The 288,358-nt window shown below is 38.0% G+C and overlaps 7 protein-coding genes and 2 long non-coding RNA genes across 13 annotated transcripts in view; 3 read left to right on the top strand and 6 right to left on the bottom strand.

Moving 5' to 3' along the window:
• The window catches only part of snRNP-U1-70K (small ribonucleoprotein particle U1 subunit 70K), a 2,187-nt gene extending 49 nt beyond the window's left edge, over nucleotides 1-2,138 (bottom strand). Inside the window, exons 1-2 of the mRNA XM_067765373.1 lie at nucleotides 1,984-2,138; nucleotides 1-1,920 (exon numbers count right to left, since the gene is read on the bottom strand). The exon at nucleotides 1-1,920 is cut by the window's left edge and continues 49 nt beyond it. Coding sequence (XP_067621474.1) covers nucleotides 584-1,876 — 1,293 coding nt within the window. The 5' untranslated portion in view covers nucleotides 1,877-1,920; nucleotides 1,984-2,138 and the 3' untranslated portion in view covers nucleotides 1-583. The remainder of the gene's footprint in view (nucleotides 1,921-1,983) is intronic.
• Nucleotides 2,139-8,110: 5,972 nt separating this feature from the next.
• cup lies at nucleotides 8,111-211,137 on the top strand. Its single transcript, XM_067765374.1, has 7 exons — nucleotides 8,111-8,363; nucleotides 8,443-8,934; nucleotides 56,718-57,848; nucleotides 68,792-69,355; nucleotides 94,108-94,987; nucleotides 125,469-126,518; nucleotides 210,207-211,137. The coding sequence occupies exons 2-7, from the start codon at nucleotides 8,452-8,454 to the stop codon at nucleotides 210,218-210,220; spliced, it is 4,122 nt and encodes a 1,373-aa protein (XP_067621475.1). The 5' UTR covers nucleotides 8,111-8,363; nucleotides 8,443-8,451; the 3' UTR covers nucleotides 210,221-211,137.
• LOC137242136 (uncharacterized) lies at nucleotides 34,682-41,470 on the bottom strand. The gene is made up of 3 exons (XR_010950087.1): nucleotides 41,149-41,470; nucleotides 40,110-41,083; nucleotides 34,682-36,457 (listed from the first exon to the last, which is right to left on the bottom strand). It is a non-coding gene; the product is annotated as an uncharacterized lncRNA (long non-coding RNA).
• Spn27A (Serpin 27A) lies at nucleotides 148,092-151,055 on the bottom strand. Its single transcript, XM_067769505.1, has one exon. The coding sequence runs from the start codon at nucleotides 150,712-150,714 to the stop codon at nucleotides 149,635-149,637; it is 1,080 nt and encodes a 359-aa protein (XP_067625606.1). The 5' UTR covers nucleotides 150,715-151,055; the 3' UTR covers nucleotides 148,092-149,634.
• On the bottom strand, nucleotides 210,909-217,851 carry Coprox (oxygen-dependent coproporphyrinogen-III oxidase). 3 transcript variants are annotated; one of them, XM_067765375.1, is made up of 3 exons: nucleotides 217,650-217,851; nucleotides 217,409-217,591; nucleotides 210,909-217,360 (listed from the first exon to the last, which is right to left on the bottom strand). In XM_067765375.1, the coding sequence occupies exon 3, from the start codon at nucleotides 217,346-217,348 to the stop codon at nucleotides 216,188-216,190; it is 1,161 nt and encodes a 386-aa protein (XP_067621476.1). In that variant the 5' UTR covers nucleotides 217,349-217,360; nucleotides 217,409-217,591; nucleotides 217,650-217,851; the 3' UTR covers nucleotides 210,909-216,187. The 3 variants fall into 3 exon arrangements, with proteins under 3 accessions (XP_067621476.1, XP_067621477.1, XP_067621478.1); XM_067765376.1 differs by having other exon boundaries at nucleotides 217,418-217,851; XM_067765377.1 differs by having other exon boundaries at nucleotides 210,909-217,331; nucleotides 217,409-217,851.
• Nucleotides 217,852-236,307: 18,456 nt separating this feature from the next.
• Nucleotides 236,308-241,246, top strand: sip2 (septin interacting protein 2). Of its 2 annotated transcripts, none has more exons than XM_067765378.1 (5): nucleotides 236,308-236,691; nucleotides 236,979-237,433; nucleotides 237,503-238,585; nucleotides 239,465-239,859; nucleotides 240,754-241,246. In XM_067765378.1, exons 1-5 carry the CDS (start codon nucleotides 236,618-236,620, stop codon nucleotides 241,012-241,014), a joined length of 2,268 nt encoding a protein of 755 aa, XP_067621479.1. In that variant the 5' UTR covers nucleotides 236,308-236,617; the 3' UTR covers nucleotides 241,015-241,246. The 2 variants fall into 2 exon arrangements, with proteins under 2 accessions (XP_067621479.1, XP_067621480.1); XM_067765379.1 differs by having other exon boundaries at nucleotides 236,309-236,583; nucleotides 240,754-241,245.
• Nucleotides 241,155-242,656, bottom strand: Hmgcl (hydroxymethylglutaryl-CoA lyase). Its single transcript, XM_067765381.1, has 3 exons — nucleotides 242,334-242,656; nucleotides 241,597-242,275; nucleotides 241,155-241,524 (listed from the first exon to the last, which is right to left on the bottom strand). The coding sequence occupies exons 1-3, from the start codon at nucleotides 242,394-242,396 to the stop codon at nucleotides 241,286-241,288; spliced, it is 981 nt and encodes a 326-aa protein (XP_067621482.1). The 5' UTR covers nucleotides 242,397-242,656; the 3' UTR covers nucleotides 241,155-241,285.
• Nucleotides 242,657-246,914: 4,258 nt separating this feature from the next.
• Nucleotides 246,915-249,234, bottom strand: LOC137242138 (uncharacterized). Its single transcript, XR_010950088.1, has 4 exons — nucleotides 249,083-249,234; nucleotides 248,832-249,018; nucleotides 248,334-248,513; nucleotides 246,915-248,068 (listed from the first exon to the last, which is right to left on the bottom strand). It is a non-coding gene; the product is annotated as an uncharacterized lncRNA (long non-coding RNA).
• Nucleotides 249,235-255,137: 5,903 nt separating this feature from the next.
• On the top strand, nucleotides 255,138-259,942 carry vls (valois). Of its 2 annotated transcripts, none has more exons than XM_067765389.1 (5): nucleotides 255,138-255,575; nucleotides 255,635-255,823; nucleotides 259,039-259,339; nucleotides 259,393-259,585; nucleotides 259,647-259,942. In XM_067765389.1, the coding sequence occupies exons 1-5, from the start codon at nucleotides 255,225-255,227 to the stop codon at nucleotides 259,825-259,827; spliced, it is 1,215 nt and encodes a 404-aa protein (XP_067621490.1). In that variant the 5' UTR covers nucleotides 255,138-255,224; the 3' UTR covers nucleotides 259,828-259,942. The 2 variants fall into 2 exon arrangements, with proteins under 2 accessions (XP_067621490.1, XP_067621491.1); XM_067765390.1 differs by having other exon boundaries at nucleotides 259,168-259,339.
• Nucleotides 259,943-288,358: the final 28,416 nt, after the last annotated feature.

Below are 288,358 nucleotides of genomic sequence, written 5' to 3' on the forward strand. Positions count from 1 at the left end.
ATTACGCTTGCGAATATGTTTTTTGTTTTGATTAAATTACAGTGATATACTAAATTAATTACAATTAATTAAGCAAACAAAATTTCAAATTCATAATACCATATACGACAACATTTACATAAAATAATTAAATGTTGATTTCACTTCAATTTTCTACCCAATCATGACTATTTTGCGGGTAAATTCTTTAAATTATCTAATTAAAAATCTGAAATGTTACAAATTAAAATCTTAACATTTTGATCAAGCAAACAAACAACTTAAATATTTACTAAGCTTACATAATTGTCATAGTATGTCATAGTATTATGATCATGCTATGAATAATTATATGGCGTATGCATTGGAATTTCAAAAATTGTTTGCCATAATGAACTATTATACTTGGCGTTTGGAATACATACATATATTCAGATTTAAATGTTCTAAATTTAATTGGTTTAGGATAATTATTTATACTTTTTTGGAGCACTCAAACTATTTTTTTACATACATGTGTATGTTTAAACGCCAAATATAAAATAGTTACTGTCAAATATGAAAATTAGAACAGAAATGATGTGCATACTATCCAAATTGTAACTCAACGCCACCATGACTGCTGTCCATCATTTTGATTCTGACCATTCTCACTACGTGCAGGTATGGGAGGTGGTGGTACGTTGAACATGTCGTTTGGTGGTCGGAATTTTATTTCATCGTCGTCATTTTCTTGTTTAATTCCGGATGATTGATAGGAATTCATAGGATATGAAGGATAACCGTCGTCAATTGGTTCTTCTTTGATCTTTATTTCAATATCTCTGAAGTCAGGTTTACGTTCCTTAACATCACGATCGCCACGATCACGTTCCTTGTCACGACGATCACGATCGCGTTTCTTATCCCGCCTCTCTCTTGATGACTCTCGTTCTCTAGACTTAGAACGCCTCTTTTTCTTGTCCCTGTCACGTTCGCGTTCTCGTTCCCTTTCACGATCTTTATCACGTCTATCACGTTTTTCGACATCGTTATAGTCACGTTCCCGACTATCACCTCGTCTCCTTCTACGCTCGCGGGATTTGCTACGTGAACGCCTTGTACGTTCCCTTTCGCGATCACGCATACGATCGCGTGAACGCGATCTTCTACGTATAGCATCACCAGTTGAGAAACGATTGCGTTCACCAAGGCGGGACCCTTCGCGATCCTCACGCTCCCGTTCCAGCCGATAGCGTTCACGTTCCCTTTCATTGTCTTCTCTACCGGAGTGTTTAATATTGACATCATTACCACCTCTGCGTGTTCCACCCAAACCGCCACCTAAACGTCGTGGCAGCCATCCTTTGACTGTTCGTGCACGTTCAACATCAACCAACACACGTTTACCATCGATTTTCTTACCATCTGCATGTTTATACGCAGCATGCATATCCCTTTCGTGTTCGTATTCAATGAATGCATAACCTTTTGGCTTACCCGTTTCCTGATCTGTTATTATGACTATTTTCTTTATAGGTCCATAAATCTCAAATTCACGCCTTAACTTCGATTCTGATGTATCATAGTTGACACGTGCGACGAACAAGGTGCGAAAAGGATCCTCTGTGGCATTTTTTATTTCTTGCGGATCCCATAAAGCAATTTCACGCTCCAGTTTGTAAGCAACTTGTTCAGCTTTTTCACGACGCCGGCGTTCTAAACGTTCTTGACGTGTTTCTACACGTTTTGCAGGCGGGGTGTCTTTTGGATCTTCAAACTCACCAATGAATGCACCAATACCAAGATAACCACGAGATTTCTTTTCATGTGGCAATTTATCCGGTGGCGGCATAAAAGGTATTGGATCGCGTGCGGCAAAAAGTGCCAACAAGTTTGGCGGTAGATATTGTGTCATTATGTATTTTACCTTTTTTTCCTAGTCCAATGTGCAATACAAACCTAGAGGGGTTGAGGTAAAATTTTTGCAAATTTTTTTTTCACGTCTTAAATCATAATGCTTACCTTAAATGTCCATCAAGAGTGATACCTGTATCAATTTTTGTCCTCTAGCTACAGCTAATCTATATATTTTGTCGATTTAATTATGCAAATCTGCTAAATCGACCAGTTTTTCGCTGGTGTAGAAATTTTTTTACAAATGGCGTACAAATCATGGCTTGACAGTACACAAAACAGGGTTGCAAAAGTTCAATCATTCGGAGTATTCGAGTTTTAAGACCCCGTCACATAAGAGGCGTTTAACATTTTATGAATTAACAGTAAATTTTCGTATTTTAAAGGTTCATGCACATTATACAACGCGACATGTAGCCACGGTGATGTACAATTTTTTTGGTGGGTACTCACACAACAACAACCACATGAAAATCGCCAACTTCAACTGCAAATATCTCCTGATCAGATAAAATTTCTCCCTTCGGATTATTGTTGTCGAGGCCAATACGCGTCTTTTGACAACTCTCCCGATATTTTTGGACACGTATTATCATGTCATGCTTTCGTAGAGGATTACCTATATTGAAAAGAACTTACCCAAATTAAGGGTGGGGATAGCACCAAGCTTCAAACGCTTTTCCGTTCTTGCACCTTCCTGAAATGACGGCTGCACACAAATTAATTTTTAGGAGGAAGGTCTTCACAAGTGGGGATTTGGAGGTTATCCCTCCACCTTTGCTACTCTCCTTCCTCCGCGGAAACGAAAAAAATGTTACGTTTTTTTTGTACTATCCGAAGTACAAGCGAGAACGCGACACTTCCGAATTTTCGGCATTTTTTTTTAAGCTATTGCATAGATTTTATCGCGGGCTTGGCGACTAAATCAAAAAAACCGTAACGGATATTTGTCAAAAAAGGTTCGAAAAGGTTCGTAAAGGTTCGGTGTTAGCAACAGACCAAATACATAAAATTGGATCTCTATCATAAACAGCGGTGGGCACCACTACATTTACACGGTTGAGAATGTGTTAGTAAACACGAACGCGTAGCGAGCACGAAAGCAAAATCAATTATTTATTTAGTTTGATTTCAATGATTGAACGGTGAACATGTGTCACACGCACTCTTTGGTACTCTGTTTTAAGCGCGCGTGTGACACTTCCTCACCATACGACCATCGAAATCAAACTAAAAGCGCTGTCGTTGATTTTCACGAAGTAGCCATTGTGCTATCGCTTATCGTATACATATATGGTGGCTTACAAGCCAACCTAATCTCACGCCCACCCCGGATCATAAAGTTAAAGTTAAAGTGAATGTTAAAGTTAAAGCGAAAGTTAAAGTTAAAAATAAAGTTAAAGTGAAAGTTAAAGTTAAGGTTAAAAATAAAGTTAAAGTGAAAGTTAAAGTTAAACTTAAAGTTAAAGTTAAAGTGAATGTTAAAGTTAAAGTGAAAGTTAAAGTTAACGTTAAAAATAAAGTTAAAGTGAAAGTTAAAGTTAAAGTTAATGTTAAAGTTAAAGTTAAAGTTATAGTTAAAGTTAAAGTCAAAGTTAAAGTTAAAATTAAAGTAAAGGTTAAAGTTAAAGTTAAAGTTAAATTTAAAGTTACAGTTAAAGTTAAAGTGAAAGTGAAAGTTAAAGTTAAGGTTAAAGTTAAAGTTGAAATTGAATTTAAAGTTAAAGTTAAAGTTAACGTTAAAGTTAAAGTTAAAGTTAAACTTAAAGTTAAAGTTAAAGTGAATGTTAAAGTTAAAGTGAAAGTTAAAGTTAAACTTAAAGTTAAAGTTAAAGTCAAAGTCAAATTTAAAATTAAAGTTAAGGTTAAGGTTAAAGTTAAAGTTAAAAATAAAGTTAAAGTTAAAGTGAAAGTTAAAGTTAAGGTTAAAGTTAAAGTTGAAGTTGAAGTTGAATTTAAAGTTAAAGTTAAAGTTAACGTTAAAGTTAAAGTTAAAGTTAAACTTTTTTTTTTTTTTTTTTTTTTTTTTTTTTTTTTTTGTGTTTCGTGGAAGGAGGAAATGCTTTATGCACTGACCGGGATATTTAAGCCTCACTGCGAAACTCTCCGAGTGTAGGACTCCCTTCTGCCATGAAGGCCTACCCACTAAAACCTAACCTCCCACGGCCCGCGCAAATCCCCGTACCTGGGACCGCGTTTAGCATTACTTCGGGTACGGGTGCGCGCTACGTGAGCTCTATGGCTACTCTCACGCTAATGGGCAAGGCATCCGTCTTCTCGTTTACTGGTAAGTATATGCCTCACATATGTGCTGACCGTATCCCATCTGTCTCTTCGACAGGTCATGTTATTAATGACACTGCCCGGGGATAGGTCGCCAAGTACCTCTTCTACCCTCCTTCGCTGATGGGAGAAGTGCCTGCATTCGAAGAAGGTGTGGCGTACATCGTCTATTTCCCCACAGTACAGACAGCTCGGGCTATCAACCTTACCCATTCTGTGTAGGCATTTGCGGAAGTAACCATGTCCCGTTAGAAACTGGGTCAGGTAAAAGTCTACCTCTCCGTGCGGTCGCTTCAACCATGGATCAAGTTCAGGGATTAGTTCCCTAGTCCACTTTCCTACGATGCTGTTGCTCCACTGATCTTGCCAACGTCGGATCGATTCTTCTCGCGCCTGCATGGCAACAGCAGCTCTACTTGCTTGCGATCCGTTGTCATATATTGTTTTTCTTTCCTCAACGAGAAGATATATCGGTATGGTTCCCGCAACGACCAGGACATCTTCAGCTGATACCGTGCGGTAAGCCGAAGATATTCGCAGCGCCCCTCTGCGTTGGACCGAGGTGAGGGCGACTCGGTTCTTCCGGTATTTCATTGCGTCCGCCCAGATTTCTGCACCATATAAGAGTATAGAATCCGAGGCTGATGCAAGCAACTTCCTTGTGCATGGCTTTGGGCCACCTGTGTTTGCCATTAATCTACTCAACTGCGCTATTATGCGCGCAGCTCTTTCGCAGGTCCCTCGTATGTGATCCGAGAAGTTGAGTTTGCTGTCTAACCTCACTCCCAGATATTTCGCTGAAGCGAGTGTTTCTAAAGTTAAACTTAAAGTTAAAGTTAAAGTTAAAGTGAATGTTAAAGTTAAAGTGAAAGTTAAAGTTAAAAATAAAGTTAAAGTGAAAGTGAAAGTTAAAGTTATAGTTAAAGTTAAAGTTAAAGTCAAAGTTAAAGTTAAAATTAAAGTTAAAGTTAATGTTAAAGTTAAAGCGAAATTTAAAGTTAAAGTTAAAAATAAAGTTAAAGTTAAAGTTAAAATGAAAGTTAAAGTTAAAGGTAATGTTAAAGTTAAAGTTATAGTTAAAGTTAAAGTTAAAGTCAAAGTTAAAGGTAAAATTGAAGTTAAGGTTAAAGTTAAAGTTAAATTTAAAGTTACAGTTAAAGTTAAAGTCAAAGTGAATGTTAAAGTTAAAGTTAAAGTTAAAAATAAAGTTAAAGTTAAATTTAAAGTTAAAGTTAAAGTGAATGTTAAAGTTAAAGTGAAAGTTAAAGTTAAAAATAAAGTTAAAGTTAAAGTGGAAGTTAAATATTAACTTCTCATTTATTCAATAAAAGTAAAAAATTTGTTTTCTTATCGATCACCACGCTTTAAAAGGTTAACTTGAATTAATATCAAAGAAAACAAAATATTGCATAAATATTATAATTGCATAAGTTGATAATATGTAATAGCTTTACCGCGACAGTCCCCGAGTGCCACACGTCCTTTTTTTAACTAAACTTTTAACTAACTAAATCTCAAACACGACCGACCGAATTGAAATCAATTAATCGAATAATGAGACGGCCGTTGAAATTTCTTTGAAATTTGAAAGCAACTATGGGGATTCACAGGTATTTTCTCTAATATTTCTCTCATTTCTCACTGGCCGAGTCCGCTCATGGCGAAACTAGGGTGAGGTGGAAGCCAGCCTTCTGTACAAACATAATAATTTGTTTTTGTAAATTCGATGACAAATTTCAAAATGCTTTCTGCAACCGCAAACTTGCACCTGTTCCTTTTAGCCGAAAAATTGCAATAGGCGATTTTGCAAATACTTCACCTGAAATGTAGCTGACCATTTAAGCTTATTTTGTGTTTTGTGTGTTAAATTTATTAATTTAATTTAAGAACGTTTTCTGCAAATTCTTAAATACACTTTGCTTTTCAGGCGATGCTGCTCAATGTACACAGCAACAACTGCATTCTATGAATTGGATCTTGGTCTCAATGATGTGGTACGCAAATACTCTGAACCTCTGGAAGAGCATGCAAGGTTTTCAATGTCTGTACCCGGTGAAAATCACGGTCCATCTGGTGTATTGATTCGTTCAGAAAATTATTTGTCGGCGTAATGATTTAGATGGTCCCGATTGTGGCATGATCTTTATGCAACACATCCCAAGAGGCATGTATTTCTTTTTGGTACAAACTGAGCAGGTATATTTAGGCACAAGGCACACTTGAAACTGATCTGATGAGTAGTGTCTTGAGCTAAAATATTTTGCCATAGCAATGTGGCATGCTTGATCACTTCAGCAATGATATGATAATGCATTTAATAAAAAATAAAAAATAAGAATTTAAACATGCAAATATTGTGATTGTGGGTATGTGGTAGTAGTGTATCTATTATAGCTCCGACACATAAACAGTTTTTCATATAGATGAGTGTAACACGCCCTTATGCATTATGAGTATATTGCACGTATTTTTATGGAGAATGGTAGAATGAGCGGCACTGGCGCCATTTGATAATGAAAAGTAGCCAACTCCCCAATTTTGTTCCAAGCAAATCATAAGAAGAATTTGACATTTGCTTTGGCTAAGGATGTTCCTACAGGTTGGTACATTTTCTAATATTTTTCGCAATTAAAAACTGCAATATAACAATCAATTACGACACAAAATATGCTGCCAAGTATTTTTGTTGTATAGGGAGAATGTTTATAACTGTGCTTCGCGAAATTTTGTGTGTGAATGGGCAAGGCAGCGGCACAATGACATTTTTCATATAGATGCGTTTAACACAAGCTTATGCATTCCAATAACATCGCCACAATCAACCAAGATGTTGCGTTTGTAAATATAAGGAACTTCAGACTTGGCAATTGAAGTTTATTACGCCTTGCCCATTCACATACAAAATTTCGCGAATCACTGTTGTAAACATTCTCCCTGTACAACAAAAATGCTTGCTAACATATTTTGTGTCGTATTCGATTGTTATATTGCAGATTTTAATTGTGAAAAATGTTAGAAAATTTACCAACCAGTGGGAGATGGCTACTTTTCAATATAAGTTGGCGCCAGTGTCGCTCATTCTACTGTTCTCCATAAAAATACGTGCAATGTACTCATAATGCATAAGCTTGTGTTAAACTCATCTATATGAAAAACTGCTTATCTGTCGGAGCTATTATGAAGCAATTCACATCTAGCGGCAGCAGCACTGCGCGGCGGCGTCATGTTGATTAAATAGGCAAAAAAGTTAAGCGCAGTGTTTTTGTTATAGTTGTAGCAGTGCTTCGCTCCATGGAATAGGTGCGACCGATCACTAATTGTCATCAATATCCTCTAGTGGTAGTCCAAGCAAACTTGCTGTGGCAACAGGAGGACCATAATGAAGCGTTATGTAGTGCGGCCCAACGTTGCTTCAGCTTTAAGGGCCAATTAATGGTGACTTATAACAATAAAACCATAACCAGATAAAACAATTAATCGAACCTACCTTATGGAAATTTTGTTGTTGTAGCAGTGACACTGCTACCTTATGGAAATCAATGTAATCGAATAATAGTGCCATACCATAACGCTAACGCCATAACCATACTTTGAGTTGGAGAATTTAATAATTTTTGTGGATTTTATTCATTGTTTTGGACACGTTATGACTAAGAGACTTTTTTTTGTGGAACATGTTTGTAAGTTTTTGCTTTTTCTTAATTTTTATGAAATATTCGATCACACCGAATAATAGATCACATCGGAGATGGCTATGGATATGGGTATGGTTACGACTATGGCGTTAGGGTTAAGGCAGCTTAATTGGCCCTTTAAGGCTTTTTCGATAGTATTGATAGTTTTGTTCGAAACATGGGAAATGTAATCGACAGTTTTCCAGCCCTATGGAATTCCATTCAAATTTGCAACAAAAACAAAACGAAAGAAAACGGTAATCAAATTTGCTTTGACGTTTTCGTTTAAATGACGAGCGGATTTTTTTCTGGAAATAGAAAAGTTCATTGGATTTTATGATCTCTGGTGTAATTTGTTGCCAAAAAAATTTTCAATACTATTATTATCAAGCTTTTACCAACCATTTCTTGATACTTTAAAGTGGTTTTTATGCATTTATTTGTTTTGAATATTCAGTGGCCAGTTTAAATTAATTTTTTGAATTTACCTCATACTTATATTGTTCAACGTTTATTTTAATTTTGGCTAAGGTAAGCAAACGAAATATAACGTTAAATCTTAATCAGATCTGTGCAACTGTATTTAATGGCTCTCCATATAATCGTTTAGTAAATCATCATGTCGCAGTCACCACCCATTTATACCAATTCTAAAACCCATCTACAACAAAACACCTCGGAAGTCAAAGGTATTCGCCGCGTTCCAAGTATTCACGTAGAAAGTTTAGAGGATATTGAATTAGCAAAGGATGTGAAGTTAGAAAATATGGACGGTGGGGAAAATGTTGTACATACACCCGTAAAACAGGAATTTAAGATACCTCCACCACTGCCACCAACTCCTGTACATGGAGGACTATCTGTTACGACTGTTGAAGATATGCAAACTGATTATTCTGTGGTTATTTTGCCCGAAGTTAATGAGGAATTAAAGATGTGGAATGAAGATTGTGCGAAAGTGCCATTAGAATCTGAATTTGAGCATGCGGTAATAGATATGGGCATTGACACTGATTTGAATAATTTACAAATTTCTACAACGAAAAATTACATACTCGAAGAGAACGAAGAATCTGAAAATGATCTGGACAGTTTGTTAAAGGTAAGAAGAAAAAAATCATTGGTAGAGTTTTCATACTCTTTGGCAATTCTTTAACTTAGCTCAAAACTGTGAATACACCTCCAAAATCGGGAGGGATGTCAAGAAAATGGTTTAAGAGCCATACTTACGTTTATTGAAAGATATTCCTTAAAAAAACCGATAATGTTATCAGGCGGCCAAAGACCGGTGGTAGGATCTGCGGCCGCGTACAAAAAAGTAATCCCTGGTGGGTTCAACACCGGTCTTGGGACCAAATTTATTTCCATACAGAGCCGTTCCAAAATCTTGTTTTTTTTTTTAGCCTCCCCATGTTTTGAACGCGAGTTAGCAGTTCCGAGCAAAAGTAAGGAACTACCTCTTATTTATTCGCATCGGGAAATTCGGTATTTGGAAACAGATAGTATTTCCTCAAAAAAATTACCCTGAATACAAACCCTGAAAACAAAAATACAAATACATGGTTACCGTATATCTAACCACCTCTATCATAAAAACCACAATGGGAGAGGTGGATTCAGTAGTACAACAAAAAAAGAAATTTGATGCCTTTCAAAATCGGGGATGAATTCTAAGGTAATGGGGAGGAACAATTTTTGGTAATATTTTTATTACTTTAATAAAGAAATGGAAGAAAGAGCTAGATTCGATATATCTACACATTGGAAGAGTCAAAACAAAGTAGGAAAAGTAGGGAAGTCGGAAAAGTAATGCGAAAAGGGAACAAGAAGAAGAGGGATGGTGAGAGTAAAAGTAAGAACAGTAGTTTGAGAAAAAATAAGAGGATAACAAGAAGAGTGTGACAGAGAAGATTTCAAAGTATATGTTTGATTGGAATTCAATGGGTTAATACGGGCTTTACAAATCTTGACTCGGTTAGTTGTTGTTGTTGTAGCGATAAGGACACTCTCCGAAGGCCTTGGGGAGTGTTATCGGGTTGATGATCCTTTGCCGGATGCAGATCCGGTACGTTCGGGTACCAAGCCCGACCATCTCGGGAATTATTTGTTATGACCACATGCGACTTTCTAGGTCATTCCGCCATCGCACCCCTAGATCCATGAGGAGTTCGGTGTCGCTAGAGTCTCGGTTGTTAATGAAACAGGATTCACCACGGATAGGTGAGGTTGACAATTGGGTTTGGAGAAGCTTTGTATTCGCTGGCAACCTGAAAGGGCTGCGCTACACAAACATCTTGAATCCGGTATTTTAGTCGCCTCTTGCGACAGGCGTACCTACCGCGGGTATATTCTAACCCCCTAACCCGCTGGGCTGATGCGGCTCTATGATGAATTTCAGTTTGTATCGGGAGAGATGTCAAGAAAATCGTTTTAGAACCATACTTACGTTTACTGAAAGATATTCGTTAAAAAAAAACCGCTAAAGTTATTGGGCGGGCAAAGACCGGTGGTAGGATCTGCGGCGACGTACAAAAAAGTAACGCCTGGTGGGTTCAACACCGGTTTTGGGACCAAATTTATTTCCGTACAGAGCCGTTCCAAACCCTTGATTTTTTTTAGGCCTCCCCATGTTTTGAACGAGAGTTAGCAGTTCCGTGCAAAAGTAAGGAACTACCTCTTATATATTCGGATCGGGAAATTCGCTATTTGGAAACAAATAGTATTTCCTCAAAAAAATTACCCTGAATACATGGTTACCGTATATCTAACCCCCTCTATCATAAAAACCACGATGGGAGAGGCAGATTTAGTAGTACAACAAAAAAAAAATATTGATGGCTTCCGAAATCGGTGTATGAATTCTAAGGTAGTGGGGAGGGAACAATTTCGGTAATATTTTGCCACTTTATTATTACTTTAATAAAGAAATGGACGAAAAAAGAACGGCAAGTTAAATTTTAAACTCAGGACATGTAGGGTTAACTTCATATTTTTTTTACAACTTTCTTAAACTAACTGAGCAAAAAAAAATAACGTGCCGTTTTGCAAAAGTAAAAACTGCTAACAAAAGCCTCATATTTTCCTCTACGATACAAAATATTAGGGGCATAATACAGTATAATCGCGAAAAAGTTTGCCAAAGTGTCCCAAGGGCAGTTTACTTTTCCTAAACACCCAGCCAGCATTTTTGAAAATTTTGATCAAAAAACATTTAAATATCATATGATAAAATATGATTAAAACGTTCAAATTTGAAAGCATTTTCCGTTCGAAAATTAATGTATATTCGGGAGAAAAATGTACCTTAAATGTGATTATTCTTGAATAATCATTTATGATTCCTATTTCGAAACGCTTTTTATTCATATTTGATATCATTCTAAAATTGAGCTTTAATTGTTTTAGAGTAATATTTGACTGCTTTCCACAGTTATTTCCTGATCATATTCGTGAACATATTTCAATTGTTTTGATTGAGATTTTTGAATCATTTTTGAATGTGGTTATCATGAATTTATTCTTCATATCTCATACTACATAATAATCTTATTTGATCAGGGGAAGAAAGCATGCGAAATTGAACTATTTGAACCACAGGTAACTATTGTGAATATTTGCACTGCATTACTGGCAGTTGCTCTCATACGCCAGATGGCAGCGCAAGCTGTAAGTTTTAATTGATTGATAGAACAGCTGATTTCTGTTGATATTTGATAAGATACTTTTAGATTGGTTGCGCAAGATGCCCACGGTTACGGCTCGTATTTGATTACATCTTTTGTTCAATTATAACGAATTTACTGAAACTCCGCTTATTTCACACCTTCTACTAACGTTCGTATCGCTTAATAACTCCAGTATTAAATGATGCAAAATGGTCTTTATTCAAGTACTTCACAATAACACTTATACTTCGCAACTGATAGCGTGCTTAAATCAAACTGATATTGCAAACGTATATGCGCAGGAAGAAAAAACTAGGATTTTATAAAAGACTTCATTGTAACAAAACTTCTTACAGAATGAAAAAATATTTTATGTGGATGACAGAAATAACTCGATTAGATTGATTGCTATTATAAATTGTTACAGTGAAAATATCGCTTCCCAAGGCAGTCGGTTCTATGTACCGGAGCGACTCGGGATTTTTTCCGACCAAGGACTGTCATTTCAGTGTAACCCCATTTAATTTGTTTTGTCCCTCCCACAAATTGTCATCCTCCCAGCAGCTCCTTGCAGCAGGACTGCTCCATATTCTCTTGCTCCGGGAAGGTATCGAATCCAATCCGGGTCCGTCTCCTGACCCCGGTCCTGAGAAATGGTTTTGCTGCATCTGCCGGAAAAGAATCTTTTTAGGACGGTCATACTCTGTTCAGTGTGTCTCGTGTAAGGGATGGTTGCATCGGACAGGCTGTTCTGGGCTTGATCCCAAAACCCGACGTCCACGTAACTTTTATAAATCTTTTGTGGCTCCTTGCTGTTCACGCCCAAGGGCGCCCCGTAGTCTACGTCTAAGCGCCCCCCATTACCTTCCAGCAGCCCCGCTGCTCAGCAAGCCACAACAAGTACCCGCTGCTGCTCGCGCCTTACGGCGCCAACAACTCAAACAGCTGCTACCACTCATAACTACAATCTTCGTAGTAGAGTCGGAAGCAATGCTGAGCAACAGCCACTGCCCCCGTCTTCTCCCCCCCTCTTTTCCGGCAGCAATCGTGTAGGTCAGGGAAACAGACTCTTAGTCCCTACCTCCGTTTGCACCGTTTGCCAGCACAGAATATATATGTTTGCGACATCCGCCCAATGCAGCTCCTGTCTTGGGTGGTGCCACTTTCCTAGATGTTCTGGTCTCCGCGACGGCAACCCCTCGAAGGGTTTCATCGCGCCATGTTGCCAGGTCGCAAACCCAAATCATCCGGGTACCCCAATGCTTGCCCAAGGACGCCCAGTCCCAGGGCCACAACAGCAATTGCGTCCTGGCCTTCCTCAACCCAGGCGTAGTCACCCGTCACTTACCCCCAGAGTGGCGACGTCTCCCCTCATGCACTTCAGAATTCTGCAGTTAAACTGTAATGGACTAACTGGGAAGATTACGGAGATAGTCAATTTCATGAAGCGGCACAACATCCGCATTGCTGCGATTCAAGAGACTAAACTCACAGCACGATCTGCATTGCAGACCTGCTCTGGGTATAATGTCCACAGAAAAGATCGCGAGAGCGGAAATGGAGGCGGCCTCGCGTTTATAATACACCACTCTGTACAATATCACATATTTGATCCTGGCATCGACCGCAGGGACAACGTCTTAGAACGTCAAGGCCTATCTGTCCGGTCAGGCGATGCAAACCTAGAAATCATCAACATCTACATCCCCCCTGCCACCTGTTGCCCCGATGGATACCGCCCTAGTATCAGAGCCTTACTCACTGGAAACAATCGCATTAATTTAGGCGACTTCAATGCCCATCATGATCTATGGCATTCAAATTTGCGGGCGGACAGTAGGGGCGAGATGTTGGCGGATCAAATAGAAGAAACGACGTTCTGCACAATAAACGGAGACGCCCCCACACGTATGATAGGAAGCTGTCACAGTTCGCCAGATATCTCAATCGTGAGCGCAGAACTCGTAAACTGCGTCAACTGGCAGCCGATGGTATCATTGGCATCCGACCACCTGCCTATACTTGTTTCGCTCGAGCGTACCCGCCGACTTCATCGTCACCGAAAAACGCACTTTCATAAACTTTAAAAAAGGAAAGTGGGAAGAATATAAATCCTTTACAGACAACCTCTTTGCTGCCCTCCCTATCCCGACTGATGCCCGCCAAGGGGAGCGTGCCTTCCGCAAGGTCATTGAATCCGCCTCCGCACGTTTCATTCCCGCCGGGAGAATTCCCGAAATCCGGCCCCACTTCCCGGCGGAGGCCGCACACTTAGCGAGAGAACGTGACCTTATAAGGCAGCTTGATCCAGGCGACCCCCAAATAAGGGATATAAACCAACGCATCAGATTGCTTGTGGATGAACACAAGCGGGCGAAATGGGAGGAGCACCTAAGAGGTTGTAACCTCTCTACCGGTGTGGGTAAACTTTGGTCCACCGTAAAGTCCCTATCGAATCCGACTAAGCACAAAGACAAAGTTTCCATACATGGACGCCCCAAATGTCGACCATATTGAACATCCACGTCGATGGCACTACGCTACCGACTGTCCTACACCCCAAAATCTTGGGTGTGACGTTTGATCAGGATCTACATTTTGGTGCGCACGCAACCGCAATTGTTCCAATAATTCAGAGCCGTAAGAAAATCCTCAAGTCCCTTGCTGGCAGTACCTGGGGAAAAGATAAAGAAACGCTCTTGACCACATGCAAAGCAATTAGCCAGCCGATTACGTGCTACGCGTCACCCATATGGTCGCCAAGCCTAAAAACCACCCACTGGAAGAAACTACAGGCCTGCCAAAATACTGCTCTCAGAATCGCCACGGGCTGTCTTCTTATGTCCCCAGAACACCATCTGCATAATGAGGCGAGAATACTCCCCATCAGGGAGAGAAATGAGATGCTGACCAAACAGTTTCTGTTGAATACCCAGAAACCTGGGCATCCCAACAGACATCTGATTGACGAACCAGCACCGCCTAGGGGCCTAAGGAGTCATCTCCGTAAGCATTTTGAGGAAATACGGCACCTGAGAACCCAGCCGTATGAAGCGGAAAAACACAAGCAGGTCCTTGGTGAACTCCATAGACAGGCGTCGGACCTTTATGTCGGGAATTGCCCGGTGAATCCAGTACTTGAAGAAAAATATCCAGAACTCGCAGAAGAGGAACGCATACTCCCCAGGGAAACGCGTGTCACTCTTGCTCAACTTCGTTCTGGATACTGTAACAGGTTAAACTCTTACCTATCCAGAATCAACCCCGACATACAAAATGTATGCCCTGCTTGCAATGTGTCCCCACATGACACCAACCATCTCTTTAATTGTAATGTGGAACCAACGCCTCTAACACCCCTTTCCTTATGGTCCACCCCTGTTGAAACGGCAAGTTTCTTTGGACTCCCGTTAGAGGATATTGATGACAATTTGTGATCGGTCGCGGCTATTTAGGTGGGGCGAGCATTGCTAAAACAACAACAACAACAAAGTTTCCATCGCCTTTGGCGATAAGGTGCTGTCGGATGCGAAAAAATGCGCGAGCGCTTTCTGCCGACAATATATAATGCATCCTACGGTTGACAAGATAGACGGAGAGCCAATAGACACGCACATAAACACAAATTCAGCGCGTCACCAATCACCATCACCGCTAAAGAGGTTGAGGACGCCATTGGTCGCGCTAAACCATCCAAAGCAGTGGGCCCAGACGGCATAGCCATGCCGATGCTTAAAAGCCTAGGGAAAGAGGGTTTCAAATATTTAGCGCAGGTCTTCAACCTGTCTCTTTCCACCTTTGTCATACCCGAGAAATGGAAAATGGCCAAGGTGGTCCCGCTACTAAAGCCTGGTAAACCAGCTAACATAGGAGAGTCGTATCGTCCGATATCTCCTATCGCCAGTAGCAAAGACGCTCGAAGCCATTTTGCTCCCTTATTTCCAAGCAAATTTGCAATTAGCCTCCCATCAGCAGGGCTTCAGAAAACTCCATAGCACTACCTCCGCGCTAAATGCCATTGGCACCCAGATAAATTGCGGTTTAAATCAAAACCCCCACCATAGAACAGTACTCGTAGCGCTAGACCTATCAAAAGCTTTTGATACGGTCAACCATGGCTCGTTACTGCAAGACCTGGAAGGGTCTTCCCTTCCCCCCTGTCTTAAAAGGTGGACCGCAAATTATCTGGGTGGTCGGCAGGCATCGGTGCTATTTAGAAACGAAACATCAAAGCCAAGGAGAATTAAACAAGGGGTGCCACAGGGTGTGGTGTCCTATCCCCGCTTTTGTTTAATTTCTACATATCTAAGCTACCTTCACCACCGGAAGGAGTCACAATCGTTTCCTACGCCGATGACTGCACAGTAATGGCCACAGGTCCAGGCCCACAGGTCGATGAGCTATGCAATAAAATAAACGGCTACCTCCCTGATCTCTCCAGTTTTTTCGCCTCGCGAAACCTGGCATTATCACCGACTAAATCTTCCGCGACCTTATTTACAACATGGACGTCCCAAATGTCGACCATCTTGAACATCCACGTCGATGGCTCTACGCTACCGACTGTCCTACACCCCAAAATCTTGGGTGTGACGTTTGATCAGGATCTACATTTTGGTGAGCACGCAGCCGCAATTGTTCCGAGAATTCAGAGCCGTAACAAAATCCTCAAATCCCTTGCTGGCAGTACCTGGGGAAAAGATAAAGAAACGCTCATGACTACATACAAAGCAATTAGCCAGCCGATTACGTGCTACGCGTCACCCATATGGTAGCCAAGCCTAAAAATTACCCACTGGAAGAAGCTACAGGCCTGCCAAAATACTGCTCTCAGAATTGCCACGGGCTGTCTTCTTATGTCCCCAGAACACCATCTACATAATGAGGCGAGAATACTCCCCATCAGGGAAAGAAACGAGATGCTGACCAAACAGTTCCTGTTGAATACCCAGAAACCTGGGCATCCCAACAGACATCTGATTGACGAGCCAGCACCGCCTAGGGGCTTAAGGAGTCATCTCCGTAAGCATTTTGAGGAAATACGGCATCTGAGAACACAGCCGTATGAAGCGAAAAAACACAAGCAGGTCCTTGGTGAACTCCACAAACAGGCGTCGGACCTTTATGCCGGGAATTGCCCGGTGAACCCAGTACTCAAAGTAAAGTATCCAAAACTTGCGGAAGAGGAACGCATACTCCCCAGGGAAACGCGTGTCACTCTGGCTCAACTTCGTTCTGGATACTGTAACAGGTTAAACTCTTACCTATCCAGAATCAACCCCGACATACAAAATGTATGCCCCGCTTGCAATGTGTCCCCACATGACACCAACCATCTCTTTAATTGTAATGTGGAACCAACGCCTCTAACACCCCTTTCCCTATGGTCCACCCCTGTTGAAACAGCAAGTTTTCTTGGACTCCGCGTGGACGGTCGCGTCTGTTAGGTGGGGCGAAGCACTGCTACAACAACAACAACAACAGTGAAAATATAACAAAGTATTTTACAGTATTAAATTGATATCTCTAACACCCTTCCTCAATTAAATACTATTCCTGCAGCTGAGCGAAGAGTGCTTAATTTCGCTGCTGGCAATGGTTTTGTCAGCATATCAGCTACCATTTCATCAGTTGGACAATATATACATTTTATGTTATTTTTATTAACATGACCCTTTACGAAATGAATTTTGGTATCAATATGTTTGGAACGATTGCTAAGCTTCTCTTCTTTGATTATATTCAGGCAACTTTGATTATCTTCAAAAATAACGGTAGGTGAACTTTGTTCTATATTAAAATCTGCGAGCAGCTTCCGAATCCACACAGCTTCTTTACATGCTTCGGACAAAGCAACGAACTCGGCTTCGGTAGATGACAGAGAAACGCATGTTTGCTTCTTACAAGACCAACTTATAGCGCCACCATTTAATTTAAAAATATATCCTGAATTCGACTTGCGATCCTTTCTGTCCTCAGCCCAGTTTGCATCGGCGTAGCCAATAAGAGTATCACGTTTATCAGTCGTACAACTCAATCGCAAATAAAAATTCATTGTACCCTTTAAATACTTCAGCACTCGTTTTGCTTCGTTCCAGTCTTCTTTAGTAGGATTGCTTACTTTCCTTGCCAATATATATACACTTGCTGCAATATCAAGTCTTGTGTTTACACTTATATATAATAAGGAACCAATTAAACGCTGATATTCAGTATTAGATAATAAGGGTTCAGATGTCGTTTTCCCATACCCAGGATCTAAAGGATAATTAGAACTTTTAGCAACTTTAAGGCCAAATTTATTTAACATCTCTTCTATATATTTCCTTTGGCTAATGCAAAAGTTACCATTTTCATCCTTGAACACCTCCATGCCTAGATAATGTCTAACTTCTCCAAGACTGTTAATTTCAAAATGTTTCCTTAGTCATTTTTCAACATTTTCAATACTATTTTTATCAAAACTTGCAATTAAAATGTCATCAACGTATATTAGACATATATTAATTCTCCCTCGTTGGTGCATTTTGTATACAAGCATACGTCTGCTTTATTCTGAATAAATCGTCCTGGTATAAGTACTTCATTCAAAGTATTATTCCAAACATTTGCAGCTTGTTTAAGACCATAAAAACTTTTATTTAATTTACATACAAAATTACCATTCTTTTTCTCAAATCCCTGTGGTTGCTGCATAAAAATTGTCTCTTCCAAAGCACTATTTAAAAATGCTGACTTCACATCAATATGAACCACATGCATTCGTTTTATACCAGCAACGCTCAACAAGATCCTCAATGTTGCCTGCCATACAACTGGCGCAAAAACTTCATCGTAATCATAGCCGTATTTTTGGTTAAACCCCTTGCTACAAGACGTGCTTTATATCGGCTAATTTTGCCGTTTTCATCTCGTTTAATTTTGTACGTCCATTTGCAGCTAACTATATTTGCCTTTGGGGTGGTACTACTAATTCCCATGTATTTGATGATGTGAGGGATAAATATTCTTCTTTCATTGCTCTAACCCACTCTTCTCGCTGCGAGGAGTCTATTGCATCTTTATATGTTTTAGGTTCTGCAATAAAATCACTAACATTGTAAGTGAAACGGGCTGGAATTTTTCCTTTTGTTGATCGTGTCGACCTGCGTACTGAATTTTCTTCCGCACTAGGTAAATTGTCTAATTGACTTAACGGGTTATCCCCTATATTGTCTTTCTCTATACTAACATCTTTCGAATTCACTATATCATCTGCATCTTCCACATCACTTTCAAAATCGGTTCATTCATCTAAACTTCGAAATGAATTTTCATCTTCAGAATGACTACTTGGTGCTTGATTATCTTGATGTTTACCTTTTCTGCATTCTTCAATATTACGATTTGGAGGACTTAAAATATCAACAGCTTCTTCTTCTTCAAAATCTTTCAAAGTGGGCTCAACTTTTTCGAATTCGCTAAAAATTTAACATCCCTGCTCAATGTTATTCTCTTTGTATTTATATACACGAACCTGTAGCCCTTAGCATGGTCATCATATCCTACGAAAGTAAGTAAATCTGACTTACTATCCCATTTCTTACGTGTTTCTTTCGGGATTAAAACATATGCCTGCGTACCAAAAACTTTCAAATGCTTTATACTAGGGACTCTACCTTCACATATTTCATAAAGCGTGCATTTCGTAGCTCTTGTTACCAAGAGATTTTGCAAATAGTTCGCTGTGTTAATGGCTTCACTTCGCATACATTTCGCCATTTCCACCAGTGTCCTGTTTTTCCTCTCAGCAACACCATTATGTTGTGGAGAGTAAGGCACCGTGTACTCACGCTGATTACTTTTTAAATCTAAAAAAAATCTCCACAACTTTTGCGCGAAACCCCTCCATTATCAGATCTGACAATCTTAGGATATTTTGAAATTTTTTTCATTACTAGTTCCAAGTATAATTTTAATTTGTCAAAAACCTCTGCTTTATTTTAGAGCAAATAAACGACAGTATAACGACTGTAATCGTCAATGAATGTAAGGAAATACCTACTCTCCGGTTTCCTCGTTGGCATATTTCTAGGCGTTTCTATTTCTAGAATTTACTACTTGTTTACCAGCTATAAACTACAGATGCACGTTTATAGCTTCTTATATGCGCGTGTATATGTGAGTGATACTTGCACAAATTATTGCCGACTTTTGTGAGCATCTCAGATATATGCATGTGTATGTGTGAGAAATACTTTGCTGATGATTGCATACTTTTGTGAGCTTCTCTCCGCTGCTGGCATGTACATATGTGTAGACATGATGATTGATTTGTTTATGTACATACAGTCACTGATTAGTATCGGTTTAGAGATGATAGTATCCCTTAGTGTTGCTAATATTCGTCACACTGCCCTCCACCTAGGTCTGATCGTCCCGACCAGACAAATTTCTTGATCTTAACCCCGCCAGCCTTTCCATATGAACCACTTTCATTTTGGTTCGTGGTTTACCAATGGTTTGTATGCGGTAAACTACATCGTTGATCCGTTTTACAACTTGGTATTGGCCTTCCCAGTTACACTGCAGTTTCGGGGACAAACCTTTTTTCCGTTGTGAGTTGTATAAAACCACCCAATCTCCTTCCTGAAAACCTTCCGAATTAATTGCTTTATCGTATCTGGCTTTCAACTTGTCACTCATAATCTTTGTTCGTTGCCTTTGTTGATGCTTTAAAAAATATTAATAGTATTGGTTTCGCGCCAAAAGATACAATACTTACCTCCAGCCAATAACAATAACAGCGCGAAAGTGAAAAAGAATGGCAAAAACAAAAGCAACGCTAATAGTGATAATTCAAGTGTCTTGGCCGCGGAAATCGGTGCACTCAAGACTGCGGTTGTTAATTCGTGTGTTATTAACGCGAACAGTAACAACAACGTTAATTGTCGTTCTTCTGGCGATTTATTTACATTTTCGCCTGTGCCAAGTACTTCACATTACGCCCATTGTTTACTATATAGTTTGGCAGCTTAAATTGTGGTTATGTTGCGAATAGAGTGGAAGGCACTCGAATGCAATTACAACATTTTGTCTGTTTAAAAATTTAACTTGAATTTCCCTAAAGATTTCCGTAATATGGCCATTAGTGATGTTTGTGTGCTAATTTTGAGCGATCATCTGTTAGTTGCGCTACTTGGTAAAATTTACAATGATTACGCCTTTAACCTCCCTAGCGTTGCTATTAACGAAGCATATCAACAATTAAATGCTGGTTGTGTTTCGACCGCTGCAATAACAACTACAATCACTAACCCTATAGCATCTTGGCTTTCGTCATTTGATTTCTCTGCTGCTAACAGTTCTGCTGCTACTGGCAGTGCTTGCCTGAAGCAAACTGAAATTCCTACCAATGCTGTTGGTGTGAGTGAAATAAATACTGCGCTTCACAAAATAGTAGCACTCAACATACAAATAACTTGAATGTGGGTACCATCGTAAATACCGATTTCAATAACGAATGCGCTCATGCCGCTGCTTATCCCGAAGCTTCTACTGCTCTGAATTGTGTTACCTCTGAAACGGCATCTCCAAAACCTGGTGCTCTTAGGGAGGTGACTGCCGTTCCACCTCGTAGAAGCATTTTTGTATCAAGGCTGCATGCATCGCTGACTGATGCTGATATTGCTAATTACACCTGCTCCAAGCTTGGTGTTACACTTAGTAAAATTTTTTATTTTATTATTTTTATTTATTTATTTATTATTACGGTCTTTAAGACCTAGTTTAGGTTAAAATAAGAGATTAACATAACTCATGTCACATTTAGTGACGTACAATATAAAAACAGTTTTTCTTTGAACTTACTAATATTTACACAGTCTTTCAAATCAGAAGGTAACTCATTGTACATTTTATACCCTAAATATTCAAGAGACCTTTTGGCGAACTCAGTTCTTATTCTAGGCAGTCTTATATTATTGTAATTTCTAGTTCCATAATTGTGGATTTCATGATTATAATGTATTTTACTACTCAGGTAATTCGGTAACATTCCTAACTTAAGTTGGTGTATAAATTTCAATGCGAAATAACTAACTGACTGTTTAATACTAAGCCAGTTTAATCTATTGAGCATTACAATTTTTAGCGTTCTTGGAGGACATTTTAAAATAAATCGCATTGCCTTGTTTTGCTGTAGTTGAAGTTTCTTAATATATATATCATTACTTAATAGCAGAATAGTAGGACAATAAATAAAGTGTGGTTCAATAATTGAACGATATACCAATATTTTATGACTTTGACTGATATGTTTACATGTTCTATACATGAAGCCTATTTTCTGTGCAATTTTCCTTTCCAGATAAGTTACATGCTCTCCAAAATTTAGATTATCATCAATAAAAACTCCTAAATACTTAATTTTGTCTACTCTTTGGATTTCCATGTTTTTTACCTTCAGCGTAATATTATTTCAACTATTGTTACCTATGATATTACTGTTTTTACAAAATATCATGAACTTAGTTTTTTCGACATTTAATTTCAGTTTTCTAAGGCATAACCATTTGTATAGCGATTCCAGGTCTTCTTGTACTTTCAGCATGGCACATTCTGCATATTTTTCACTTATGATAAGCAATGCATCATCCGCAAATAGACGTATTCTACAATATTTTAAGCATCTTTTGATATCATTGATATACAATGTAAACAATATTGGCGCCAAGACCGAGCCTTGTGGTAAACCAATGTTAACATCCACCACTGATGAAACCTCCTTTTCAATTATCGTTCTCTGTTTTCAGTCACCCAAATAACTCCGGAAACATTCCAACGCCTTTCCTCTTAAACCAATTTTAAACATAACGTCCAATAGCTCAGATCTATCGACAGTTTCAAAAGCCCGTTTTAAATCCAAGAAGACAGACACCGTAAATTTTTTGTCCGCCATGTCTTCTTTCCAATCTGCAATTACCATATTCAACGCTGTTTCACAAGAATGGCTCTTCCTGAATCCCGATTGTTCTGGGATAATCACATTGTGCTTCTCTAAGTATGCCACAAGTTGATCCTTCACCACTGTCTCCATAATTTTTTCATCTGTAGGTAACGTGTTAATTGGACGTAGTTCTTCAGGTGTCATTGTTTTTTTTAATAAGTAAATTTAAATGTTTCAAATGGATTACTATGATTTGCGCTTATTTCATCCCCATTTACAATTTCTTCGATGCTATCATTAATTTCAACAATATTTTGTATAAACAAGTTATTTAGGGCATTAGCTATATCATATTCATTTTCCAGGCATTCACCGTTAATTACAATTTTAGTGATATGTTTTTTATCATCATTAAGCTCGACGAGGTCTTTTAGACACTTCCACATACGTTTCATATGGCCATTGTTATTATTTACTCTATCTTCCATGTATTTCTTTTTTTTTATAAATTATGGTTCTTTTATATATTTTCTTAAGGACGTTATATTCGTCCCAAAATCCAGTATTTCGAGCAGTTTTATAAGATTCTATTTTTCTTTTATGCAGGTTTGTTAATTCTCAGTCGTACCACTTATTTCTTATCTGTATTTGGGTCCTCTTTATATAAGTCAGAGCTTGCATAGCCTCAGTTAAAACTTCGTTCAGGGCTTTAGTTTTAGTTTCTACTCCGGAAATTGACATAAAGCTGAAATCGCATGTTCGTAGCAAAGTTAAAAGATTTTCAGCACTATAGTATTTAGTATTCCCAACATGTAACAGTAGCATACCTTCTCATTTTACAAAGCTTTGTTGTTGGCACTTCGAGGTGTATTGTCTCATGGTCAGAAATGCGATGTTCACCTATATTCACTGCTTTAAAATACTCATTAACACCTTTCATTTGATACCCATATCGTACAAACAAATTCTAGAATCACCCCTGGTCCACCTTTATGGCGATATCTCGAAAAGGCGTCCACCTATAGAACTAAGGCACACTCCCTTTTAAAATACTCTTTAATGCCATTCATTTGATACCCATGTCATACAAACACATTCCAGGGTTACACTAGGTTCATTTTCCTATATGGTGATTTTCCCTTATTTGACAAAGGATGAAGGAAAATCGTTCCAAAAAACGTCACCCTTGGTCTACAATTTTGTCGATATTTCCCAAACGTATGTGATATGGAATTAAAAACCACTTATAAACCATCTACGAAACCCTACGAAACCAATGCAGCTAAGCTCTCAGCTGAGTATGTAATGTTCGGTTACACCTTACTTGTTATACTCAGTTGAGCAGAGCTCACAGAGTATATTAACTTTGATTGGATAACGGTTGGTTGTACAGGTATAAAGGAATTGAGATAGATATAGACTTCCATTGTCAAAATCATCAGTATCGAAAAAAATTTGATTAAGCCATGTCCGTCCGTCCGTCCGTCCGTCTGTCCGTTAACACGATAACTTGAGTAAATTTTGAGATATCTTGACGAAATTTGGTATGTAGATTCCTGGGCGCTCATCTCAGATCGCTATTTAAAATGAACGATATCGGAATATAACCACGCCCACTTTTTCGATATCGAAAATTTCGAAAAATCGAAAAATTGCGATAATTCATTACCAAAGAGGGATAAAGCGATGAAACTTGGTAGGTGCGTTGAACTTATGACGCAGAATAGAAAATAAGTAAAATTTTGGAAAATGGGCGTGGCACCGCCCACTTTTAAAAGAAGGTAATTTGGCAGTCGTTGAAGATATCATGATGAAATTTGGCAGGAACGTTACTCCTATTACTATATGTATGCCTAAAAAAATTAGAAAAATCGGAGAACGACCACGCCCACTTTTAAAAAAAAATTTTTTTTAAAGTGAAATTTTTACAAAAAATTTAATATCTTTACAGTATATAAGTAAATTATGTCAACATTCAACTCCACTAATGATATGGTGCAACAAAATACAAAAATAAAAGAAAATTTCAAAATGGGCATGGCTCCGCCCTTTTTCATTTGATTTGTCTAGGATACATTTAATGCCATAAGTCGAACAAAAATTTACCAATCCTTGTGAAATTTGGTAGCGGCTTAGATTCTAGGACAATAACTGTTTTCTGTGAAAAAGGGCGAAATCGGTTGAAGCCACGCCCAGTTTTAATACACAGTCGACCGTCTGTCCTTCCGCTCGGCCATTAACACGATAACTTGAGCAAAAATCGATATATCTTTACTAAACTCAGTTCACATAATTATCTGAACTCACTTTCTATTGGTATAAAAAATGGCCGAAATCTGACTATGACCACGCCCACTTTTTCGATATCGAAAATTACGAAAAATGAAAAAAGTGCCATAACTCTATACCAAATACGAAAAAAGGGTTGAAACATGGTAACTGGATTGGTTTATTGACGCAAAATATAACTTTAGATAAAAACTTTGTAAAATAGGTGTGACACCTACCATATTAAGTAAAAGAAAATAAAAAAGTTGTGCAGGGCGAAATCAAAAGCCCTTGGAATCATGGCAGGAATACTGTTCGTGGTATTACATATATAAATAAATTAGCGGTACCCGACAGATGATGTTCTGGGTCACCCTGGTCCACATTTTGGTCGATATCTCGAAAACGCCTTCACATATACAACTACCACCACTCCTTTTTAAAATTCTTATTAATACCTTTAATTTGACACCCATATTGTACAAACACATAATAGAGTCACCCCTGGTCCACTTTTATGGCAATATCTCGAAAAGGCGTCCACCCATAGAACTAAGGCCCACTCCCTTTTAAAATACTCATTAACTCCTTTCATTTGATACCCATATCGTACAAACAAATTCTAGAGTCACCCCTGGTCCACCTTTATGGCAATATCTCGAAAAGGCGTCAACCCATAGAACTAAAGCCCACTCCCTTTTAAAACACTCATTAACACCTTTCGTTTGATACCCTTATTGTACAAACGCATTCTAGAGTCACCCCTGGTCTGACTTTATAACGATATCCCGAAAAGGCGTCCACCTATAGAACTAAGGCCCACTCCCTTTTAAAATACTCATTAACACCTTTCATTTGATACCCATATCGTACAAACAAATTCTAGAGTCACCCCTGGTCCACCTTTATGGCAATATCTCGAAAAGGCGTCAACCCATAGAACTAAAGCCCACTCCCTTTTAAAACACTCATTAACACCTTTCGTTTGATACCCTTATTGTACCATCGCATTCTAGAGTCACCCCTGGTCCACCTTTATAACGATATCCCGAAAAGGCGTCCACCTATAGAACTAAGGCCCACTCCCTTTTAAAATACTCATTAACACCTTTCATTTGATACCCATATCGTACAAACAAATTCTAGAGCCACCCCTGGTCCACCTTTATGGCAATATCTCGAAAAGGTGTCAACCCATAGAACTAAAGCCCACTTCCTTTTAAAACACTCATTAACACCTTTCGTTTGATACCCTTATTGTACAAACGCTTTCTAGAGTCACCCCTGGTCCACCTTTATAACGATATCCCGAAAAGGCGTCCACCTATAGAACTAAGGCCCACTCCCTTTTAAAATACTCCTTAACACCTTTCATTTGATACCCATATCGTACAAATAAATTCCAGAGTCACCCCTGGTCCACCTTTATGGCGATATCTCGGAAAGGTGCCCACCTGTAGAACTAAGCCCCACTCCCTTTTAAAATACTCATTAACACCTTTCATTTGATACCCATATCGTACAAACAAATTCTAGAGTCACCCATGGTCCACCTTTATGACGATATCTCGAAAAGCCGTCCACCTATAGAACTATGGCCCACTCCCTCTTAAAATACTCTTTAATACCTGCCATTTGATACGCATGCCATACAAATACATTCCAGGGTTACCCGAGGTTAATTTTCCTACATGGTGATTTTCCCTTATTTTGTCTCCATAGCTCTCAACTGAGTATGTAATGTTCGGTTACACCCGAACTTAGCCTTCCTTACTTGTTTTAGAAATAGTTTGCTTGAGGCTGATAATGCACACTAGGTCCCCATTTTTCTACCGTATTACGGAAATTTCGAGTATTTAGGAGGGCATAAGGGCATTTATGCGCAGAAAACCTTTCGGCATTGGCAGCCTTGGATCGCCCTTATAAAAATGTACACTGGGTGGGTCCAAAACCAGTGTGGAGATCATTACTATATCCGCACAAAACACAATTTGTTTGTGGGTGCAACAAAATCATCGAAGCGTTGTTTGACACCAGGGATGCACCTTAACGTTAAGCTAATCGTTTATCAAAAAATTTCCACCGTTTCCGTTGAAACACTTCGAAATATTATCGATAAAGAAATTATCAAGATAAATTGTATCTCGTTTTTAACCGAAACGAAAAGCTTTCGTTAACATTAAAAACGTTAACAAAAACGTGATACTTTATGTTTGAATTGTGCTGGCAATGCTATAGCCATGGTGAAGCCGTAAGGTGTCAACAACGAGCGCACATACACACACAAACTCTATGTAATTTGTTTGTGTAATTCGTTGGTGGTAATGTCAAAAATACTCTGAGAAATGTTTGTACTGTCAAAATTCATGAGAAAAGTTGCAATCAGCTTGGCTAATGCTTTCACCTTTAATGACTCCGCCATCAATCAGCTTTGCCAGCATAGTTTGAAATTAATAATTAACATAAACGAATTGAGTTCGTTTTGATATGGCAGAAAACGAAACGAAATCATTTCGTTAATTTGACGATCTTAACGTTAATAAACGAAACGAAATGACTTCGTTTCGTTTATTAACGTTGATTATCGTAACGAAATGATATCGTTTCGTTGGTTAAGCATGCCTGTTTGACACCTTTCCCGATATTTTTAAACTAGTTTTAGCAGTTGTGAGCTAAAGTAAAGGATAACAATTTACAACAGGGACCGACTGCTAATGCCCGTCCAAAAATATCGGGAGAGGTGTCAAACAACGTGTCTTGACCTCAGTATTAATCAGTTGATTTTGAGTTGTTCAAAATATGTTAACAAAAAACCAAAAAATGACACCGAGTTTCCCCGAAACCGGGGGTGGGATCCATAGTATTTTTGCCTAAAACACCTTTCTTCATTGGCGATCATTATTCAACCACAAGAAGTTTGCTCGGCTGCCCAAATTTTGAGAGTTGCAACCATTTTGCTCCCAAGTCGAATTGACATCCGTTAACTGTGTTGTTTCTTTACAATTTATCGGAAATTATTAGTAGTAAAAATAGGAGTTTACAAATATCCGATAAATACTGAACTGCACAATTTCTTAGAACAATTTTTTTAATATTATGATGAATTTGGGAACTATGCCATGATCTATTAGTGTGGCTGAACATATGTAATTTTAAATCTAAATCAATTTAAAAATCATCGTTCAACGTCAAAACTCGACTAAGTAGTAAATCGATTCACGTAAAAATGTAATTAGTAAAAAATGGAGATGCGATGCCATAACGAAATGTACTAAACAATTGTGTATTCATAACAGATGAATTTCATATCAAAGGCTGAAAAAAACGTACATTTTGAACCCCAACCCCTCAGAATTTGATGAAATTTTGCATGGGGTTACATCTTACCCACCCAAACACAACCTCATTTTTAGAAATTGCATTTTCGAAAAATTGTGGGCGTGGCAAGGTATCGAAATATCCGAAAATATTAGAAAAATCACGATAATAGGTACTTTTAAAGTGTGATTACTACGGAATGGCTTTACCGATTTCAACGATCTTCATACCATTAGAAAGGTATTGAAATAAGCTTTCAAAAAAATACACTGTAAAAATTTTTAGTACACTGAAAAAAATTTTTTTTTAAATAAAATTTAAAACTGAAAAAACACTTCAAAGATCAAGCGATTTTGAAAAATAAAATTTTATTTTAGAAAGGTCTATTTAATATATATAACATATCTGAAAACTAAAATGGGGTTTTTTTTTAATTTTTTGAAGTAAATGCATCTCTTGGTTACTTTCTCATATTTGGATATCACGCGTAAATTAATCAACCAATTTGAAAAATGTTTATACCGTTAGAAAGGTATTAAAATCACCTTTGAAAACATATACTGTAAAGATTCTATATTACACTGAAAGAAAAACAATTTTTTAATTTTTTTCTAAATTTTTTTTTTCAAACTGGGAAAACACTTCAAAGACCAAGCGATTAAAAAAAAATTTTTTTTAGAAAGGTAGATTTAATATATATAACATATCTGAAAACTAGAAGGGTGTTTTTTTCTTTTTTTTATTTATTTAAGTAATGCATCTCTTGGTTACTTTCTGATATTTTGATATCACGCGTAAACTAATCAACCGATTTCAAAAATTTTTATACCGTTAGAAAGGTATTAAAATCACCTTTGAAAAAATACGCTGTAAAAAATTTTTATTCCAATGGGGTGCACCCCAGCTAACATCAAAACAACGGCTCGAATACTTCACGTAAAAGGAAAAGGTCGGCGGCTCAATGTACTTGAGAACATGGAGATATACAAGTTAAAAACATTTGACGGCAGGATAATAAACGAACAAACCAACACTATCTCTGACGAAATATTTGAACCCTTAAAACTAGATTACAAAAAACAGCACAAACGGCAAAAACCACTGATTTCTACCTACCTCAACCTACCGCTTAGCTAACATGCGGTATGTCTAGATACCTACAAAAACAACCCTTGGAAAAGTAACAATTCGGACATATCAATACCGCGCACACACACACGCATATTAACGTTACCTACCACGGACACATAGATTGACATTAACTGCCACAGCACCCATGGACTATAAAAAACAACTCAACGGATAGACACAGACCAGAACGAAACTAGGCATTGATATGGAATCAACTAATAAATACAGATGTGTGCAGCTATCAAGAAAATATTCCTCTCAACTTCGAAACATTAGCTTAAACGAAGCAGCGTTGATATCTGAGCATTTTCCAGCAGTCTCCGACATTCATCGTTGCCGTATTTGCGAAAGTTGTCGCTTTAAACTTAAGGATGCTATCAAGATTGCTGATAATCAGCGTTCTACTTAAAAGGAAAGTGAAGAGGCACAAGAAATCTTGACTAGCGGTGAATTGTATCAAGAATATAAGGAAGTTCCAACATGCAGCAGCTATACTAAATCACTCGAACGCAACGAACTCGTCGACAATATAAATAAGCATGTTATTCCTCATCTTGAAAGCCATCCATCGCCAATGAAGCGAAAATATTTAGAAAGGGATTCATACTGAAAAAAAAACACAGCAAATTGCGCAAAGTATTTCGGATTCACTTGGAGGTGGTTCACTGTCAACTTTATCAGAAGACCTAAAGAAGATCAAAGTTTACTACGAACAAATTTTGGAGAACATGAAATATCAAATCGAAAACTGCTCAAATAATTTGGATAAGCAAAAAATATTATCTCTATTACCAAACACCATGACATCTAAGGAAATTAAAGACATTTTTGAGCATTATTTATCTTACGAATTGATAAAAATTAGCAAATATATACAAAAAAATAAAACAAAGTTTTCGGACGTCAAACGCTCTAGCATGGACAGGCGTAGTTTACCTGAACAAACTAGTAAGTAAGCAAATATTCCGAAAGTCAGCAGTATGAGCTGCGCAAAGTTGTATATTAAATCTAAATAAATAAAAATAAAAAATTAACTTTATCAAGTGTATGTCTATTTATTGTGCGTGTCTGAAAAATTTGATAATACGATTCTTGTTCGAATCTATTAGAATACTTAGTCATAGTATCTGTATCTGTATAACTTCCAAAGTATAGCTAGGTACCACTTTTGTCACACAATAATAGCAAAATAAAAAAAAAGTTAACAAGAGATGTTTTTACTTATAAATTTTTTTAAAAGAAAAAAAAAACATTCTAGTTTTTATATTAAATCGACCTTTCTAAAATTTTTTTTTTTTTTAAATCGCTTGGTCTTTGAAGTGTTTTCCCAGTTTGAAAAAAAAATTAAAAAGAATTTTTTTTTAGTGTAATATAGATTCTTTACAGTATATGTTTTCAAAGGTGATTTTAATACCTTTCTAACGGTATAAAAATTTTTGAAATCGGTTGATTAGTTTGCGCGTGATATCAAAATATCAGAAAGTAACCAAGAGATGCATTTACTTAAATAAATTTAAAAAAAAAAGAAAAAAAAACACCCTTCTAGTTTTCAGATATGTTAAATCTACCTTTCTAAAAAATCTACCTTTCTAAAAAAAATTTTTTTTTTAATCGCTTGGTCTTTGAAGTGTTTTCCCAGTTTGAAAAAAAAAAAAATTTAGAAAAAAATTAAAAAATTTTTTTTCTTTCAGTGTAATATAGAATCTTTACAGTATATGTTTTCAAAGGTGATTTTAATACCTTTCTAACGATATAGAAATTTTTCAAATTGGTTGATTAATTTACGCGTGATATCCAAATATGAGAAAGTAACCAAGAGATGCATTTACTTCAAAAAATTAAAAAAAAACCACATTTTAGTTTTCAGATATGTTATATATATTAAATAGACCTTTCTAAAATAAAATTTTATTTTTCAAAATCGCTTGATCTTTGAAGTGTTTTTTCAGTTTTAAATTTTTTGAAAGTGTATTTTTTTGAAAGCTTATTTCAATACCTTTCTAATGGTATGAAGATCTTTGAAATCGGTAAAGCCATTCCGTAGTAATCACACTTTAAAAGTACCTATTATCGTCATTTTTCTAATATTTTCGGATATTTCGATACCTTGCCACGCCCACAATTTTTCGAAAATGCAATTTCTAAAAAAATGAGGTTGTGTTTGGGTGGGTAAGATGTAACCCCATGCAAAATTTCATCAAATTCTGAGGGGGTCGGGTTCAACGCATATTGGATTTGATATGAAATTCTTCATAAGTGAAACATCTTTCTATTCCTCCATTGCCATACCTACCTGTCAAATAATAGCTGACAGGGAGAACGGCTGTCGCGAATGGCCAGAGAATAGAAGAAAGGTTTGTTTTTTGCTCGCGGTTATTAAATTGAAGTACCATGAATTCCTCATTTGTGTTTCAAATCAGCTATTCTTTTAAATGTTTAATATTAATTTCTCAAATCTAGTTAATAGATTAAATGTGAGCAGCCAGCTAAGCAAACATTTTAAAATATGTAAATAATGCAATATAACACTCGTCTACAAAAAGCTTTCAAAAACACTATTGAACAAATGATTTGACTAATCGAACAGCGATTGAACAGCTGATCGAGGCTGTTTACTATTGTGAACGTTTTTGTCAAACATTCGCCACTTGTATGCATTCACAATGGATAAAACTATATATTTAAAAGAAAAACAGTAGTTCCGTGTTTAAAAGAATTTTTAATAATAATAATTTTTCTTTGAGAAGACAAAATTTAAAAAGATAGAAGTGTAAAAAAAGAATTTTCAAAACAAAGTAAAAATGGGTAAGAGTGTTTCCCACATTACACCCTTCCTAGTTTAACATAAACTAAACGAAACAGATTTAACCAGTGCATTTACAAAACTGATAATGAACTTAAAAAACTAGTATTGTTTACCGACAAAGACTCTAAAAAAACTGGTTTTAATCTGTTGATAGAAATTGTATCTTCCTTTTGACCAACTTGAATTTTAAAATATTTGGAATTCCGCTCAACAGCTTTGAAAGGTCCATTATATCGAAAATCTAACCCCTTTTGATGTTCTGATCTCACCCACACATATGTGCAATCTTGTAAATCTTTATAAACAAAAGGCTTGAGACTTGAATGGTTACTAGCTGGAATAGGTTTCATTTCTGCCAAGAAACGTCGTAAATTGCTGAGAACTTCACCTTGCATATCTAATCGTTCAGATATTAGCCGCGTTCTATTCTAAGCGAGTGCGAAAAGAACGCCAAACTCGGTTAAAATTTCCCTGCATGTATTTAACAACACTGGTAACATTTTAGCTGTCAAAATCATCTGTTGTTTATTATTGACGTTTTCTTTGTTATTTATATTACTGTAATGCCCGATAATGAGGATGATTTTATATGCGAAGACGACGAATTTTAGTAAGTAATGAGTGATTCTCAACGTTTGGTAATAGCAGAATGTGAAAGCACATCACAGGGGCCACCCATAGTGGCAATGGACATAGATGAGGTAGAGGTTTTTTGTGAAGATGCCAAGGAATTCGGAATGCTGCTGTGGTCTATTGACGATGATACATTATTCCAGCCGCTTGGCTTAACCAATCATGGTACATATGCTGGAAAGACGGTTTTTGTAACATGGAATGATGAATATTTGCTTAAATTTGTATTCAAAGAGCGTGACGTACAAAGAAAAACAATTTGACCAAATTGCGAACGATATATTCATACTAGAAATGAATGCTTTGTTACTTATGCGAAGCGGTCAGGTTTATTATTTTAGTTCGGTAAAATCAATACATGCAGTTGACTGGCTAAATGATGCTGGAGGTGGCGTACGTTGTATGGCTCCTGCACCCAATGTAGGATTTAGCTGTATACGTTACGTAGCAAGTGAAAAGGCACGGTAATAGTGCAGTTTACGGTACCCACCGAAATTTGGGCCAACATTTTCGAGTAAGGTATCAAAAGACGCGTATTCGCGTCCAGATTAATAATCCGAAAGCGGAAGTTAACTTTTTTTTACCCGTTCAAAAGATATTAACGAAAAACCGAAAAAATACCCACGGGTCCCTCCGAAACCAGGGGTGAAATCCATAGTATTTTTGCGCAGAACACCTTTCTGCATTGGCGGCCTTCGGCCGCGCTTATAAAAAATAACCCTGGGCTACGCCATGCCAAGTCCGGGTGTGTGGTATAACCGTGGCTACCGCCATACAGGAGCACAGTATAGTCATTACGTATATGCACCACGTAGTCGTTGCTTGTATTTTACAGATGAAGAGCAGGTGGCGCAATTGCATTTCAGCTACGATAACCAAATGGATACTTGTTTAGTTCAAGAAACGTACAAAGCCATACCTGGGATTGTGGCATGTACTTGGGTTGAAACACAGCAACATTTAATATGTATGAGTTGCAACAATATATTTTATAAAATTAAATTTGAAAATCCTCCCAGTTTTCACCAGCCCTTAAACGCATTCGTCAAGTGTATTTTAAAGTTATCTTGCTGTTAAACTAATGGGTTATGATCAAAAATTATAAGCAGAAAATAAAACTAAATAACATTATATAAACTGTAATAAATGCAGTTCCATATAATTATTTAAATAAGAGATTAAAATTAGTTAGCAACTACGTAAGTATATGTGGATTAGAGGTTTACGGAGTAGCTCCTTGCGGAGGGATTGTCCCTCATTCACTTACTCCAGAGAGGCTTCGAACATAACCCCGGTCTTTGGAAGTGCAGCGTCTGCTGAAAAGAAATAGATACATAAAATGGTCACACTTTTGTCTGTATATTTCGGCGCAGTTTGTGGCTCCTTGGCGGTCACGCACAAAGGCGACTTACCGTTGCTATAATGGTTCTTTTAATACTCATGCCTCTAGTTGCACAGATAGCCTCCAGTTTTTTCGGCTGTTTTTAGGAGCTACAATTCCCGATGTGCGAACAGTAGCAATCCCGATCACCAGTCGCTAACCCCAGCGGGTTAGGGGGTCAGAATATTCCCGCGGTAGGTATGCCTGTCGTAAGAGGCGACTAAAATATCAGATTCAAGGGGATGTGTAGCGCAACCCTTCAGGTTGCCAGCGCAATATATAGCTTCTCCAAACCCAATTGTCAACCTCACCTTTCCGCGGCGAATCCTGTTTCACTAACAGACGAGGCTCTGGCGACCCCAAGCTCCTCATGGAATTTGAGGGTGGGAACGGAGGGGATGGCCTGAAGGTTTAATGTGGCCACATAAATCGTTCCCGAGATGGTCGGGCTAGCACCTTAATGGTGCTGTGGTACCGGAGCGTACCGGATCTGTATCCGGCAAAGGACCATTACATCGATAACACTCCCCAAAGCCTTCGGGGAGCAACCTTATCGCTACAACAACAACCACACCTCCTGACCCTCACACCATATGACAGCACGGAAGCTATAGGACTGCGACTTCGAACTCATAATTAAGATTAATAAACATCATTTTAATAATGAACTTACACCTGCGAACAGAAAAATAGCAGTCTCAATTTTTAATAAATTTCGTCAATTAAATACTTTTTTTATTTCCGATATTACACGAAAAAACTTCCCTGATTTTTTTTAACTAAAGCTATGAAAAACAATATCGAAAGCGTTTTCGAAAAACGCAAAAATTTACCGAAATTTTGAACTTCTTATTTATGGTTCTGTGCATTTTTGGAGTATACAATTTTGTAGCAAAATCAATTTTAGTATAACAAAGCACATGCATGCTATAGGTCTCTAAAAATTCTCGTTGATTTTTGAGGTTTTCTGAAGGGTGTTTGAGATTTTCTTCTATACAAATTGTGGAACAGTTTTTTTATGAAAGAAAATCTGAAAGACTTTGGTAAAAAAAATACTCAAAAATCAATACAAAATAAAAATAAAACGTGTACTTTGTTATACTAAAATTGACAAAACTGTATACTCAAAAAAGTTCTAAGAACCCCAAATAAAAAGTTCAAATTTAGGTAACATTTTCTCAAATTTTTGAAAACGTTTTTGAGATGGGTTTGCAAAGTTCATAGAAGCTTTTCTTCAAATATCGGAAATAAAAAAAGAAGTATTTAATTGACGAAATTTGTTGAAAATTGACGCTGCTATTTTTCTCTTCACAGGTTTATGTTTATCGCAAGTATTAAAAATTTGATTCAACTTTTTTGAAAGTAAAACTAAGCTTAAGAAAAAGGTATTCAGTCCAACAAATTTATTTAAAACATATCATAAGATTTAGTAATTTTTTTCCAAATAATGAATATTATATATGAGGCGCCTAGATGCAAAACCAGATTTTTTAAAATAATATTTAAATTGCGACAATATTGCATCGCCTAGCAACATTCTAAAAACCCGTATTGAAAATTCATAACAATTTTCATTCATAACAAATTAAAATTTTTTTTGTGCTTTTCTAAGTTTTACATATCATGAATTCATCTGGTTTTGCATCTTGGAGCCTCATATATACATGAAATTGCAACTTAAATTAATACATTTAATATAAAAAAGAAGTAAATACTTTAATAATAACATAAAAATATATTAATTGCTTTGAGCTATATTGCTGCAGCAGCTAACTTTATATTTGGACAATTCAGAAGTGTGTTATATTCATGTAAAATTTGAGTTGTTTCCATGGTTTCGAATAAAAAATTTGATTATTTGAATCAATTTAAGCCTACAACTTAAAGCTAAGTAGAAATTTTTATTAGATCTACTCTTTTTTCAGATCAAGAATATTAAAAGGTGTCGTGGAATCCGATTGCTGTCGTAATTGAATTTAAAATTAATAAGTAAAGTAAAATATGAACTAATCATTCAAGCAATAATTCTGCAACCCTTAGCAGGAGTATTGATTCGTTTCAAATTCCGACAGCAATCGTATCACGACATCCCTTATTATATATGCACATAAAATTGCAACTTAAATTAATACAGTTGATATAAAGAAAAGTAAGTACTTTAATAATAAATAAACTATCTTATTTGGTTTTTGTTTTCCAATTGAAATATTTTCCTGTGCAAGCCCATTTTCGATTTGATTATATATACTATCCGTTAGGCAGACAATTAGGTGCGTTCAGTTCATTCATATACTGTGAGTATTTGAGCCGTAGACGCAATGGCAGATATTTTGATTCTTTTTGAAGTGTAACATTTGTAAACAGTTGGGTTTTTCTGCTGTCACCATCACCACTAGAGAGCTATTGAAGAGACGCTCCGAGTCACGCTGTGGCCACCTTGTCACAGTTACTGACGGAGAGGCGAAACCATCTTTACCATCTAATAAGTAAATTGCACTGTAGAGGAAGAAACATTTTATAAAATTTAATAAAATCAAAAAATGATAGTTGTGTTAAAATGGGGTAAATTATTGCATTTAAAAGTATAGCGAAGTTTGAATAGGTCCCATTCTTCATTCTTAGAAACATGTACGAAGGTACCTCGAAAGATATTAAAAATCCTCAACGCTTTTTTTGCAATAACTTAAAAAAAAAAACTCATATTCAAATTTCTGTTTAACTTCTACATATCAATAGCTACCTTTACCACCAGAAGGAGTCACTATTGTTTCTACGCCTATGCTATTGTTTCCTACATCGATGAGCTTTGTAATAAAATAAACAGCTATCTCTCCAATCTCTCCCTCACTAGGGTAGGCACCTTGTCGTTGGTGTGAGGACTTAGCCGATGTCCATAGCGCCCGACTATGTGGCGGAGCTATTTAGGACTGGCATCTACGCCGTTTCGCCTCATAGGAGGGCGGCGGGATGTCGGTGACCAAAAACTGCCAACCCCCTAATCCAGGGTGTTATGCGGACCGTGCCTTTTGGACGATTTGCAGCCAGGGGATAAATTCGGCTGTATTCGAACGGATCCTTCCCGAAACCGGACCACCTCGGGAAGTATTAATGGCCTTACCACCGTAAGGGGCGCTGCTGTGGCTGACGGTTCTTTCCCCGTATATAATACTGGACCGCTGAGCCCGCCTTGTCGGGATGGTGGTCGTACGACCAAGATGAACCACTCATTACCAAATTGTTATAAGGAGGATGATAAGAGGACTGAGTTGCAAGCCAAGGACGACGAATACGCATTAAGCGATGCGTCGGACTCGGCGAGCGAGAGTAGTGCTGATTCAAAGAATTCCGGAAAAGCACACAAATGAGTAGAAGAGTGAAGAAGAGTACGGAGCAGGGGAAGTAAAAGAGCTCTCTCGCAGTACCGTGCATCACTAAGAATTGTCCAACGCTTGTGGGCAGTGGTCGCCCCAGCAGAAGGGGAGATCGAGCGCTTGGAATGGGCCCATGAGGCGGTAGAAGTAGGTCGAAAGCAGTTCAAAAGGTTTGCTGCTAGAAACCCTCGGTTCTGCAACCGGTACGAGGAAGAATCGTCGAATGGCAGAATGAAGAGGCAACATTCGGCGGAAGGCGACAAGCCTGCTTTAAGAGGCAGAAAGGACCCAGTCCCAGAGGCGAGAGGCAGGGCAGTCGCATAGACATGACAAGTAGGCCCAAAGCTGTAAGACAGATGGGCCCCAATAGCCTCGAAGGCTGCGAGTCAGAGGGAAGTTCCAACTACGGAAGTAGGAGATAAGCCAAAGGGAGATAACGCTAAGACTCCGACTTTCTCGGAGGTGCTAAAGGGAGTTAAAGCTAAGACTCCGGCTTTCTCGGAGGTGCCAAAGGGAATTAACACTAAGACGCCGGCTTTTCCCGAGAAGATGAGTGATGTGGGAAAGCAGTCACTGACTGTGGCGCTGGTTGATCGTAGCAGTCCTTTCGAACAGATGACTAGTGAAAGGTGGAGATCTGTAGAAAGAGAGCTTATTAGCTTAATGCTTAAGATGATACAGGAATAACCAAGTAAGCGCCTTCCAACCTTTGATTGGGGGGATGGTATAATGGTGTGAAGATGATAGCGTGCTGTGAGTCGCACATAGGAACACCCGGCACAACAGTTACAAGAGGCTGAAGGGGGCTTCGAACACTCTAAACCAAAAGGGCACGACGACGTCACGATGAAGGTGCTGGAGGGGGACAAGCAGCCATTGGTGCTGCGAGTCCTACAGATAAAGCTCCAACACAGTAAAGTGGCGTCGAGCGAACTCCTAACCCTTGAGGAGGGTTCGTTTGACGTGGCGCTGATCCAGGAGCCGTGGCACTCATCGGGAGGAAAGGTTTCTGGACTTAGCGCGCGCGGATTTGGCGTTTACTATGCGCAAACGGAAAGACGGGTGCGAGCTGTAGTAATGGTAAGGAAACAGCCGCATTCATATATGCTGCCTAATTACACTACTGAGGACCTCGTAGTGGTGGTGAAATCGCCGGCCTCAGATGGTATATGTCCGGCCATGCTACAAGTTTCACGTAGGGAGGTCGTGGGATGGCTCAAAATAATATTCGATGGGTGCATAAACTGAATCATGTACCGCACTCTTGGAGAACTGCTCGTGTAGCTTTCCTACCAAAGGCGGGGAAGATCGGTCACGTGTGGGATACATTATAGACCCAATAGCTTAACATCATTTCTGCTCAAAACCTTTGAGAGACTGATAGATGTGTACATAAAGTCCAACGTGGATGAAAAGCTGCTCTCCACAACACAACAGGCGTACACTAAAGGCAAGTCAGTAGACACCACATTGCATAGGGTGGTAATAAGCATAAAAAAAGGCCTGGAATATAAGGAATATGCTCTAGAAGTCTTCTTAAGCATTGCCGGGGCTTTCAAAAGTGTTTCTAAATGGGCGATTATAGCTGGTCTTAATTACGTGGAAGTACATCCAGCCTTACCCAGATGGATCGACTGCATGTTAAACTGCAGTAAGATTACATCGCAATGGGGATTGTACGCGGCCACGAAATTAGAGGCCAGGGGCACTCCGCAGGGAGGGGTGCTATCACCTCTGCTGTGGACGTTGGTCATTAACCAACTGCTCAGGGGATTCTACGAGGGACCAGCAAAACTTACGGTTTACGCAGATGACGTTGCATATGGTCTTGTTTACAAAGAGGTACAAAGTCCCTAAGTTAGGAGGGGCGACCCTACAGGAGAAACCGTGCACAAAATATCTAGTAATCATCCTAGACAGTAAGCTATCATGGAAGCTCAACGTGGAGGAGAGGGTGAGGAAGGTTTCAACGGCACTTTATGCATGTAAAAGAATGCAAAAGAACCGGCATATACGATCAGAAGGCACTCGAAGACGATGCCTCAAAACTAACAACCAAGACCAATAATTATCATTTCACTGACACAAATTTTATAGTTTTCTTCTTCGGGAGTTGGACACAATCTTTTCATTATATTACTTAACAATTTAAAGGCTTCATTCTGTATTGCGAACGATAGCTCAGACGAACGATTCGCCTCCAAACGATTTCGTCTAGCAATGGTATTCTCTATTCTCTGGTATTCTAACAGGAAGGCAAAAGTAATTGTCAAGTGATAAGTTGCCATTGTTTAGCATAGTACAAATACACTAGCGATTCGTCTCTGATCCGCAACGAAAGTTCGTTTCGTAATAGAGAATGAGGCCCTAACATTAGACATTTTTTCAATTTTTGCCACGTAAAATCAATGTACATGTTCTAGCATTAACGCAACCTTTAACTAATTATAAACTATGAAAATAAAACCAATGTCAAACCCACAATCAAAGCTTGGAAAATGTTGAAACGTTCATCACCAACTTGACGTTCTTCAAAGTAATCACAGTGACCCAAAACACTTGAAGTAATATCATTAGCTGTAGTCATATCAGCACCACCACAAGCTTTCATTGTACGTTCCAAATCTTTTTCTGGTACACGAACAGCACAGAACATATCTCAACCTGAAAAATACTGTGTACCAACATCACAAATTGGTAGTTGAACGGCGCCTTACTTAGCTAGTTTATTGTACAGAATACGCTATTCAGCATTCTTGAACATTATCAATACGTACTTCAGATTTATCACGCTCAGCCTTGAATTCCTATTCTATATTTAATAATGCGATTTAAATTTTTTTATGACGTTGGATCCATCTAAGAAAAGTACAGCGTCCACAACCATTTTAGAAAAGAAATCTTTTTGTTGATGAATAAGTTTGGAGGACATTGCTGTGGCAGCGCATTTTTCCAATGAAGCACATTGTTGTTGTTCCTTCGATTGGCGCTTCGACATGTACAGCCATGTCATATTTTGGTCATGCATAATTGTAATGCTTTACGTATAGCTTTAATGATGATACGTGCATGCACGCCTTCCTCAACATATGGCTTAACTTGTTTTAAGATTTCACCTGCTTCAAGTACTACTGAAGTGGTGCCATCGCCGACCTGATAAGAGAAACATTTTTATTCCACACATTCTAATATAACAAAAAACTTAACTCAGCATCTTGAGATATGGCGATGTCGACTAGAGTTTTACGGCTGGATATCCAATAGTTTCATAATGTTTGCACCATCATTTGAAATTGTGGCCTTACCACTGCAATCAACAATATGCTTGTCCATACTGCGTGGACCCAATGTAGTGCGTACAGCGTTGATGTTGGACATGAGTGGCTCATATTCACCCTCAACCGTGCGTGCCATTGGTGAGATGGTAAGTGTAAAGGACAAAGCTGTTGTTTTTAATAAATCAGCTGTTGCAAGTATGCAATACAAATAATTGCCAAACAAAACATTAATTTCGAATATCAATACCTAACGTAACGTGGCGAGGAGTTACCCTGATCTTCTACCACATATTTTGTGGTCACCAGTGGTGGTAATAAACCCTGTTGATTAGTAATAAAAGCATAACCAGCGCTATTTTGATTTTCAAAGATTTCGCTTATCGGATTTGGCATCTGATCGGGATCGAAATGGCGTTGGGCTTCATCATACTGTTGCGGCTGTTGATATATACCAGACCAGGTGCAGGTGGTTGCTAAAGAAAATAATAGAAAAATAATCATCAGCAATATTTGAAATATATTAGTTGTATGAGCATACCTTATAACCAGGACTTCTGGGTATTGGGGTTGACCCGGCATGGGTGGCTGTCTGGGCCTTGGCGCCTGTCCAGGTTGTGTTGGTGGCATGATTTGACCCATGTAACCACCTGGTTGTTGTAGAGGATAACCTGGCAGCTGAGGTTGTGGAGGATAACCAGGTGGACCAGGTTGTGGAGGATAGACCGGCTGTTGTGGCATTATGCAGCATAAAATATATATGCAATTAACTAAAGATTTATTTTCTTTTGTTTTGTTTTGCGCTTTTTGAGTGAAGTTGGGTGCGATAGTTCTATATGTCAAAAAAATTTCCTTGGTGTATTTTAGACTTCATTCACAATAGAGCAATTTTTTCTATTTTCAACACTACCTCTCAACTCGGTTATTGATTAGCCGACTTCGCGAGGACTGGATAAAATAACCGAGTTAGTGTTGTTGCTTTGAATGTAATTCGATGAATAAGCGAGTGTTCTTTTCGTGCTCGCTTAGAATAGAAGGCGCCTATTGTATCAGTAAAAAATTCACCAGGCAAATGAATCGTCTGGCCATAGACCAGACTGCTGCTGATGCTTGAATGTCCTCTTTAAAAGAAATGCGTGATCCCAACAACACTGTTGATAATGCCTTCGTCCATTGTACATTTTCATGTGAAATAAGAGCTGCTTTTAACGTTCGATGTAGACGTTCTGCCATTCCATTTGATTGCGGATGAAAAGACGTAGTATGGTAAAGCTTACATCCTATTATTTTAGCAAAATTGGAGAAAAAAATTATCATAAAATGCGCGACAAATTTCCTCTGCAGTAATTGTACTAAGTAGGATTACTTCCATGCAACGGCTGAAACGATCTACCATAGTAAGCAAATATCTTTTACCTTCGGAAGGAGGTAAAGGACCAACTAAATCCAAATGTATACTAGAAAATCGATTTGTTGGCACTGGAAAAATGCCAGGAGGTGACTTAGTATGTCGGTAAACTTTTGTTGCTTGACATTTTAAACAAAATTTAACCCATTGATTGCAGTCCTTATTTATAGAAGACCATACGAATCTTTGAGTCAAAAAACGTTGTGTTGCTTTTAGTCCAGGGTGTTATAAACTATGTAAGTTTTCGAAAATGACTTTTCTAAATTCCATTGGGATATAAGGTCTTAAGTGTTGAGTTGACACGTCACAAAATATTTCCACTTCCGATTCGGGAATTCTCAGAAGTTTAAGTTAAAGTTCTCTTGGATTTTGTAATAACAACTGTAATTCCTTGTCATTATTCTGAGCTTGTGCAATATGTTGATAATTAATTACAGTTATTTCACCAATTCTGGACAACGCATCCGCCACAACATTATCTTTTCCTGATATATGACGCACATCCGTTGTGAATTGTGCAATGAAATCCAAATGTCGAAACTGACGTGGAGTTGCATTTTCAGACTTCTTTTGCTTAAACGCAAAAGTTAGTGGCTTGTGATCCTATATAAAACAAAATTTCTTGCTTCCAACATATGACGAAAATATTTTATTCCACAATATGCTGACAAAAGCTCTCTGTCATAAGCGCTGTAGTTACATTCAGCATGCGACAACTTTCGAGAGAAAAAACCTAACGGCCTCCAGTCCTTACCTTCTTTTTCTTCAAGGACTGCCCCTATGGCGATATTTGAGGCGTCAACTTTAAGACATATTTCTAGTTCTGGATTAGGATGCACTGCATTTGCAGTACTTTGCTTACAATAGTCATAAGCATCATTTAACTCTTCAGTCCAATAAATTTTCGTCTTATCATTTTTAATTGCACCTTTCGTTAAATTATTAAGCTTTGCTTCAACTTCTGCCCCAGCAGTTTAGAATTTTCAATAAAAATTTATCATTGACAAAAAAGGCCTAAGTTCAGTTATATCCTCAGGCCTCTTATACGAGAGTATTGCATCAATTTTTGATTTCATTGGGGAAATTCCTTCGCTGCTTATTTGAAAATCTAAAAACTCTATTTTGAACACTCCAAATACGCATTTATCAGGATTGATAATAATTCCGAATTCCTTGAAACGATTAAGTAAAATCTGCAAATGTTGAAGGTGCTCGTTAATATTCGTTGAAGCTATGAGTGCATGATCAATGTACACAAAAACGAAATCTAAATTACGATAAACTTCATCCATGTAACGTTGAAAAGTTTGGGCCGCATTTCGAAGACCAAACGGCATTTTGAGAAATTCGAAAAGTCCGAATAGTGTTATAATGGCCGTTTTCTGTACATCATCTTTATGCATGCGAATTTGATGATATACTCGTACCAAACCCAGCTTGGAAAAAATATGTTTTCCATGGAGATTATGATTGAAATCAGTTATAAACGGAATAGAGTATTGTCACGGATATTAGCATCACTAAGCTATACCATCACTAAGGCGATGCTAAGGCCATGCTAAGCGATATTTACGTCAATAATCAAATCATGTATACACATATATAAGGCAGCCGAGAGATGTCACACACAGATGCATTTACTTATACGCCTATGTGTGCGCGAGAGACTGTAAACTACAAACATTCACATCAATAATTCAATCATTATGTATCTACATAAACGAATAAATAATTGCGTCTGCACATATGTACCATGTACGTATACGAGCAGCGGAGAGTCAATGCGCAAACACATGCATATATCTGAGATACTCCTATAAGTATGCAATGAGAAAAACTATAAAATTGTGCAATTGTAGTTACAGCTGAGATGTTTGAGAGCTAATGGACTAGTAGATTCTGGGAGCGCCTAGAAGATGCGAATGTTAAAATCAAAGAGTATAAAAGGCGACAGATGTAGAGGCGCTGGAATTCAGTTTGATTTGAGTTGTCAAGCAGTTTCGACTAAGACGATATCTAGCGAGCAATAGCAGTATTATTTTGAAAGTCAGTTTCATTTAAGCTATCAGTTTGGTTATTAAACTATTCGTTGCACAGTTTGAGTGTTATTGTGAAGTATTTTAATAAAGGCCATTTTTCCATTATTCAATATTGGAGTTATTTATTCAACAGTTTAGCGATACGAACCTAGCAAAAGGGCAAATAAGAGGTTTTGCAGCAAATTCGTTACAATTGGTGTCAGAAGAGGAATTGTTGAATAAATTCCGAAGATTGGGAATACAACTTGGACATGGCAAAGTTCAGTGAATTGAAGATCCAGCAACTGAAAAAGGAGTTGGAGAACCGTGGATTAAATACAACCGGCAATAAGATCGAACTTCAAGCACGGCTACGAGAGGTAATGGAGTCGCAAGGAATTGATGTGGACGAGTTTGTCTTTTATCCTGATGGGGACGAAACAACAACAAAAATTGAAGAGAAAACCGAAACATCGCAGACAGTTACGAGCACAGACTTGAACATGATATTGGCTGCAATAACTGCTCAAACATCGACAGTGGCATCTCAGCTGGAATCGCAGGAGACACCTTTAACATCCAAGATGGAAGAACAGAAAACGTATATGTCATCACAATTGGAATCGCAGGAGACACGCATAACATCGAAGATTGAAGCACAAGACACGCGTATGTCAGAAATGTCAACACATATTACATCCAAGATGGGAACTCAGCTGGAATCGCAGGAGAACCGTATAACAGCGAAGATTGAAGCACAAGAGGCACGTATAACAGAAATGTCATCACACATATCCACAAATATGTCATCACAGATGGAAGAACAAAAGACATATATGGCAACCCAGCTGAAAGAACAAGAGACACGCATAACAGTACAACTAGAAGCACAAGAGGCGCGTATATCATCAAAACTCGAAGCGCGCATGGACGAAAAAATAATGCAGTTTGAAGAAAAATTCGAGGCAGAGGTGGATGCGTTGAGAGGTCGTATAAAGGAATTGCAACTTAATCGGCCGGCTGCTTCAGCGAGTAATACGAAGGTAAAAACTCCATCTTTTGACGGTTCTGTTCCTTTCCAGGTCTTCAAGCTACAGTTTGAGAAGACCGCAGCAGTGAACAACTGGAATGCGGAAGATAAAGTTGCTGCACTGTTCGTGGCATTGAAGGGGCCAGCAGCGGAAATCCTACAGACGATTCCCGAAGGAGAGCGGAACAATTATGAAGCATTGATGGCTGCTGTAGAACGACGTTATGGAAGCGAGCATAGAAACAGATATTCCAAATTGAGTTGCAAAACCGCCACCAAAGAGCGAATGAGACTTTGCAGGAGTTTGCGTCGGGTATTGAAAGGCTAGCACATTTAGCGAATGCGGACGCACCCGTGGAATACACTGAAAGGGTAAAAATTCAGAGCTTCATAAATGGCATACGAGATGTGGAAACGAAGCGGGCTACATACGCAAACCCAAAGCCAACATTCGCAGAAACGGTGTCACAAGCTCTGGTTCAGCAAACAGCGTCGCTTCTGTGTAAGCCAGTTTTCAAAGCACGCCGTGTGGAAGTAGAAAGGCCAGAGTGGGTAGACGCAATATTGGAGGCGCTGAAAGGATCGCAAAAGCGGAGTGAAAAAGTTATCAAATGCTTCAAATGCGGGAAGTCCGGTCATATTGCACGTCATTGCGATCTTGGTCCAAATAGTTCCAATAATGTGGGTGACCGTAAACACAAAGCTGGAGGAGATGAGCAAGAGCGAGTAAGAGGTAGAGATCGAGAGCTAGATCCAGCTATTGAATGCCCTGTGATATCTGTGTTGCAAATTGGTAGAAAATCGAGCAGTCTTACCGTCAGAGGGAATGTGGATGGTAAAGAACGTGTACTGACTGTAGATACGGGCGCATCTCATTCCTTGATCCGATCTGACTTGGTCAACAGGAGAATAAAACCGTTACCTGGAGCAAAGTTGCGTACGGTCACTGGCGAGTATAACCAAGTTCAGGGAGAATTGATATGTGAAGTCTTGATTGGAAAGGTCACGTTTCTACACAAATTCGTTGTGGCGGAGATCGTTGATGAAGTCATATTGGGAGTGGACTTCTTGGTTGACCATGACATCAAGATCGATATGCAGAAAAGGGTGATGCGTTACAAGAACCAGGATATACCACTTAACTTCAAGTTGGAGAAAGGGTTCAGTAGTAATCGAGTACTGGTGGAGAAGACTCGACAAAAACCACGGAAGTCAAAGGCAAAGGTTAATAGGTCGAATGGGCCAAATAAAGCAAAATCAAAAGTACCTGTGAGAGAAACACTGGCATTGACAAACCCTAAAAGACGCAGGAAAACGAAGCAACGAATTTCCGATAAAGAATGCGAGGGTAGTTTCAAGCCTGAGCGCACTACTGTTGGAAACGTGGGAATGATACTGATTATGCGAAGCCAATCCGTCAAGCGCAAGCTCTACGAAGTAGTGCATTGGCCAACCAACAGAGTGCGAGGGAACGATCCAGGATAATGAGTAGTAAGATGAAACACAGGTACGACAAGGAAAATAATTTGGAAGGTTTCCGGGAGGGAGATTTGGTACTGCCATACAACCCTCGCCGGCGGAAAGGTGTTCCATCCAAATATCGGTGCAGTTGGGAAGGCCCGTACAGAGTTGTGAAGACGATCGGTGATGTCATCTATCGCATAAAAGCAATTGGGAAATCACGAAATAGAAGAGTGGGACATTTGGCGATGCTAGCAGTGTTTAGATCGAGAGGTGGAGGGCAGTGTTACGAATATTAGCAAAAACTAAGGGGTGCTGCTATCTCTAAGCCGATGCTAAGCAGTAACGTGAATTCACATCCATAGATCAATCATTATGTATCTACATAAACGAAACAATAATTGCGTTTACACATATGTACCATGTACGTATACGAGCAGCGGAGAGTCAATGCACAAACACATGCATATATCTGAGATACTCCTATAAGTATGCAATGAGAAACACTATAAAATTGTGCAATTGTAGTTACAGCTGAGAAGTTTGAGAGCTGCTGGACTAGTAGATTCTGGAAGCGCCTAGAAGATGCGAAGGTTGAAATCAAAGATTATAAAAGGCGGCAATTGCAGAGGCGCTGGAATTCAGTTTGATTTGAGTTGTCAAGCAGTTTCGACTAAGACGTTATCTAGCGAGCAAGAGCAGTATTATTTTGAATAGTAGAGTTTCATTTGAGCTATCAATCAGTTTGGTTATTAAGCAAGCTATTCGTTGCACAGTTTGAGTGTTATTGTGAAGTACTTTAATAAAGGCCATTTTGCATTATTACAAATTGGAGTTATTTATTCAACAGTTTAGTGATTCGAACTTACCAGAAGATTGCAAATAAAAGGATTTGCAAGTAAATTCGTTACAATATATTAGAATAAACATCACCAAGTTTAACGTTTTTATATTGGAAATTAAGGGAGAAATTGCCAAAAATCTTTCTATCTGAACGATCGGTTGTATGGGATATAACTATATATAGCTCCGATCAAAGTGATTTTTCAGGATATCTTCTATGATATATTAGAATATATATCACCGAGTTTCACGTTTATACTTTCTAAATTGCGGCAGGAATGACCAAAATCGTCTTATCTGAACGATCGGATGTATGGGAGATATGTATATGTTATAGTGGTCCGATCCTACCGGATCCGACAAATGTCTAATATAATACCAAAATACACCCTTGTGCCAAATTTCATTGAGATATCTCAAAATTTGAGGGACTAGTTTGCGTTCAAACAGACAGACGGACGGACAGACGGACATGGCTATATCAATTCAGTTCGTCGCCCTGATCAATTCGGTATACTTAATGGTGAGTCTATCTTCTATATTTCTCAACGTTACAAACATCGGACCAAAATGAATATACCATTTCATGTTCATGAAAGGTATAAAAAAAAATTAATAAAATTTCGCAGGCTCGAAAATTATTTTTTTGGGTATGCGTAGTGGAACTTTTTTCCTGATCCTATCGAAAAATCGATGGCGCGATATCTCTTAACTTTCGTCCATACAAATCGGCCGAGGTTATTAAACATGCAAAAACTCATACATACACACATATTGCATGCATGTTGTATGTTTGCATGCAGCTTAAGCACGAATTATTACGAATTATTCATTTCAAACATAAATATTTGCAAAGAGGACAAAGTAATTCTATAACGTGAGCCCTGATACCTAGTTAAAGTTTTCCGTTTGGTCATGAAACGAATTCTGGTAACGCTATGAACACATTCAGCCTATTTTAGGTATTTGTTGGCTGGCCAGTCCAACTTAACCTTATTTGGATGGTCATACCTGTTTAAACAGCTAAACGCCTGTTAGGTAAGTAAGTGAATTTCGTAAAAGCCTTCGTGTTACAAAAATGCTATAAATAGATGACAAACAAATTTTAAGGAATATCTTTATATAAATGGACGAAAAAATAGAGCGCAATTTTTCCTTTAATACAGACATTGTCTTGTTGAATTTTGACTAAAAAACTTTAACAAAAGCTCTTGTAAAAGAATTTAGGGATTTAAAGTTATAGAGGTAGAGCGCGAGTTTAAATTTAAAATAATCAATTAGTTAATCCCAAGTACATGGATTGCCTTAAATTGAAAGACTGCGCTCCACCTTTATAGTTTTAAATCCCAAAATTCTTTTACAAGAGCTATTGTTAAAGTTTTTTAGTCAAAATTCAACAAGACTATGTCTGAACTTAAGGAAAAATTTCCTTCTATTTTTTGGTAAATTTATATAAAGGTAGTCCTTAAAATTTTTTTATCATCTTTTTATTTTCAATTATTTAGTACTGCCTACAAAAAGGCAATTACTACTTTGATTAGTAATTTAAGTAATTACTAAGTGAAAATCCTTATCTTTATTAATTTGTTCAAAATAGCTACCCGTTCTTTGGCGTTGCTCGGACGTACTACGTCTATATCTATATTCGGCTTAGGTGACTGTAGAAAGATGTATGTGTGCTACATATAAATCGGCGAATTATTATAGCTGTTCGGTGTTCCTGATATTGGTGGAGCGGGTGAGATGGACAAAGAGGATGAATGTGGTGAATGATTCTTTTTGGCGATTATTCTCATAATTGGCGAAGCTGGATAGTGCAACGCAATCGTTGTTGGTGAATATGATCACAATTGTTGAGGAAGTAAGTTCAACACAATTGATGATATGGTGAATTTTCATTGCTGGTAAATGTGTATCAAAACAAGAGAATTCCACCTCGTTTATCAGCTAATTAATTTGCACAGCTGATCGTGGTGAAATTCGCATACGCCTGGAGGGTCTAAAAGAGTCGTGGTGAAAGTCGCGTACGACTAAAAGTATGCAAAGACGAGCATTGACTTGGGCCTTAAACGAGGTGGAATTCTACAACGCCTGCAACATTCAGGAGGCTAGCCATGAAGGTATGGCCAAAGCTTCTAAATAGTGCGACTTGTGCGTTACGTAGCTCACATCTTTTGATCAAACATTGCACTGTCACAGAGTTTGGAACTATTTTTCAGGTTTCAAGTCTCTAGATATCCAGGAAGTTAGTTAAAAATCGTTTGCAAGATTCCCAATTTAAAATTAGTTTTCTCAATATCTTGATCCATGCGCCACATAGCGGAATTTTTTGATATAGTATTGCACTGTCATCGGGTTCTGACTTACGGCCCAAGTTTCATGTCTCTAGCTCATCGGGAAGTTAATCGAAAATCGTTCGCAAGATTCCCTCCGTTTTTAAAGGATTTGCAGTTATCTTTACTTTTAACTTTGTTTTCTATAAATTGTACTAGCTATACCCGGCGTACGCTGTAACGCCCGTGATCGAATAAATGTTGCGTTATTTTTTCTGTTTTGATTGTTGATAATTTAGGTTAATGTTCTGTAAATTGAATTGAATTATGTACGCATATTTGGTAAAATTTTCGTTTAAAATATTTTATTTTGTATCTTATTGTAATGCATGTGGGTACACAATATTTTTGGTTTTTTCGTTCGGTGCAAAGACAAACAAATTTTTCCAACTCTAGATCAAGCGAAATATAGCTGGTCTTGGGAAAAGCACGGACCCTCTAAATTTAATCCTGCAACAGTAAGCGATTGTCCTTGTGCTTTATTGATTATAATTGCAAAAGCAAGGCGTACAGGAAATTGTAAGAGCTTAAAATTTAATGGAAAATCTTTAGGAATCATTGGGATCCGTGGTATGAGCACATCTTCAATTTCGCTTTTACCACTGGTGATTGTTGTTTCGATTACATACAGCATTAATTTCTTAACGCAAAGGCCGTTTCCATTGCACAATTTTGGTGGGTCTAAATTCCAAAGAAGCATGATTGGTGAGCCAATTTTCAAAGTTAGTATATGCGCAGACATTCCAGGTGGTTCTAACTAGTTTAGAAATTCAATTGGATAATTCGCAATTTGATCTTCATCTGTAACTATGTCGATCGATTTATATTTCGTCATTTCACCATTAACGTGGTTCTATATGCGATCATTGATTTTGTTTAAACTTAGAATTCGTAATTCTGAAATATGAAAAACTTTCGTCTTGATCGAAGGAACCTACAGCCAAAATTGGTGACGACTGAAGTATGGGAAACACGTTTTCATAGGGAACACACACACAGAATTTGATTTTATAAAAGATATAGATAGACTGAAGCTAACAAATTTTTTTAACGGCGGCAGATATATAGTATGATATATGATATACAGTATGTTATATACCATTTGTATGGGAGGTGCCTTGCCCACTTTTTCCTAATTCCACATTTTCTTATTGGTGTTAGTGATTGACCTCATATAACTCCTTACTGAATTTGTTCCGGCATGTATACCTTCAAAGTTATGCTGTACCAAAGATTCCATTTGTATGGGAGGTGCCACGCCCCTTTTATATATCAAAATTATTTTCAGCCCAAAACCTTCCCGTTGATCGAAGGAACCTATAACCAAAATTTGGTGATGATTGAAGTGTGGGAAATACGTTTCCATAGCGAACATACACACAATATTTAAAATTACTATGATAGTAATTTAGTCGTATCGGTTAATATGAAATCCATCAAAATTAGAAAAATTCGAAACATTTTTTAATTTGGTAGCTTTGTTTTTGGTGAAATTGTCATTGTCCCCGCAAAAGTCAAGTGGCTAACGTCACACTAAATGGAACTACCTCCACTTTTTGTATCATGGTCTCTGCACCATGATGTAATAATAAAGGTGATGTCAACAACATAACCTCACTTTTCGGAAGCTCTAAATGCCAGTATTTACGTTTATATCAAAAGTAATAAATTTGGAGTGCTTAATTTTTCGTACAAATTCTTCAAATAAATTATTTTTCTGCAAAATTTTTTTCTATATTCTGGTAGGGAATACAAAGTTTACGTCAATCTTTATGGCTAAACAATTCTAGTAACGGCTTATATAGTTATAATATTTCTAAACGTATAGTAAAATCTACTACGATCGTAGTAGAACTCAAAGGCAGTTCTGTATGATAGACAACCCTCTAAATTATGCATGCCGAACTTGTCAGAAGAAGGGAAAACGTCAACGGGATGAGAACACCTGAATATTTATTTCATTATAGTCTTCACCTTGATACAAAAAAGAAGGTAGTTCCACTAAAATTTTTTTGACGTATTTGGGCATTTTTGAAGTTTCATAATGTTTGTTGTTTTGCCAGAAGCGTTTCCATACCGTTACTGTTCGGGATGGAAATTTCGTTTAGGATGAAAACGCAATGGCCTTCTGAGACAATAATAATATGCTTTAGCACGATTTATGTGCATACATATCGATTGAGAATACAGTAAAACATGCAATTTTATTGAAAAATAGTGGATAATGACTCATGCATTGGTTAATGACTCATATCTTTATGCCAGCTTGATCCCTAGACAGAAAAAAATACACGAAAATTCCTGTTGTTCTAGCATGTCCTTATTATCATGCCCCTACAGTGAATATTTCTCATTGCATGTTGAGAAAAAGTGTACCTCCAAAGTCTGCACATCTATGTCAATGCTAAAAGGGCACAGAATGTGTATAGGCGGGGCTGCCCCAAGGTGACCCCTGGTACAACGGGCAAAAACACTCTCACAACTAGTGGCTAACCTGCAGAGCAGGGTAATATTCTCCATAAAAAATGGTTTAAAAATTCCCTCCTAGAGCGCAACGCTTGAATTATACAATATATAAAAAAACAAAAAAATGTGGACCTGTAGCCAATTTATCAAGAAATTGCGGTGTCGGTTTATAAGGACCTGCTATGAGCAAAATTGACAAACGTGTATGTTTTGTCAAAATGTTCTGAGCAAACGTACGGGCTATATTCCCTTGCTTTGCATACTTCGATCCATGTTTCTTCCACCAAAACAATTTTCGGGAGCTCGAAAAACTTATTCTTTTCTAGGCTGATATTTCGTATTAAAATATGTCCAAGGCATGGGGCTCGTTGTTTTTTGTTTTTTATTTAAAATAACTACGAAAGTAATTTAGTCGTATTCGTTAATATGAGATCCATCAAAATTAGAAAAATTCGTAACATTTTTCAATCTGGTAGCTTGTTTTTGGTGATATTGTCATTGTCCCCGCAAAAGTCAAGTGGCTAACGTCACACTAAATGGAACCATGGTATAAATATTACCAGGTAAAACCATTTACTCTTCTTGGCGGCCATATTGGTTTTTTGATTTTTAAAAAAATTTTAAAATCACTCTCTTAAACTTTGTGGAAATGCCAAACCCATATATGTAATGCTCCTATATTGCTACAAAAGGCTGGGTACATTCCCAAACATCAGTGGCGATATATTGCTGTTTAAACGTTTTTATACTCAGTTGAGCAGAGCTCACAGAGTATATTAACTTTGATTGGATAACGGTTGGTTGTACAGGTATAAAGGAATCGAGATAGATATAGACTTCCATATATCAAAATCATCAGGATCGAAAAAAAAATTTGATTGAGCCATGTCCGTCCGTCCGTCTATCCGTTAACACGATAACTTGAGTAAATTTTGAGGTATCTTGATGAAATTTGGTATGTACGTTTCTGAGCACTCATCTCAGATCGCTATTTAAAATGAACGATATCGGACTATAGCCACGCCCACTTTTTCGATATCGAAAATTTCGAAAAACAGAAAAGGTGCGATAATTCATTACCACAGACGGATAAAGCGATGAAACTGGGTAGGTGAGTTGAACTTATGACGCAGAATATAAAATTAGTAAAATTTTGGACAATGGGCGTGGGACCGCCAACTTTTAAAAGAAGGTAATTTAGAAGTTTTGCAAGCTGTAATTTGGCAGTCGTTGAAAATATCATGATGAAATTTGGCAGGAACGTTACTCCTATTACTATATGTATGCTTAATAGAAATTAGCAAAATCGGAGAACCACCCCGCCCACTTTTCAAAAAAATTTTTTTTTAAAGTCAAATTAAAAAAAAAAAGTTTATATCTTTACAGTATATAAGTAAATTATGTCAACATTCAACTCCAGTAATGATATGGTGCAACAAAATACAAAAATAAAAGAAAATTTCAAAATGGGCGTGTCTCCGCCCTTTTTCATTTAATTTGTCTAGGATACTTTTAATGCCATAAGTCGAACAAAAATTTACCAATCCTTGTGAAATTTGGTAGGGGCTTAGATTCTAGGACGATAACTTATTTCTGCGAAAAAGGGCGAAATCGGTTGTTTTTATACACAGTCTACCGTCTGTCCTTCCTCTCAGCCGTTAACACGATAACTTGAGCAAAAATCGATATATCTTTACTAAACTCAGTTCACGTACTTATCTGAACTCACTTTGTATTGGTATAAAAATTGGCCGAAATCCGACTATGACCACGCCCACTTTTTCGATATCGAAAATTACGAAAAATGAAAAAAAATGCCATAATTCTATACCAAATACGAAAAAGGGATGAAACATGGTAATTGGATTGGTTTGTGACGCAAAATATAACTTTAGAAAAAACTTTGTAAAATGGGTGCGACACCTACCATATTAAGTTGAAGAAAATGAAAAAGCTCTGCAGGGCGAAATCAAAAGCCTTTGGAATCATCGCAGAAATACTGTTCGTGTTATAAAATATATAAATAAATTAACGAAAGTAGACAGGTGATGTTCTGGGTCACCCTGGTCCACATTTTGTTCGATATCTCGAAAACGCCTTCACATATACAACTAAGGGCTACTCCCTTTTAAAACCTTCATTAATACCTTTAATTTGCTACCCATATCATACAAACACATTATAGAGTCACCCCTAGTCCACCTTTATAGCGATATCTCGAAAAGGCATCCACCTATAGAACTAAGAATGTTCTCAATCCACAGGCAATGCAAAGTAACGCAAGACGAATTCAAAAACCTTAAATTTGCTGTGGTTGTCAGTTCCATTCTCTGTAGCTTTTAAAGTTTTCTCAAATTGCTTAAATTATCAATTAATTTTCTTCAGTCTCAAAAAATATTTTCCTTTTTGAATGAAACAATGTTTGTTATTTACATGTTTTGTATGACAAAAAATATGAATTTGTGTTCTCCTTTTGCGTTCATTGTGGCAGGAATTTCAACGTATGTTCTTTCAAAGACACAAAAGTCGAATGCTCTTGGGCCTTTGTAGATCTAACGAGTGCTATTTGTCGCTAGTTCACATATGTCAATAATCATATCCACTTAGATGAAAAAAGTACTAAAACTACCATATTTTACTCCTGAAAAATGCAAAAAAACGCACTTTTATGGGGACAACATTGGTGAAAAATTTTCAGATAGCCGAATGACAGAACAAAGAAGAATTTAGAGCGAGACTATTGACGGCTTACTTCACCTGGTTATTCCACCATGGGCCAAACCAAAGTAAACACAAAAAAATTGTTGGTTTGACATTTTCATTTTTTTAATACCAAAAAAATAAACAGCTTATGAAATAAGTGAAAAAATATTTCGAAAAGTTTTGAAATCAGTTTTTATGTATATGGCAAAAAAAATAAGTTACCAATATAATGGATGCCTCAACACGTGCTATTTTTGCAAAGAGAAAGTAGAACGAATGTTGGAGACCACCCCTATTGATTTTCATTCATCCTTCTTCACTTGGATGATACGTCTTTAACCCTTAAATATTCTGAAACTTCACTTTATAAGAGATCATCATTCTCAAGTGTCCTCGCTACTGCGGAAAAGATGATCTTGGAGATATTCTTTGGTTTGTTTTGGTCCTTTTCCTCACGGTTGGAAGATACATTTTTAATTGGCGCTTAACCGTTTAGAAGATGCTGGTCGTTGCGTAACAAGTCACTACAGCTAACCCTGTTTCGCGATAACTGAGGGGGCACCGAGAGAGATCAAAGTCTTCCCCCACCTGCTTTTCCTAACTTTCCCACGTCAGCAACGCTGTAGCTCTTCGCAGCTTAGCTAAACATCATCGTCCAGTTGGAGTATGATAGTTCGTGGAGGCTGCATTTACCGGCTGAACGGTCAAAGTCTGCCGCCGTGGTGTAGAGCTAGTGTGTTGGCCTATCCAAAAAAAAATATACACGATAAGTAGCCTTCGAATTGGATGGAAAGCTAGACCTTAATATCCTCAAATATATGCACCAGATTGTTATTATTAGTATATATGTATAGCTTCCGTACACTTTGGCGGTAAGTCGGGTTTTTCTTCTCGTCGCGCAGACGCTGATACATTTCTAAACAATTTGTTGAAGAAAATTCCTCAGAAGAGGATCGTGGCCTGATTCTTCCTTTTGCGGGAAACCACAATGCAATTCTTGAATTGAAAATTCTGGAATGCGGTTGACCGTTGAGATTTCTTATTTTCTGGTTATTTCCACCAATAAAAAATTCGGTTTTGGATAAAATATCATAATATAATTGTTAGAACGCAAAAATATATGGTAGTTCTATACGACAGCGTGACACCAGTATTTTTGCGCAGAAAAAATTACATTGGGTGAGTTCAACACCGGTTTGGATACCAAAACTATATCCGCGGAAAACACTTATGTACACAATTTTTTTTGTGGGCACCACAAAATCATCAAAATTACAACAACCACATGAAAATTTTCAAAATTTCTTTTGCAAATATCTCTTGACATACCCAAAATTTTTTACCTCCGCTTTCGGATTAGCGATCATGGATCCAAATCGCGTATTTTGATACCCCTCTTGATATTTTTGGACGTGTATTAAGGGTGTCATGCTGTCATAGAACTACCAAATATATTACAGTTTGTTATATTTTTGTTATGAAAACAACACCAAAATAAAAAAATAAAAATGTGGGAGCAGTGAAAATTTTAAAATTTTTTTAAACGTCATTTCGGCTCTCACCGGTTTTACCTTGTAATATTTATACCATGAATGGAACTACCTCCATTTTTTGTATCATGGTCTTCACTATAAAATTTGAATAGTTCTGCTGCCATACGACTTTTCTGTTGGCAGTGTCACCAATTTTTTTTTAGAATAAACTTTTTTTTTGGCAACAGAAATTAAAATTCTTAATATACATAAAATAAATTTAAAATATTGTTTTTAAGTGTAATTTCATACAGTGTAGCAAAGAAAGATAAATTCACGTAATATGTATTTGTATAAATCATTTTTTCGTCATCAGATGCAGTCTCTAGTGAAAGCCAATGAGGCAGTATCTCCAACAAGCATATTGAAAGTATTAACCGAATCAGCACCTCTAGAAAATAGCGACGATACATTGAAAGCCTCAAATGCACAATCAGATGCACTTCTTTCATCAGACTCACCACCTCCGCCGCCACCAACACTTGCTATTGTTGAATATAGATCAGCATTACAAATGCGTTGCAATAAATCCATAACCGCTTTAGATACACGCGCTGCAAGAGTCCAACGTTTAATAGAGATGTGTAATAAAACGAGTTCAACTGTATATACAACTGCAATACCGCTACCACCACCACAACCCATAGCGCAAACGCTACCACCACAGATGAATTTGCAACTGAATTCAAATTCGACTACTTTGAATGATACTTGCGCCGTTGGTGATAAATCAAAGAAATTTTTAAAAGTTGACGCACCAACTTTTCATCCACAAAACCAAGAGGAAGAAGAAGTATCATATCAGTTATTGTCAGCACGTTCTTCCACACCATCGACCCAGCAGACACTATCTTGTTCTGTAGCCAGTTGTGATTTGGAGCTTATTAGCGAGCAAGACAGTTCTTTAAATGCGTCACCAACACAAACTGTTGCTGCTGCGGATGTTGATGATGATGAAAAGGTATGCGCAACAATGGAAGTGCGCCAAGTGTATATACCACCTAAAATTGAATGTAATTCGACAAATAGGGTATCAATTTCAAAATCAGCACCGCTTATTAGTCAATTTAGTAGTTTTAATGGCGGTGTGGAACTTAATAAATCAAAATCAATGGGAACTTCAAATTGCATTTTACATTATAGTCGGGCACAATTACTACATATACGTAATAATTTGATGAATGTTCTACATGAACAACAAACACATTTTTCAATACTACATAATATACCAAATATTGTGGATTGCGACGTAATCGAAATAGAGGTGCGTTTACGCCGTTTAAATATTTGGAAGTCAGAAAATAGGCAAGAAGATAAAAACGGCGGAGGCATTCGTAGATATCAATGGACACGAACGAATGATATGATGCCAGCTTTTTCAAAAAATAAAACGATTCCATTGGATGATTCTATCATACAAAGTCAACCGCCACAGCCTGAACTAACGGTAAGATATTGCTTATATTTTATTCTAATACGTTCAAAAGTAAGTAAGATTTTTAATTGATTGATGATTAACTTGGATAATCTGAAAGGTATCATGATTGTGTAAGTAAGTTATATAATGTAGATGCAATGCAAATGAGTGAAGTCAAACACAAACCACACTTTAAATTATTTTCAAGATACTATCTAGTAAATAAAATAAGACCTGCAATAATTTATAGTGGGGCAAATAATAACGATAATAAAAATAAATAATAAATGTACCATGCCAACTCATATTCCCATGGATTTTGCAGCAGAGATTTCGCACAGGGATTGCAAATAATTTTCAAGGCCCAATTAATGGTGACTTATAACCATATAACCATAACCAGATGAAACAGCTGATCGAACCTACCTTATGGAAATCAATGTAAACGATTAATAATGTCATACCATAACGCTAACGCCATAACCATATCATAGCCAACCAATTGGTTTTTGGTTTCACGCCATATCCATAACATAAAAATATTTGAGTTGGTGAATTTAATAACTTTTTGTAGATTTTATTCATTGTTTTGGATACGTTATGACTAAGAGACTTATTTTTTATGGAATATCTTTTTTTGCGTTTTCTTCATTGTTTTGGATACGTTATGACTAAGAGACTTATTTTTTGTGGAATATCTTTGTAATTTTTTGCGTTTTCTTCATTTTTATGAAATTTTCACGATTTTTAAATTAAGGCACCATTAATCGATCACATTGGAGATGGTTATGGATATGGGTATGGTTACGACAATGGCGTTAGGGTTAAGGAAGTTTAATTAGCCATTTATTGTCCAACTGCAATGATTCAAAGATATGTTTGGCTCATCTCTACAACAACAACATACATGTGTTCAGATTGTCAAAAACTGCGTTGTGATAAAAATCAAACCCTCATGTAGTTTTTTCGACATATAACTTGTGCCGCATTGCAAGTCTGACAACGAGTTTGTGAACAACGTGTGAAAATTTAGTTCGCGACTTTATATAAATTACTGAGGAAACATTTAAGCAAACACAAATTAACAATTATAAAATTGTTAACCATTACGAAGCAGCAGCGCAGATGAACGATATTTATTGAAATTCACTAAAGCTGAAGTGCCTGACCATTTCGACAAACCGAGGGTGGAGGCTGCTCCTAAAAGTTAAAGTAAACTAAGTACAATAAATTCATTTTAAGTGGGTATAACAAAATTAAAAATTCCATATAAATATAAGTGTACGTAAAAAGAAAACTTTTATGTGAGGTGCGCAGTCCAGCGTGAAGGGAAAATTACATATTAACTGGTAAGTTCTCAATTCATGACATACGTAAGTGCAAATTTTACACATTAGACGGTTCACAAACATAATGGCCGACGCCACGGCGTCGAAACGTCGAACGCTGATGGAAAGCCTGACGCAAATTGGTTTGAAGAAGGCCGAAGTCAGAAAAAGTTGGAAAACCAGAGGAAAAGACAACTAAAAACCAAAAACGAGAGCAATGAAGATTACAGACGTACCAAAGTAGGTACAGTTGACGACCTGAAAAGAACAAAAACGGACGACACTAAGAATATACAAATACCACTACAAGGCATGCTAGTGCCAAAAGCAGGCATGCTTAACGAACGAAACGATATCATTTCGTTACGATAATCAACGCTAATAAACGAAACGAAGTGACTTCGGTTCGTTTATTAGCGTTGATTATCGTAACGAAATGATATCGTTTCGTTCGTTAAGCATGCCTGGCCAAAAGGTACTTTTGCCAAATTGGCGGCAAACACTCAAGTTTTGGCGGCAAATGCCAAGACATTGGAAAAGTCAAACACAGACACAAACAAAAAAAGCGCGGAAAATGAAAACAACATGGAAGTAGAAGCAAACGGCAATGTAATGACTAGAAATACTAAGACGGCTAACAACACAGAAAACGGTAATCCAACTTCCAGTCAAAAAATAGAAGAATATAATGCGAAGTATACAGAACGTCACAGAGGTGACTTCTGTGTCCTAATAGACACATCAAAAAGTTCGCTGTGTAACAATGAACGAATGAAAAATGGCCTATTTTTATGGCATAAAATCCAAAACTTTGAAATAAACGGCATTAAAAAAATAAATGCAATAGGAAGATTCCTTTACAAAATATACTTTCACACCTTCGAACAAGCAAACCAATGTCTAGAAAATTCCAACTTAGACAAAAATAACATGAAAGCCTTTATACCACGGAACTTAGTGGAAACAATGGGGGTTATTAGACAAGTTCCTCTTGAGTTCTCAGAGGACGAAATTTTAAAGAATATTATTTCTAGCATTCCGGTTAAATCAGTGTGTGGGCTAATGAGGAGGGACCCCGACGACAGGACAAAGTTTTTACCAACCTTTACTGTGAAACTAGGATTAGAAGGTAGCGATCTACCAGAATCTATTGAGCTGTTTTATGTGAACCTGAAAATAACTCACTTTATACCCAAAGTGCGGCAATGCTTTAACTGCGGGAGACTAGGGCATACCAGGGCAGGATGCAAGGGGAAGAACAGATGCATAATGTGCGGGAAGGAGGAAGGATGCAGCAGCCAATGCAACAAGACAAACAACTGCATTCTATGTGGAGGAGAAGGGCACAACTCATTGAACAAAAAAAATGCAACGTATGGCAAAAGGAGGAAGAGATCATCGAAATAATGACAATTAAAAAAATTTCAAAAAAAGAAGCGTATGACATTTATAATCTATCGAACGACAGCAACAACCGGTTTGCGATCTTAGATAATTATGAAGAAAGTTTTCCGCCGATAAGCCGAAAAACAACACCGACAATCAACAACGATAATATTGTCAACAGGAAAATGACAACAATCAAATATAGTCGGGTGGCACAACAACCCACACAAACCACCACAAATGAACCGAAACCAAAAACTCCGCGCGCTAAGCCACAACCGGTCTTCCTCAACCCCAACTTGGACAAGGTCTCAGAAATAGAAAAACTAGTCACGCTACTAGTTAAAAAATTCGAAATAGACACTGATGAACCCCTAGTCAGGCTAATAGGGAACATGTGTAAAAAAAATCTAAAGGACAGAATCGATAACAATCTCCACAATCATGATGATGCAAATACTACAATATAATATACAAAGTCTTAAAGCTAACAAATCATATATTGATCAATTTAACAATTTAAACAACATCGATATTGTTTGCTTGCAGGAAATTTTTTCCCACGACGAGCAAACAAATAACCAAAAACTGATTAATTTTAATCTTTTAAAAAAAACCAGAAACGACGGCTACGGAGGCGTAGCCATTGGCTTCAGGAAAGGCATAAAATTTACCAAAATTAAATATACTACAAATCAAGATATCATTATAGCAAAAACCACCAACCTTAGCAACAATACAATAATTTGCAATGCGTATTTTCCACCAAGCATGAACAACAGAACATTTTGAAACTGAAATCAATAAAGTTTTGAATTTTCTAAGCAATCACAACAATGTAATCCTATTAGGCAACTTCAATGCACGCAACTGCAATTGGGGCGACAGTATCAACACACCCAAAGGAAACACACTGGAGAAGGAAATCGAACACACAAACTTAAAATGTCTAAACGACGGGACAAAAACGCACAGTATCGGAAGCAACAATGGTTCAGTACTGGATCTAACGTTTAATAGTCTACCACAGGATAACATTAAATGGGAATGCATTCAAGTAGGCACAGGAGGCAGCAAACACTATCCGATCAAAATCAGCATAAGCAATATCCAGAAAAATCCAAATATCTTCATACCAAACAGCATGTTACTAAGTAAAATAAATTCGATTACCTTCAGTGACTTCAACAACCTACAAAGAGACATACAAGCAATCAAAAATACAATCAGCATTGATCTCAACAAAACTAAACGAGAACCCAAAGCATGGTGGAATGAATCACACAACAAACTATACAGACTACATATTGCCAAAAGGAAAAAAGCAAACAAGACAAACTTAATTGTTGACATGAACGAAGCTATAGAAGCCAAAAAAGAATGGGTCAAGGCTGTGAAAGAGGCGAAAAAGGAAAGCTACACCAACAAAATAGAGGAAATAAACAAATGTTCCAACACCAGAGAAGCCTGGAACTTCATTAACAATGTAAAAGGCAAACAAAAGAGCACCAATGACTGGGCAGAAGAAGATAATCAAACATATTTAGAAACACTCAAAAATCAAATAAGCACAACAACTGCTCCCATAAGGGTGAATTACACCTACAATAACAACGACAACTGCGAGTTTCAAATAGACCAATTCATCAAAATTCTGAACAACAAAAAATCTACAGCTGGTGGATGTGAAAAAATAACCTTCAACATGATCAAACACCTGTCGTCCGAATCAAAAGAGGCCCTTTCGAAAGCCCTCAGTACACAGTTCAACAACAACAAAGTTCCTGACTCGTGGAGGAACATACAAATAGTTCCCATACCGAAGGCAAACAAGGATCTCAACGATATTAAAAACTTTCGCCCAATCTCCCTAATTTCAGTTCTCGCCAAAAGTTTAAATATGATGGTTAAAGACGCGTTAAATAAAGTCACTGAAGAAACCAACATAATCCCTCCAAAAAGTTTTGCATATAGGAAACACAGATCGGCCACAATGTGCTTGAATGAAATGCTACACCTAATAGCCACCAAAAAGAAAAACAAATACAAAGTCTTTCTCTGCGCACTCGACATAACTGATGCATATAATTGCGTAAATATCGACATCCTACACAATATACTAATCGAGTTTAACATCAACACAAAAATAGCAAATTGGATACACAATTTTTTCTTCAAACGAAGACTAACTAAACAGGTCGTCGAAGTAAATAACGGACTCCCTCAAGGAAGTTGCTTATCGCCCACACTCTTTAACATTTATACGTCCAAGCTACACAGCATCAACGACCAAAGCACACACGTTTTCCAATTCGCAGACGACATTGCCATAGTAGTTTACGACAACGACCTTAACACGGCGAAACTTAAGCTTGAAACAAAAGTCAACGAAATTCAAGCAATATGGAACTCACTCAACCTAAAATTTAACTTCAGCAAAACGCAATTCATGTACATGACCACAGGGAACAACAGAAATCACAACGTCCAAATCAACGGAGAAAACATTCAACAGACGCAAAAAATTAAATAGCTCGGACGAACTATTAATGCAAGCTTATCAATCAAAGATCACGTAAAATACATAAAAAACAACACCAAATCCGCAAAGAATTTACTCAATAGACTCACAACAATAAAAGCCGGTCTAGCACCTGCTGTTGGACTAAAGATCTACAAAACCTTTATCAGATCCAAAATGGAATACGCCAGTACCAGCTATGCGAACGCACCAAAAAGCTTCGACAAACAACTGCAAACAATTGCAAATGAATCCCTAAGACGATGTCTAGGGGTCCCTCCCAACACACCCACACTAGCTAGATATGCCTTAGCATGCGAATTACCCCCCATCTACAGGGCCACGTGGCTAACTTCAAAAGAATTAATAAAACAATGGTTCATCAACTCGGAACTCAAAAATGATCTGGAAAATGGAACCCCCATCAACTCCAGTTACAGTCATACATACAACCAATTTAAACACATAATCAACAGAATCAACACCAATGTGTCATTTACCATACACAACAAATTAACGCTTACGGAATCGGAACTTGGAGGATCCAAAAACAACATAACAAATGAACAACTCAAAGGTATATACTATGAAAAATTAACAAAACTACACAGCGAGGATTACATAACTATTTCAACGGACGCTTCAGTCAGTGATACCAATACAGGCTGCGCCGTATATGATATAGCCAGAAATGTCTCTTTTCTATTCAACATCAACGACAAACTTTCATCAACTACAGGCGAACTAATAGCAATACTACAAGCAGTCGAATTAGCCCATAAGAACAACTGGACAAAAACAGCAATCTTCACGGACAGCCTCGCTGCCATCAAATTACTCAAAACAGCCACAACACAAAATTACATTATCGCCAATATTCACAATCTGGTAGCACACTCTAACATTCAAAAGCTTACAATTACCTGGGTTCCAAGTCATGTTGGAATCAAATTTAATGAAAAAGCAGATATAGCAGCAAAAACTGCAACAACTATAGGCAAAAACTTAACAATCGCACTCACGCCTGATGAAGCTCTTATGAAGATTGAGAAGGAGCTTTGGACGGCAACCAAACAGGAAATAAAAACAAAATGCACTAATTGGGATGACAGTACCACTGATTGCATAGCCACCAAGATAAAGAAACCCTGGTTCAAAAGCAAAAAAATAAACATGGAACCGTACGACATTAAACTACTGAACAGAATCATCATCGGACGAACATACAACAAAACCTACTTTGGACGTTTTCACAATAATGTCACTGATATATGCAATACCTGCAATGTCACAGAAACACCGAAACATCTCATCTTTGATTGCACAAAACATAGGTCATTGAGAAACTACTATAGCATTTTTTTTCCAAATTTAAAGACATTAAAGAACTCATAAACTCAAAAGACATAAAATCTTACAATGAACTAATTCAATTCCTTCCTGCACAAAGCTAAACTGGACTGCGCGCTATGAAATTACCAAATTGTCATATACATATATAAGCATTATACATCGAAAAAAAAAAAAAAAAAAAAAAAAAACCCTAAATATGCAAGGGTTTCGGAAAAAAAAAATTTATACAAGTACCTTATATACTAAAGTACAAATAATGTGATCTAACATATCATTGTCAAAACAAAAAATCCATAAAAATCTCATTTAATTGTAACTATCAAGTTGTAAAATACAATATCGTTTTGTAATTATCTGTAAATATATTACTTTTTGCACCTCCACCCTAATATGGCAGAAACATCACAATAAAGCAATCAACATACAACCAAGGAAATACATCACTACCCAAGTACAACCTGGCGCTATAGCGGACACATAAATATCCGTGCCATCATCAATACTCACAAAACGAGTATTCAAAGCCCCAAAAAAAAAATATATAACTTGTGTTTGAGATGTACAGCGGGCATTTTTGCAAAACCGTCCATGACTTCGGGTCAAAAGTACTGGCAAATTATTGATGCCGCCGTAGCGGGTACCAGAAGGAAGAAATGTTTTGGCACCTATTTGTGTTTGGGTCATTTGGTATACGAAAGTCTATATTTAGATCGATTAGTTTATGCCGTGACAATCTACCGTTATGTCAACAAAGTTAATGAACTCTGTGAGCTTTTCTTAGCTAAGTATAATAAGTAAATATATAGAACATGAAACAGAAGAAGAGGAGGAAGAAAGCGAGCAGTATAATAACAATACGGATGATAATAATGATGCTGGTTATGGGTGTGCTATTTATTTCCTATTGATACACCGGTTTGCTATGGCTGTTAACGACGAGTTATCTATTTGTTATCGAAGAGTTAAAAATTTGCCACAGATAACGAAGGTTTGTTTTCGAGAATTTATCGAAAAATTACCGGTTTGATATCAGAAAGTTGTCGATATTTTTCAAAACAAGTTTGTTATCGTCGCGTTGTCGAAGACTTCTGTTTATTGTGCAGCAGATACCAATATCACTTCAATTTAAAATCGATGACATATTTGTAACCCGAAACTATAACATAACTCGGAGATGACATGCCGATAAAAACCGATAACTCGGCAATAATTTTGTTTTCATAATAAGTCGACAACAATAACAATAATTTGTCGGTATCGGGCTTACAGAATTTTTATACTCAGTTGAGCAGAGCTCACAGAGTATATTAAGTTTGATTGGATAACGGTTGGTTGTACATATATAAAGGAATCGAGATAGATATAGACTTCCATATATCAAAATAATCAGGATCGAAAAAAATTTGATTGAGCCATGTCCGTCCGTCCGTCCGTTAACACGATAACTTGAGTAAATTTTGAGGTATCTTGATGAAATTTGGTATGTAGGTTCCTGAGCACTCATCTCAGATCGCTATTTAAAATGAAAGATATCGGACTATAACCACGCCCACTTTTTCGATATCGAAAATTTCGAAAAACCGAAAAAGTGCGATAATTCATTACAAAAGACCGATAAAGCGACGAAACTTGGTAGATGAGTTGAACTTATGACGCAAAATAGAAAATTAGTAAAATTTTGGACAATGGGCGTGGCACCGCCCACTTAAAAGAAGGTAATTTAAAATTTTGCAAGCTGTAATTTGGCAGTCGTTGAAGATATCATGATGAAATTTGGCAGGAACGTTACTCTTATTACTATATGTACGCTTAATAAAAATTAGCAAAATCGGAGAAGGACCACGCCCACTTTTAAAAAAAAATTTTTTTAAAAGTAAAATTTTAACAAAAAATTTAATATCTACAGTATATAAGTAAATTATGTCAAGATTCAACTCCAGTAATGATATGGTGCAACAAAATACAAAAATAAAAGAAAATTTAAAAATGGGCGTGGCTCCGCCCTTTTTCATTTAATTTGTCTAGGGTACTTTTAACGCCATAAGTCGAACAAAAATTAACCAATCCTTTTGAAATTTGGTAGGGGCATAGATTTTATGGCGTTAACTGTTTTCTGTGAAAATGGGCGAAATCGGTTGATGCCACGCCCAGCTTTTATACACAGTCGTCCGTCTGTCCTTCCGCATGGCCGTTAACACGATAACTTGAGCAAAAATCGATATATCTTTACTAAACTCAGTTCACGTACTTATCTGAACTCACTTTATCTTGGTATGAAAAATGAACGAAATCCGACTATGACCACGCCCACTTTTTCCATATCGAAAATTACGAAAAATGAAAAAAATGCCATAATTCTATACCAAATACGAAAAAGGGATGAAATATGGTAAGGTAATTGGATTGTTTTATTGACGCGAAATATAACTTTAGAAAAAACTTTATAAAATGATTGTGACACCTACCATATTAAGTAGAAGAAAATGAAAAAGTTCTGCAGGGCGAAATAAAAAACCCTTAAAATCTTGGCAGGTATTACATATATAAATAAATTAGCGGTATCCAACAGATGATGTTCTGGGTCACCCTGGTCCACATTTTGGTCGATATCTGGAAAACGCCTTCACATATACAACTACCACCACTCCCTTTTAAAACTCCCATTAATACCTTTAATTTGATACCCATATCGTACAAACTCATTCTAGAGTCAACCCTAGTCCACCTTTATGGCGATATTTCGAAAAGGCGAACACCTATAGAACGAAGGCCCACTCCCTTTTAAAAATACTCATTAACACCTTTCATTTGATACCCATATCGTACAAACAAAGTCTAGAGTCACCCCTGGTCCAGAAAGGCCCACTTCCTCTTAAAATACTCATTAACTCCTTTCGTTTGATACCCATATTGCACAAACGAATTCTAGGGTCACCCCTGGTCCACCTTTATGGCGATATCTCGAAACGGCGTCCACCTATGGAACTAAGGATTACTCCCTTTTAAAATACTCATTAACACCTTTCATTTGATACCCATATCGTACAAACGCATTCTAGAGTCACACCTGGTCCATCTTTATGGCGATATCTCGAAAAGGCGTTCACCTATAGAACTAAGGCCCACTCCCTCTTAAAATACTCATTAACTCCTTTCGTTTGATACCCATATTGCACAAACGAATTCTAGAGTCACCCCTGGTCCACCTTTATGGCGATATCTCGAAAAGGGGTCCACCTATAGAACTAAGCCCCACGCCCTTTTAAAATAATCATTAACACCTTTCATTTGATACCCATATCATACAAACAAATTCTAAAGTCACCCCTGGTCCACCTTTATGGCGATATCTCGAAAAGGCGAACACCTATAAAACGAAGACCCACTCCCTTTTAAAAATACTCATTAACACCTTTCATTTGATACCCATATCGTACAAAGTCTAGAGTCACCCCTGGTCCACCTTTATTGCGATACCTCGAAAATGCGTCCACCTATAGAACTAAGGCCCACTCCCTCTTAAAATACTCATTAACTCCTTTCGTTTGATACCCATATTGCACAAACGAATTCTAGAGTCACCCCTGGCCCCACCTTTATGGCGATATCTCGAAACGGCGTCCACCTATAGAACTAAGGCCCACTCCCTTTTAAAATACTCATTAACACCTTTCGTTTGATGCCCATATTGTGCAAACAAATTCTAGGGTCACCCCTGGTCCACCTTTATGGCGATATCTCGAAACGGCGTCCACCTATGGAACTAAGGATTACTCCCTTTTAAAATGCTCATTAACACCTTTCATTTGATACCCATATCGTACAAACGCATTCTAGAGTTACCCCTGGTCCATCTTTACGGCGATATCTCGAAAAGGCGTCCATCTATAGTACTTAGGTCCACGCCCTTTTAAAATACTCATTAATACCTTTCATTTGATACCCATATCGTACAAACGCATTCTAGAGTCAACCCTGATCCACCTTTATAGCTATATCCCTAAATGGCGTCCACCTATAGAACTATGGCCCGCTCCCTCATAAAATACTCTTTAATACCTTTCATTTGATACACATGTCATACAAACACATTCCAGGGTTTCCCTCGGTTCATTTTCCTACATGGTTATTTTCCCTTATGTTGTCACCATAGCTCTCAACTGAGTATGTAATGTTCGGTTACACCCGAACTTAACCTTCCTTACTTGTTATTAATATTCAACCCCTGTGCGAGCTAAAATTAATTTAATACATTAGTTATTTATACATACACATGTATGATTACTCGTCAAACTTAACCAGTACTTCGTACTCACGCCCTTTTTATTTTGATATAGATGTTAGTTACATTTTGTCTATAATGTTACTCCTTTATACATTTTTAGGACTCTGCTATCATAACAAATCAACGTCGTATTGGCAGCGGTCGAATACCTAAGGTAAAATTTGCAAATACCGTAGCAACGGAAAGCTCTCAATCTTCTTATGATATGCCAGAGAACTCAAACAAACGAAATCAAAATGATATATCTAGTAAACTTAGACTTCTAAAACTTTTTGAGGCTAGCAAAGTTGATAATATAAGACATGAGAAAACGTCAATTAGACCAAGTTTAACTGCGCTAGCAGCTGTTGCGAAAAATCCTGGACGTGCGCTAAGTAGCGATGGTAATGCAAATTATGTAAAACGGGTAACATCGGGATTTTTAGTTGTTTCGAATCCAAGGGATCGTCTTAAAGAAGATCATCATCATCATCGTTATAGTAATCAAAATGAGGAACCAGAGTGGTTCAGTTGTGGACCCACATCACGTTTAGATACAATTGAACTGTGTGGTTTTGATGATGAGAATGTTGACCAACGCGAAGATAAAGAGGATAATACCAGCGTTGAAATATCAAATGAAAACGACGATTCTAAGGAGAATCGCGACGAGAATTCAAATGTGGTAAGTTTAAACCAAAACATAAATACATAATTAATTGTTGACGATTTAGCGACGATTTTCGTTTTATGCTAGCTCAAGGTCCAAAATAGAACGCAGGATAGGATTTTCCTTACGGTACATTTAAGAACAAAGCAATATAAAAAAGTTTAGCAAAGTTTTACATCATCCGCATACATTATAGTATGGGAATGTAATATTATCTGGCAAGTCATTTATGAATGGGGAAAAGAGCAAAGGGCCTGAGTACATTTCGTTATGGCATCTCCATTATTTACTTATGACATTTTTACGTGAATCGATTTACTAATCGAGTATTTGACGTTGACCTATGAATTTTGAATTGGTTTAGGTTTCGTATGTGCATAGGTTTACGAAAGTGCACGATTTCTTGGTGTACTTTTCATAAAATTACCTATCTTCAGCCACACTAATAGATCATGGCATCTATATATGTGACCCGGTATATGAAAAGGTGGCTTATGACTCAAAAAGGAAATTGCGAGAAACAGCTGTTAACAGCTGTTTTATTTTTGAGTCATAAGCCACCTCTTCATAGACCGGGTCAAATATATAAAAATCAAATTCTGTGTGTGTTTGTGTATGTTCGCTATGGAAACGTATTCTCCACACTTCAATCATCGCAAAATTTTTGCTATAGGTTCCTTCGATCAACACAAAGGTTTTAGGCTAAAAATAATTTCGATATATAAAAGGGGCGTGGCACCTCGCATACAAATGGAATCTTTGGTACTGCATAACTCTGAAGATATACATGCCAGAAGATTGAAATTCAGGAAGGAGTTATATGAAATCAATCCCTAACACCACCAAGAAAATGTGGAATTAGGAAAAAAGGGGGCGTGGCTTCTCCCATACAAATGGAATATATCATACTGCATATATCTGGATGTAGTAATGGTAGGATAATGAAAATTGGTAAGGAGCTATATGACGTTAAGTCCTAACTCCTCCAGTAAAATGTGGAATTGGGAATAAAGGGGCGTGGCACCTTCCTTACAAATGGGATTTTTCAGAGCTATGGCTGCCGTACAAACTTAGGTTATTTTAACACCTAAAGTTTGACTGCATTGGTGAGTTTGGCTGTTATGCCTTTTGGACGTTTAGTAATCTGCCGCCGTTAAAAACATTTGTTAGCTTCAGTCTATCTACATCTATATATATTGTAACGAATTTATGGTATTTCTGCTTATTTGCAACCTTCTGCTAACGTTCGAATCACTAAACTGTTGAATAAATAACTCCAATATTCAATAATGCAAAATGGTCTTTATTAGACTACTTTCACAATAACACTTATACTTCGCAACTGATAGCTTGCTTAAATCAAATTTATTGCTCATGCCTTAGCTTATGCTGCTTTTATACTCTTCGGTTTCCTCGTTCGCATACTTCTAGGCGTTTCTTCTTCTAGAATTTACTACTTAGTTACCAGCTATAAATTACAGATGCACGTTGATAGCTTCTCGCATAGCATATACGCGTGTATATGTGAGTGATACTTCCACCGATGATTGCCTACTTTTGTGAGTATCTCAGATTTATGCATGTGAATGTGTGAGAACTACTTTGCTGATGATTGCATACTTTTGTAAGTATCTCTCCGCTGCTGTATGTACATATGTGTATACATAATGATTGATTTGTTTATGTAATTATAAGTGACTGCTTAGTATCGGCTTAGAGATGATAGTATCCCTTAGTGTTGCTAATATTCTTCACACTGCCATCCACCTAAGTCTGATCGTCCGGATCGAGAGCTGCCAGCCTTTCCAAATGAACCACTTTCATTTTGGTTCGTGGTTTGCCAATGGTTTTTATGCGGTACACTACATCGTTGATCCGTTTTACAACTTTGTATGGGCCTTCCCAATTACACTGCAATTTCGGGGACAAACCTTTTTTTCGTAGTGGGTTGTATAACAGCACCAAATCTCCTTCCTGAAAACCTTCCGAATTAATTGCTTTATCGTATCTGGCTTTCATCTTGTCACTCATAATTTTTGTTCGTTGCCTTATCAGATCGTGTATTTCTCTCAGTTCTTCTTCCAAAACACCAGTGGATTTCTTGACATTCTCTCCGCATCGGCATCTATCCCAAACTTCAAAGCAGCTGGCAGTCGAAGGTCATTGCCGAAAATTTCTTTTGCAGGGGTTTGACCCGTTGTCTCATGCACTGTTAATTGGTAAGCCATCAAGAATAATGGTATGCGGGTATCCCACTCTTTATGGAACTTGTCCACTACTTTCCGTAAGTGCTCCTCCAATGTTCTATTGAATCGTTCCACCATACCATCGGACTGAGGATGCAATGCAGTTGTCCGTGTTTTTCGAATGCCCAATGTTTTACACATTTCTTGGAACTCAGCTGATTCAAAATTTCTCCCTTGGTCAGAATGTAACACCATACCGTTGGTACAGCATACCTTGCAACCCAATTGTTTATGAACACTTCTGCTACTGTTTCCGCTTCTTGATTTGGGATTGGGTATACCTCTGGCCATTTGCTGAAATAATCCATAACCACCAGTACATATTTGTTTCCGCTGTTCCTAGTAGGAAATGGACCTGCGACATCCATAGCGATCCTTTCAAATGGCTCACCTGAGTTATATTGCTTCATCTGGCCATGACTTCGGGGTTTGGCCCCTTTCGCTCTGCTGCAAACCTCGCAGTTCGCAATCCACTCAGTGACCGACTGACGGCAACCAACCCAATAGAACCTCTGTTTAATCTTCTCGAGCGCCTTCGTGATTCGCAGATGACCTCCGCTTGGATCATTATGCAGCTCGTTGAGCACGTCAGGAATCATTTTCCTGGGAACGGTTATCAGTTTCTTCTTGCAATGACCATCCTCACCCTCCCATACTCGATGCAAGCAACCGGATATCAATTCTAAACTGTTCCACTGTTTCTTCTTGCATTGGCCGTCCTCACTCTCCCATACTCGATGCAAGCAACCGGATATCTATTCTAAACTGTTGCACTGTGCCCAATATGACTTCGCAATGCGACTCTCTGCTGACATCTCTCTTTGGTCTTTAGTTTCGTTCGAGCCCTTGCATAACATGTGACAGATCTGTATCTTATAGCTGACACTTCCTTAGTTGTTCCTTGTCCCATTCATCCGTGCACGTTATAGTCATTATCCGGACATCTATAATGTCTTATTTAGCCTCTGCCTTTGAATAGTGCTTGCATTCCAAACTACATGGTCTTCGTAACATTGCATCGGCATTCCAATGGGTACTACCTTTCCGATGCTCAATGGAAAAGTCATAGCTTTGTATCCGTCCGATCCACCGTGCCAACAGCTCTCTCCGTGTAACGCAGTAGTTCCTCTCTGGTTTTCCAATTGAACGGCTGTAATATGCAACTACCTTCTCCTCTCCATCAACCAGTTGTGACAAAACGCCTCCTATAGCATATCCGCTCTCATCTGTATCTAGAATAAACGTTGTTCCTGGAATCGGATATGCCAACATTGGGGCAGTGCACAAACGCCCTTTCAATGTCTGGAAAGCTACTTCTTGCTCCTTCTTCCATTCAAAAGCTTTATTTTTATACTCAGCTGAGCAGAGCCCACAGAGTATGTTAATTTTTTTCGCATAACGGTACCCCGTGACGGTATAAACTAATCGAGATATATCAATATATCTGCGCGAAAAAAGAAATTCATTTAGCCATGTCCGTCCGTCCGTCCGTCCGTAAACACAATAACTTGAGTAAATTTTGAAGTATCTTAATGAAATTTGGTATGTAAGTTGTTGGGCACTCATCTCAAATCTATTTAAAATGAACGAAATCGGACTATAACCACGCCCCATTTTTTGATATCGAAAATTTCGAAAAACCGAAAAAGTGCGATTCATTACCAAGGACGGATAAAGCGATGAAAGTTGGTAGGTGCGTTGACCTTATGACGCAAAATATAAAATTAGAAAAATTTTGGACAATGGGCGTGGCACCGCCTACTTTTAAAAGAAGGTAATTTAAAAGTTTTGTAAGCTGTAATTTGGCAGCCGTTGAAGATATCATGATGAAATTTGGTAGGCACGTTACTCCTATTACTATATGTGTGCTAAATAAAAATTAGCGAAATCGGATGACGAACACGCCCACTTTAAAAAAAAAATTGTTTAAAGTCAAATTTTAAGAAAAAATTTAATATCTTTACAGTATGTATGCTTAATAAAAATTAGAAAAATCGGAGAACGACCCTGCCCACTTTTCAAAAAAATTTTTTTTTTAAGTCAAATTAAAAAAAAAAAGTTTATATCTTTACAGTATATAAGTAAATTATGTCAACATTCGACTCCAGTAATGATATGGTGCAACAAAATACAAAGATAAAAGAAAATTTCAAAATGGGCGTAACTCCGCCCTTTTTCATTTAATTCGTCTAGAATACTTTTAATGCCATAAGTCGAACAAAAATTTACCGGTCCTTGTGAAATTTGGTAGGGCCATAGATTCTATGACCATAACTGTTTTCTGTGAAAATGGGCGAAATCGGTTGAAGCCACGCCCAGTTTTTATACACAGTCGACCGTCTGTCCTTCCGCTCGGACTTTAACACGATAACTTGCGTAAAAAATGATATATATTAACTAAACTTAGTTCTCGTACTTATCTGAAGTCACTTTATCTTGGTATCTGGCCGAAATCCAACTATAACCACGCCCACTTTTCCGATATCGAAAATTACGAAAAATGAAAAAAATGCCAAATTCTGTACCAAATATGAAAAAAGAGATGAAACATGGTAATTGGATTGGTTTATTGACGCAAAATATAACTTTAGAAAAAACTTTGTAAAATGGGTGTGACACCTACCACATTAAGAAGAAGAAAATGAAAAAGTTCTGCAGGGCGAAATCAAAAGCCCTTGGAATCTTGGCAGGAATACTGTTCGTGGTATGTCATATATAAATAAATTAGCGGTACCCGACAGAAGATGTTCTGGGTCACCCTGGTCCACATTTTGGTCGATATCTCGAAAACGCCTTCACATATACAACTAAGGGCTACTCCCTTTTAAAACCCTCATTAATACTTTTAATTTGATACCCATATCGTACAAACACATTCTAGAGTCCCCCCTGGTCCACCCTTATTACGATATCTCGAAAAGGCGTCCACCTATAGAACTAAGGCCCACTACGTTTTAAATAATCATTAACACCTTTCATTTGATACACATGTCATACAAACACATTCCAGGGTTACCCTAGGTTCATTTTGCTAAATGGTGATTTTCCCTTATTTTATCTCCAAAGCTCTCAGCTGAGTATGTAGTGTTCGGTTACACCCGAACTTAGCCTTCCTTACTTGTTTCTTGTTAGCTCTTGGAGGCTATGGGCTACGCTTGTACAAATCGCCGGTATTATGTGCATGAAACTTCTCAATTCATGCAGATTCTGTGGTCTTGGCCATTCCTTCACTACTACTATCTTTGCATTCGCGGTGCAGATGCCCTCCGTCGTTACTTTACGACCCAAGTAACTAACTTGCTTCTTGAACAGAGGACACTTTTTGCAACTAAGTTTCAGACCAGTACCAGCTATTCTTTGGAAAACCTCCTCCAAGTTCTTCAGATGTTCTTCGAAGTTCTTTCCCAATACGATGATGTCGTCTAGGTACACTAAGCATGTTTTCCAATGTAGTCCTTTCAGTACCTGATCCATGAGTCTTTCAATAGTAGCTGGTGCATTACATAGTCCAAAAGGTATCACTGTAAATTGCCAAAGACCATCACTGACACTGAAGGCTGTTTTCTCTTTGTCTTCCTCCTTCACCTCAACTTGCCAGTAGCCGCTTTTCAAGTCCAGTATGGAAAACCATTTCGTACCAGAGAGCGAGTCCAGAGTGTCGTCAATTCTTGGCAATGGGTAGCTATCCTTTTTCGTAATGTCATTCAACTTTCGGTAGTCCACGCAAAACCTCATTTTCCATCCTTCTTTACAAGTACTACCGGTGAGTTCCATGGACTAGCTGATGGTTCGATGACGCCACGGGATACGTCCATCTTGTTTTGTTATAGCCAGGGTTTTTCCTACAAGTACGTTCAGTGTTGATTTGTTTTCTGCTTCGACAACCCACAATTTGTTTGTCCCACAATCTCCATCAACCTTTGCCCAGATGACCGTCTGATTTTGGTGGTATTTGCTGACACCAGCACTCGCTTACTGCTGTAATCTTGCACCGTTTCCATATGTATTGAAATTAAACACTTAGGTTGAGCGTCAGAATATGATTATCTTTATTACTGAAATACTTTCTCTTTTATAGTAAACGGTCTTACAATACTATTACAAATATTATATACATACTTACATACTAGAAATAACTACATTCTATTTCATATGTGCCAGGTAGGTAGGTTGAACTGGCCGGTCCATCAGGACCTCACATAGACTGATTGAGTCCGTAGTATTACCAGAAGCTTGTTTTAACGACCAAACTGAAAAACCCTATCAAAAACCAGGACCTATGTTATAAAATAACTCCGTCCTCTTGGCAAATACTAGAAGCTTCCTAGGACTTAAGCCACTTGCTGCTTTTAGATCTGACAGCTTTATCACTCCTAATAGCTGGAGTCTTAGCCTGGCAAGTGCAGGGCACGAACACAGAACGTGCTCGATCGTTTCCTCCTCCAACCCGCACTTCCTACATCTGCTATCACTGACCAAGCCAAATTTAAAGCCATGTGACGCCAGAAGGCAGTGTCCAGTCAGAATAACCGTCATGGATCTATAGTCCTCCCTTTTTAATGATAGAAGCAACTTTGTTAGTCTTAAGGTTGTAAGACCTGCACATAATCTTCGACACTTTACAGCCCCGCGCTTGAACCCACGCCTTTCCCCCTTGGTCGATCATGTGCACCTCTCGCTTTCGCTTAATCTCGCCCAATCTAATTGGGACATCTACGGAGCAAGCTTCAAGGGATGCGCCCTTTTTAGCTAGTTCGTCCGCTTTTTCATTCCCATCTATTCGCATATGCCCTGGGACCCAATATAGATGTATGCTTCTCCCTGTCCCGATTCTCTCCAGAGACTGCCTACACTCTAACACGCATTTAGATGATGTGCTATGCGATATTATTGCCTTAATTGCTGCTTGACCGTCAATATAAAAGTTAACACGGTTGCAGCTTAAGCTATTCTCTTCCACGGTTTCTACTGCTTTGGTTACGGCTAATATTTCCGCTTGGAAAACGCTACAGTAATCCGGCAGCCTGTAGGATCTGCTTATTTCCGGATCAGGGCAGTATACCGCAGACCCTACTCCTTCCACTACTTTGGAACCATCGGTGTACACATGTATCGCCTCGTCCGCCATTTGCGCACCCTTGCGCCAACCGTCCACCTCTATTGTGGCCTTAAGATCTCCCTCGAAGCGCAGATAGGGAATCATGTAGTCTGTTCGTCTTGTGATTGATGACGCTATACTACTATGGCCATATGGTCGGCGCTCAAGCTGCCCCGAAGCACCGAGCCTGGTTGCGGTCGTTAACGCTTTGTTCTTTGCTACTAGGTCTACAGGTGGGATGTGCAAAATGGCATACAGTGCAGCCGTCGGGGTTGTTTTCAGGGCTCCCGTAATGATAAGCATCGATAGTCTGCATACCGCCTCTAATTTTTTGAGGTATGTTGTTTTTTGTGTGGCTTTCCACCAAACAAGAACCCCATAGTATAGAACAGGGCTTACAATCGCTGCAAAAACCCAATGACAAAGAGAGGGCGATAGGCCCCTCGTACACCCCAGCATTCTTTTACATGCATAGAGTGCCGTTGAGGCCTTCTTGACCCTCTCCTCCACGTTGAGCTTCCATGACAGCTTACTGTCTAGGATGATTCCTAAATATTTTGTGCAAGGTTTTTCCTGTAAGGTCACCCCTCCTAACTTAGGCCTGGTCCAATTTGGGACCTTGTACCTCTTTGTAAACAAGACCATATCCGTCTTCTCCGCATTGACTTTCAACCCGACATTAGATGCCCATATGTGCCAAGTCAGCAAATATTTCTTAGGACGTCACATTGACAAACAGACACTGGCGATCGGGCATTCTGACCGGCAGTGTGCTGGTCAGTGTGACTCATTGAGCATGGGTTTACAAAAAAATGCAAACGAATATGCTTGTTGTTGTCGGCATTCATATGACGTTGAACTCTCGCTGTGTTGGGGTGAACATAATTTATGTGGGTCAACATTGTAATATGAGTGCAATATGACTGTGTGTGGTCGGTATTTAAATATGCATAAGAATGCATTCGCAAAGGAGGTCATGATGCTCATGCTGAAATGTATTGGCATAAAAAGGGGTAATGCATAATGCTACAGTCTCTCTCGTAGCCGAAATTAAGCGGCACATCCATGTTCTTATATCGCATCGTCTTGCTTTGCATGTCGATCTTGATGCCTTGGTCGATTAAGAAGTCCACTCCAATTATGAATTCATCAACAATCTCTGCAACTATAAAATTGTGTACTACCGTGACGTTCCTAAGTGCGACTTCACATGATACTTCTCCTAGAACCGTGGTGTCTTCTCCAGTGGCTGTACGCAATCTTGCTCCATGCAATGGTCTTATTTTCTTGTTGACTTAATCTGCTCGAATAATAGAATGAGATGCACCCGTATCTACAGTCAGTAAACGTTCCTTTCCATCCACATGTCCTCCGATAGTAAGATTGTTTGACCTTCTTCCAATTTGTGAGATAGAGATTATGGGGCATTCAATTGAGGGAGCCAGCTGTCGCCCCTTGCGGCTGACTGGCTTCAGTTTAACGATTGATTGGTCTTGGAGATTTGCTCATCTCCTTCAGCTCTGCGTTTACGACCACCCACTTTGTTGGAAGTGTTAGGTTGGTGTTGCAATAACGTGCAATGTGCCCTGACTTTCCACACTTAAAACATTTGAATGCATCATTATTCTTCTGCTGCGTACCCTTCAATGCTTCCAAAATTGTGTCTACCCACTCTAGGTTTTCTACTTCCACACGATGAGCCTTATATGTTGGTTTACTCAATAGGGAGGCAGTTTTCTGAGTCAATGCATGTGATACCGTTTCTGCGAATGTGGGTTTTGGCTTTGCATATGTCGCTCGCTTTGTTTCCACCTCCCGTATGCCATTTATAAAACTCTGGATTTTTACCCTTTCAGTGTATTCCACGGGTGCGTCCGCATTTGCTAGTTGAGCCAATCTTTCAACATCCGAGGCAAACTCCTGCAAAGTCTCATTAGCTTTTTGGTAGCGGTTTTGCAACTCTATTTGTTATATCTGTTTCCTGTGTTCGCTTCCGTATCGCCTCTCTAGAGCGCTCATTAACGTTTCATAGTTCTTCCGTTCGTACTGGAATTGTCTGCAAGATTTCAGCTGCAGGCCCTTTCAATGCCAGGAACATTGCAGTAACTTTATCTTCAGCATTCCAGTTGTTCACTGCTGCGGTGTTCTCGAACTGTAGCTTAAAGACCTGGAAAGGAACAGAACCGTCAAAAGATGGAGTTTTTACCTTCGTATTACGCGCTGAAGCAGCCGGGCGATTAACTTGCAATTCCTGTATACGACCTCTCAAAACATCCTCCTCTGCCTCGAATTTTTCTTCAAACTGCATTATTTTTTCGTTCATGCGCGTTTCGAGTTTTGATGATATACGCGCCTCTTGTGCTTCTAGTTGTACTGTTATGCGTGTCTCTTGTTCTTTCAGTTGAGTTGCCATATATGTGTTTTGTTCTTCCAGCTGTGATGAAATTTGTGTTTCCTGTGCTTCAATCTTGGCTGTTATACGGTTCTCCTGCGATTCCAGTTGAAATGACATTTGCGACGACATTTCTGAAATGTGTGCCTCCTGTGCTTACAGTTGCGATGCTATACTTGTCTTCTGTTCTGCCAGTTGAGATGTTATATTTATCTTTTGTTCTTCCAGTTGATATTTGTTTCAAAACTGCTAGTATCGCGTTAGTGTCAACACTTGCCAATGGATTCGGAGCCTCTACCTTCTCCTCCATTTTAGTCGCTGGGTCTTCCACATCAGGATAAAAGACATACTCGTCCACATTAATTCCTTCCAACTCCATTACCTCTCGTAGCCGTGCTTAAAGTTCGATCTTATTGCCGGTTGTATTCAATCCACGGTTCTCCAACTCATTTTTCAGTTGCTGGATCCTTAATTCACTTAACTTTGCCATGTCCTTGTTGTCCTCTGGAATTTATTCAACAATTCCTCTTCTGACACCAATTGTAACGAATTTAGGGATATTCCGCTTATTCCAAATCTTCTGCTAACATTCGAATCGCTAAACTGTTGAATAAATAACTCCAATATGCAATAATGCACAAATGGTCTTTATTAGACGGTGCAGTGAAATAACTCGCAAATGCAATAACTCCCAACAAAAAAATTAAATAACTCCCAAATATTTTCCATACAAATTGGCACTTATTTCATTATGAAATAGCTCCCAATTCATTGGGACTTATTTCATAATTTTTGCTTTCATAATGAAACAACTCCCAAATGAAATAATCCCCAATAAAATTTCTTTGGGAGTTATTTCATAATTTTTTGAGATTGGGAGTTATTTCAGTTTTGTTGGGAGTTATATCATTTTCTTAAAAATACAATTTTATCAAACTTTGACGTTCTTCTAGCAGTTTCTATGGGTCGACTATATACATTAAGGGACCAATTGGTTTTATTCGTAAACCAAAGGGGTTTGAACTTTGAAATTTTGCACATAGGTTCTCAGGGAGTTCCCCAACGAGAATCAGTAAGTAATTTTTAATTGTTATTAACAATTTACTAGTAATTAGTAGTTAAAGTTACCATGGTATAACTATCACTTTTTATCTACATACGAACACTTTCACAAGAATTTTATACATAAGTACACTTTATTATGTTTATAAAACCACAATAAACTATTTTCATTTGTTTAAATTTGCGTATTATTGTAAAATTTAATGATTTATTTGTTTACTTTCCGCAAACACAAGCATACAGCCATTTTATCTAATTCACTGCTTGCTTGGTGGACCAGATGCTTTAAATTGTTCCAACGAAAAATTTTTAAATAGTACCAACGAGGAAAATGGACCTTTTTCATTCAACTCTATTTATTTATTTTACAAAAAATAGAAAATTTGGAATAAAAAATCGCGCGATGCACAGTAATTCTGCGTAGAACACCTTTCTGCATAAGCGGCCTTCGTCGCGCTTATAAAAAATAACCGGTAGTAGCCACGGTTATACCACACACCCGGACTTGGCATGGCGTAGCCCAGGGTTATTTTTTATAAGCGCGGCCAAAGGCCGCTTATGCAGAAAGGTGTTCTACGCAGACTTGTTCCTTTTATTTTTTACTTTTAATAAATTATGTTAATTTCATAAAAAAATGCGATTTTTTTAAATAAATTACGTTTACTTCGACGACACTATTCATGTTTTCTTGTAATTGTAACTTACATATGTACATAATAGTTTGCTGTATTTTTCAAATCTCATTGTAACTGATTATATAGTATAAAGATACCATTTCAAATCTTGATTTGGGATTTATTTCATTTCTTGGGACTTCTTTCATTTGGGAGTTATTTCATTTTTTTGGGACTTGTTGTTTCATTATAAAATAACTGGCAAATATTGGGAGTTATTTCATTTCCTTCATTTATTAAAGTTGGGAGTTATTTCATTTTTATTGGGACTTATTTCATTTCCTTCTTTGGGAGTTATTTCATTTATTAAAGTTTGGAGTTATTTAATTTTTATTGGGACTTATTTCATTAGGAGTTATTTCATGGGAGTTATTTCATTTGGGAGTTATTTCACTGCACCTTTATTAGACTACTTGAAAGTACTTCACAATAACACTTAACTTCACAACCAATAGCGTGAAATCAAACTGATTGCTTATGCCTCAGCTTGTGCTGCTTTTATACTCTTCGGTTTCCTCGTTCGCATAATTCTAGGCGTTTCTCCTTCTAGAATTTACTAGTTCGCTGAAGATTGCATACTTTTGTGAGTATCTCAGGAATATGCATGTGTATGTGTGAGAATTACTTTGCTGATGATTGCATAGTTTTGTGAGTATCTCTCCGCTTCTGTATGTACATATGTGTAGACATAATGATTGATTTGTTTATGTAGATACAAGTGACTGCTTAGTATTGGCTTAAAAATGATAGTATCCCTTAGTGTTGCTAATATTCGTCACAGTATGATAACTTGCAGAGTTGTATTTGTATCCAACACTTATTATTAATAATATTACATTACGAAATTGCCTGATGATGAATTCGTGGCAGTTTTCTTTTTATACCTTTCATGAACATGAAATGGTATATTAACCTTGGTCCGATGTTTGTAACGTTGAGAAATATAGAAGATAGACTCACCATTAAGTATACCGAATTGATCAGGGCGACGAACTGAGTTGATATAGTCATGTCCGTCTGTCCGTCCGTCCGTCTGTCTGTTTTAACGCAAACTAGTCCCTCAAATTTTGAGATATTAATGAAATTTGGCACAAGAATGTACTTTTGTATTATATTAGACATTTGTCGGATCCGGTAGGATCGGACCACTATAACATATACATATCTCCCATACATCCGATCGTTCAGATAGGACGATTTTGGTCATTCCTGCCGCAATTTAGAAAGTATAAACGTGAAACTCGGTGATATATATTCTAATATATCATAGAAGATATCCTGAAAAAATCACTTTGATCGGAGGTATATATAGTAATATCCCATACAACCGATCGTTCAGATAGAAAGATTTTTGGCAATTTCTCCCTTAATTTCCAATATAAAAACGTTAAACTTTGTGATATTTATTCTAATATATTGTAACGAATTTACTTGCAAATCCTCTTATTTGCAATCCTCTGCTAAGTTCGAATCACTAAACTGTTGAATAAATAACTCCAATTTGTAATAATGCAAAATGACCTTTATTAAAGTACTTCACAATAACACTCAAACTGTGCAACGACTATCTTGCTTAATAACCAAACTGATTGATAGCTCAAATGAAACTCTACTATTCAAAATAATACTGCTCTCGCTCGCTAGATAGCGTCTTAGTCGAAACTGTTTGACAACTCAAATCAAACTGAATTCCAGCGCCTCTACAATTGCCGCCTTTTATACTCTTTGATTTCAACCTTCGCATCTTCTAGGCGCTTCCAGAATCTACTAGTCCAGCAGCTCTCAAACTTCTCAGCTGTAACTACAATTGCAGAATTTTATAGTTATTCTCATTGCATACTTATAGGAGTATCTCAGATATATGCATGTGTTTGTGCATTGACTCTCCGCTGCTCGTATACGTACATGGTACATATGTGTAGACGCAGTTATTGTTTCGTTTATACTGTTTTCACACAGAAACTTAATGATCTCATTTCACCTGCTAATGAAATCGTAAATTTTTTGCTTTCACACAGAAGTAACTGCTCGATTAGTATGAAGGTTGAGACAGACAATCATGGCGGAACGATACAAGGTGGGAGCATGGTGACATACCTACAAACAAAAAAAATTCCATGTACTTGTAAATTCGATGGACAAATGTCAAAATCGTACTGCGCCGGTAGTTGATGTATCAAATCAAATAGAAAAGGTTATCATCAGCTGTTCGATGCGGCCACCTTGTATCGTTCCGCCATGCAGACAATGACATTTGCTTTGACAAATGACATTTTTAAGCACTGAACACACCTAAAACTACGAAACGGAAACGGAAGCGAACGCTGCCAACAGAGTTGCATTGTGCTTTTGACTTCATTAGGCATTCGATTAGCTACTAATGAAATAATTATAGATTCGAATTTTGTAGGGAAGATTGAGCTCAATAAGCGTCTTAATGTAGAAAACTGCCTTTATTATTCAATAAGCCGTCTGTGTGAAAAAATTATTATGTAGATACATAATGATTGATCTATGGATGTGAATTCACGTCACTGCTTAGCATCGGCTTAGAGATAGCAGCACCCCTTAGTTTTTGCTAATATTCGTAACACTGCCCTCCACCTAAGTCTGATCGTCCCGATCAGACAAATCTCTCGATCTAAACACTGCTAGCATCGCCAAATGTACCACTCTTCTATTTCGTGATTTCCCAATTGCTCGTATGCGGTAGATGACATCACCGATCGTCTTCACAACTCTGTACGGGCCTTCCCAACTGCACCGATATTTGGATGGAACACCTTTCCGCCGGCGAGGGTTGTATAGAAGTACCAAATCTCCCTCCCGGAAACCTTCCAAATTATTTTCCTTGTCGTACCTGTGTTTCATCTTACTACTCATTATCCTGGATCGTTCCCTCGCACTCTGTTGCTTGGCCAATGCACTACTTCGTAGAGCTTGCGCTTGACGGATTGGCTTCGCATAATCAGTATCGTTCCCACGTTTCCAACAGTAGTGCGCTCCGGCTTTAAACTACCCTCGCATTCTTTCTCGGAAATTCGTTGCTTCGTTTTCCTGCGTCTTTTAGGGTTTGTCAATGCCAGTGTTTCTCTCACAGGTACTTTTGATTTTGCTTTATTTGGCCCATTCGACCTATTAATCTTTGTCTTTGACTTCCGTGGTTTTTGTCGAGTCTTCTCCACCAGTACTCGATTACTACTGAACCCTTTCTCCAACTTGAAGTTAAGTGGTATATCCTGGTTCTTGTAACGCATCACCCTTTTCTGCATATCGATCTTGATGTCATGGTCAACCAAGAAGTCCACGCCCAATATGACTTCATCAAAGATCTCCGCCACAACGAATTTGTGTAAAACCATGACCTTCCTAATTAAGACTTCACAGATCACTTCTCCCTGGACTTGGTTATACTCGCCTGTGACCGTACGCAACCTTGCTCCAGGTAACGGTTTTACTCTCCTGTTGACTAAATCAGTTCGAATCAAGGAAAGAGATGCGCCCGTATCTACAGTCAGTACACGCTTCTTGCCATCCACATTCCCTCTGACGGTAAGACTGCTTGATTTCCTTCCAATTTGCGACACAGATATCACAGGGTATTCAATAGCTGGATCTAGCTCTCGATCTCTACCTCTTACTCGCTCTTGCTCATCTCCTCCAGCTTTGCGTTTACGGCCACCCACATTGTTGGAACTGTTAGCGTTGGTGTTGCAATAACGCACAATGTGCCCCTGCTTTCCACACTTAAAGCATTTGACTGCATCATTATTTTTCTGCTGCGTACCCTTCAATGCTTCCAAAATTGCGTCTACCCAGTCTGGCCTTTCCACTTCCACGCGATGAGCTTTGTACTCTGGCTTACTCAAAAGTGAGGCTGTTTCCTGAGTCAGTGCATGCGATACCGTTTCAGCAAATGTTAGTTTTGGATTCGCATATGTAGCCCGCTTCGTTTCCACATCTCGTATGCCATTTATGAAACTCTGGATTTTTACCCTTTCAGTGTATTCCACGGGTGCGTCCGCATTTGCGAGATGAGCCAATCTTTCAATATCAGAAGGAAACTCCTGCAATGTCTCATTTGCTTTCTGGTAGCGGTTTTGCAACTCTATTTGGTGTATCTGCTTCCTGTGTTCGCTTCCGTATCGCCTCTCTAGAGCGCTCATCAATTTTTCGTAGTTGTTCCGCTCTCCCTCAGGAATAGTCTGTAAGATTTCAGCAGCAGATCCTTTCAATGCCACGAATAGTGCAGCAACTTTATCTTCAGCACTCCATTTGTTCACTGCTACGATCTTCTCAAACTGAATCTTAAACACCTGGAAAGGAACAGAATCGTCAAAGGATGGTGTTTTTACCTTTGGATTGCTTGCTGAAACAGCTGGGCGATTTAGTTGTAACTGTTGCATAAGACCTTTCAACGCTTCTATCTCGGCATCAGTTTTGTCCTCGAGTTGTAAAATTGTTTGCATCCTGCTCTTCCAGTTTCGCAAAGAGCTGCGATGACACCTGTTCCGAAATTTTTTTCGACATTCCAGATATACGTGCCTCTTGCGCTTCCAGTGAGATGGCATATATGTCTTCTGTTCTTCCAATTGAGATGACATTTGCGACGCCATTTCTTAAATGCGTGCCTCCTGTGACTCCAGCTGAGATGCCATTGTCGATGTTTGTACAGATATTGTGCGGGTCACTGTCTGCGGTGTTTCGTTTTTTTTCTTCCATTTTTGTTGTTGTTCTGTCGCTATCATAATGAAAGACATACTCCTCAGCATTGTAGATTCCTTCAAATGCCATAGCTACACTTAGTCCTTTTTGTAGCTGGGATTTATCGCCAGAAGTAGCCAATCCACGGACTTCCAACTCCTCCTTCAGTTGCTGGATCGTTAATTCACTCAACTTTGCCATGTCCAAGTTGTATTCCCAATCTTCGGAATTTATTCAACAATTCCTCTTCTGACACCAATTGTAACGAATTTACTTGCAAATCCTCTTATTTGCAATCCTCTGCTAAGTTCGAATCACTAAACTGTTGAATAAATAACTCCAATTTGTAATAATGCAAAATGGCCTCTATTAAAGTACTTCACAATAACACTCAAACTGTGCAACGAATAGCTTGCTTAATAACCAAACTGATTGATAGCTCAAATGAAACTCTACTATTCAAAATAATACTGCTCTTGCTCGCTAGATAGCGTCTTAGTCGAAACTGCTTGACAACTCAAATCAAACTGAATTCCAGCGCATCTACAATTGCCGCCTTTTATACTCTTCGATTTCAACCTTCGCATCTTCTAGGCGCTTCCAGAATCTACTAGTCCAGCAGCTCTCAAACTTCTCAGCTGTAACTACAATTGCACAATTTTATAGTTTTTCTCATTGCATACTTATAGGAGTATCTCAGATATATGCAAATTATCGCCCTCCTACTTTAGGAGGGGTTTTTAAAAAATAAGAAGAATTTTGTATGGATAGTTACAGAATGTAACATTGACACCAAACTCAGAATCCAAACTGCCTTTATTTTCCACAATTGTTCTTATTTATAACTTAATTCAATATTTACAATATAAGCGTTGCATCGGATTTGCCCTTGAAAACCGATGCGTGAGAAATGGAATGTTTATTCAATGAAATGCCAGTGGCTTGAGAAATATAATATTTGTTTAGTCTGCTTACTGAAATGCCAGTGGCTTGAGAAATATAATCTTTGTTTAGTCTGTTTACTGAAATGCCAGTGGCTTGAGAAATGGAATATTTGTTTATGATTGCCATAAGGGCACTGTGGGAAGTGTACTGTTAACTCCCCCCTTTCTTTAAAAGAATCGCCCCGATTCTGTAATTTTGTTTGTAAGTTGATTAATTTTAACGGTTAATTCATTAAAAATGTCCTCTTGTTTTATTGACTGTCTATTTGTTTTCCATCTCTCAACCACTTTGTTGATCTTAAAAAATATATATATTATAATTATAATACATGTTTTTGTTTTTATCGGCCTATTGATAAATCATTCAAGGTTCGAATCGAGCTCAAGGCCAGAACAATAATTTTTTTCTAATGATAATTATTGTTATTTTTTATTTTTCTAAATTTGAAAAATTGTATTTTGTTTTTGGAATAGTAAGTAGAAAATTTTTCAGACAACCTGCCATAGCTGCGCAGATAGATCCATTTCGAAGGGTGCTAAGCCTTCATCATCAGTACGCTTTAGGCATGCTGCGCTAACCATTTAGCTATGCAGCGGTGGTTTGTTTGACTGGCAAATTTGCTACTTCTATTCCTTTTTTTTGGCCTATTCCAAAAACAAAATACAATTTTTCAAATTTAGAAAAATTAAAAAATAACAATAATTATCATTAGAAAAAAATTATTGTTCTGGCCTTGAGCTCGATTCGAACGTTGAATGATTTATCAATAGGCCGATAAAAACAAAAACAATTCTTAATAAACCATGAGAACTTGGGAATGTCAAACAACAATAAACAAAAATCCAGCATTATCAGTGATTTGCACCAGATGGCGCAACACTGAATAAATATAGTTGGTAAAAAGGAATAGAAGTAGCAAATTTGCCAGTCAAACAAACCACCGCTGCATAGCTAAATGGTTAGCGCAGCATGCCTAAATCGTACTGATGATGAAGGCTTAGCACCCTTCGAAATGGATCTATCTGCGCAGCTATGGCAGGTTGTCTGAAAAATTTTCTACTTATTATTCCAAAAACAAAATAAAATTTTTCAAATTTAGAAAAATTAAAAAATAACAATAATTATCATTAGAAAAAAAAATTATTGTTCTGGCCTTGAGCTCGATTCGAACCTTGAATGATTATAATACATGTTAATACAATGACAATCCAATATACAGGATGTGATTGTATTTCATTTCTTACATAGTTGATCAAATTAATGTTTTCAAATTTCAAATTATAGTCTTTTGACTCAATGTAATCTACAATTTCAAAAATTACTTACTTTACTATTCCTGACATACTGCCATATTTTTGAATCTATATTTTCATATGTAACATTATCAATATTTGTTTGATTTTCAAATGTAACTAAATAAATTCCATCTAATTCCTGATTATTGATAATATGCTTCCCTGAAACTAATATAGCACCCTGTTTTATTTCATCTATTTGTTTATTGCCTTCTTTAATTTTTTTACATTTAGCTTTATCTCCAGTTAAAATATCTGACAAGCAACTATTTGTATTATTAATTTTACAATAGGTATTTATCAATTCTTTTTTACAATTTTCAACATTAACATATTTGTCGTTACATTTTGCAATTTCTTTTGCAATTAATAGCTTACCATCTATTTGGGCAATTGGCCTTACTTCAAACAATTTACAGTCAAATATAATTTTTGGATATTTTATGTAAATAACTATTACATCTTCATTTTGCAATATTTTAAAAGTAGATACGTCTATTATATCTGATATAGACAGTCGTCCCTGCTCATTTTCGGTTATCTTCTCTATTTTTTCAATTACTGGATTGAAAATTCCTACTTTTGCCATTACTATAGTATTAACGAGATTTTGTAATTCCGACATTAAAAATTCATTTCTTCGTTTTACAAGTAATTTAACATATTCGTCTCCATTTAAGCTTCTTATTGTTTCAGTTAATCTATAAATTTCTTTAAAATTGTTATCAAATTTTCCACCGTATCGTATTCAATAAGATGTCTTGTCCTACCAAAGTTTATCACTGACTCATGTATGGTAAAACGTCCTTTACTCAGCAATATCTGCTGTTTAAACTGATTCAAAGGTTTTTTTGTCTCCGGAATTTCCACATTATCTGAGCTTTCCGCAGAATGCTGCGTAGCACGATCCGATGAGTCATCAGATACCTGATTTAAATATTGCCCAGATAACGCATCCGCTACTATATTAACTTTACCTGGCTTATAAATTATTTTTGGAGCATATTCCTCGTTTATAGTGTGCCATCTTTTCATTTTAACATTAGGGTTTCTTGGAGAAACCGAAAAAGATAATGGCTGATGATCTGTGTGAATCTCCAGATCTGATACCCCGTAAAGGTAATTTCTTAAAGTTTTTAATGCCCAACCTATGGCATTAAGCTCCTTTTCGTTTGTCGCATAATTTCTTTCTGTGGAATTCAATGTTTTCGATATAAAAGTAATGGGCTTTCCTTCCTGACTTAATACTCCTCCCAATGCGTCATTTGAGGCATCTGTTGCCAATATAAATTTTTTTGTAAAATCCGGCTGAGTTAGTTCGACTTGGTTTGCAAGTAATTTCTTTAACTTTTCAAAAGCCATAATTGCGTCTTGTTCTAATCTAACATCAATTTTTTTAGACATGTGCTGTGACACATTGCCATTTTTCCCTGATAAATGCTTCGTCAATGGTTTCGCTATCGCTGCATAATCTTTAATAAATTTTCTATAATAACCTGTCATCCCCAGAAAACTACGAAGTTGTCTCACTGTTTTAGGTAATGGATACCTCGAAATCGTTTCAATCTTTTCCGGATCGGTTTTAATAATATTGTTAGCTACAATATACCCTAAAAATTCTACTTCCTTTCTGTAAAATTTCGATTTTTCCAATGAAATTTTCATATTTGCTTTCTTCAACGTATCAACAACCGTCTTTAAATGCTCCGTGTGCTCCGTAAATGTTTTGAAAAACACAATGATATCATCTAAGAACGTTATCCATAGCTCTTTGAAAAATACCAGGTGCGTTTTTCGGTCCAAAAGGCATTCTTAGAAACTCATACTTGCCGTTATTAACTGAAAATGCTGTCTTTTCCACATCACTATCCTTCATCAAAATTTGATGAAATCCCGACTCAAGGTCAATTGTAGAAAAGTATTTAAAACCCCCCAAATTAGACAGTATGACATTGCTGTCTGGAATTGGATATTTATCCGAAACTGTTACTTCATTTAATTTTTTGAAGTCCACAACCATCCTCAACTTTTGTGTACCATCTTCATTTATGCCTTTTTTTGGTACACCCCAGATGGGTGAATTGTATGGGCTTTTACTTGGACGAACCACACCATCTTGTAACAAAACCCTGATCTCCTCATTAACAAAGCTATTTGCACCTAGCGGATATTGATACTGCTTACTCCAAACCGGAGTATTAGTCGTAGTACGAATCTCTGCTCTAACATCTGTCCTAAATGGTAAATTCATATCTATTTCAGAATGAATTTTCTTAATTTCCGCTATTATTTCCTTTTCCATAACAATAAATTTATTTGACCCTTTTCTACTACAGGGTTTGTAATTATCTTCTGCATTGCTGGAACATACATCGGCTGGTGCTTCAAAGGATTCTTCCTCCAAAGTAATTGTATTCACCGCTCCCTTTTCACTATTTATCTTGTCGGATAATTCAACGACTGGCTTTTCAGGATCTTCTCCCGAATTTTTTATATTCAAATTATTTTTATTAACGTGTTTTATTTTAAAACTTGCCGGAATTCTCTTCGGCTGGCGTCTCAGGATTTCTTTGTCCCGAGTGTTTTCCTCTTTATCTTCCTTTCTTTTGCCGGTATTACCATCGGCTGGCACTTTAGAAGTCCTTGCTCCCAAAGTATTTTCATTTTCTAAATTTTCCTGTCGCTCGGATTCACTTCCCAAGCTAAATATTTCTGCTTCTTTATCGTTATTTATTATCAACCTCCTCTTTTCAAGATTAATTACCGCGTTTTTATCTCTCAAGAACTTATATCCGATCAGCAAATCTGCTTCTAAATTTTCAATTTCATAAAAAATTTGCTATTTACCGAAAAAGTTATAAAATGATAGTAACGTATTATTGAATAGCGGTTAATTGTTTTAACTCTTTTTTGATCTAAAAAATGATCCTCATTTATATTATTAACACGCAATGCCTTATTGGGTGGTTGCACGGTCTGCTGCGTGCTTCCATTTGCTATTTACCGAAAAAGTTATAAAATGATAGTAACGTATTATTGAATAGCGGTTAATTGTTTTAACTCTTTTTTGATCTAAAAAATGATCCTCATTTATATTATTAACACGCAATGCCTTATTGGGTGGTTGCACGGTCTGCTGCGTGCTTCCATGTGGTATTTTTTCTATATTACCACTTTGATTGTTATTACTTTGGTAATTATAAGCAGGTTTTAGCTGCGGCCGATTTTGTACCCTGATGCTGGAATCAACATCCATTGGGATCGGTCGTGGTTGCACCCTTTCAATTCTTTGGTCGAAATTTCTTTGAGGCTGTTCTTGTGCAAACCTCAGATTATTATTGAAGTTTCTTCTATGGTTATAATTATTTTGCCCATTATTTGCCGAAGGCGAAAAATGGGTCGGCCTACCGAACTGTAAAGCAAAATTTGCTCGCATATTGTTAGACTCCAATTCTTGGGCCTTTGCCAAAGCGTTCGGCAGATCACTTGGTGACAATGAAAACAGGATATTTGATAAATTCCCATTCAATCCGGTTATAAATATGCGTAAAGCATCTCGCCTATTCTTGGCATTAAGTTCCCTAGTTACTGAACTGTCAGTACCGTAGGTCATGATCGTTTTATTTATCAACAACGTTAATTTCTCGTTAACCTTATTATAATAATCAATTATTGAATTATAGCCTTGTCTCAAAATGCTCATCTCTTGTTCAATAATGTGGGCTGGCCTCTTGTCGGCGTATGCGAAATCTAATCGTGCCAAAATGGCATCAAAATTTAGCACTGTCCCCATGATTTGATAGCAAATCATTGGCTTCCTAGGTAATCTTATTTCTTAATATAGTTAGTGCAGCGAAATACCTACGGCTGCCTCTAACGTATAAACTCATTGTGTTATTAGCGGATTCCCTCCAACTAACATATTTATTTTGCATTCCCGTGAATTCGGGCAAAGACTTTATTATCTCTAAAGACTCCTCGCACTTTATTTGCTGGTTGATGATCTCAGGCTTGTACTCCGCAATAGTAGCTGCCTGAGTCATCCCCTCGATTTGCCTGCGCAATTCCGCTACCTCTAATTTTAATGAAGCGTTAGTCTCGGCTATTAACCTAACCACTAGGGCTTCATTTTCACTTTCTAACGACATACTTCTAAATACTTGTATCAACAAATCCACACTTAAATATTTTTAGTAATTGTTTTTTTTTTTTTTTAAATAGCGTAAGTACAAGAATGAATCTTTAGTCACTAAATAGCATAAAAATTAATCTTACTTTACTGGCGTACTGCTGCTCTCACTGGTCCTGTAACATCAAATTTATATACAGCTTCTTTTTTTTCCTCTGCTCCTTTTTGAACTGCTCTTCTCCTCTCATTTACTTCTTCCTCTTATTTAACGTTATGGTTGTATGTTTGTTTTGTTGTTGTTGTTGTGATACGAGCAATTCAAGAATTAGATTTTTAAATTTGTTTTTCTTTTTGCACACTTTATTAAATTTATTTCTCCATGGACTTATTTTGCTGTTAGCTGCTCACTTGTATTTTTCTTGTCAATTTTCAAATTTCAACCCACGAACTTCACATTAAATGATTTAAGTATTCGAACAGCGATTCAACAGATGATTGAAGCTGTTTACTATTGTTAATGTTTTTTCTTCAAACCATTTGTATAAGTTCACAATGGTAGTTAGTTAAAGTTTTGAAAACAATTTTTTGTTGTTTTACTTTTGTGTTTTTGGTTCTTTCTCGTCCAGTGACGATACTTATGTAAAAATTTTGTTGTTTAACTTTTGTATTTTTTTTGTTCTTTCTCGTCCTTTGACGATACTTATTTAAAAAATTTTGTTGTTTAACTTTTGGGTTTTTTTTTTTTGTTCTTTCTCGTCCTTTGACGATACTTATTTAAACAAACTTTGTTGTTTAACTTTTGTGTTTTTTTGTTTTTTCTCTTCCTTTGACGATACTTATTTTTTAAAACGCGTGCCCCACACGCCGGGCGCCAATTATCGTCCTCCTACTTTAGGAGGTGTTTTTAAAAAATAATAAGAATTTTGTATGGTTAGTTACAGAATGTAACATTGACACCAAACTCATAATCCAAACTGCCTTTATTTTCCACAATTGCTCTTATTTATAACTTAATTCAATATTTACAATATACGCGTTGCATCGGATTTTCCCTTGAAAACCGATGCGTGAGAAATGGAATGTTTATTCAATGAAATGCCAGTGGCTTGAGAAATATAATATGTGTTTAGTCTGCTTACTGAAATGCCAGTGGCTTGAGAAATATAATCTTTGTTTAGTCTGCTTACTGAAATGCCAGTGGCTTGAGAAATACAATATTTGTTTAGTCTGCTTACTGAAATGCCAGTGGCTTGAGAAATGGAATATTTGTTTATGATTACCATAAGGGCACTGTGGGAAGTATACTGTTAACTTGCATGTGTTTGTTCATTGACTCTCCGCTGCTCGTATACGTACATGGTACATATGTGTAGACGCAATTATTGTTTCGTTTATGTAGATCCATAATGATTGATCTATGGATGTGAATTCACGTCACTGCTTAGCATCGGCTTAGAGATAGCAGCACCCCTTAGTTTTTGCTAATATTCGTAACAATATCATAGAAGATTTCATGAAAAAATCATTTCGATCGGAGCTATATATAATATATATCCCATACAACCGCTCGTTCAGATAGAAAGATTTTTAGCCATTTCTCCCTTAATTTTCAATATAAAAACGTTAAACTTGGTGATATTTGTTCTAATATATCATAGATTTCCTGAAAAAATCACTTTGATCGGAGCTATATGTATATAGTATATACCTATCCCATACAACCGATCGTTCAGATAGAAAGATTTTTGGCCATTACTCCCCGAGTTTCCAATATAAAAACGTGAAACTTGGTGATATATATTCTAATATATCATAGAAGATTTCCTGTAAAAATCATTTCGATCGGAGCTATATATAATATATATCCCATACAACGATCGTTCAGATAAGGGGGTTTTTTGCCACTTTTTTATTTTATATTTATCTTAAAAATCGTTTAGGTATGTACATCTGTTCACTATATATTTCTTATCTTATACATCCGATTATTTGGAGATTGCGAACGGGATAAGATTATTGTTCAGCCCCATTCATGAAAGGTATGAAGTCTTCAGCACAGCCGAAGACAGTCCCGCCCTTACTTGTGTTTTTTTGCATTTTTTCTACGGGATATGTACATATATAGTGTGTTTGCATTTTTTTTTAAGGAAATTTCATTAACGTTACTAAAAAATGCAACTTTAATTGTAATGTTATTGCATTCATCCACTTCTGCATTTCAGGTTGCCTCGAAAAGTACTACTTTAAGTAAAACCATATCCGATAGAGTAAACCAGAGATGCCTCCAAGAACGTGTAACCACGCAGGTTGAGCGCAAATCTATTTACGATCAATTTTTAGGCAGCTCAACAAAGCACCATCATCAACAACAACAACGCCAGTATGGTGGTGGCATTGGCAGCACAGAAAGTAATGAACATCATAATCCCAATAGTAGTTCTAGATTCATACCATTCTTTGCGGCAGGCGGCAAAAAATCATATGAAAAAAATTCTTCATCATCTTTAAATGAGTTTTTCAAGCAGGCCTTGAATACTCAAAAACAGCAGTCCATTGAACATCAACATCAATATAACAAAGTTAATTCAAATGATAATTCAAACTTTAACGAAATGCCCAAGGTGGACGAGTTGGAAGCTAAATGGCGTCGTAATTCTTTAACTTCTGAATGCACTCTAACACACCACAAAAATAATACTAATAATATGATGAATATGGATAATAAATATAATAGCAAATATAAATACTCCAGTTATAAAAATAATCAGGATAATAATATACCTGAAACAAATATGAAGAGTAATTTGGTACAACATTCCAACAATTTCACACAGCTGCTGGGACAAATGCAAAACAACAACATGAAACTTTTACAAAATAAACAGTCAATCACACAAACACCAAAAGTTAGTGGAAAAGGCGATGAACAAAGTTCAGCAATAAATAAGCAGCAAACACAAACTCAATATTGCAATGAAAATATTGCGAATTTTATCAAACAGCAACAATATCAGCAGCAACAACTTTTGTTAGCAAACTTGCAGATGAAAGCAATTCTAGCTAGACCTGAAGCGCAATATCTGTTATTGGGATTAGCAAAGGGTGAGTCTTGTTAAAGAATTACATAATAAATTTTTAGTTAGGAGAAAGTTTAGAACTGAAAAATAACCTTACTATATATAGTAAATACATTAGACTGGGTCGAAAAAAAGTTGCTAATTTCCGCCCCTAAATTTAAACATTATGTTGAGAGGGTTTCGGAAAACTTCTTTTAAATTTTTTTTTTGATCCTTCGAAATACAGCCGAAAAGGTTTTTTCGTTGTAACTTGGTTATTTTACGTCCGATTTTTAAAATTGATATGTCATTATTTTGGCCTTGAGAAGCTTCACATTTCCGTTTTATGTCCTTTTAAGCTATAAAGTTTTCACATAATTAGGTCAGCTAACAAAATTGTCAGTGCACTTTAAGACATTCCAAAACGGGTTGAAATATATGTTTGTACAAATGAGTGAATAACTTAATGGTGAATGCTACACCGTATGCCTTTGAAAGAGTAAACATATATAATTTTGTACACGAATTATTTATGGCTACTCAAGTTAGGCTATTGATTTTGAATCGGTTTGTGCTTACTTTGCTTGTTGGGTTTTTTTTTGTGTCAGTATTTTATTTAGCTTGATTTCCAAAGAATAGTTTACATTTGTTTTTCTCTTTTGTTTTGTTTTATTATTGTATTTTTCTTTTGCATACAATAAACATTTTCTTTGTGTTTATAAAATTAAAGTGCTCTTATTCTATGAGTTTAAGTCTATTTTTATGTATTACAATTTTCTTATTTTTATTATTTTGATTTATGTTTTCTATGTTTCTAGTTTCTACATTGTTTTTATCGATCTTTTCTTCTCTATATGGAATTATAGTAACATAATTATATTTATCGATATTTTCTACCTTATAGGGAATTAATGTAAAATTATTGTTTTCATCGATATTTACTACTCTAAAGGGTCCTTTATACCTACTACTAGTAACACTAAATCTCCTAAATTTATTTCTTTATATTGCGTTTTCCTATCATAACTAATTCTTTGTTTTTCCTTAGCCTGTTTTACTAATTTATATGCTCTATCTTGCGCTATTTGTAACCTATACTTAATTTCTTTGTCGTAATTGTATAATGGGCTTACTGTATTTTCTCTTAAAAATTCGTAAGTCTGGGGTTTTTTGGCAAATACTAAATCGTATGGACAATAATTATGAACTGTAGATGTATTGTAACAATTCGCAAAATATTTAAGATATTCATCCCAATCATTTTTTTCAATGTATATGTAGGAACGTACATATTCATTGAATGTTCTATGACTACGTTCAACTGTGCCTAAAGTTTGATGGTGGTAAGGTGTTGACGTTTTATGGTTTATTTTTAGAAGCTTGCATAATTCTTCAAATAAGCAATTTTTATATTCGCTTCCCATATCTGTTATAATTGTCTTCATGCAATTCGCTTTGGCTATTGTTTTTGCGTGGTTGCTGGGCATTGGTATTGCAACCAAATACGTAGTCAAGTCACATACTATAGTAACTGCATATTCATTTCCATTTTCCGATCTGAAAGGAGGGCCTATCATATCTATTTGTATTGTTTCGAACGCTTTTGTGGGCGTTTCGGGTTTAATCATAGGCTCTTTCAAATTTTTAATTATTTTATTTTTATTACAATGAGCGCATTTTTTGATGTGTTTTCTGATATCATTTTTCATTCCTTTCCAATAGTATTTTTGTTTTATTTTATTTGTCATGCGATTTATTCCTGGGTGGCCACCAAAAACAGGATCGTTATGAAATTTGTGAAGAATTTCTTAAATTTTTTCATTATTTGTGACATGCATAACTTCTGGGGTTAATGCTATAATTAGATTTTTGAGAACTTTGGTACCAATTTCTTTAAATGTGTCTACCCGGGTATAATTATCTTTAAACAATTTGTCTCCTAAGGACAACTGTATTTTTCTAATTCCTAAATTGTCGGCATCTTTCATAAGCCTGGCAAAGAATTGACCTAAGTCAATCTTCGCCTCAACAATTAGATTTTTTATATTAATTTCGCTACAAATTTTCTTTCCTTTTCTGAAACGTAATTTCGGAGGATCGAAAACGAGCTGGACTAGTCTCTTTACTTCACATTTATTTGGCACTTCAAATATTATTGGGTTCTCTTTGTGACTTTTTATTTCTTCATTTTTACTATTGGAATGTTTATTGTTATGATTTTTGTTAGTTTCCGATCTAGTCGTAATTTTTAATATTTTACTCGCTTCTACCGATATTTGTTTAAGGTCTTTAATATCTATACGTGATAATGCGTCGGCTACATAGTTTTCTTAACCTGCGATATACACCTCGAAATATTCTTCCAGATCTATTCTGATTCGAGTTAACTTCGATGACGGATTTTTCATCGAAAATAAAAATGTTAAGGGTTTGTGGTCTGTTTTTACCAAAAATTTTCTAACGTAAATGTATGGTCTAATGAATGGCCGCTAATTCTTTCTCAATTGTTGCTTTATTAATTTCTCCTTTAGTAAATGATTTTGATGCATAGGCAATTGTTTTCCTTCATACTCTTGGCTTAGCACTGCTCCGCGAACATATCCATTTGCGTCAGTTATTATACAAAATTGTTTATTGAAGCCGGGATATTGTAGGATATTAGGGCTTATTAACGCAGCTTTCAAATAGTCAAAGGATTTTTTACAATCCTCTGTCCAGTCGAAAACTACATTTTTCTTGCAAAGTCTTGTTACTATTCTAGAATATTCTGCAAAATTTGGAATAAATGTTCTGTAATAATTACAAAATGCGACGAATCTTTTCGCCTCATCCGCGTTTTTAGGTGTTGGGTAATTTTTACAATTTCGAATTTATTGGGATCTGGCAAAACTCCTTTGCTTGTGCATTTATGACCAGGTAAGTTACTTCTTGGTTGAAAAATAAACATTTATCAGGATGTAATTTTAAATTATATTTTCTACAAGTTGCGAAAACATCTCGTAAATTTTTAATCATATGATTTTCGGAGCATCCTAATACGACTAAATCGTCCATGTATAGGAATGTTTGTGAAGGTTTTAAGCCTGCAAATGCTAATGTCATCATTCTTAGGAATGAGTTCGGTGCTACTTTAAGGCCATACGGTAATCTTTTAAAACGATAAGTACCATTATCTGCTCTAAAGGATGTGATATCTCTTCACTCTTCGCTGAGTTCAATCAATCTGGTGAAATCCAGACATTAAATCTAAGCATGAAAAATATTTAGCTCTTCCTAATTGATCTAGTATGTCATCAATTCTTGGTAAAGGGAATTTATATGCGGTTAATTTTTTATTTACCTGTCTGTAATCTAAAACCATTCTCAATATTTTTTCTTGGTTATTCGGGAGTGATTTTTTTGGTACTAATAAAATTGGACTATTGAATTCTGAAATTGAAGGTTCTATTATGTCATCTTTAATTAGATTGTTGGTTTGTTAGTCATCTGAATTATTATGTTTTCTGGGTAGTCATATGGTCTCAATATTAGAGTGTCACCTTCTGTTTGATAATCTAAAATGTAATTATATTTTTTAATGAAATCTAATCCTAATATTCCACCGCTTGGGATTGGGAAATTGTCTTCTACTGCGTGAAATTTGTGTCTAATTAATAGATAATCATCTTTTAAGTCCGCTTTAACCGTGCCAATAGTGATTGTTATCCCTTGACCAATTCCTCTTACAATGTTTTTTGAGAATTATTTATCGTGACATTACTGTCAATTTAACCCTTTTTTATTATGGTATCGATTAGGAGGGTTGATATGGAATCATTCAGAGTTGTTCTGGAAGATATGCAGCTATTAAGGTGTAAATTGAAAATATATATTTTTTTATTTATTGAGGTGGAGTTTGTTGCCTTTCCTGTTGTTGCGGTTATTTCCTCGCGATCCGAAATTTCGACCAGATCTTTGGTTATTTTGTCTGTTATTATTATTATTGTTATAGGTATTGAAAGAACGTCTATAATTTCCTCTATAATTATTGTTTTGGTAACTCCTGCGAAAGTTACCTCGGAACTGATTTTGTTGGCGAATATGTAATATTGAATTTGTATTTCCAGTTACTTCTGTGCAACTGTTAGTAAATTTTGATATGGCATCGTTCATTGTTGTGAACGTTCCAGCTTGAATCATTGTTTTTACTTTATCGTTGGAGCAGTTTTTACACATAGCTTTCACAGCTGATTGTGTAGCATACTTGGTTGCTAACTCTGGTGTTTGTCCGTCAGATATGTATGCTCCTTCCAATGATTTTGTGAGCTTTTCAATTTCAGCAGTGTATTGATTTGCAGTTTTACTGCGCTGTTGGATATTCAGGAGTTTTGCTGCCAAACCTTCAACTGATTCACCTTTAATTGCTGTTTTTAATTTTTGTTTTATTGCCTCAATTGAGCTTTCAGTGCTTATTAGGTTTCTGGCTGTTCCTTTCAGCTTGGTTTTTATCATCGAAACCGCTACAGCTTCACGGGTATCCTTAATTTGTTCTAAGATATCCAAAGCATTAAAAAAGCTATTCAAGTTTTCAGCCTTACCATCAATTCTGGCAAAACTGATGAAGCAGTCTATAAAAATTGGACTATTGTTTGTGACATTTTGTTGCTTTCACTTTGTGAGGTTTTATTAAAAATTTCAATTTTTGGGGTTTCCCCTAATGTTGGTTGAGTTTCAGGTAATAATCTAGCAAAATCAATTTCTAGCTCCCCTTCAAATGTCGGTGGGACTAATGCCTCAATGTTATATCTACCTAATGAGGATACTAATTTATCTCTAACACCGGAAAAAATTTGTTGTTTTGATGGCTGGCAGTTAATTTGCTATGTACTTCTTGTATAGCTTTGCCTATATTATTCAATGACTGTAATATTATCGTGAGGTGTTTTAAAATGGTTAAAATGGTATGCTTATATTTTGTTTAATACATTTATAAGCTTTTTCTGCTAGAATTTTTTCTTCCACTAGTGTGTTGAGAATAGTTTCCCATTTGCCCATCGAGGTAAAAAAATATTTTTTTTTTTTTTTGGTTTAGACGTTGTCTAGACCATCTGCTCGGCTCATGTATTTTTTCTTTAAAAATTTATTATGAGTTGAGTATAATTTTAGAAATTAGTTGACGCAAGTGCAGACCGTCAAAATTATCAACAAGATTTTGATAAAGTCTAATGCCTCACTATGGTCAATTACTTGAATGGAATTAATTACGTTTGCATTGGATTCTTCTACTTTGGATTCTTTGCCTCCCATTTTGAAATAATAATTGCCAAAAAAAAAATGTTTTTTTTGTTTATTTATTTGTGATCTGTAAGGTTATACATTATCATCATGCGTCTGGTTTCCTCGGTTCTAGTAGTAGGATTAATGACATCCTCCAAAAGCTTTTCAACCATTGTAACTTCTTTTCTAAACCTTTTTTTTCTATTTTATTCTCAAGCGTAGTGATTGGGTTTTTGATCGGCATTATAATTAAAAAAAAATTTTTCTTTAAAAAAATTATTTTATACTTCTTTTAATTCCCTAATTTTATTTTTTTAGACGAATCCTTTCCTCTGTGTTTGTTGTTAAATTATTAATATGGCTACAACCTTTTTTATGTTAAATCTTTTTCCTCCTCTTTTTCTTTTATTTTCAGTGGGTTTTGAAATCTTTGGTTCCTCAATTTTTTGTTGTTTTATTCTACTCCTATATTCTTCTATGCTAATTGCCTTAGGGCCTTGTTTAATTATTTCTACTGCTTTTGCTTTTTCTAATTTATTTACTTCTTCCTCAATTGATTTACGACAATGCAAGAATACTGCGTCAAATTTATTTATGCATATTTCAGTAGCCTTACTCCAGGAACATAGAAGAATGGCCAGCTATCTCTTTATGTTGAAACCGTCAGTTGTAGTTTAAAATTTTATTTTATTACTATTCATTTTTTTTTTTTAACTCTAACTTTTACTTTTTAATTTTTATAAATCGCAAGCTTTATTTTAATGTGAATTTGTTTATGAATGCTGTTGTGCTATAAAAGATTTAAGAATCTTATTGTACTGACATATATTGAAATAAATGCAATACAATGCAATACAATGCAATTCTTTTTGATTATTGATTTCGTTCATTGAAAAATTTAGAGCGAGAAGAAAAAAAAAATCTTAATTTTATTAGCAAAAATCTACTTTTTGCCCGTAAACTGGCAGCCGTTAGGTTGCCAAATGCTTTTAAAATAAACTACTTAAATAATTAGATACATAATCTGCTATCTCCTCTTGTCTTCTTGATGTGTGTCTACAGCCCAAGGTCTATTCAACTTCTCTATGCCTTACGCTTATCACGAATAATACTCTGTTGAAAATTTATTTTGAATTATGTTCGTTGGGATTATCACTTCGCATCTTAACATGCGTCCAATACACGAATAATAGTCTGCTGAAAATTTGTTTTGAATTATGTTGTAATATTTGGGACGTCCTGCTAAAGATGTTTAGCAGACTGCCTTGTAAACAGCAGTTTCCTAAGCAGGACTGGCAGGATCGCCATGTAATATTTGGGGATAATGAGGATAACGTAATTTAGGTTGCAGTGCCCATTTAGCGGCACCAGATAGAATTTACTGCCATTGAAGCGGCAGCAGATTGAATTTATCTCTTTATTCAAAAGTTGTTTTCTTTTATACAAAATTTCTATGAGCTAAAATGCTTACTTACACTAATACTTACAAACTAAGTATAACACACATATACATTCAATTCAGTTCCCTGGGAACTGCATTCTAAGCATAAATAAAATTAGCTGTGGAATTTGCAACGCAAGCACAAATGAATCATGTTAATCAGGTAAAGGCTTGTCGCGAGCAAGCTCCAAACAGTGGCATACCAAGGTTCAGGTTACCACGGTGCACGGTGTACAAAATATATGTTTGTACAAATGAATGAATGTGTCAATTGAATCTCAGGCCGTACCAAAGCGAGCCAAAATATATGTATGTGCAAAAGTATTAATATGTATGTAAGAGTCAGTGCATTTTAAGACATACCAAAACGGGTTGAAATATATGTTTGTACAAATGAGTGAATGCTACACTTTCAATATTTATTGCAACTGTTATTTTACCTGATTCTTATTATACTTATACCTGAAACTCATGATATTTTTGGAGAGAAAATTGCAGGGTTTGCATTGAAAAGTTAATAAACATATTCCAAATATCATGAGTAGGGGAAGTCAAAGTAAATAAGTGAGTCAAACCTGTTGTTTCGTATTTATAATAATAACACTATGCGGCAAAATCAACTTTTTTTCTGGGTATTGGACAAAACCCCCCCTTTTTCGTAGAGATAATAATAATAATAATAAACCCAACGGATAAATACCCTCCAAAGCCCGCCCAACCGACACGAGGGGCGCATCCGCATGACGCACGGATTTTCTTTTTGCCGAGTTGTCGATAGGCGGAGGTTTGTTAAGCGTTGAGATCTAAAACTGCTCAGCTACAGAATAAATATCATCAGCTGAGTATTATACATAACATTTGGAAATAATACATATACTACATAGTTAAATAAGTGAACATTTTATATAAAGATTTATTTTTATTTTTTTTTTATTATTTTGTTACGAGTTAAGACAGGATAGGACAGTTTTCTTTATAGTAAAAAGTGAATCTGTTATATCAAACGAATTCGAATGAGAGTTATAATCATGACACAAACACCGAAAAGGTTCATTTAATTCGAAATCAGTTCTGCACTGCCTCAAAAGAAGAGGTTTGTAATGTCTTGACGCTCGTGATGGCACATTGAAGTTTACTTCGTTCAAAAGAAAGGGGCTAGAAATCAGTCCATTCAGTAGTTTAGCCATGAATAATACGGCTCGCATTTCTCTACGACTTGCGAGAGTTGGAATATTGATAAACTTTAACCGACTAGTATAAGGTGGAAGATTATACCCAGAGTCCCAATGAAAATTCTCTAAAGAAAAAAGTAAAAATTGCTTCTGTATTGACTCTAGTCTATCTGCATGAACTTGATATCGCGGATTCCAGACTATTGATCCGTATTCTAATATCGGTCTAACTAATGTGGTAAAAAGGGCTTTAGTTACATAAGGGTCACTAAATTCTTTATACCATCGTTTCACGAATGATAGAACACCTCTAGCCTTATTGACAGTAGTCATAATATGAAGGTTGAAACTAAGTTTAGCATCCATGGTGACTCCTAAGTCAACAAACTAATTTACTGATGCAAGACAAAAATTACTAATTACGTAAGAAGCCTCTGGCAAAGATCTTCGAGAGAGGCACATGAATTTACATTTATTGAGGTTCAGCGGCATTGAGTTTGCGTTGCACCAAGCAACTAAGCAGTTTAAATCCGCTTGGAGCAAGGGACGTTCATCAATAGACGCATAGGACCTAAAAAGTTTTACATCATCAGCATACATTAAAATTTTGGAATATTTTATTGTGGTACAGATATCGTTAATAAATAGCAAGAAAAGAATTGGACCGAGATGACTACCCTGTGCGACGCCAGAGGGAACATTAATAACATTTGAAAGAGTATTTTTAAAAATTGCTTTTTGCGTTCTACCGCAGAGATACGAAGAGGTCCACTGGGTTAAACCAGGATGGAAGCCAAGTCGATCAAGCTTGTGGATAAGCAATGAGTGGGAAACTTTATCAAATGCTTTACTGAAGTCAGTGTATATAACATCGGTGTGAAGATTTTCTCTAAATCGATTAGAAACACGAGTTGTGAATTCAAGTAGATTAGTAATGGTAGATTTGCCTTTACAGAACTCGTGTTGTGAATCTGTAATCAACGTAGAAATGGAAAATGTTAGCTGATTAGTAACAATGGCTTCAAATACCTTAGGGATAGCAGACAATTTTGCAATTCATCGATAATTTTCTACACACGATCTACTGCCGTTTTTATGAAGGGGTATAAGAAAAGATTCCTTCCAAGCAGCAGGAAAAACACCATGTTTTAGGGACATATTGAATAAGTCAGTTAGGGGCTGATAAATATGTTCAGCGCATTTTTTAAGGAAACAAGTGGGAATAAGGTCAGGACCATATTTGTAAGATTCCTTCAAAGACGTTAAATGTGAAAAAATCTCCTCAGGAGATATTGCTGAAATATTAATTGCGTTAACTGATTTAAGTTGATAGGGGTATTCATTAGACAACGAAATTGATTCAGCGGAATAGTTGGAACTTGTGCAAAGAAGTTGGCAATATCTTGATCGTCGCTAGAGAAATCCTCACGGTATTTCATAGCAGAAGGAAACCCTTTAACCCTACGTTTAGAGTTTACGAAACCATAGAAAGCTTTCGGATTGCAAGTTATTTTCTTTTTCATCGTACAAAGATAGGTATTGTAACACTTTTTGTTTAATTCAAAATAGTTATGACGCAAGATAGAGTACTTCAAGTAGTCAGAGTGTGAACCCGTCTTCTTGTACAGCTTGAAGGAACGCGATTTTTTATTTTCTAAAGATTTCAGCTCTTTGGTGAACCATATTTGGGCTAGTTCAGTGGAAACACGTTTACGCTTAGGTACGTGTCTGTTTTTGTCAATATCTGCACCGTATTTGGGCCAAACTACTGTAGATAAAATTTGGTTAAGTTTATTAAAATTAGCCTTCGCGAATTCAAATCTAAAACTAGAGTCGTATACAGTGGTAATGCAACTCCGAGAACTTTTTTTCAATTCGTAAACTATCTCCAGGGAAGGATGGTAAGGGTCTTCAGGTACAGCAAGAGGTTCACCCATCCTAAGAGTGAACTTTGACGCATCATCAACAAATACCAAGTCAAGGACCCTCCCGGACATGTTTGGAACTAGGTTTATCTGTCTAAAGCAAAGTTCAGTTATTTCAGCTAAAAAGTCGTCGCTGGACAATTTGGAGGAAACGGGTACAATATCATGCTCAGATGTGGTCCATGAAACATGAGGAAGATTAAAGTCACCCAAGACAAATATAGAATCAATGGGCTTCAACATTGAATTGATAGCTTTCACCAACGAAATATGATTCATGTACACCGAGGGGTCAGAAGATGGTGGGATATAGCAGATGGGACTTAAGTAAACAAAGTACTATCTCCGTTTTTCGAACTTAGCCTCCAAAAAATAGATATCGGCTTACGAAGTTCGAAGTTCGAAATTCTACATTTCGAAATTTTATTTTATTTTTTTGTTAACGCGTTCAGCAAATTGAAAAAGTAAAAATATGGGCGTGGTCCGCTCTTTTCCCTTATTTGAAGGGCTGAATTCTTTTTTTGAGAAATTTAGTATAACAGCTGTTATACGAGGTGAGAAGTCAGAAGTCAGAGTCTGACTGTATTCAGAAGTCTGTATATGTGAAAGCGTTTTCGAGATATCGACCAAAATGAGGACTAGGGTGACCAAGAACACCATCTGTAGGGTACCGCTAATTTATTTATATATGTAATACCACGAACAGTATTCCTGCCATGATTCCAAGGGCTTTTGATTTCGCCCGCAGTACTTTTTCATTTTCTTCTTAATATGGTATGGTGTCACACCCATTTTACAAAGTTTTTCTAAAGTTATACTTTGCGCCAAAAAACCAATCCAATCACCATGTTTCATCCCCTTTTAACACGCTTTTATTAACTTGGCCTGTATGTAACGGAATCTTTGAGCTTAATTTTCACCGGTTTCTAGAAGTCTGATTAATTTGAAACTTTGCATACGTATCAAGGACCGATGACAATGCATTAATGTGGTGGTGTGGTGACATAAGGTCAACGTCCATAAGGTCAATTGGCCTTATTATCACTTTGAATGGCCATAAGTTTGATTGCAACTTTGCACACGTATCAAGGCTCGATGACAACGCATTAATGTGATGGTGCGGTGACATAAGGTCAATTGGCCTTATTACCACTTTGAATGGCCATAAGTTTGATTGAAACTTTGCACACGTATCAAGGCTCGATGACAATGCATTAATGTGATGGTGTGGTGACATAAGGTCAACGGCCATATGGTCAATTGGCCTTTTACCACTTTGAATGGCCATAAGTTTGATTGAAACTTTGCAAACGTATCAAGGCGTGATTACAATTCATTAATGTGATGGTGCGGTGACATAAGGTAAATTTGCCTTATTACCACTTTGAATGGCCATAAGTTTGATTGAAACTTTGCACACGTATCAAGGCTCGACGACAATGCATTAATGTGATGGTGTGGTGACATAAGGCCAACGGCCATAAGGTCAATTGACGTTATTACCACTTTTAATGGCCATAAGTTTGACTGAAACTTTGCACACGTATCAAGGTTCAATGAAAATGCATTAATGTGATGTGACATAAGGTCAACGGCCATAAGGTCAATTGGCCTTATTACCACTTTGAATGACTATAAGTTTGATTGAAACTTTGCACACGTATCGAGGCTCAATGACAATGCAATAATGTGATGGTGTGGTGACATAAGGTTAACGGACATAAGGTCAATTGAACTTATGACCACCCCAAATGGCCATAGATTTGAAACCTTGCACATAATGCGAAGAACGCATTTCTTTATTTATGATAGAAGGGGATGCATGGCACATCTACGAAAGAGCATACTGGAGCCCTTTTTAACACGCTTTTATTAGCTTGGCCTGTATCTATCTATGTATCTATGTATCCATGTATGTATCTATGTCTCCATGTATGTATGTAACGGAATCTGGAGTGGAGCCGAAAGGCCCGGTAATGCAGAGCTCCGAACTCCGTTGCACCTTTTGAAGGATTCTAAGATGGTACTTTTAGCTGGTGCAGGCCACCAGACCAAGGCACCATAAAGAAGAATCGGGCGCACAATGGCTGTGTAAATCCAGTAGGTCACCTTAGGGGAGAATCCCCAGGAGGTGCCAATTGCCCTCTTTCAGGTGAACAGCTCTGCTGCTGCCTTCTTGGATCGCTCCACTATATGGTCACTCCATAATAGCTTTCTATCCAGAATGACTCCCAAATACTTGACTTGATCGCTAAACGCTAAGAACGTACCCCCAATTCTTGGCGGTGTAAGATTTGGTCCTTTTTACCTCCTCGTGAAGAGGACAAGCTCGGTTTTATCCGGGTTGACTTCCAAACCTGTGGCGGGTTGTACTCCTGGAGCAGCTCCAGGATCTCAGCTGGGTCCGTTGGCGTCACTGGAACCCAGGCTCTAGCCCTTGGTCGTGAGGAGATATCACACGCCTCCACTACCTTGAGGCGCGAGCCCGGATATACCACCCCTATCAGCGTGACGGTGGCCCTATAGAGGTTTACCGACCTGGCGTCGTCACAGGCAATTAGCTTGACATTGCCCTGGAACCACCCTGCATCGGTGTAAGATGGCGGTGGACCGCCACTTTTTAATTGAAAATTATTTTCTATTTTTTAGTTCGGTTAGCTATAAAAGCGTGGTTTGTTAGTTTTTTTAAACTATTATTTATTCATATTTGGTATAGAATTATGGCATGTTTTTCATTTTTCGAAATTTTCGATATCGAAAAAGTGGGCGTGGTCATAGTCGGATTTCGCCCATTTTTAATACCAAGATAAAGTAAGTTCAGATAAGTACGTGAACTACGTTTAGTAAAGATATATCGAGTTTTGCTCAAGTTATCGTGTTAACGGCCGAGCGGAAGAACAGACGGTCGACTGTGTATAAAAACTGGGCGGAGCTTCAACCGATTTCGCCCATTTTCACAGAAAACAGTTATCGTCATAGAATCTATGCCCCTACCTTCACAAGGATTGCTAAATTGTTGTTCGACTTACGGCATTATTCTAGACCAATTAAATGAAAAAGGGCGGAGCCACGCCCATTTTGAAATTTTCTTTTATTTTTGTATTTTGTTGCACCACATCATTACTGGAGTTGAATGTTGCCATAATTTACTTACATACTGTAAAGATATTCAATTTTTTGTTAAAATTTGACTTAAAAAAAATTCGTCATCGTATCTTGCTAACTTTTATTTAGCACACATATAGTAATAGCAGTAACGTTTCTGCCAAATTTCATCATGATATCTTCAACGACTGCCAAATTACGGCTTCCAAACTTTTAAATTACCTTCTAAAAACTCAAGCGATGCGTCGGCTTTTCTTTGCCATTTCATCTAAAACTACATCAACGGTAACAATTTGATCACGGTGGATGCTTGGTGATGCACAGCTATTCAATCGATTTACACTCAAATAGTTTTTAATCAGCCTAAGAGTTGAAAAAGATCTCTCGTTCATTGCCGTTGTTACTGGAAGCGTACACAAGATTTTCAACAACATGTGAACATTAGGAAAAGCCACAGAATCTCATTCCTGTAATATTAATCATAGATAAATTGATAAAAAAAAACAGAAGTACCTCCTTCAGGAATAAGTAGAATTCATGCTTTTTGAGCCTATATAAAATTCAGAAGAAAGAAACTGATCGAATAGAAAAAAATTTTATTTAAAAAAATCATATCTACACGGAAAAAACACTAATGTGTTTTTTACATTTTAAAATGTGAAAAACACATTATTTTTTCATTTATCAAATTGAATTTTACATTTTTGAAATGTGTTTTTGACATGAAATGTAGATATTACATTATAATAATGTGTTTTCCACATGGAAAATAATGTCAAATTTGCATTATATTTCAAAATAGGAAATGTGTACTTCGAAAAAAGTCTGTAAATTTAGTATTATTTAAATGTGGAGAACAAAATCAAAGCACGAGAATTAGTATCGTTTAGTTCGGCAAACAAACAACCGTAAGCAATGTTTATATGTAGCTTGTCGCTTGACGTAAGGGCAGAAGAATCATGCATTCAGACGCATGGAGTTTTCATATTTGCCTTTTCATTCCGAAGAATGTAATCGCATTTGAGGCAAACGAGCAAACGCCTGAATTGATTATATTCACGCATGCAATAAGTTGGTTGATTTTAAATCAATGTCGATTATGTTCGTTTAAGCAAGTTGGATCATTAAACACGATCATGTTGCCGAATGTAATCGAACGTTGTTGTGTTCGATTTTTGCTGTTCTCTGATATGTATGTGGATGGTCGTTAGGCAAATTTACGAGGAAACTTCTTTATGAAATTATAGTAAAAGTTAACATGTACATTTGTATATTTAATAAAATGCAGAATTATTATGAAACAGAATATGATTAAAATATAAGTGTTCACGTTGTTGTTGTTGTTGTAGCAATGCTCGCCCCACCTAATAGCCGCGACCGATCACAAATTGTCATCAATATCCTCTAACGGGAGTCCAAGGAAACTTGCCGTTTCAACAGGGGTGGACCATAAGGAAAGGGGTGTTAGAGGCGTTGGTTCCACATTACAATTAAAGAGATGGTTGGTGTCATGTGGGGACACATTGCAAGCGGGGCATACATTTTGTATGTCGGGGTTGATTCTGGATAGGTAAGAGTTTAACCTGTTACAGTATCCAGAACGAAGTTGAGCAAGAGTGACACGCGTTTCCCTGGGGAGTATGCGTTCCTCTTCCGCGAGTTCTGGATATTTTTCTTCAAGTACTGGATTCACCGGGCAATTCCCGACATAAAGGTCCGACGCCTGTCTATGGAGTTCACCAAGGACCTGCTTGTGTTTTTTCGCTTCATACGGCTGGGTTCTCAGGTGCCGTATTTCCTCAAAATGCTTACGGAGATGACTCCTTAGGCCCCTAGGCGGTGCTGGTTCGTCAATCAGATGTCTGTTGGGATGCCCAGGTTTCTGGGTATTCAACAGAAACTGTTTGGTCAGCATCTCATTTCTCTCCCTGATGGGGACTATTCTCGCCTCATTATGCAGATGGTGTTCTGGGGACATAAGAAGACAGCCCGTGGCGATTCTGAGAGCAGTATTTTGGCAGGCCTGTAGTTTCTTCCAGTGGGTAGTTTTTAGGCTTGGCGACCATATGGGTGACGCGTAGCACGTAATCGGCTGGCTAATTGCTTTGTATGTGGTCATGAGCGTTTCTTTATCTTTTCCCCAGGTACTGCCAGCAAGGGATTTGAGGATTTTATTACGGCTCTGAATTCTCGGAACAATTGCGGTTGCGTACGCACCAAAATGTAGATCCTGATCAAACGTCACACCCAAGATTTTGGGGTGTAGGACAGTCGGTAGCGTAGTGCCATCGACGTGGATGTTCAATATGGTCGACATTTGGGGCGTCCATGTTGTAAATAAGGTCGCGGAAGATTTAGTCGGTGACAATGCCAGGTTTCGCGAGGCGAAAAAACTGGAGAGATCAGGGAGATAGCCGTTTATTTTATTGCATAGCTCATCGATCTCTGGGCCTGGGCCTGTTGCCATTATTGTGCAGTCATCGGCGTAGGAAACGATTGTGACTCCTTCCGGTGGTGAAGGTAGCTTGGATATGTAGAAATTAAACAAAAGTGGGGATAGGACACCACCCTGTGGCACCCCTTGTTTAATTCTCCTTGGTTTTGATGTTTCGTTTCTGAATTGCACCAATGCCTGCCGACCACCCAGATAATTTGCGGTCCACATTTGAAGACATGGGGGAAGGGTAGACCCTTCCAGGTCTTGCAGTAACGAGCCATGGTTGACCGTATCAAAGGCTTTTGATAGGTCTAGCGCTACGAGTACTGTTCTATGGTGGGGGTATTGATTCAAACCGCAATTTATCTGGGTGCCAATGACATTTAGCGCGGAGGTAGTGCTATGGAGTTTTCTGAAGCCATGCTGATGAGGGGCTAGCTGCAAATGTGCTTGGAAATAAGGGAGAAAAATGGCTTCAAGCGTCTTTGCCACTGGCGACAGGAGAGATATCGGACGATATGACTCACCTATGTTAGCTGGTTTCCCAGGCTTTAGTAGCGGGACCACCTTGGCCATTTTCCATTTCTCGGGTATGACAAACGTGGAAAGAGACAGGTTGAAGACATGCGCTAAATATTTGAAACCCTCTTTCCCTAGGTTTTTAAGCATCGGCATGGCTATGCCGTCTGGGCCCACTGCTTTGGATGGTTTAGCGCGACCAATGGCGTCCTCAACCTCTCTAGCGGTGATGGTGATTGGTGACGCGCTGAATTTGTGTTTATGTGCGTGTCTATTGGCTCTCCGTCTATCTTTGTCAACCGTAGGATGCATTATATATTGTCGGCAGAAAGCGCTCGCGCATTTTTTCGCATCCGACAGCACCTTATCGCCAAAGGCGATGGAAACTTTGTCTTTGTACTTAGTCGGATTCGATAGGGACTTTACGGTGGACCAAAGTTTACCTACACCGGTAGAGGGGTTCCAACCTCTTAGGTGCTCTTCCCATTTCACCCGCTTGTGTTCGTCCACAAGCAATCTGATGCGTTGGTTTATATCCCTTATTTGGGGGTCGCCTGGATCAAGCTGTCTTATAAGGTCGCGTTCCCTCGCTAAGCTCGCGGCCTCCGCCGGGAAGTGGGGCCGGATTTCGGGAATTCTCCCGGCGGGAATGAAATGTGCCGAGGCGGATTCAATGACCTTACGGAAGGCACGCTCCCCTTGGCGGGCATCAGTCGGGATAGGGAGGGCAGCAAAGCTGCTGTCTGTTGTAGATTTATATTCTTCCCACTTTCCTTTTTTGAAGTTTATGAAAGTGCGTTTTTCGGTGACGATGAAGTCGGCGGTACGCTCGAACGAAATAAGTATGGGCAGGTGGTCGGATGCCAATGTTACCATCGGCTGCCAGTTGACGCAGTTTACGAGTTCTGCGCTCACGATTGAGATATCTGGCGAGATATGACAACTTCCTACCATACGTCTGGGGGCGTCTCCGTTTATTGTGCAGAACGTCGTTTCTTCTATTTGATCCGCCAACGTCTCACCCCTACTGTCCGCCCGCAAGTTTGAATGCCATAAGTCGTGATGGGCATTGAAATCGCCTAAGATAATGCGATTGTTGCCAGTGAGTAAGGCCTCGATATTAGGGCGGTATCCACTGGGGCAACAGGTGACAGGAGGGATGTAGATGTTGATGATTTCTAGATTTGCATCGCCTGACCGAACAGATAGGCCTTGACGTTCTAAGACATTGTCCCTGCTGTCGATGCCAGGATCAAATATATAATATTGCACAGAGTGGTGTATAATAAACGCGAGACCGCCTCCATTTCCGCTCTCGCGGTCTTTCCTGTGGACATTATACCCAGAGCAGGTCTGCAATGCAGATCTTGCTGTGAGTTTAGTCTCTTGAATCGCAGCAATGCGGATGTTGTGCCGCTTCATGAAATCGACTATCTCCGCAATCTTCCCAGTTAGTCCATTACAGTTTAACTGCAGAATTTTGAAGTGCATGAGGGGTGACGCCGCCACTCTAGGGGTAAGTGACGGGTGCCTACGCCTAGGTTGTGGAAGGCCAGGACGCAATTGCTGTTGTGGCCTTGGGACTGGGCGCCCTTGGGCAAGCATTGGGGTACCCGGATGATTTGGGTTTGCGACCTGGCAACATGGCGCGATGAAACCCGTCGAGGGGTTGCCGTCGCGGAGACCAGAACATCTAGGAAAGTGGCACCACCCAAGGCAGGAGCTGCATTGAGCGGATGTCGCAAACCTATATATTCTGTGCTGGCAGACGGTGCAAACGGAGGTAGGGACTAAGAGTCTGTTTCCCTGACCTGCACGATTGCTGCCAGAAAAGAGGGGTGGAGAAGAAGACGGGGGCAGGGGCTGATGCTCAGCATTGCTACCAGCTCTACTACGAAGGTAGTAGTTATGAGTGGTATCAGCTGTTTGAGTTGTTGGCGCCGTGGGGCGCGAGCAGCAGCGGGTACTTGTTGTGGCTTGCTGAGCAGCGAGGCTGCTGGAAGGTAGTGGGGGCGCTTAGGCGTAGACTACGGGACGCCCTTGGGCGTGAGCAGCAAGGAGCCACAAAAGATTTATAAAAGTTACGTGAACGTCGGGTTTTGGGATCAAGCCCAGAACAACCTGTCCGATGCAACCATCCCTTGCACGAGACACACTGAACAGAGTATGACCGTCCTAAAACGATTCTTTTCCGGCAGATGCAGCAAAACCATTTCTCATGACCGGGGTCAGGAGACGGACCCGGATTGGGTTCGATACCTTCCCGGAGTAAGAGAATATGTAGCAGTCCTGCTGCAAGGAGCTGCTGGGAGGATGACAATTTGTGGGAGGGACGAAACAAATTAAATGGGGTCACACTGAGATGACAGTCCTTGGTCGGGAAAAATCCCGAGTCGCTCCGGTACATAGAACCGACTGCCTTGGGAAGCGCAGGCTACATATGCTTGCATATTATAAATATAATATCACCAACAAAGTAAATACGTAGCAGAATTATAAAGAAATTTATTAACATATACACAAAAAATCATCAAATATTTGAATCGTAACGACCTAAAAAATCAAATGATCCTGGGGCAAGGGTGGGGGGAGGGGGGGGGGGGGTTGTTTATTGGTTTATACATGGTTCTAAATTAAATATCATTTTAAGTCTGTTAAACTTAAACACTATTTTAACTCTAAAAAAGTAAGTAAATTTAAAATTACATGGGCGTGATTTTAATTTTTTAAAATAGGTTTTAAGTTGGTGGTCTGCTGTCAAAAGTTGCGAGAAATTAAACAATTTGCTATTCTATTTAAACGGGATAACTTAAATGGAAGTGAAAAAATTCTTCCCGATAAGCAAATATACGTCAGGAGCTAATTTATTATACCTAGAATGCGTAGTAATGTATGTTTGTGACGAAAATTACACAATATTGAAATGTGCGATGGTTACTTGGCTCCACATATGCGAAGTCTTTAATTAAGACTATTCCGCATTCAAAGATATTTGTGAGTTTTGATATTTTAGTATATTTTGAGGAAAAAGTAGCATCCTGTACTGATTTTGGCATTAAATTTAGAAATAAAATTCAATGGAAGAAAGTATTTACCACAGACGTCGATTTTTAATACATGTCTAAAAATTTTGGGAGAGGTGTCAAATGACGGGTATTTATTCGATTTTTTGTGAATATCTATAAATAAAAGAACAATTTCTTTTTTCCGACTTCTAATTATTCAATTACATTACAGAATTCTTCAATTCAATTCTGCTGGCATTTCCTATTGAGTCTTCTATTCCCCTTTACATTTGCCAATTCCTCTTAAAAGAAAGCATGAAATAAAACACGGAAAACAACAAGAATTAGCAACAAAAATTTTAAGAACTGCTTGGTACGGGCGCTGCTGAACTTCCCCCCCTTATCAACCTCTTAGTCTATGTTATGATCGAATTGAGTTCAATGATTTTCTAATGTAAAAGGGACTTACACTTTGCAGGTCCATGTACAATGGCTCAACATTCTAGGTCACTTCTTTCCTATGGAAAACTATACTAAAATACCTTTATTTATGCTGAATTTGCGAAGACAAACCTAAATTTGATTTAACCTGATTATCATTGAATGTCCTGCATACTTATTAGTATCGAGGTTAGAGATATCCCTATTCGGTTTCGGGTCTATTAAATTAAACGGCTTTAACGGTTAGGGCCACCTAACATTTAAGGTTTGCATCATTTTGGCCGTCACATCTGTCTTTATGCAAACAACTTTTCTTTACAACATTCTTACAAACTATATAAACTATTCAACATGAATACGAGGGTATGAGTGGATAGCCTTGTTGCTTCCTTTGCTTTAAGGAGCCCAAATCCGCTTTAACTACTTATTCGTTTATGTTGCGAGATTTAAATAATTTTTAAGTAAATTTTCCTTAAATAAGTATGTTCAAGTATGTGGCGGCCACCGTGGTGTGATGGTAGCGTGCTCCGCCTACCACACCGGATGCCCTGGGTTCAAACCCCGGGCAAAGCAACATCAAAAATTTTAGAAATAAGGTTTTTCAATTAGAAGAAAATTTTTCTAAGCGGGGTCCCCGGGTGTATTTCTGCCATGAAAAGCTCTCAGTGAAAACTCATCTGTCTTGCAGATGCCGTTCGGAGTCGGCATAAAATCATGTAGGTCCCGTCCGGCCAATTTGTAGGGAAAATCAAGAGGAGCAAGACGCAAATTCGAAGAGAAGCTCGGCCTTAGATCTCTTCGGAGGTTATCGCGCCTTACATTTATTTATTTTTTTATAAGTATGTTCATATTCGATTAAAAGATTGTGCACTCAATTTTAAATTGACGGCTGATAAAAAACAGCGAATTTTTATAAAACGTTTGCTAATAACTTTTAAATAGAATTGAATGATAATTATCCGCCACCCGATTATGATCAAAACGCGTTTTCAGGTACTCCTTTGACAATTTTTGTGCTATTGTAAGAGTTTTTGTCAAGTAAAAAATTACAATTTTTTATACGTGGAGTCAAGTAACCACGGTTGTAAGGAACAGGGTGAACTTCTAAAATGTCTAAAAAATGTCTTCATAGAGCCAATCAATACCATTTTTTCATGCGGATACCCTGTCCATGCTTATTTTAGCTGAAAACTGTGTTTAATTTGTCTATGACAGACCAAAATTTTAAATCCCAATTTTAATTTAGGCAAGATTTTAACTAAAGAGTATTTTAGTCAGCTACTATGATTACGGGCCAGTGTCATCATTCGCTGAGTATATTTCAATTAATAATAATAATAAGGCCCGGTTTTTCAGTAGTTGGTTAAGCTAAGCTTAAACTAAGTTTGCTTAAACTCTAGTCAAATTTAAACTCCGGTTAAACTACTGAGCAGTTTTTCAGTCACAGTTTAGGGCCGCTTTTGGGGTAGGCTTTTTTGTGTGGCAACATTGGTTTTTTATTATCTAGATAATTTGTAGATACAACAACAGCTGGATTTTGTTTACCCAACAAACATCGAAAAAAATTTCTCCAGCGAAATATGTCTAGTTCCGGAGGTCATATCCAACATGATTATTTAATTATTCTTAAATCAGATAGTTTTCTAGTTGGTATCCAACTTCATTCTCCAATCACTATCCAACCGTTGCGAAATTTTGTAAAATGTATAGTTCTCGAATCTCCATCGTGAAAACTTCACGTCATTCTTAAATTATTTTCCGACCTTTGAGAGATTTTGAGAAATATAGAGTTCTCAAATGAATATTCAACACATTTCTTCAATTGATATCCTACATTGGTTATCGAGTTGTGGTGGAGTTAAAAACAAAATCTCCAATCAGGTAACCCCAAAACCAACAGCTGTTTATTGTGAGAAACAAACACCTGGTTGGTAGCAGTAATGAAGCGTATTTAATCAAAAATAAATTATATATAATTGATATTAGAGAAAAATTTTAAGTTTACAAACGGCGATGGTTACTAGGACATGTTTCTGAATTTCTCTTCTTCATCAGCTAGCTTTTCGGGAGCTGAGCGTTGAACTCGAATCTCCAACATTCATATCAGTGCAAGCCTTTAGCTGCTAAGCCATATGAATGTCCCGTTGTTTCACTGTACAATTGGTCTCCAAGAGTTGCCTTTTTGTTTATATTCCTTTTGATCAATATGGCTTAGCAGCTAAAGGCTTGCACTGATATGAATGTTGGAGATTCGAGTTCAACGCTCAGCTCCCGAAAAGCTAGCTGATGAAGAAGTGAAATTCAGAAACATGTCCTAGTAACCATCGCCGTTTGTAAACTTACAATTTTTCTCTAATATCAATTACAAAAACCATTGTATAAAGCAATATGAGCAAAGCTCGCTAATTAAATACATATGATCATATTGATATAATAGTAACAGCGGAAGTATTAAAAACAAATACTGTAAAAATCCGAACAAATGTTACTAAGCTTTCAAAAGCGCGCCTAAAAATCATATCCACACCATTAGGAATAAACTACATACAGAGTGTATGTGCCTACATGGTGATCAAAAGGAATATAAACAAAAAGGCAGTTCTTAGAGACCAACTGTACAGTGAAACAACGGGACATTCATATGGCTTAGCAGCTAAAGGCTTGCACTGATATGAATGTTGGAGATTCGAGTTCAACGCTCAGCTCCCGAAAAGCTAGCTGATGAAGAAGTGAAATTCAGAAACATGTCCTAGTAACCATCGCCGTTTGAAAACTTACAATTTTTCTCTAATATCAATTACAAAAACCATTGTATAAAGCAATATGAGCAAAGCTCGCTAATTGAATACATAGGATTAAATTATATATATTTTATTTTAGTATGTATTTAATTAGCGAGCTTTGCTCATATTGCTTTATACAATGGTTTTTGTAATTGATATTAGAGAAAAATTGTAAGTTTACAAACGGCGATGGTTACTAGGACATGTTTCTGAATTTCACTTCTTCATCAGCTAGCTTTTCGGGAGCTGAGGGTTGAACTCGAGTCTCCAACATTCATATCAGTGCAAGCCTTTTTAGCTGCTACGCCATATGAATGTTCCGTTGTTCGCTGTACAATTGGTCTCTAAGAGTTGCCTTTTTTGTTTATATTCCTTTTGATCACCATGTAGGCACATACACTCTATATGTAGTTTATTCCTAATGGTGTGGATATGATTTTTAGGCGTGCTTTTGAAAGCTTAGTAGCATTTGTTCGGATATTTACAGTATTTGTTTTTAATACTTCCGCTGTTACTATTATATCAATATGATCATATGTATTTAATTAGCGAGCTTTGCTCATATTGCTGTATACAATGGTTTTTGTAATTGATATTAGAGAAAAATTGTAAGTTTACAAACGGCGATGGTTACTAGGACATGTTTCTGAATTTCACTTCTTCATCAGCTAGCTTTTCGGGAGCTGAGGGTTGAACTCGAGTCTCCAACATTCATATCAGTGCAAGCCTTTTTAGCTGCTACGCCATATGAATGTTCCGTTGTTCGCTGTACAATTGGTCTCTAAGAGTTGCCTTTTTTGTTTATATTCCTTTTGATCACCATGTAGGCACATACACTCTATATGTAGTTTATTCCTAATGGTGTGGATATGATTTTTAGGCGTGCTTTTGAAAGCTTAGTAGCATTTGTTCGGATATTTACAGTATTTGTTTTTAATACTTCCGCTGTTACTTTATATCAATATGATCATATGTATTTAATTAGCGAGCTTTGCTCATATTGCTTTATACAATGGTTTTTGTAATTGATATTAGAGAAAAATTGTAAGTTTACAAACGGCGATGGTTACTAGGACATGTTTCTGAATTTCACTTCTTCATCAGCTAGCTTTTCGGGAGCTGAGGGTTGAACTCGAGTCTCCAACATTCATATCAGTGCAAGCCTTTTTAGCTGCTACGCCATATGAATGTTCCGTTGTTCGCTGTACAATTGGTCTCTAAGAGTTGCCTTTTTTGTTTATATTCCTTTTGATCACCATGTAGGCACATACACTCTATATGTAGTTTATTCCTAATGGTGTGGATATGATTTTTAGGCGTGTTTTTGAAAGCTTAGTAGCATTTGTTCGGATATTTACAGTATTTGTTTTTAATACTTCCGCTGTTACTATTATATCAATATGATCATATGTATTTAATTAGCGAGCTTTGCTCATATTGCTTTATACAATGGTTTTTGTAATTGATATTAGAGAAAAATTGTAAGTTTACAAACGGCGATGGTTACTAGGACATGTTTCTGAATTTCACTTCTTCATCAGCTAGCTTTTCGGGAGCTGAGGGTTGAACTCGAGTCTCCAACATTCATATCAGTGCAAGCCTTTTTAGCTGCTACGCCATATGAATGCACCATTAGGAATAAACTACATATAGAGTGCATGTGCCTACATGGTGATCAAAAGGAATATAAACAAAAAAGGCAACTCTTAGAGACCAATTGTACAGCGAACAACGGAACATTCATATGGCGTAGCAGCTAAAAAGGCTTGCACTGATATGAATGTTGGAGACTCGAGTTCAACCCTCAGCTCCCGAAAAGCTAGCTGATGAAGAAGTGAAATTCAGAAACATGTCCTAGTAACCATCGCCGTTTGTAAACTTACAATTTTTCTCTAATATCAATTACAAAATCGCGGGGTAATTTTTGGAAACTAAACAAGGGAATCTTACCGTTAAGTTTTAAAAAACTTCCTACTGAACTACAAACTTGCAGACTCACACATAGTTCAGAGGACGGAGATAACGCGACAGACGATTTTTTTGAAACTTCCTGGAAAGGTAGATTTGAAAATTTAAACGTATTTGAAATATTAAAGGGATTCCAATACCCATCAGAAAAAGTTCCGCTAAGAAGGAATTTTGTGATCAATTTTTTAAGAAACTTGCAATTGAGCTACAAACTTGAACTTCATACATAGTTAAAGTAAGGAGACAATGAAACAAACAAATATTTCCCTTAGATGGCGCATAAGTCGAAATAGGAAATTACAACGAGGCTTGGAATCTTGGAATAAATTTAAAACTGACAACTTACCGGGTCCTAGGCCTGGTTTTTCAGTACAAGTTCAACTCTGTTTGTCGGTTAAACTACGCCTAATTTATTCTGCAGTTTTTCAGTCTCCTTTAACTGGAGTTTAAGCTGAGCTTAAGCGGCCGATCTGGCTGGGTTAACCTATCAGTTATTTGCGTTCATTCGAAGTGGCGTCGGATATACCCAACAAGCATTTGGGCTTGAATACCATTACATCTCATGTTGATAACTAGACATACTTCTAAAATATCAAGAGTTGTTTCGAAACAGTGGCTCAACTCGAGAACCATAGCGTACTCAGCAAAAGAGGGAATTTTTTTATAAAACAAAAAATGCTAACATTTAAGTTGAAAGAATTTAATTCCCAACTTGTGGTTCTCTAACTGGACTCGAATGTAAGATTCCATACCACAGTATTTTCATGAAACTAAAATAAAATAATTGATATTAGAGAAAAATTGTAAGTTTACAAACGGCGATGGTTACTAGGACATGTTTCTGAATTTCACTTCTTCATCAGCTAGCTTTTCGGGAGCTGAGGGTTGAACTCGAGTCTCCAACATTCATATCAGTGCAAGCCTTTTTAGCTGCTACGCCATATGAATGTTCCGTTGTTCGCTGTACAATTGGTCTCTAAGAGTTGCCTTTTTTGTTTATATTCCTTTTGATCACCATGTAGGCACATACACTCTATATGTAGTTTATTCCTAATGGTGTGGATATGATTTTTAGGCGTGCTTTTGAAAGCTTAGTAGCATTTGTTCGGATATTTACAGTATTTGTTTTTAATACTTCCGCTGTTACTATTATATCAATATGATCATATGTATTTCATTAGCGAGCTTTGCTCATATTGCTTTATACAATGGTTTTTGTAATTGATATTAGAGAAAAATTGTAAGTTTACAAACGGCGATGGTTACTAGGACATGTTTCTGAATTTCACTTCTTCATCAGCTAGCTTTTCGGGAGCTGAGGGTTGAACTCGAGTCTCCAACATTCATATCAGTGCAAGCCTTTTTAGCTGCTACGCCATATGAATGTTCCGTTGTTCGCTGTACAATTGGTCTCTAAGAGTTGCCTTTTTTGTTTATATTCCTTTTGATCACCATGTAGGCACATACACTATATGTAGTTTATTCCTAATGGTGTGGATATGATTTTTAGGCGTGCTTTTGAAAGCTTAGTAGCATTTGTTCGGATATTTACAGTATTTGTTTTTAATACTTCCGCTGTTACTATAATATCAATATGATCATATGTATTTAATTAGCGAGCTTTGCTCATATTGCTTTATACAATGGTTTTTGTAATTGATATTAGAGAAAAATTGTAAGTTTACAAACGGCGATGGTTACTAGGACATGTTTCTGAATTTCACTTCTTCATCAGCTAGATTTTCGGGAGCTGAGGGTTGAACTCGAGTCTCCAACATTCATATCAGTGCAAGCCTTTTTAGCTGCTACGCCATATGAATGTTCCGTTGTTCGCTGTACAATTGGTCTCTAAGAGTTGCCTTTTTTGTTTATATTCCTTTTGATCACCATGTAGGCACATACACTCTATATGTAGTTTATTCCTAATGGTGTGGATATGATTTTTAGGCGTGCTTTTGAAAGCTTAGTAGCATTTGTTCGGATATTTACAGTATTTGTTTTTAATACTTCCGCTGTTACTATTATATCAATATGATCATATGTATTTAATTAGCGAGCTTTGCTCATATTGCTTTATACAATGGTTTTTGTAATTGATATTAGAGAAAAATTGTAAGTTTACAAACGGCGATGGTTACTAGGACATGTTTCTGAATTTCACTTCTTCATCAGCTAGCTTTTCGGGAGCTGAGGGTTGAACTCGAGTCTCCAACATTCATATCAGTGCAAGCCTTTTTAGCTGCTACGCCATATGAATGCACCATTAGGAATAAACTACATATAGAGTGTATGTGCCTACATGGTGATCAAAAGGAATATAAACAAAAAAGGCAACTCTTAGAGACCAATTGTACAGCGAACAACGGAACATTCATATGGCGTAGCAGCTAAAAAGGCTTGCACTGATATGAATGTTGGAGACTCGAGTTCAACCCTCAGCTCCCGAAAAGCTAGCTGATGAAGAAGTGAAATTCAGAAACATGTCCTAGTAACCATCGTCGTTTGTAAACTTACAATTTTTCTCTAATATCAATTACAAAAACCATTGTATAAAGCAATATGAGCAAAGCTCGCTAATTAAATACATATGATCATATTGATATAATAGTAACAGCGGAAGTATTAAAAACAAATACTGTAAATATCCGAACAAATGCTACTAAGCTTTCAAAAGCACGCCTAAAAATCATATCCACACCATTAGGAATAAACTACATATAGAGTGTATGTGCCTACATAGTGATCAAAAGGAATATAAACAAAAAAGGCAACTCTTAGAGACCAATTGTACAGCGAACAACGGAACATTCATATGGCGTAGCAGCTAAAAAGGCTTGCACTGATATGAATGTTGGAGACTCGAGTTCAACCCTCAGCTCCCGAAAAGCTAGCTGATGAAGAAGTGAAATTCAGAAACATGTCCTAGCAACCATCGCCGTTTGTAAACTTACAATTTTTCTCTAATATCAATTATTTTATTTTAGTTTCATGAAAATACTGTGGTATGGAATCTTACATTCGAGTCCAGTTAGAGAACCACAAGTTGGGAATTAAATTCTTTCAACTTAAATGTTAGCATTTTTTGTTTTATAAAAAATTCCCTCTTTTGCTGAGTACGCTATGGTTCTCGAGTTGAGCCACTGTTTCGAAACAACTCTTGATATTTTAGAAGTATGTCTAGTTATCAACATGAGATGTAATGGTATTCAAGCCCAAATGCTTGTTGGGTATATCCGACGCCACTTCGAATGAACGCAAATAACTGATAGGTTAACCCAGCCAGATCGGCCGCTTAAGCTCAGCTTAAACTCCAGTTAAAGGAGACTGAAAAACTGCAGAATAAATTAGGCGTAGTTTAACCGACAAACAGAGTTGAACTTGTACTGAAAAACCAGGCCTAGGACCCGGTAAGTTGTCAGTTTTAAATTTATTCCAAGATTCCAAGCCTCGTTGTAATTTCCTATTTCGACTTATGCGCCATCTAAGGGAAATATTTGTTTGTTTCATTGTCTCCTTACTTTAACTATGTATGAAGTTCAAGTTTGTAGCTCAATTGCAAGTTTCTTAAAAAATTGATCACAAAATTCCTTCTTAGCGGAACTTTTTCTGATGGGTATTGAAATCCCTTTAATATTTCAAATACGTTTAAATTTTCAAATCTACCTTTCCAGGAAGTTTCAAAAAAATCGTCTGTCGCGTTATCTCCGTTCTCTGAACTATGTGTGGGTCTGCAAGTTTGTAGTTCAGTAGGAAGTTTTTTAAAACTTAACGGTAAGATTCCCTTGTTTAGTTTCCAAAAATTACCCCGCGATACCGCCTAGAAAAAAACTTTTTGTCATATCTGCTTAACTTTCATAGACATCTGAAACAACTTTTAAATTTAAAGCCTCATGTTCAGCGGGAAGTTACTTAAAAACCGTTGCCAATATTTCGAATCCCGCATGAATTTTCTAGATATCTCTACCTAGTTGTTGTTGTTGTTGTTGTATTAATAGTGTTTCGCCACATTCAATGGGCACGACCACTCACTCATCAAAGTCCTCTAACGGGAGTCCAAGGATACTGGCTGTTTCAAACAGGGACGGAAACTGTTATTCTTTTTATAATATAATTCTTTGCAAAGCTGTTAATTTTGGACTTTTAATATATTTGGACAAAGATAAAAACAATTTTTTCGGATTTTTATTACCTGAGTCCGATAGAAATACTTAAACTCGGACTTTTAAAAATAAAAGTCCGGAAATAAAAGTTAAATCCGGACTTTTATTTTTTAAGGACAAAATTTAATTCGGATCAGCCGTTTCTTTGTTATCAAGCCGGACTTTTATTTTGGTCTTAAAAAATAAAAGTCCGGATTTAACTTTTATTTCCGGACTTTTATTTATAAAGGCCCGAGTTTAACTAGTTCTATCGGACTCAAAAAATAAATATACAGATTTTACTTTTATATGTGGACTTTTATGGAAAAAGTTCGAAAAATAAAAAGGATGCATGATTCGACATGATATTGCTATAGAGATACCTGGCAACTTAAAAATTTTCACCTTGGACAATTTTTTGACCAGGACTTTTTCGACTCCGAAAAAAAAAATAATTAATTTCCGTCCCTGTTTTCAACAGTGGCCAGAATTAGGTGTTAGAGGCGTAGGTCCCACATTACAATTTAACATTATGCGCTTCCGTGCCCAAAATCGAACGATCTTTCATCCACTTTTATGGTGTATATGCATTTACTATAGCGAGTCTTATCAACTAGTAGACTTGAGTCCGCTTTTTCAGTGCGAGTTTAAACGCTAATTAAAGTTGACTAGAGTTTAACACTGCCACTTCCACCCTTTAAGCTGAGATGAGCAGCAACATTTTATGTTACCGAACCAAGTGGCAATGTTAAACTCTAGTCAACTTTAACTGGAGTTTAAAAACCCGGCCTTAAAAACGAGTTATATGATTGACTAATTACCTTTAATTGAGAGCTTAAAGCGGATACACATTAAATCTAACCCAACTAAGGGTGCGAACAGAGTGAGCGCTGAAAGCCGAGCCGAGATTGTCAGTGCGATAAAACTGATTGCATACAAGTCAATACAAATAAGCTTGTATATAACACAGTGAACGCCGACAAGAGCAGAGGGCAAAGCCGATGAGTGCGACAAAAAAGTTCAAAGCGTTTTGCGCGCTTTTTTGCATTGTTGATGTTTGCTTTTTAGCGTGCAGTCGTTTTTTTAATGGTTTAAAAATAAAAAATAAAATTGATATCGATCAAATAATAAGCGAAATCGATTAAATAGTAAGTGAAATTTTTTTTTCATAAATGACATAAAAGCAAAACACATGGAATAAACATAATTTCAGCGTTGATTCTCGCATTCACTGTGTTATATACAAACTTTCTTCTCGCATGAAAATAAACTCGACTCGGCTCTGCTCGGCATCAGCGCTCAATCTGTTCGTACCCTTAGGGATGACGAGCGGAGCCGAGCTGAGCGACAATCAAAACGCTTTGAAACTCAAAGCACCACATCAAACGATGTCACCTGCCTCTCACAGCTTAGGGGAGGTCTGCCCTACCTCTGCTTCCAAGGTGCGGTGTCGACTGAACTACTTTCTTCGCTGGACCATCTTCGTTCATTCGCCTGATCTATCAAGCGAATCCTTTGGTTTTTTATTCGCTGCACATACATCCTAGAGTCATCTCATCTTCTCCGTTTGATTTCTAACCTGATTATTTGTATTGACTTGTGTGTAATCAGTTTTATCGCACTGAAAATCTCGGCTCGACTTTCAGCGCCCACTCTGTTCGCCCACTCTGTTCGTACCCTAAATGTTATCAGCAACTTAGGTTAAGCATGTATGCCTACAATATTGTAATGAATATTGAAAAATTTCGCTTATTTGAAACCTTCTGCTGACTGTTGAAATAAATCACTCCAATATGCTGTATTGCAAAATCGTCTTTATTAGTCTACTTTGGGAGTAGTACAATTATACTTCACTTCGCAACTGATAGCGTGTTTAAATCAAACTGATTACTAATTCCTCAGCTTGCGCTGCTTTTATGCTCTCGGGTTTCTCGGTCACCCATTTCTCCCAAGGTCTAGTCATTTCGCGAACAGTTCGAGAACAATTGTACCTCATGCTAGGTTAACAGCTATATACATGTATATTTGTAGTTTATGCAAATGCTGTTGACCACATGTGTGTGTGTGAGATATCTCTTCGTTGCCTTGTATGTATGTGTATAAATGATGATTGATGTGTTCATGTATACAAGTGTAGCTTGCTTTTATATTTTTGTTGTTGTGCCTTTATTTACTAACAGCTTAGTGATGCTAAAATTCGCCACAATATGTACATTGGCGCATGTATTTTGGGGTGAGAAAACTTTTTATAGTAATATGAAAAACTTTACAGGTGTTCTATGCTTTTTGGAGACAAAAGCAAAATACATATGTTTAAACAAAATTTTAAATTTCAGGTGAAATCTCCAAACATGGTTTATTAGTACAACTCTCTAATCCACGTTTGCCTCAGCATGATCGTGAGGCAATAACAGCTGTTCTGACATTCACTTCGACACAACAGGCGCACATGTTGCATATGTCTCAAACTCCACAGCATCAGATGCAACAGCCAAATCCCTTTGAGTTATTCTCTAATAATTTGGTTATAAATCAGTTGCAAAATTTACATAATTTGGCTTTAGTACAACAAACATTGACGGCACAGCATCAACAAGCACAACAACATAACCAACGAAATCCATTTTCAATACAACCAACCACTGAAGAATTACAAAATCACACAAAAATAATAATGCAAAATGCATTGGCAAAGCGAAAATTTGAAGAACAACAACAATCGAATTTATTAGGTATGCAAAAAATATTACAACTAAATGCAGCGGCTACGGCTGCTGCTGCTGCAGCTGCAGTAACAGTAAATAAGCAGCAGCAACAGCAGCAGCCACAAATGGCAATTCAAAGTCGCTTGAACGCCAATGCTATGAACGGCAATCAAAGTAATAATCGCACAACAATTGTTGGTAATGTTAATAATGGTGGTAGTGGTAGCAACAATCGAAGACTACAAGCTATGCAAAATCTTTTCAATGATTCACATGGTGGTGTTATGGACTCCGTGGATGTGGTGCCAGCCACTAAAGCTGGCTACACCAATTGTTATAATCCTTCAAAAATACAGTCTAATCACAGTGGCGTGTATCGAAATATGAATTATGGTAATGTTAATAATATGCAATGTTCGCCTCGACGTCGGCCGTTTTCGAGTAGGTTTCCGAATGGCATTCAAATGAAATGTAATAATACCGCAGATAATGATTTGGAGCAGCAACACTCATCGGGGTCATCAATTGAGTCATCGACAAATAATAATCACATAGCATTTCATAAACGCTGTCAACATTACAATAACAAAGATAGTTTGAACAACAATAACGTTGGAATGGCAAATGGTTTTGGCGCCCATACCGTTCAGCAGCAACCTGTTGTGCTAACAGCTGTTGGGGGTGAGTCTTCTATTAATATGTCTACATATATTTTTATTTAACATATATTTATTTATGCCACATGGACTTTTTGAAATATCTGATCATATTCGAGTCTTCTGAGAGATTAAAATAATAAATACTCCAATTTCCGATCATAGGAGACTTTCGTATGTATGTAGGAGGGGACATTTAGTTTACAATTATAGGAGACTTTCGTAGGTAGGAGGGGACATTTAGATGAATTTTTGGAGAAACAAACTGGTTATTTATCTAAGTTTTGCGTACGATAAAATTCTTGCACGAACAATTTAAAAAAACTCGTGATTAAGTGATGTATTAAAAACAAATTAATAGCGTATTCACGCATTAAAAATTATTTACAGTGCCACCGTGGCACTGAATGCACGTAGGGCCTATCGCTCAAACTCGCACATGATGAACTTCATATCAAAACCGATATGCATTGAATCCGACCCCCTCAGATTTTGATGAAATTTTGCATACAGGTACACTTACAAACACAACCACATTTTTAGAAATTGCATTTTTGAAAAATTATGTGCGTGGCAAGGTGTCAAAATTGGGAAAAATGCTTGAAAAATGACCGTAATATGTACTTTTGAGCTGTGATAACCACGGAATGGCTCAACCGATTTCAAAGATCTGGGTACCAATGTATTCAGATCGGCTTTCGAAAACATACACTGTAAAATTTTTTTAATATACTGAAATAATTTTTTTTTTTAAATAAAATTTTAAATTTGAAAAAAACTTCAAAGGCCAAGCGTTTTAAAATAAAATAAATTTTTTTCAGAAAGGTCTATTTAATATAACTTAAAGTATCTGTGATCCTTGCACTAAAAAAAATTAAAGGGCCAACTTGCCCTGGATACTAAATAAGAAAAGAAGCTTTTTTAGATTTAAGATTTAACACTTTATTCAGTATTCTATAATTAAGTATGATAGCGGTTAGTATGAAAGCCCCGACGCAACTACCCTCTGCGTGGACTGCTGCTTCCTTTTGTAACATTTCGTGGAGCTACATTCTGTAGCTAGACATATGCGACGTCTGGGTGTGAGTGTGGCCTTGACTTCCCGCAGGTGTCTTCTTGGCTGGCATGTGCAATGCAAAAGTCTCACAACATTGTGAAATAGAAATATGCTGACTCCACTGTAATGTGCATAGGTACTGACTTGGTTCCCATAGGTTTGATAACGTTGTGCAATATTGTCATTGCGCGATATGATGAAATGCACTTGGCCTTGAAGCGGGTGTTGGGTTGCAATTATGCTGCTTACAATAGTTATGCTAGCGCAGCTGCAGGTGGCCCATCAAACGTGGGAAGAATAATTATGCTGACACAGCTGCAGGTGGCCCATGGGACTGTGGGAAGAATGATTATGCTGACACAGCGGCAGGTGGCTATGGGATTATGGGAAGCATGATTATGCTGACACAGCTGCACGTGTAAACTTCAGCTTGTGGGAATCCAACATGTTGGGGGCCGCCAGCGTGTTAACTTATATACATATAACAAATCCAAAAACTAAAATGGCGTATTTTTTCTTTTTTTTTAATTTTAGGTAAATGCATCTCTTTATTTTTGATATTATGGTACTTTTGAGCTGTGATAACTACGGAATAGCTCAACCGATTTCCGGAAAGGTATTTGAAAATATACACTGTAAAAAAATTTATTACACTGAAAAATTTTTTGTTTCAAAAATAAAATTTTAAACTTGGAAAAAAATTCAAAGGACAAGTGTTTTAAAATAAAATATATTTTTATTAGAAAGGTTTATTTAATATATATAACATATCCAAATTACACAGTGTAATAAAAATTCTTGCAGTATACATTTTCGAAAACCTATTTGAATACCTTTCTAGTACCAAGATCTTTAAAATCGGTTCAGCCATTCTGTAGTTATCACAGCTGAAAAGTACTATTATATCAAAATATAGAGAGATGAATTTACTTAAAATATTTTATAAAAAAAAAGAAATAATACGCCATTTTAGTTTTTGGATATGTTATATATCTTAAATAGACCTTTCTAAAAAAAAAATATATTTTATTTTAAAATGCTTGGACTTTAAAGTTTTTTCAAGTTTATAATTTTATTTTAGAAAAGAAATTTTTTCAGTATATTAAAAAATTTTTACAGTGTATGTTTTCGAAAGCCGATCTGAGTACCGTTCCAATGGTACCAAGATCTTTGAAATCAGTTGAGCCATTTCGTAGTTATCACAGCTCAAAAGTACCTATTACCGTCATTTTTCATAGCCACAGCAGTATACCGCCATTAAATATAGGGACTGAGCTTCGAAAGAGATCTTGGCTTTACAGTAGAGCTATACACGTGTGTACCGATGGTTCCATATTGACAAAATTAGTCGGGTCTGCTGTTTACAGTGTCGATCTAGAAGTAAGTAAATCCTACAGGCTGCCAGAATACTGCAGTTTATTTCAGAGGAAAATTGTACTCGTGAAGAAATTCTGGAAGAAGCTTGCTTAAGCTGCAGTCGCTTCAATATCCCGCCTTATAACAAGACCAATTGTGAAGGTCGAAATGAAGCATTTACGTAATAAGCAATTTCGAGAAAATTGCTGAAGCTCAATTTTCCATTAATACCTAATATTTAGTAAGCATAAAACGAACGTTTTGCTTTTATTTAAAACTAGCTTATGCCCGTGGGTTTTACCCCACGTTTCTATAAAAATATGCAAGCTACGCGTAACTGGCCATGGGTAAAACATGAGTTGGTAGGATTGACTTCTGCTGCGGCTAATGACTGTTGTTGTATGATATAATCATATTTGTAACAGGATTCCCCTCTCGTAGGTGAGGTTGGCAATTGAGTTGCAGAATCTCTGAAGCTATAAAGGTTTGTATTGCACTCATTAATCCCTTGATTCGCACCTAATGATCGTCCTTGAGCTTCATTGATAGGGATAGGAAATTTGAGGTGAGGTTGACAATTGAGTTGCAGAATCTCTGAAGCTATAAAGGTTTGTATTGCACTCATTAATCCCTTGATTCGCACCTAATGATCGTCCTTGAGCTTCATTGATAGGGATAGGAAATTTGAGGCATTTAGAATTGAAAAGACAAATCTATCGGTATCAATGGAATTCTTGGTTTTAAACTTTTTTGTTTTCGAAATTTTCCTATAAAATTAATTGCTTCAATGACATCCGTAAAAGTTTTGTAAGGAAAAGCATTGTCTCACTACATAAACGTGGAGAATCGAAATAACGAAGCATAAATATTATGATATTATGGGCCCTTTTTTAAGGATCAAACGATAAGGAGAAATTTCTGATGGCTCAAAAGCGCTAATAAACTCAATCGGATATGCACAGCTTGGGACTCTTCCACGACTGTGTTAATAGAGTAATAAGTTGTCTTGGTTCTAGTGATATTAACATCCTCATTTTAAGGTGCCTAAAATGCCTTTTCTCAAAGAAATTTATAGTTTGTAAAGATATATTCAATATTTGGAAGAAACATTAGATATTAAAGCTTCAGGTGATGTCATAATTTCTCAAAAACTTGCAGAAAAAGAAATCAAATCTGTTCGTAAAGAAATAGGAATTTTGCCATAATTAATTTCAAGAAGTTGTTTAGCAAAACTGCTGCTGAAGCGCTTCCGCCAAAATGCCCCCTCATATTTCTAAAGAGTGTAAATTTTTGTACGTAAAGCCGTCTATAGACGAGAAAGCACGCATTTACTTCAACTGCGGCTGTTCCAGCAAGTAACAGGAAAGCACCACCTTTGGGATGATCATTACACCTTCAAATTACATCAATTAATATCAAATTAAACAGAAATGTTTTTTTTCCGGTTCCTCCATGCGTAACCAAAAATATCAACCCTAAAGATAACATAAAAGAATACTAAACCTTATTTTGTTAGTGGTGTTAGGGATTGATCCAATTTAACTCTTTACTGGATTTCAATGTTCTTGCATGAATACTTCCAGAGTTATGCTGTATCAAACATTCCGTTTGTATGGTAGGTGCCACCCTCTTTTTTATACTCAGTTGAGCAGAGCTCACAGATTATATTAAGTTTGACTGGATAACGGTTGGTTGTACATATATAAAGGACTCGAGATAGATACAGACTTCCATATATCAAAATAATCAGGATCGAAAAAAAATTTGATTGAGCCATGTCCGTCCGTTAACACGATAACTTGAGTAAATTTTGAGGTATCTTGATGAAATTTGGTATGTAGGTTCCTGAGCACTCATCTCAGATCGCTATTTAAAATGAACGATATCGGACTATAACCACGCCCACTTTTTCGATATCGAAAATTTCGAAAAACCGAAAAAGTGCGATAATTCATTACAAAAGACAGATAAAGCGACGAAACTTGGTAGATGAGTTGAAATTATCACGCAGAATAGAAAATAAGTAAAATTTTGGACCATGGGCGTGGCACCGCCCACTTTTAAAAGAAGGTAATTTAAAACTTTTGCAAGCTGTAATTTGGCAGTCGTTGAAGATATCATGATGAAATTTGGCAGGAACGTTACTCCTATTACTATATGTACGCTTAATAAAAATTAGCAAAATCGGAGAAGGACCACGCCCACTTTTAAAAAAAAAAATTTTTTAAGTAAAATTTTAACAAAAAATTTAATATCTTTACAGTATATAAGTAAATTATGCCAACATTCAACTCCAGTAATGATATGGTGCAACAAAATACAAAAATAAAAGAAAATTTCAAAATGGGCGTGGCTCCGCCCTTTTTCATTTAATTTGTCTAGGATACTTTTAACGCCATAAGTCGAACAAAAATTAACCAATCCTTTTGAAATTTGGTAGGGGCATAGATTTTATGACGTTAACGGTTGATGTCACGCCCAGTTTTTATACACAGTCGTCCGTCTGTCCTTCCGCATGGCCGTTAACACGATAACTTGACCAAAAATCGACATATCTTTAATGAACTTAGTTCACGTGCTTACTTGAACTCACTTTATCTTGGTATGAAAAATGAAAGAAATCCGGCTATGACCACGCCCACTTTTTCGATATCGAAAATTACGAAAAATGAAAAAAATGCCATAATTCTATACCAAATACGAAAAAAGAGATGAAACATGGCAAGGTAATTGGATTGTTTTATTGACGCGAAATATAACTTTAGAAAAAACTTTATAAAATGGTTGTGACACCTACCATATTAAGTAGAAGAAAATGAAAAAGTTCTGCAGGGCGAAATAAAAACCCCTTAAAATCTTGGCAGGTATTACATATATAAATAAATTAGCGGTATCCAACAGATGATGTTCTGGGTCACCCTGGTCCACATTTTGGTCGATATCTGGAAAACGCCTTCACATATACAACTACCACCACTCCCTTTTAAAACTCTCATTAACACCTCTAATTTGATACCCATATCTTACAAACTCATTCTAGAGTTACCCCTGGTCCACCTTTATGGCGATATCTCGAAAAGGCGTCCACCTATAGAACTAAGCCCCACGCCCTTTTAAAATACTCATTAACACCTTTCATTTGATACCCATATCGTACAAACATATTCTAAAGTCACCCCTGGTCCACCTTTATGGCGATATCTCGAAATGGCGAACAGCTATAGAACGAAGGCCCACTCCCTTTTAAAAATACTCATTAACACCTTTCATTTGATACCCATATCGTACAAACAAAGTCTAGAGTCACCCCTGGTCCACCTTTATTGCGATACCTCGAAAAGGCGTCCACCTATAGAACTAAGGCCCACTCTCTTTTAAAACACTCATTAACTCCTTTCGTTTGATACCCATATTGCACAAACGAATTCTAGAGTCACCCCTGGCCCACCTTTGTGGCGATATCTCGAAACGGCGTCCACCTACGGAACTAAGGATTACTCCCTTTCAAAATACTCATTAACACCTTTCTTTTGATACCCATATTGTACAAACAAATTCTAGGGTCATCCCTGCTCCACCTTTATGGCGATATCTCGAAACGGCGTCCACCTATGGAACTAAGGATTACTCCATTTTAAAATACTCATTAACATCTTTCTTTTGATACCCATATTGTACAAACAAATTTTAGGGTCACCCCTGGTCCACCTTTGTGGCGATATCTCGAAAATGCGACCACCTATACAACAACCACCACTCCCTTTTAAAACCCGCATTAATACCTTTGATTTGATACCCATATCGTACAAAGACATTCTAGAGTCACCCCTGGTCCACCTTTATGGCGATATTTCGAAACGGCGGCCACCTATAGAACTAAGGCCCACTCCCTTTTAAAATACTCATTAACACCTTTCGTTTGATGCCCATATTGTACAAACAAATTCTAGAGTCACCACTGGTCCACATTTATGGCGATATCTCGAAACGGCGTCCACCTATGGAACTAAGGATTACTCCCTTTTAAAATACTTATTAACACCTTTCTTTTGATACCCATATTTCACAAACGAATTCTAGAGTCACCCCTGGCCCACCTTTGTGGCGATATCTCGAAACGGCGTCCACCTACGGAACTAAGGATTACTCCCTTTTAAAATACTCATTAACACCTTTCATTTGATACCCATATCGTACAAACGCATTCTAGAGTCACCCCTGGTCCACCTTTATGGCGATATTTCGAAACGGCGGCCACCTATAGAACTAAGGCCCACTCCCTTTTAAAATACTCATTAACACCTTTCGTTTGATGCCCATATTGTACAAACAAATTCTAGAGTCACCACTGGTCCACATTTATGGCGATATCTCGAAACGGCGTCCACCTATGGAACTAAGGATTACTCCCTTTTAAAATACTTATTAACACCTTTCTTTTGATACCCATATTTCACAAACGAATTCTAGAGTCACCCCTGGCCCACCTTTGTGGCGATATCTCGAAACGGCGTCCACCTATGGAACTAAGGATTACTCCCTTTTAAAATACTCATTAACACCTTTCATTTGATACCCATATCGTACAAACGCATTCTAGAGTCACCCCTGGTCCACCTTTGTGGCGATATCTCGAAAATGCGACCACCTATACAACAACCACCACTCCCTTTTAAAACCCGCATTAATACCTTTAATTTGATACCCATATCGTACAAACACATTCTAGAGTCACCCCTGGTCCACCTTTATGGCGATATTTCGAAACGGCGGCCACCTATAGAACTAAGGCCCACTCCCTTTTAAAATACTCATTAACACCTTTCGTTTGATGCCCATATTGTACAAACAAATTCTAGAGTCACCACTGGTCCACATTTATGGCGATATCTCGAAACGGCGTCCACCTATGGAACTAAGGATTACTCCCTTTTAAAATACTTATTAACACCTTTCTTTTGATACCCATATTGCACAAACGAATTCTAGAGTCACCCCTGGCCCACCTTTGTGGCGATATCTCGAAACGGCGTCCACCTATGGAACTAAGGATTACTCCCTTTTAAAATACTCATTAACACCTTTCATTTGATACCCATATCGTACAAACGCATTCTAGAGTCACCCCTGGTCCACCTTTATGGCGATATTTCGAAACGGCGGCCACCTATAGAACTAAGGCCCACTCCCTTTTAAAATACTCATTAACACCTTTCGTTTGATGCCCATATCGTACAAACACATTCTAGAGTCACCCCTGGTCCACCTTTATGGCGATATTTCGAAACGGCATCCACCTATAGAACTAAGGCCCACTCCCTTTTAAAATACTCATTAACACCATTCGTTTGATGCCCATATTGTACAATCAAATTCTAGGGTCACCCCTGGTCCACCTTTGTGGCGATATCTCGAAACGGAGTCCACCTATGGAACTAAGGATTACTCCCTTTTAAAATACTCATTAACACCTTTCATTTGATACCCATATCGTACAAACGCATTCTAGAGTCAACCCTGATCCACCTTTATGGCTATATCCCTAAATGGCGTCCACCTATAGAAATATGGCCCACTCCCTCATAAAATACTCTTTAATGCCTTTCATTTGATACACATGTCATACAAACACATTCCAGGGTTTCCCTCGGTTCATTTTCCTACATGGTTATTTTCCCTTATGTTGTCACCATAGCTCTCAACTGAGTATGTAATATTCGGTTACACCCGAACTTAACCTTCCTTACTTGTTATATTAAAGTTATGTTTAACCTATGACCATCTTTGGAAGGTGGGTGATTCAAATTTAGTTGTGATCGGCTGATCCGTTTAGGACGCAACCCGATTTATACCTACATACAAACATTCATAATTTTAACTTTATATATGGGGTATTCCACCCCATTTCGACCAATTTTGAACCCGACCCCTTTAGAATTGGCTGAAAGTTTTTCTTCTTTTTCTAGCTTACGAAAGACGTTTTTCAGAAGTTTTTCAAATGTTTTCATCCAACTCAAAAAAGTTATGAATTTAAAAAAAAACACCGTTTTTGTTTTCAAAATGCTATAACTTTTTCAAAAATTGACCGTTTGGGATCTTTTTTTTTTTTAAATTTTTTTTTAAATGTACTTTTCGGAAAAAATTCAAAAAAAATTGTAAAGTTTTTTTTTGTAATTTTTCAGTTTTTCCAAATTTTTCGAATTTCGCCCTTTTTTTACTCATAAAAAACTTTAATCAATTCTGCAATCATCCCACTAATCCCGGAGTGGGCCGAGAATTTTTTTTTTTTTTTATTTAAAAAACTAAAATTTTTTTTATATTTTTTCCGAAAAGTACATTTAAAAACATATTAAAAAAAATTATCCCAAACGGTAAATTTTTGAAAAAGTTATAGCATTTTGAAAAAACACCGTTTTTTTCAAAATATTTAAAACTTATTTTGAGTTGGAAAACGGTGTTTTTTTCAAAATGCTATAACTTTTTCAAAAATTGACCGTTTGGGATCATTTTTTTTTTTTTTTATATGTTTCTAAATGTACTTTTCGGAAAAAAATATAAAAAAAATTTTAAAGTTTTTTTTTCAATTAAATAAAAAAAAAAAAATTCTCGGCCCACTCCGGGATTAGTGGGGATGATTGCAGAATTGATTGAAGTTTTTTATGAGAAAAAAAAGGGCGAAATTCGAAAAATCTCGAAAAACTGAAAAATTACAAAAAAAAACTTTAAAAATTTTTTTGAATTTTTTCCGAAAAGTACATTTAAAAACAAATTAAAAAAAAAAAAGATCCCAAACGGTTAATTTTTGAAAAAGTTATAGCATTTTGAAAACAAAAACGGTGTTTTTTTAAAAATTCATAACTTTTTTTGAGTTGGATGAAAAAATCGAAAAACTTCTGAAAGACGTCTTTCGTAAGCTAGAAAAAGAAGAAAAACTTTCAGCCAATTCTAAAGGGGTCGGGTTCAAAATTGGTAGAAATGGGATGGAATACCCCATATATATGTACTAGCAGACCCGGCAGACGTTGTGCTGCCCTAAATTGACCTATCTCCATACATTTTAATAAGCTTTTTCCGTCTAACTCTGCCCTCCCCCCTCTTCTATTCACTTTTTCCTAATACTTTTATTCACTCTTCCCTCCCGTCTTTTTCGCTTCATCTATCTCCATCTTCGTCTCATTCTATCTCTTTCTCAGTCACCTTCTCTCTTTTCTCTTCTCTCAAGTTCTTCTCATTCTTCTTCATCCCTTATTTCCTGTCCCAGAGGGTGGTATGTATTTTGTTCCAATCTCAGTCCCACTCAGAGTCTCAGTCCCAGTCCCAATCCGAGTCCCGGTCCCGGTCCTAGTCCTAATCCCAGTCCGTCTCTGGTCTACTTCCCGGAAAAAAGGATCGTAAATACTAATATAGGCAAATTTATATACCAAATTTCAGGCAAATCGAACAGGACGTATGTAAATAGGTATGTGGGTATTATTAATTCATGTCTTTATTTCGGCTTCGCATGCAAACTTATCAGTTTGGCCAGGTTGATACGACTAAATCGAATATCACATTGAAAATTACTTTAGAGCTCTCAACAACAGCTTTCATTTGATATCCAATTTACCCACACATTCTAGGGGTATCCGGGTCCACGTTTTGGCCTTTATCCATATTCCCACACATTCTAGGGGTATTCGGGTCCACGTTTTGGCCTATATCTCGAGACCCTAGTCACCCAGCGTTATAATATATTACTCTGTACTAAAGCACTCATCAACAGCTTTCATTTTATATCCATATTGTATAAACACTGACTAGGCACTCACGGGCCCACGTTTTGGCCTATATCTCGAGACCCTAATCACCCAACGTTATAATATATTACTCTGTACTAAAGCACTCATCAACAGCTTTCATTTGATATCCATATTGTATAAACACTGTCTAGGCACTCACGGGCCCACGTTTTGGCCTATATCTCAAGACCCTAGTTACCCAGGGGTATGGAAATTACCCTCTACTAAAGCACTCATCAGCACCTTTCATTTGTTATCCATATTCTATAACCTCATTCTAGGGGTACCCGGGTCCACGTTTCGGCCTATATCTCGAGACTCTGTACGTCGATCGCAACAGAACCTATGTAGTAACCAGCCGCGTAAGGTATACGCAACTTGTGTGAAAGTTTGAACAAAGCCGACCAACGCATCTCTTCAAACACCGGCGACCGCCTAACACACATCTTAGCCTTTCTTTTTATATATGTGACCCGGCCTATGAAAGGGTGGGTTATGACTCAAAAAAATAATGCAAAAGAAAAACTACTAAGAAACTGAAATGCATTTTTTATCTTTAACAGCTGTTTCTTTTTTGAGTCTTAAGCCACCTTTTCATGGCCGGGTCACATATATAGATTTTTATTTTTCACACTTCACTATAATATTAAAACGAAATGCAGATTTTCGATGCTTATGAAATTGGGCTTAAAAATTGCACATGGAACAACTAAAGACTCTCCTGAATTAAAAAAAATATCAGAGTACCTATAAATCGCGTGCCCTCTCACAAACCCCGGTCCCGGGGCTAATCCCCCCATTACCTCCCCCCCCCCCCCCCCACTCGTCGGGCCTGGTGATGTGCTATACTTGATATCATTCGCTATAATATTTTTTATTGATAAGCACGTTGTTTAATTAAACACCAACAAATTACACGGAAGTATATCCGCACCACCTGAAAATATGAGTGCCGGTGCATATACGTAACATTTTATTATTACGTATAAACATATACAGCCCGATTCTAAACAAAAATTCCGTGCGAGTTTTTCCCTTCTCCCATTCCTCGTATTCTAAATAAAAATTCCTTGTGAGTTTTTTCACTTCTCCCTTTCCTCCTATTCTGAACAATGTTCGAAAAAGCGGAAACCGGTTATGGGAGAAAAGTAGGTATTATGAATGTGAGGGAGGGAGATTTCTCTGCCATTTCATAGGAGTTTTTTCACTTGTTAAATTAAAGGGAATGCATCAAAATAGTTAAAGGAAAATGGTTCTTTTAAGAAAGAACACTTATTTGTACAAATTTGTGCTAAAATATGTATATGCATTCTACCACAATATTCTCACTGTTAATACAACAACAACTACAACCACAATATTCTTTATTTTAAGTCGAAAAGTATACCATAAGCAACGGTAGAGCTCTTGGTATACATATTTGATGCAGCCATCCAGAAATTGCGCAAGGATTTTTTAATAAGGCTTAAATAGATTTTGGCATATGACGAAGGACGAATTCAACTCAACTTGGCCGCCAGAAAATTGCTTTGCTGAATGAAAGCAGGCAACTCCGGCAGATTTGTGTTATGCGGCCATCTTCTTCTTATGTTCCACTGTTGATGTTGCTGTGGCACGAATTCATTACTCATTTCAGTGAATACCACATGAAATGCAATAAATACTGTGCATTGTTTATATTTTATTTCTTAATTTCCAACAAATTTGCAACGATAGTTAAACTTTTAAATTTTTTAAACAAAAGAAGAAATGTGGAACGAAATTTCAATTGACAAAACAGCTGACTTCGGAAATTCGAAATTCCTATTCCCCAATTATTGTTCTCCCTAGGAGAACAGAATTGGTGGATTTTTTCCGCGGGAATAAAAAAATCCGCGAGAATATTTAGAATTGGTCTGATAAAAAAATTTGCAATAAAATAATATTGCGACTATAAACTGAGATATAACTAGAGTTGGCAAATATCCGTGTACCTGTGATTTTGTCACAGCTACTGAAATATCACAGTACACTTCAGCGACAGCTTACAAGGATTATTCGTGACTGATTGCCTGTGACAGCATTTATTTCCCGTTGCCAATCACAGACTCAAACATAGCTCTCATCACAGGAACAAATCGCTTCTATGCTACGAACCAATACAATGAGCAAGTTACTTAATCTGCGACTGAATAACAGTAGATGTGCCAAAAAACTACGCAGAGTTTATTATTCGCAAAACAATCCGCAGGGAAAAATATAAAACTGAGGTAATTCTATATGACAGCATGACACTGCTAATACGCCAAAAATATCGATAGAGCTGCCAAAAGACGCGTATTGACATCGGCAACAATAATCCGAAGGCGGAAAATAAAAAGTTTAGCTCGGTCAAAAAATAATCACAAAAAACCGGAAAATGACCCCGGAGTGCTCCGAAATTGGTTTGGAGACCAAAACTGGTAATTCTTTACTTTAGGGTAAAACTGCTAAACCTTGTCGAAAAATATCGGGAGAGGTGTCAAAAGACGCGTTTTGATCCTAGGACCACAAATCGGAGAGCGGAAATTCCAAATTTTGTTCCTGTCAGAAGATATTTCCAAAAAACCGCAAAATGCCCCGGGGGCGCTCCGAAACCGGGGGTGGAATCCATAGTATTTTTGCGCAGAACTCGTTTCTGCATTGGCGGCCTTCAGCCGCGCTTATAATAAATTACCCTGGGTGGGTCCAACACCGGTTTGGAGACCAAATCTATATCCGCGCAAAACACTATTCAATTTTGTTTGCAAATATCTCCGAAAAGAAATAAAATTTCCGGTTAGGGATTCGTGATCCTGGGTCCATGCGCGTCTTTTGACACCTCTCCCGATATTTTTGGACGAGTTTAGCAGTTGTATCCTAAAGTAAATAAAAACTATATCCGCGAAAAACGGTTATGTCCACAATTTTTTTTGTGGGTATCACAAAATCTTCAAAATTATTACAACGACATGAAAATTTTCAATTTGTTTCGCAAATTTCTCTTGACAAACCAAACAATTTTATTTTCCGCCTTCGAATTATTGTTGACACCTCTCACGATATTTCTGGACGCGTATTAGCAGTGTCATGCTGTCGTATAGAATCACCAAAACTGATTCCTGTTGGTGTGGTATTTGTTTTTTTTTCAGTCACAGTCACGGTTAAAAGCCGCTGTGACTGAGAGGTCACAATCACAGATAACATTGTTCATCAAAAATCACGGGATCGGCCAACATTAGATATAACCTATCCTATATTTCAAGTTAGATCAAACTACATACGGGGTGCAAAACAAATTCAATATCGGTTCAGTAGTTTAGGAGTCCATCGCGGATAAACAATGTGTCACGTGATTTTTATATATAAAGATAGATAAAAGATGCGGATAGACTGAAGTTAACAAAAAATTTTAACGGCGGAAGATTACTAAACATTCAAAAGGAATAACAGCCAAACAACTATATAGTCAAACTTTAGCTGTTATAATAACCTAAGTTTGTACTGCAGCCATAGTTCTGAAAATTCCCATTTGTAGGGAATCTGCCACCCCCCTTTTCCCCAATTCCACATTTTACTGGAGGTGTTAGGACTTAACCTCATATAGCTCCTTACCAATTTTCATTATCCTATCATTACTACATCCAGAGATATGCAGAATGAAAAATTCCATTTATATCGGAGGTGCCACGCCCCTTCACCCCCACCCCACATTTTCTTGGGGGTGTTAGGGATTGACCTCATATAACTCGTTAGTGAATTTCAATGTTCTAGCATGAATACCTTCAGAGTTATGTACTACCAAATATTCACTTTGCATGGGAGGTGCACCGCCCCTTTTATATATCGATATTATTTTTAGCCTATGACCATCCTTGGAATGTTTCTAGTGGGTTGCGCAAATTAGGTTGTGATCGGTCGATCCGTTTAGGACGCAACTCGATCTATACCTACATACATACATAATTTGAATTTTATATATATAGATAAGTATTCCTATATAGCCAACAGAAGCACTTTTATTTCGTTTTGATACGAATCTTTATACAAATGGAAAAAAATAAAATTGGTGCGAAAATTATATAATAGCCAGATAAGGGACAGTCGGGAGATTACCACCTTCAAAGAAAAAAAATCTTGAGAACCAAGAACTCGTGAAGTTCAATGTAACCAACATAACGATAACTTTTTGGTAACAAATAAACAACTTTTGTATAACAAATCGTTAGCCCTCCGATAACAAATCTATAAGTTTCCTAAAACAAATTAATGCCCTTCTTTTATCGATAACTTTTCGGGACGTAGTCGATAACTTTTCGATTACATATTGGTAACAACCCTACAACAACGAATCGATAACATGTCGATAATCCAAAACTTTTCGACAGCAAACGGAAAAACTATCGATTGAAAATCGATTTTATTTAACTGAATTTACATTAGTTCTTTATTAGTATTATTTAATTTTTAATGTATTTTAATTTGTTTTATTTTATTTGTTACTTTATTTTCGCTTAATTTATTTTATTTTGTTTAATTAAATTTCTTTTATACTCGTATTTTATTATGTATTTTAGTTTATTTTATTTCATTTCTATTTGTTTTACTTTATTCTATTTTCTGTTTATTTTTGTTCATTTTATTTTATTTTTTACTTTATTTTATTTTTTTACTTTATTTGGTTTTATTTGCGTTAATTTCATTTAATTTTATTTTATCTTATTCTATTCTATTTTGTTATATTCTGTTGTATTCTACTTTATGCATATATGTAATACTTCTATATTGTTACAAAAAGCTAGGTACATTCCCAAACATCAGAGTGCCGATATATTGCTGTTTAAACGTTTTTGTTTTTGTATTCAATAATCGAATGTACCTAAATTAAAATTTTTTCTTGTCACACTTATGCTGCTATAATCACAAAAATTTTATAGGCTGTCTTGTTTTGATTTCGAATTCAAAACACATTGCGAGCATTTTCTATTAGCAATATAGGAGTATTACATATATGACTTTATGTTACTTATTTTAGTTTTGCTCATTTTATTTTGTTATTTAATTTTTTATTTTATTTTATTATATTTAAATATTTTGTAAAAAAAATGTAAAAAGGTGTTGCAACCAACGAAACCCCAAAAATACACTTATTTCAATTTAAACCAAAGTTTTCATTTGATAAGAGCCGCCACTCGATACTTTGGCAACAACAAAGCAACCAATTCATGTCGAATGTTTTCTCAAGGAAGTTTTGGTTAGTTTTAGTTCACTACATTATCCCATATATTAATGCGGTAATATCGTTTTTTGGAAAGAGAATTAATTAATTCTTTTAATGCAATCATTAAAATAAACACAAAACCGCCATGGACATTTTTATAAACATATTTGACCAAAAAACCAACAACTACTATAGTATAAACTATATATTATAATTTTTTTTTTATTTAATAAAATTGAATAATTAATACACAATCAGAAAATTCAGAATAATGACAAAATAAAAAATTTTCATTTAAAAAGTTAACTCAATTTAAAAAATATTTCAAATTATAAAGTGCTAACAAATAAAGTATTAAAGTAATTTAGCAAAGTATCGAGTGACGGCTCTTAACAAATAAAAACTCTTTACTTAATCCTGAATACCTAAGTAAGTGCTTTGCATCATCATCATTCATCATGACATATTGACCGTTTCGTAACAAGTCATGCCAGCTATCCCTGTTTCGCGTTAACTGATGCTAATTTGGAGCACCACCTCCTCCACCTGCCTCACCGAACTCAGTGAATGTCTCCCCCTTCCTCTGCTTTCAAACTGCTGTGTCGACTGAAATACTTTCTTGGCTATCTTTGTCCATTCGCATAACATGACCTAGCCAGCGAAGCCTATGGACTTTTATTCGCTGCCCTATGGTCATCATTATACCTTCTTCGAACTATCATAAATCTTCCTGAGAACTTTTCTCTCGAACACTTCAAGAGCCATCTCACCTTATCTCGACAGCGTCCATGACTCTGAGCCATACATCAGGACAGGAATGATGACCGACTTGTAGAGCGTAATTATGAACTGTCGGGAGAAGACTTGACTTTTCAATTGACTACTCAGTCGAAAGTAGCACTTGTTGGCAACAGTTATTCTCCGTTTGATTTCTAAGCTGACATTGTTTTTGTTGTTAATGCTGATTCCCAAATAGACGACTGTAAGTCTCGAATTTACATCCGTCAACAGTGACGTGGCTACCGAGAGGCGAATGCGCCCTTTCTTTCTTGGATGACAGCAAGTACTTCATCTTGTCCTTTTTTTCCCGCAAGACCCACTTTGTTTGCTTCTTTACCTATTGGCTATATGCTAGATAGAACTATATACCTGATATTAAGCAGGCTGATTACGCGGTAATTGACGCGGTTTGTGGGACCGCCTTTCTTGTGGATTGAGCAGAATACACTTAAGGCATGCGCTCGCTGTCAAATGTTGCTTTGAAGTCGACGAAAGGATGGTGAGTGTCGATTCTCTTATAGTGAGTCTTCTCCATGATCTGCCCCATCGTAAAGATCTGGCCGATAGTAGATTCACCAGGTCTGAAGCCGCACTGATAAGGTCCAATGTATGACTATGAGCTTCAGTCTTTCGCACAATACGCTAGATAGAACCTTATACATGATATTAAGCAGGCTGATTCCGCAATCATTGACGCGGTATGCGGGATTGCCGTTCTTGTGGATTGGGCAGAGTACACTTAAGTCCCAATCCGAAGGCATGCGCTCATTCGATAATTTTTTGCATAGGAGTTGATGCATGCTCGTCTTTTGGCATCAGTAATAAAAATCCCTCGTATGCTGATGTTGGCTTTTGGCTCTTAATTTCAAACAAAACAGCAGTGTATACATCTTTTTGAGCACTTGCATGCTCATGTGTATATGCTTAGAAACTTGAATTTATATGTACACAGCCTTTACCCGCGGCCCCGTCCTCAAGGAGAAAATGAAATATATCGGCTATTCACGTTAGCATGCTTATCAAGTTATCTGTTTCAATTTTGTTTCTGTGTAATGCATTTTATATTTGTAATTGAGTAAAAAAAGAACTAAATGAGCTGATAACCTGATAGGATCCCCAAATGATCCCGAAATTATCCATAAAAAGCCACGAAATGACCCCGACGCTATCGCGGACGGATCCCTAAAACCATCCAGAAATGCCCCCGAAGAGTCTTCAAAAGTTCCTGGAATAGACCCAAAAAACCCGATATGACAACGACACTATTCTAGACTTACCCAGAGAACCACACAGAAATGATCCCTGAAGAGTACAAAAATGATCCCGAAATAGTCCCGAAAAAGTTCCGAAATAACCCTGGCGGGCTCCCGAACGGATCTAAAAAACCATTCAGAAAATATCCAGGAAGGGTTCCTAAATTATCCCGACATAGTCCAGAAAAATTTCCGAAATGACCCCGAGGGGATCCACGACGTATCGCGAAAACCGTGTATAAATGATTCCGGAAGGGTCCCAAAATGATCCCGAAATATTCCGGAAATGACCCCGATGGGATACCGGGCGGATCCAGAAATGATCCCGGAAGGGTCCCAAACCTATCCCGAAAAAGTAACAAAAAAATCTCGAAATTACTTCCACGGCATCCCGGACGGATCCAGAAATGACCTCGGAAGTGTCCCCAAATTACCCTGATGGATCCCGCAAACCATCAAGGATTGATGCCGGAATGATGATCCCGATATAATACAGAAAAAGTAATGAAATGACTCCTAAAGGAATCCCGAAAAAGTGCCTAAATTACCCTGATGGGTTCCCGTACCAATCCCGAAATCCATCCAGAAGTGATGCCGGAAGGGTCCCCAAATGATCCCGTATTAGCTCTAAAAAAGTTCCGAAATGACCCAGACGGGCTGCCGGACGGATCCCGAAAACCATCCAAAAATGATCCCGAAGAAGTCTCGAAATGACCCTGACGGGATCTCGAACGGATCCCTAAACGATCCCGAAAGACATCCAGGAATGATCTTGGAAGGGTCCCAAATGATCATAAAATAGTCTCGGAAAAGTCCAGAAATTACCCTGATGGGATCTCGGACGGATCCTGAAAACCATACTTAAATGATCCCGAAAAAGTCCCGAAATGAACCTGACGGGATCCCGTACGCATCCAGAAAACAATCCAGAAATCATGCCCGTAGGTACCCCAAATAATCCCGAAATAGTCCCGAAATTACCCCGTCGTGATCCTGGACGGATCCCGAAAACCAACCAGAAATGATGCCGGTAGGTACCCCAAATAATTACGAAATGACCCCGTCGGGATCCCGTACGGATCCCTAAAACTATCCAGAAATGATTCCGGAAAGGCCCCAAATGACCCCCTAATAGTCCCGATATGACGCTGACGGATTCCCGGACGGATCCCGAAAACCATCCAGAAATGATGCCGAAAGGGTCCCCAAATGATCCCGTATTAGTCGCGAAAAAGTCCCGAAATTACCATGACGGGATCCCGGACGGATACCCAAAACCATCTAGGAATGATGCCGGAAGGTACCCCAAATGATCCCGAAATGACCCCGATGGGATCCCGGACGGATCCCGAAAATCAACCAGAAATGATGCCGATAGGTACCCCAAATGATCCCAAAATAGTCCCGAAATGACCCCGTCGGGATCACGGACGGATCCCGAGAAAGTCCTGAATTGACCCCGACGGGATCCCGGACGAATACCGAAAACCATTGAGAAATGATGCCTTTGGGTACCCCAAAATGATCCCGAAATAACCCTGAAGGGATCACCGAGGGATCCCGGAAACTATCCAGAAATTATGCCCGAAAGGTTCCCAAATGATCCCCAAATAGTCCCGAAATGACCCGGATGAGATCGCGGACGGATCCAGAAATGACGGTGAAAGGGACCCCAAATGATCCCGTATTAGTCGCGAAATAGTCCGGAAATGACCCCGATGGGATCCCGCACGGATCCAGAAATGATCCCGGAAGGGTACCAAAACTATCCCGAAAAAGTAACAAAAAAATCTCGAAATGACTCCTACGGCATCCCGGACGGATCCAGAAATGACCTCGGAAGGGTCCCCAAATGATCCCAAAATGGTCCCGAAAATACCCTGATGGATCCGGCAAACCATGAAGAATTGATCCCAGAAAGGTCCCGAAAAGTTCCCGAAATAATACAGGAAAAGTCATGAAATGACTCCTAAAGGGTTTCCAAATGATCCCGAAATAGTCCCGAAATTACCCTGATGGGTTCCCGTACAGATCCCGAAATCCATCCAGAAGTGATGCCGGAAGGATCCCCAAATGATCCCGTATTAGCCCTGAAAAAGTTCCGTAATGACCCAGACGGGATCTCGAACGGATCCCTAAATGACTAACGGGATCACGGACAGATCCCGAAATCCATCCAGGAATGATCTTGGAAGGGTCCCAAAATGATCCTGAAATAGTCTCAGAAAAGTTCAGAAATTACCCTGACGGCATCTCGGACGGATCCTGAAAACCATGCTTAAATAATCCCGAAAAAGTCCCGAAATGAACCTGACGGGATCCGGACGGATCCCGAAAACCATCCATAAATGATGGCGAAATGTCGTGTTAGTCGAAAAAAAGTCCCTAAATGACACCGACGGGATCCCGGACGGATCTCGAAAGCCATCCAGAAATGATGCGGGAAGATACCCCTAATGATCCCGAAATAGCCCCAAAATGGCCCGATGATATCCCGGACGGAGCCCTAAAACCATCCAGGACTGATTACGGAAGGGACCCAAAATGACCCCGAAAAAGTCCCGTAGTGATCCCGGAAGCCGTAAAGAATTTATCTCTCAAAGGTACGCAAATTATCCCGAAAATACCCCGACGGGATGCCGGACGGATCCCGAAACCCATCCAGAAATGATGCCGGAAAGGTCCCCAAATGATCGCGAAATAGTTCCGAAATTATGCCGGAATAGTCCCGAAAATGTCCCAAAATAACCCCGACGGGATCTCGGACGGATCCCCAAACCTATACAGAAATTATCACGGAATGGTCCCAAAATGATCCCGAAAAAGTTCTGAAATGATGCCGGAAGGGTCCCCAAATAATCGCGGAATAGTCCCGAAAATGTCCAAAAATACCCCGACCGGATCCCGAAAACCATCCAGAAATGATCCCGGAAGGGTCTCGATATGACCCTAACGGGATTACAAATAAGGTGAAGCTAATTATAAAACCATGTTAATAAGGCAGCAGGCGCGTTGGAGCGAATGAAGAGTTACATAGAAACATACAGGTAAAGCTAATAAAAGCGTGCTAATAAAAACAATTGGCGGAGGGCGGATGGCGGGAGGAGAAGGAGAGGACCACTGATAATTTTTCCAAAATTGTTTAGATCTCGATCTGTATGTGGCATATACCAAAAACTATTAATTTAGGAGAAAATGTATATTGAGTTATAACAATTTATAGATTTTACACCAGAGGGTTAGAGAAGGGGGAGGTGGCGGAGGGTGTCACTGATCACTTTGTAAGCCCTCGATTTATTTGACCCATTTAGTCTGTAATATTGGTGAAGGCCCGTATACGTAAAGTTATAATGTGTAAAAATTATTAAAAAGTAATTGTTCGAAGAGGTCGTGGGAACCCCACCCCCTTTCCTTGTTCGAAAAAAATGTCGCTAGTAGACTATTGTCTGTGTCCCAAATTTCATCAAAATCCGTGTAACAGTTCTGGCGTGACGAAAAGACGAAAAAATACAATAATTAAATTATAACTGTTCCTAGGGGGTGGCGCCCTTCCCCCCTTTTCAAAAAAATATAGCTAGTAGATCCTTCTAGACTATTGGCTATATGCGTACCAAATTTCTTCCAAATCGGTCTAGCCGTTCTTGCGTGATTGAGTCACAAAGACAAACGTCTGGACAAACATCCACACATCCAAACATCTAAACATCCAAACTTTCCCATTTATAATATAATATGTATATAGGTGACGTGTTTGCCTCTAGTTGATTATATCAACTCTTCCACGTACCTTGCCCCAACATTACGCAACAGTGTAGTGACAGCACTTATGCGCTCGTTCTTTATTACTTCATAAAGCATACCAATACCACACCTAAGCCCATGCTTATACATTCTCTAGTACTTGTAACAAAGCTTAGATTCCGCTTCTGATTCGTCGGAACTTCTGATTGATTTAGATTTCCGGTTTCGGTACCATTCAATTGGAATCGGAAGTATAGTGGTTTAGCGTTGTGTTTGGTTTATCATTTGCAAATATATATATATGTTTTTTCATTTGGCTTAGCAAATTCCAAAATGTTTTCATCTGATTATTTCACTCAATTTTTTCCACTGAAAAAAGCATCGATTGAAACAAAGAATTAAATATAAAATAAATCATATTGTACTGATATTTTATTTGTAATGTTTTATTCGTCATGCTCTTTAAACTAGATATGCATATTTTCCGATTCCCATTCCGGTTCCGACAAGACAAATTTCTAGCTTCCGGTTACGATAAATGACTTTGTTTCGTTTATTAACGTTAATTATCGTAACGAAATGTTATCGGTTCGTTGGTTAAGCATACCTGCGATAAACTCACTTCCGTTACATCCCTACTCCATACAGTACATATGCCAATATTACACACTACGCCTGCATTTACATTCGACATATCCCCCATATAGCATACCTCTTACAATAACTAGCTTACACTTACATCCTACCCTTTACATTCATGATTCTCCCGTATCGTGAGTAAAGACGTTTACACATCAAAAAAACAAAAAACAAAAAATTTGAGGAAATTGAAATTTTTGGTCGAAACAAGTGAAAAAATGAATGATTAAAAAATGCTACACACTAAATGGAAAAACAGTGTTTGTATTCTCTGATGAATCCATTATTGACCTTTTTACTACCTTTATATTAAGTCCCTTTCATGTTTGTCCCCTCATTTCCATACGAATTTTTGCCCACGGATAAAGTTGGGTCGTTTCGTTCTGAACTTGTTCAATTGAACGGGTCTCTCAACTGAACAAGTGAACTAGATCTTCGATTTCGGCTCTATTTGTTCTTTTAGTTCTTTCTCTCTTCTCTTTCGCGAACATTGTAAATTCATAAATACATATGTACGTAGAATTTGACAGTGAACACGAATGTCGATGATGCCACTTACACTAAAGATATGTGTGGACTATTTATGAAGAACCTCTTTTGTAAGAAACTAATTATTACATTTGAACTTGAAAAGTTGTCTGTACTCTTTCAATTTCCTGGATCTTCCGAAATTTGTAACAACTTGTTCGTTCATCAGAAAAAGAACGAAAGAACCGAATCTCTGAAATGAACGAAAAAGCACAACTCTACCCACGGAAAAGTCTTTTTCGGTAACTTCCCGTTGAGCTAGACACTTGATACTTAGAACATAGTTCAGATCTGGGGGACATTACAATGCAAGTGAAAAAAAAATTCGGTAGGTGGCGCACGGATCGAGATATACAGAAAATTAATTTTAAAATGGAAATTTTGCGATCGACTTTTAACTAACTTCTCGGTGATCCAGAGACTTGAAACTTAGCACATAGTTTGCGAGTTGATGGCACTACAATTCGTGGAAAACAAAATTCCGCCAGGTGGCAGACGAATCGAGATAAACGAAAGTCCCTGAAAAAACGCAGGGAATCTTGCGATCGATTTTTAAGTAACTTCCCGGTGACCTAGACACTTGGAACTTGGCACACAGTTCGAGGCTTGGTGACAATACAATTTACAGAAAACAAAATTCCGCTAGGTGGTGTGAGATAACTACAAGAGCTATTGTTAAAGTTTTTTAGTCAAAATTCACCAAGACTGTGTCTGTATTAAAGGAAAAATTGCCTTCTATTTTTTGGTCCATTTATATAGAGGTAGTCCTTACAATTTTTTTTATCATATTTTCATAAAATTGGATTTAAAATTTTACCTAAACATACAATATCGCCCGATGTTTCTTCTTCAATATAAATAACAAAGGGACGATCTACATGAAATTTTTGATATTTCGCTGGCCGTATAATAGGCTCTATCAATTGATTTCCAGTGCCATTAAAATTTATTCCATTTGCTTGAAAAATATTCATCTTATCACGTGTAACATCTGCATTGTCAAATGCGTCAAACAAACTTATATTAAATCTATGATTTGATTGCTTTATAATATTCTCCTTAAAATCTATCTTAAAATAACTTTTAAATTTGGGTAATACAACATTTACAGTCATCTCTTCCATCATCCATTCTATCCGTTTTAATTGCTCATAACCCAATCTACTTAACAACTCTTCTGCACCATTTTTAGTATGCGGTAAAAGTATATACAATGCCATATTATTGCTGTATGGCAAGCGTAGTATTTTGGCATCCAAAACTTGGGAATCCAGATATTGCAAATTATCAGTAGTTTCTACAGCAGGTACTCTTCTTCTTATCTTAGGTGTAACATAAAACTCTGCATTTACTTTATATTTAAAATCTACAAGTAAAAGTTCATTAGATTCATATATATTGATAATATAAATTGGTAAAGCATGAATTTCTGTTGTGGACTCAATCATTTTCGTATATTTATGATTCGTAACCAAGTTGGCCCAGTCATTGATGGCTTCCATTAAGATATCATCATCACGGAATATAAACTTTTGTATTTTGTTGTTACGCAGAATTTCTAAATATTTTGGTAGTCTTATATTTACTTTTGATTCGATATATGTCATGGTTTGTCCGGGCACTTGCTTTATACTGTCTAAAGATTTCATTTCATTTGTATAAGACGATTTTAATAGTGAATTTAAAATTTTTGGTGAAACAATAATATTAGTTTTGTTGTTTTGGAAAATATGTGTGGTTTCCAAAACATACCAAGGGTAGAGTTGAGTTTGTAGATCATTTGATATGTTGCAGCTTACTAACTTTTTTAGATCTATTTTGCATAATACTACCACAATAATGTAGTATTTGTAAAAAGTTATTGTTATCATTTTTGTAGCTAAAATCAATATTTTATACGTTCACTATTTTGTAAAAGAGAAAAAATGTAATAGCGCGTAGTCGGCACTGCACAATACGGAATGCAATTCTAAAGTGAATAATCAAGCAAAAATTGCTGAACCTTATCTGAATTATCTTTGATTCGTATTAAAATATGCATGCATGTGTGCATATTCAAAGGGGAGTACTGAAATATTAAGAAATTGCCAGCGTGCTGGCCTACGATAACTTGAGAAAAGCTTTTCTCAACTGTGTTGCTATCTTCCAGTTGTTTGATAGCTTTCTGTGTATATTTCCAGCGGCAATACAAATCTTCTCAGCGAAAAGTCACTTGCAGATGCGTTCGGAGTTAAGAAAAAATTAAGGGCCTTATTCTCTATTACGGAACTAACGATCGCTTTGCCTCAGAGACGAACAGCTAATGCTAGCTTTCGCTTTATCACTTGACATAAAGTAAGAAACGTAAAGGCCGAACAAAAATTATAGAGAATACCGTTTCTAGACGAAATCGTTTACAGGCGAATTGTTCGTCTGAGCTATCGTTGTTGTTGTTGTTGTAGTAACAGTGCTACACCCCACCCAATAGGGGCGACCGATCACTAATTGTCATCAATATCCTGTAACGGGAGTCCAAGGAAACTTGCTGTTTCAACAGAGGTGATGAGAAGGGTTGGTGTCGTGTGGGGACACATTGCAAGCGGTGCATATATTTTGTATTTCGGAGTTGATTCTGGACAGGTAAGAGTTTAACATGTTACAGTATCCAGAACGAAGTTGAACTAGAGTGACTCGCGTTTCCAATACAGAGTGAAGCCCTAAAAGTAGCACGCCACGCTCAGCGAAAAGTCACTTGCAGATGCGTTCGGAGTTAAGAAAAAATTAAGGGCCTTATTCTCTATTACGGAACTAACGATCGCTTTGCCTCAGAGACGAACAGCTAATGCTAGCTTTCGCTTTATCACTTGACATAAAGTAAGAAACGTAAAAGCCGAACAAAAATTATAGAGAATACCGTTTCTAGACGAAATCGTTTGTAGGCGAATTGTTCGTCTGAGCTATCGTTGTTGTTGTTGTTGTAGTAACAGTGCTACACCCCACCCAATAGGTGCGACCGATCACTAATTGTCATCAATATCCTGTAACGGGAGTCCAAGGAAACTTGCTGTTTCAACAGAGGTGATGAGAGGGGTTGGTGTCGTGTGGGGACACATTGCAAGCGGTGCATATATTTTGTTTGTCGGAGTTGATTCTGGACAGGTAAGAGTTTAACATGTTACAGTATCCAGAACGAAGTTGAACTAGAGTGACTCGCGTTTCCAATACAGAGTGAAGCCCTAAAAGTAGCACGCCACAAATTGGAAGACAAACTTGGCTCCAATCTCGTTTAATGTATATTCCGACAATTATATTACAAACATAGTCGATAAACGTTGCCCTGCTCGAAACTTCGCTTTCTTACAAGTATAAAGTGAACCTTCGTCCCCTCATTACCACTGTTGTTGTTGATGTAGCGATAAAAACATCACGCGAAGGTTTTGGGGAGTTTTATCGATGTTGATGGTCCCTTGCCAGATATAGATCCCGTACGTTCCGGTAACAAGCACCAATATCAGTCCACACGTCAAATTTCAAAATTCTAGGTGTATTATTTACTAAATAATCAGGTTTTTGTGTTTTCCAAAATGTTATATAAGTTAAAGGACTATAGTCCTTGTTTATAAAAAAAATTAATTTGTTGGGCCAACTCGCCCAACCAACAACACTAAACAACACAAGTTCAAATAGTATTCTTCAAGTATATTTTAATGTAATTAATTCACAATTAGAACTAAGACTAATTTATTGTTAACGCTAATCCGTCCCGATTGAATTAAGGTGTTAGGTTGCCATGCGCGGCCGTATGTAGTGAGAACCATAATTTGCAGGTGTTAGTTGCCGTCACTAACCATGGCCTTGAATTAAGGTGTTAGGTTGCCATGCGCAGCCGTATGTTGTGAGAAATATAATTTGCTGACTCGGCGCGCGTGTACTGGCCATACGTGGGAATGTTGCGATAAGGGCAACTGGCGCGTGTTAACTCTTCCCCCTTTAAAGATCTGCGTCCCGCAGATTACGATTTGGAAAAGTGTCCTCTTTATGTTGTCTTCTAATGGATAGCCGCAATTTCGGGAATTTTGGCTCCGTTGTTAATTTCTTCCAAATTATCCAAATCATGAGTAGGAGCAGAAGTAGCCCCAAAGTTTCCGACGCCGTGAACCAATTTGTTTTGTCCCTCAGGTACCTCAAGAGCTTAACATTTCCGATTGTCATCTCGTGTACAAGATTAAGGTTAACTGCAAGGCTTTTATTTGCAATAGTAGATAGCACAGGGGGGAGTATTTGAACTCCTGAACTACTCATACTCCAGTAGGTTCTGTCACTAATGCGGATCGTTTCATTGTCCAGTTGAAGGATGTAAAAGCCGCTCAAGTGATTAGGAGTATCACCTGACCACACGGTGTTATTGAAATTGTCTTAGAGAATCGTGTCTTCCTTGATCACCTCGATCGTTGAGTCATTGCAATTGATGTACCGACAACTAGTTTTACCACCTTTGAGCAGACGTGGCAGACAGTCGTCCTCTCGAAGTAGGTCCAGCGCTTTTTGCTTGCATACCATTGCGCTTGTAAGGTGGGTGCAGCTATCCTTGATACCATACGTTTGCTCTTTGTTGATTAAGACTGTGCTGTACTTCAGGTCTATGCGATGTCCGTCTTTTACAATTGCTCTGGTGATCAGATGGTTAAATCTCGTTTGGGCCACCTTTGGCATGGACACAACGTACAGTAGCATCGTGCCGTTGGTGTAGATTGAAGGTTCGCTGAGTTCTATTGCTTCGATCACATTGCTGTATGGAAGGACATCTAATTCGCTTATAAGTCCATTGATCTCTTCTTTTCTAGTAGGTTGCTGTTGACAATACCTGCCTTAGCCATCTGGCAGGCCTGCACCAGTTCGTTCATATCGTCCTTCAGGATCATGACTTTCTGAAGAATTTCTTGTGAAAGCTTTATGAGATGATTCTGGCCAATGATGTCATTTGTGTTGGTTACGATGCCGTTGACAACCTGCAATAACTCTGAGTTTTCTTAAATATTTCAGAGTTTACCTTGTATTGTTGGTTATTGTTAGATACTAGAGTGTCTTGGGCTCGTAGGAGCTCATCCCAGTCGGAAGCGTCGGGGGAACCGGCTATCCATTTCCAAGCCGATCCTATCTAGTTGATTGATCGCTTGATTCTCTTGTTCTTTGGACCTTTTAACTCCTCGAGCTGCGTTTGGATTTTACTCAAGTGGAAAAAAATGACGTCTGTGAGGTCGTTCGTTTCATCCAGTTTCTTGACTTCAATTTCCAGGCGGTTTGCTATTTCCTCATAACGGGCTAGGTTGATTACATGAATTAATTTGAAGTAGCCATTGATTATCCAGCCGTACCCATCACGTACGGTTACCACGGGCGAGTCGAGATCGAATACCACATATGCTTGTGCGGATGCCCAGAAGCAGATTTTAGGAGTCGAAGTACACATAATTCTAATAACTAGTGAAATACATAGTCAACTATTGCTATTAAAAATTTTACATTTCAAAGTTTAAGTACTAGTCTAAGTAAATTTCAAATTTCATTTTAATTTAGGTAGATTTTAGATTTCAAATTGTAATTAACTTTTCAAGTATAAAGTAGACTATTTTTAAATCCTACTGCTATACCTAATGAGTGGAGTTCGGGTCGGCAAGGGTTTGACAGGATTTTACGAGGACCCAGGAGTGATGTTAAAAGTGGAATTTTTCTGACAGTTAGTTTCAGTAATTAATTTAGTAAGTTAGTTGTTAGTTTTTGTTAGATTTATATTTTTTCTTTTTTTGTTATTTTTTTGTAAGTTAGTTAGCTTTAGTTTTTTGTTAGTAATAGTATTTTTCGAGGAATGTTCCTACTTTCCTGTTCGTGTAGAAGAAGAGCCTCGTTAGTGCGCTCCCTGAAGTTTGCTAAATCCTGGTAATTTATCCTAGCTGTCAGAAAACCATCAGCCGGTTTGCGCTTTATTATGGAACGTATCGTGTTATTATACCTATCCACAGTTATTGCGACGCGTTCTTCAGGTGTTAATCTAGGAAATTCAACGGAAAGGCAGCGGTATATTTCGATCAAGGTAGAGTGTAGCCTCTCTACCTGACCATTGGCCTCGCTTCGCTGCGTTGGTGTTTGGTATATTTCTATCCCTAAGGACCTGATATAATTTAATAAAAGTGGTGACAAAAATCCGCGTTCGTTGTCCATGACCAAGGCTCGTGGCACTGTGAAATAATGCAGCGTGATCGTTAGGTTCATTCGCAAATGAGGAGGTGACTTATTTTTGATTGGGAAGAGCTTAGCAAATTTGGTAAATTTGTCGATACAACTCAAATATTTTTGTCGTTCAATTTCGAAAATGTCGATGTGCAAGATTTCGCACGGATAACTAGGAATGGGAGTTGGTTGCTCATATGGTTTAGAAGGGTGCCTAACGTATTTCTTCAATTTACATGTTTCGCATTGGCTAATGTATTCCCTAATCTGTTTGAACATTGCGGGAAAATAAAATTTGTCCAGTACCCGTTCCCTATTCTCATGAGCATTTCGATGCGCGCTCTTGTGCTCCTCGATAATGTCGAATACCCTATCAGCTATTGTCACGCGCTGCGTGATCCTAATTTTATATCTGCTGAAATTGTTAACGTATACAGCCTGCAAACTATGGAGATCATCTTCCGGAATTTTAGTGACATTTATAACATTTGGGATGAGGTAACTTTTGAGGACTGGTGACAAAGCTTCGACGCTTAATACAGGCTTTGTGACAAAGTACCTCTTGTACCCCCTATGAGGCTCTTCTGTACACTCGCAACTCGCCCCCCTCCTAAAAATTATTTGATTTCTAAACACATTTCTGGGTGCCTCTACGTGAGGTATGAGGTCAGAGCTATCCTGCTCTGCGGAGTTTCAGACACCGCGTCAGCTATAGTACTCGATGGTTGTACAGCTATGGAGTCAGTGAGTGCGTTCACTTCCGTCTTGAGACGGGAGAGTGCATCAGCGACTACATTTGTCTTACCTGGCTTGTAGATTAACTCGCAGTTATATTCCTCTATACGAGCTTTCTATCGCTTGAGCTTTGCATTGTAATTGCGCCTATAAATGGTTTGGAAAAATCTGGAAATGCTAATACTTCCGCTGACAACAGTAGTTGTTTCAGCTCGCAGAAGGCCTCTAAGGCATCCTTGTTAAGCATAATCGCTACATTTTTGGACGCGTTTGCTTTTACCTGTGCATTTTCCCCCCGAGTGAGGTTGATGAGTGGCTTTGCGACCTTGGCGTAATCCTTAATGAATTTCCTATAGTATGAGGTCATACCAAGGAAACTTTTTAAATCCTTCAAATTTTCCGGGGGTTAAATCGTTTTAATAGCTTCTACCTTTTTTGGGTCAGCGCGTACTCCATCGGCAGTAATAACATAGCCTAGAAATTCGACTTCTTTTTCAAAGAAGCATGTCTTTTCCAAATTAACCTTAAGATTCGCCTCCCAAAGCGTTGCAAAAACCTTCTCAACATTAACGAGGTGTTCCTCTGCATCCTTGCCAAATACGACGATGTCGTCGATATAGACGTAACAAATTTTCCCGATGTACTGCTTGAGGACATCGTCTATCATCCTTTGGAAAATAGCAGGCGCATTTTTCAAACCGAATGACAACCGAAGAAATTCGTATTTGCCATTCATTGTGGAGAAGGATGTCTTTGGGATGTCCGAATCCTTCATGGGAATTTGGTGAAATCCGGAAGTCAAATCAATTGTAGTATAGAAGTTGGCTTGGCCAAGGCTGCAAAGAGTGGCGTTTATGTCGGGAATTGGGTAAGTACCGGCGATAGTTACAGCGTTCAACCGTTTATAGTCTATAACCATACGATACTGTTTGTCCCCATTCGCCTTAGGCTTTTTAGGGACTACCCAAATTCGAGAATTGTATGGGCTTTTCGACGGCCGGATGACACCTTCGTCTAGGAGCTCATTTATGTGTTTTTCGACTTCATCTCTCATACATGCTGGGTAGGGGTAGGATTTACTATACACCGGTTCGTCAGTTGATGTCTTTATTTCTGCACGGATATTCGTGTTTGCAAGCTCATAACCGTTAAGTGGTTTGAAAAGACCAGAGTATTTTTCCAATAGTGAATTGACCTTTCCATGGATATCAAGAGGTAGGTCCTTTCCTAATGTGAAGTTTACATCGAGAGATCTTCTGTCTTTCAAGGGGATTTTGTAATTGTCTATACTAAGGAGGTTATTCTTCCTATCTATTATCGCGCCTAATTTCCTCAGCGTATCGTCCCCAATGATTCCGCAGAATTCACTAAGAGTCGGTAAAACGAAGAAATTAAATTCGGTGGAGTTACCCACACTTTCGAATAATTTTAGTTTTACTTTATCCTTTATTGGCACGCTACCCCCACCGAAGCTACATTGAATAATTTTTTACAGGAGTTGTTTTCGTTGCAATATTATTTTTTATGAAATTCTTATTTGCGCCGGTATCCACGAGGAAATCCAGCACACGACCGTCAGGCAAGGTATATTCTACGTATGGTACGCTAGATGACCGGAAGACAGAAAATCCTCCGAGTTGTTTTCACTTGGCGATTCCTTCAGGTCCACATCTCTCTCTTCGCTCTCCTCGGGTGTAGTATGGAACACCCTTTGCTGCTTCCGTGGTAGATTTTCTGAACTTGCGCTTCTTTTAAACGGATTTGGGCGATTCATGTAATTAACGTTGCGTGTCTGTACCGAGGGGTCTACGTCCATTTTCTCTACAGGCGAATGTAGTGGGGTGCTGGCATTTCCAAATCGACCTGACGGGCGGTCACTCCTTACATATGAGTGCTTTTCCTGGTTGCGCCAAGTAGGTTTAGGGGGTAACTGGGGAGGCTTGATCCTATTCCTAAATGAGGAGGTACCTGGCAAATTGTTAACAGGGACAGCCACACGGTTATTGGAATTGTTCGTATGAACAGAAAAATTTCGGAAATCCACATTTTGGATTTCCAAACAGGCTGAATGTGCCTCTGGCAATGTTTTAGGGCGTCGTATAAGGAGCATTCGCGACATTTCGCCGTTAAGCCCACGTATAAAAACGTCCAGGGCACGATTTCGGTAGGTTTCAATAAAAAGGGACGGGATAATTCATAAATGTATGATTAATTTACATACATTTCATGAAAGGGCATATTTTGGGTATATGAATTGGTTTTTGTTTGTAAAGAAATAAGCAAAATTTCTGCAATTTGCTGCAACATAAAACAAGCAAATATATTGCTATTATTATATTAATTAAGTTCAAATTCATATTAGATCATAAAACAAGCAAATATATTGCTACAAGTAATAAAATTTAAATTTAATTAATCCTATTAAATACCTATATTCCCACAAAGAAATCATATTAAGAGAAAATCCAGAGAATTTATAGACCAGCTGAAACTGTTGACAGAGAATTTTCTGCTGTTAACTGGTTAACATTGAAATTGGATTGTGTGTGGTGAAGTGCAAGACGTGTTCACATGCAAAAAAGTTGGAATCTAGCAAAAACGCCTTCTCATTGTGTTTAAATTCTCTGGTTCCATTATAATAGACAGCTATAATTTGTGTCTGTTCGTTGGGTCCAGTTATATGCCAAAGCAAGCTGCCGGAGTAGAGGAAGGTGAAGCGAAAATGTAAACAATCCTTGCGAAGAGAATAAATAAATCTTTATAAAGTATTTTAGGCCAGTGCAATGAAATTAGCATCCATAAAATTCAGAAAATGTCAGCTATAATCGTGCAGGAATCCGTTTTAACAAAACTTGGTGGCCACGGCAGGGGATTGCCCAAAAGAACGACAAAAACACACTTACAATTACGAAAGCACTTTACTCAAAAAAAATATAACACTGCGACAATATATTCTATTGCTTTTTTTTGTACAAAATGGCGTGGATAATGAAATATAAACGTTTTTCAGTATTTTTTACAAATTTTCTTAAATTTATTTTGTTCCAATGCTCACACATTCCGTACAAACAGCTGATTTCGAAAAATCATTTGCTCTTCCTCTTCTCGTTACGATTCCGTCGTAATGCAGGGGGCCTACTCTGTATTACTTAACCTCAATCATCACATTCTGATATCGGTTATCGAAGCATAAAGACGCGCCTTTTTGAGAATTCAAATTAATAAAGAAAAATCTTTTTAATAAAATCAAATTGCAATCGGGTGTGGGAACTGAGCAAAAATAGAAAGGAAAGCGAATATTTAAAATGGATAGTGATACGGGGAGATGAGCCTCCCAAAAAAGAAAGAAAAAAGAAAAAGAGGGGCAACAAAGACAAATTGGAGTCGGAGAACAAAAAAAACCATCTGAAAATAAATCGAACGAAATTATGGATGAATCAATGGAATCCGAGCAAGAAAATTGTAAGGTAAAGGAGAAACCAGTAGACATACAAGAAAATACACTAGAATACGGAGAAGACCATAAGGGTCCATTTATAGTTTATATTGACAAAAACGAAAAAAAACCTATTGTTACGAATATTAGCAAAACTAAGGAGTGCTGCCATCTCCAGGCCGATGCTAAGCAGTGACGTGAATTCACATCAATAATTCAATCATTATGTATCTACATAAACGAATCAATAATTGCGTCTACACATATGTACACATTCCGACGAGCAACATTTACATACAAGGCAGCGAGAGATGAGATGTCACACACAGATGAATTTACTTATACGCTTATGTGTGTGCGGGAGACTGTAAACTACAAACTCACATATGTACATCTGAGAAGCGCTAAAAAGTAGACAATTGTAAACAAGTAGAAACTATATGAGAACTATACACACACGAATATAGTTGGTAAGTTCTGGAAATGGAAGAGCCTAGAAGTATGCAGCGTAAACTATTAAAGGGGGGGCAGGCGAGTAAGAAGTAATTCACTTTGAGTTGAGCAATCAATCAGTTATTGATTAAGCACGCGATCTGGCGGCCAATAGTAGATTTCAATTTGAATTATCAATCAGTTTGGTTATTAAGCCAGTGAGTAGCAAAGTATAAGTGTCATTGTGAAGTACTTTAATAAAGGCCATTTTTCCATTATTCAATATTGGTGTTATTTATTCAACAGTTTAGTGATTCGAATTTAGCAGAGGATTGCAAATAAGAGGATTTGCAAGTAAATTCGTTACAATTGGTGTCAGAAGAGGAATTGTTGAATAAATTCCAAAGGACAAGGACATGGCAAAGTTCAGTGAATTGAAGACCCAGCAACTAAAGAAGGAGTTGGAGACCCGTGGATTGAATACAAGCGGCGTTAAACTTGAACTTCAGGCACGGCTACGAGAGGCAATGGAAGCAGAAGGAATTGATGTGGAAGAGTATGTCTTTCATCTTGATGGCGAGGAGACAACAAAAATTGAAGAGAAAAACGAAACATCGCAAACGGTTACCAGCACAGACTTGAACGTGATATTGGCTGCAATATCTGCACAAACGTCGACAGTAACATCGAAAATTGAAGCACAAGAAACACGTATTTCAGAAATGTCGACACAAATTTCTTCACAACTGGAATCGCAGGAAACCCGTATAACATCCAAGATGGAAACTCAACTGGAAGAACAGAAAACGTATATGTCATCACAAATGGAAGCACAAGAAACGCGTATTTCAGAAATGTCGTCGCAAATGTCATCTCAACTGGAAGAACAGAAGACATATATGCCATCGCAACTGGAAGAACAGAAGACATATATGATATCTCAGTTGGCTCAGCAGTTGAAAGCGCAAGAGGATCGCATATCATCGCAGTTGGAGGGTTTTAGTGAACGACAAGATAAAATGGAAGCTGAGATGGATGCTTTGAAATATCGGATTCAGCAGTTACAATTAAATCGTCCAGCAGTTTCAGCGAGTAATCCAAAGGTAAAAACACCATCCTTTGACGGTTCTGTTCCTTTCCAGGTCTTTAAGCTACAGTTTGAGAAGACCGCAGCAGTGAACAACTGGAATGTGGAAGATAAAGTTGCCGCACTCTTCGTAGCATTGAAAGGACCAGCTGCCGAAATCTTACAGACTATTCCAGAGTACGAACGGAACAGTTATGACGCATTGATGGCTACTGTAGAACGGCGATACGGAAGCGAACACAGGAAACAGATATTTCAAATAGAATTGCAAAACCGCTACCAAAAAGCTAACGAGACTTTGCAGGAGTTTGCTTCGGACATTGAAAGATTGGCTCATCTTGCAAATGCGGATGCACCCGTGGAATACACGGAAAGAGTGAAGATTCAGAGCTTTATAAATGGCATACGGGACGTCGAAACGAAGCGAGCCACATACGCGAACCCAAAGCAAACATTTTCTGAAACGGTATCCCATGCATTGACTCAGGAAACGGCGTCATTATTGAGTAAACCAGCATACAAAGCTCATCTTGTGGAAGTAGAAAGGCCGGAGTGGATAGATACAATTTTGGAAGCTCTGAAGGAATCACAAGAGAAAAATGCCGGAGTTATGAAAATGTTTCAAATGCGGGAAGTCCGGTCACATTGCACGTCACTGCGATCTTGGTCCTAATAGTTCCAACAATGTGGGTGGCCGTAAACGCAAAGCTGGAGGAGATGAGCAAGAGCGAGTAAGAGGTAGAGATCGAGAGCTAGATCCAGCTATTGAATGCCCTGTGATATCTGTGTTGCAAATTGGTAGAAAATCGAGCAGTCTTACCGTCAGAGGGAATGTCGATGGCAAGGAGCGTGTACTGACTGTAGATACGGGCGCATCTCATTCCTTGATTCGATCTGATTTGGTATACAAGAGAGTAAAGTGATTACCTGGAGCGAGGTTGCGTACGGTCACAGGCGAATATAACCAAATTCAGGGAGAAGTAATATGGTGAAGTCCTAATTGGGAAGGTCATAGTTCTACACAAATTCGTTGTGGCGGAGATCGTTGATGAAGTTATATTGGGAGTGGATTTCTTGGTTGACCATGACATCAAGATCGATATGCAGAGAAGGGTGATGCATTATGAGAACCAAGATGTGCCACTTAACTTCAGTTTGGAAAAAGGGTTCAGCAGTAAGCGAGTGCTGGTGGAGGAGATTCGACAGAGACCACGAAAGTCAAGGAAAGTAGATCGAGCAAAGGTTGATGGATCGAATGTGCCAAATAAAGCGAAATTAAAAGTACCTGCGAGGAAAAGACCGGCATCAACAAACCCTAATGGACGCACTAAATTCACTGAAAGAGTTTTTCAGAAAGAATTCAAGGATGGTTTCAAGCCAGCGCGCACTTTTGTTGGGAAACGTCGGAACGATACTGAGTATGTGAAGCCAATCCGTCAAGAACAAGCTCTACAAAGTAGTTCTTCATTGGCCAAGCAACAGAGTGCGAGAGAACGATCCAGAATAATGAGTAGTAAGATGGAACACAGGTACGACAGGGAAAATAATTCGGAAGGTTTCCGGAATGGAGATTTGGTACTGTTAAACAACCCTCACCGGCGGAAAGGTGTTCCAGCCCAATTTCGGTGCAGTTGGGAAGGCCCGTACAAAGTTGTGAAGAAGATCAGTGATACCATCTACCGCATACAAACCACTGGGAAACCACGGATTAGAAGGGTGGTACATTTGGAGATGCTAGCGGCGTTTAGATTGGGAGATTTGTCTGATCGGGACGATCAGACTTAGGTGGAGGGCAGTGTTACGAATATTAGCAAAACTAAGGAGTGCTGCCATCTCCAGGCCGATGCTAAGCAGTGACGTGAATTCACATCAATAATTCAATCATTATGTATCTACATAAACGAATCAATAATTGCGTCTACACATATGTACACATTCCGACGAGCAACATTTACATACAAGGCAGCGAGAGATGAGATGTCGCACACAGATGAATTTACTTATACGCTTATGTGTGTGCGGGAGACTGTAAACTACAAAATCACATATGTACATCTGAGAAGCGCTAAAAAGTAGACAATTGTAAACAAGTAGAAACTATATGAGAACTATACACACACGAATATAGTTGTAAGTTCTGGAAATGGAAGAGCCTAGAAGTATGCAGCGTAAACTATAAAAGCGGGGCAGGCAAGTAAGAAGTAATTCAGTTTGAGTTGAGCAATCAATCAGTTATTGATTAAGCACGCGATCTGGCGGCCAATAGTAGAGTTCAATTTGAATTATCAATCAGTTTGGTTATTAAGCCAGCGAGTAGCAAAGTATAAGTGTCATTGTGAAGTACTTTAATAAAGGCCATTTTTCCATTATTCAATATTGGAGTTATTTATTCAACAGTTTAGTGATTCGAATTTAGCAGAGGATTGCAAATAAGAGGATTTGCACGTAAATTCGTTACACTATAAACAATGTGACTTTATCCATGCTTTGCACGAAGCTAGGTATAACCAACATAGATGTGAGCAAAGTTGGATTTGGACGTTGTAAAATAGTCGCAAAAAGTGCAAAAGCAGCAAACGACATCAAAATCCACCCCGGATTTAAAGAAAATTGCTACGAGGCAAAAATACTAGAGCACCTAACCTCAAAAGCAGGTATCATATATGATATTTCTGTAGACATAACAGATGAAGAACTGAATGAATTCATAAAATCAGAAATTACAATAATAAAAATTCAAAGACTGTTAAAGGGACCAAACGAAGATAAAAAACCCACGGAAAGGGTTAAAATTATATTCAAAGGCAATGTGCTGCCAAAATACATCGTTTTCGCATCAACTAGAGTTACAGTAAAACATTATATAATGGTACCACAGTGCTACACAGTGCACTGCAAACAACAACAACAAACGTGTTATAAATACGCAGAATATCATGAAAACAAAAACAGTGCAGACTGTACAAACACTAAATGTGCAAACTGCGGCCAGGAACATGTTGCAATAGCTAAAACCTGCCCAGCCAGAGAAAAAGAGTATGCAATCAAAAAAGCAATGATTGCTGAAAACCTGACTAGGTTAGAAATAAAAGCTAGATACCCACATTTGTTTGATAAAAAACCAGAAATAAAAATACATAACTTTAACAATGAATTCCCAAAGATTACAACTGAGACTAAAACCATCAACAACCATGTTGAAGCCGCAAAGTCAATACACCGATATATGCCGTATTCAAAAACACTATCTAATAACGCTGAAGTAAGTAGAACCAATAAATTCACCCTACAGGACAGAATAAATTACATTCAGAAAAATGCCCAAGCACAATCGACAAATTATGAAAAATTTATTAACAACCTTAATCAGGAAATAACTAAGCAAATTTCTCAGTGGACAAAAGACGTCCCACAACCAGTGAGAGAATTTTGGAACAATGTTCGGAACGATATCAACAGATTCAACATTAACACTGACATAGCCCTTTTAAAAAACTGCAAGCATGGCACTCAAAGTAATTGAGTATAATATCCAAAGTTTAAAAAAAGATACTAACAAAGAGCTACTAGAAATATATTTAGAAAACAACAAAATAGACATTGCAGCTATCTGCGAGACGTGGATACTAAACAATGCAAGTACAAGTTTTAAAAATTATAAATTTATTTGCAAATGTAGATCAGATGGATATGGTGGAGTAGGAATTTATATTAACAAAAATATAAAATTTTCGATACTCAACATTAAAGCTGACGAAACAATAGGAATAACAACACTTAATCTTAAAACTAATTTAAATATTATTTGTACTTACCTAGCACCAACTATTAGTAATAATCAATTCAAAAATAGAATCGAAACTATTTTCACTTGGGTGAACAGAGAACAACAAAATTCTTTAATACTGGGTGATTTTAATGCAAAATCAATGACATGGGGCAACAGTGTCACCGACCGAAAGGGTGACATTTTAGAAGAAATAACAGTAAGCAACAATTTTACATGTATAAATAATAGAAAACCAACTTTCACACCGCCAAATGCAACCTCATCAGCAATAGATCTAACTTTTTATAACGGCTATTCAGGAAACGTCAAATGGAGAAGAATTAATACAAAAATAACCAATAGTCACCACATGCCAACAGAAACAGTAATAAGTAAAGCACAAATCAAAAACATAAAAACAAAAAAGATATTATTGCAGAGAGTAATAGATGAGCTGAACAAAGATTCACTCCCCAGTGAGATTGCTAACATATACAGTACAATTAAAGAAGCAGTTAAAAAACAAACAATAGTAATACAGCCAACAACAAATATGTTCCAAAACATTGGTGGGATGAAGAGTGTACCAAATTAATAAGGCTACGAAATGTAGCAGGAGCGAAATTTTTACAAGACAATAGTATCGAAAACGGAAATGCCTTGGCTGAAGCAATAAAGGCAGTCAGAGAACACATAAAAGAAATTATAAAGAATAAATTTATAGAAACTTTAAACGAACTTTCAAATCCCACAAGTATTAGTCAGTTTTGGAAAACTTCCAAAAACATTGCGAAATACAAATGTGAAAAAAAAAATCTGGGAAACTCATGGACAGACCAACAAAAATACGATTTTCTTGAAACCATAGCTAGAGATAACCCTCCAAACAATAATTTGCTAAATATACAATGTTTTAAAAACAATACAATGCCCGAACTATCAGAAGAAAGATTTAACAACTTCATTAGTAGCAGGAACCCAAATTCGGCCAAAGGACATGATGGGATCAGCTACAAAATTATCCAAAACTTAAGGGAAGAAAGTAAAAAAGCATTATTTGACTCAATAAATGAAGTATGGAAATCAGAACGAATTCCAAAAGGCTGGAGAACTGTCAAAATTGTACCAATACGAAAACCTGGTATGGACCCGGCAGTACTTACGAATTACAGACCAATAAACCTCTTACCAATATTTTTAAAATTATGGAAAACCAAATTAAAGAAATAATAGAACAACACATAACAAACCAACTACCGGAACAATCATATGCCTTCAGGAAGAAAAGGTCAACTTCCAATTGTATAAATCATGTGCTACTAGCAGTTGAAGAAGCTAAAATGAAAGGGCATCAAGTAATGGCTGCTTGTGTAGATATAAGCAAAGCATTTGAATCAGTAGATATAAGCATACTAGCAAATACTTAATGAGTACGGAATACCAAAGAAAATAATTACCTGGATATGGTCATTCCTAAATAACAGGGTCCTGAAATTAGAAAACATATATAAAACTACAAGGCAAGGGTTATGTCAGGGAAGTGGTCTAAGCCCACTTCTCTTCAACATTTACACAATTAGCCTACATACACTAAACAACGAAAACTGCAACCTCTTTCAGTACGCGGATGATTTTTTCATAATATGTCATCACTACAACTTACTCACAGCAAAAGATATATTACAAAATACAGTAAATCAATTCAATGAAAAATGCAAGGCTATTAAACTCAAAATAAATCCACGCAAATCCAGTGTTACACATTTCAGTCGACGTCACGAAGCGATAAACTGTCAAATTGAAAACAACACAGTGCAGCAAGTGGCAACAGTAAAATATCTCGGACGTATGATCACAACAAACAATTCCATAGCTGAACACGTTCAAAAGATAACAACTCATATAAACAAAACAGGTAACTTTACAAACATTATTAACGGGATTAAATATGGAGCCCACCCGGCTACTGGTTTACAGCTGTATAAAGCTATAATCAGACCCAAAATTGAGTATGCAGCATCATCATTCTCAAATATCAACAACACAGCACTATCCAAACCAAAAGTATGTATGAATGCACAACTAAGAAGATGCTTGGACTTCATCCGATCAACTCCTACAAATATACTATACCACATGTCGGCGGAACTACCGCCACATCTAAGGTTTCAGTTCGCAACAGCTAAAGAAATTGCAAAATGTTTTGCATATGAACTACCAGCTAAAAAGATTTTGGAAAAAAATAACTTTATGAACACAAGCTACTACAAAGTATACCAGGAATATAAAGATATATTTAACAGCATAGAAGTAATAAAAGAAGACAGCATCAGATCTAACAAAATAAGTTTCACACTAAACTTCTTCCCAATGGTAAACAAAAATCTTCAACATCAACGGATATTATATTTTAGATATTCAATTAGAAGTTAGAAAGACGAAGGAGTGGTAAGCTAAAGTAAAGAATTACCGCAATAATCTATTTTTATTGCATTAAAAACGGGAATATTGTTAAATAACCACTTACATTTTTTGAATACTCGTTTTGTGAGTATTGATAATGGCACGGATATTTATGTGTCCGCTATAGCGCCAGGTTGTACTTGGGTAGTGATGTATTTCCTTGGTTGTATGTTGATTGCTTTATTTTGATGTTTCTGCCATATTAGGGTGGAGGTGCAAAAGGTAATATATTTACAGATAATTACAAAACGATATTGTATTTTACAACTTGATAGTTACAATTAAATGAGATTTTTATGGATTTTTTGTTTTGACAATGATATTGATTAAATGTGATGAATCATGAAAGATTAAGTGATGACTAGATAACTAGTGACTTACGTATCTTATTTTATTTATTTATTAGAAGAAAAGAAGCGCAACATGCCTTCTTTACTGGAAAAGGAGCACTAGTAAGAATACCTTCGGCTCGCTTGTTTTTTAAGTTACAGTTTTTGCTTAGATTAACTAAAGGCTTATAGATAATTAACTCTAGATTAATTTCTTAAGATCTGTTAACCTAAGGAATTCATTTATTTTGTCTATAGATACAGCATTATGATTTCTTAATAAACTAGAAGGGTTTGTGTTTCCAAATAGGCTTGCTCTGGTTATTGCGAAATGGTGACATCTGTCGAGGAGATGAATCACAGAGTTGGTTTCTGCATTACAGTAGGGGCACTGTGACACGCTCGATCCTTTAAGAACCGCCTCGTGTGTAATAATCGTGTGTCCTATTCGTAGTCGGATAAACGCTTTCAAATTGTTGCAGGTGACTTTAATCGGGAATATAGGACTCTTTCCGCTGGTGTTTATATTCGAGTAGTGGTGGATATAATTCTTCCAATCTTCGAGTTTTGCTTTAAGTATGTGTATTTGAGCCAGTTTGGAGATATCCTTTTTAGAGATAAAGTTTTGAACTATAAGTGGTTCTTGGGCTGCTAACTTAGCTATTTCATCAGCTGCTTCATTTCCAGCTATTGAAACATGACTTGGGACCCACATGATTTTTATTCGACTGTTGCTTTGTAAAAGTGTTTTGCGTATTTCTACTGTCAGGCTATCTGTACTGGACATATTTGTGATGGATTGTATGGTCGATAAGCTATCTGAACATACTATGTATTTTTCTTTGGTGCTAGGAGCAAATTGAGTTGCGCGTAGTACCGCGCTAGCTTCTGCAGTGTATACAGAACAAAATGGTAGTAGGTGGCCGACCGTGATTGTATTGTGATTGGAATCTACCACCGCGTAAGCTGTTGTGGAATGAATGTTTGTACCGTCGGTGTATGTGAATTTCCAATCTTGCTGTTCAAATTTTGTTGTGATATCTTTAAAGATTTGTCTATAAACTGCTGCCGGTGTGGTACTCTTGTTGCTTCTGCTCATATCGGTTATAACAAACGATTGCATGTTAGTCCAGGGTGGAGGAGTGTTACAGTTCTTTTTTACTGGCTTAATAGGAATGCCTGCTTCCTTCGCTGTGTTGATGCACCTTGTAATGGCTGAAATACGGCGTAATACTTTGCTATTTCTTGCAACTGAATTCACTGCCTCCCATAGAATCGCGTTTTTGCAGTGTAGGAGCTTATGCGTCAACTTCAAGCTGTTTTGATTAGTTCTTTCTTCCACAGTCGGAAGCCCTGCTTCTGTCAGTATGCACCGTGTTGGAGATGTCGGGAATGCTTGCAAGCTTCTTCTAGCTGCAGCGTGGTATGGTGGTAATAAGCGTTTCATGATGCTGCGCGCACAGTGCCCGTATATCGTTAAGCCGTAGTCGATTTTTGACAAGATCAAGGCTTTTGTTATGCGTATTAAAGTTGTTTGATGCAGCAGACAATGTTTCGATGATAAATACTTTATTACATTTAATCGTTTATCTAAGCTTGTTCCTAAATGTTCGACATGGAGTTTATATGTAAGCTTTTTGTCAAATACAATACCCAGAAACTTAAGACTACTGCTATTGACAAAGTCGACATTATTAAAATTTAGACTTATTGATGGACATAGCTTTTTATTACAAATGTGGAAAGTTGTACATTTGTTGTATGATAGCTTAGCTCCCGAGATGTTTGACCAGCTGGTTATTTTTGAAATTATTTGAGAAAAATCGCTTTGGACCACCGATAAGTCCTTACATTTGGAAAACAATAACAAATCGTCTGCATACATAATCCTATGGACTCTTTTGTATTGAGACAGGATTTTATTAATTTCATCGAAAGCTACTATAAATAATACTACCGACAACGGTGAACCCTGAGGTATACCATTAAATAGTTTATAATTTTTAGAATACTTATTACATGTTTTGGGCGGCCACCGTGGTGTGATGGTAGCGTGCTCCGCCTATCACACCGTATGCCCTGGGTTCAACTCCCGGGCAAAGCAACATCAAAATTTTAGAAATAAGATTTTTCAATTAGAAGAAAATTTTTCTAAGCGGGGTCGCCCCTCGGCAGTGTCTGGCAAGCGCTCCGATTGTATTTCTGCCATGAAAAGCTCTCAGTGAAAACTCATCTGCCTTGCAGATGCCGTTCGGAGTCGGCATAAAACATGTAGGTCCCGTCCGGCCAATTTGTAGGGAAAAATCAAGAGGAGCACGACGCAAATTGGAAGAGAAGCTCGGCCTTAGATCTCTTCGGAGGTTATCGCGCCTTACATTTATTTTTTTTATTTTGTTTTATTACATGTTTTGACACTAAAAGAGCGATTGGATAGAAAATCTTTTACGTAGTTATATATGTTCTTTCCTATCTTCCATTCGGCTAGTTGCCGAAGAACGATATGAGCACCGATTCTATCGTAAGCCTTCTCAAAATCAAGGCTTAGGATAGAAACATGGTTTTTTGAAGCTAGAGCTGTTGTGGCAAAGTGTTCAAATATTAGGAGTGCGTCTATTGTCCCTTGACCTCTGAAGGCAACCTGGTGTGGATCGATGAGACCGTTTGACGAGGCAAACCACATGATGCGCTTTGCTATGATTTTTTCCATAACTTTACTTGAACAAGGAATTAGGGATATTGGTCTATAGCCGGAAGCACGTGACGTGCATTGTTTCGACTTTGGAAGTGGAAGGACGGTGGAGTTTTTCCAAGTGAGTGGTAATGAACCTTGTTCTAAAATATTGTTGTAGAGCGCAATTAGTCTTTGTTTTACTTTCTGCGGTAGATTTTTAAGCATCGGGTACGAAATGCGATCTCTGCCTGGAGTTTTTCCAGACATGTTTTTTACCGTCAAATCGTATTCGAATTCTGTTATGGGCAAGTCAATTAGTTTCGCTTGCGTTGAAGGAGTATCGTTATGGTACCCGTTTTCTAGAGTCATATTTTTATGTGAAACAAAAGCTTCGTCAAAATTAGAGTCTTTAGAGTAGTTAGACCAAAACTCGCCCAGATGGTTTGCTATTTCTGTCGCGGAGCATATTGTTCCTTCATCTGTGACTAAAGCTTTGATTGAGTTAGGGGTATATGTGCCCGTCAGCATTTTAATATTTGCCCAAATTTTCTTTGGATCTGAGGAAGGTGTTATCCCCTCCGTAAGCTTTTCTAAACTCTCTCTTTTAACTACATTTACCTCCCTTTTAAAAATTGCGTTCGCTTTCTTGTATTCAACAAGATTTTCAGGGGATCTATGTTTCTTGTATATATGCCAAAGCTTCTGTTTCTTTTCTCTTAACGCCTGAAGGATTGATGACCAATATGGTACTACAGTCTTGCGTTTTCTCTTGTGGGTCTGGGGTACCGATAAATGTGCTGCTGTAAGTACTATTTTTTTCAATGCATTGGCTTCTTTGTTTACATTAGAGGACAATGGGTATTTGCTCATGGTTTCATTGGCCGAGAGTTCAAAGTTCTCCCAATTTGCCTTTTCAATAATGAATTTTGGTTTTGGTGTCCCCGGGTTTGACCGAGCTAACAGAATTTTGGTGAGCAAGGGGAAATGATCACTTCCATGCAGTTGAGTGAGAGTAGAACAAGATACTTTTGGGGCCAAGCTAGCGGAGCATAGGCACACATCAATATGTGTGAAATTCTGGTGTGTTGTGAAATGCGTTGGTGCCATGTCATTTAGCACCATCAAGTTATTTGAGAGCAAGTAATCTTCGATTATTTTCCCCCTTTGATTGGTGGATTCTGAACCCCACAAGGGACTCCATGCGTTGAGGTCTCCTACTAATAAAAGATCTGTGTTAACCCCAGATGACAAGTCGAAGAGGTCTTTTACGCTAAACGATTGCTGGGGGGGAATATACGTAGATATGATGGTAAATTTAATATTCATGTTAACCTCTATAGCAATAGTTGCTAATCGCGATTGGACGTCTAATCGTTTGTGTGGTATGTCATTTCTAACCATAACGGCTATCCCTTGCTTGCTAGCCAGATTATCTGGCAAGTTGTAAAAGTATGTTGTGTACGAATTAGAAATTGGCGCAGGATGTCTCCTGAATCTGCGTTGGAAAATTGTATGTTAGAATTTGGCAATAAGTAATAATTGCTGTTTTGAATCAATTGCTGACTCAATCGAGTTATAGGCGAATCGATTGTTGTTTGTTTATTTTCGGTAGTAATTGTGGTTTCTTGATTTGTTGGTAACATTTCTGAGGTTATCATTGCTACACTTGCGGCTTCATCGAAATCACAAGTGTTTTTATCTGCTTCTTTGTCAAAAGAAGTTTTATTTTTTTTATTTTCAGGTAATTCATTAGTTACTTTGTTTTTAGTAATGTGTTTTTTTGATGTAGTGGTATCATTGTTGCTGGGGTTGGTTACTCCAGCGAAAGAGAATGGAGCTGAAGCTCTAGGAAATTGTGCCTGGTAGGCATCTTTTGCTTCTTTCATGGTGCATCTACGCTGAGTTTTAATTTTTAAAATTTCTTTCTGTTCAAGGAATTTTGCACATTTGTTAAAATTCGATGGGTGTTTTTTGCAGTTGACGCACTGAACACGCGCGCAATTGTCATCGTGGGGTGGGAAGCTGCATGTTTGGCAAGAGCAGGTTTATGGCAGTGCTTTTTGGTGTGACCTAGCTCTTGACATTGTTTGCAACGCATAGGATTCGGGAAATATTCCCTTACTCTCGCTTTGTGCATGAAATGTCGATTTTTTCTGGTAGCTTGTATAGGTCGAAAGTGAGCAGTATTGCTCCAGTATGTACAGCTTTGTTGTTTTCCATTTTTGTAAACTTGAAGACATTTACCACTCCTTCGGAGGCTAGCTCCTTTGTGATTTCTTCATCGGAAAGGATAGTAAGGTAGGGTGCAAAAATCGTGCCTTTGACGAAATTAAGGTTTTCATGAAATTTGCATTTAATTTCACAAATTCCTGGTAGTAGTTTAGCAGAAATGAATTTATCAGCGGATTGTTTGTCTTTCACTAGCACCAATAGGCTGCCGTCCCTAAGTTCTGTGATCTTTTCAATGTTTTTGCTTATGAGCTCTAGAGATATTTTCACAGCAAAGCACGAGTAAAGAGATAGCGGTTTTTTTACATCAGTAGCAGAGACTACAACGTACTTGGGATTAGGAAGGCTGGTAGGGGGAGTTAGGTCCGGGAAACTATCAATTGGTTTGGATATTCTTTTTTTTTTAGCTTTGGGGCTGTTTTCTAAAATAGAAAACCTATTGCGCCCATGGCTTGTTGCCCCGGGGGGCATAGTTAAAGATAACCAAGATTAAACTATATTTAAAGCACGTGGGCACTCTAAAACACAAAATGTGATAAAGGTATTTTAGTTAGCGGTATTTGTTGTTTACAAGAAACTGCACTAAGTGCGAAGGTAATGTCAAAGAGAGAGAGCAACTGAAATACAACCGTACGCGGCGAATGCTAGTCGATGACTGACTTACGTATCTAAAATTAAATGAAGGTGTGAAATCTTTTGTTAATGTTTAATATATACATAGGTATATAACCTTTAGTGTTTTTAGTTTAATTTGTTACTACCTGGTAGTATCAGTCTTGTATTGAGATAATGATATGTTAGATCACACCCACACAGCATTTAGGTGATTCAATTTTGAATTTCCCTACATATCAATACAATTTGATTACTCTTTCTGACTAAATAATGAGTTATCATACAATTGAACAAAAGAAATATTCAAATATGAATACTTTTGATGATCAAAAACTGAAAAGCATTTTTCGATCACTTTTCGGAATCATTTTTGAAGTCCTTTAATGCCTAAGTTTTAATATTTCATAAAAACCAACAAAAAGAATAATCAAATATGCTTACCTTTGATAATCAAAAACCGAATATAGCTTTTCAATCACATTTTGGAATCATATTTGAATCAAATGTGTTTACCTTAGGTGATCAAAAATTTATAATCATTTTTCATTCAGCTTTCTGAATCTTTTAAGAATATATATCTTGACTGAATAATGAATTTTGTTGAAATTTTACTTTTCATTAAAAATTTTATTTTTTCACATACACATATTTTTTCAATCATGAAGCTAAGAAAAAATATATAAAAATTTTATTATTTATGCAAAAGATATTCTTCAAGACAAAAATAATGTAATGCTATTCGTGAACGAATATAACGAAGAAAATACATAATGATTGGTCAATATATATGTAGGTTGTGAGCTATTTGAACCCCAGGTAAGTGAAACTATCTTGACATACCTGGATACGGCTCCAACATCCCGTATCGTATCCGTATTTTAAGACGCAGACGATAATGCTGATGTTGGATGTTGTAGTCGCAGGTGTATATCGGTCAAGTTTGTTTGCGAGTTAGCTGGTTTGAATAGCTCACTTTCGCATGCTTTCTTCCCCTGGTGAAATAAGATTATTATGTAGTATCCCATTTTGAATGAGATATGAAGAATAAATGCATTATAATGGCATTCAAAAATGATTCAAAAATCTCAACCAAAACGATTGAAATATATTCACGAATATGATCAGAAAATGACTGTGAAAAGCAGTCAAATAATACTCTAAAACTATTAAAGCTCAATTTTAAAATAATATCAAATATGAATAAAAAGCGTTTCGAAATAGGAATCATAAATGATTATTCAAGAATAATCACATTTATGGTACATTTTTCTCCCGACGATACGTTAATTTTCGAACAGAAAATGCTTTTAAACTTGAACGTTTTTAATCATCTTGGGGTATGATATTTCAATATTTTTTGTTCAAAATTTTCAAAAAATGCTGGCTGGGCATTATTTGTACTTTAGTATATAAGGAACTTGTATAAAATTTTTTTTTTTTCGAAACCCTTTCTTATTTAGGGAGTTTTTTTTTTTTGATGTATAATGCTTATATATGAATATGACAATTTGGTAATTTCATAGCGCGCAGTCCAGTTTAGCTTTGTGCAGGAATTGAATTAGTTCATTGTAAGATTTTATGTCTTTTGAGTTTATGAGTTTTTTAATGTCTTTAAATTTGGAAAAAATGCTATAGTAGTTTCTCAATGAGCTATGTTTTGTGCAATCAAGAGATGTTTCGGTGTTTCTGTGACATTGCAGGTATTGCATATATCATTGACATTATTGTGAAAACGTCCAAAGTAGGTTATGTTGCATGTGCGTCCGATGATGATTCTGTTCAGTAGTTTAATGTCGTACGGTTCCATGTTTATTTTTTTGCTTTTGAACCAGGGTACTGTCATCCCAATTAGTGCATTTTGTTTTTATTTCCTGTTTGGTTGCCGTCCAAAGCTCCTCAATCTTCATAAGAGCTTCATCAGGCGTCAGTGCGATTGCTAGGTGTTTGCCTATAGTTGTTGCAGTTTTTGCTGCTATATCTGCTTTTTCATTAAATTTGATTCCAACATGACTTGGAACCCAGGTAATTGTAAGCTTTTGAATGTTAGAGTGTGCTACCAGATTGTGAAAATTGGCGCTAATGTAATTTTGTGTTGTGGCTGTTTTGAGTAATTTGATGGCAGCGAGGCTGTCCGTGAAGATTGCTGTTTTTGTCCAGTTGTTCTTATGGGCTAATTCGACTGCTTGTAGTATTGCTATTAGTTCGCCTGTAGTTGATGAAAGGTTGAATAGAAAAGAGACATTTCTGGCTATATCATATACGGCGCAGCCTGTATTGGTATCGCTGACTGATGCGTCCGTTGAAATAGTTATGTAATCCTCGCTGTGTGGTTTTGTTAATTTTTCATAGTATATACCTTTGAGTTGTTCATTTGTTATGTTGTTTTTGGAACCTCCAAGTTCCGATTCCGTAAGCGTTAATTTGTTGTGTATGGTAAATGACACATTGGTGTTGATTCTGTTGATTATGTGCTTAAATTGGTCGTATGTATGACATTAACTGAAGTTGATGGGGGTTCCACTTACATCGAAAAGATAAATAATGCTTTATGATTGAGGTTAAGTTGATACTTCAAGCAGATGTTTGTGGATTGCATCTGCTAACTACGGTGATACCAGATCGCAATTAATAATATTATGACGAAAATTAGCAACACTAAAGCATATATATAACAGTAGTATATATATATATAGTATATATACAAACTAAGTTGAGTTGTATACCGTAATAGGGGCAATAATTATTGTGATAAAACATGATGTTATTGGTGGGGGAGTCCGTGCTTGTACTGATAAATTTTGCGATAGCATCGTTTCGGTTAGCGAACTGGCCACTTTCCATAATTAATTTTATTTTATCGTAATTGGAATTTTTAGATGGAGCTTTTACTGTTACTTGGGTAGTGTACTTTTGGGCCAGTTCACCACTTAGACCCTCAGAAATATACGCTCCCTCAAGCTTAGTACACAGTGTATTTATCTCGTCAGCGAATTGGTTCGCCGTTTTACTACCTTGTTTTATGTTTCAAAATTTTCGCTGTTATCAATTCAGTCGACTCACCTTTCACTGCATATTTCAGTTTATCAATAATTTTAGCTAGTGTATCCTCGTTGGTTATTAATTGCCGTGCGCCGCCAGCCAATTTAGTCTTGACTAGTTGCACAGCCACTGCTTCGTGGTCACCTTTGAAAGTATCCACCAAATTTATGGCATCGATAAATCTGTTCAAATTTTCTGGTTTTCCATCGAATTCGGGCAGAATCTTTGCTCCTAAACTTAAAACTGGTAGCCATTATGTCGATTTTGTTCTTCGATAGTTTTCCGTTTCTTTTCTAATTCAGCCTCGTTTACCTCACTTACATCTGTCCTCAATGTTGCTGTCAACTTCACAGCGTAATGTAAGTGGAATTTTAATATTTATTTTATGCCGTTGGAAGGCTTTTAGTAATTGTTCCCTTAGTTTTAGGAATATCTGGTCTGCTGATTCTCTGTGTTGGGAGATGTACCTGTCGTAATGCCTGTGTAGTATGGCTCTAACCCTGTTAAATTTCTCTATTAAAATTTTTGTATGCTTTTCTATAGTTTCCACTTTAATAGCATTTTTGTGTCATACATTTGTATGACTGTCTAAACTCTTGGCTTAGAGGTTCAATTTCCTTTAAAATCTCTTCCCATTGCATACTAACTATTGCATGTAACTTTTTTTTTACTATTATTTCTACATTACAATGGAATTGTATGTATGTATCCAGGTTACCGGATTTGTTGTTGCTGTTCCACATTTGGTGTCGCCAGAAAAAGTTTGAATTGGGGCCATTACCCTGCAAAAATGGCGAGTACTCCATGCATGCATGTATGGAGTACTCGCTATGGACCAACCGAGTACTCCAAAATTAACCACAATGCATACAAAAAATATGGTCCAATTAACATTGCGATGTCCTAGGACAACCATATACTCCAGCTCCGCATTACATCAGAGTAATCCATGGAGTACCCACAGTCCAATGAACATTGTGTAGTGATTACAACCGTTAAAAACGAGCAATCATCGGCTTACAATGTGCTCGTGTAGAAACATGAGTGGGTCCATTGCTGCATTGCAGTGGAGTATAATGGTAAGTACTCCAGTGGACCACATGGTCTAACGATTTTTGCAGGGTTAATTTAAGCAGCTCTCAAGGTTGTCGGATTTGTTTTTATTGTTCCATATTTGGTGTTGCCAGATTAAGTTTGGACCACATTTTGTTTGTATCAATTTGCCTGAACTCTAAGTGCACTTTTATTTTATGTTCTGTGTTATTATTTTCCGAATTTCCCGTTTTATTTTATTCACATAATATTTAATTAATATGTACACCATGGTTAATAGGGCCATTATTAATAAAAGTTCAGTGGCGCTGACTGGCCCTATGTTACAGTTCGTTTTATCTTGTTTTACGTGTAAATCGTCGTTGTATTTTACGATATTTTTTTTCTCAATGTTACCTTCTGTATTGGTGTCCTTTCCTATTTCGTAGCCGGTTATGGCAATCATAATAGTTGTAAGAACTGGTTTCCACCAAGTAATTTTTAAACTTTTTTCGCACTTTATTCACCTTTTTGTATATATAAAAGGATTTTTTTCACTACATTTGGCAACACGACGGAAATTTCAGGACATTGTAGATCCTGCATGTGAGTGATTAACATCGTTCGCCGTTTAATAAAGTCACAATGTTCGGAGTTTAATAATGTCACATGTTACGGCCGCCACGTGGAGTGAAACACTTTGTTTTGGCTTGTACCAAATCAAAAAACTGAGTTATTTAATATTTTTTTTTCGCTTAAAATCAAAACTCTGGTTAAATCTGAAGGTTGTGGTACTGAATATATTATTTCAGAAGTTACAGATGGTATCACCAAAATACTTGTTTCATGCGTATACAACCCGAATAAATTTTTATTATTAGATGGCTACTTTTCTGATTTATCTGTTCATGTTATTGAGTATGAGTGTTATGTTATATGTGGTGATTTTAATGTAAACTTACTTGTCAAAGATTCGATTAGTATCAAACTGCGTGATCAAATATCAGCAGCTGGACTAACTATTGTTAATGAGAATATACCTACAAGAAACGCTAATAACGCTAGGCCAAGCCTTCTAGATTTTTTTATTACCACTGATCTGGCCTTAGTTCTTAAATTTGACCAACTATTTTTCATATCGGACCATGATTTGCTTTTCTGTACTGTTGATGTAGTGTTAGAACGTCCTGCTGCTGGTGTTACTTTCTCGTACCGTGATTTCCGTTCTATAGATACCAGTGCTTTGTTCTCTGATGTAACGCCATTTATTGGAATCAGTGTTGGAATTATGAGTCGGTAGACTCAAAGCTCGAGTTTTTTAATAATCAATTGACTTTCCTTTTTGATCGACATGTGCCCCTACGTAGTGCTAAAGTCATAAATAAATCTTGCCCATGGTTTAACAAGAGAGTTAGTGCTGCAATCCAAAAACGAAATAAGTTGCATGCAAAGTGGAGAAGACTAAAGACGAATGCATCATGGTGTGAGTATAAAGTTGCCCGCAACTCGGCGACAGTTGTTACTAGGCAAGCAAAAAGATGGTACTGTCAACTAAAATTGAATCCGTCTCTCCCATCTAAGAAGCTGTGGAGCAATCTGAAAAGTGTGCACATCCATGGAAAGAATAATGTGCAATGTGAAATTGACCCTGATGTTATAAACGATTATTTCACTGAGAATTTCACTGAGAATGTAAGCTCCGTCAGTATTAGTGACGACACAGAGTTGCCCTCACAACTTTTAATCCAAAACCCCTTTGAATTCATCTGCGTCAGCGAAAATGAAGTGTACAAAGCTGTAATGGCGATCAAGTCTTACGCAGTTGGAAATGATGGTATATTCTTGAAATTTGTTAAAATTTTACTTCCGTATATAGTAGGAGCTCTCACTCACATTATTAACCATATCTTCACAAGTGGCTATTTTCCGGATGCTTGGAAAAAGGCAATTATTTTTCCGACTCCTAAAAAACCTCTTGCGTCCAACACGAGTGACTATAGACCAATTAGTATCCTGCCATCATTTTCCAAAGTGTGTGAAAATTTGATGGCTGACCAAATTGCGGTGCATATTCAAAAGAATAATTTGCTTTCCCCATTGCAGTCTGGGTTTAGACCTGGGCACAGTTGTGCTACTGCTATGCTTAAAATTGTAGATGACATAAGAACGCCTTTTGATAAAGGAGATATAACTATACTTTGCCTCTTAGATTTCTCTAAGGCATTTGACTCAGTCAACCATTCTCTGTTATGCTGGAAGCTAAGGCATTTTTTCGGGTTCTCTGATAGCTCTTCGAAACTGTTGTTAAGTTATTTAACGGGAAGGGTTCAACGTGTTATATGTGGTAATGCCTCATCTCAGTTCAAAGCTATCAAAACAGGTGTCCCGCAAGGCTCAATACTTGGCCCGCTCTTGTTTAGTATGTTTATTAACGACGTATTTTCAGTGTGTAAACATGTTAGTGCGCATGCGTATGCTGATGATATTCAGTTATATCTTTCAAATCGTATCGGTCTTGTAGAAGATTTATGTTACAAAGTAAATAACGATCTGTCTGCTATATTGTGCTGGGCGCAAAAAAATGTTTTGTGTTTAAATGCAAGTAAATCATATGTTGTACCCATATGTAAAACCGAAATAGACCCTGATGATATACCGCCTTTAGTAATCGGTACGTCCACCCTTGAGATCACTCACAAAATAAAGAACCTTGGGTTTTTAATAAATAATAAACTTAGCTGTGGTGATCATGTTAACAAATTGGTAAGCAATGTTTATTTTATTCTGCGTAGGTTGAGAATGTCTGCAGCGTTTACGCCACAAGAGACACGTAAAAAACTCGCGATACAATTGATTGTGCCCCATTTTACGTACGCGGAATTAGTATATAGTAAACTTGACTCGCTATCAGCAAATAAGGTAAATGTAGCCTTCAACAATGTTACACGGTATGTTTATGGCATAAGTCGTTATGCTCACATATCACCATGGCACGACAAAATTTTGGGTTGTAGTATTATGCAATATTTGGCCGCCAGGAACTGTATTTTCATGTTTAAGTTGCTAGAATGGAAAACCCCTAAATATCTGTATGACAAGATTAAATTAACCAGATCTCAGAGACTAAACAGCTTAATAATCCCGAAATATAGTACACTAACATCTAGCCGGCTGTTTTTCATTAGGGCAATTAAAATGTGGAACAGGATTCCAGAAAATTTAAAATCAGAACTAAATAGAAGCAACTTCAGAAAGCTAATATACAAATATTTTAGTGACCTTGATATGACGCTGGCCTCGTAAATACAAATAAGCTGCTAGTATCTTAATCTCTATTTTCTGTCTCTCTCTATTTTCTAAATTTCACTTACTATCTATATCACTTACTGCCTTTTAAATTGTTAAGTGCCATTGCATTAGTATTAAGCTTGAATCAAATATTTTATTTTATCTTTTAAGTAATGTTTTTTTTTTTAAATATAAATACTAAATAATAGAATGTATCCCATTGCTGATGTACATATAAAAGACTGACTAGTCTTAGTTGTACAATGAAATTAATTAAATAAATGTTATGTTATGTTATGTTATAACTTTAAGCTAAAAGGTATGTAATTTTTATGACTAAGTCAATGATTGGTGTGAATGGACAAGGGTAATCTGAGTTCGCATATACTGACCGTTAAGTAGGTCAGTAGGTATCCAATATCGAAACACCGAAAGTATATTGCACTGCAAATGAGTTGAGCAATCTTAGGCGATTTTGTTATATTGTAAAAATGTAATTGCGCTGATTACCGTTGTCCATTACAACACAGACGCTCTTTCCCGAATCAGAGCATGTGATACCGATTCTGCGAATGTAGGTTTTGGGTTTGCCTATGTCGCTCGTTTCGTTTCGACATCCCGTATTCCATTAATAAAGCTCTGATTTTTTACCTTTTCAGTGTATTCTACGGGTGCGTCCGCATTCGCTAAATGTGCCAGCCTTTCAACATCCTACGCAAACTCTTGCAGCAATGTCTCCACAGCGCTCTGGAAGCGGTTCAGTAACTCCATTTGGTATATCTGTCTCCTATGCTCGGTTCCGTATCGTCTCTCTAGAGCGCCGATCAATGCTTCATAACAGTTCCGTTCGCCCTCTGGAATGGTTTGTAAAATCTCAGCTGCAGGCCCTTTCAATGCCATAAACAGTGCAGCAACTATATCTTCAGCAAAGGAACAGAACCGTGAAAGGATGGTGTTTTTACCTTTGGATTACTCGTTGAAACTGCTGGTCGATTTAGTTGCAACTGCTCGATACGTCCTCTCAAAGCATCCACCTCGGGCTCGATTTTTTTCTCAAACTGTAAAATGTTTGTATCTTGCGCCGCCAACTTCGAGGAAATACGGCCTTCTTGCTCTTCCAGTTGAGCAGAGATTTGCGATGATATCTGTGCTGAAATTTGCGCCGCCATTTCGGATATTCGTGCCTCTTGTGCTTCAATCTTCGCTGTTATACGGTTCTGCTGCGATTCCAGCTGAGATGACATTTGCGACGACCTTTCGGATATACGTGTCTCCTGTGATTCCATCTTGGATGACATATATGTCTTCTGTTCTGCCAGTTGAGATGACACTTGTCTTTCCTGGGCTTCAATTTTGGATATTATACGATTCTCCTGGGGTTCTAGTTGTTTTTCCATCTTGGATGTTACTGTCGACGTTTGTGCAGATATTGCAGCTAATATTGTGTTCAAGTCTGTGTTCGTTTGCCTCCGGTGTTTCGTTTTTCTTCTCAATGTTGTTGTCTCGTCGCCATCAAGATGACAGACACACTCTTCCACTTTAATTCCTTCTGCTTCCATTGCCTCTCGTAGCCTTGCCTGAAGTTCGAGTTTATTGCTGGTTGTATTCAATCCACGGCTCTCCACCTCCTTCAATTGCTGGATCCTCAATTTACTCAATTTTGCCATGTCCAAGTTGTATTCGCAATCTTCGGAATTTATATAACAATCCCACTTCTGACACCAATTATAACGAATTTACTGAAATTCCTCTTATTGGCAACCTCCTACTAACGTTCGTATCGCTAAATTGTTGAATAAATAACTCCACTATTCAATAATGCAAAATGGCCTTTATTCAAGTCTTCACAATAACACTACCACTTCTCGACAGATAGCGTGCTGAAATCAAACTGACTGCTGATTGCTCAGATTGCGCGCTTTTATACTCTTCGATTTCCTCGTTCCATACTTCTAGGCGTTTCCAGAATTTACTTAGTTACCAGCTATAAAATTATAACTACAGATGCACGTGTATATGTGAGTGATACTTGCACAAATTATTGTCTACTTTTGGGAGTATCTCAGATATATGCAAGTGTTTGTGCGTTGCTCTCCGCTGCTTGTATGGGCATATGTGTAGACATAATGATTAATTTGGTTATGTGCATACAAGTCACTGCTCAGTATCGGCTTAGAGATAATAGTATCCCTTATACCTATATGACACTACTTTATTTTCGTGTATTTTTTCTTGTATTTTATCTTCAATTTTTTGTCGCACTCCCTCCTAATACGGCTTCAATGCTGTTGTAAAAGTGTAAACTATATTTCAAAAAACTAACAAAATACAAGGAAAATACAATCTAGTTCATTAAAAACAAACGAGCCAGTTTGTATTCGATAGGTTTTTTTTACATTCGGCCGTTTTTTTTTTATTTTTTTTTTTTGACACATGAAAATTTTGTTTTTAGTTTTAAAATTTGGTGCATAAAACAATTAAAATCAACTTTTTGTGAAAAAAGTGAACCATTAGGGACCGAAATAATTTTCGCGTGTTATTTGCATCGTTTATATTGTTAACAAGTGTTAATGTAAAAATAAAATGTAAAACATAACCAAAACATGTCAAACTCACTAATTTTGGGGGAATAGTGGTCTCGCTTTTTCATGATAGAAATTGTTTTTGTGTTTTGAAGTTCCGATAAAGTTTCGTCAGTTTTTTTTAGCATGGAATCCAAGCAAAAATAACGCAGTGTCATATATGCTTTAGTGTTGCTAATATTCGTCATAATATTAATTGCGATCTGGTATCACCGTAGTTAGCAGATGCAATCCACAAACAGCTGCTTGAAGTATCAACTTAACCTCAATCATAGAGCATTATTTATCTTTTCGATGTAAGTGGTTATTTAACAATATTCCTGTTTTTAATGCAATAAAAATAGATTATTTGCGGTAATTCTTTACTTTAGCTTACAACTGCTAAGACTCGTCAAAAATATCGGGAGAGCTGTCAAAAGACCCAGAGCCACGAATACAGAAGCGCAAATTGAAAATTTTATTTCTTTGCAGAGATATTTGCAAACAAAATTGAAAATTTTCATGTGGTTGTGATTTTGTTCACACACAGAAAAACTGTTGGTAAAAGTGTTTTGCGCGGATATAGTTTTGGTCTCCAAACCGGTGTTGGATGCACCCAGGGCGCGATCGAAGGCCACCAATGCAGAAAGGTGTTCTGCGCAAAAATACTATGGATCCCACCCCTGGTTTCGGAGGGACCCGCGGGTAATTTTTCGGTTTTGCGTTAAAATCTTTTGTTCGAGTTGAGGTTTTTATTTTCCGCCTTCGGATTATTAATACTGACACGTCGTTTGACACCTCTCGATATTTTTGTATAGTATTAGCAGTGGACCCCTCAACTAGACTATTACCATAATAACCCTGGGTGGGTCCAACACCGGTTTGGAGACCAAAACTATATCCGCGCAAAACAGAAGGTAGTAGTGCAGTTTACGGTACCCACCCTAAAGTTGGACCAAGATTTTCGAGTGAGGTAGCAAAAGACGCGTATTAGTCTCGAGAACAATAATCCGAAGGCGGAAAAGAAAAATTTTATCTCTGTCCGGAGATATTTGCAGTTGAAGTTGGCGATTTCCATGTGGTTGTTGTTGTGTTCCTACCCACAAAGAAATTGTGCATTACCGTGGCGGTATTTCGGATTATTGTTCTCGAGGTTAATACGCGTCTTTTGACACCTCACTTGATATTTTTGGTAGCGTATTAGCAGTCGACCCCTCGACTAGACCATTACCAAGGGTTATTTTTTATAAGCGCGGCCGAAGGCCGCCAACGCAGAAAGGTGTTCTGCGCAAAAATACTATGGATCCCACCCCCCGATTTCGGAGGGTTCCGCGGGTCTTTTTTCGGTTTCTCGTTAATATCTTTTGAACAAGTAAAAAAAGTTAACTTCCGCTTTCGGATTCTTGATCTAGACGTGAATACGCGTCTTTTGATACCTCACTCGAAAATTTTGGCCCAAATTTCGGTGTGTACCGTGAACTGCACTATTACCAAATTTTTTATTTTCCGTCTTCGCATTATTGTTCTCTATATTAATACGCGTCTTTTGACACCTCTCGATATTTTTTTGACGCATATTAGCAGTCGACCCCTCAACCTGACTTTTACCCTACGCAAAAATACTATGGATAACAATCCCGGAGCTATCCCGGGGTCATTTTTCGGTTTTTTGGAAATAGCTTTTGACAGAAATAAAATGTTTAATTTCCGCTTTCGGATTCGTGGGTCCAAAAAGCGTCTTTGACGAGTTGGACGAGTTTGGCAGTTGTGAGCTTAAGTAAAAAATTACATTAATTGCAAATAAATTAAACAAGAGCGGATAGTGTGAAATGCTTATACGTCGTCCCCGTGGTATAACAATGTCACAGTTGATGATTGTCACTGCAGTTGGTTTTTTTGGTGGTATTTACATTTGGAAACCTCTTATTTTACGATATAAAGCAGAAAAAGCACAAGAAAAAGAGGAAGATATCACAAATAAAACGGAATCAAACCGGACTTCGCCTTCAACTCCTGCCACCGTGCCGATAAATTCTACCACAGAGCCAGTAAAATTTCCTGCAGAGCACTAAGAACAGTAATTGTAAGTTTCTAGCTGCACGCTGAAAAAGATCATAATATATTGGATAATCGTTAGTGTAGTTAGTCAAAGCCATCTAAATACTCTAGCTTCCCAAGGCAGCCGGTTCTATGTACCGGAGCGACTCGGGATTTTTCCCGACAAAGGACTGTCATTTCAGTGTAACCCCATTTAATTTGTTGCGTCCCTCCCACAAATTGTCATCCTACCAGCAGCTCCTTACAGCCTCGCGTTTATCATACACCACTCTGTGCAATATCATATATTTCGTCCTGGCATCGACCGCAGGGACAATGTCTTAGAACGTCAAGGCATATCTGTGCGGCCAGGCGATGCAAACCTAGAAATCATCAACATCTACATCCCTCCTGCCACCTGTTGCCCAAGTGGATATCGCCCTAATATTAGCGCCTTACTCACTGGCAACAATCGCATTATCTTAGGCGACTTTATTGCCCATCACGATCTATGGCATTCAAACTTGCGGGCGGACAATAGGGGTGAGATGTTGGCGGATCAAATAGAAGAAACGACGTTCTGCACAATAAACGGAGACGCCCCCACACGTATGATAGGAAGCTGTCACAGTTCGCCGGATATCTCAATCGTGAGCGCAGAACTCGTAAACTGCGTCAACTGGCAGCCGATGATAACATTGGCATCCGACCACCTGCCTATTCTTATTTCGTTCGAGCGTACCGCCGACTTCGTCGTTACAGAAAAACGCACTTTCATCAACTTTAAAAAAGGAAAGTGGTAGAAATACATCTTTTACAGACAACCTCTTTGCTGCCCTCCCTATCCCGACTGATGCCCGCCAAGGGGAGCGTGCTTTCCGCAAGGTCATTGAATCCGCCTCGGCACGTTTCATTCCCGGCGGGAGAATTCCCGAAATTCGCCCCACTTCCCGGCGGAGGTCGCAAATTTAGCGAGACAACGTGACCTTATAAGACAGCTCGACCCAGGTGACCCTAAATAAGGGATATAGACCAGCGCATCAGATTGCTTGTGGATGAACACAAGCGGGCGAAATGGGAGGAGCACCTAAGAGGTTGTAACCTCTCTGCCGGTGTGGGTAAACTTTGGTCCACCGTAAAGTCCCTATCGAATCCGTCTAAGCACAATGACAAAGTTTCCATCGCCTTCGGCGATAAAGTGCTGTCGGATTCGAAAAAATGCGCGAGCGTTTTCTGCCGTCAATATGTAATGCATTCTACGGTCGACAAATATAGACGGAAGGCCAACAGACACGCTCATAAACATAAATTCAGCGCGGCACCAATTACCATCACCGCCAGAGAGGTTGAAGATGCCATTGGTCACGCTAAACCATCCAAAGCAGTGGGCCCAGACGGCATAGCCATGCCGATGCTTAAAAGCCTAGGGAAAGAGGGTTTCAAATACTATCGTTTCATACGCTGATGACTGCACAATAATGGCCACAGGCCCAGGCCCACAGATCGATGAGCTCTGCAACAGAATAAACGGCTACCTCCCTGATCTCTCCAGTTTTTTCGCTTCGCGAAACCTGGCATTATCACCGACTAAATCTTCCGCGACCTTATTTACAACATTGACGTCCCAAATGTCGACAATTTTGAACATCCACGTCGATGGCACAACGCTACCGACTATCCTACACCCCAAAATCTTGGGTGTGGCGTTTGATCAGGATCTACATTTTGGTGAGCACGCAGCCGCAATTGTTCCGAAAATCCAGAGCCGTAATAAAATCCTCAAATCCCTTGCTGGCAGTACCTGGGGAAAAGATAAAGAAACGCTCATTACTATATACAAAGCAATTGGCCAGCCGTTTACGTGCTACGCGTCACCCATATGGTCGCCAAGCCTAAAAATTACCCACTGGAAGAAGCTACATGCCTGCCAAAATACTGCTCTCAGAATCCCCACGGGCTGCCTTCTTATGTCCCCAGAACATCATCTACATAATGAGGCGAGAATACTCCCCATCAGGGAGAGAAATGAGATGCTAACCAAACAGTTCCTGTTGAATACCCAGAAGCCTGGGCATCCAAACAGACATCTGATTGATGCTCCAACACCGCTTAGGGGCTTAAGGAGTCATCTCCGTAAACATACGGCAACTGAGAACCCAGCCGTATGAAGCAAAAAAACACAAGCAAGTCCTTGGTGAACTCACCAACAGGCGTCGGACCTTTATATCAGGAATTGCCCGGTGAATCCAGTACTCAAAGAAAAGTACCCAAAACTTGTGGAAGAGGAACGCATACTCCCCAGGGAAACGACTGTCACTCTTGCTCAACTTCGTTCTGGATACTGTAACAGGTTAAACTGTTACCTATCCAGAATCAACCCCGACATACAAAATGTATGCCCCGCTTGCAATGTGTCCCCACATGACACCAACCATCTCTTTAATTGTAATGTGGAACCAACGCCTCTAATATCCCTTTCTTTATGGTCCACCCCTATTGAAACAACAACTTTCCTTGGACTCCCGTTAGAAGATATTGATGACAATTAGTGATCGGTCGCGGCTGTTAGGTGGGGCGAAGCACTGCTACAACAACAACAACTCTAGCCATACTTGGCTTTTAAGACGTCGTAATGTCACTCTTAATTTGAACTAGCTATAGATGCCGTAAAGCAAGATGTCATTTGTTGACAGCTTGTATTTATTCAGGGTCTTGGGCAGCAATAAGTAATAAATTTCGCGACTTTCTCCAGCTTAAGATTACTTGAACGCCAGTAGCGTATTTCAACTTGGTAATAATTTACAAGGGTCGACTACTAATACGCCTTCAAAACTATCAGAAGAGATGTCAAAAGAAGCGCCTTGAAATCGTTAATAATAATCCGAAGGCGGAAAGGGAAATGTTAACTCTGTCAAAGGATATTTGCAGGAAAAGTTACAAAATTTCATTTGGTTTTAATTTGTACCTAATTTTGAAGAAAGTTAAATTAAATGGGGTTACAGAAAGGTGTTGGGAGCGTATATAATTTTGGTATCCAAACCGGCTTTGGATCCACCCAGGGTAATTTTTTTAAAGCAGCGAGGTGTAGCATCCTTGAAGCAGATGGTTCTGTAAAGCGCTAATAAACACATTTTGAACACAATCTTACTTTGGCAAAAAAGATGTATTGCGGTCATAGCAAGTATTTTGGTTTGTGGTTATTAGGCTCAACGCGTGGGCTTTTAGCCACAAAAACTAGCTGATCGGGGGGTTAAAGCTTTTAACGTACAGTGCATTTACCTAAATATTTGTAGTTTTCTAGCCAACAAAGCTGAACTCGAAAGAATTATAGAAGAGTTAAATCCGGACATCGTTCTATGTTCAGAAGCATGTATAACACTGGATGTTAGTGATGCGGAAATAAACATTCCTTATTATACAATGGTTCGTTGCGATTCTCATAGCAGACACAGGAGGTGTAGTCTTACTATTAAAAAAAGCTATCGAGTACGAAGTCAGGTATAATAGATCTATTGATTTAAATGTTTAGTGTGCTATAATTAAATTAAATTAAATCACTTAGAATCTATACTTTCTGAGCAACTGGAGAGTGGTACAAACTCCTTGTTAATTGGGGATTTTAACATTAACATGAATGTTAATACCGCAACGAGTTCTAAGCTCAATCAGATATTTTCACGTAGCGCGATGAGGCAAAAGGTAAATTTCAATACAAGGATTGCTGAGAGGTCCCAAACGAAAATAGTGTTAGGGTCTGCTGCTACGGTCTACGGTTACGGTCCACTTGGGAGCGTGTTCGCGCGAACACACCTAGTGATGGGGCGAAAGTTGCGATAAAAAGTATCGGAAAACAAGAAAAAAAACAGACCGGCCATCACTAGAGAAAAAATTGGCGATGAGTTTCCGGAAAAAGGTGTGATTGGCTGCAGCTAAAATTGTGGCGGCCTGGCGATATATAAAAAAAAAAAGGATCGTGTAACATCGGTTGACACAACTTCAATAGCAAGGCGCCAACTGCTTTATTAACATTATTGCTACGTCAACTGCACATCCCCACTTATATTTAACGAATCGCCAAACACCCTAGCCGGCTGTGCACGTATTCAAACGAGCATTGTGGAAGAACCAAAAGACTGCAACGAGGAATTGCAGGCCCAACTACTAGAAGAACAAACAAGTGGGAATAAACCTTATCACGGTGGTGTCGTGTTGACTCAAGCGCAACGTCTATAATATCTAGTGAAGTAGGTCGGCGTTTCACAGCCACACTTAGTGAGGAAAGTGTTAGTGATTCCGATACGGATTCGGACGGCACTGAGCTAAATGTTGATGAGAACCATTGCAATCCGAAGATAAACCCCTTTCTCTACGTTACGAAGTACCCTACCACCTTCGGAAAAGCGTCCGACCACCAATTCCGCCTCCAGGGCCAGCAGTACGCTGCCGCGTAACACAACTAACGTCAAAATGGCCAAGTCATCCAGATCGTAAAGGCCAGCACGAAGCTTTATCGCCACCAGGTTCATTCGATTACCTCGGACCAGAGCGCAACAACCACCAACAGTACCATCACGGCGCGCCCGAGACCGCGCACCACAACCAACAACAGCGTCGGCTTCACCGGTAAAGTCATCTTCACCAGCGACACGACAACACGCCGGCAGAGACCCATGGTACGTACTCTGTCGGCCATGTAAGTACCAGCAAGGTGTAACTTTAGATATAATTACCCTACAAAAAATTCTTGTCACGAAACTTACCCACGCCCATGCAAATGTGACTAGGAATATAACCTATGACTGTATAATAACTAGTCAAACGGCGTGGAATTACGAGAGCATTTTTGCAGGGTAGTTAAAGGAACTTCCAAGTGGTACTTAGAGGGTTTTATACAGCCCGGGTAAACCATTCGACAAGGATCGATCTTTTTTTCTTGTCAAAATTACGACATTTTTTAAGAATTATCAACATAAAAGATGAAAGGATAGTTTAACTTATTATAGAAAAAAAAAGTTACACATAAATGATTTCCACTATTTAAGTTTAGCTTGTATTAATTATCTAACCAAAAGAATTACTACATGAACACTTATGTTTTGCAACTTTACAAGATATTAAAGAACGCAACAACAGTTTAATATGCAAAATTATTTACACATTTTAAAAGGGTTGTTCACAAATAAACAGGCAGTTTTGTCTCAGTCCGGTCAAGCAGCACTTACCTGTTAAAACGCTCAACACTAATTCCAACATACGCCGTTTATTTGAGAATGCATCTTATATACATTATATTGAACAAAACTCTTTAAATATAACTAAAATTGTATTCAGCAATTTACGAGTATAATTCCATTTACCTAATACCTACCTAAGCATTAGCTTTACAAAAAAAATAAAAGGCATACATTTTTTTTTATCATTTTAAGAATATATTTTGTCGCTTTAAAATGTTTGAAGTTAGCTCTATAAATTTTATTGATAATAAACAGTCGCTATAACGTGAAACATTTTAGCTATTCATTTTTGGGAGCTCAACCATAAATTTAAAGAATTTTTTTTGCGACAGCAGCCATTCGTCGATTATGCACGAATTGGCAAAACGATTTTGAATTTAATTTTTTTTATACTCAGTTGAGCAGAGCTCACAGAGTATATTAAGTTTGATTGGATAACGGTTGGTTGTACACATATAAAGGAATCGAGATAGATATAGACTTCCATATATCAAAACAATCAGGATCGAAAAAAAATTTGATTGAGCCATGTCCGTCCGTCCGTCCGTCCGTTAACGCGATAACTTGAGTAAATTTTGAGGTATCTTGATGAAATTTGGTATGTAGGTTCCTGAGCACTCATCTCAGATCGCTATTTAAAATGAACGATATCGGACTATAACCACGCCCACTTTTTCGATATCGAAAATTTCGAAAAACCGAAAAAGTACGATAATTCATTACAAAAGACAGATTAAGCGACGGAACTTGGTAGATAAGTTGAACTTATGACGCAGAATAGAAAATTAGTAAAATATTGGACAATGGGCGTGGCACCGCCCACTTTTAAAAGAAGGTAATTTAAAACTTTTGCAAGCTGTAATTTGGCAGTCGTTGAAGATATCATAATGAAATTTGGCAGGAACGTTACTCCTATTACTATATGTACGCTTAATAAAAATTAGCAAAATCGGAGAAGGACCACGCCCACTTTTAAAAAAAAAATTTTTTTAAGTAAAATTTTAACAAAAAATTTAATATCTTTACAGTATATAAGTAAATTATGTCAACATTCGACTCCAGTAATGATATGGTGCAATAAAATACAAAAATAAAAGAAAATTTCAAAATGGGCGTGGCTCCGCCCTTTTTCATTTAATTTGTCTAGGATACTTTTAACGCCATAAGTCGAACAAAAATTAACCAATCCTTTTGAAATTTGGTAGGGGAATAGATTTTATGACGTTAACTGTTTTCTGTGAAAATGGGCGGAATCGGTTGATGCCTTCCGCATGGCCGTTAACACGATAACTTGAGCAAAAATCGACATATCTTTAATGAACTTAGTTCACGTGCTTACTTGAACTCACTTTATCTTGGTATGAAAAATGAACGAAATCCGACTATGACCACGCCCACTTTTTCGATATCAAAAATTACGAAAAATGAAAAAAATGCCATAATTCTATACCAAATACGAAAAAAGGGATGAAACATGGTAAGGTAATTGGATTGTTTTATTGACGCGGAATATAACTTTAGAAAAAACTTTATAAAATGGTTGTGACACCTACCATATTATGTAGAAGAAAATGAAAATGTTCTGCAGGGCGAAATAAAAAACCCTTAAAATCTTGGAAGGTATTACATATATAAATAAATTAGCGGTATCCAACAGATGATGTTCTGGGTCACCCTGGTCCACATTTTGGTAGATATCTGGAAAACGTCTTCACATATACAACTACCACCACTCCCTTTTAAAACTCTCATTAATACCTTTAATTTGATACCCATATCGTACAAACTCATTCTAGAGTCACCCCTGGTCCACCTTTATGGCGATATCTCGAAAAGGCGTCCACCTATAGAACTAAGCTACGCCCTTTTAAAATACTCATTAAACCCTTTCATTTGATACCCATACCGTACAAACATATTCTAAAGTCACCCCTGGTCCACCTTTATGGCGATATCTCGAAAAGGCGAACACCTATAGAACGAAGGCACACTCCCTTTTAAAAATACTCATTAACACCTTTCATTTGATACCCATATCGCACAAACAAAGTCTAGAGTCACCCCTGGTCCACCTTTATTGCGATACCTCGAAAAGGCGTCCACCTATAGAACTAAGGCCCACTCCCTTTTAAAATACTCATTAACTCCTTTCGTTTGATACCCATATTGCACAAACGAATTCTAGAGTCACCCCTGGCCCACCTTTATGGCGATATCTCGAAACGGCGTCCACCTATGGAACTAAGGATTACTCCCTTTTAAAAAATTCATTAACACCTTTCTTTTGATACCCATATTGTACAAACTAATTCTAGAGTCACCCCTGCTCCACCTTTATGGCGATATCTCGAAAATGCGACCACCTATACAACACCCACCACTCCCTTTTAAAACCCTCATTAATACCTTTAATTTGATACCCATATCGTACAAACACATTCTATAGTCACCCCCGGTCCACCTTTGTGGCGATAATTCGAAACGGCGTCCACCTATAGAACTAAGGTCCACTCCCTTTTAAAATACTCATTAACACCTTTCGTTTGATGCCCATATTGCACAAACAAATTCTAGGGTCACCCCTGGTCCACCTTTATGGCGATATCTCGAAACGGCGTCCACCTATGGAACTAAGGATTACTCCCTTTTAAAATACTCATTAACACCTTTCTTTTGATACCCATATTGTACAAACAAATTCTAGGGTCACCCCTGGTCCACCTTTATGGCGATATCTCGAAACGGCGTCCACCTATGGAGCTAAGGATTACTCCCTTTTAAAATACTCATTAACACCTTTCATTTGATACCCATATCGTACAAACGCATTCTAGAGTCACCCCTGGTCCACCTTTATGGCGATATCTCGAAAAGGCGACCACCTATACAACAACCACCACTCCCTTTTAAAACCCTCATTAATACCTTTAATTTGATACCCATATCGTACAAACACATTCTAGAGTCACCCCTGGTCCACTTTTATGGCGATATTTCGAAACGGCATCCACCTATAGAACTAAGGCCAACTCCCTTTTAAAATACTCATTAACACCATTCGTTTGATGCCCATATTGTACAAACAAATTCTAGAGTCACCCCTGGTCCACCTTTATGACGATATCTCGAAACGGCGTCCACCTATGGAACCAAGGATTACTCCCTTTTAAAATACTCATTAACACCTTTCATTTGATACTCATATCGAACAAACGCATTCTAGAGTCAACCCTGATCCACCTTTATGGCTATATCCCTAAATGGCGTCCACCTATACAACTATGGCCCACTCCCTCATAAAATACTCTTTAATGCCTTTCATTTGATACACATGTCATACAAACACATTCCAGGGTTTCCCTCGGTTCATTTTCCTACATGGTTATTTTCCCTTATGCTCTCAACTGAGTATGTAATGTTCGGTTACACCCAAACTTAACCTTCCTAACTTGTTTCTTATATCTTACAAATGCAATATATATATATATATATATATATATATATATATATATATACATATGAATCCCTGATATCCCTATCTACGTGCACGTAATACATATTGCTATCGCAATTTCATCTTTATTGCTTTTGTAAACACTCTTCTTGGTACATATTAGATATTATTATCATTATACTATGCGCACTAGCATTATACCAATTTAGGTTACCCGCAAAATAAGTTCTACTATAACATCATAATAATTTTTGTAAGTGGGAAAAAAAAGCAGATAATAAGTGATTATCGTAACAATGTACTTTAAGGGCAACCCCTTATGATAATAACCAAAACAGAACTTTATATATATTTTTTTGTTAACCAAATATAAGCAAATTATTTGAATACCTTTGTTGTTAGAGAGCATGGTTTATATTAGAATTTAGCTAATAATTCAATGACTTTTCAGAGAAAAGGTTTAAGGCATTAATAATGAGTATTGAATAAAAATTGTATCTATAATTGGAATGCTGACGTCGCCCTTTATTTAGAAGGGATAGGGTAAAGCAGGTAAGGGGCCACCGAAATTTAGGTGCGTCGGTGGCCATGGTTTTTGAGGGTGGGTACAAGCACCGGGCGTCGCAACACCACCCGCGGCGCCCCAAGTTATATTCGGCCCTTTTTGTTTATACCCTTTTGTATTTATTTTCAGCATTTTTTTATTTTCAGAGTTAGTAACCGGTCGGTTCCGGTTCGGTTAGTTTTTTTTTTTTGAACAGTTTTTTTTTAAATTTTCGGTTTTTTTTGAATTTTAAATTTTTTGAATGTTAACGGTCTGTCCGTGGCATCCGGTTCGACCGAATGTCGTTTCATTTTGAATTATAAGCGTTTTGAGTCGTCTCTGCGCTTCTGTCAGTTTTTTTTTGAATCTGACAGCTGATAGGAACTTTTCTCTGATTATGGCGCAGGAACAGTGAGGTTGGCAAGGACCCGCCCCAGCGGACAATGACTAGCCACTGTGCACCACCACATCATGCCGACCGCCTACCTTACTGCTTCCACCGTAAATGCGATTCCATAACAGATGGCGCCCAACGTGGGGCCTGAGGCGCTGGTCGCGAGGGTCAGTCGGGTCAACCCGTGAAGTTGACCATCCCACCAGTCCGAGTGAGCAGCCACAGGAGCTGCCACCTACGTTGCGGTGGGATGATTGGAAGGACCAGGTTGTCCGGGCTGGTTGTTGTTGTTGTTGTAGCGATTAGGTTACTCCCCGAAGACTTTGGCGAGTGTTATCGATGTGATGGTCCTTTGTCGGATACAGATCCGATACGCTCCGGTAACACAGCACCATTAAGGTGCTGGCCCGACCATCTCGGGAACGATTTATATGGCTACATTGAACCTTCAGGCCATCCCTCCCTCCCCACCCCCAAGTTCCATGAGGAGCTTGGGGTCGCCAGAGCCTCGTCTGTTAGTGAAACGGGATTCGCCACTCGAAGGTGAGGTTGACAATTGGGTTGGAGAAGCTATATATTGCGCTACACAACCCCTTGAATCCGGGCTGGTCATCGGGGGCAGTAGCTGACGGAGCCATGTGACTGAACGTCGTGTCCTCCGGATTTTTGTATTCACCCGGTGAGGCAGTGCTGAACGCACTTAGTTTTTTTTAGTAATTGGGGTTTTTGTTACCGGAAGTTGTCGGTTTGGTATAAATGTGTCCGCTAAATTGGGATTTTTTTTTCTTTTTTCTTTTAATGTTTTAAAAAAAATTTTTTCCTGCCGAATTTGTGTCGTTGGTATGAGTGTGTGAGTGAGTGAGTTGTAGGACCCCAGCTCATCCCACGTCTCAGGTGGCAACCCATAGTGCCACCTGGATTGTGACGGGTTGAGCTGGGATTCAAAGTGGCACTCCTTCCTGTCCCACCAGACTGGGGGAGCGGTTCCGAAACCGCTCCACCCATTGCGGCGGAGGCAGGGGGGTGTCCAGTGAGAATGGACGGGAGGCTTCAACACCCCCAACCAGTCCCACAGGCGAGCCCCTGGAGACTGCCCCTGCGTTGCGGCTGGGCGTGTTGAGACCAACCCGTGTGTGCCTGGTACCGACCCTAGTGGCCCCAACCAGTCTCGGAGGGGGGCCTTAAGACCCCCTCGCTCTGCGGTTGGGAGCACTAGGGACAAGTATGAATGAATTTATGTTATTTTTTTTTTGTTGTACCCCGTGCCTTCTGGAGGAATCGACCCATCAGCATTCCCATTGACTATACAAAATATATAACTAATAAATTTTTTTGTGCAGCCTCGACTTTTTTTTGTTAGATACGGCTAGCTATTTTAGTGTTTATGCGTGCGAGTTTTTTGGTATTTCCTCGCGCACTTTTTTTATACCTATATATAATTTTTTTTATTTTTAAACCAACCCATCGTTTAGGGTATAAGGTGAAGGGGGAATTCTGACCTTTTTTTTTGGACCCCTAACTGCATACGCGGCAAAAGTTTTTTATCAACTACCACATAACTAGTTACATTTGTTTTTCCACCGGACTATGTGACGCGAGCAGTCGTACGGCCAACCGGGCCGAAATACTCCGGGAGTGCGGGAAGCTTTCGGGGAAACCAGAACCGGGGCGGTAATAATAGGGGGGCTTTCTCCAAGGCCAGGCGTCCCTTGGTGGTGCACACCCCAGTAGGGGGACAATACGGAGATCCCGAAGTAATAAATATGGGCTCGGAGCTGAATGACCCTCGCGATAAACTGGACAGACCTGGAAGCACCAGTAATCCGAATGCACCCCTATTAAACGCGCCTGATATCTCGGGGCTAATGACCAATGTGTCGACCTCCGCTCCAGATGGAGCTGGTGCTTTACCACCTAATTATGGAATGGGAAATATAAGAGAAGCTGCAGGTGACCGGGCAAATGACGCAGGAATGCAGGACGAAGCTACTCGTGGAGGCTCGTGGGTGGACGTGCTACACCAACTGTTCCAGGATTCGCAGGAGGAAATGCGGAGAGAGATGGGGTCAATCAGAACCAATATGGACCAGCTCAACGCCGCTCTCGAATCCGCACAGCAATCAATTCATCAAAACTGGAACGCAAATAAGATGGACCGTAACCCACTTCCAACAGTAGTACCACCAATGTACCCGACTCCAAGCAGCATAGTAGTGAAACCGCAGGAGTGGAAAATCTCGTTCGACGGCACTGGGAGCGTAGCCGATTTCCTTTTTAAACTGAACACCTTGTGTGAGCGCACACAATGCACGGACGAACAAATAATGGCTAGTTTCCACCTGTTTCTTTCCGGGCGGGCCGAAGAATGGTACTGGCTGTTCACGAAACAAAACCCAAATGCGACATATGCCTTTTTGTGTTACTCATTGAAAAGAGAGTTAAGCACTTTGAAAACTGACCACGAGATCATGATGGAGATCTCCATGCGAAAGCAAAAAGCAAGTGAGTGCTATGACGTGTTGCATACGGACATAATCTCCTTGAACGCACGCTTAAGGGAACCCATGTCGGAGCTTCCACTGATTGACATAATAAAAATAAACGTCAGCAGTAGCCTTAAGCTGATGCTTTTCAACGCAGATGTAAGGACCCTTCATGATCTACGCGATGTAGCGCGCAGAGGTGAACAAGTGCTGAAAGAAAGCAAGCTGTTGGGAGCCACTTACCCAGGACGGCATGTAAACGAAGCACGCGCGACAACCCCGGACATAAGGAGGGAAAGCGAGGACGGCGAAATGGATCCACAGATAGAGGCGCTGGAATATCGACGCAACAGGAGACCAGACTATTCGGGAATCCAATGCTGGAATTGCCAGGCAATGGGCCATTCATGCATATACTGCGAGGAACCCATTAGGAATCCTTTTTGTTTCAAATGCGGCCATATGGGAGTATTAACTCAAAAATGCCCTAGGGACCATCGCAGGCAGGGAAACCAGTACCCGACCGAGAAGGCGGGGGAACATCGTTCGGCTTCATAGCTCCCACACCAGCCGGTGCTCGAGGTGTCGTCCCGTGCGCCGAACCAGAGGGTGAATCTCTGCATGGAGGTGATGAGCTTCCGAGGTGCAGTAGTACCCTGGCAAAGGAACACCCAAAAGTGATAATAACTTACCCTGACAGTACGGACAATTCGAATAGTTCTGAATCCGAGAGTCAAACGTCCTCATCAGCGATGGGCGAGCCGACCAGAATTCTGCAACGCCAGCATAGGGATGTCGCTTGCCAAACGCAATTTCCACCAAACTTAGAAGAAAGAACATAGGTATGAACAAATAAGACATACCATCTTCGAACAATACCCGGTATCGGACAATATTCTGAAGTGTAGGAAGAGATACCACAGGAGAGTACAGGAGCGTAGACTGCTGCAAGCCACCACGTTAACGCTTACAGAGGATGAAAGGCCTATCGTAAAGGCTAAAATTAAAGATAGTTTTCTTGTAGCGCTGTTGGACTCGGGAGCCAAAGTCCCCATGTTAGGGAAAAATGGATTAGAATTCCCAGAGGATAACGGCTTCGAATATCAGCCCTTACAGGCGTTCGTATACACCGCGGGTGGCAACAAGCAAAAAATTTTAGGCTCAGTATCTCTACCGGTCACCTTTAAAAATGTCACTAAGGTTATTCGTTTTTACCTTGTCCCTTCACTTCTCCAAGAAGCCTACTTCGGAGTAGATTTTTGGAGAGCATTTGCGTTAGCTCCCGAAATATTCCCAAGCGTGGAGTGCATAGAGATTAGACTTGAAAAGGAAGAGGAACTTAACCTCCATGAATTGTCACCAGACCGGAAACTAGAATTACAAAAGGTCATCGAGACGTTTCCTTCGTACGAGAAATTTGGCCTAGGGCAAACTAAATTAGTGGAGCATCACATCGACACCGGTGATGCCGTACCCATAAAAAGCAAACATTTCCCTCTTTCGCCACCGAGGCAAGCCGAAGCTTTTAGCGAACTAGACAGGTTACTCGAATTAGGAGTTATAGAAGAATCAAACTCCCCGTGGTGTAGTCCTGTAGTACTGGTCCGGAAACCAGGTAAAGTTAGGCTGTGCATAGATTCGAGGAAGGTCAACGCGGTGACTAAGAAGGACTCCTACCCCCTTCCTCATATCAACGGCTTATTGAGCAGACTAAAGGATACGCATTTTATTAGTGGCATTGATCTGAAGGACGCGTTCTTCCAGATCAAATTGACAGAGTCCTCCAAGGAAAAAACAGCATTCGCAGTTCCGGGGAGGCCTCTGTACCACTTCAAGGTAATGCCATTTGGTCTGTGCAATGGACCGCAGACTATGAGTAGGCTGATGGACAAGGCAATCCCTTCGCGCCTGCGAGAGAACGTCTTTGTCTACCTGGACGACCTAATGGTATGCAGCACTAATTTTGAAGACCACCTGAAATTGCTAGCGGAAGTGGCCCAATGTTTGAGAGACGCAGGGCTGACAATAATTGTGAAAAAAAGTAAATTTTGTCAGAAGGAAATACGCTACTTAGGGTACTTGATAGGCAGCGGGTGTCTGAAAGTGGATCCGGGAAAAATAGAAGCAATGCAAAACTTCCCGATCTCTAAATCCCCTCGGCAAGTGCGTAGGTTTGTGGGCATGGCGAATTGGTACAGGGCGTTTATTACCAATTTTGCCGACTTGGCAGGTCCCTTGACCGACTGTCTCCGTAAGTCAGCAGGCCCGTTCAAGCTTACCTCTGAAGCTATAGAGGCCTTCGAAAAGCTAAAAGCAGCTTTGAGTTCCGCCCCTGTCTTGGCCCAACCAGACTTTTCAAAGGAATTTGTAATACAATGCGACGCTTCCAAAATAGGTATTGGCGGAGTGTTGTTCCAGGTCGATGACGAGGGCGCTGAGCATCCGATCGCGTTCGTGTCAAAAAAACTGAATAATGCTCAACGCAATTACACGGTAATCGAGCTGGAATGTCTCGCCGCCATAATCAGCGTGAAACGTTTCCGATCCTATGTGGAGGGATTACCGTTTCGTATTATCACAGACCACTCCAGTCTCAAGTGGTTAATGACACAAAAGGACTTGAGCGGGAGGTTGGCGAGGTGGTCGCTCTTACTGCAAAGATACGACTTTAAAATGGAACATCGTAAGGGCACCCTGAATGTGGTACCAGATGCGCTTTCGCGGTTTGATGCCGATGAGTTGACTTTCACTACCACACCCGGGGAAATAGATTTAGTCTTTCCCGAATTTAGCAGCAACGAGTATTTAGACTTGATTCGGACCGTCACCGAAAACGAGGAATCGCTTCCGGATTTACGAGTGGTGGACGGGGTAATTTTCAAACGAGTTAAATTCCGTAAGAGGGTGGAAGGGGAAGAAGACTCGCTGTGGCGATTATGGTTGCCGAAAGGGTTGACTGAGTAAGCAGTGAGATTAGCACATGACGCTAACCGGAGTTACCATGGCGGGTGGCAGAAAACCTTAGAACGTGTTAGGCAGAAGTACTTCTGGCCGTAGCAGGCTAACGACGTAAGGGATTACGTCCAGCATTGTGACACCTGCAAAGCTGTAAAACCCACCAATCAGCAGTCGAGACCACCTATAGGGAGTACCTTTGAATCCGAAAGGCCATTTCAGCGATTATATTCCGATTTTCTAGGGCCGTATCCGAGATCTAAGCGGCGCAATCAATTTCTCTTCATAGTACTAGACCATTTTTCAAAATACGTTTGGCTAAAGCCCATGCAGAGATCCACCACTGTTAACGTTATAAATTACTTCGCTTCCTCAATTTATTCACAGTGACAATGGCAAGCAGTTTATCTCGAAGGAAATGAACCAATTTTTTGCAAATTACGGAGTAACGCACGTGAGGACGGGGTTATATTCTCCCCAAGCAAACGCATCCGAGCGCGTTAATAGAGAAATTGTTTCGAAGATTAGGATTTTCCTGAAAGATAAACCTGACCATACCGATTGGGATAAGCATATACCCGAGATTTTATCAGTTTTGAGAAGTGATTTTCATACGGCGATTCAGTGTTCTCCATACTTTGCATTATATGGCCAAAATATGGTCCAACATGCCTCAAAGAGAAACTCGGCAGCCTTCGCGAAGACCAGGTTACGGTAGTAAGCAGAGCTGACAAGTTGACTAATATTCGTGAGCAGATCCGTAGAAATTTAGATCAGGCCAAGGATAGGGGAGTAACCACCTATAACAAGCGCTCTAGGCAAGTCAACTACAAGGAAGGCCAAGAAGTTTTCAGGAAAAACTTTGCCTTAAGTAACTTCAAACAGGGCATTAACGCCAAATTCCTGCCAAAATACGCGTGCTCCGTAAAATAGGCAATGCACTGTATGATCTCGAGGACCTAAACGGGAAATTGATAGGTCGCTTCCATGCTTCGGATATTCGTCCACAATCAACCAACAAGAACATTTTTTTTTTTTTGCCAAATTACCAAATGATTTTTTTTTACCTACCAATCGGACTTTTTTTGTCTGGGCGTTTTGGCGGTCGGGGACATCTCGCCTAGTATTCTCCCCGAGCACTGACCTCATAGGATGTTCACACGCGTATTCGCCGAGGACCGTGAACACCCTGGCAGTCCACGCTTAGGTCGGACTAGCCTTTCGGAGTTTGGACGAGTTCTCCATATCAAAATATCTACACCTTTTTTTTTGTTTTGCCTTCCTGTGGGGGCGATAACCACTAGGAATCATCTTTCGGAGTTTTGACGAGTTCTCCATAATAAATGTCTAATTGCCGCAAAGCCCTTTTAAACTAGGAAACAGAATTAATTCCCAAATTTAATTTTAACTTTTTTTTTTGATGGACCTATGTTGCCCGGCTAGCTTCGTAGTAGGACTTTGAGACTCTTATCTCAGGGGTGAGTCGTGCCCCACGTTGATTGGCATCGGAGGTTCCTAGCAGTGGCTTCCTACAGATGATCCGGTTTCCTGTTCGCTTCATCGTCAGGTCTTCAAAGCGAAGCAGGTTTGTTATGGTCTACGGTTACGGTCCACTTGGAAGCGTTTTCGTGCGAACACACCTAGTGACTAGTGATGGGACCAAAAAGTTGCGATGCAAAAGTATCGAAAAGAAGAAAGAAAATATCTGCGATCACTAGCGAAAAATTGCCATAAGTTTCCGGCCAAAAAAAAACAAGAAGGCCTGAAAAATGTTAGAAACTAAGAAAAGATATAACCATGAGTTTCCGGTCGTTCGAAAAACTGCAATTTTTCATCTATAAAACTTTATCGTATACAATAAAAACTAGAAAAAAAAAACGAAACACCCAAAAAAATTTACACTAAAAAAATTTACAAAAAAAATAATCAAAAACTTGCAAAACAACTTTGCAATATAAAAGGCCACATGGTTATGTACATAAAATATACATAAATGTGACACAACTACAAATCCTGGGAGTCGAACAATTTCATAGCAGAGGATATGAACTGCTATTCAACCACACAAAAACAAAGAAGATTTTACTTTGCATCCAAAGAAACAAATATATATACACATTTATGTGCGCAAATATATATATTAACTTGTATTTACGTTAATAAATAAACCGAGAAGACGCAGCAACAGCAAAGGAAGCGGTCTTTCAAAGATCCTCCTATGTTCCTTCAAACGGGAGGGGGTGGGAAGGGAATACGCCCAAATCAACAGCATCAACAACAGCCACCACCAGCACGGCTAGACATAGCGCAACAACCACCAACAGTACCAACGCAGCGCGCCCAAGACCGCGCGCCACGACCACCAACCGCGACAACTTAACCAGCAACAACAACATCACCAGTAACCACGCCGGCAGAGGCCCATGGTACGTACTCTGGCGGCTATGTAAGTACCAGCCATGTATAAACTTAGATATAATTAGTCAAAGAAGCTTCTAAGTGGTACTTAGAAGGTTTTATACAGTCCGGTTGAACTATTTAACAAGGGTCGATTTTTTTTTGTCAATTTGTATTATTGAATACTTGAAATTGTTAGCTTTACAACAAGGGGCATACATTTTTTTTTTATCATTTTAATAATATTTTTTTGCTTTAAAATGGTTGAACTTAGCTCTATAAGTTGCTATTCATAAACAGCTGTCTTTATCATTTGAAAAGTTCTAGCGTTCCATTTTTGGAGCTCAGACATAATTTTTTAAAAAAATTTGCGACAGCAGCCATTGATCGATTATGCACGAATTGGCTAAAAGATTTCAACTTTTTTCTTATTATCATACAAATACAATATATATATATATATATACATATGAATCACTATTGCTTGCAATATCTTTCGAACAACAAGAAGAAAATAATATACGTGCATATAATACATAGCGCTATACAAATTTAATCTTTATTGCTTTTATAACAAATTTTCTTAGTACATATTACATATTATTATCATTATACTATGCGCATTATACCAATTTGATATTTTGTTACACACAAAAAAAAGTTTTACTACAACAACATAATAATTTTGTAAGTGCAAAAAAAAAAAAAACAAAGCAAATAATAAGTGACTATTGTAACAATGTACTTTAAGGGCAAAATGAATAAGGGGCTAAACTTTATAACACTATAATAGTATGTGTATAGAACAAGTATGTATGTATGTAACTTATATACACTCGCAACCAACAACACCAACACAACCACCAACCCCCTACGATAATCACCAAAACTAGCCAGAACTTATATATATTTTTTGTTAACAAAATATAAGCAAATTAATTAGAATCCATACCTTTGTTGTTAGAGAGTATAGTTTATATTAGAAATTTAGCTAATAATCCAATAATTTTTCAAAGAAAAGGTTTAAAATATTAATAATGAGTATTGAATAAAATTTGTATTTGAAATGGGAATGCTGACGCCGCCCTTTATTTAGAAGGCATAGGGTAAAACAGGTAAGGGGCCACCGAAAAATAGGTGCGTCGGTGGCCATGGATTTTGAGGGTGGGATATGCACCGGGCGTCGCACCAACACCCGCGGCGCCCCCAAGATATATTCGGCCCTTTTCTTTTTTTATTTTAATTTTCTGCTTTTATTTGTATTTTTATTTTTCAGCCGTTTTTTTTTTTTAGTTTGATTTTCAGCGTTAGTAACCGGCCGTGTCCGGTTCGGTAATTTTTTTTTGCGGTTATTTTTTTGAATTTGAATTTTGAATGTTAACGTGCTGTCCGTGGCATCCGGTTCTGCCGGATGTTGTTTTAGGTTGAATTTATAAGCGTTTTGAGTCGGTCTCTGCGCTTCTGTCAGTGTTTTTGATTTTGACAGCTTTTAGTTTTGATAGGCATGATATGACTTTTTCTGATTGTGGCGCAGGAACAGTAAGGTTGGCAAGGACGCGCCCCAGCCGACAATGACTAGCCACTGTGCACCAACACATCATGCCGACCGCCTTCCTTACTGCTTCCATCGTAGATGCGATTCCATAACAAAGGATAGTAAGGTTGAGAAATGAGTGGTACGATCATGAACTGACCGAAATTAACAAATTAAAAATCCAATTGCACTCACAAGCCAGATCCTCTGGTGAATTTTCGGAATATAATACGGTTGCGAAGTATAAGAAACTAATCAAAATTAAAAAGATTGAGTATATGGAGAAAAATATCGTCTTAAATTCCTCTGATAGGAAATTAATGTGGAAACACCTTAAGCAAGCAGTAAACTTAACTGAGGTGCGAGACAATATCCTGACAGTGATTGTAAATGGTATAACATATGAAACACCCGAAGGTATAGCTCAAGCATTGAATTCCTTCTTTGTTGATAGTATTGTTGACATAAATCGAGAAATCGAAACTTTTGATAGTGGCGACAGTGTGCAATACACGGTTAGCACATGTATGAAATTCCAAGAAGTTACGGTGGATGATGTCATATTGGTAGCTAAAAGGTTAAAAAATAAAATCGGAGGAACAAGTTTACATACTAGTAAGGATCGTAGGCTAGTTAGACCTAATTATGTTTGGTGCAAATAAACGCTTTATTTCACCTTCTTGCCCAACGTTTCGCTGAATATTCCATTATTTATTTTTTTATAAAAAGATAACAAACATTATTGCATATGTATAAACATTCATGACATTTAACATGTAGAACAACCAATTTCACTTACAATAACAATAAACAGTATGAACACTTAAAAATTAATCATCCGTACCACCTTGCGTGGTAGTTTTGATGCTGGAATATTCAGCGAAACGTTGGGCAAGAAGGTGAAATAAAGCGTTTATTTGCACCAAACATAATTAGGTCTAACTAGCCTACGATCCTTACTAATATTCAATTGAAACTGACCGCAAAAACAACAAAACGGAACAAATTTACTATCAGAAGGAGTAATTAAGGATTCGGTATCATACATGGGACATTTCTATGCGGATATCATAAATAAATCATTAGTAGAGGGAAAAGTGCCCGACGCATGGAAAATATCAACAATAGTGCCAATAAAGAAGGTAAAAATTCATTAAAATGTAGAAGATCTTAGACCGATCAACACGTTGCCGAATATCAAAAAATTTTAGAAACAGTAGTAAAAAATCAGCTCATAAGTTACTTGGAAATAAATAAAATACAAATTAAAAAACAATCCGTTTTCAGAGAAGGCCACTCTTGTGAAATGGCTTTAAATTATGTAATATCGAGTTGGAAAGAAGAACTAAATCAAAAGAAAAGTATACTTGCGGTTTTTATCGACTTAAAGAGAGCATTTGAAACTATAGACAGAAATATAATGATTAAAAAATTAGAAAAAATTGGAATTAGGGGCAACGAGCTGCAGTGGTTTCAGAGCTTTTTAGGTAACCGAAGACAAAAAACAGCCATTGAGTCTGTTGTCTCGGATGAGGTATTGACAGGAATTGGATTGCCACAAGGATCGGTTTTGGCACCGGTCCTATTTACGCTAAAACATAGTAAAATAGGGCTGTTTGCGAATGACGCATTGCGCGAAGTAAGTGAAATTGGTATCATGTTGGGTAGGAGCAACATGCAGGAAGACTTGGAACTCCCTATACAGGTGGCTTTGTAACAATAAGCATAAACTTAATGTTAATAAAACCCATTTTTATGGTCATATCTAGAGCGATGAATAAGGAATCTTGTAATATCGAGCTAAAAATAATGAACTCAAACATTAACGAAGTTAAAACTTTCAAGTACTTAGGGGTTCAGATTGATAATAAATTAAAATTTAATGATCATATTGATTATATAGTTGCCAAAATGGGCAAGAAAATTGGTTTTTGGAAGAGGTCATGCAAATTTATCAGTAGAAAATACAAACTGAAAGTGTATAAATCCATCATAGAGCCGCATTTCATATATTGTCCCACAATATTCTTTATGGCGGATGAAACTCAGGTAGATAAGCTACAAGTTATGCAAAATAAAGGTATGAGATTTATATTAAACATGAGGTATGAAAAAAAAGGTATGATACATTAATAACATGATAGAAGCACTAAACTGGTTGAGTATAAAGCAGCTTATATTCAACCACAGTACGAAATTTGTATTTAATATTAAGCACGGTAAATTACCAACATACCTCAGCGAAAAGCTTACATATGTAAATGATGCACATTCATACGTAATCAGAGAAAACAATAATTTTAGATTACCTCTTTTCAAAACAGAAGTGGACAAGCAAAATATATTTTATAAGGGCCTGAAATATTTCAATGAACTTCCTAATCACATAAAAAGTAGTAATAACTTCAATACTTTTAAAAAAAGCTTATTGGAGCATTGTAAAACCCTTCCAATAAGATAAAAGTTTTTTTTTCTTTTATTTTTTTACATGATATATCCGATACTGGAGCGCGAAAAGGAAATGGTAATATTGGTAGCAGCAAAATACAATGCACCCGGTCCTAAGGAAAAGAAAATCAGTTGCCACCTGTAACTCCAGACAGCTCCAACAACTAAGAAGTGTGCTGATCGGGGTCTTCATGCATTCCGACAGCGTCTTTACTAAACAAAGTTGAGGGGTGATTGGGTACACGTTATTTTCAATTTCCAACATCCAAAGACATGTTTAGCTGTGTGGATCGGAGACCAATACATTCCGACAGCTTAAAATACAAATATAATTGAAAAATATAAGTTCCAAATTTTGTTGCCTTAAGCTGGGAGCACTGGAGGATTGGAAACGCGTCCTTTCCAACCTTCCTTAAATGAGTGGCTCCCAGACTCGTCCGTTTGTCACGCCAGTAAATATGCTGATCGGAATGACATGGCTTCCAACAACATATTCAATAGAAATAAGTGATTATAATAATGAATTGTAGGTATTAGTTTAAGTTTTAGGCCTAAACAGCCGTAATAATAAATAAATTAAATTAAATAGTAGTCCCATTCTAGGATTTCTGACTGAAAGTTTGGCATCCGTCAATTTGTACATAAGATCGTTCGGCTTATTAAATTTAAGTTCATTTCTGTTTTCAGCTCTTTAAGAGGACAAAAATGGGTTAGCTTTGTGATGGCGGATTAAATTCCTTTCATCGCCAGGAGAGATTTTTCGATTTTTCTTCATGTTTTTGGTTCTTTTCGCTATGGGGGGAAGTGGCCACAACCTTTTTGAAACAGATGGTGAACTGATATCTTACTTATCTCATTGTCTTTTTTCCTTGGACTTATTAACTAAGTTATTCTCCTTTTTTGTGCAGGATTTAATTAAATATTTATCTATGCAACTGTCAAACTGCTTCTTAAAATAAGTAAAAGAGTCTTAAGTTCGGGTGAAACCAAACATACATACGCAGCTGTGTACTTGAAACACTGTTGTTGTTTGGTTACAAGTGTTATAAGGCTTCGCAATAATACTGTAACGAATTTACGGAAATTCCTCTTATTTGCAACCTTCTGCTAACGTTCGAATCACTAAACTGTTGAATAAATAACTCCACTATTCAATAATGCAAAATGGCCTTTATTAAAGTACTTCACAATAACACTTCTATTGCTCGCCAGATAGCGTCTTAAATCAAACTGATTGTCGTGCCTCTACTGTTGCTGTCTTTTATACTGTCTGGTTTCCTCGTTGTATAGGCTTTTCTATTCTAGAATTTACTAGGTAGTTATCAGCTATAAAATTACCAGCTATAACTACGTTTATAGCTTCTCATATGCGCGTGTATATGTGAGTGATACTTGCACAAATTATTGCTTTCTTTTGTGAGCATCTCAGATAAGATATATGCATGTGTTTGTGCGTATCTTCTCCGCTGCTCGTATGGACATATGGGTAAACATAATGATTGATTTGTTGATGTGCATACGAGTCACTGCTTAGTATGGGTTTAGAGATGATAGTACCCCTTAGTGTTCCTAGTATTCGTCACAATACATATGTATATGTGGCCCGGTCTATGAAAATGTGGCTTATGACTAAAAAAAACAGCTATTAACAGCTGTTTCTCGCAATTTCTTTTTTGAGTCATAAGCCACCTTTTTATAGACCGGGTCACATATGGTTCTATTCTGAACTCATTTTCGTTCAAAAGAAGCTAGAAGCTACCACTAATGAACTTGAGCGGGTAAAAATGCAGTTTATAAGTTGTAGTTATGAAAAAATTTGTATGCCAAATTTCGTTCGGATTGGGAGATTTTCGTTCGACTTATGACATTAAAAGTATTTTTGAAAGAGTAACAAAAAAAGGGTGGGCCACGCTAATTTTCAAAATTTGTTTAAACATTTTCTTAGCTCAACCATACCACCTGAGGTAGAATATCAATCAAATGTAGTTAAATATCAAAGAGTTATTGCAAACTTTGTTAAGGTTAGACCTTTAGGAAAAGTGGGTGCGGTCTTTAACCGATTTAAGAATATACCATTAAATATGCACATTTAAATTTTATATTTACATATGTACAAAAAATTATACTTAGAAATAAATTGAGATTTGTAAAATTTCAAAAAAGCGCTATTTCCAAACGCCCAATGTGTACCCTGGAATCGGTCAAAAACAACTTCATTGGTTGATGGCGGTGCCAATTAATTATCTTCACTCAGTCTATATAATTTGGCAAGTATGGTGTCTCTGTCAAATTTCAAAATAATATCTTTAACAACTTTTGATTTACGGCTTTGTTAAACCTCCAAATTTTCTTCTTCTATAAAGTGGGCGTGGTTATCGTCAAATTTCGCTTTCTTTTTCAATACGAATCTATTCTGGGTCTAGATAAGCACGTATACCGAATTTGGTGAAGATCTCTCAATATTTGCTCAAGTTATCGTGATAACGGACGGACAGACGAACAGACGGACATGGATTAATCAATTTATTTGATACTGATGATTTTGATTTATAGAAGTCTATATCTATCACGATTGTTGTTGTTTTTGTAGCAGTGCTTCGTCCCATCCAATAGGTGCGACCGATCACAAATTGTCATCAATGTCCTCTAACGGGAGTACAAGGTAACTTGCTGTTTCAACAGGGGTGGACCATAGTGGGAGGGGCGTTAGTGGAGTTGGTTCCACATTACAATTGAAGAGTTGGTTGGTGTGGGAGGGACGCAACAAATTAAATGGATTTACACTGAAATGGCAGTCCTTGGTCGGGAAAAACCCCGAGTCGATCCGGTACATAGAACCGACGGCCTTGGGAAGCGGAAGAGGAAATACGGCACCTGCCCTGCAAAAATCGTTGGACCATTTGGTCCACTGGAGTACCTACCATTCTACTCCACTGTAATACAGCGATGGACCAACTCATGTTTCTACACGAACATGTTGTAAGCCGATTATTGCTCGTTTCTAACGATTGTAATCACTACACGATGTTTATTGGACTGTGGGTACTCCATGGAGTACTCTGATGTAATGCGGAGCTGGATTATATGGTCCGGTCCTAGGACATCGCAATGTTAATTGGACCATATGTTTTGTATGAATTGTGGTTAATTTTGGAGCACTCGCTTGGTCCATAGCGAGTACTCCATACATGCATGCATGGAGTACTCGCGATTTTTGCAGGGTGAGAACTCAGCCGTATGAAGCAAAAAAACACAAGCAGGTCCTTGGTGAACTCCACAAACAGGCGTCGGACCTTTATGCCAGGAATGGCCCGGTGAATCCAGTACTCAAAGAACAGTACCCAAAACTTGCGAAAGAGGAACGCATACTCCCCAGGGAAACGCGAGTCACTCTAGCTCAACTTCGTTCTGGATACTGTAACAGATTAAACTCTTATCTATCCAGAATCAACCCCGACATACAAAATGTATGCCCCGTGATTTAAAAAATTAGTTTCGATCACGGATCGTAAAACGTAATACGGGCCCTGTTCTGACAATAGCTTCGGCTACTTTTCTACATAATATGTTGGGACTCTTCTTGAAAATCGCTAGTACTTCTGGGCAACTTCACGAGTACTTGTTACTCAGGCCTTTTTATTTTATTTTATTTTTTTTCCGTTTTTGCTGTTACTTTGTGCTTCACATTTTGTATGATAAGACAATGCCAAAAAACAAAAGTAGCGCATACGCTGAGAGTGTGTATTTCCAGCAAAGAATATCTGTGACCCGGTCTATGAAAAGGTGGCTTATGACTCAAAAAAGAAATTGCGAGAAACAGCTGTTAACAGCTGTTTTTTTTTTTAGTCATAAGCCACCTTTTCATAGACCGGGTCACATCTGTATAAAGTCCCCTTTCTGAAAAATACCATAGTTTTATATACGTTTTGCAAAGAACAAATCTAATTTTGTTGTGCACTAATGAATTAATAAAAAATCTTTCAATTCCAGATGAGTTTAATTAATTTCTTTGGTGCAATAAAAAATACACCAGTTGGTATTTTGGGTGTTGGTTTAATCTCGACGTTGACCTTAATCGGTACTTACCGTTATGCCTATAAGCCTTGGTCGGAACGCAGACGTCTTAAGCAAGCGGAAGCATACGCTGAATATATATTTCAACAAGAACAATCACGCAAAATGCCATACAAATAAGCTATCATTACTTACGAATATTAAAAATCAAAAACACAACAAACTCACAAAATAATCCATTATAAGTTGATATAAATGTAGTAATTGTATGTAAGTTATGAGGCTCATATTGCTCTAGATTCCTATTCGCCAATGTTTGCAAATGCAAATTATATTACACGCTCAACACACACACACATACACACATATATATATACATTTTTGTATGCATGTTAAAAACGCTGTAATATTCTTTGTTTTTGTAATATTTGGGAATATATATAAGTTAGGAAGGCCTTTTTTATTTTTTCTTTTTGCTGGTAATTTTTAATTTCTACCCAAACACATTCTCATAAACCGTAATTTTTGCGGTGGTAAAATAGTGGCAAAAGAAATATACATTAATATACATAAAGGGTGTTGTAATTTATTAACAAGCGGGTGGAAACATGAAAAAGGTCTTCTTTATAACGGTGAAAGTTGAAAAACACTGTATCAGTGGTAAGAATTTGAAATTGATTTTGTTCTTTTTTCATTGTTATACAAATTTTAGTTTCTGCTATTTAATGAATTTTCGAAATACCACACATACTGAAATCAAAACATAATTTTACATTTTTTACTTATTAGAATTGAAATGAAATTAAAAATTGGTTGAAACTATAAGCCAAGTGAAAAACCTCTATAATGATCATGTAACATTGAATTAAATGAAAATAATAAAAATTGAAAAATTTATCACAAAAAATGTATGCACGGCGAATGTTTACAATGTTATGGTACAGCAAATTCAAGCAAATTCCCCATACAACGTAATGTCTAATTTAAGGCAGAGACGTAAAGCTATAGAGAATCGGCAAACTGGCGATTGGTAATTCGGCGCTTTACCTACTTCGTTAAAATTTCACAAAAAAGTTATTGAAAACGTTCAGAAATAGTTAAATTGTGGTTATTATATCAAAATAAATTTTTCTAGCGTTGGAATTGACAAATTGCAAGCCACATTTCCCCAATGGTGAATTACCTACCCTTGTTGTTGTTGTTGTAGAAGTGCTTCGCCCCACCCAATAGGTGCGACGGATCACAGATTGTCATCAATATCCTCTAACGGAAGTCCAAGGAAACTTGCTGTTTCCACAGGTGTGGACAATAACGAAAGGGTGTTAAAGGCGTTGGTTCCACATTACAATTAAAGAGATGGTTGGTGTCATGTGAGGACACATTGCCAGCGGGGCATACATTTTGTATGTCGGCGTTTATTCTGGATAGGTAAGAGTTTAACCTGTTACAGTATCCAGATCAAAGTTGAGCTAGAGTGACTTGCGTTTCCCTGGGGAGTATGCGTTCCTCTTCCACAAGTTTTGGGTACTGTTCTTTGAGTACTGGATTCACCGGGCAATTCCTGGCATAAAGGTCCGACGCCTGTTTGTGGAGTTCACTTAGGACCTGCTTGTGTTTTTTGGCTTCATACGGCTGAGTTTTCAGGTGCCGTATTTGCTCATAATGCTTACGGAGATGACTCCTTAATCCCCTGGGCGATGTTGGCTCATCAATCAGATGTCTGTTTGGATGCCCAGGTTTCTGGGTATTCAACAGGAACTGTTTGGTTAGCATCTCATTTCTCTTCCTGATGGGGAGTATTCTCACCTCATTATGTAGATGGTGTTCTGGGGACATAAGGAGACAGCCCGTGGCGGTTCTGAGAGCAGTATTTTGGCAGGCCTGTAGCTTCTTCCAGTGAGTGGTTTTTAGGCTTGGCGACCATATAGGGGACGCGCAGCATGCAATCGGATGGCCAATTGTTTTGTATGTGGTAATGAGCGTTTCTTTGTCTTCCCCAAGTACTGCCAGCAAGGGATTTGAGGATTTTATTACGGCTCTGGATTTTCGGTACAATTGCGGCTGCATGCTCACCAAAATGTAGATCCTGATCAAACGCCACACCCAAGATTTTGGGGTGTAGGACAGTCGGTAGCGTAGTGGCATCGACATGGATGTTCAAAATGGTCGACATTTGGGACGTCCATGTTGTAAATAAGGTCGCGGAGGATTTAGTCGGTGATAATGCCAGGTTTCGCGAGGCGAAAAAACTGGAGAGATCAGGGAGGTAGCCGTTTATTCTGTTGCAAAGCTCATCGATCTGTTGGCCTGGGCCTGTGGCCATTATTGTGCAGTCATCGGCGTAAGAAACGACAGTAACTCCTTCTGGTGGCGAAGGTAGTTTTGGTATGTAAAAATTAAACAAAAGTGGGGATAGGACACCACCCTGAGGCACCCCTTGTTTAATTCTTCTTGGCTTTGATATTTCGTTTCTGAATTGCACCGATGCCTGCCGACCACCAAGATAATTTGCGGTCCACCTTTTAAGACATGGGGGAAGGGTAGACCCTTCCAGGTTTTGCAGTAACGTGCCATGGTTGACCGTATCAAAAGCTTTGGATATGTCTAGCGCAACGAGTACTGTTCTATGGTGGGGGTTTTGATTTAAACCGCAATTTATCTGGGTGCTAATGGCATTTAGCGCGGTGGTGGTGCTATGGAGTTTTCTGAAGCCATGCTGATGACAGGTTAGCTGCAAATTTGCTTTGAAGTAGGGGAGCAAAATGCCGTCAAGCGTCTTGGCTACTGGCGATAAGAGAGATATCGGGCGATATGACTCCTATGTGTCGCGCAACCCTTAAGGTTGCCAGCGGAAACCACTAACCTGTTTCACTAACGGACGAGGCTCTGGCGACCCCAAGCTCCTCATGGAACTTGGTGGTGGGGAGGGAGGGTTGACCTGAAGGTTTAATGTGGCCATATAAATCGTTCCCGAGCGTCGGGCTAGCGCCTTAAGGGTGCTGTGTTACCAGAGCGTACCGGATCTGTATCCGGCAAAGGACCATCACATCGATAACACTCCCCACAGCCTTCGGGGAGCAGCCTTATCGCTACAACAACAACAACAACTCTCCTATGTTAGCTGGCTTCCCAGGCTTTAGTAGCGGGACCACCTTAGCCATTTTCCGTTTTTCGGGAATGACAAAGGTGGAAAGAGACAGGTTGAAGACATGCGCTAAATATTCGAAACCCCCTTTCCCTAGGCTTTTAAGCATCGGCATGGCTATGCCGTCTGGGCCCACTGCTCAACCTCTTTGGCGGTGATTACCTACCTTCGATTTGATGGTTTACTGCTTCCCACTATTCGTTCTGTTGGCGGTTCTCTTTACGTTTACGTCGCTGATTTCGTTCTACTGATATGTGTACCAAATTTCGCCAGTAAAATCCCAAGAACGAGCAACGAGCTGATGGGATAACACCCGGTATATGGCAATGAACATTTTCCCATGGCCAAAGATTTTGCTTCGCGAATGTATGAAAACTCGGTCGTCGGCAGAGGACCTCCACTAAGTTGGGATAGGTAGGTGGAGGAAGACTTGATCTTCCTTACTGCTCCCTATTGGCGTCAGTTTTCGGCACAGGGATAGAGGGCGTTACTTATTACGAAACGGTCAAATACGCCTAGGCGGCGGGATTCAAGGGGTTGAAAATTGCAATACAAAGCTTTAGAGCTTCGGAGCTTCCGCAAGAAGGTTAAATGTTGTTGTTGTATTAACGATAAAGACACTACCCGAATAGACAGTTTTTGCTTAATTGTCAAACCAGGACATCCTAGCAAACAACTACTTGATCTAGCCCCGCCTCCGCGGGGATTAAGTAATCATCTCCATAAGCACTATGACGAGATCCGGCACCTACCAACACAGCCGTTTGATCCAGACAAGCATAAGCAAGCCCTAAGCCAAATCCACACAGAACCGATAAACGCTTTTTCCAGAACGCGCTCAGTGAACCCTGTTATTAAAATGCAATGTCCTTCCCTTTCAAAAGAAGAAAGCACACTACCAAGGGAGACACGAGTCACCCTGGCCCAACTTCGTTCGCGGTACTGTAACAGGTTAAACGCTTCCTTTGCAAGAATCAACCCCGACATACGTAATGTAGGTATGTATGTCCAGCATGCGATGTATCCCTACATGGCACCAACCATCTTTTCAATTGTAATGAGGAACCTACGCCTCTAACACCAATCTCCCTATGGTCCCCCCGTTGAAACAGTCAGTTTCCTTGGACTCCCGTAGGACTTTGATGACAATTTGTGAGTGGTCGTGCTCATTGAATGGGACGAAGCACTGTTAACACAACAACACACTCCACGAAGGTTTTGGGGAGTTATCGATGTTGATGGTACTTTTTCCGGATATAAATCCGGTATGTTCCGGTAACAAAGCACCATTAAGGTATATGGACAAAGATGACACTGTCCGTGCATAAAGGATTGACTTCGGTAAAATTTTTAAGGGGATGGAACCGTATCGTATATTCGTGGACCATTTCGGCATCGCTTCGTAATCATTTCGGGATGACTTCAAAATCATTTCGACATTATTTAGCCACTTTGCAGAATGAAGTTTTGTCTGGTAAAATGTTCAAAATCGGTTGAGAGCTACATAAGTTAAGAGTCATATTATCCTACAAAGAATCACCCTAAATTTAGACAACAATGGGCCAAAAAAACATTTCCAAGTCGTTTGGTACAATTTGGCTTTAGTTTTCAAATTTTGTTTTCATTAAAAATTTAATAACCCAGTTTTTTTTAGTTTTTAGCATAAATAACTGAATACTTATAATTAATTTCCAGTTTTTTTGCGATGCAGGATTGGTATCGTATGCTTAAAAATTAATGCATAAAAAATTGGTGCCAAAGTGTTATCAATATTTGCTTGATGGCCAAACGGAAAACCCCAACTAGGCACCAGAAATTATGTTATAGAATAATTCCCGTCCTCTTGACAAATACTAGAAAAGAAGAAATCGACAACTACCTAGCTTAATTGCTGCCTGGAGATCTGGCAAATCTGCCGCCCCAATAGCTGGAGCCTTGACCTCGCGAGCACAGAACATGCTCAATAGTGCTCCCACCATTGACGTCAAAACTGCGCTTATTTGCATAGTCACGCCAGAAAATGGCACAATTTATAATTTTCTTTGCTTTGTCCATCGCATTTCTTGGAGGCAGGGCTTTTGTTTTCACGAGGACATCAACCATCCGGGTATCTGCATCAACCTCATTAGGGAAACTGACATTCCAGGTACATGCTCTTAAATCGTACTCCTTTAAGCTTTTGCATTGGTCGTCATCAGTAAAGGGTTGACTTCTATCCGAGGCCTAAATAGTCTTTTCATTGGAGTGTGGTTTATGTGGCGGGTGCCAAGCCTAGCGCTCAACCCGCTCAGCGGGGATGGAAGTATTAATTCATTTTATTTTATGTTTCCATTTTTATTTCAATGTGGGCCTGAAAATTTTTATAGGGTATTATTTCCCCGTTATTGCTCTGCATCAACTTTATCTTATAATGAAAATTTTAAATGTATGTACAACAGAAACATGGCTGATATAAAGAATTTCTAACTTGGAGGGCAATTTAAAAGTTTTGTCCTGTTTATGGCCATATGTATAAAATAAAGCATTGCCTATCTGACGCACATAGCAGTTCTACGGTTATTTTTTTTTTCCATAAAAACACCAATAAATAGCAATTATATACTCTAGTTGTAACAACAATACATACGTAAATACATAAAAATTCGTTATAAACATTATTATCAATAAATATTTTCGTATTGTTTAAACACCAACAAAATAAACTAAAAAAAAGAAAAAATAAAGTACATAGTAATTGTAGTAAAGAATAAACAATTCCACTGTAAATTCGGTTAAATCGCAATTCTAACAATGTGGCATTTACCCGAACAGATTAAGCTTTGGCTACCCAATCTCTGGGATTTTGTAGAACCTCTAACAGTTTGCTCTCTCTTGAGTTAGCTGGAACTGTATGCATATATTCCCATCGCGCCGTTAATGGTAATGACATCAATATGCTCTCATATCTCGCACCAGGTGTGTATAAACCAAATTTTGTACCTCTATCGTATATTAAATTGAATTCTACATAACGACCACGGCGTAATAGCTGCCACTGACGTTCCTTATCACCGTAGTTATCATTTTTATGCTGGCGTACTAGAGGCAAATATGAAGGTATCACCGAATTAGCGCAGCTAGCAACAAATTTGAATACTTCTTCTTGGTTGGGCGTATCAAGATCATCAAAAAATATACCACCAATACCCCGACTTTCTTTACGATGTGTTATGCGAAAGTAATCGTCACACCATTTTTTAAAGCGTGGATAATAGGTGGTATCATATTCGTCACATGCATCCTTTAGAGTTTTATGAAAATGTACGGCATCATTCTCGTTCAAATAGTATGGTGTTAGATCGGTGCCACCGCCAAACCACCATTGTTTCTCATTATCGCTTTCCAATTCGAAATAGCGGTAGTTAAAATGTATTGTTGGTACATTTGGATTTCTTGGATGTATGACAGCGCTTACGCCAGCCGCATAGAATGGTAGCTTTTTACCATCTTCTAATTTTTTACCACGTGTGCGCATTTGCTGCACAGCACCTGGTGGCAACATCCCTGTAACTACCGAAATATTCACACCAGCCTTCTCAAACACTTCACCATCTTGTAGAACACATGTAATGCCACCACCTCCTTCAGCGCGCAACCACCGGTCGACTTTAAATTTTTGTCCACCGTATTCTTCTGCTTCTAACGCATGACAAAAATCTGCTTGTACCTTCATTATCATTAATTCCATTCTTGTACGCATATCCTCTTCATTTTCCATTAGTTTGCTTTTGTTTGTGATGGGATCTGCCATACATAAAGATGAGTTGAATTTTCTTTTCTTGGCGGCTTCCATTTGTACGAAGGATATTGAAGCGGTGGTAGTAATACCTAGACCTACAATCAAATAACGCACCTGTTTGCCACTTGTACGGCGCGACATTTGAAAAGCACCTAAAGAGGCCAAAGCTCTGTGTATACTTTTGGCGAAAGACATTTTTGAGAAAACCTAAAATAAAAATTACTTCAGTTTCAGCGTTACTGAATGCTTTAATACCTGTTATACAGCAATTCAAATGCGATATTCCAAGGAAGCTTTGTGATAGTTGATGTGCCGACGTGACTGCCCTTATGTGAACACCGCAATAACAAGATAACGGGCTCGAACCACTATCGTTTTTTGGGTTACAAAATATTTCGGCTTTATTATCGCAACTCTTCAACATAGTGCATAGTGTACCTATACCAAGTGTGTTCACTAAGCGATAAACGTCAAAAATACAAACAGCCTCGCTCACCTGATGGAAATCTCAGGTCTAGAGTCGCATTTTTGGTCTCAACGACAACATTTTTGACTACCAATCGTATCGACTTTTTCAATTTTTCAATCATTCGGCGCACTCGGTAATGGTATCCATTTTGAATTCGCTGTCATTCCGAATCCAGCGAGTGCCTGTCAGAATGCTTGACAGATAAGTCAACACACTTGTACTTGTACACTATGACATAGTGTACCTATACCAAGTGTGTTCACTAAGCGATAAACGTCAAAACTACAAACAGCCTCGCTCACCTGATGGAAATCTCAGGTCTAGAGTCGCATTTTTAGTCTCAACGACAACATTTTTGACTACCAATCGTATGGACTTTTTCAATTTTTCAATCATTCGGAGCATTCGGTAATGGTATCCATTTTGAATTCGCTGTCATTCCGAATCCAGCGAGTGCCTGTCAGAATGCTTGACAGGTAAGTCAACACACTTGTACTTGTACACTATGCTCTTCAAGAACAATTATTTACTTGATAACGTCCCAGAGATAATCATATGCATTGTGGACAATGATGACATGATACGAAACATTCATTCTCTCTCAATTCGTTTCCAGGAATGGGTCTTAAAGTTCATTCAATTGTAAACATTGGTTCATTCGATTGTAAGCAAACTTCATTCGTTTCCAAGAATGGGTCTTGAAGATCAGAGTTGCGTAAACCGCGCAAAAAAAATTCCAAGAAAATCGGTGCGTTTTCATTATTTTTCATTTCAAGTGTATTCAACTACATAAGCGGATCAAAAATTTGTAAAAAAGGTACAAGAAATAACAAAATTAAATGAGCTGTTATATTAACGCACGAAAAGAGATAAGTACATTTTATCTTAGCTATCAAAAAATTAAATTTCACGTGTTGTCACGGAAAAATTTTTAACGGGTAAAATAAGCTTTTTTTTGTATTTGTGATCCTAAAAAAATTCGAGTTTTTTGATATCCCATTTGACAATCTTGAGTAAGTTTTCGGTGAAAATCATAAATTAAACCTTTACCATGTAAAATACCCCAAAGTTATTCCTAAATGCCCAAATTTGATTTTGAGGATGATGGCATCTATGGTCAATGTTATAAAAAATGCACATTTTCACGCGCTCTCAGAGAGCGAGAAGTTTCATATCATGTCATCATTGATTGTGGATAAGACCATAGCATAGATGAAACCATAGACACTGATGACATGATATGAAACTTCTCGCTCTCTGAGATCGCGTGAAAATGTGCATTTTTTATAATATTGGCCATAGATACCAACATGCTCAAAATCAAATTTGGGCATTTCAGAATAACTTTGGGGTATTTTACATGGTAAAGCTTTACCTAGGTTTAATTTATAATTTTCACCGAAAACTTACTCAAGATTGTAAAATGGGATATCAAAAAACTCGAATTTTTGTCAGGATTACAAATCCGAAGAAAAAGTAACTATTTTTCACCCGCGGAAAATTTATCAGTGACAACACCTTTCATCGAAGGGCTGCACACGAAACGGGTTTTGATAGCAGCTTTCGATTGGAGAAACAGTCAGCTTCTTAGTCTTCGCATTGATGTAAATGGATGCATAAAGGCCAGGTTTTTGTGGGGCGTTGCAATATTCCACTTTTGACAGCTGAGATAAATTGTAGGTATACGTATAGGTTAACGCAACATGTATAATTAACAGCCTTTTGCGGACGACAACGCAGATACTTCACCAAGTGATCTAATTTCGTAATTTCTTATAAATTTTTTGCGTTTTTTATTGTATGTGGATATACATATGTATGTACATAACCATTTTGGTCGCATCAAAGTGAAAAAGGGGCTAACCGTTCATTGTTATCTTATGGCGGTGCCAGCGCAACAAAGCAAAGCAACGCAATCGAAATATATTATTTCATATTTTTTCACTTATCTACCACAAAATATTTCTACAAAACTTTGCCTTTTTTATAAATTTTAATAAGTTTTTATCACCTTACTTGCTGATTTTTTTGAAAATAATGAAACCGAACGGATTTCTTGGAGTTTTTTTTTTTGCTGTCTTCTTATGTCCCCAGAACAACATCTGCATAATGAGGCGAGAATACTCCCCATCAGGGAGAGAAATGAGATGCTGACCAAACAGTTTCTGTTGAATACCCAGAAACCTGGGCATCCCAACAGACATCTGATTGACGAACCAGCACCGCCTAGGGGCCTAAGGAGTCATCTCCGTAAGCATATTGAGGAAATACGGCACCTGAGAACCCAGCCGTATGAAGCGAAAAAACACAAGCAGGTCCTTGGTGAACTCCATAGACAGGCGTCGGACCTTTATGTCGGGAATTGCCCGGTGAATACAGTACTTGAAGAAAAATATCCAGAACTCGCGGAAGAGGAACGCATACTCCCCAGGGAAACGCGTGTCACTCTTGCTCAACTTCGTTCTGGATACTGTAACAGGTTAAACTCTTACCTATCCAGAATCAACCCCGACATACAAAATGTATGCCCCGCTTGCAATGTGTCCCCACATGACACCAACCATCTCTTTAATTGTAATGTGGAACCAACGCCTCTAACACCCCTTTCGTTATGGTCCACCCCTGTTGAAACGGCAAGTTTCCTCGGACTCCCGTTAGAGGATATTGATGACAATTTGTGATCGGTCGCGGCTATTAGGTGGGGCGAGCATTGCTACAACAACAACAACAACATGTGCCAGCCAAAACGAAAAACGTGCCAAAAATTTTGGTAAACTTTATTTTGACCTAAAAACTGTAGAATAGCGTTCAAAAATTATGGGAAAAAGGATAAAAATACTTGTTTTAGTGTAAGTATTATCAGTTCGAAGGCGGAGGGTAAATATTATTTCCCATTCAAAAGTTATCACTAAAAACAGGTTTTGTAAATTTGAACTCCCGATGCAACCAGTCCATTTTGATCACAGAATCTGGAAAACCAGACTATCCATTAAATAATGTTAACTATTATATCATAGGTCCGATTTACTGAAATTTCAAAAGAATATATGGTTTTCACTGCGAGTTAAATGCGTTACAATATTTGACTAATTAATTTAATCGAAATGATAGTTTTACTTATATTTGTTTATATTTAACCCTAACTAGTCGTATTATTGTAAAATAACTTTAAGGAAATAAATATTTTACGACTATCATTTTATTAAATGTTTGGGTAATAGTCTAGTTGAGGGGTCGACTGCTAATACGCGTCTTGACATCAGTATTAATAATCCGAAGGCGGAAAATAAAAAAAATAAAAATAAGCGATCAAAAGATATTAACAAAAAACCGAAAAAAGACCCGGATCCATAGTATTTTTACGCAGAACACCTTTCTGAGTGGGCGGCCTTCGGTCGCGCTTATAAAAAATAGCCCTGGGCTACGCCATGCCAAGTCCGGGTGTGTGGTATAACCGTGGCTACTAGGGCGGGTAAATTTAAAAATCGCTCATTGCTCTGTGAAAATCGTATTCTAGGGATCAAAATAAGAAACTTTGCCGAAGGAACCATACCTCTAAAACGAATTCTGATGTCCCCCAATTTGGGTCGAACTTTTGGGTAGGGGCAATTTCAATTCAACCTGCTGTGTCTTGTGGTGGCTTAAAAAAAACAACACAAGCAATTTTACGATCTGCAATTGTCACAGTGATACCTACATTTTTTAAAACGGTTGAATAAAAAACCCACACAACTATGTTTACGACGTGCAAATGTATCACAGTGATGTCTTGGTTTTAAAAGGGGGTTGTAAAAACGCTAATTTCTAATAATTTTTTTTTATTTCTTTCTATTACTAAGTTAAATTCATTTTTTCATTTACATATGTTCTGACTAAATAAATTTCTAAAGAGAAAAATAAACTCCAAAAAAAAAAAACATATGCATTTCAAATTGGGATTTTTCAAAATTTGCCCCCACGACCCAAAGGGGGGACATCAGAATTCGCTTTAGAGGTATGGTTCCTTCGGCAAAGTTTCTTATTTTGATCCCTAGAATATGATTAGAGCAATGAGCGATTTTTTTGCCTCCCCACAAATCGACCCGGCCTAGTGGCTACCGCCACGGTGATGCACAATTTTTTTTGTGGGTACAACACAACAACAACCACATGAAAATCACCAACTTCAACTGCAAATATCTCCGGATATAGATACAATTTTTCTTTTCCGCCATCGGATTATTGTTCTCAAGATTAATACGCGTCGTTTGACACCTCTCTCGGTATTTTTGGCAGCGTATTAGCAGTCGACCCCTCAACTAGACTATTACCGGCGTTTTTGTTGTTATTAAAACAATGTTTTTATTTATATTAGCCGTGTTTTTTTTCACACGCGTATACGCTTACGTTTGCGAGTGAAAAAAACGCCTATCCTCGCTTGGATAATGCTTAGGAGACCCATCTAGCGGCAGTGGTTAAATAACTACAGCTACAGCACAGGGTGTACCGAAAAGCGGAGACCCCTCTGATGACCATAGGGTATAACATATAGCTGAATCAGTTGCGATGAATTGTGGACACACATAGAATACATAGAATTAGTGTAGAGGGTGAAACAAAGACACATATTTCGGTTACATCTGAGTATAATGCGTATTGAAATTTAGTAGGACAAATTTTATGCGCAGCAATTTCAGAGGTGCATTTAAATTTTGTTGCTTAGCAGTCCATATAAAGTTTAAGCGTAAAGAGCGAATTAATGGTGACTTATAACCATAATGCCACAACCAGATAAAACAGCTGATCACACCTACATTATGGAAATCAATTTAATCGAGTTAGCGTTATGGTATGGCACCGTTAACCGATTACATTGATTTCCATAAGGTAGGTTCGATCAGCTGTTTTATCTGGTTATAGCATTATGGTTATAAGTCACCATTAATTCGCCCTTAAAGAGCGGTACGCAGATCACAAGAAAGTAAAAATTCCATATAAAAACGCTCAAGAAATGCTCAAGAAAATTCCTTGTGTTTAATTTTCTTGAGGTAGTACGCAGTTTACAAGAAATTTAGTACGCTACTTTACTACTATTTTTCCATCAAATTTGCATACGGCAACACCGGTTTCCGCAAGAAATATGTCAAGTGCCATATATTTCTTGAAGAAAAAAAGGTAAACAAACTGGAAAAATTAGGTAAGCAAATGGTTTTTTAATTTTTCTGCAATAAATAATTATTATTTTATTTCAGAAATGGAAATAACAATAGCTACAGCACCAAAACGCAAAAAGTGCAGAGTGAACTTCACGGCGGAGGAGAAACGGGCACTTATAAGGGAAGTGACATTCTTTACATTTCTTTTGTTTATGTGCTCTTCTTCTTGCTTGTTTCACTATTCACCGTGGATATTTAAACGTCAAAATTACTTCCATGCTACCATTTTTCACGCAAGAAAAAAGGCTAAATTTTTCTTGAGCAATTACTTGTGATCTGCGTACTGCTCTTAAACGTATATAGAAGTAAAAAAAACAGCTATTAAAGCTTCCCTGCAAAAATTGTTGGATTACGTGTTCCATTTTCTTCATGTTGGAGTACTCTAACAATACTTCTTTGCGATGCGTTTGCGGACCACCATTAGTGATCATGCATGACACGATGACGATCGAACAGAGTTGCCAAAAGTAAAATATTGCATGCAAATAACTAATAATAAAATTTTACTTTGGCAACTCTGATAAAATGCAACAGCGCACTGGTTTTTTGTATACATATTATATTAGTTTTTTTATTCACGTATGCGTATGCGTATTATATTAGTTTCTTTATTCACGCAAATGCTAAATAACATAAGAATATTCGTAGTATAAAATATAAAAGTTGTAGTTTGGCATACGATCCTCTGTGGGTGCTCCATGGAGTACTACAGTGAAAGTACTTTGGAAAGTACTCTCACGTATGTACTCTATGGAATACTCACAAACAAAGCGAGAGTGGGATCACCTACTCCTCTCCTAGGACATCGCAATGTTAATTGGAGCACATTTTTTGTATGAATTCAGATTAGATTTGGAGCAGTCCTATACTCCCAAAGGAGTATTCCTTACATTATTTATAGAGTACTCGCGTTTTTTGAAGGGTTATTTTTTTTTAACTTTAAAAAAACTCCGAAAACCATTCCTTCATTATATGTCATTCAACTGCCTATTTCACTGCTTTCCACTCTATTCGCAACATGACCTCAATTTAAGCTGCCAAACTATATAGTAAACAATGAAGACAACTGTGATAACCATTGTGAATCAAACTGTGATATCTTCTGCATATCCGTCAAAATTCCAAAGAGATTGGATCACCTGATTTGTAATTGACTATCGCTGTCTCATTCTGTATCTCTTTCTATCACCCGCTAAAGATAGCCGGCCCTATTCGCCGCCATATTGAACACCCGATCAGAACGCAAAAAAGTAGCCATATTGAACATCCTGTCAGGCAGTTGATAAAGGGTTAATTAAACTTCCTTTCTTCTATTCTAATTTAATAATTTTTTCAATTAAGAAACAATTTATCATAACAATAGCCGTGTTTTTTAACACGCGTATATCCGTTTACGCTTAAACTTTATATTGACTGCTAAGAGACAAACTATAAATACACATCTGAAATTGCTGCGCATAAATTTTGTCCTACTAAATTTCAATACGCATTATACTCAGATGTAACTGAAATATGTGTCTTTGTTTCACCCTGTGCACTAATTCTATGTATTATATGTGTGTCCACAATTCATCGCAACTGATTCAGCTATATGTTATACCCTATGGCCATCAGAGCGTTGCGTCTCCGCTTTTCGGTACACCCTGTTGCTGTAGCTAGTTGTTTTACCACAGCCGCTAGATGGGTCTCCTAAGCATTATCTAAGCGAAGATAGGCGTTTTTTAACACGCGCAAACGAAACGTATACGCGCGTGTTAAAAAACACGGCTAATAATAATGATAAAATAATTATTGTTAGGCCTTGAGCTCGATTCGAACCCGCGATCTAAACTTCCTTAACCTGTTACGGTTTGCTGTTATGGTCTACGGTTACGGTCCACTTGGGAGCGTTTTCGTGCGAACACACCTAGTGACTGGTGATGGGGCGAAAGTTGCGATACAAAAGTATCGAAAAACAAGAAAGAAAGACCGGCGATCACTAGCGAAAAAATGTCATGAGTTTCCGGCCATGGAAAGTAGAAGAACGTGAAAATGTTTGAGAAACGAAAGAAAACTAAGTAAGCCATGTGTTTCCGGGCTTAAAACAAACAAAAAACTAAAGAGAAACATTAAATTATAAAGACAAAAGCGGCATTCAGCGAAAAAGGGACGAGAAGCGACACATAAAGGCGACAGCCGTGAAAAACCACCAATACGGAATGGTAAAAGTGCTCCTACTAATTGCACACTGCTTGCCGTTTAACTGAGCCCCACATGCTTATCAACCAACTACCCGGTCAGCACATTGACAAAATAATTTTTGTGAATACTTTTTTTCGCCTTCTAATTGTGGCGAAGCTTTTAGCTAGTATCGAACCGTTTGGAATACTCCGCGTTTTGTTGCAATTTCCTGCGGACCAAAAAGGACATTTAAGAAACATTTAACGAATCTTGCTGATACGACAGCATCGACAAGTCCGAATTCAAATAATCATTTTTATAATAGTACCAGCACAAGCGAAATTGCTGGAAGACTCTTAAACCAAGACCTCCGCCTCCAGGGCCAGCAGTACGCTGCAGCGTAATACAACGAACGCCAAATTAGCACCAAATCATCCAGGTCGTAAAAGTCAACACGAAGTTTTATTGTCACCAGGTTCACTCGATCACCTCGGACCAGAGCGCAACAACCACCAACAGTACCAACACAGCGCGCCCAAGACCGCGCACCACAACCAACAACAGCGTCAACTTCACCAGAAAAATCAACATCACCAGTAACCACGCCGACAGAGGCCCACGGTACGTACTCTGGCGGCCATGTAAGTATCAGCCATGTATAGACTTAAAAATAATTACCCTACCAAAAAAATTTTGTCATAAAACTTACCCACGCCCATGCAAATGTGACTATGAAGATAACCTATGACTGTAAAATGACTAGTCAAATGACGTGGAATGACGAGAGCATTTTTGCAGGGTAGTTAAAGAAACTTCTAAGTAATACTTAGAGGGTTTTATAAAGTCCGGTTGAACTATTTAACAAGGGTCGATTTTTTTGTCAAATTGTATTATTGAATACTCGAAATTGTTTGCTATACAGCAAGGGGCATACATTTTTTTTTTTCATTTTAATGATAATTTTTCTTGCTTTAAAATGACTGAAGTTAGCTCGATAAGTTTTTAGTCATAAAAAAAAAACGGTCTGTATCATTTGAAAAGTTTTAGCGTTCAATTTTTGGAGCTCAAACATAAATTTAAAAAATTTTTTTTGCGACAGCAGCCATTGATCGATTATGCACGAATTGGCTAAAAGGATTTCAACTTTTTTTCTTATATCATACAAATACAATATATATATATTTATATGAATCGCTATTGCTTGCAATATCTTTCGAACAACAAGACGAAAATAATATAGGTGCACGTAACACATATTGCTATCGCAATTTCATCTTTATTTCTTTTGTAACCAATTTTCTTAGTACATATTACACATTATTATCATTATAATATGCGCATTATACCAAATTGATATTTTGTTACACTCAAAATTAAGTTCTACTACAACAACATAATAATTTTGTAAGAGAGCCCCAATTATCGAAATTTGTATCCAAACTTTATAGTCTTAAAATATGTTTTGTGAATGGATAAACAAAAATTCAACCAAATTCTTACTTTGTAGGAAGTATATTTACTATACATAAGTACATTTAATTACATAGTTTTCTCACACATAGCGTTTATAACGATTATCGAAAAAAAAAGAAACATAAATAATTGTATAATTTGAAATATTACGAGCAAAAGTAATAGAAAAGAAAAGAACCCCCAACAGAACAAGCTCAGCCAGACTTAAGTATTCATATTAGATTTCGTTTCGATTTCGGCCCAATAAAGTGTGAACTGTTGGATCATTTTTTTTTCTCTCACTTTATACACTACACACACTTACATACATTTTCATAGTGTAAATAGCTATTCGTAGTTCAACAATGCTGTAGCCCTGGTTAAGAAACCTGCACTATCTTATTTTTTTTCTTGTTGCATACATACGTTAATATGAATTGTCAATAAATTGTGTATTCTAAAATGGGAATGCTGACAGTCTTTCTGATTTAGAAGGCACTAGGTAAATCAGGTAAGGGGGCCACCGAAATATAGGTGCGCCGGTGGCCATGGTTTTTGAGGGTGGGTATATGCACCGGGCGTCGCAACAACACCCGCGGCGCGCCCAAGTTATATTCGGCCCTTTTTGTTTTTCTTATTTTAATTTTCAGCGTTTTTTTTGCATTTCAGCGTTAGTAACCGGCCATGTCCAGTTCGGTAAATTTTTTTTTGCGGTTATTTCTTTTTGGATTTTAAATTTTGAATGTTAACGGTCTGTCCGTGACATCCGGTTCGGCCGGATGTTGTTTTAGTTCGAATTTATAAGCGTTTTGAGTTGGTCTCTGCGCTTCTGTCGGTTTTTTTGAATTTGACAGCTGAGTCTTGAATAGGCATGATAGGAACTTTTTTCTGATTATGGCGCAGGAACAGTAAGGTTGGCAAGGACCCGCCCCAGCCGACAATGACTAGCCACTGTGCACCACCACATCTTGCCGACCGCCTTCCTTACTGCTTCCATTGTAGATGCGTTTCCATAACAAATCCCAACGCCATAGTCATAACCATCTCCAAAACAAATCACACAGGTGATTTGTGCTTCTCCAATGTGATCGATTAATGCTGCCTTAACTTAAAAATCGTGCAAATTTCATAAAAATGAAGAAAACGCAAAAAATTGCAAACATATTCAACAACAAATAAGTCACTTAGTCAAAACGTATCCAGAACAATAAATAAAATATACAAAAACTTAATAAATTCACCAACTCAAATATTTTTAGGTTATGGATATGGCGAAAAACCAAAAACCAATTGGTTGGCTATGGTATGGTTATGACCATGGTACAATTACCAGGTAGAAGCATAAGTGAAAATGCAACCCTCCTGTGTATTTTGTTGTTGCCACTCGTACATAGACTGTCAATCGTTCTTTCAATTTCTGCTGTCAAAAGTGATGGAAGAAAAATGGCATTTGTATCAACAAACCAAAAACTAAAACAGAATACCACTTCGTTTTGTGACGTCGTCGCGTCCATAGTGCAGGTCTACGAGTAGGATATGTAACAGCACGCACATACACAGCCACGCTCACCTGATAAAATGCTTGTTCTTTTTTGTATTTTTTGTGGATGTTATTTGGCACTGTTGTACTTCTTAGGTCCAAGAAAAGTGTAGTAGCTGCTAACGAAAACTGCGTAAAATTTTTATTGCAAAATGACAAAGAAATATCTTTATTTACTTGCAAACGAGCACTTAATTACAAATCTCTTTAAATCCATATGTTTTGGACAACTTTAATTAACAAATTGTGATACTTTATTACCGGGGACGATTGCTAAAACACGACCAAAACCGTCGGGGGAGATATTAATAGACGAGGTTTTGCCTCGCTTCCAATAATTCGAATACTTTTTCGCCTTCGGACTATTGATAACATGACAAAACGCGTCTCTTCATTCCTCTTTCCACATTTTTGGACGGGTTATTGTACTAGACCTTGGTTTAAAACTGTTTTTCGCGGAGAACTTTTGAACGGGTAGAAAAACTTAGCACTTGTCTTTGTATTCTTAATACTGGAATAACTACGCGTCCTCGGATACCCCTATTCAAGACTTTTGTATAATTTTCTGTAGGACCCATATATGTGCACTACATTTTCATACTAAATTCGTTCAAAAAAATGTACCATCACAGCAACCCATATCTGATATTCCGCTCCTTTTTTTTGTTTCCTTGCGTCGCTTTCAACGAAAGCAACCCCGGTTCCACGCACGTTCCACTGAGTTCCACAATAGTTTGACACTGACCGAAATGTCAAACGGCAGTGTGTTAGAAAGAGAAAGGAATTGTTTCCTTCTCATACATATCATACTTGTAAACCTGTACTATGGTCGCGTCAAATTCGGTTTTCCCCCACAACTCAACCGTGTGTTATTAAGGGACTCTACTCACGCAGTTTGAGATTAAAATGGCGGATAGTGCGGGAGTCGAAATGGCAAAAATTTAATTAAAAATACTTACGAATTGTGCGCGTTATCAGTTCATCGTAAAAATATGCAAATTGTGCAAAAAAAAATTCATTTGCTATCGGGCAAAAATCCTAAAAAACATTAAAATAAAAATATGCACTTTGTGCAAAAATATACATATAATTGCTATCGGGCATAATCAAATTTAACATTAATATGTTAATAAATTTATGCAGCATATAAACAAATTTAAAAGAAATAAAATCATATAAGTAAAACTTTCGTTTTACACATATATATAACTTTTATGATAACATCATCAAAGTGCAATAAACGGAACATGTAACGGGATAGAGAATACCGTATATAAAAATTACAAAAATACATATAACTACACCGAGGACAAATAACGGGATAGAAAATATCCTCATATTTTAATGTACAGTCATGTACACATGACTAGAGTGAATATAATTTCTATAAAATGTAACATTAAATACGAAGGAAATCCTTTTACAAAAATAAAAAATTGAAAAATAATTACCATAATTTAATGGATAATTAACAACTAAAGACAAATTGAATATAAACTGGCGTGGTGCCATGAAAAAACCGAACCTAATTGAAAATAAATTGAAAAAACCTGGCGTGGGACATTTTAAATACCATTTTACAAAGCACGGATAGTTGAAATTGGAATAGACAAACACATGGAAAAAATATTAAATATATGAAATGGGAAAATAAGACACCACATGGCAATATCGGGAGGACTTTAAGGCTTCAATTATTAAAAATCTACATAAATAAACATGTTACCACAAATTGCACTAGCTGGATGATTTAGCACAACAATTTGTCACATTAATATTTCTATAACAATTGGAGGATGTCTACTGCTAATGGCTTGGGCATGTTGGGGGTACCACTTGGCATGTTTGTTATTGTAGGAAATGAACATTAGAAATTGACATAAATAAAACAAATCATCACTTTTGGAACTAATTGAATTAATTAACACATATGGTGGCATGACATACGGAGCTACAAAACTTGACTAAAATTAAATCTATTTCAACATAATTGGATACATGAGTACATGAGTAACCACAAATAAGAGATGCTATACACATTGAAATTATGGAGACATACACGTGGATTATTCACATGGTGAAATCGTAAGTGACGTTAATCTTTGTAATACTTTGTCTACAATCTATATATATACAAAAAAAAACTACATATTGCAATAGCTGGATGGGAGAGAAAAAAGTAAGCTGTAACTTAAAGTACTATATAAATGTATATAAAAATTCATGAACAGAGCAAACACAGAATACTAACACAGAAATATAATTCACGAGGAATTACAAATCTTGAAAAAGCACATGGCAACAAGCCATATATTAAAACTTAACATTTACAAGAAAACATCTTTGTGCTACGGGTTTTTACTTTGTGACATGTGGCAGTTGCTAAGGCACGTTTAAATGTTGCAAGTATATTACACTTATACGTTTGTTAACCTGGCGATTTAAGGGGCAAATTAAGGGTCCCCGTGCCATCTTTTGGAATTGAAAGATTCAATTCCTAAAACCAAAAAATAATAATAAAACAAAATATTAACTAGTAAAAGTTGGTTTACTGATATAGGAGCTCTTCGCCGTTCACGAAATATATTCTTTCACACCGACGCAGCACAAGCAGTTGGCAACTTCCAATTAATGCAATGAAAATTGATTAAATGTCAATATCTGGCCATAAATTATATGGTCCAAAGGGTATTGGCGCACTTTATATACAGAGTGGTGGTGGTGGACAAGGCCGTGGTATACGTAGTGGTACTGTACCTGTACTGATTTGGTGCTGCATGTGATCTTGCACTCAAAGAAATGGAATATGATAAGAAATGTATAGAGTTTCTTTCGCAACGTTTATATGATAGCATCACTTCAAGATTATCACATGTTATATGTAATTGTGATCCAGAGCAAACGTATAGTGGTTGTTTAAATTTATAATTTGCCTATGTTGAGGGTGAATCATTACTGATGGCCTTAAAAGATGTGGCATTGTCTAGTGGCTTAGCATGTACTTCAGCATCACTGGAACATTGCGATTGGAACTGATGGGGATTTGGCACATAGTTCAATGAAAGCAATTTATTGTTTATAGGTTTGGTATTGGTCGTTTTACCATCATTGAAGAGGTTGATTATATTGCCGATAAATGCATCAAATATGTCGAACGTTTACGTGAAATGTCTCCATTACCTATTGATTTGGAAAATATCCAATGGTCGCAACAATAATTTTGTTTATGATATATAAATAAGGGACTGTTTTCTATTGTATACATCTTTTTATGTATATATTTAGATATTGAATGTAAGTTCCAGTTTAATGTTTAATGGCGGCCACCGTGGTGTGATGGTAGCGTGCTCCACCTACCACACCGTATGCCCTGGGTTCGCACCCCGGGCAAAGCAACATCAAAATTTTAGAAATAAGATTTTTCAATTAGAAGAAAATTTTTCTAAGCGGGGTCGCCCCTCGGCAGTGTTTGGCAAGCGCTCCGGGTGTATTTCTGCCATGAAAAGCTCTCAGTGAAAACTCATCTGCTTTGCAGATGCCGTTCGGAGTCGGCATAAAACATGTAGGTCCCATCCTGCCAATTTGTAGGGAAAATCAAGAGGAAGCACGACGCAAATTGGAAGAGAAGCTCGACCTTAGATCTCTTCGGAGGTTATCGCGCCTTACATTTATTTATTTTTATTAAGATACATCTTTTTAGGAAGTATGTAGTTCTTACTTTATCTGCCTAAGGTCGTTATTTTGAAGTATTAAAATGAGATTGGAAATGCTATCACTATCAAAGTTGGCTCACGGCAGTAGTTTGCAAACCGTGCGAATGTATTTATGCCTTAAAAAAGTGAAAAGCAGAATACCACAAACTGGATCTTAATCTGCTTAGAGGTATATCGTACCAAGTTTTTTTATTTTTGCCCCACTGTTTGCGCTATAATTTTTTGACTAGTTTTGGATCGTTTCTGGACTGTTTCGTAATTTTTTTCTAGACCTATAGAGGAAACAAAAGGCTTTGGCCTCTGCAAGTTTTAATAGCTAGGTTGACCCCAAATTGAAATCCAATAATCTTTGGATCTACAACAGAAGAAGTAGCTATTCTAACCTTCTTAAAATTTATCATATATATATTTATATACAGTAAATCAAAGACTTACAACAAGTAAAGGTTTCTAAGTTCGGGTGTAACCGAACATTATATACTCAGCGTGAGCTTCGCTTCCCAAGGCAGTCGGTTCTATGTACCGGAGCGACTCGGGATTTTTCCCGACCAAGGACTGTCATTTTAGTGTAACCCCATTTAGTTTGTTGTGTCCCTCCCATAAATTTTCATCCTCCCAGCAGCTCCTTGTAGCGGGACTGCTGCATATTCTCTTGCTCCGGGAAGGCATCGAACCCAATCCGGGTCCGTCTCCTCACCCCGGTCCTGAAAATGGTTTTGCTGCATCTGCCGGAAAAGAATCTTTTTAGGACGGTCATACACTGTTCAGTCTGTCTCGTATAAGGGATGGCTGCATCGGACAGGTTGTTCTGGGCTTGATCCCAAAACCCGACGTCCACCTAACTTTTATAAATCTTTTGTGGCTCCTTGCTGTTCACGCCCAAGGGCGTCCCGTAGTCTAGCGCCACCCCCCCCCCCCCCTACCTTCCAGCAGCGCCGCTGCTCAGCAAGCCACAAGAAGTACCCGCTGCTGCTGTTTGTTGTTGTTGTAGCAGTGGTTCGTCCCACCTAACAGCCGCGACTGATCACAAATTGTCATCAATATCCTCTAACGGGAGTTCAAGGAAACTTGCTGTTTCAACAGGGGTGGACCATAATAAAAGGGGTGTTAGAGGCGTTGGTTCCACATTACAATTAAAGAGATGGTTGGTGTCATGTGGGGACACATTGCATTTTTTATGTCGTGGTTGATTCTAGATAGGTAAGAGTTTAACCTGTTACAGTATCCAGAACGAAGTTGAGCTAGAGTGACACAAGTTTTGGGTACTTTTCCTTGAGTACTGGATTCACGGGGCAATTCCCGACATAAAGGTCCGACGCCTGTTTGTGGAGTTCACCAAGGACCTGCTTGTGTTTTTTTGCTTCATACGGCTGGGTTATCAGGTGCCGCATTTCCTCAAAATGCTTACGGAGATGACTCCTTAAGCCCCTATGCGGTGTTGGCTCATCAATCAGATGTCTATTTGGATGCCCAGGTTTCTGGGTATTCAACAGAAACTGTTTGGTTAGCATCTCATTTCTCTCCCTGATGGGGAGTATTATCGCCTCATTATGTAGATGGTGTTCTGGGTACATAAGAAGACAGCCCGCGGCGATTCTGAGAGCAGTATTTTGGCAAGCCTGTATCTTCTTCCAGTGGGTAATTTTTAGGCTTGGCGACCATATGGGTGACGCGTAGCACGTAAACGGCTGGCCAAATCCTTTGTATGTAGTAATGAGCGTTTCTTTATCTTTTCCCCAGGTACTGCCAGCAAGGGATTTGAGGATTTTTACGGCTCTGGATTTTCGGAACAATTGCGGCTGCGTGCTCACCAAAATGTAGATCCTGATCAAACGTCACACCCAAGATTTTGGGGTGTAGGACAGTCGGTAGCGTAGTGCAATCGACGTGGATGTTCATGTTGTAAATAAGGTCGCGGAAAATTTAGTCGGTGATAATGCCAGGTTTCGCGAGGCGAAAAAATTGGAGAGATCAGGGAGGTAGCCGTTTATTCTGTTGCAGAGCTCATTGATCTGTGGGTCTGGGCCTGTGGCCATTATTGTGCAGTCATCGGCGCATGAAACGATAGTGACTCCTTCTGGTGGTGAAGGTAGCTTAGATATGTAGAAATTAAACAAAAGTGGGGATGGGACACCACCCTGTGGCACCCCTTGTTTAATTCTTCTTGGTTTTGATGTTTCGTTTCTAAATTGCACCGATGCCTGCCGACCACCCAGATAATTTGCGGTCCACCTTTTAAGGCATGGAGGAAGGGTAGACCCTTCCAGGTCTTGCAGTAACGTGCCATGGTTGACCGTGTCAAAAGCTTTTGATAGGTCTAGCGCTACGAGTACTGTTCTATGGTGGGGGTTTTGATTTAAACCGTAATTTATCTGGGTGCTGATGGCATTTAGCGCGGTGGTGGTGCTATGGAGTTTTCTGAAGCCATGCTGATAACAGGCTAGCTGCAAATTTCCTTGGAAGTAGGGGAGCAAAATGGCTTCAAGTATCTTTGCTACTGGCGATAGGAGAGATATCGGACGATACGACTCTCCTATGTAAGCTGGTTTCCCAGGCTTTAGTAGCGGGACCACCTTGGCCATTTTCCATTTTTCGGGTATGTCAAAGGTGGAAAGAGACAGGTTGAAGACATGCGCTAAGTATTTGAAACCCTCTTTCTCTAGGCTTTTAAGCATCGGCATGGCTATGCCGTCTGGGCCCACTGCTTTGGATGGTTTAGCGTGACCTATGGCATCTTCAACCTCTTTGGCGGTGATGGCAATTGGTGACGCATTGAATTTATGTTTATGTGCGTGTCTGTTGGCCCTCCGTCTATCCTTGCAGAAAGCGCTCGCGCATTTTTTCGAATCCGACAGCACTTTATCGCCGAAGGCGATGGGAACTTTGTCATTGTGCTCAGACGGATTCGATAGGGACTTTACGGTGGACCAAAGTTTACCCACACCGGCAGAGAGGTTACAACCTCTCAGCTGCTCCTCCCATTTCGCCCGCTTGTGTTCATTCACAAGCAATCTTATGCGTTGGTTTATATCCCTTATTTGGGGGTCGCCTGGGTCGAGCTGTCTTATAAGGTCACGTTCTCTCGCTAAATTTGCGGCCTACGCCGGGAAGTGTGGTCGAATTTCGGGAATTCTCCCGGCGGGAATGAAACGTGCCGATGCGGATTCAATGACCTTGCGGAAAGCACGCTCCCCTTGGTGGGCATCAGTCGGGATAGGGAGGACAGCAAAGAGGTCATCTGTAAAAGATTTGTATTCGTCCCACTTTCCTTTTTTAAAGTTTATGAAAGTACGTTTTTCTGTAACGATGAAGTAGGCAGTAGGCTCGAACGAAATAAATATAGGCAGGTGGTCGGATGCCAATGTTACCATCGGCTACCAGTTGACACAGTTTACGAGTTCTGCGCTCACGGTTGAGATATCCGGCGAACTGTGACAGTTTCCTACCATACGTGTGGGGGCGTCTCCGTTTATTGTGCAGAACGTCGTTTCTTCTTTTTGATCCGCCAACATCTCACCCCTACTGTACGCCCGCAAGCTTGAATGCCATAGATCGTGATGGGCATTAAACTCGCCTAAGATAATTCGATTGTTGCCAGTGAGTAAGGCGCTAATATTAGGGCGGTATCCACTGGGGCAGCAGGTGGCAGGAGGGATGTAGATGTTGATGATTTCTAGGTTTGCATCGCCTGACCGCACAGATAAGCCTTGACGTTCTAAGACACTGTCCCTGTGGCTGATGGATATGGTTATGGATATGGGTATGGTTAAGTCTATGGCGTTAGGGCTAAGGAAGTTTAATTAGCCCTTAAGTGGTATCAAAAGTGATATGAAAACACTCGTTTCGACTTGCGTTTTTAGAATCTGCAAACAATTGGTTCAAGCTTTCATATGGTTGTTGTTGTTTGCCAGATTTGTTGTAAACACGCATACACTAATGCAGAAAGGTGTTCTTCGTGGATGAAATACCCGGGTTAGGAGGCTTAGAGAGAGAGGCGACTAAAATACCAAATTGATTCATGATTGTGTAGCGCCACCCAATTGTCAACCTCACCTACCCTTGGCGAATTCTGTTTCTTTAACAGCCGACGCTCTGGCGACCCAAAGTTCCTCAGGGATCTAGGGAGTGGGAGGGCGGTATGGCCTATATGGTATCATGTGGTCATGCCAAATCGTTCCAGAGATGGTCGGGATAGTACCTCAATGATGGTTTCTGTGAGAACTCACCGTATCTGCATCCGGCAAAGGACCATCCACAGCGATGGCACTCCCCAAGGCTTTCCGGGAGTGTCCTTACTGCTACATTACGATGTTGGACCCACAGAGGGCTACTTTTATAAGTCGCCAGAGAGGTGTTCTGTGATGAAAACGTTATGGATCGGCTCCCCGATTTCGGGGTTATTTACTGTTTTTTTGTATTCATCTTTCGAAATACGTGATTTGATACCACCTTTGATTATTTTTGATAAAAAAAATTAGGTGGTGTAACGTCATGTAAAACGTGACCACTTATTTTCAGAAGCGTTGAATGAAAACCCGACAAAATGCGTTCCGAAAATACGCATTCCGCTACATTGTACTTCGACCTTAATAGGTATTCGAAAAGCAACACTGGGTTTAACTAATTTATATAGTTTGGTAGCACTATAATCTTCGTTCAGTTTTATCGAGCATTTTTTCAAAATTTCATTCAACGTTTTGTATGGGATTCCATTGTGATTTATTCAGCGTGTATAGAATTGCAAATCAAGCATATATATTTAAATTTATTTAATATCGCAATAATAACACAACGTAGCGTGTTCAAGTGGTATAAGCTTATCTGGAAGAGATATTTCGTAACGAAAACCCTGGAAGATTACGCGCCTTGTCTGCTGTTGTTCAACAAAATATAACTTGGATGTTTGTTGCTCTTTTTCAATTTTCCTGAATACAAATGTCTGGATTGGAAAAATTTCAAGCAAATAAAGCTTGGCGTGCAAAAGTCAAGAAATTACTTGTCATGCAACGGTAAATGCTTATAAATATATCATTAAAATTGGATGCTTGTTTATGATGAGCCATTCGAGTGAGCATGGAGATGGATGTTTTAAATACTGTAGAGTAAATTGGCTTACTATATAAGAATTTGAAATTTTTCCAAATCTTTGACTAAAAAGTAGCTACTAGCTTGTAGAACTTTATTACTTTACTTTTAAAAAGATAAATCACTTTAGCATGGTAATATATTTCTATTAATAAAAATTCATACAAACAATATTTTCAACATTTTTTTCTCGATTTACGAACATATTTAGAAAGGCTACAACGCCTGCTAAAGAGCCGGTATCTTGCCAACGCTTTAGCTTGGATTTAGAGGAGGATCTACAAACTTTGCTAGAAGCACGCGTAGCTCCTCGTGTAGCGAATATGGATCAACACGAAAGTAACGTTGCTGTTAGCGGAAATGCAATGAACAAAATATTTGAAATGGAGGATGATGAAAATAAATTCAACAATGCAAACACTATAAAGAGGATTCCTTATAATTTTTCAACGAAGGAATCTTGTTACGAAACTATATTCGAATGCCAACAGCAACGTACGTCTGATGAAAGTTTTATGGCTTTGGAAAAAATGTGTGATAAAACAGCATCCGATCCTGATAGCACATTATTTAAGTACATACATAGCGAGAACAAGGATATGGTTATAGAAGATGTTAAAAAGCGCAGCGCCGATGGAAACTATTTTAAAACCCCTTGTAAACAAGGTAAGTGAATATACAACATATTGAAAGTTGATAAGATTGCGTAGTTTAAATTTAATAATATAATTTTAGAACTACAAGAAATAGATGAAGAAGCACAATCATTGCAACGTCTATTGCATGACTTATGTGTACAAGAGCAGCATCAATTGGATAATGAAACTCCTTTAAAAAGTATTGATGTAACACTCCTAGAAGATATTGAAGCGCCATCTAAAATGTGGGACTCCACAATAGTGGGCGATACCACTTTACAAACTTCACCTGTGAAAATGGTGGGACTTCTCAGACCATCTACTATACTAGAAGACAATTGCGAAGATCAGTCTAATAGTTCTTTGGGTGGTGATGATCTATCATCACACATAAGCTTTCAAAGCGCTCAAAAATGCCGTGAAACTTCAACGACAACAAGCTGTTATGAAACAGCACATGACACCACAGGCGCAAGTGCACCAAGGAAAGTTTCACATTATACCCAGAGCAGGTCTGCCGGAGAATCGCATGAACTGGAAGAAAGTATAATATTGATAAACTTAGATAACACACTAGAGCCGCCAGCAAATGAGCATGCAACTGTGACTGAACTTATCACCAATGATAATAAAAATATGCATGGCAGTGAAAAACTATCTTCCAGCGCGTCCTTTGATGATTCTTTAGGAGTAATTGAGTTGTCGGATGATGAGTCAGATGAAACGGGCGGAAATTTAAACAAAAGTGTCTTTATTAAAGAGGAGAAAGAACAACAACAGAAGGAAATTGCAATAGAGCCAATAGTGCGAAATGCGGAAATCATGCTCAGTAATTACCAGAACAAAAGTTCTATTGAATTTGAAGAATCATTTGAAAATGATAAAGAAAATCGTAGTTTGTTCAATGAGAGTACCGAAAAATCATTGCACTTCAATGATACCATGGAAGAAGTTGAGTACATGATGAAAAAAGGTATGCAGTATATGCAAGCCGCTGAACCTACAACAAAACTGGGTAATCTATCGCCAATCGTAAACGAAGCTCAAATGGTGATGAAACCATTGCAGGAACGTGAAAAAACATTTACGTATTCGCCGAAAAAAGCAAAAAGCAACTGTGGCTCGCCAGCTAAAAAGTTTATCAATCGGAAACCTACAGCTGTTGTCACAGGCACAAAAGGTATGCAGTCAAGAGTTTTTATTTTTATTATCATTTGTTGTTGGAATAATCCTCAAGACCTTGTGAACTCATATCATACATTAAAGATGGTGATGTTGTAGCTATAAAAACACTCGAAGGTTTTAGGGAGTGTTAACGATGTAGATGGTCCTTTTTCGGATATAGATGCACAATTATCCCCAGTGCGTTAGGGGGCTTAGAATATAGTCGCGGCAGGTGTGCCTGTTGGAGGAGGCGACTAAAATACCAAATTGATTCAAGGGGTTGCCAGCGCAATATATAGATACTTCAACCCAATTGTCAAGTTCCCCTTAGCATGGTGCATCCTGTTTCTTTAACAGCTGGACCTTTGGCGACCTCGGCGAACACCAATGACGCAGTGGACTGTTTCTAGCAAAATTTTGGCGGCATAGAGGTAAATGAAAAGGCACAAAATGTCTGGCGGCCCTAGCAGAAACCGCAAAATTTAGTTGACTGATTAGGTACGGGGGGTGTCAATGACGCCCAAGAACTTCGTGAAGAGTGCGTATCGCTAAAACAAAAACGACATTAAAGAATTAGCCCCAACTCGGGTAACAATTTAATATGAACATATTGAACCCTCCACGAGTAGAACCTGCGGTCGCCAGAACCTCAACTGCTAAAGGTACAGGATTCGTCACGGGTAGGTGAGGTTGGCAATCACAACCCCTTGAATCATTTTGGTCGGCAGGTATGCCGCGGATATATTCTTGGCATTTGTTTTTGATGGCTTTTAAGCTGGTTAACTAGCTTAGATCTGTGTTGTAACTAATTACTAATAGTTGATTTAGAAGATTTTTGCTTAATGTAGTAACACTTATAAAATTTGATTTCATTTTCTTAATTTTTTTTTTGTAGCTAAAACTCCATTCTCATCACCAAAGCGTACACCACTAACAAGTACACAGAAAACGAATCGTTTTGTAATGTCTATGAAACCAGTGCCCAAATTGGAGTTATTTAAGAAACCTCAAACTGCTATGCCAACACGTCTCAAAGAAAATACCGGACCTAAACAATTTTCGCATATCGTAAGCCCGGTTGGTGCATACATGAAAAATACAGCAACTACGCCGCTCATGTCAAATCTTAAGCAACGACCAGAACGTCCAGATGTCCGCAATGCTACTGTTTTTCGTGAACTAGAACAAGAATCGCGAACTTATCAGCCTAAATTCGCTTTAACAGGCAATACGATAACAAAAACATCCAGCTTGCCAAAGAAGGCATATATTTCTTCTGAATTCAAGCATGTAAGTAAATGTAATTACTATATAAATTCTCTAAGCAATGAAACCTAGGTATATAGTGGTAGAGTTTAGATTTTCTAAGTTGAATTATGTTGTTGTTGTAACGATAAGGTTACTCCCCGAATCTTTGGGGAGTGTTATCGATGTGATGGTCCTTTGCCAGATACAGATCCGGTACGCTCCGGTAACACAGCACCATTAAGGTGCTACCCCGACCATTTCGGGAACGTATTATATGGCCACATTAAACCTTCACCTTAATTTTAATCGCCTCTTACGACAGGCATACCTACCGCGGGTATATTCTGACCCCCTAACCCGCTGGGGACTTGGATTATGTCGAGACCATTTCTTACATCTTTGGAATAAAATCTCCAGAGCCTCCCGACTTCTTTCAAGTATTTATTAAGATATTTTAATTAGTAATGATTACCTTGATTCAAATATTATTGCTGGATTATTTTTTAGATCATTTCGCCATTTCTGGTTTATTTAGAAATGTATGCGCTTTATTTCATATGCATATGTCTTATATTAATTAAGAAAAAAAACATTTTAAAATGGTAAATTGAAATAGTTCCCTGCGAAATATCGTATACTTCCCCAGCTGGTTAGGGGGTCAGAATGGCGACCCCAAGCTCCCCATGGAACTTGGGGTGGGGGAAGGGGGATGGCCTGAAGGTTTAATGTGGCCATATAAATCGTTCCCGAGATGGTCGGGCTAACACCTTAATGGTGCTGTGTTATCGGAGCGTACCGTATCTGTATCTGGCAAAGGACCATCACATCGATAACACTCCCCAAAGCCTTCGGGAAGTAACCTTATCGCTACAACAACAAATATCGTATAGCTCCTCCCAAAAACTGCGTAGTAAATAAATTTCATAATTATTACAGATTGTTGATGAACGTACACCAGTTACCATTCCAGGTGGTAAAAGCATACAAAAATATCTCGAAAATGCAATGCTGCCTACTGTTGTACGGCATGAAGGTAAATTGAAAATGACCGGGAAGGACGGCAATCGTAAAACAGTATCTAATAAAACAAGCTTTGGTGGTAATACGACGCAACGCAACAATGGCAGTTTGGCCGATTTATCATTAATGTCAGGAGACATATCTGTATACACCATGAAAGATGCTCGTAAATTTTAAAATTTATATTAAATATATGTAATTAGCTTATACTTAAACTTTATTATCGTCAGCAGTTTAATGCAGATTATATAATCTGTTTTACATTTTTATTACTAAATGTTTTTCAAATCTTTCAATGGATTTGCTTGTATATAAATTATATCTACATGTGGACATACAAATCATAAACTGTTAAAGCTATTTTATGAATGCAGCATTATCGCAGATTCGGTATTATTTTCTATAAAATTTCAAGGCTTTTTGTAAAATATGTAAGCATGTTTACATTTTACACCCTCTTCTCTGGCTCACTTTTCCAAGCACGATTTACTTTTGATTCAGAGCTACGGCCCAATTCGCTGCATATATAGCGTCCGACAGCTATAAGTTTCTCCAAGTCTATACCAGTTTCTACGCCCATTCCATGTAACATATAAACTACGTCTTCTGTTGCGACGTTGCCAGAAGCCCCTCGCGCATATGGGCAGCCACCAAGTCCTGATACAGATGAATCCACCACTGCTATACCTGAAAAAATCAATATTATAGTTGTATGATATTAAAATAGTACTACATTTACTAATAATTTGCTTAACTAACCATATTCCAAAGAGGCAAGAATATTCGCCAACGCCTGCCCATATGTATCATGACAATGTACAGCAAGTTTCTCCGGTGGCACCACTTTCACAACTTCATCCAACATACGACGCATTGAACCAGGCGTTCCCACACCAATAGTATCACCCAAAGATATTTCATAACATCCCATATTTATAAGTGATTCCGCCACTTTGGCTACAACTCTTGGCTTAACTGCTCCCTCATAGGGACATCCAACGACAGTAGATACATAACCACGAACTTTTAGGCCAGCTTTTTGTGCTGCGTCTAGAACAGGTTGGAAACGCTTTATACTCTCATCTGCTGTACAATTTATATTTTTCATGGAGAAGGAATCTGAAGCGGCTGCGAACACAGCAACTTCCGTAGCACCAGCGGCAAGCGCGCTTTCAAAACCTTTCAAATTTGGAGTTAGCACTGGATAATTAACGCCATGCTTCTTTTTTATCCCTAACAATACTTCTGTGTTGTCGCCCATTTGTGGTACCCATTTTGGACTAACAAATGATGTGACTTCAATTGTTTGTAGTCCTGTTTCAGACAATTGATTGACTAGTGAGATTTTAGTAGCGGCAGAGAGTATCTTCGACTCATTTTGCAGACCATCGCGTGGTCCCACCTCAACAATACGCACATCTGCAGCAGATTTAGTATGCTAACATGTAAAACAGGTAGTGTTCATGCATTTTAGTTAAAGTATACTTATCACTTACTGTTGAAAAAGAGCCGAGTACGATTTTTCGGCTTAAACGTAGCAGTGCAGCTAGAGTAAGCATCTGCACAAGTATTTTATATTTTTTTTATCAACGCAGAAAGGTGTTCTGCGCAAAAATACTATGGATCCCACCCCCGGTTTCGGAGGTACCCGCGGGTCTTTTTCGGTTTTTCGTTAATATCTTTTGAACGTGTTAATATTTTTATTTTCCGCCTTCGGATTATTAATACTGTTGTCAAGACGCGTATTAGCAGTCGACCCCTCAACTAGACTATTACCTTTGACGTCTATGCAGAAGATATCACACTTACGGCTGAATTCTGTAACTCAGTCTCATCTCAAGTCTCTAAATTTGAGATTTTCCTTCACAGCCTGATTCTAATGTGGTAACAACTTTCTTCACCATGGCAACTTTCTTCATGTGGCAACTTTTGTACCCTTTTGGTATTCTGCCCACGAAAGTAGCCGGATAATTGTTACCCACCAAAATAGATGGTAACATAGATGTAACCACACCAAACAGCTGTTGAAAGCGCAAAACAGAATTGTGAAAATTGAACGTCAACAATAAAATATATATATTTATAACAAAATGTCGAGTTTATTATTATTGCTACTCATTGAAGACGAAGAGGATGAAATTTTGGAGAGAAGGCACAATTTGAGGAGCCTTCGGGACAATAGTGATCCCATGAACCTTCCCTCTGGTACATTCAAGCATCATTTTCGTTTGCCCAAGGAAGCGTGTAAGTTGCTCATAAAAGATTTGATGCCAAAGGATGACCAAGCCACTTCGCTTCCATTTGGCGTGCGATTTTTTTGTTGCCTCACTTTTTTGGCGCATGGTTCCTACCAAAAATGTGTTGCTAACAGTATGTATGCTGCACTCAGTCAGCCATCTGCTTCACGAGCAATCAGGTACTTAGCGAACTTGATTGTCAGAGAAAAATCGTCCGAAGTAAGTTTTCCGACCACAAATGAGGAGCAATTGGCTATAAAAGCAAGGTAAGGGTGAACGTGCATCTTAACATACAGCATGCACTCATATTATTTGTTTTTACTTGTCTAGGTTCTACACAAAGTTCGGATTGAAAGGTGTTATTGGTGCAATCGATTGCACGCATGTGGCGCTCATTTGTCCACAAAAAAATGATCCGTCAAGACCTTGTAGTCTGTACATGAACCGGAAAGGATACTACAGCGTTAATGTTGAAGCTGTTTGCGACGAAAATTTGAGGTTTTTGTCAGTTGATGCTACTTTTCCTGGGTCATGCCATGATTCAGGTATATGGACAACTTCAAATGTGCGTGCATTTATGAGCGACCAGAGAGGAAGTTTGCTTATAGGTGGTCAGGGATATCCACTAGAACCGTGGCTGATTACACCCTTAGCTGAACCAGCAACTCCTCGGGAGGAAAAGTTTTACAAAGTGCACTGCACGAAATGTAATTGAGAGAGGATTCGGTTGTGTTAAATCACGATTTCGATGCTTGGCGCAACATCACACTTTTCATTATAGCCCTGAAACGGTTACGAAAATTGTAAACGCCTGTTTTATTTTACATAATATTATGAGGAAACGTTGGCCGTGTGATGAAGTGGAATTTGAAAATTATGAAGTTGGCGAAGAAAGTATTGGTTCAGCAAATGCGACCAACAGTAGTCTTCACCGGGAGGGCGAAAGGGTTCGGCAGCAATTGATAAACTATTTATCCTAATACTTCATAGCGATTTCCTAATTTAAGAGCTGTTTATTTTGAACTATTTATTAATGTTTATATTTTCATAAAATTATATACTCTCCTGGACAAAAGTCATCGTCACTCAAATTTTTTACTAAGTTTGGCTGGACCTAAATTATTTTCGCTAAATTAAAAAAAAATATCATAGCACCCACAATCCAGATGAAAACTTAAAACTTTTTAGGAAATTCGGGAAAATTCGCGAATTTTTATGCAAATTTTCAACTCTTCAGTAGGAATGTTTAGAATTTTTCTCAGTATGAAGTTTTGTAGCCTATTAAATTTTAGGATTATAATGTCTTAATCTTAATGCGGTAGAAGGAATTCCTGATTTTTGAGAACTTTTTTATAGTGTTTGGACGTTTCTTTAATATAAAAAAATTAATTTTTATGGAAATACGGTCTGAAATAATAAAAATAATTATCAAAGGGTTATTTTAGAGTATTGATATTAACACATTATTATCCTAAAATTCAATAGTCTACAAAACTTCATACTGAGAAAAATTCTAAACATTCCTACTGAAGAGTTGAAAATTTGCATAAAAATTCGCGAATTTTCCCGAATTTCCTAAAAAGTTTTAAGTTTTTATCTGGATTGTGGGTGTTTGATAAATTTTTTTTTTAATTTAGCGAAAATAATTTAGGGCCAGTCAAACTTAGTAAAAAATTTTAGTGACGATGACTATTGTCCATGTGTATTTTTTTTAAATATTTAAAAAAAATTATAATGAAGTCATATTTTCTGTTTACATTCAGCAACGAACACGAAAATAGCAGTGGCATTTTTTTTTTAATAAAATTTAATTTAAGAAAAAACTTTTTGTGAGTTTTGTCAATCCTGAAACCGTTTTCGAAAAAAATACTAAATTCGAGAAATATTTACGAAAATTTCGAATGCAGTTTTGTTGTCACAAGTACACGTTATAACTCTCGAAAATTTGAAAAAAAATGGCAGTTGCAATTATTATAAAATTTTTGAGAGCTATAACGTGTACTTGGGGCAACAAAACTGCAGTCGAAATTTTCGTAAATATTTCTCGAATTTAGTATTTTTTTCGAAAACGGTTTCAGGATTGACAAAACTCACAAAAAGGTTTTATAAAAGCTTTTTCTCAGATTATCTTAAATAAAAAGAACTTCATTCCTGAAATTAGCTATAAATAGTCACGGAACTTTTTATTTGGAGTACTTTGAATTTTCTGAGTTCGCAGTTCTATAGCCCACAAAATTATAGGAATGACAAAAAAGAGGTTTTAGGTTTCTCAAAATTCGCATTGATTTTTCAGAATTTTTCTTCTGAATGGTGTTTCTTAAATTTATTGGGCTTCAAAACTACAAACTCAGGAGGTTCAAAGAACTATAAATAAAAATTTCGGTAAAATTTTCTCGAATTTTCCATTTTTTCCATTCTTTCGCTGACAATTTTTAGAAAATTTCCTGAATGAAAGTCCTTTTATGTTCGTAGGCGTACATTTGTTTTCCTATAAATAAAATAGATTAATAAAAAATATAGACAAAAATTTAAGTTCACTCAACTATTTATTATTTATTAATTTGTTATAATTATTTATGTTTACTACTATGTAACACAGCTGCGAATACGAAAGTAGCAGTGGAAATGTTTGGCGAATTTCATCAATGAAATTTTGTCTTGTTTTATTTTTATATCTAATTTAAGAAAAAAATGCATGAATTGTGTAACTGAAACTATACATTTCATCGTTTTTGAAAAAATTCTAGGAAATTTCGTGAATATTTTAATTTTTTCTTCAGGGTTCTCTTTTGAGCAAGCAGTTTTATAGTCAAATCAGTTTTGGTATAACAAGGTACAAGTCATAAATCTCTTAAAATTTGCATTGATTTTTGAAAGTTTTTTGAGCCTACAACAAAAACAAATTATAGGCTCAAAAAACTTTCAAAAGTCAATGCAAATTTTAAAAGATTTATAACTTGTACCTTGTTATAACAAAACTGATTTGACTATAAAAATGCTTGCTCAAAAGAGAACTCTGAATAAAAAATTCAAAATTTTCACGAAATTTCCTAGAATTTTTTCAAAAACGTTTTTGAGATGAAATGTATAGTTTCAGTTGCACAATTCATGCATTTTTTTCTTAAATTAGATATCAAAAATAAAACATGAAAAAATTTCATTGATGAAATTTGCCAAAAATTGCCATTGTTATCTTCCGAAATGCTTGCTTAGAAACTAAAATAAGCTAAAATAAATAATAATAAAAAATTCATATTTTTGTTTAAGTTATCTAATAATGTTTATTAAAAACTTTCTATTCGAGCTCTAGGCTATACAAATATTGGTATAAAAATTCAAAGAATGGCTTTGATGTTATACAATATTTATTCAATTTATTCTGGTCGAGAATAAATGGAATAAATATTGTATAACATCAAAGCCATTCTTTGAATTTTTATACCAATATTTGTGTGGCCTAGAGCTCGAATAAAAAGTTTGTAATAAACAAGAATTTCAAGGCGTACAAGGAAACAGTTATCTAATTATATGTAAATCATCACATTCAGTTTTGGTTACTTAAAACTAATATGCGAAAAGAAAATAAAAAATATTTCATATTTTAACATTGGTATTACTTAAATTTCATCACATTCCATATTGCTTATTAAAAGCTAAACTAAATTCATGGAAATAAAATAAAAAATAATTCATATTTGTACTATATTTTGAAAAAAACAAAGGTATTCACACAAGAACCTTTTTGCAGTTTTAACCTAGTTTTGTTTAATGAATTTTCTTTCGCTATTTTTTTATAAAACATGTACAAATATGTATTAAAATTAATATATACTAAAGTTTAAAATTTTATCCGCAATTCACGAAATTTGGAATTAAAAAATTCGTGTCTTCAGAAAAAATTGGAAAAATTTCCACCAAAACGTTTTAAAATTTGTCAGAGTATGCAGTTTTGTAGGTCATTGAAATGTAGTACAAAGATGTTTTAATCTTTATCCTTTAAAATAATTTCGTGATTTTTTAGTATCTTTTTTCAGATGAGTTGAGCAGTTCCACTCATCTGAGAAAAAAATACTAAAAAATCTCGAAATTGTTTTAGAGGATAAAGATTAAAACTTCTTTCTACTAAATTTCAATGACCTACAAAACTGAATACTCAGACAAATTTTAAAACGTTTTGGTAGAAATTTTTCAAATTTTTTCTGAAGACACGAAATTTTTAATTCCAAATTTCGCGAATTTCGGATAAAAATTTGAACTTTGGTATATATTAATTTTAATACATATTTGTACATGTTTTATAAAAAAAATAGCGAAAAAAATTCATTAAACAAAACTAGGTTAAAACTGCAAAAAGGTTCTTGTATGAATACTTAAGCACGTTTGTGTAAATTAATCCCGGCGTTGCATTGCAATCAGCTCTTGGATAGCCCCAGCCAACGATGTTAGCCCATTCCCTAGGGATTGCGCTAGTCGTGCCTGCTCTTCTCGTCTCTCTCTCTCATGTCCTGTTGCACAGTGTTCAAAATCTCATCCCGTACATCTCTCTTCCATTTGCGTTCTCTCGGCTGCGAAACTTGTCTGGGAAAAGCAGAGTAGGGAGTAGCATTGCCCGAGGCAGCACGGCTGGAGGAAGCAAGATTAGAAGTTCCCGACTCTAAGGAAGCTTCGCTGTTGGGCACTGGATTGGTAGTGGCAGGAGATGAGGAGGCACGGTTGGTGGGCATATCATTGGGAGTAGTAGGGAATTAGGAGGCGCGACTTTTGAAAACACTGCTGGTGCGCACAGGATTGGGAGTGACAGGAAATAAGGTACAGCTACTGGGCACAGGATTTGTAGGAGCAGGACTTAGGGGAGCATGGCTTGGTGACTCACACATCACTATGCAAAAGTTTGAAATTTCTGCCGCATCTTCATCACCAATCAACTCCTCGAGATCAGTACAGCTCGGTCCCCCCTCCGGTGCTGGCGAATTGTTTTCGGCATTACTCTCGTTCTGTAGTAAAAAATAAAATTTATTTCATAAATATTTTTGGTAATAATACTACTATCTATACCAATGCAATATTTCTATATACCTATTACAAATTGGTAGGCATGCGTTGCCCCTGCTATGCATACGTATTTGCTTACATCATGTACCTTCTCAAAATAAATTACAATGTACCGATGTATATGTGTACATATGCATTTCATGGGAGACAATGCAATCCATCAATAATAGAAATATTACACATGTTGAAAGCACTTTATTTACATACGTCAAATCTAAGCCTCGAGTTTGAGTGACCCTCTACAGCAGCAACTCCAAAAGTCTCCAACGCTTGCTGCTCGAAATCCGTCAGCTCAGCCACAGGATTTACTCCTCCACCAGTTCGTCGTCGCCCACTAATGAGCTAACGAGCCCGAGCACGCAACTGCTTCCGCCAGTTTCGCAAACTCTGAAAATATACAACGTTTGATATATAGGTATATGTATCTACGATCCAACTACTGCTTTTGTGGTCAGTGCAAAATTTTAACAACAAACAAGCCTTGATGCATATGGTTTATTTAAAACAAGGAGCATAATAGTTTGTTGTTCAATTTGGCGCTTTCCACAAAAATACTACAAATGCCGCAGGCAATATTAAATCAGTCGGAAAAAACTCCGGAACTCCGCAAATAGTAGTTCGCAGAGATTTAGAACTCTCATAAATACTATTTAACACAATTTAGCGGAGTACGTATACATATATTAATTATTTAAATTTCTTTACCTCTCGCCAAGCGTCAGGAGTCCTTGCTGGCCCGGCCATTGAATTCAAATTTGTGGAAATCTCTTTCCACAAATCTTGAATTTGGTTCGGCGATTTGGGGCAGTTTTTTACCTGCATTAGTTCGGGGTGGTCTTTGCAAAATGCGATATACCATCGCAGCTGGGCTTGTGTAGTGCGTGCATACTTCCTATAATTATATGCATTTATTAATTTACGGAGAACTTTCAAAAATATTCACAGAATTTACTTACTTGTTCATCTCCATTTTGCTGCTTTTATTCTTTGTTTACACACATATATGTATGTATTCTATTTTAAATTTCACCACAGACACTGGTGAGTTTTTCGGTGATGACAGCGTTACCACTTTGGCCAGAATCGCGAATAAAAGAACTGGTAACGATTTTCGGTTACATAATGTTATGGATACTATTTTACCGGTAACGCTAAGAATCGGCCCGTTATTAGTGTTAAATATAAACAAATCTAAGTAAAACTAACATTTCGATTAAATTAATTAGTCAATTATTGTAACGCATTTAACTCGCAGTGAAAACCATATATTCTTTTGAAATTTCAGTAAATCGGACCTATGATATAATAGTTAACATTATTTAATGTATAGGGCTTATCCTACATGTCTGGCGTTCCAGGTTCTGTGACCCAAATGGACTGGTTGCATCGGGAGTTCATATTTACAAAACCTGTTTTTAGTGACAACTTTTGAATGGGAAATAATATTTACCCTCCGCCTTCGAACTAATAATACTTACACTAAAACAAGTACTTTTATCCTTTTTCCCATAATTTTTGAACGCTGTTCTACAGTTGTAGGTCAAACTAAAGTTTACAAAAATTTTTGGTACGTATTTCGTTTTGGATGGCACATTTTTTGTTCTGGCACCCGCTTCAGCTGGCGCGAGGGATTTATCTGTGATTGTTGCCAGCAACAACTAGAAGATAAATCCCTCGTGAGAGCGAAAATGTGAGAGCGTAAACAAAATATTCGTATCAATCTAATCTATGGTATTCAGTAAACGAAAGTCACAAAAACAATTCACCATATCGACGAAATTCACCAAAATGACAATTTACTCATACATTGAACAAATAATATCCCAGTCAGCATTTAGGTGATTAGGTTTTGAATTTCCCTACATATCAATACGATTTGACTACTCTTACTGACTAAATAATGAGTTATCATACAATCGAACAAAGGAAATAATCAAATATGAATACTTTTGATGATCAAAAATTCAATATAGCTTTTCAATCAAATTTTGGAATCATATTTGAATCAAACGTATTTACTTTAGGTGATCAAAAATTTTTAATCATTTTTCATTCAGCTTTCTGAATCTTTTCTGACTATCTTGGTTGACTCAATAATGAATTTTATACTTGTTAAAATTTTACTTTTCATTGAAGATCTTATTTTTTTCACATACTCACATTTTTTCAATCATGAAGTTCAGAAAAAATATATTAAAACTTTATTCTTCAAGACAAGAAATAATGTAAATGCTGCTCCTAAGAAAAGATGTCCCAAACCATTTCTCCACCTTCGGCTTCCCAGAAAATACAAATTAGACAATACAAAGGTTGTGAACCCCAGGTAAGTGAAACTCTCTTGACATATGTATGTACCTGGATATGGCTTCAACATCCCGTACCATATCGTATTTCAAGATGTTGACGATCATAGTTGATGCTGGATGTTGTAGTCGAGGTGTATATCGGTCAAGTTTGTTTACGATTGACCTGTGGTTCAAATAGCTCACTTCCGCATTCTTTCTTCCCCTGATGAAATAAGATTATTATGTAGTATCTCATTTTGAATGAGATATGAAGAATAAATTCATCGTAATCGCATTCAAAATTGATTCAAAAATCTCAACCAAATCGATTGAAATATGTTCACGAATATGATTAGAAAATGACTGTGACAATCATTCAAATATTACTCTAAAACAATTAAAGCTCAATTTTACAATGATATCAAATATGAACAAAAAGCGTTTCGAAATATGAATCATAAATGGTTATTCAAGAATAATCACATTTGTGGTACATTTTTCTCCCAACGATACGTTAATTTTCGATCAGAAAATGTTTTTAAATTTGAACGTTTTTAATCATCTTGGGGTATGATATTTGAATATTTTTTGATCAAAATTTTCAAAAAATGCTGGCTGGGATAGCATTTCATTTTGTCCACGTATCGTTGTGTAGTATTGTGGCTGAGCTTGCTAAGACGCCGATCACAATTTTTATAGAAAATCCCAAAGTGTGTAGGTTCGAATCGCAGCGGCACCACATAGAGTTCGATGTTTTTTTTAAGTATTTTCTGTTTTTTAATTTTTTCTATACTTATTTTAATTTTAGGAATAAAAAAAATATATTTAAAGTGTTTTTCGCAAATAATTTTCATACTTTTTCTGAAATTTTCACGTTTGTGATCTGCCCCGGCCCAGCTCACAAATTAGTGATTGCTTTTGTGAGGCTGGAGACGCGAGACAGCTTACAGAATGGCAAATTGTCTCAAAAGTGATTTTCACCCCAATTAGTCTCTAATAGTCGAGACGGCTTACTGAATTCAGCTGTAAGTTATCATTCACAATGGTCGACCCCTCAACTAGACTATTACTATTATTATTTTTGACATGGTGGCTTCACTACCCTACAAGAAACGCTGATAGTTTTACCAATACACTCACACTTGTAATTGACAATGCTGATCCTGCGATGACGTAAACATTGATCTCAAATTTATGTATGTAAGGACTGAAACTGGGAAGGCTTCGGACACCTGGTACAGAACAAAAGAACATACAGCAGATACCATAATGCATGTGAGACAGATACATAATTCTCAACGGAATTTTATGTATGCGAGAACAGATTATCCGATTTAATCATGTTGTCACTACTGACTGTCATATGACAATCAAATGATTATCACGGTTGTTTTGTTATTTTTTAAATTCCGCCATTTTCAACCGACGAAAACCATATAAAAAATAAGTTTAAAAAATGAAAAAGAGAGCATTTCAAAGCTCCATGCTAAAAGAAAAAAAAAAATCGAAAATAATATTAAAAAATACCAAAAGCTGGCGGAATGTATGGGGCGCACTCAAAAAATTGATACGCGAAAAATAATAGTGGTTAGTGGTGATTCATTTTTAAATGTGTTTCCGCATGATGAAAGCGCTCTTCTGTTGTTTTGTTTTTTTCTGAATTTAAATTGAACATTTTGAACTCGAATTCTTATAAAACTATTTATTTTAAACAAATAAGAAACACGTATGCTTTTATCACGTACAAAATTAAAAACGTAATGAAATAAAGTAAATAAAAAGCAAAAAGCATTGTTTCATTTTTGGCGGAATATAACAATGGTCATTTATGATAGTATAACAGCCAAACCTGATATCTACAGTAAACAATCATTTATGACACTTTTTGATAGTTAGAGTGTCAGCACTGATCCAGGAAAAGGAATGAGAGTGAGCAGTACGGCTATATACTTAATCAGTAGGCCATGTTGGTGTATAAGAAGAAGACAAAAACTCACACGTACACAGTTGTTTACATCACATTTGTGCAAGCCCCCTTAAGTTTGTGATAGAAAGTTTGTATGAGGCGCTGATCGTTAGGTTGACATTGCTGACAATCAGATAATAGTCATATGATAGTCAGTGTTCTTGTAGGGTAAGCATACACTTTTCTGGCATCACTGCAATTATAATAAACATCGATGATAAAAAACATCGGAAGAAAAACAGCGATACATCGAACTTTTCCGATGTTTTTTCAGTAGAATTAAATCTTGGAAAAACTACGCCTCTCTAGTGGGTGGGTGATATTTATAGTCACCCCATCTTACATCAGTTTTCAACAACTTAACAAAAATAAAATAATTAATAAAAAAATTTTTAGTTAAACGGTTTTATTGAAAACAATGCTTACATGAAGTAATAATAACACTAAAAGCTAGAAAATAATTAGGTAGGTCCTAGATACTACCCTGCAAAAATTGTTGCATTACGTGTTCCATTTTCTTCATTTTGGAGTACTCTAACAATACTCTTTTGCAAGTCAACGACTGTGATCACGACACGCATGGCGCAACGATACAAGGTGGCAGCATGGAACAGCTGATTACAAACTTTTTTTATTTGATTTGATACATCAACTTCCGGCGCAGTACGATTTTGACATTTGTCCATCGAATTTACAAAAACAAAGTACATGGAATTTGTATTTATGTTTGTAGGTATGTCACCATGCTGCCACCTGTATCATTCCGCTATGACGACACGATGACGATCGAACAGAGTTGCCAAAAGTAAAATATTGCATGCAAATAACTGATAATAAAATTTTACTTTTACAACTCTGATAAAATGCAACAGCGCACTGGTTTTATATGTACATAGTCCAAGAGGATAAATACAATAAGAGCCTTCACTCGTTATTTTGTTGCGAGTATCTCGCTGGAAATTGAAAAAATTGATGCCGAATGTTTTCTGAGAGGGACATTTTTAATTGTCTCGCATTAATCCATGCCCCTTCAAAAAACGCGAGTACTCTATAAATAATGTAAGGAATACTCCTTTGGGAGTATTGGACTGCTCCAAATCTAATCTGTATTCATACAAAAAATGTACTCCAATTAACATTGCGATGTCCTAGGAGAGGATTAGGTGATCCCACTCTCGCTTTGTTTGTGAGTATTCCATAGAGTAAATACGTGAGAGTACTTTACAAAATACTTTCACTGTAGTACTCCATGGAGCACCCACAGAGGATCATATGCCAAAGTACTAAAGAGTCATTGTGTCGGAAAGAATTATCGAAGTGAATTTAATTTAAAATGAAAGTAAATGAAGAGGGGCAATACAACTTTTATATTTTATACTACGAATATTCTTATGTTATTTAGCATTTGCGTGAATAAAGAAACTAATATTTCTCTATACTATGTACACATAAAACCAGTGCGCTGTTGCATTTTATCAGAGTTGCCAAAGTAAAATTTTATTATCTGTTATTTGCATGCAATATTTTACTTTTGGCAACTCTGTTCGATCGTCATCGTGTCGTGATCACTGTCGTTAAAAAACGAGCAATGATCGGCTGATGGTGGTCCGCAAACGCATTGCAAAGGAGTATTGCTAGAGTACTCCAACATGAAGAAAATGGAACACGTAATCCAACAATTTTTGCATGGTAGTCATCACACTCCTCATCAATCTAGGGCGTTGATCAGACAATTAAATAAAAGCGTTGGCCGCGTCAAATTTCTAAAAATGTGAGGCGTAGTATAACTGATTAAGGTTCAGTTGGCCTTACTTATGACTATCAATAGAAATTTGACGCGTCCAACGCTTTTATTGAATTGTCTGATCAAATCCCTAGATTTCTCATTCTATTTCCTTCATTTAGTGACTTATTATTACACAGACTCTTTCCTGAAAATTTTTTACAATCTAAGTCCTTCCAAAGACTTTACTCGACTCTGCGCCACGTATGCTTGTCCCTCCTCGAACTCCAAAATATTTTGATGTTACTTCTACCGGAATATATGTAATATTTGTTCCAAATATGGACCAAATCGGACCACAAATACGATTTTTTTAATATCTCGATAATTGCGCCACCTAACGCCGATTTTTTTCATAGGTCGCTTTCTATTCATTCATGTATTATATGAAAAAAATTGGACCACAAATACGATTTTTTGAAATATTTCGATCCATGCGTCACCTATCGGAGTTTTTTTCCTCATTATTGCATTGTCATCGGGAACAGAACTATATTCCAAGTTTCAAGATTGTAGCTTATCGCGAAGATACTTAAATTTCAATTTAAAATTCGTGACAGCCAGCCTGTCAAGTCAAGCTAAAGCTGGAGACATTGGTGATTTATCGGTAACCGTATCGGTAACCTTTTAACAGCTGATTCGACCAACCTTATGAGAATCAATGCAATCGATTATTGGTGCCGCTAAGGTCGTAACCGTATCGTAGCCAACCAATTGGGTTTTGGTTTACCGTCGTAACGATAAACAGCTGATTACGTTAGGGATACGGATACAGCGATACGACATACGGCACCAATGACTCCGGCTTTAATAAAACCGTTTAAACAAGAATGGCGTCAATAAAGGCAACTTTAGAGATGTGGATGTTCAAAACATCGTCAAAGTTGACATCGATGTATCGGCAATTTTTCGATATTGAGTAATTTTGAAACATCGATGTTAAACATCGGATTTTCATCCGATACTATCGATTTTTTAAAAACACCGATGTATCGTTTTGCATCCCTAGGTTCTCTGCAAGGATAATTTAATTACAATTACGTGTTAAAAGATATCTTTGTAAAATGTTTCCAATTAAACACGGTGTTATATACAGAACACCAGAACATCATCAGCCACCAGATGATAATAGCCTCGCAGGAAATACAAATTATCCAAACCTAAATTCGCGTGATTATGCTAAGCGGCCACTCAATCGCCACATACGCATGCACCAAGCTTGGGAATGTTTATCACTGAACACCGAACACCAAGCAGTTATAGCAACTAATAAACTATCGGGGCGTGAATGGGCAGGTTCTATCTGGGGATTTGAAAATATTGGTGATGGGACAATGATTAAGCCAGCAAAGGCTTGTTACAAACTGCAGTGTCAAACTTTAATTTCGTGTTTGCAATTTGTTGCTAATAATATTGTAAGTTCGCTGACACTATATTAGATAAATTTTTACATAGCCATATTATTATGTTTCAGTTTCTTGTGGCGATGCGATCAGGGCGTGTCCAAGTTTGGTCTACAAGGTCTGAAGTGCGCAATCCGCAAACACCATATTGCATGTTTCTGATAGGTGAAAAATGTGAACATATGCGTCCAATCACATGTATGAGTTTAGCCACAAATATTGATCATGCGGTTACCGGCAGTAAAGATGGAACTCTTAAGGTTAGTGTACACATAATATAAAATTAATATTCGTCTGCATAAGCGCAGTATCCAGATGATAAGGAAACGCTCAAGAACATTGTGTATTTTCCTCTTGAAAATATGCTATTCCCTTATTATTCATTTTCTATAAAAAATGTCTTCCCAGGTCGTGCTGCAAGTATTTCTTGAGCTTTTCTTTGACGAAGAAATGTCTAAGAAGTCCGTGCCATTTCATATGGTGCATACAAAACCCATCTCGAAGGAAATTTTGTAAAGCAAATGAATGAAAGAGAAAATACATATTATAAAATACGAAAAAAAAAAAACATTAAATTTGGCTTACAAGGGAAAATAAAAAAAATCTTAGTTTTTTTATGAGCACTGTGTCCCAGCTTTAGAGTGTAAACCTGCTAACATACCAAAATTTTACACGGCCGCAAAAAAACATTTTATTTTTTCATTGAATTCAGTAAGAGCAAACTAACACATCACTTCCACACAATTTTTAGCGCTAGTGAAAAATTTCTTAATTGGTAATTTTTCACTGGTGTTGTTTTTTGGGCTAAAAGTCTATAACAGGATTCGACTGCTAATATGCGTCCAAAAATACTTCTAAAATTTTAATGCTTTGCCAGGGGTGTGAATCCAGGGCATACGGTGTGGTAGGCGACCATCACACCACGGTGGCCGCCGATGCTCATATAAGGGTTGTAAAAAATGCATTTGACGGGCCCTTACATATGGGTTCAACATTTGTTTCTGCTCAGAATCCCTCTGAGGGAGCGGCCAACTCCCTCCCACGTGGGGCTTTCTGCCACCTTTACGAAACCCTTAGCTGCTCCGAAATAGGCTACAGTCACGCCAGTAAATATGCTGATCGGAATCACATGGCATTCCAACAGCATATTCAATAGAAATAAGTGATATAATAATGGCGGCCACCGTGGTGTGATGGTAGCGTACTCCGCCTATCACACCGTATGCCCTGGGTTCAACTCCCGGGCAAAGCAACATCAAAATTTTAGAAATAAGATTTTTCAATTAGAAGAAATTTTTCTAAGGGGAGTCGCCCCTCGGCAGTGTCTGGCAAGCGCTCCGATTGTATTTCTGCCATGAAAAGCTCTCAGTGAAAACTCGTCTGCCTTGCAGATGCCGTTCGGAGTCGGCATAAAACATGTAGGTCCCGTCCGGCCAATTTGTAGGGAAAAATCAAGAGGAGCACGACGCAAATTGTAAGAGAAGCTCGGCCTTAGATCTCTTCGGAGGTTATCGCGCCTTACATTTATTTTTTTTATTTTAATAATGAATTGTACTTAGTAGTTTAAGTTTTAGGCCTAAACAGCCGTAATAATAAAAAAAATTAAATAAATTAAAAATCATCCACAGTATTTCTGTGTAGCAGCCCTTGGCAGAGCTTGATTAAAATAACTCTAAACCAATCCAGCGCAGACTACGCGATTCATAGTATTTCCGCTAGAACATCGTGTCAAGTCTTCCAACCATCGGTATTAAAACTGTGGAAATCTCATAAATTTCGTATGGGTCCGTATTCGAAAAAACATTATTAGTCCGTACATTGTTAGGAAAAAACGCAAATAGCCACTTCCTAATTTAAATCTACTTTCCTAAAGTTTTTCATTGAAAAGGATGAGGGATGATCAGAAAACTTCATAGCACTACCTCCGCGCTAAATGTCATTAGCACCCAGATAAATTGCGGTTTGAATCAATATCCCCACCATAGAACAGTACTCGTAGCGTTAGACCTATCAAAAGCTTTTGATACGGTCAACCATGGCTCGTTACTGCAAGACCTGGAAGGGTCTACCCTTCCCCCATGTCTTAAAAGGTGGACCGCAAATTATCTGGGTGGTAGGCAGGCATCGGTGCAATTCAGAAACGAAACATCAAAACAAAGGAGAATTAAACAAGGGGTGCCACAGGGTGGTGTCCTATCCCCGCTTTTGTTTAATTTCTACATATCTAAGCTACCTTCACCACCGGAAGGAGTCACAATCATTTCCTACGCCGATGACTGCACAATAATGGCCACAGGCCCAGGCCCAAAGATCGATGATCTATGCAATAAAATAAACGGCTATCTCCCTGATCTCTCCAGTTTTTTCGCCTCGCGAAACCTGGCATTGTCACCGACTAAATCTTCCGCGACCTTATTTACAACATGGACGCCCCAAATGTCGACCATATTGAACATCCACGTCGATGGCACTACGCTACCGACTGTCCTACACCCCAAAATCTTGGGTGTAACGTTTGATCAGGATCTACATTTTGGTGCGCACGCAACCGCAATTGTTCCAAGAATTCAGAGCCGTAATAAAATCTTCAAATCCCTTGCTGGCAGTACCTGGGGAAAAGATAAAGAAACGCTCTTGACCACATACAAAGCAATTAGCCAGCCGATTACGTGCTACGCGTCACCCATATGGTCGCCAAGCCTAAAAACCACCCACTGGAAGAAACTACAGGCCTGCCAAAATACTGCTCTCAGAATCGCCACGGGCTGTCTTCTTATATCCCCAGAACACCATCTGCATAATGAGGCGAGAATACTCCCCATCAGGGAGAGAAATGAGATGCTGACCAAACAGTTTCTGTTGAATACCCAGAAACCTGGGCATCCCAACAGACATCTGATTGACGAACCAGCACCGCCTAGGGGCCTAAGGAGTCATTTCCGTAAGCATTTTGAGGAAATACGGCACCTGAGAACCCAGCCGTATGAAGCGGAAAAACACAAGCAGGTCCTTGGTGAACTCCATAGACAGGCGTCGGACCTTTATGTCGGGAATTGCCCGGTGAATCCAGTACTTGAAGAAAAATATCCAGAACTCGCAGAAGAGGAACGCATACTCCCCAGGGAAACGCGTGTCACTCTTGCTCAACTTCGTTCTGGATACTGTAACAGGTTAAACTCTTACCTATCCAGAATCAACCCCGACATACAAAATGTATGCCCTGCTTGCAATGTGTCCCCAGATGACACCAACCATCTCTTTAATTGTAATGTGGAACCAACGCCTCTAACACCCCTTTCCTTATGGTCCACCCCTGTTGAAACGGCAAGTTTCCTTGGACTCCCGTTAGAGGATATTGATGACAATTTGTGATCGGTCGCGGCTATTAGGTGGGGCGAGCATTGCTACAACAACAACAACAACAATGTATAAAGTTTCTACAGATTTACATATGATTACTTTCATTTGCGTGCAGCTTATGGATAAACTTTTTATCCTTTTCTTCAGTCGAAGGGTGGTTTTGCAAACAGATCGACGCTATGATTTTTCTAAAATATGTAAGAACGTAACTGGAACGATATCTACAATTTTATTATTTCGTAAGGTTTGGGACATGGGATGTGCTGATCTGTTTTCCATACATACTTTTCGGTATGCTCATACAGACGTTGTTTCCGATGTAGCAACGTCTAACAAAGACGCTTCAGTTTTTGCAACCTGCTCATTGGATTATAGTGCTTTACTATGGGATATCAGACAAACCCGACCAGCGATAGGTATACAATATCTTACACATGCTATTCAATTAATTACAATATATTAATTTTAGCTCTGTGCGATAATTACCCGGCACGATTTAAAAGTTTGTCATGGCCCTGTGAAAATCAAGCGACGAACGAAAACTTCATATATTTAGCGGACGAATGTGGATTTGTGCATTCAATTGATACACGTGTGCCAAGGCATTTTGTACAAAGTAACAAATGTTTGAATAGGCCGGTTCATAAAATCACACCTACAAAGTAAGGTTTAATGCTTTGGTATACAATTTAAAAATATTAATTTCTGATCTATTTTTCTTAGCAATAAATTAGCTATTATAGGAGACACAAATATGGTTAAAGTAATCGATGCGAATGATTTTGCAACCATTTATACAAATGTTGATTCAGAGCATTTTGTGCGAGATGCTGTTTGGCGAGACGATTTAGAGCTGCTAACTGTGGGTTATGAGGGTAAACTACGAATACATAAATTACATTAAACAAAGAAAGTGTTATTAGGAATTAGTTAATTTAGGTTTCTTATAATTTTTTGTTTAAGCAATTACCCACTTAGCATTAATCAGTTTTGTTAAAGTAAATATCTACAATAATTGACGATTTAATCTAAATATTAACGACAAAAACATCCACTTTTGTGCATATAACTATAGTATATATATAGCTATAGCATCATGGAATATTTCCACATACGCAGGTAATATACTGTAACGAATTTACTTGCAAATCCTCTTATTTGCCCTTTTGCTAGGTTCGTATCGCTAAACTGTTGAATAAATAACTCCAATATTGAACAATGGAAAAATGGCCTTTATTATAGTACTTCACAATAACACTCAAACTGTGCAACGAATAGCTTAATAACCAAACTGATAGCTCAAATGAAACTCCACTAATCAAAATAATACTCCTATTGCTCGCTAGATATCGTCTTAGTCGTAACTGCTGATCAACTCAAATCAAACTGAATTACTTCTTACTCGCCTGCATCGCTTTTATAGTTTACGCTGCATACTTCTAGGCTCTTCGATTTCCAGAAGTTACTAGTTGTTTCGGCTACAAAATCGCCAGCCACAACTACGTGCACAAATTATTGCTCTCTCTTGTGACAACTCAGATAAGGTATATGCATGTGTTTGTAGTTTACAGTCTCCCGCACACACATAAGCGTATAAGAAAATTCATCGGTGTGTGACATCTCATCTCTCGCTGCCTTGTATGTAAATGTTGCTCGTCGGAATGTGTACATATGTGTAGACGCAATTATTGATTCGTTTATGTAGATACATAATGATTGAATTATTGATGTGCATTCACGTCACTGCTTAGATCGGCTTAGAGCTGGCAGCACTCCTTAGTTTTGCTAATATTCGTAACACTGCCCTCCACCTAAGTCTGATCGTCCCGATCAGACAAATCTCTCGATCTAAACGCTGCTAATCTCTCCAAATGAACCACTTTCATTTTGGTTCGTGGTTTGGTAGTGGTTTGTATGCGGTACACTACATCGTTGATCCGTTTTACAACTTTGTATGGGCCTTCCCAGTTACACTGCAATTTCGGGGACAAACCTTTTTTTCGTTGTGGGTTGTATAGCAGCACCAAATCTTCCTGAAACCCTTCCGAATTAATTGCTTTATCGTACCTCGCTTTCATCTTGTCACTCATAATCTTTGCTCGTTGCCTTACCAGATCGTGTATCTCTCTCAGCTCTTCTTCTAAGACATCAGTGGATTTCTTGACATTCCTCTCTGCATCGGCATCTATCCCATACTTCAAATCAGCTGGCAGTCGAAGGTCATTGCCAAAAATTACCTTTGCGGGAGTTTGGCCCGTTGTGTCATGTACTGCCGATCGGTAGGCCATCAAGAATAATGATATGTGTGTATCCCAGTCCTTATGGTACTTGTCGACTACTTTCCTTAAATGCTCCTCCAATGTTCTATTGAAACGTTCCACCATACCATCGGACTGAGGATGCAATGCAGTTGTCCGTGTTTTTCGAATGCCCAACTTCTTGCACAGTTCTTGGAACACAGCTGATTCAAAATTCCTGCCTTGGTCAGAATGTAACTCCATTGGTACACCATACCTTGCAACCCATTCGTTTTTAACCACTTCTGCTACTGTTTCTGCTTCTTGGTTTGGGATTGGGTATACCTCTGGCCATTTACTGAAATAATCCATAACCACCAGTACGTATTTGTTTCCGCGGTTGCTAGTAGGAAATGGACCTGCGACATCCATGGCGATCCTTTCAAATGGTGCACCTGAAATATACTGCTTCATCTGGCCACGACTTCGGGTTTTGGGCCCTTTCGCTCTGTTGCATACCTCGCAATTGGCAATCCACTCGGTGACCGACTGACGGCAACCAACCCAATAGAATCTCTGCTTAATTTTCTCGAGTGTCTTCGTGATTCCAAGATGGCCTCCACTTGGACCATTGTGCAACTCGCTGAGCACGTCAGGAATCCTCTTTCTGGGAACAACTATAAGTTTCTTCTTGCACTGACCATCCTCACTCTCCCATACTCGATGCAAGCAACCGGATATCAATTCCAAACTGTTCCACTGTGCCCAATATGACTTCGCAATGGGACTCTCTGCTGACATATCCTCTCTGCTTGGTCTTTCGTTTCGTTCGAGCCCTTGCATAACATGTGACAGATCTGTATCTTCTAGCTGACACTTTCTTAGTTGTTCCTTGTCCCATTCATCCGTACACGTTATAGTCATTAGCCGGACATCTATAATGTCTTCTTTAGCCTCGGCCTTTGAACAGTGCTTGCATTCCAAACTACATGGCCTTCGTGACATTGCATCGGCATTTCCATGGGTACTACCTTTTCGATGCTCAATGGAAAAGTCATAGCTTTGAAGTCGCTCGATCCACCGTGCCAATTGTCCTTCCGGATTACGGAACTGCAGAAGCCATTTCAATGCTGCGTGATCTGTCCTGACATGGAATCGCTGGCCGTAGAGGTATTTGTGAAAATGTTTAATGCACTCTACCAATGCCAACAGCTCTCTCCGCGTAACACAGTAGTTCCTCTCTGGTTTTCCAATCGAACGGCTGTAATATGCAACTACCTTCTCCTGTCCATCGACCAGTTGTGATAAAACGCCTCCTATAGCATATCCACTTGCATCTGTATCTAGAATAAATGTTGCTCCTGGAATCGGATATGCTAACATTGGGGCAGTGCACAAACGCTCCTTCAATGTTTGGAAAGCCACTTCTTGCTCCTTCTTCCATTCAAAAGCTTTGTTTTTTCTTGTAAGCTCATGGAGGCTATGGGCTACGCTGGAAAAATTTGGTACAAATCGGCGGTAATATGTGCACAGCCCAAGAAAACTTCTCAATTCATGTAGATTCTGTGGTCTTGGCCAATCCTGTACAGCCTCTATTTTTTCGTTCGCAGTGCAGATGCCCTCTGTCGTTACCTTGTGACCCAAATAATTGACTTCCTTTTTAAACAGCGCACACTTTTTGGGACTTAACTTCAGACCAGCGCCAGCTATTCTCTGGAAAACTTCCTCCAAGTTCTTAAGATGTTCATCAAAGTTCTTGCCCAATACGATGATGTCGTCCAGGTACACCAAGCATGTTTTCCAATGTAGTCCTTTCAGTACCTGGTCCATGAGTCTCTCAAAAGTAGCTGGTGCATTACAAAGTCCAAAAGGCATCACTGTAAATTGCCAAAGACCATCACCGACACTGAAGGCTGTTTTCTCTTTATCTTCCTCCTTCACCTCCACTTGCCAGTAGCCGCTTTTCAAGTCCGGCGTGGAAAACCATTTCGTACCAGATAGCGAGTCCAGAGTGTCGTCAATTCTTGGCAATGGGTAGCTATCCTTTTTCGTTACGTCATTCAACTTCCGGTAGTCCACGCAAAACCTCATTTTTCCATCCTTCTTTTTTACAAGTACTACCGGTGAGCTCCATGGACTAGCTGATGGTTCGATGACGCCGCTGTCGTTCATTTCTTGAATGATTTGACTCACAACTTCCCGCTTCGCCAGTGGAACACTACGTGGAGCTTGACGGATCGGTCTCGCATCTCCAGTGTCAATTTGATGTTTCACAACGTTGGTGCGGCCTGGTTTAGAATCATCTTGGTCAAATATGTTCGCGTACTTTAGGAGCAGTTGTTTTGCCTTACCCTGATATGCTTCCTCTAGTCCCTGCATCCATGCCGTGATGTCATTTGAAAGATCAGTATTACTAGCTGAAACGTGTTCCTGGAGCTGTTCACAGTTAATAACCACTTCAGCCTCTTGGCATCTTCCCAAAATAGCTCCTTTAGTCAGTTTGAGTGGTGACTTGAACTCATTGAGTACTCTTACCGGAATACGTCCATCTTGTTTTGTCATAGCCAGGGTTTTTCCTACAAGTATGTTTAGTGCTGATTTGTTTGCTGCTTCGATAACCCACAATTTGTTTGTCCCACAATCTCCATCAACCTTTGCCCAGATGACTGCTTCGGATTTTGGTGGTATTTGCTGACTCTCTTCCACCAGCACTCGTTTACTGCTGTAGCCTCTCTCGTAGCCGAAATTAAGTGGTACATCCATGTTTTTATATCGCATCGTCTTGCTTTGCATGTCGATCTTGATGCCCTGGTCGATTAAGAAGTCCACTCCAATTATGATTTCATCAACAATTTCTGCCACTATAAAATTGTGTACTACCATGACGTTCCCAATTGCGACTTCACATTCTACTTCTCCAATTACCTGGGTGTCCTCTCCCGTGGCTGTACGTAATCTTGCTCCAAGCAATGGTCTTATCTTTTTGTTGACTAAATCCGCTCGAATGATGGAATGAGATGCACCCGTATCTACAGTCAATAACCGTTCCTTTCCGTCCACATGTCCTCCAACAGTAAGGTTGCTCGATCTTCTTCCAATCTGCGAGATAGAGATTATGGGGCATTCAATTGCGGGAGCCAGCTGTCGCCCCTTGCGGCTGACTCGATTTAGTTTAACGATTGAGTGGTCTTGGATATTTGCTCATCACCTTCTGCTCTGCGTTTACGACCACCCACATTGTTGGAGCTATTGGGACCGCTGCTGCAATGTCGTGCAATATGACCTGGGTTGCCGCACTTGAAACATTTAATAACTCCGGCATTTTTCTGTTGTGATCCCTTCAGTGCTTCCAAAATAGTGTCTACCCAATCTGGTCTTTCCACTTCTACACGATGAGCTTTGTATGCTGGTTTACTCAATAGTGAGGCCGTTTCCTGAGTCAATGCATGTGATACCGTTTCAGAAAATGTCAGCTTTGGGTTTGCGTATGTAGCTCGCTTCGTTTCCACGTCCCGTATGCCATTTATGAAACTCTGGATTTTTACCCTTTCAGTGTATTCCACGGGTGCGTCCGCATTTGCAAGATGAGCCAATCTTTCAATATCTGAAGCAAACTCCTGCAATGTTTCATTTGCTTTTTGGTAGCGGTTTTGCAACTCAATTTGGAATATCTGTTTCCTATGCTCGCTTCCATAACGTCGTTCTACAGCAGCCATCAATGCTTCATAATTGTTCCGCTCTCCTTCGGGAATCGTCTGTAGAATTTCCGCTGCTGGCCCCTTCAATGCCACGAATAGTGCAGCAACTTTATCTTCCGCATTCCAGTTGTTCACTGCTGCGGTCTTCTCAAACTGTAGCTTAAAGACCTGAAAAGGAACAGAACCGTCAAAGGATGGTGTCTTTACCTTTGGATTACTCGCTGAAGCAGCCGGCCGATTAAGTTGCAATTCCTGTATACGACCTCTCAACGCATCCACCTCTGCCTCGAATTTTCCTTCAAACTGCGTTATTTTCTCGTCCATACGCGCTTCGAGTTTTGATGATATACGCGCCTCTTGTTCTTTCAGTTGTGTTTCCATCTTTGATGTAATCTGTGTCGACATTTCTGAAATACGTGTCTCATGTGATTCCAGCTGGTATGCCATATATGTCTTCTGCTCTTCCAATTGTGATGTTATACGAGTTTCCTGCGATTCCAGTTGGGATATCATATACGTCTTCTGTTCTTCCATCTTCGATGTTATTCGTGTCTCTTGGGATTCCATCTGTGATGACATATACGTTTTCTGTTCTTCCAATTGTGATGTTACTTGCGACGCCATTTCTGTTACTGTCGATGTTTGAGCAGCTATTGCAGCCAATATCATGTTCAAGTCTGTACTGGTAACCGTCTGCGATGTTTCGTTTTTCTCTTCAATTTTTGTTGTCTCCTCGCCATCAAGATGAAAGACATACTCTTCCACATCAATTCCTTCTGCTTCCATTGCCTCTCGTAGCAGTGCCTGAAGTTCGAGTTTAACGCCGCTTGTATTCAATCCACGGCTCTCCAACTCCTTCTTCAGTTGCGGGATCTTCAATTCACTTAACTTTGCCATGTCCAAGTTTATTCGAAGTCTTCGGAATTTATTCAACAATTCCTCTTCTGACACCAATTGTAACGAATTTACTTGCAAATCCTCTTATTTGCCCTTTTGCTAGGTTCGTATCGCTAAACTGTTGAATAAATAACTCCAATATTGAACAATGGAAAAATGACCTTTATTATAGTACTTCACAATAACACTCAAACTGTGCAACGAATAGCTTAATAACCAAACTGATAGCTCAAATGAAACTCCACTAATCAAAATAATACTGCTATTGCTCGCTAGATATCGTCTTAGTCGTAACTGCTGATCAACTCAAATCAAACTGAATTACTTCTTACTCGCCTGCATCGCTTTTATAGTTTACGCTGCATACTTCTAGGCTCTTCGATTTCCAGAAGTTACTAGTTGTTTCGGCTACAAAATCGCCAGCCACAACTACGTGCACAAATTATTGCTCTCTCTTGTGACAACTCAGATAAGGTATATGCATGTGTTTGTAGTTTACAGTCTCCCGCACACACATAAGCGTATAAGAAAATTCATCGGTGTGTGACATCTCATCTCTCGCTGCCTTGTATGTAAATGTTGCTCGTCGGAATGTGTACATATGTGTAGACGCAATTATTGATTCGTTTATGTAGATACATAATGATTGAATTATTGATGTGCATTCACGTCACTGCTTAGATCGGCTTAGAGCTGGCAGCACTCCTTAGTTTTGCTAATATTCGTAACAATACATACTTCTTGAAACAATTTTCATTTTGAAATTTATTAATGAAAACATTCAACAATTGTACCTCATTTTTACTAGCTTTACAGATTTTATGCTGATACTCGGTTGTTGTTGTTGTTGTAGCGATAAGGTTTCTCCCCGAAGGCTTTGGGGAGTGTTATCGATGTGATGATCCTTTGCCGGATACAGATCCGATACGCTCCGGTAACACAGCACCATTAAGGTGCTAGCCCGACCATCCCGGGAACGATTTATAGGCCATATTAAACCTTCAGGCCATTCCTCCCTCCCAACCCCCTAGTTCCATGATGAGCTTGGGGTCGCCAGAACCTCGTATGTTGGTGAAACAGTATTCGCCACGGATAGGTGGGGTTGATAATTGGGTTTGTAGAAACTATATATTTAATTTAATTTATTTATTACTAGCCTTTACCCGCGGCCCCGTCCGCAAGGAGAAAATGAAATATATGGGCTATTCACGTTAGCCTGCATATCAAGTTATCAGTTTAAACATTTTTTTTGTCTAATGCGTTTTATTCTTGTAATTGAGCAAAAAAAAGAACTAAATGAGCTGATAACCTGATAGGATCCCCAAATGATCCCGAAATTATCCAGAAAAACCTACGAAATGACCCCGACACTATCGCGGACGGATCCCGAAAACCATCCAGAGATGCCCAGGAAGGATTTCCAAAAGTCCCCGGAATAGTCCCAAAAAACGGATCTCAAAAAACATCCAGAAAATATCCAGGAAGGGTTTCTAAATTATCCCGACATAGTCCAGAAAAAGTTCCGAAATGACCTCGAGGAGATCCACGACGGATCGCGAAAACCATACAGAAATGATTCCGGAAGGGTCCCAAAATGATCCCGAAATAGTCCGGAAATGACCCCGATGGGAGCCCGCACGGATCCAGACCGGGAGGGTCCCAAAACTATCCCGAAAAGTAACAAAAAAATTTCGAAATGATTCCTACGGCATCCCGGACGGACCCAGAAATGACCTCGGAAGGGTCCCCAAATGATCCCAAAATGGTCCCGAAATGACCCTGATGGATCCGGCAAACCATCAAGAAATGATGCCGGAAGGGTCTCCAAATGATCCCGAATTAATACAGAAAAAGTCATGAAATGCCCCTAAAGGGTCACCAAATAATCCCGAAAAAGTCCAGAAATTACCCTGACGGAATCCCGGACGAATCCTGAAAACCATCCTTAAATGATCCCGAAAAAGTCCCGAAATGACCCCGACGGGATACCGGACGGATCCCGAAAACGATACAGAAATGATGCCGGTAAATACACCAAATGATCCCGGAATAGTCCCGAAATGACCCCGACGGGATCCCGGACGGATCTCGAAAACTATCCAGAAATGATGCCGGAAAGGTCCTCAAATGATCCCGTATCAGTCGATCCCGAAATGACCCCGACGGTATTCCGGACGGATCGCGAAAACTATCTAGAAATGATGCCGGAAAGGTCCCCAAATGATCCCCTAATAGTCCCGAAATAACCCTGATGTGATCCCGGACGGATCCAGAAATGATGCCGAAAGGGTCCCCAAATTATCGCGTATTAGTCGAGAAGAAGTTCCGAAATGACACCGACGGGATCCCGGAAGGATCCCGAAAACCATCTAGAAATGATGCCGGAAGGTACCCCAAATTTTCGTTTTATATGGGGGTAGCTAGAACGGTTTATGCAATGAATGGTCCCCTTAGGAGGACACTTTCTCAATTTAATGCTTATTCCTATTCTTTGCCGTTTGATTTTAGTTGTAGTTAATTTACATTTAAGAACCTGATAATCAGATACATGTCATAAAGTTAACTATACTTTTTATATAAGCTATGTAAACTTGAAGTTTTGTATATTAACAGTCTATAAACACCTTGTTTGTTGATTAAATAATGATCCCGAAATGACCCCGACGGGATCCCGGACGGATCCCGGAAACCATCCAGAAATGATGCCGGAAGGGACCTCAAATGATACTGAAAAAAGCCCGAAATGGCCCCGACGCGATCCTGGGCGGATCCCGAAAACCATCCAGAAATGATGCTGGAAGGGACCACAAATAGTCCCGAAATGACCGTGACCGTCCGGGATCACGAAAACCATCCAGAAATGATGGCGAAAGGGTCCCCAAATGGTCCCTATTAGTCGCGAAAAAGTCCCGAAATGACCCCGACGGGATCCCGGACGGATCCAGAAAACCAACCAGAAATGATGCCGGAAGGGACCCCAAATGATCCCGGAAACCATCAAGAATATATCTCTCCGAGGTACGCAAATGATCCCGAAAATACCCCAACGGAATGCCGGACGGATCCCGAAATCCATCCAGAAATGATGCCGGAAGGGTCCCCAGATGATCCCGGAATAGTCCCGAAAATGTCCCAAAATAACCCCGACGGGATCCCGGACGGATCCCGAATACCATACGGAAATGGTCCCGGAAGGGTCCCAAAATGATCCCGAAATTACCCCGGCGGGGTTCCGGAGGGATCCCGAAAAACATCCAGAAATGATCCCAGAAGTGTCTCGATATGAACCTGGCGGGATTACAAATAAGGTGAAGCTAATTATAAAAGCATGTTAATAAGGCAGCAGGCGCGTTGAAGCGAATGAAAAGATACAAACATGCAGGTAAAGCTAATAAAAGCGTGCTGATAAAAACAAGCGAAAGAGGGAGGATGGCGGGAGGAGACGGAGAGCACCACCGGTGGTTTTTCCAAAATTGTTTAGATCCGGATTTGTATGAGCCAGATACCAAAAATTATTGATTTAGGAGAAAATGTATATTGAGTTATAACAATTTATCACCAGAGGAGAGAGGGGCGGAGGGTGTCAATGCTCACTTTGTAAGCCCTCGACTTATTTGACCCATTGAGATTGTAATATTGGTGAAGGTCAGTAAACGTAAAGTTATGTGTAAAAATGATTAAAAAGTAATTGTTCGAAGGACCCCCCCCTCCCCCCCCCCCCCCCCCCTTCCATTTTGGAAAAAAATTTCGCCAGTAGAATATTGTCTATCTGTGTACAAAATTTCATCAAAATCCTTGTATCCGTTCGGAACAGCCGAATACAAAAAAGTTAAAGATTTAGGCTCAAACTTTTAACCGTGTATTTAAATTAGTTTCATTAAATACAAATGAGTCAGTTATTTTTCTGTTTCTTGTTTATTAAATCACAAATCGTATGATAGAACATAATATATCAATCTTATTGAAAAGGTTAAATCAGCACTTTATTTTAAAAAGAATAAAAGAAATTCAAAATTGTCAAAGGCTAATTACAATTTTTTTTATACATACTATCCCCAGTTTTATAAGATAAATTTTTCTCGCACCAAAGCTGACTTTCTCATGGAACCTCCCTTCAGTATTTCATTCTAGAACGCCCTATATCAGTTTATCAATATATTTTAACGTGAGCTGAAACGTTTATGAAATAAATCTGAAATGGAGCGTTCAGCCGAGATAGAGTAATAATTCACTCAGCACTTTAAAAGTTCCAGATTGTTTTGAACAATCAAATTAATTATGAAAGCGTAAATATATGGATGATTTACTTTTACATACGAGGTCCTCATGGACCGGCCAGTTCAACCTACTTTTACATACAATTTCGGATTTTCATCCCTTTCTCTAATTTGCATCGTATTGCCCACCTCAAGTTCTTTATCGCAAAGTGGTATTGTCCTCATTCCATCATCCCTGCTAAGTGCTTGCTCCAGTTTAACTGCAACTATTTTTTCATAGCATTTTTCATCTGGAAAAATTACATCCTTCACGTCGCGCCATACTCGGGGATAACCTTCTGGAAAACCTACAACCTCCATACGCCTTATATCTCTTTTAATCTTCAATTCTTGATTAGCTGCGATCACTATTTGCATAGTGACTAATGAGCCAGCACAAACATAACGCTCCTCATAAAATATCGTTACCATATACTCGCCAAATTGCGAATTTATTTGGGTTAAAAGGCCGCTGAGTACGACAACCAGGATCGTGAAACAATTGTAGAAATTCATTTTTGATTTTGATTCTTTTCGATGCTTGCGAAGTATAAAGTAACTAAAGCAAGAAAAGCTATTTATATACAGTGGTGAAGCTGAAGCCGTGCAAGTGCACGGTTAGAAATCTTAGCCTAAATTTTTAACCATTTATCGGCTTAAACACTTTTTAAAACATTTTGCTACTAAACTGGAAACCTCTAAATTTAATATTTTCTTTTTTTATTTTATTCAATTTCAATTTAAACTTGTTTAAGCAATAAGTTTAAAATATTAAAATTGTTTTAAAACAAAACCCAAAAAGTTTCAAAAAATCCCAAAATACAAACTTGTAGTGACAGGTTTGAAACAAAAGCAAAAGGTTTCAAAAATCTAAAAATAGAAACTGGAATAGAAATGTTTGATTTTAAAACCTACCCTAAGAGTTTAAATTTGGTACTGAAAATTCAAAAATAACAAATTTAATTTGTGAAATTTGTTGCAAGTTATCAAATCTTTTTCAAAAAATTTTGTTATACATATACGGTATTATGAAATGATTTCTTACACAGTAGGTAGAGCCACGCTGTAGGAAAAATCTCTAGTTCAAAACTGGCGCGTTTCTAGTACATTCGGAAACTCTAAATGCTGCTTCTAGTACGATATTAGAGCATTTATCGATACCTCCGAGCCAGTGGGAAAGTTTTGGAAAAGAAATCATACTCATAGTCCAAGTTACTATAAGCTGGTAGCATTTTTTTGTAGATAACATATTTCTCAATTTAAATATGAAAAATAAGAACCCAAGCTGTCGATGTGCTGAATAAAACCTTGTTAGTACCGAACTTGTACTTATTTGGTAATTTAGGTCTAGTTCCGACCCAGAAATGTGTATCACTAGTTACTGATTGAAAGGATTTCAGGGAAGCGCCAACTTTTTTTTTTTTTTTTTTATAATTTTAAGTTTAGACTTCTCCAGTTTCAAATTGAAACCCAGTTCAATGCACTCACTTCCAGGAAGACCGTTATAATCTATATTTAAACAAAATTTGATTTGATCACATGTCTCAAACTTTTTATCGGGTACCTGCAAAAATCTCAAACCACTTATTAATAAATAGTGGCCGCCGTGTTGTGGTGGGAGCGTGCTTCGCATACCACACCGAAGGTAATATGAGTTCAAGTGCCGTCCAAAACAATATCAAAAATTTGGAACAAGTTTTTAAATTGAAAAAAAAAAAAACAAAAATACTTGTATGTCCAGGCGCGGTCGCCTCTCGGCAGTGATTTGGCATACACTCCAAGCGTATTGCTACTATGAAAAGTTTTTCAGTGGAAATAGATCTTCCTTGCATCAGCTTCCGTTTGGAATTGGCATAAAATATTGTAACGAATGTTAGAAGCACTGAGCGATGCTATCGTCTATAAGCCGATGCTAAGCAGTGACGTGAATTCACATCCATAGATCAATCATTATGTATCTACATAAACGAAACAATAATTGCGTCTACACATATGTACCATGTACAGCAGCGGAGAGTCAATGCACAAACACATGCATATATCTGAGATACTCCTGAAATTATGCAATGAGCAAGAGCAGTATTATTTTGAATAGCAGAGTTTCATTTGAGCTATCAATCAGTTTGGTTATTAAGCAAGCTATTCGTTGCACAGTTTGAGCGTTATTGTGAAGTACTTTAATAAAGGCCATTTTTCATTATTACATATTGGAGTCATTTATTCAACAGTTTAGTGATTCGAACTTAACAGAAGGGCAAATAAGAGGATTTGCAAGTAAATTCGTTACAATTGGTGTCAGAAGAGGAATTGTTGAATAAATTCCAAAGGACAACAAGGACATGGCAAAGTTCAGTGAATTGAAGATCCAGCAACTGAAGAAGGAGTTGGAGAGCCGTGGATTGAATACAAGCGGCGTTAAACTCGAACTTCAGGCACGGCTACGAGATGCAATGGAAGCAGAAGGAATTGATGTTGACGAGTATGTCTTTTATCCTGATGGGGACGAGATAACAACAAAAATTGAAGAGAAAAACGAAACATCGCAGACAGTTACTAGCACAGACTTGAACATGATATTAGCTGCAATAACTGCTCAAACATCCACAGTGGAATCTCAGCTGGAATCGCAGGAGACACGTTTAACATCCAAAATGGAAGCACAAGAGACGCGTATTTCAGAAATGTCGACACAGATTACATCGAAGATTGAGGCACAAGAAACGCATATGTCAGAAATGTCGACACAGATAACATCCAAGATGGAAGAACAGAAAACATATATGGCATCACAATTGGAATAGCAGAAGACATATATGGCATCCCAACTGGAAGAGCAAAAGACATATATGGCATCCCAACTGGAATCACAAGAGACACGTATCTCAGAGATATCGTCAGAAATAACATCTAAAATTGAAGCACAAGACGCACGAATATCCGAAATGTCGGCACAAATTTCAGCACAGGTATCATCGCAGATCTCTGCACAACTCGAAGCGCGTATGGACGAGAAAATAACGCAGTTTGAAGAAAAATTCGAGGCAAAGGTGGATGCTTTGAGAGGTCGTATACAGGAGTCCCAGATTGTTTCAGCAAGCAATACGAAGGTAAAAACTCCATCTTTTGACGGCTCTGTTCCTTTACAGGTCTTTAAGCTACAGTTTGAGATGACCGCAACAGTGAACAACTGGAATGCTGAAGATAAAGTTGCAGCTCTGTTCGTGGCATTGAAAGGGCCAGCAGCCGAAATCCTACAGACTATTCCCGAAGGAGAGCGGAACAACTATGAAGTATTGATGGCCGCTGTCGAGAGACGTTATGGAAGCGAGCATAGGAAACAGATATTCCAAATTGAGTTGCAAAACCGTCACCAAAGAGCTAATGAGACTTTGCAGGAGTTTGCCTCAGATGTTGAAAGGTTGGCACATTTGGCAAATGCGGACGCACCCGCGGAGTACACCGAGAGGGTAAAAATTCAGAGTTTTATAAATGGCATACGGGACGTAGAAACGAAGCGAGCGACATATGCAAACCCAAAACCTACATTCGCAGAAACGGTATCCCATGCACTGACTCAAGAAACAGCATTGCTTATGTGTAAGCCAGTTTACAAAGCACGCCGTGTGGAGGTAGAAAGGCCAGAATGGGTAGACGCAATATTGGAGGCGCTGAAAAGATCGCAAAAGCGGAGTGAAAAAGTTATCAAATGTTTCAAATGCGGGAAGTCCGGTCACATTGCCCGTCATTGCGATCTTGATCCTAGTAGTTCCAACAACGTGGGTGGCCGTAAACGCAAACCTGGAGGAGATGAGCAAGAGCGAGTAAGAGATAGAGATCGAGAGCTAGATCCAGCTATTGAATGCCCTGTGATATCTGTGTTGCAAATTGGTAGAAAATCGAGCAGTCTTACCGTCAGAGGGAATGTCGATGGCAAGGAGCGTGTACTGACTGTAGATACGGGCGCATCTCATTCCTTGATTCGATCTGATTTGGTATACAAGAGAGTAAAGTCATTACCTGGAGCGAGGTTGCGTACGGTCACAGGCGAATATAACCAAGTTCAGGGAGAAGTAATATGGTGAAGTCCTAATTGGGAAGGTCATAGTTCTACACAAATTCGTTGTGGCGGAGATCGTTGATGAAGTCATATTGGGAGTCGACTTCTTGGTTGACCATGACATCAGGATCGATATGCGGAGAAAAATTATGCGCTATAAGAACCAGGACATACCACTTAACTTTAGTTTAGTTTGGAAAAAGGGTTCAGCAGTAATCGGGTACTGGTGGAGAAGACTCGACAAAGGCCACGAAATTCAAATGTAAAGGTTGATGGAACAAATGGGCCAAACAAATCAAAACCGAAGGTTCCTGTGAGAGAAACACTGGCATTGAAAAGCCCTAACGGACGTACTAAAACGAAGGAAAGGATTTCGCAGAAAGAATGCAAGGGTGGTTTCAAGCCAAGGCACACTACTGTTGTGAAGCGTCGGAACGATACTGATTATGCAAAGCAAATCCGTCCAGCGCAAGCTCTACGAAGTAGTTCATGGGCCAAACAACAGAGTGTGAAGGAACGGCCCAGGGTAATGAGTAGTAAGATGAAACACTGGCATGACAAGAACTTTAATTCGGAAGGTTTCTTGGCGGGAGATTTGGTACTGTTAAACAACCCTCACCGGCGGAAAGGTGTTCCAGCCAAATTTCGGTGCAGTTGGGAAGGCCCGTACAAGGTTGTGAAGAAGATCAGTTATACCATCTACCGCATACAAAGCATTGAGAAACCACGGAGTAGAAGAGTGGAACATTTGGAGATGCAAGCGACGTTTAGATCGGGAGATTTGTCTGATCGGGACGATCAGACTTATGTGGAGGGCAGTGTAACGAATGTTAGCAGCACTGATCGATGCTATCGTCTCTAAGCCGATGCTAAGCAGTGACGTGAATTCACATCCATAGATCAATCATTATGTATCTACATTAACGAAACAATAATTGCGTCTACACATATGTACCATGTACGTATACGAGCAGCGGAGAGTCAATGCACAAACGCATGCTTATATCTGAGATACTCCTGAAAGTATGCAATGAGAAAAACTATAAAATCATGCAATTGTAGTTACAGCTGAGAAGTTTGAGAGCTGATGGACTAGTAGATTCTGGAAGCGCCTAGAAGATGCGAACGTTGAAATCCGAGAGTATAAAAGGCGGCAATTGTAGAGGCGCTGGAATTCAGTTTGATTTCGATTAAGACGCTATCTAGCGAGCAAGAGCAGTATTATTTTGAATAGTAAGGTTTCATTTGAGCTATCAATCAGTTTGGTTATTAAGCAAGCTATTCGTTGCACAGTTTGAGCGTTATTGTGAAGTACTTTAATAAAGGCCATTTTGCATTATTACATATTGGAGTCATTTATTCAACAGTTTAGTGATTCGAACTTAGCAGAAGGGCAAATAAGAGGATTTGCAAGTAAATTCGTTACAATATGTAGGTCCCGTCTGCCAATTTGTATGGAAAATCAAAAGAGAGCAAGGCGCAAATTCGAAGAGAAGTTCGGCCCAAATCTTCTCGGAGATAAATCGCGCCAAGCATTAATTAAGTTGTTTTTCTTTTTAATTTTTTATGGTTAATGCGTCAAGCGTTATACAAATTCTAAATCAGTTAAACAAACAGCTTTTGTTCTACCAAAATAACAAATTCAAGGTTGTTATGTTTATTCCATCGAAATGAAATTAGCGCGTATCCTTTTTCAAAGGAAAATTTAACTGTACTTAATTGCTCGTTTCTATAATTGTACAGTTGAATTGTGGTATTAAGTTATACGTGTACAATATGACCGTATTTTTAAAACAAATAATCATAGCCAAATTTAGCCTCAACGGGGCCCTAGGAAACCATCAATTTGGGGGCCCTTTTTCACGTTCGTTCTCTTTTTTCGATTAAAAAATACAAACATATATTTCATAAAAATTGTATTGTCACAATGTGATAATATCAATAAAATTACTATCTACATTTTAGACATGTCCTTTTCGACATTTGTTTTCGGAAAATTCATCAATTATATCAATATCGATTTTGTTCAATAAATCTGACTTAATGCAAAGTATACCTAACATCTCGAGTCGCTCCTGTCGCGTTGTAACTCTTTCAGCAGCTTTGATTCTTTTTAATTGCGAGAAGGATCGTTCGGCAGAGCAATTTGTGATGTTTAATGTTAAATGTAGGGGATTAGACCCGGGCCCGGGGTTTCTGAGGGGGCCCGCAATATAGAGGTACTATGACATTTTTTTTAGTTCAGGAGAGTCTTTAGTTGTTTCATGTGCAATTTTTAAACCGAATTTCAAAAGCAACGAAAATCTGCCTTTCGTTTCAATATTTATTTATTTATTTATTTGTATAAACAATTTGTACAAGTAAGACTAAAGTCTTTTAGGTAGTACATCTTAAAGATTACAAAGGAAATATGACACATATAAATATAATTCCAAAGAAATAATACAAAGAAAACCATAATAATACTAATAACATTAATATCTTAAAAATAGCATTATACATTTTAACACAAAAACATTTTCGGTACACAGATTAAGAATCAAAGATCGAACTATCGTTTAGGATAAGTAAGAGCTGAGAAAAGTTATTACTGCTTGTTTGAAACATCCTGCTTTTCGTATAGCTTTTATCTTAGATGGAAGTTAGTTCCATAGACGGATTGAACTGACAAAGAACATTCTGTATGATGATGAGTACCTAAAGTTCGGAACCAAAAGATTCATAGTTCGAGTAGACTGACACAACTTTAGTTTTTTAAATAAGTAAGGTGGATTTTGGGAATACAATAGCTTATGCAAGAAGCAAAGATTTCTCATTTTTAAAAAATTATATACATCGCATCCGAGGATTTGTGTAGAAAATGAAGATATATGATCATACTTCCTTTTAAAAAAAATGAACCGGGCCGCATTGTTTAAGGCCAATTGTAATTTGTTTAGCGATATCGAGTCAAGGTTACCGTATATAAACTCGCTGTAGGAAATATGAGATACAATAAGAGATTTCACCAGCTTCATCTTGGTGTCTCGCGGCAACAAATAGGTAGTTCTGTATAAACTTCGTAGAGACCTATAAATTTTACCAATGACAAGGTTCATATGATCAACACAAGTCAGAGTGGAGTTGATTTTAAATCCTAAATTGGTAACCACATCGTGAAAGAATATTTTGTCTCCTTTAAGCATAATTTCAGGAAGGTTGTTTAAGTCATACGAGGCGTTCGATATTGCTATTGCCTTTGATTTAGTTGCATTAAGAGATAGTTTATTAAATTGAGCCCACTCTCCTATGCGTGTTAAGTCTTCATTCAGCCTGAAAAATAGGTCTTCGGAAAGACCAATTGGACGAGACATGTATATTTGAGTATCATCGGCATAAAGATGAATGGAGACATTGCGACAACAGGCGACTATGTCAGTAATAAAAAGCGTAAAGAGTATTGGACCTAGGATAGATCCGTGCGGAACACCAGATTTTATGGAATTTAAATTTGAGACTTTATCAGCACTTTTTACTTGTTGAAACCGGTTACAGAGGTAGCTTTGCACTAGCTTTATGGCATATGGGCTGAAGCACGAGCACGGTAAGTTCATTATTGTCAAAGGCCGGACGTATATCTTCAAGAATCTTAAGCATAGATGTTGCACAACTATGCCCCCTTCTAAATCCCGACTGGACTTAGGATAGCAAATTATTATTATATATATGGTGAGTTATTTGCATTGCTAATAGCTTCTCAAACAAACACCTTAGATAAGGCAGGTAACAGACTTATTGGTCTAAATTCTTTGTAAGAACACGGAGACCTCGTTTTAGGAACCGGAATAATATTTGCAATCTTCCATTTACTAGGAAACCTACTGGACATAATTGAGAAATTAAAGATATGTGTTAGCGAAGCGGTGGCGTAAGGTAGAATAAGTTTTATAAATCGTATGCTAATACCGTCAATTCCCACGGCATTAGACTTCATAGCAAAAATAGCATCCAGCACATCGCTTTCGGTGACCACTGAAAAATCAAAGGCACTTATATCCAGTCTTCTGTCTACACAGGTTACAGCGATTCTGTCATCGATATCATTCTTATTCACATCATTATTTTTTTCAATATTGTTTGTATTACCACACAAGAAATACGAGTTCATAACATTTGGGTAGTGGCTGCATTCAATGTTATGCTTTTTACAGACTCCAAAAGATCGAAGATTTTTCCAGAGCATTCTCGTTGGCAAATTTGTATTAAATTTAATATTCAGGTATGCTACTTTAGCATTCCGAATGAAAAGGGTAGCTTGATTTCTCAGAAGGCGGTAATCTTCCCAGTGCTTATCATCGCGATATCTCTTCCATTCCCTGTAAGCCCTCTCACGTTTTTTTATGTGTTTCAAAACCTCCGGTGTGAACCAGGGCTTTTTATGGCCCTGGATTTTAAAAGATTTTAGCGGAACAAATCTATCGAAAAGGTACCAAACCAGGTTATTAAAATATTTTACCTTCTCGTCCAAATTTGAAATGGACAAGCAACCACTCCAATCAAGACGAGAGGCTTCTTCATTAAGAAGTTCCATATTAACACTTTTGTATATGTATATTTACTCAGTTTATTTAATATGAGTGGATATGAACATCTCAATATAAAATGTGTTGAGTTAATACTAAAGAATAAAAAAGAAACGAAAATAATAAGCAAAACAGAGTTGCCAAAATGATAGTAAATTAATTCAGTGTGTGGCGTTACCACTTCGTTTCATACATAACATTTTTCCTTCCTCTGCAGGAGTTAAGGTGAGAATGGAACTCTCGGTTTCCTTTGTCTGGTCGACCGCTGGGCTGCCGGCGTCTCGCTTAGTTCCGGATCTCTTTCCGGTGTCGCCTGCCGTGCTAGTGTTGAATGCGATGGCGGTGTATCGTCCTGTATTATTGTAGTGTTGCGAGTAGAGAACCCTTCCAAATCTTCTTCTGATCCCAATGATATATTTTGTGGTGATTCTATGGGTGCTTCGACTTCTTCGTGGTTTTCTACTATACCCGATGCAGCTGTGCCGTTCTCTTTAGCTGCAACTCTCGTTTCATGATGATTCACTTCCGGTGTTGCTTTATCGGGCTCCGCGTGTGACTTCCGTATTTGGTCTTCATGTCTTTTTATCATTTTCCCAATAAATTGTATTTGATAGTGAAGATCCACTAGACGGGCGGGTATTGTTCCTTTGAGCCACTTAGAAATTCGCGGGTTACCCGACAGGAAGTATACGTTTTGATTTACCTTGAACTCTCTTCCCTTTTTCTTGAGATAAAAAAAAAAAATAAATGTAAGGCGCGATAACCTCCGAAGAGATCTAAGGCCGAGCTTCTCTTCCAATTTGCGTCGTGCTCCTCTTGATTTTCCCTACAAATTGGCCGGACGGGACCTACATGTTTTATGCCGACTCCGAACGGCATCTGCAAAGCAGATGAGTTTTCACTGAGAGCTTTTCATGGCAGAAATACACCCGGAGTGCTTGCCAAACACTGCCGAGGGGCGACCCCGCTTAGAAAAATTTTCTTCTAATTGAAAAATCTTATTTCTAGAAATTTTGATGTTGCTTTGCCCGGGAGTTGAACCCAGGGCATACGGTGTGATAGGCGGAGCACGCTACCCATCACACCACGGTGGCCGCCAATCTTGAGATGCATGTATTGTTTTTCCTCTACTTTCCTCGAGATTTCCTCTGGTCGAATCAAGTCCAATCGTGTTCGTAGCTGCCGCCCCATAAACAATAGTGCTGGCGAGGTGCCTGTTGTCGAATGTGGTCCATTTTTGTACTGTCTCAAGAATTCGTTTATGTTTTCCTGCAAAGAACTATTCGTGGTACCCATTGCTTTCAATCCGTTCTTGACCGTCTGTAAGCTTCGCTCTGCTTGTCCATTAGTTGCCGGGTGATACGGTGCTAAGTATTTGTGATATTTAACACCGACTGTAGTCAGGAAGTTGTTAAATTCCGCGGACGTGAAATTTGTTCCATTATCAGATACAACCGTTTGAGGAACGCCATAAGCCGCAAATACGTCGTCCAGCAAAGTAATTGTCGCGGCCGCCGTAATTCATTTAGTGATTTTCACCTCTAACCACTTGCTATACACATCCGAGATTATCAGTAGCATTGCTCCTTCGAACGGCCCCGCATAGTCAATATGAATGCGTTCCCACGGTCCCTTGGGATACTCCCAGTGATGATCGCCACTTTTCCCGGGTTTGTTTGCCTGTTTTGCACATGATTCGCATTTGTTCGCCATGTTCTCGATATCATTGTCAACGCCCGGCCAGTATATGAATGAGCGGGCGATTCCTTTCATCTTGACAATCCCTAGGTGTGATGTGTGTAAATTGTCAAGCAGTTTGGCTCTGTACTTTGGTGGAATGACGACGCGATGCTCGAACATCAAACATCGATAGCTTGTAACTCACTTCTGGGGACTTGTATCCTGTCCTCTTCAAGCATTGACCTGTTTCCAGCAGTTTAATTATTTTACCCAGTCGCTCGTCTTTTCTGGATTCGTTTGCAATTTTGTCGGATCTTAATGGTAATTGGTTGATTTGGCGAATCACAAAGTTGTCGAACTCGTCGTATTCATCTGGATTATCCGTATATGCCTGCAGCACCTGTCCCACCTGTAATGGTTGCTGTCGTAGAGGGTGGGCCCGTGAAAGATAGTCGGCATTAGCGTTTGCCTTTGAATTTTTATACACCACTTCGAAATCAAATCTACTCAGAAAGTCTGCGTAATTAGCAATTCTGCTAATGCAAAGTACTGGTAGAGACTTGTCTGGTTGTAAAATTTGTGACAACGGTTTATGATCTGTGATTAGCGTGAAATGACGCGCGTATAAATATTTGAAAAATTTCTGAACTGCCCATACTATTGCCAGTGCCTCTTTGTCCATCTGTGGGTATCGCTGTTCTGCAGTATTCAGTGTTCGACTTGCGTATGCAATGGGTCGTTCAGTTCCTTTCTCTAAGCGATGTGATAGCACCGCTTCCAACCCTGTTTGACTCGCGTCCGTCGCTAGTAGAACCGGTAGTGCCGGGTTGTAGGGTATCAAGACTTGTGGAGAAACCAGCGCCTGTTTTAGATACTCAAAGGCTGAATTTGCCTCTTTGGACCAGTGAAATTTTTCGCTTTTCAGCATATCGCGCAATGGTCGCGCTCTCGTCGCCAGGTCTGGGATAAATGCACTATAGTAAGTAGCTTTTCCTAAAAACAGCTGTAGCTCCTCCACATTCGTTGGTTTGGAGCTATTCAGTACAGCTTCAATGTGTTTGTCAGATTTATGCACCCCCTGTGCGTCGATGCGATGGCCTAAAAACTCCACCGATGGAGTAGCAAAAACACACTTTGACTTATTTAAGCGTAGACCATTGCATTTGATGCGATTTAGCGTTGTCGCCAAAACCCTCAGCAGCTCTTCAAAATTTTCCGCGAACATCAAGATGTCATCAAAGAAATGTAAAACGTTTGGCACTCCTTGCAGGAGCGTCTCCATTTTTCTTTGCCAAATAGCTGGAATATTTGCTGCCCCATATACCGCACGAGTCGGTCGTACTAGTCCGTGTGTAGCTGTGTTTAATGTCAAAACATGTGCGAAATCATCGTCGATCGTAAGGTGTGTATATGCGTCGGTTATATCCAAGTGACAAAATATCGCCGCTTTTTTCATTTTATTGAACAAGTCTTCCGCTTTAGGAATCGGATGTTCGTCAATAATCATTCTTGGATTAACCGTTGGCTTGTAATTGCCAGTGATGCGAATATCTCCATTTTTTTTCGCGACTACATGTGTTGCTGAAGCCCATTCCGAATGCTCTACTCTCACGTAAAAGCCAGAATGGATTTTGCGATCTATTTCCTTGGCATACGCCTCTCTCAATGCCATTGGTATTTCGCGTGCTCTTGCACTGGTGTGGCTCCCGCCTTCAGCTTCACTTTTGCAGGCGGCCCTCTCAACTTACCCGCTGTCGTGTCAAAGACTTCTTCGTAACTTGCAAGGAGATGTTGCAGCAGTTCTCGTTGGTTTTCTGAAAGTTTTGGCGCGGTTGAACTTATAGAGTTAATTTGCCTGGCTGACGAAAATAGCTCCGAAAAGTTAATTTCACGTGCGAATTGTGAGATCCATTCTCTGCCGCAAAGTGTATCGAAATCTTCTTGGACAACATACAGATTCAGGCGCCGCTTAGTCCTCCCCATTGATGCGGTTACTACAACCCTACCCATCCAGTTCACTCTATGCCCCGTGTAGCTTGTAAATCGTCTATCTGTTTTTAATAATCTAAAATTCGGTTTTATAGTGCGAAGAGTTTTAGAATTAATAATGGTGCATGGGGCACCCGTATCAAGCTCCATCTGTATTTGCTTTCCATCGATATTTACGTGAAGCATTTTTCTGTCTACTGCTTTACATACATTAATGCTGTTCAGCTGCTGAACTGGTTCGAGCTCATCCTCTGAAATCTGATCTAATTTTGCCTTGCACACTTTTGCAATGTGGCCCAATTTTCCACACGAAAAACATTTGGAGCTACTGAATTTGCAGTCTTTTCTGCTGTGTTGGCCCCCACATCCGTAACAATTTGCGGATTTTTCTTTTGGCTTCTTGGTCAACTTTTCAGCATTTGCATTTCTTTTTGTTTTGACTGGTTCGTATCCCAGTTTAAACGTTGGTTCACTTGGTTGTTCCCACTCTGTACACTTCAGATCTTTGTTGCACTTTGTGTTAGTTCGATTGTGTGCGCAATTTCGTATGCCTCAGTAAAATTGTTTGGTTTTTTACTTATAACCTCATTGCAAATATAGCGTGACTCCACGCCATACAGTAACTGCTCTGTTAACATCCTATCCAAGAAGTCGCCATATTCACAATATGCAGCGCCCTTTTTTAAACGAAGTGCGTACTCGGCAATCGATTCGCCTTTTCTTGCTTACTTTGTCTAAATTTGATACTTTAAGCATACTTGTTCCCTGAGCCATCAAAATGGCGAATTAACACGGTTTTTATTTCATTGTATTTCAGCGAGTCAGGCGTCTTTAGGTTAACAAGTATTTTTAGTGCGGCGTTCAGCTCTGCCCCCATATGCACGAGTACGAATTTGTGCTGTTCCTCTTCTGGAACTTTGCTCAGCTGTAAGGCCCGATCTACGCGTGTGAAAAAATTCTGCACTGAGGATTTGTCTTCTGACTTGTATTCTGCAATACTAAACGGTGGCGGTTTGGTTGCTGCCCGCTGATTTGCATTTGCCCCAGCACTGTGGGACGCCCCCTCTACAGCCTCGCGAATTGCCCCTGCCAATGCATCCATCACCCTCTTCAAATCTTCCGGTGTGAGGCTCATCTTTTTAATCCCACTTTTGACACCACTTTTGTATATGTATATTTACTCAGTTTATTTAATATGAGTGGATATGAACATTTCAATATAAAATGTGTTGAGTTAATACTAAAGAATAAAAAAGAAACGAAAAAGAATAAGCAAAACAGAGTTGCCAAAATGATAGTAAATTAATTCAGTGTGTGACGTTACCACTTCGTTTCATACATAACAAACACATTTGTAATTTCTGTAGGTTATTACAGATTCGGGCTCTGCTGTATTAAATTTCAAATCATAGCACAAGAAGAGCATTTCATGGTCAGAGATACCATCCATCGGAAGCTGGTCAGTATGAATGATATAATTTATATTGTTAACACACATTAAATCTAGAAAACTAGGCTTACTCTTAGAAGCAAAACGGGTTGCAAATTTATTTATAATTTTTAAGTCACACGCCTGAAAATTATTAATAATACTTTTACTACGGGAATCACAGTTAAGCAGATCTACGTTAAAATCTCCACAAATAATGACGTGTCATAATTTAAAGAAAACTGTTATTTTGTGATGAACGGGTGTTAAATCGTTAGACCTATTGGGGTTATAAACACATGCCACAAAACACTTTGTACTGGCATCGCCTATTTCAATAAAAATACATTCAACCTCGTTTGCATGCTCTGAACGATAAACCACTTTTGGATTTAAACCAACTTTGTAGTAAATTGCAACACCACCACCACGAATGTTATCTTTTCTGTCATTCCTCAGCAGTACATATTTATTTATAGAATAAAAATCATCATTAACGTTGGATCTGAACCAGGTTTCCGTAAGGCAAATTAAATGAATATTTTGATCGGCAAATAAATACGAAAGGCAATCAAGTTTCTGAGTCGTAAGACTCCGCACATTTAAGTGACACATATTTAATCTGTTATGACTTTTACAAATTTGACTCAAAATGCATCGCACATGTCCACTGTCAGTGCAATTATTGGTAAAGTTAACCAAACTCATAGCAACGAAGCAAAATGTGATCAACAAAACAGTAAGAGGGGTGAAGTAGAAAAAAGAAAAGAACAATATAGAATGGAAATAAACTAATAACACATAAAGCATTGCATTGCAAATATAATTATGCATTGTTGTTGTCATTGCTCGCTTACAGCAATTCGATCTGCGCTCTCTTTGTCAAGGCCGCGGTACAATGACATTTTTCATATAGATGCGTTTAACACAAGCGTATGCATTCCAATAACATCGCCACAATCAACCAAGATGTTGCGTTTGTAAATATGATGGAACTTCAGACGTGGCAATTGAAGTTTATTACGCCTTGCTCATTCACATACAAAATTTCGCGAAGCACTGGCATACACATTATCCCCTTACAACAAAGATAATTGCTAACATATTTTGTGTCGTAGGTATTCATTTGTTATATTACAGTTTTTACCTGCGAAAAATGTTAGAAAATTTACCAACCAGTGGGAAAAATAATTTCACTTGCAAAATGTGTCAACACCCTTAACCGAAACAAATGTCACATTCTTCTTCTTATGCTTTGCTTGTAACAAAATTTGGGAGATGGCTACTTTTCAATATCAGATGGCGCCAGTGTCGCTCATTCTACCGTTCTCCATAAAAATGCGTGCAATCTACTCATAATGCATAAGCTTGTGTTAAACTCATCTATATGAAAAAGTGCTTATGTGTCGAGGCTTTCACTGATTTTCACTGCTTCAACTTGTTGACGTGTACGCACATATTCATCTCCACGTATAGCTGGAGTCATTGGTGCCGTATGTCGTATCGCTGTATCCGTATCCCTAACGTAATCAGCTGTTTATCGTTACGACGGTAAACCAAAACCCAATTGGTTGGCTACGATACGGTTACGACCTTAGCGGCACCAATAATCGATTGCATTGATTCTCATAAGATTGGTCGAATCAGCTGTTATAAGGTTACCGATACGGTTACCGATAAAGCACCAATGTCTCCAGCTTATAGAGAAAACAGAAGTAATTTTTCTCTGTTTTTTTAGTTGCAGTGAATGCTGTAGTGTTTCGCGATTGTTCTTAGTTAGGCACTCATGCACAAAGATCATTCCATTTTCGTTGCGCCCAATATCACTGAGAGTCATAGATCTATTATTTAATTTGCAAAAATTGCTCTTAAAAGCAAGGAGCGGTCAGTGGGTGAATTTAGTTTTATTATGATGGGAGAGCTACCGTTTTTGTTCTTGCTCTTTTGAATGCGAAATGCAGAGCGTATTGAGCGTATATTATAGTGAAGTGTGAAAAATAAAAATCCTATATATGGGGTATTCCATCCCATTTCGACCAATTTTGAACCCGACCCCTTTAGAATTGGCTGAAAGTTTTTCAGAATTTTTTCAAATTTTTTCATCCCACTCAAAAAAAGTTATGAATTTAAAAAAAAACACCGTTTTTGTTTTCAAAATGCTATAACTTTTTCAAATTAAGTAGAAGAAAATGAAAAAGTTCTGCAGGGCGAAATAAAAAACCCTTAAAATCTTGGCAGGTATTACATATATAAATAAATTAGCGGTATCCAACAGATGATGTTCTGGGTCACCCTGGTCCACATTTTGGTCGATATCTGGAAAACGCCTTCACATATACAACTACCACCACTCCCTTTTAAAACTCTCATTAATACCTTTAATTTACTAAGGCCCACTCCCTTGTAAAATACTCATTAACACCATTCGTTTGATGCCCATATTGTAAGTTAAGTTATGATGCCTATTGCACATCTCTGCTAAGTCAACCATATGCCTAGCTTCTCTACGTAGCCTCAAACAACTAGTTAGCAACCAAGTCAAATGGCAAGGTCAATTGATGCAGAGCAAAACAAACCAACAAATGATCATCGCTTGCCTAACAACAATCCAACTCAAATGCCCATCGCTTGCCTAACAGAGCTTGCCCAACAACAGTGCAACTAATCGCACGAAAGCACTACGTGACGCTACCATAGTAACATCATGTGCAAGCCAACAGCATAACAACCTACTGCATACGATCACAGCATAGCAACATCATATGCACGGGCTTGGTATGCAACCCAACGGTAGAACACGTAATCGCGCGTGGTTCTATCATAGCAACGGCAGGTTTAATATCCAGCCCAGCAACGCACTGCACAATGTCACTGCTTGCGCTTGCTTACCATAGCAACGTGATGTTCGTAGGCAGGCATAAAGAGAAGCGATAAAACTGATCGCGCGACGTCGCTGCTTGCACTTACCTAGCAACTTGCACTTATCATAGCATCACATGCGCTAGCAACAACAACCGAATGTGCGACTGTTTTACATATGATAACAGCAGCAGCAGAATGGCATTAGGAAAGGTATTTAAGGAGGCATCATTGCCTTTCGAGGGTAATTCAGTTTTATCAGAGAAGTTGCACGGTCAACTAATGAGTCGCTTAATAAAGTGTATTAAAGCAAAGTGTTGTGTTGTGTTATTTATTTAAGGAAAGAAAGGACCATAAGGACTTGCATAACTGGCGCCCAACTATAGTGCAACCCCAAGAGTTAAAAAAAATACACATATCCTTTAAATAAGGATTACAATAAAAAAAAAATAAAACTTAAATAAAATAAAAAACAGTGCGAGTGCTTTAAAAAAAAATTGATATATCCTTATATTGAAACAAGACAGTGCAAGAAATAAATGTTTTTTAAAAACATATATCCTGTAAATAAGAATAAAAACTAAAGGAAAATACTTGTTTCATTAAAAAAAATTTTTTAAATATTTATCCTTATCAAAAAAGGAAGTGCTAAAAATAAGGACATAAAAACAGTGACCAACAAAATAAACCAGTGTTCGGAAAAACTTTAAAGAAGTGAATATCCTTGAGGGAAGTGTGAAAAAAAAGTAAAGTCAAAGAAAACTTACTGAATAGTTAAAATAGATTAACTTAAAAGCTATTTAAAAAAAAAAAAAAAGTGTACAGAAAAAGGAAAATAAAATCAGCCTTATAAAATAAACCAATGTTTGAAAAACGTTATCTAAAATAAAAATCCTCGAAAAAGGATAAGTGAGAAAAAAAAACAATAAATTCAAATAAAAATTAGTGAAGCAACTTCGAAATAAATACCTACCTTAAAAATATAAGAAAATAACAAGCATATTAATTTAAAGGCTATTAGGAAAATAGACAGTGTAAAAAAAGCATATAAAAAGTGACAGAAAAGTAACCAAAAATATTCTAGAGAAGAGGAAAATTAAATAGTTGTGAAAAAGTTTCGTTTTGACGGTAGATTTTGAATTATTTAAATAAAAGAAAGGTACAAAAAACACTGAATACAAATACAATACGCTAAAACAATAATTATTAAACGGTGCCAAACGTCTTCAAACAGACATTTTTCTAAAAAAAAAAAGACGTTGATTTAAAAACTAAAGGCACCCTCTAAATTAAAAAAAAAAAAAAAAAATCTGGAAGTGGCATCTGTAAATCGCAGGACGAAATACTTCACCAATCAACAGGACCTTCTTTACTTCGATATATATGTACGTATAAAAAATTATTAGATGAATTGCATTAATAAATATCTATATTCCAATTATTATTATTATAAAAAAAATGTATAGTGTTACTACAAAAAATTAAAAAAAAAAAAAATGGATACAAATGCAGTGGCTATTTTACTGGCGTCGACAGTAGAAGTGGTTGAAGAGAACTTTAGGGAACAATTAGCAGAGCTAAAACGAGATTTTCAGAGTATTATACCTAAAAGAGTAGAAGTTTTCAGTCCCGTAACTATTGTTGCAGGTACGCAAAGTAGGCATACGGATCTTAATTTGATTAAGTCTCTACCAGAATTTAGGGGTAAAATATCTGAATATCCAGCATGGAGCTCGGAGCCATATTATATTGCCATGGGTATTTTGCGTAA

The sequence above is a fragment of the Eurosta solidaginis genome, chromosome 2, assembly GCF_040869045.1.
Source record: "Eurosta solidaginis isolate ZX-2024a chromosome 2, ASM4086904v1, whole genome shotgun sequence".
Lineage (NCBI taxonomy): Eukaryota > Metazoa > Arthropoda > Insecta > Diptera > Tephritidae > Eurosta > Eurosta solidaginis.

Bases quoted from the DNA above. Each gene is read 5' to 3' on its own strand.
- sip2 (XM_067765378.1), top strand. From the start codon at position 236,618: ATGTCTGGATTGGAAAAATTTCAAGCAAATAAAGCTTGGCGTGCAAAA. The intron at 236,692-236,978 runs GTAAATGCTTAT...GAACATATTTAG, and splicing joins AAATTACTTGTCATGCAACG to AAAGGCTACAACGCCTGCTA. The intron at 237,434-237,502 runs GTAAGTGAATAT...ATATAATTTTAG, and splicing joins TAAAACCCCTTGTAAACAAG to AACTACAAGAAATAGATGAA.
- Hmgcl (XM_067765381.1), bottom strand. From the start codon at position 242,396: ATGCTTACTCTAGCTGCACTGCTACGTTTAAGCCGAAAAATCGTACTC. The intron at 242,276-242,333 runs GTAAGTGATAAG...TTTACATGTTAG, and splicing joins TACTCGGCTCTTTTTCAACA to CATACTAAATCTGCTGCAGA. The intron at 241,525-241,596 runs GTTAGTTAAGCA...TGATTTTTTCAG, and splicing joins TCTTGCCTCTTTGGAATATG to GTATAGCAGTGGTGGATTCA.
- vls (XM_067765389.1), top strand. From the start codon at position 255,225: ATGTTTCCAATTAAACACGGTGTTATATACAGAACACCAGAACATCAT. The intron at 255,824-259,038 runs GTTAGTGTACAC...ATTTGCGTGCAG, and splicing joins GTAAAGATGGAACTCTTAAG to CTTATGGATAAACTTTTTAT. The intron at 259,340-259,392 runs GTATACAATATC...TATTAATTTTAG, and splicing joins ACAAACCCGACCAGCGATAG to CTCTGTGCGATAATTACCCG.
- Spn27A (XM_067769505.1), bottom strand. From the start codon at position 150,714: ATGATAACAATAACTTTTTACAAATACTACATTATTGTGGTAGTATTA.
- Coprox (XM_067765375.1), bottom strand. From the start codon at position 217,348: ATGTCTTTCGCCAAAAGTATACACAGAGCTTTGGCCTCTTTAGGTGCT.
- cup (XM_067765374.1), top strand. From the start codon at position 8,452: ATGTCGCAGTCACCACCCATTTATACCAATTCTAAAACCCATCTACAA. The intron at 8,935-56,717 runs GTAAGAAGAAAA...TTTCGTCATCAG, and splicing joins ATCTGGACAGTTTGTTAAAG to ATGCAGTCTCTAGTGAAAGC. The intron at 57,849-68,791 runs GTAAGATATTGC...ATACATTTTTAG, and splicing joins CGCCACAGCCTGAACTAACG to GACTCTGCTATCATAACAAA.